At 42.9% G+C, this 276,785-nt stretch overlaps 3 protein-coding genes and 1 long non-coding RNA gene across 5 annotated transcripts; 2 read left to right on the plus strand and 2 right to left on the minus strand.

Annotated features, from left to right (window-relative positions):
• The first annotated feature begins 23,168 nt into the window (after nucleotides 1–23,168).
• Nucleotides 23,169–35,791, plus strand: LOC139549485 (extracellular calcium-sensing receptor-like). 2 transcript variants are annotated; one of them, XM_071360039.1, is made up of 11 exons: nucleotides 23,169–23,398; nucleotides 23,511–23,802; nucleotides 24,100–24,342; nucleotides 24,504–24,599; nucleotides 24,768–25,083; nucleotides 25,171–25,343; nucleotides 25,517–25,747; nucleotides 26,547–26,670; nucleotides 27,147–27,340; nucleotides 33,743–34,021; nucleotides 34,141–35,791. In XM_071360039.1, the coding sequence occupies exons 1-11, from the start codon at nucleotides 23,169–23,171 to the stop codon at nucleotides 34,567–34,569; spliced, it is 2,607 nt and encodes an 868-aa protein (XP_071216140.1). In that variant the 3' UTR covers nucleotides 34,570–35,791. The 2 variants fall into 2 exon arrangements, with proteins under 2 accessions (XP_071216140.1, XP_071216141.1); XM_071360040.1 differs by lacking the exon at nucleotides 23,169–23,398 and having other exon boundaries at nucleotides 23,530–23,802; nucleotides 24,768–25,093; nucleotides 25,184–25,343.
• Nucleotides 35,792–74,462: 38,671 nt separating this feature from the next.
• Nucleotides 74,463–77,819, minus strand: LOC139549808 (extracellular calcium-sensing receptor-like). Its single transcript, XM_071360559.1, has 5 exons — nucleotides 77,212–77,819; nucleotides 76,467–76,590; nucleotides 75,653–75,846; nucleotides 75,069–75,347; nucleotides 74,463–74,949 (listed from the first exon to the last, which is right to left on the minus strand). The coding sequence occupies exons 1-5, from the start codon at nucleotides 77,377–77,379 to the stop codon at nucleotides 74,521–74,523; spliced, it is 1,194 nt and encodes a 397-aa protein (XP_071216660.1). The 5' UTR covers nucleotides 77,380–77,819; the 3' UTR covers nucleotides 74,463–74,520.
• Nucleotides 77,820–93,887: 16,068 nt separating this feature from the next.
• LOC139549488 (neprilysin-like) lies at nucleotides 93,888–218,169 on the minus strand. The gene is made up of 22 exons (XM_071360043.1): nucleotides 217,992–218,169; nucleotides 169,523–169,558; nucleotides 169,251–169,412; nucleotides 137,939–138,019; nucleotides 137,710–137,805; nucleotides 135,043–135,161; nucleotides 128,520–128,588; nucleotides 127,168–127,302; nucleotides 110,737–110,838; nucleotides 110,086–110,222; nucleotides 109,292–109,385; nucleotides 109,022–109,150; nucleotides 108,509–108,607; nucleotides 107,574–107,651; nucleotides 107,352–107,455; nucleotides 107,146–107,204; nucleotides 103,700–103,819; nucleotides 103,442–103,575; nucleotides 101,429–101,494; nucleotides 100,354–100,449; nucleotides 99,861–99,937; nucleotides 93,888–97,156 (listed from the first exon to the last, which is right to left on the minus strand). Exons 1-22 carry the CDS (start codon nucleotides 218,131–218,133, stop codon nucleotides 97,057–97,059), a joined length of 2,235 nt encoding a protein of 744 aa, XP_071216144.1. The 5' UTR covers nucleotides 218,134–218,169; the 3' UTR covers nucleotides 93,888–97,056.
• LOC139549487 (uncharacterized) lies at nucleotides 156,395–162,449 on the plus strand. Its single transcript, XR_011669890.1, has 2 exons — nucleotides 156,395–156,919; nucleotides 160,455–162,449. It is a non-coding gene; the product is annotated as an uncharacterized lncRNA (long non-coding RNA).
• Nucleotides 218,170–276,785: the final 58,616 nt, after the last annotated feature.

Below are 276,785 nucleotides of genomic sequence, written 5' to 3' on the forward strand. Positions count from 1 at the left end.
GCTGGTGTTTACAGAACATTTGGTTTGGCCTTCTACAAACCTCTGGTGCTGGTGTTTACAGAACATTTGGTTTGGCTTCCTACAAACCTCTGGGGCCGGTGTTTACAGAACATTTGGTTTGGCTTCCTACGAACCTCTGGGCTGGTGTTTACAGAACAATTGGTTTGGCTTCCTACAAACACCTGGGGCTGGTGTTTACAGAACATTTGGTTTGGCTTCCTACAAACCTCTGGTGCTGGTGTTTACAGAACATTTGGTGTGGCTTCCTACAAACCTCTGGGGCTGGTGTTTACATAATATTTGGTTTGGCTTCCTACAAACCCCTGGGGCTGGTGTTTACAGAACATTCGGTTTGGCTTCCTACAAACCTCAGGGGCTGGTGTTTACAGAACATTTGGTTTGGCTTCCTACAAACCTCTGGGGCCGGTGTTTACAGAACATTTGGTTTGGCTTCCTACAAACCTCTGGTGCTGGTGTTTACAGAACATTTGGTTTGGCTTCCTACAAACACCTGGGGCTGGTGTTTACAGAACATTTGGTTTGGCCTTCTACAAACCTCTGGGGCTGGTGTTTACAGAACATTTGGTTTGGCTTCCGACAAACCTCTGGTGCTGCTGTTTACAGAACATTTGGTTTGGCTTCCTACAAACCTCTGGTGCTGGTGTTTACAGAACATTTGGTGTGGCTTCCTACAAACCTCTGGGGCTGTTTTTTACAGAACATTTGGTTTGGCTTCCTACAAACCTCTGGGGCCGGTGTTTACAGAACATTTGGTTTGGCTTCCTACAAACCTCTGGGGCCGGTGTTTACAGAACATTTGGTTTGGCTTCCTACAAACCTCTGGGCTGGTGTTTACAGAACAATTGGTTTGGCTTCCTACAAACCTCTGGGGCCGGTGTTTACAGAACATTTGGTTTGGCTTCCTACAAACCTCTGGGCTGGTGTTTACAGAACAATTGGTTTGGCTTCCTACAAACACCTGGGGCTGGTGTTTACAGAACATTTGGTTTGGCCTTCTACAAACCTCTGGGGCTGGTGTTTACAGAACATTTGGTTTGGCTTCTGACAAACCTCTGGTGTTGCTGTTTACAGAACATTTGGTTTGGCTTCCTACAAAACACTGGGGCTGGTGTTTACAGAAATTTTGGTTTGGCTTCCTACAAACCTCTGGGGCTGGTATTTACAGAACATTTGGTTTGGCTTCCTAAAAACCTCTGGGGCCGGTGTTTACAGAACATTTGTTTTGGCTTCCTACAAACCTCTGGGGCTGGTGTTTACAGAACATTTGGTTTGGCTTCCTACAAACCTCTGGGGCCGGTGTTTACAGAACATTTGGTTTGGCTTCCTACAAAGCTCTGGGCTGGTGTTTACAGAACAATTGGTTTGGCTTCCTACAAACACCTGGGGCTGGTGTTTACAGAACATTTGGTTTGGCCTTCTACAAACCTCTGGGGCCGGTGTTTACAGAACATTTGGTTTGGCTTCCTACAAACCTCTGGGGCTGGTGTTTACAGAATATTTGGTTTGGCTTCCTACAAACCTATGGGGCTGCTGTTTACAGAACATTTGGTTTGGCTTCCTACAAAACACTGGGGCTGGTGTTTACAGAAATTTTGGTTTGGCTTCCTACAAACCTCTGGGGCTGGTGTTTACAGAACATTTGGTTTGGCTTCCTACAAACCTCTGGGGCCGGTGTTTACAGAACATTTGTTTTGGCTTCCTACAAACCTCTGGGGCTGGTGTTTACAGAACATTTGGTTTGGCTTCCTACAAACCTCTGGGGCCGGTGTTTACAGAACATTTGGTTTGGCTTCCTACAAACCTCTGGGGCCGGTGTTTACAGAACATTTGGTTTGGCTTCCTACAAACCTCTGGGGCTGGTGTTTACAGAATATTTGGTTTGGCTTCCTACAAACCTATGGGGCTGGTGTTTACAGTACATTTGGTTTGGCTTCCTACAAACCACTGGGGATGGTGTTTACAGAAATGTTGGTTTGGCTTCCTACAAACCTCTGGGGCCGGTGTTTACAGAACATTTGGTTTGGCTTCCTACGAACCTCTGGGCTGGTGTTTACAGAACAATTGGTTTGGCTTCCTACAAACACCTGGGGCTGGTGTTTACAGAACATTTGGTTTGGCCTTCTACAAACCTCTGGTGCTGGTGTTTACAGAACATTTGGTTTGGCTTCCTACAAACCTCTGGGGCCGGTGTTTACAGAACATTTGGTTTGGCTTCCTACGAACCTCTGGGCTGGTGTTTACAGAACAATTGGTTTGGCTTCCTACAAACACCTGGGGCTGGTGTTTACAGAACATTTGGTTTGGCTTCCTACAAACCTCTGGTGCTGGTGTTTACAGAACATTTGGTGTGGCTTCCTACAAACCTCTGGGGCTGGTGTTTACATAATATTTGGTTTGGCTTCCTACAAACCCCTGGGGCTGGTGTTTACAGAACATTCGGTTTGGCTTCCTACAAACCTCAGGGGCTGGTGTTTACAGAACATTTGGTTTGGCTTCCTACAAACCTCTGGGGCCGGTGTTTACAGAACATTTGGTTTGGCTTCCTACAAACCTCTGGGCTGGTGTTTACAGAACATTTGGTTTGGCTTCCTACAAACACCTGGGGCTGGTGTTTACAGAACATTTGGTTTGGCCCTCTACAAACCTCTGGGGCTGGTGTTTACAGAACGTGTGGTTTGGCTTCCAACAAACCTCTGGGGCTGGTGTTTACAGAACATTTGGTTTGGCTTCCTACAAACCTCTGGTGCTGCTGTTTACAGAACATTTGGTTCGGCTTCCTACAAACCTCTGGTGCTGGTGTTTACAGAACATTTGGTTTGGCTTCCTACAAACCACTGGGGCTGGTGTTTACAGAACTTTTGGTTTGGCTTCCTACAAACCTCTGGGGCCGGTGTTTACAGAACATTTGGTTTGGCTTCCTACAAACCTCTGGGCTGGTGTTTACAGAACAATTGGTTTGGCTTCCTACAAACCTCTGGGGCCGGTGTTTACAGAACATTTGGTTTGGCTTCCTACAAACCTCTGGGCTGGTGTTTACAGAACAATTGGTTTGGCTTCCTACAAACACCTGGGGCTGGTGTTTACAGAACATTTGGTTTGGCCTTCTACAAACCTCTGGGGCTGGTGTTTACAGAACATTTGGTTTGGCTTCTGACAAACCTCTGGTGTTGCTGTTTACAGAACATTTGGTTTGGCTTCCTACAAAACACTGGGGCTGGTGTTTACAGAAATTTTGGTTTGGCTTCCTACAAACCTCTGGGGCTGGTATTTACAGAACATTTGGTTTGGCTTCCTAAAAACCTCTGGGGCCGGTGTTTACAGAACATTTGTTTTGGCTTCCTACAAACCTCTGGGGCTGGTGTTTACAGAACATTTGGTTTGGCTTCCTACAAACCTCTGGGGCTGGTGTTTAGATAACATTTGGTTTGGCTTCCTACAAACCTCTGGGGCCGGTGTTTACAGAACATTTGGTTTGGCTTCCTACAAACCTCTGGGGCTGGTGTTTACAGAATATTTGGTTTGGCTTCCTACAAACCTATGGGGCTGCTGTTTACAGAACATTTGGTTTGGCTTCCTACAAAACACTGGGGCTGGTGTTTACAGAAATTTTGGTTTGGCTTCCTACAAACCTCTGGGGCTGGTGTTTACAGAACATTTGGTTTGGCTTCCTACAAACCTCTGGGGCCGGTGTTTACAGAACATTTGTTTTGGCTTCCTACAAACCTCTGGGGCTGGTGTTTACAGAACATTTGGTTTGGCTTCCTACAAACCTCTGGGGCCGGTGTTTACAGAACATTTGGTTTGGCTTCCTACAAACCTCTGGGCTGGTGTTTACAGAACAATTGGTTTGGATTCCTACAAACACCTGGGGCTGGTGTTTACAGAACATTTGGTTTGGCCTTCTACAAACCTCTGGGGCTGGTGTTTACAGAACGTGTGGTTTGGCTTCCAACAAACCTCTGGGGCTGGTGTTTACAGAACATTTGGTTTGGCTTCCTATAAACCTCTGGTGCTGCTGTTTACAGAACATTTGGTTTGGCTTCCTACAAACCTCTGGTGCTGGTGTTTACAGAACATTTGGTGTGGCTTCCTACAAACCTCTGGGGCTGTTTTTTACAGAACATTTGGTTTGGCTTCCTACAAACCACTGGGGCTGGTGTTTACAGAACATTTGGTTTGGCTTCCTACAAACCACTGGGGCTGGTGTTTACAGAACTTTTGGTTTGGCTTCCTACAAACCTCTGGGGCTGGTGTTTACAGAACATTTGGTTTGGCTTCCTACAAACCTCTGGGGCCGGTGTTTACAGAACTTTTGGTTTGGCTTCCTACAAACCTCTGGGGCTAGTGTTTACAGAACATTTGGTTTGGCTTCCTACAAACCTCTGGGGCCGGTGTTTACAGAACATTTGGTTTGGCTTCCTACAAACCTATGGGGCTGGTGTTTACAGTACATTTGGTTTGGCTTCCTACAAACCTCTGGGGCCGGTGTTTACAGAACATTTGGTTTGGCTTCCTACGAACCTCTGGGCTGGTGTTTACAGAACAATTGGTTTGGCTTCCTACAAACACCTGGGGCTGGTGTTTACAGAACATTTGGTTTGGCCTTCTACAAACCTCTGGTGCTGGTGTTTACAGAACATTTGGTTTGGCTTCCTACAAACCTCTGGGGCCGGTGTTTACAGAACATTTGGTTTGGCTTCCTACGAACCTCTGGGCTGGTGTTTACAGAACAATTGGTTTGGCTTCCTACAAACACCTGGGGCTGGTGTTTACAGAACATTTGGTTTGGCTTCCTACAAACCTCTGGGCTGGTGTTTACAGAACAATTGGTTTGGCTTCCTACAAACACCTGGGGCTGGTGTTTACAGAACATTTGGTTTGGCCTTCTACAAACCTCTGGGGCTGGTGTTTACAGAACATTTGGTTTGGCTTCCTACAAACCTCTGGTGCTGCTGTTTACAGAACATTTGGTTTGGCTTCCTACAAACCTCTGGTGCTGGTGTTTACAGAACATTTGGTGTGGCTTCCTACAAACCTCTGGGGCTGTTTTTTACAGAACATTTGGTTTGGCTTCCTACAAACCACTGGGGCTGGTGTTTACAGAACATTTGGTTTGGCTTCCTACAAACCACTGGGGCTGGTGTTCACAGAACTTTTGGTTTGGCTTCCTACAAACCTCTGGGGCTGGTGTTTACAGAAATGTTGGTTTGGCTTCCTACAAACCTCTGGGGCTGGTGTTTACAGAACATTTGGTTTGGCTTCCTACAAACCTCTGGGGCCGGTGTTTACAGAACATTTGGTTTGGCTTCCTACAAACCTCTGGGGCTGGTGTTTACAGAACATTTGGTTTGGCTTCCTACAAACCTCTGGGGCCGGTGTTTACAGAACATTTGGTTTGGCTTCCTACAAACCTCTGGGGCTGGTGTTTACAGAACAATTGGTTTGGCTTCCTACAAACACCATGGGGCTGGTGTTTACAGAACATTTGGTTTGGCCTTCCTACAAACCTCTGGGGCTGGTGTTTACAGAACGTGTTGGTTTGGCTTCCTACAAACCTCTGGGGCCGGTGTTTACAGAACATTTGGTTTGGCTTCCTACAAACCTCTGGTGCTGCTGTTTACAGAACATTTGGTTTGGCTTCCTACAAACCTCTGGTGCTGGTGTTTACAGAACATTTGGTGTGGCTTCCTACAAACACTCTGGGGCTGTTTTTTACAGAACATTTGGTTTGGCTTCCTACAAACCACTGGGGCTGGTGTTTACAGAACATTTGGTTTGGCTTCCTACAAACCACTGGGGCTGGTGTTTACAGAACTTTTGGTTTGGCTTCCTACAAACCTCTGGGGCTGGTGTTTACAGAACATTTGGTTTGGCTTCCTACAAACCTCTGGGGCTGGTGTTTACAGAACTTTTGGTTTGGCTTCCTACAAACCTCTGGGGCTAGTGTTTACAGAACATTTGGTTTGGCTTCCTACAAACCTCTGGTGCTGGTGTTTACAGAACATTTGGTTTGGCTTCCTACAAACCTCTGGGGCTAGTGTTTACAGAACATTTGGTTTGGCTTCCTACAAACACCTGGGGCTGGTGTTTACAGAACATTTGGTTTGGCCTTCTACAAACCTCTGGTGCTGGTGTTTACAGAACATTTGGTTTGGCTTCCTACAAACCTCTGGGGCCGGTGTTTACAGAACATTTGGTTTGGCTTCCTACGAACCTCTGGGCTGGTGTTTACAGAACAATTGGTTTGGCTTCCTACAAACACCTGGGGCTGGTGTTTACAGAACATTTGGTTTGGCTTCCTACAAACCTCTGGGCTGGTGTTTACAGAACAATTGGTTTGGCTTCCTACAAACACCTGGGGCTGGTGTTTACAGAACATTTGGTTTGGCCTTCTACAAACCTCTGGGGCTGGTGTTTACAGAACATTTGGTTTGGCTTCCTGACAAACCTCTGGTGCTGCTGTTTACAGAACATTTGGTTTGGCTTCCTACAAACCTCTGGTGCTGGTGTTTACAGAACATTTGGTGTGGCTTCCTACAAACCTCTGGGGCTGTTTTTTACAGAACATTTGGTTTGGCTTCCTACAAACCACTGGGGCTGGTGTTTACAGAACATTTGGTTTGGCTTCCTACAAACCACTGGGGCTGGTGTTTACAGAACTTTTGGTTTGGCTTCCTACAAACCTCTGGGGCTGGTGTTTACAGAAATTTTGGTTTGGCTTCCTACAAACCTCTGGGGCTGGTGTTTACAGAACATTTGGTTTGGCTTCCTACAAACCTCTGGGGCCGGTGTTTACAGAACATTTGTTTTGGCTTCCTACAAACCTCTGGGGCTGGTGTTTACAGAACATTTGGTTTGGCTTCCTACAAACCTCTGGGGCCGGTGTTTACAGAACATTTGGTTTGGCTTCCTACAAACCTCTGGGCTGGTGTTTACAGAACAATTGGTTTGGCTTCCTACAAACACCTGGGGCTGGTGTTTACAGAACATTTGGTTTGGCCTTCTACAAACCTCTGGGGCTGGTGTTTACAGAACGTGTGGTTTGGCTTCCAACAAACCTCTGGGGCTGGTGTTTACAGAACATTTGGTTTGGCTTCCTACAAACCTCTGGTGCTGCTGTTTACAGAACATTTGGTTTGGCTTCCTACAAACCTCTGGTGCTGGTGTTTACAGAACATTTGATGTGGCTTCCTACAAACCTCTGGGGCTGTTTTTTACAGAACATTTGGTTTGGCTTCCTACAAACCACTGGGGCTGGTGTTTACAGAACATTTGGTTTGGCTTCCTACAAACCACTGGGGCTGGTGTTTACAGAACTTTTGGTTTGGCTTCCTACAAACCTCTGGGGCTGGTGTTTACAGAACATTTGGTTTGGCTTCCTACAAACCTCTGGGGCTGGTGTTTACAGAACTTTTGGTTTGGCTTCCTACAAACCTCTGGGGCTAGTGTTTACAGAACATTTGGTTTGGCTTCCTACAAACCTCTGGGGCCGGTGTTTACAGAACATTTGGTTTGGCTTCCTACAAACCTATGGGGCTGGTGTTTACAGTACATTTGGTTTGGCTTCCTACAAACCTCTGGGGCCGGTGTTTACAGAACATTTGGTTTGGCTTCCTACGAACCTCTGGGCTGGTGTTTACAGAACAATTGGTTTGGCTTCCTACAAACACCTGGGGCTGGTGTTTACAGAACATTTGGTTTGGCCTTCTACAAACCTCTGGTGCTGGTGTTTACAGAACATTTGGTTTGGCCTTCCTACAAACCTCTGGGGCCGGTGTTTACAGAACGTGTGGTTTGGCTTCCTACAAACCTCTGGGGCTGGTGTTTACAGAACAATTGGTTTGGCTTCCTACAAACACCTGGGGCTGGTGTTTACAGAACATTTGGTTTGGCTTCCTACAAACCTCTGGGCTGGTGTTTACAGAACAATTGGTTTGGCTTCCTACAAACACCTGGGGCTGGTGTTTACAGAACATTTGGTTTGTCCTTCTACAAACCTCTGGGGCTGGTGTTTACAGAACATTTGGTTTGGCTTCCTACAAACCTCTGGTGCTGGTGTTTACAGAACATTTGGTGTGGCTTCCTACAAACCTCTGGGGCTGTTTTTTACAGAACATTTGGTTTGGCTTCCTACAAACCACTGGGGCTGGTGTTTACAGAACATTTGGTTTGGCTTCCTACAAACCACTGGGGCTGGTGTTTACAGAACTTTTGGTTTGGCTTCCTACAAACCTCTGGGGCTGGTGTTTACAGAACATTTGGTTTGGCTTCCTACAAACCTCTGGGGCCGGTGTTTACAGAACTTTTGGTTTGGCTTCCTACAAACCTCTGGGGCTAGTGTTTACAGAATATTTGGTTTGGCTTCCTACAAACCTATGGGGCTGGTGTTTACAGTACATTTGGTTTGGCTTCCTACAAACCACTGGGGATGGTGTTTACAGAAATGTTGGTTTGGCTTCCTACAAACCTCTGGGGCCGGTGTTTACAGAACTTTTGGTTTGGCTTCCTACAAACCTCTGGGGCTGGTGTTTACAGAATATTTGGTTTGGCTTCCTACAAACCTATGGGGCTGGTGTTTACAGTACATTTGGTTTGGCTTCCTACAAACCACTGGGGATGGTGTTTACAGAAATGTTGGTTTGGCTTCCTACAAACCTCTGGGGCCGGTGACAGAAATGTTGGTTTGGCTTCCTACAAACCTCTGGGGCCGGTGTTTACAGAACATTTGGTTTGGCTTCCTACAAACCTCTGGGGCCGGTGTTTACAGAACATTTGGTTTGGCTTCCTACGAACCTCTGGGCTGGTGTTTACAGAACAATTGGTTTGGCTTCCTACAAACACCTGGGGCTGGTGTTTACAGAACATTTGGTTTGGCCTTCTACAAACCTCTGGTGCTGGTGTTTACAGAACATTTGGTTTGGCTTCCTACAAACCTCTGGGGCCGGTGTTTACAGAACATTTGGTTTGGCTTCCTACGAACCTCTGGGCTGGTGTTTACAGAACAATTGGTTTGGCTTCCTACAAACACCTGGGGCTGGTGTTTACAGAACATTTGGTTTGGCTTCCTACAAACCTCTGGTGCTGGTGTTTACAGAACATTTGGTGTGGCTTCCTACAAACCTCTGGGGCTGGTGTTTACATAATATTTGGTTTGGCTTCCTACAAACCCCTGGGGCTGGTGTTTACAGAACATTCGGTTTGGCTTCCTACAAACCTCAGGGGCTGGTGTTTACAGAACATTTGGTTTGGCTTCCTACAAACCTCTGGGGCCGGTGTTTACAGAACATTTGGTTTGGCTTCCTACAAACCTCTGGGCTGGTGTTTACAGAACATTTGGTTTGGCTTCCTACAAACACCTGGGGCTGGTGTTTACAGAACATTTGGTTTGGCCTTCTACAAACCTCTGGGGCTGGTGTTTACAGAACATTTGGTTTGGCTTCCGACAAACCTCTGGTGCTGCTGTTTACAGAACATTTGGTTTGGCTTCCTACAAACCTCTGGTGCTGGTGTTTACAGAACATTTGGTGTGGCTTCCTACAAACCTCTGGGGCTGTTTTTTACAGAACATTTGGTTTGGCTTCCTACAAACCTCTGGGGCCGGTGTTTACAGAACATTTGGTTTGGCTTCCTACAAACCTCTGGGGCCGGTGTTTACAGAACATTTGGTGTGGCTTCCTACAAACCTCTGGGGCTGGTGTTTACATAATATTTGGTTTGGCTTCCTACAAACCCCTGGGGCTGGTGTTTACAGAACATTCGGTTTGGCTTCCTACAAACCTCAGGGGCTGGTGTTTACAGAACATTTGGTTTGGCTTCCTACAAACATCTGGGGCCGGTGTTTACAGAACATTTGGTTTGGCTTCCTACAAACCTCTGGGCTGGTGTTTACAGAACATTTGGTTTGGCTTCCTACAAACACCTGGGGCTGGTGTTTACAGAACATTTGGTTTGGCCTTCTACAAACCTCTGGGGCTGGTGTTTACAGAACATTTGGTTTGGCTTCCGACAAACCTCTGGTGCTGCTGTTTACAGAACATTTGGTTTGGCTTCCTACAAACCTCTGGTGCTGGTGTTTACAGAACATTTGGTGTGGCTTCCTACAAACCTCTGGGGCTGTTTTTTACAGAACATTTGGTTTGGCTTCCTACAAACCTCTGGGGCCGGTGTTTACAGAACATTTGGTTTGGCTTCCTACAAACCTCTGGGGCCGGTGTTTACAGAACATTTGGTTTGGCTTCCTACAAACCTCTGGGCTGGTGTTTACAGAACAATTGGTTTGGCTTCCTACAAACCTCTGGGGCCGGTGTTTACAGAACATTTGGTTTGGCTTCCTACAAACCTCTGGGCTGGTGTTTACAGAACAATTGGTTTGGCTTCCTACAAACACCTGGGGCTGGTGTTTACAGAACATTTGGTTTGGCTTCCTACAAACCTCTGGGGCTGGTGTTTACAGAACATTCGGTTTGGCTTCCTACAAACCTCTGGGCTGGTGTTTACAGAACATTCGGTTTGGCTTCCTACAAACCTCTGGGCTGGTGTTTACAGAACATTTGGTTTGGCTTCCTACAAACCTCTGGGGCTGGTGTTTACAGAACATTCGGTGTGGCTTCCTACAAACCTCTGGGGCTGGTGTTTACAGAACATTCGGTGTGGCTTCCTACAAACCCCTGGGGCTGGTGTTTACAGAACATTCGGTTTGGCTTCCTACAAACCACTGGGGCTGGTGTTTACAGAACATTTGGTTTGGCTTCCTACAAACCTCTGGGTCTGGTGTTTACAGAACATTTGGTTTGGCCTCCTACAAACCTATGGTGCTGGTGTTTACAGAGCATTTGGTTTGGCTTCCTACAAACCTCTGGGGCTGGTGTTTACAGAACATTTGGTTTGGCTTCCTACAAACCTCTGGGGCTGGTGTTTACAGAACATTTGGTTTGGCTTCCTACAAGCCTCTGGGGCTGGTGTTTACAGAACATTCGGTTTGGCTTCCTACAAACCTCTGGGCTGGTGTTTACAGAACATTTGGTTTGGCTTCCTACAAACCTCTGGGGCTGGTGTTTACAGAACATTTGGTTTGGCCTCCTACAAACCTATGGTGCTGGTGTTTACAGAGCATTTGGTTTGGCTTCCTACAAACCTCTGGGGCTGGTGTTTACAGAACATTTGGTTTGGCTTCCTACAAACCTCTGGGGCTGGTGTTTACAGAACATTTGGTTTGGCTTCCTACAAGCCTCTGGGGCTGGTGTTTACAGAACATTCGGTTTGGCTTCCTACAAACCTCTGGGCTGGTGTTTACAGAACATTCGGTTTGGCTTCCTACAAACCTCTGGGCTGGTGTTTACAGAACATTTGGTTTGGCTTCCTACAAACCTCTGGGGCTGGTGTTTACAGAACATTCGGTGTGGCTTCCTACAAACCTCTGGGGCTGGTGTTTACAGAACATTCGGTTTGGCTTCCTACAAACCTCTGGGGCTGGTGTTTACAGAACATTTGGTTTGGCTTCCTACAAACCTCTGGGGCTGGTGTTTACAGAAAATTTGGTTTGGCTTCCTACAAACCTCTGGGGCTGGTGTTTACAGAACATTTGGTTTGGCTTCCTACAAACCTCTGGGCTGGTGTTTACAGAACATTTGGTGTTGTCTGATCAGGATATTAAGGACCTCCAGTTAGACATGTTTTCAATGTGATTTTGATGTATTCTATATTTACATTTACATTTAAGTCATTTAGCAGACGCTCTTATCCAGAGCGACTTACAAATTATATATGCCTATATATGCCTAGTCCATATCAGTGTTCTGTTGATAATATGACAGCCATGGTGTCTGATCAAGTCAAGTTCAGTGTTAGCTACCAAACTTTTATATCAGTATTCTGGGTTTGGACACAACAATATTGGCACCCTTGCACTTTACAAAGGAGTGCAATGAAGTATAATGTTCTGCTTTTTCTATTTAAAACTGGTTGAATTACTATTTTTACCCTGTAGGCACCTGCAACTTACTACAGGTGAGTTAAATTACACAGAAAATGATAATCATTGCCTCCAACCAAATTAATTCGAATTTTGAATAATTTAGTCCAGGCCAATTTAATTCAGTTTAAAACAATTGTATTGGTCCTTTGCAGTTCTAAATCAAACAAATACATGTGTAAAGACCACATGTTATTATTTATTTTCAATGTCAACTTTAGAAGAAATAGTGAATCATGCAAGAGTGCCAATACACAAGTATTTGATTGCATTTGTACACTGCGTGATTAAATCTCTCCGCTCTGTGCCTCCTGTCTCTTCCCTGGAGGAGCTCATTGACATTGTAACTGTCTCAGTGTTGTTCTCTCTCATCATGTTGTCTTCATTATCACCTGAACAGGTCCTCCTCTGAGAGAGTTGCACCCTGGGACATCTTGTTATGACCCTACTTACTAAGCAGAGGTAGTCTCTCAGGGATGTATTAGAGGAGAGGAGGGGAAACTGTTGCCTGGAGCGCCTCAACACACCTCTTTATTGCCCTCCTCCTCCACCCCCCTCCCTCCCTCCCTCCCTCCATCCCTCACCTTCCCTTTCCCACAAGGGGAGATATTAGTTAAGAGGAGACAAACTATAGCCTGGGGCAACATAACACTCATTCTGTTTATCTCTCTCTCTCTCTCTCTCTCTCTCTCTCTCTCTCTCTCTCTCTCTCTCTCTCTCTCTCTCTCTCTCTCTCTCTCTCTCTCTCTCTCTCTCTCTCTCTCTCTCTCTCTCCCTCGCTCTCTCCTCCTCTCTGTCCTCCTCTCTGTCTCATGTAGTCTGCAGCGTTCCCCAATGGCACTGCAGGTTATCACACAAAGTGGGCCTTTATGAGTCATTACTCCATAGGTTTACAGTAGAGTCATGTGTCTAGAGAGTTGGTTGGGCCAATAAGGTTTTCTGCATTATGATTCATTTGAATGACTACAACATTCTATGGCAGCCAGGCTAGCTCCCCGTTAACACTACATGGGAAATATTTCAACAATGTATTGTCACAGAATGTCTCGAAAAAGAACAATATATAAAATGATAAAAGTTGGCTCAACTCTGTAAATATATGATTCTCTTGTTCACAGCTGCATTACTCCACAAAGACACTGAGAGCTGGCATGCAGGGAAAAGAGCAATACGGTGCCCTGAATGAATCCCCTACAACATGTATGTATATATTAAAACTTCTATACTGTACATCACATGGAAGACTTAGCTTTATACTGACCATTATGCTCATATTCTGCCCTGACAACAGCTTCCTTGAGGAGTGTGTAGATTAGAGGTCTGAGACGTACAGCAGGTACCTGTCTGCAAGGAGGTGAGCCCTCTGCCTCTTCACATCGTTGTAGGATGCGTTGGTGATCCACTCAGGCCGAGTGGTGAACGGTGTTTGTCTCCTGTCTCACTCCATTATGGTCCAATGTGCATGGTAGTTGTGTGTTGTTGTCACTGTCCTGCTGTGAAACTGGCAGCTGCTCTCGTCTTCCTATTGACCGGGATCCCGTGGGGAGATCGGACCTATCTGACAGGAGGTGATCTGAGAGGGTGGGCAGTCAGCTAGACAGCATAGAAAGAGGCCTCTTGCCTTGACACAGAATGTGTGGGTGTGAGGGTCTACAAGCCCTACTGTCTGTGAGGGTTCAGCATGGATGGATCTCTTTGGCAGTTGGACAGCTGTATTCTGGGACGAGGGCTTCATGAGGATATGGATTATGGTACAGTTCAGTAGGGTGTGCTTTCTAAAACTAGAGGAAACTCTCCTTATGTGGAACTTGAGGCAACATGCAGGTGGTGTAGTGTGTTAACAACATGCAGGGTGGTGTAGTGTGTTAACAACATGCAGGGTGGTGTAGTGTGTTAACAACATGCAGGGTGGTGTAGTGTGTTAACAACATGCAGGGTGGTGTAGTGTGTTAACAACATGCAGGGTGGTGTAGTGTGTTAACAACATGCAGGGTGGTGTAGTGTGTTAACAACATGCAGGGTGGTGTAGTGTGTTAACAACATGCAGGGTGGTGTAGTGTGTTAACAACATGCAGGGTGGTGTAGTGTGTTAACAACATGCAGGGTGGTGTAGTGTGTTAACAACATGCAGGGTGGTGTAGTGTGTTAACAACATGCAGGGTGGTGTAGTGTGTTAACAACATGCAGGTGGTGTAGTGTGTTAACAACATGCAGGGTGGTGTAGTGTGTTAACAACATGCAGGGTGGTGTAGTGTGTTAACAACATGCAGGGTGGTGTAGTGTGTTAACAACATGCAGGGTGGTGTAGTGTGTTAACAACATGCAGGGTGGTGTAGTGTGTTAACAACATGCAGGCTGGTGTAGTGTGTTAACAACATGCAGGGTATTGTAGTGTGTTAACAACATGCAGGGTGGTGTAGTGTGTTAACCTCTCTAGGGTATGTGGGACGGTAGCGTCCCACCTCGTCAACAGCCAGTGAAACTGCAGGGCGCCAAATTCAAAACAACAGAAATCCCATAATTTCAATTCCTCAAGCCAGGAAGTATTTTACACCATTTTAAAGCTACACTTGTTGTAAATCCAGCCAAAGTATCCGATTTCAAAAAGGTTTTACGACGAAAGCACACCAAACAATTATGTTAGGTATGAGCCAAGTCACAGAAAAAGACAGCCATGTTTCCAGCTAAAGTGAGCATTAACAAAAAGCAGAAATAGAGAAAAAATTCATCACTAACCTTTGATAATCTTCATCAGATGACACTCATAGGACTTCATGTTACACAATACATGTATTTTTTGTTCGGTAAAGTTCATATTTATATCCAAAATTCTGAGTTTAGGCAAGACGCTACTGTATCCCTTGGTGTAACAGATGTATAATGTACTCTCCATGCGTTGTGTTTTCTCAAAATAAATCACAGTGGTCCCAGTTGAGCATCATTTACTTCTGTTGTTAAATGGGAAACAGCACGTTAGTTGTGCAGGGCTTAACAGTATTGATGGCTGTCGATGGCAAAATCCCTTGCATCACATTTTCCTACTGGGAAGACCTGACGTTCGCAATCTACCCCTATCTGCAAGCGGGGCCAATCACAACACACCTTATTGTCATCAGAGTTGAACTAAGCAATAGGAATGCTTGAACATTAAATACACATTTCTTTAGAGTCAAGTTGAAACATAACCAACCCTGTTACATTGGCAAAAAGCCTGAGAAAATGCAGAGCGCCATGAAAATTACTATAAAATCAAACTTTCATTAAATCACACATGAAAGATACCAAATTAAAGCTACACTGGTTGTGAATCCAGCCAACGTGTCAGAATTCAAATAGGCTTTTCAGCGAAAGCATACAATGCTATTATCTGAGCATAGCACCATAGTAAACAAAAGAGAGAAAACATTTCAACCCTGCAGGCACGACACAAAACGCAGAAATAAAAATATAATTCATGCCTTACCTTTGACGAGCTTCTGTTGTTGACACTCCGATATGTCCCATAAACATCACAAATGGTCCTTTTGTTCGATTAATTCCGTCGATACATATCCAAAATGTCCATTTATTTGGCGCGTTTGATCCAGAAAAACACCGGTTCCAACTTGCTCAAACGTGACGACAAAATATCTCAAAGGTTACCTGTAAACTTTGCCAAAAAATGTCAAACTACTTTTGTAATACAACTTTAGGTATTTTTTAACGTTAATAATCGATAAAATTGAAGACGGGATGATATGTGTTCAATACAGGATTAAAACGAAATGTTGCATGCCTTCTGTTTGATTGAAGCGCATGTCCAGGACACCTGGAGTGCCTCGACTTCAAGATGGCCGTATTTCTTCATTACACAAAGGAATAACCTCAGCCTATTTCCCAGGACTGTTGACATCTAGAGGAAGCCGTAGGAACTGCAACCAATTCGCTTAGAAATCTGGTTTCCAAGTGACCCCAAAAACAAAAAAATCTGAATGGTTTGTCCTCGGGGTTTCGCCTGCTAAATAAGTTCTGTTATACTCACAGATATGATTCAAACAGTTTTAGAAACGTCAGAGTGTGTTCTATCCAAATCTACTAATAATATGCATATCTTATCTCCTGGGGATGAGTAACTGGCAGTTGAATTTGGGTATGCTTTTCATCCAAACGTGAAAATGCTACCCCCTACCCTAGAGAAGTTAACAACATGCAGGGTATTGTAGTGTGTTAACAACATGCAGGGTGGTGTAGTGTGTTAAAATGCAGGCTGGTGTGGTGTGTTAACTTCTTATGGCTTCAACCAAGCTCCCATTGAAATCACTGCGAGATATGGATGAGTTTGCACTTCCTACGGCTTCCACTAGATGTCAACAGTCTGTAGAACTTGAAGGGGGGGGGGGCGAATGAGAGGAGAATTAGTCACCACTGCCATGAGGTGACCATTCTTTGACCATGCGCGTTCACATGAGAGGGGGCTCCGTTCCAACGCTCATCTGAGTCAATGTAATTCTTCGGTTGGAATGTTATTCAAGATATATGTTAACAACATTCTAAAGATTGATTCAATACATCGTTTGACATGTTTCTACTGACTGTTACGGAACTTTTGGACATTTCGTCAGGTTTTAGTGTACGCGCTTCATGACCTTGGAATTGTTTACCAAACGCGCTAACCAAAGTAGCTAATTGGACATAAATAACGGATATTGCACAAATGAAGCATTTATTGTGGACCTGGGATTCCTGGGAGTGCATTCTGATGAAGATCATCAAAGGTAAGGGAATATTTATCATGTGTTTTCTGGTTTCTGTTGACTCCAACATGGCGGAGAAATGTTGTTATATCTGAGCGCCTACCTACTGGTACTACCAGTCCTACCAGGCCTACCTGTCCTACCAATTCTCCCAGTTCTCCCAGTCCTACCAGTCCTACCAGTCCTACCAGTCCTACCAATTCTCCCAATTCTCCCAGTACTACCAGTCCTACCAGTCCTAACAATTCTCCCAGTTCTCCCAGTCCTCCCAGTCCTACCAGTCCTTCCAATTATCCCAGTTCTCCCAGTTCTATCAGTCCGACCAGTCCTACCAGTCCTACCAATTCTCCCAGTACTACCAGTCCAAAAGGTCCTACCAATTCTGCCAGTCCTACCAGTTCTACCAAATCTCCCGGTCCTACCAGGTCTCCCAGTCCAACCAAGTCTGCCAGTCCTACAAATTCTCCTAGTCCTACCATTCCTACCAGTCCTACCAGTCCTACAAATTCTCCCAGTTCTCCCAGTCCTACTGGTACTACCAGTTCTACCAGTCCTACCAAATCTCACAGACCTACCAGTCCTACCAGTTCTACCAAATCTCCCGGTCCTACCAGTTCTCCCAGTCCAACCAAGTCTGCCAGTCCTACAAATTATATTAGTCCTGCCATTCCTACCAGTCCTACCAGTCCAACCAAGTCTGCCAGTCCTACAAATTCTATTAGTCCTGCCATTCCTACCAGTCCTACCAAATCTCAAAGTACTACCAGTCCTACCAGTCCTACCTAATCTCCCAGACCAACCAGTCCTACCAATTCTCACAGTCCAACCAGTCATACAGTCCTACCAGTTCTACCATGTCTTCCAGTTCTACCAGTCCTACCAATTCTCCCAGTCCTACTGGTTCTTCCAGTTCTACCAGTCCTACCAATTCTCCCAGTCCTACTGGTCCTACCAGTCGCACCAGCCCTACAATTCCTATCAGTCCTACCAGCCATACCAATTCTCACAGTTCTACAAGTCATACCAGTTCTACCAATTCTTCCAGTCCTTCTGGTACTACCAGTCCTGCCAGTCCTACCAATTCTCCCAGTCCTACCAGTCATACCAGCCCTACAATTCAAATCAGTCCTAAAAGCCCTACCAATTCTCTCAGTTCTACATGTCATACCAGTCCTACCCATTCTCCCAGTCCTACCAGTACTCCCAGTCCTACCAGTCCTTCCAATTATCCCAGTTCTTCAAGTTCTATCAGTCCGACCAGACCTACCAGTCCTACCAATTCTCCCAGTACTACCAGTCCTACCAGTCCTAACAATTCTCCCAGTCCTACCAGTCCTTCCAATTATCCCAGTTCTTCAAGTTCTATCAGTCCGACCAGTCCTACCGGTCCTACCAATTCTCCCAGTCCTACCACTCCAAAAAGTCATACCAATTCTCCCAGTCCTACCAGCTCTACCAGTTCTACCAAATCTCCCGGTCCTACAATTCGTACCAGTCCTAACAGTCCTACCAATTATCCCCGCTCTACCAGTTCTACCAGTCCTACTGGTACAACCAGTCCACCAGTCCTACCAAATCTCCCAGACCTACCAGTCATACCAGTCCTACCAATTCTCCCAGTTCTACCAGTCCTACCAGTCCTACCAGTTCTCCCAGTCCTGCCAGTTCTCCCAGTCCTGCCAGGTCTCCCAGTCCTACCAGTTCTCCCAGTATTACCAGTCCTACCAGTCCTACCAATTCTCCCAGTACGACCTGTCTTACAAATTATCCCAGTTCTACCAGTCCTACCAAATCTCCCAGTCCTACCAGTCCGATCAATTTTCCCTGTTCTACCAGTCCTACACATCCTACCAGTCCTACGAATTTCTTCAGTCCTACCAGTCCTACCAATTCTCCCAGTCCTACCAGTTCTCCCAGTCCTACCAGCTCTACCAGTTCTACCAAATCTCCCAGTCCTACAATTCCTACCAGTCCTAACAGTTCTACCATTTATCCCAGCTCTACCAGTTCTACCAGTCCTACTGGTACAACCAGTCCTACCAGTCCTACCAAATCTCCCAGACCTACCAGTCATACCAGTACTACCAATTCTCCCTGTTCTACCAGTCCTACCAGTTCTCCCAGTCCTGCCAGTTCTCCCAGTCCACCAGTTCTCCCAGTATTACCAGTCCTACCAGTCCTACCAATTCTCCCAGTCCTACCATTCTTAACAGTCCTACCAGTTCTACCAATTCTCTCAATTCTCCCTGTCATACCAGTCCTACCAGTCCTACCAGTCCTACCAAATCTCCCAGTCCTACCAGTCCGATCAATTTTCCCTGTTCTACCAGTCCTACACATCCTACCTGTTCTACCAATTCTCCCTGTCCTACCAGGTTTACCAGTTCTACCAGTCCTACGAATTCCTTCAGTCCTACCAGTCCTACCAGTCCTACCAATTCTCCCAGTCCTACCAGTTCTACCAGTCCTACCAGTCCTACCAATCTTACCGGTCCTACCAGTCCTACTAATTCTCCCGATCCTACCCGTATTACCAGATCTACCGGTCCTACCAGTACTGCCAGTCATACCAATTCTCCCGGTCCTACCAGTATTACCGGACCTACCTGTCCTACCAGTCCTACCAGTCCTCCCAGTCCTGCCCTTCCTACCAGTCCTACCAGTCCTACCAGTCCTATCAGTCCGACCAGTTATCCCAGATCTCCCAGTCCTACAAGTCCTATCAATTCTCCCAGTTCTACCAGTCCTACCAGTTCAAATGTTGTCCTAATGTAACTTACAACAACTTTCATTTGTTCTACCAGTCCTACACATCCTACCTGTTCTACCAATTCTCCCTGTCCTACCAGGTTTACCAGTTCTACCAGTCCTACAAATGTTGTCCTAATGTAACTTTCAGATACTTTCAGAGCCTTTCAGAGCCTCAGTGTTCATCACAAGAGCACTAATGGTAAAACATCAAGGCCTATATTCGATCAGAAGTGTTATCCGGCGACAACAGACACCCACATTGCAGATGTTCTGGCGGTGTCGGAGATGGACCTGCGGTTGGAGCCGTCAAATCGGTGAGCATCTGCTCTTGTGATCTTTGTCATGAAGCAGCACCCAACCCACTCACTTTAGAAGTTCCGAAAGAGAAAGTATTGGCTATATAGAAATAATGACGCTCAAATTGAAAAATCAATAAATTAAATAATGAGGATTTATTGTTATTTTTTGTTAGATTTTCTTTTATTGTTTTTTTAAAACAATACATGCATACAATGACAACATACAGATGCACACAGACATTTACAACATCACCCCTGCCCAAACCCATCTGCTCACCCCTCCATCTCTGACGCCCACATCACTTTCCGCCACATGGCCTCAAACTGCACCATTTTGTTTCTCTCCGTCGCCCACACACTTTCCAGCATATTGTGTTAACGATGGAGGATCGGTTGACTCCCAGTTTTTAAGTATACGTTTTTTTCAATATGATTGACAAGAAAAGTATCATCCAACCAATCAGGTATCTCACTGCACCCTCATATGTCATGTCTTGAAATATGCAGACAGCTGGATTAAAAGTAAGTTATCATTGTATTACTTCTGACAGGCAACTTTCTAGCTCTGCAACTTCTGGACTTTATAGCATTCCCAGAAAGTCATTATTAGTTTTACACTTAAGACATGACACTGCTGTTGTGCTGTAGAATGTGTGAATTATGTCTCTTGTAATAAATTATATACAGTATACTGGATTAAGAGTACATTTTCGTTAAGTGTCATTTTGTTAGTTTATGTTCCAACATTTGTGGCCTGCTGGAGGTCATTTTGCAGGGCTCTGGCAGAGCTCCTCCTGCTCAAAGGCGGAGGTAGCGGTCCTGCTGCTATAGGTTGTTGCCCTCCTATGGCCTCCTCCACGTCTCCTGATGTACTGGCCTGTCTCCTGGTAGCGCCTCCATGCTCTGGACACTACGCTGACAGACACAGCAAACCTTCTTGCCACAGCTCGCATTGATGTGCCATCCTGGATGAGCTGCACTACCTGAGCCACTTGTGTGGGTTGTAGACTCCGTCTCATGCTACCACTAGAATGAAAGCACCGCCAGTATTTAAAAGTGACCAAAACATCAGCCAGGAAGCATAGGAACTGAGAAGTGGTCTGTGGTCACCACCTGCAGAATCACTCCTTTATTGGGGGTGTCTTGCTAATTGCCTATAATTTCCACCTTTTGTCTATTCCATTTGCACAACAGCATGTGAAATTTATTGTCAATCAGTGTTGCTTCCTAAGTGGACAGTTTGATTTCACAGAAGTGTGATTGACTTGGAGTTACATTGTGTTGTTTAAGTGTTCCCTTTATTTTTTTGAGCAGTGTATATTTATATTAGCTCACCACAAAAGCCAAACACACAACTCCATGTTTTCACCATGTTTCCACCGCAAAGATAGCTTTCACAAAACCCACAAATAGAGATAAAATTAATCACTAACCTTTGAACAACTTCATCAGATGACAGTCTTATAACATCATGTTATACAATACATTATGTTTTGTTCGAAAATTTGCATATTTGAGGTATAAATCGTAGTTTTACATTGCAGCCACCATCACAAATAGCACCAATACAGCCAGAATAATTACAGAGAGCAACGTGAAATACATGTTCCAGAAGGCATTTCTGACAAAAAGTTTACGTTCAAATGGCTCTCCTGTGAAGTAGTGACAAGCGACATATGCCTAGTTTCCTGAAATGAGTCACATTTACATAAGAATTCAGACTCTTTACTCAATACTTTGTTGAAGCACCTTTGGCTGCGATTAAAGTCTTGAGTATTCTTGGGTATGATGCTACAAATGTGGCACACCTGTATTTGTGGAGTTTCTCCCATTCTTCTCTGCAGATCCTCTCAAGATCTCTCATGTTGGATGGGGAGCGTCGCTGCACAGCTATTTTCAGGTCTCTACAGAGATTTTCAAATCCGGACTCTGGCTGGGTCACTCAAGGATATTTTGAGACTTGTCTCAAAGCCTTGTCTTGGCTGTGTGCTTAGGGTCGTTGTCCTGTTGGAAGGTGAACCTTCCTCCAGTCTGAGGTCCTGAGCGCTCTGGAGCAGGTTTTCATCAAAGATCTCTCTGTCCTTTGCTCCGTTCATCTTTCCCTCAATCCTGACTAGTCTCCCAGTCCCTGCCTCTGAAAAACATGATGCTGCCACCCCCATGCTTCACCATAGGGACGGTGCCAGGTTTCCTCCAGACGTGACACTTGGCATTCAGGTCAAAGAGTTCCATCTTGGTTTCATCAGACAAGAGAATCTTGTTTCTCATGGTCTGAGAGTCCTTTAAGTAACGGACTGACTTTAAGTGCGTACATCTACGTGACCTTTGACATTTAGGTCTGAAATCATGGGCATAAAACATTCTTGTGCATTGTCCTACTTACTACTGACAGAGCTACCCCTCACAGGGACATCGCAGTCAACTCAGAGGCTACGGCTGAGGAAACGAATGCATACCATAATTTCCCGCTACAGCAGAGCCATCAAACAGACAAATAGATAATACCGGAATAAGGTGGAATCCTACTATATCAACCCAAAAATCAGCCCAATGGCAAAATGTGTTCAATTTGCAAATAAATAATTTGCAATTTGCAAATAAATTCATAAAAAATCCTACAATGTGATTTTCTGGATTTTTTTCTTCTCATTTTGTCTGTCATAGTTGAAGTGTACGTATGATGAAAGTTACAGGCCTCTCTCATCTTTTTAAGTGGGAGAACTTGCACAATTGGTGGCTGACTAAATACTTTTTTGCCCCACTGTATTTTATTAAGACAATCATTCATAAGAATGAATAAAGTATGATGTAACATTAGATGTTGTTGAAGAACAGACGCTGATTCTCCTCTCCTACTACATTACCTTCAATAACATCACCCTCATAGGCTTTCTCCAATTACCCTCAATTACCTGTTCCCCAAGTTATCCTCCAATAACAAGCCCCAATTAACCCCCTCCTGCCCCTCCCGTCCCTACAAGCACCCCCTGGTGGCTGCGTGCCTGTTTTTTAGCCGGGGGCTCATTTCTCCCTATATCAGCATCTCCCCTTCTCTCCTCTTCCTCTCCCTTTTTCACTCTCTGCAGGAGATGCTAGACTGACAGACACGCATCCTCTCTGTCTGTCTGTCTGACTGTCTGTCTCTCTCACCAGGATAAGGTTTACTGTTGATAGGTAGGGCAGAGATGGAACATATATTTTTTGTGTGCCTATCACTGTTGTTTCATACAAATGTCTGGTTACAGGTGTCCGTGGTGTATCTCTTTATTGATAGCGTTTTTTTTTGTTCATGTCATTCTATTTACTCAGTGTTCTGTCTGTAAGATCTTGGTTTGATCTCTCTCCTCCAGGTGACGGACTTTCCCAGTCCTCGACCTTGTCTCTATCCAGGTGATGTGCCTCTGTGGCTGGCTGTGGCTGCTCTGCTGCCTCCATATCCCTGGGTATGTCTGGGGTCAGTCTGGAGGTGGAGGGGGGGCCTGTCGGCTGATGGCTAACCCCATCTCGGGCAGTGTTTATCGGGCAGGAGATGTGATCATTGGAGGCCTGTTCCCCGTCCATGTGGACGCCCCTCTACCAGAGCAGGAGTTCAGGAGTATTGAGGGAAATGTGACATGTACAATGTACGCAACTCTGAAGTATTGTGTGATGACAGCTTTGTGTCATTGTTTTCATGTGTAAAGTGTTTTCAGTTACCTCCTCTCTACCTGTCTCTTCCCTTCCTCCATCTGTCAGTTTCTACCAGCGTGCTTACCGCTGGCTCCAGACTATGATCTTTGCGGTGGAGGAGATTAACCGTGACCCAGTCCTCCTTCCTAACCTCACCCTGGGGTTCCTGGCTGCTGACACATGCCTGGCAGAGGGAACAACTCTGGGGGCAGCTCTAGCCATGGTGACCGGCCAGGAGGCCTCTGTGGCGGACACAGAGTGTGGAGCAACCCCTGAAGTGCCCGTCATCATCGGTGATGCCCGCTCCTCAGCCTCCATCGTGGTGGCACAGACCCTCGGGCCGTTTGATTTACCCATGGTGAGGCATGGGGTTGGAGTACAGACTGGGATGAAAAGAGATGATGAATATCAATCTAGACGATTCTCTGTCTATAATGTTAAATTGTCTCTCCCTCTGGTATCTGCTTCTTAAATATTTGAATTCTCTCTGTTCTCTCTTTCTCTGCATCTTTCTCTCTCTGCATCTCTCTCTCTCTCTCTCTCTCTCTCTCTCTCTCTCTCTCTCTCTCTCTCTCTCTCTCTCTCTCTCTCTCTCTCTCTCTCTCTCTCTCTCTCTCTGTGTGTTCTCTCTCTCTCTCTCTCTGTTCTCTCCCAGGTGAGTTATTTTGCCTCCTGTGCGTGTTTGAGTGACAACTGGAGGTACCCGTCGTTCTTTCGTACGATACCCAGCGATGCTTTCCAGGCTCGGGGCATGGTCAGGCTGCTGCATCAGCTGGGCTGGGAGTGGGTGGGGCTGGTGTCAGGGGATGATGACTATGGGAAGTTTGGGGTTCAGATGCTTCTCCAAGATCTCCACGGATCTGGGGTTTGTGTCGCCTACGCAGAGGTCATCCCCAAGGTACGACCTCACTCTGATGATCTGACAATAGACTCTCTCTTTCTGTCTCTCTTTTACTCTGCTTCCCCCCCTCTCCACTAATCTAAAATAGAAACTCTCTCTCTGATTTTCTGATTTTCTCTGACTCTCTTCCCTCTCTCTCACTGATGGTCATCCCCAAGGTACCATCTCAGAGACGGATGAAGCACATCGTGGACACCATCAGAGGATCTACTGCCAGAGTGGTGGTGACATTCGCTATCTCTCAGGATGCACGGGTAATCAGTTACTGGTCAGAGTATTGTTAAGTATTTGTTACACAACTGTATCAGAGTGTTTTTTGTCCTACCATGTCTTGATGCCCTTTATAGACACCAGTTTTTCTAATTGATAATAATGTATGTCAACTTGACTATCTTGATCTTTTCAACCATCTCATTCTCCAGGCCCTGATGGAAGAGGTTGTCCGTCAGAACATAACAGACAGGCAGTGGATCGCCTCGGAGGCCTGGGTCACCTACTCTACTCTCTCTTCCCCAAAAAACCTGCCCTCTCTTGCCGGGACTATTGGATTTGCCCTGAAGAAAGCTGTCATTCCCAGCCTGGGCCCTTTCCTAACACGCCTCCGTCCTGATGGGGACTACCAGAAATCCGACCCCTTCCTGAGGGAATTGTGGGAGGAGATTTTTGGGTGTTCTCTGGGGATTGACCTCAGCATGACCCCGTCGTCCCGGCGACAGTGTACTGGTTCAGAGGTCATAGGTGAGGGAGAGTTTACAACTAATGCTCTGTTTTTGTGTCCTGATCCATTCCCGATGTTGTCTCAGTAAAATAAAGTGTCAATCCTAGGTGAAGGGGAGAGTCAGTACGCTGACGTGTCTCAGCTGAGAGCCAGCTACAATGTGTACAAGGCTGTGTACGCCATCGCCCACGCCATTCAGGACATGGTGGCCTGTCGACCAGGGGAGGGACCCTTTAATAGTGGACAGTGCCCTGATATCAGGAAGCTTCAGCCCAGCCAGGTGACAATAGCATGTTGATCTGTTTTCAGGATAACAACACTAATGTTTCCAGTCAGGATACAGTGGAAACACTTTACTAGTGTTACTAGTGAACACTGTTTTAGTACTAAAGACCCAAAGCCACAACTGGTTCTAACTCTTAATCCTGTTTCAATAAACCTTTTGTCTTTGAGATTGTTCATTATCTGAGAGGAGTGAACTTCAGTACTCCTGTGGGAGATTTGTTCCACTTCGACATGAATGGTGATCCGCCTGCCTCTTATGACATCATCAACTGGCATGTGACCCCCGAAGGGAAGGCAGAGTTTGTCCAGGTCGGCCATTTTCTGTCTTCAGTGGGAGTGGACGACCAGTTTCACATCAATATGGAGAATGTGGTGTGGGGAGGGGGCAGCGGAGACGAGGTGAGTACCATTTAGCTTGGTTTCTCTGAGGCAGAGAGGAGTGTGTCTGTCTGTCTGTCTGTCTGTCTGTCTGTCTGTCTGTCTGTCTGTCTGTCTGTCTGTCTGTCTGTCTGTCTGTCTGTCTGTCTGTCTGTCTGTCTGTCTGTCTGTCTGTCTGTCTGTCTGTCTGTCTGTCTGTCTGTCTGTCTGTCTGTCTGTCTGTCTGTCTGTCTGTCTGTCTGTCTGTCTGTCTGTCTGTCTGTGTGTGTGTGTGTGTGTGTGTGTGTGTGTGTGTGTGTGTGAGAGAGAGAAAGAGACTTGTTTAGTTTCTCACCCTGAGGCAGACATACAGCAAAGAGAAAGACAGAAAAAAACACCAAATAACAGGTGAATGTTAGGTCAGACAGGAAGCTCTGTCAACAATATGATACTGAATGTTAGGTCAGACAGGAATCTCTGTCAACAACATGATACTGAATGCTAGATCAGACAGGAAGCTCTGTCAACAACATGATACTGAATGTTAGGTCAGACAGGAAGCTCTGTCAACAACATGATACTGAATGTAGAATATTTATGTGGTCAGATTCCTCACATAGTCCCAAGAGAGGCCCAGCAAACCTGCCTGTGTGTGTGTGTGTGTGTGTGTGTGTGTGTGTGTGTGTGTGTGTGTGTGTGTGTGTGTGTGTGTGTGTGTGTGTGTGTGTGTGTGTGTGTGTGTGTGTGTGTGTGTGTGTGTGTGTGTGTGTGTAATAATGGTGATAATAGCGATGATGATGATGATGATGATGATGACTGCATCCTCCCCACCGTCTGCTAGGTCCCTGTGTCTATATGCAGTGCTGCCTGCCCCCCTGGTACCAGGCATGCGGTACAGAAGGGGAAGCCTGTGTGCTGCTTCGACTGTCTGTCCTGCGCTGAGGGAGAGATCAGCAACACAACAGGTAGTCTATCAACTTTTCTCATTCCAATTCATTTTTTGACTCAATCCTGACAGTTTCTGATTCTGACTGGTTCTGATTTTGACTGGTCCTGATTCTGACTGGTCCTGATTCTGACTGGTCCTGATTCTGACTGGTCCTGATTCTGACTGGTTCTGATTCTGACTGGTCCTGATTCTGACTGGTCCTGATTCTGACTGGTCCTGATTCTGACTTGTTCTGACTGGTCCTGAATCTGACAGGTCCTGATTCTTACTGGTCCTGAATCTGACAGGTTCTGAATCTGACAGGTCCTGAATTTGACTGGTCCTGATTCTGACTGGTCCTCACTCTGACTGGTCCTGAATCTGACTGGTTCTGATTCTGACTGGTTCTGATTCTGACTGGTTCTGATCCTGACTGGTTCTGATCCTGACTCTTGATTTCTGATCCTGACTGGTTCTGATCCTGACTCTTGATTTCTGTTCCTTCTCTGTCAGGGTCAGTTGAGTGTATCAGGTGTCCAGAGCGGTTCTGGTCCAACCCTGATCGTACAGCCTGCGTCCCACAGCTGGTGGACTTCCTCTCCTACAGCGACACCATGGGTGTCATCCTATCCATCATCTCAGTTTTCGGGGCAACGCTCACAGCTGGTGCCCTGGCCACCTTCTTCTACCACCGCCATACGCCCCTGGTGAGTAGAATCATATGATCATAGAAATACAATGAATAGAACGGGCATCCCCATTAAAGTCAGTGATGGCATAATGGACGGACTGGCAGACATTTTGGATGCGTTCATAAATTCACTCTGGCTAATCTATTCCGATTTCAGAGCACTCTCCTCTGATTCTAAATAGCTTAATTCAAGTGTTGCCAGCAACCCAGTTGTAGTCACCAACGCGCTGGATAACATGAAAGCAGCCTAACCAGCTTTGCTAGGGCAAATAAAATGGTCAGAGTGAGGTGATCTCTCATTTATGTCTGGAAGTAGCAAGCAAGCTAGCTAACGTTAGCACGTTTTCTTGAGTGCTTGACTGCCGTTGTGAGGTCAGAATGCTCGATCAACACTACTCCTCGGCCAGAGCATCCAGTGTGTTCTCTAAACCCTCCGGGTGCGAAAACCATCTGAATTTACCAACGGACAATCTGACAATGCTCTGAATGTAAGAACGCCTAAAGCGCACTCTGCGCGCTCTCTGGCACACCAGAGTGAATTTACAAACGTCTCCTTTGAGTGTACCAATGCCAGTAAAAGCTGGAAGTGTACCCTTCAATCTGTGCTATGATTTGTTGAGTCAACTCAACTGACATTGCAAAAAATCCATTCCATTGCATGAGCCACATCAGTTGGTACAATTTTTTTTAAATATATATAAAAAATGTTTACCTTTATTTATACAGGTTAACTCATTGAGATAACATGTCTTTTTCAAGAGAGACAACCTGTGGTTAACCTAGGTTAACCATTGACTGACAGGAAATAGTTTACCTTTTTCAAACACAATTTTATTGTGGTCTGCTTGTTTTTAGTCAATTTCAAAACTACATTAAAGAAAACTACAACATGTCTACAGATTACTTTTCAACATTGTATGCTCCAGAACATTCTCACTATTTCGAAAAGTGTAATATTGTAGGGCTTCCCTCATGCCTCTTTTCATGACGATGCTAGCAGCCACTAGCTAGCTACCCCCTGGAACATTAAGCTAGCCAAGACCAACAACACATACAAACAGACTATACAGTTACAAGTAGTGAGTGGAGTTACTAACAGACTATACAACTACAAGTTATGAGTGGAGTTACTAAAAGACTATACAACTACAAGTAGTGAGTGGAGTTACTAACAGACTATACAACTACAAGTTATGAGTGGAGTTACTAAAAGACTAAACAACTACAAGTAGTGAGTGGAGTTACTAACAGACTATACAACTACAAGTTATGAGTGGAGTTACTAAAAGACTATACAACTACAAGTAGTGAGTGGAGTTACTAACAGACTATACAACTACAAGTAGTGAGTGGAGTTACTAACAGACCATACAACTACAAGTAGTGAGTGGAGTTACTAACAGACTAGACAACTACAAGTAGTGAGTGGAGTTACTAACATACTATACAGCCACAAGTAGTGAGTGGAGATACTAACAGACCATACAACTACACGTAGTGAGTGGAGTTACTAACAGACTAGACAACTACAAGTAGTGAGTGGAGTTACTAACAGACTATACAGCTACAAGTAGTGAGTGGAGATACAAACAGACTATACAACTACAAGTAGTGAGTGGAGTTACTAACAGACTATACAACTACAAGTAGTGAGTGGAGTTACTAACAGACTAAACAACTACAAGTAGTGAGTGGAGTTACTAACAGACTATACAGCCACAAGTAGTGCGTGGAGTTACTAACATACTACAGACTATACAACTACAAGTAGTGAGTGGAGCACATCTCCACTTGGCTCAATGCCCACTATAGCCCGGCACGGGCGGAGCGCAGGAAGGACGAACTGAACAGTCCCAGCGCACCGGAGACACAGTGCGCAGAGCCGGTGCAGGATACCCTGGGCCGAAACGACGCATCGGAGACCAAGCGCGCTGAGCTGCCACAATCCGCCCTGGCTGGATGCCCACTCTCTTATGGCAGTTACAGGGGTCTGGCATATAGCGCTCTGGGCTATGAGCGCGCACTGGAGACACCGTGCGCTTTACCGCATAACACGGTGCCTGACCAGTACCACGCTGCTTCCGGTAAGCACGGGGAGTTGGCTCAGTTCTATCGCCTGACTCCGCCAACCTCCCCGTGTGCCCCCTCCTAAAAAAATTGGGGGGCTGCCTCTCGTGCCTGCTTCGCTGACTCGCCTCATATCGCCGCCTCTCAGCTTTAGCTGCCTCCAGTTCCTTTTTCGGGTGGCGATATTCCCCAGCCTGTCACCAGGGTCCCTTTCCGTCCAATATCTCCTCCCATGTCCAGGAGTCCTGAACCCTCTGCTCCTCTATACCACGCTGCTTGGTCTGCTTGTGGAAAATAACTTCCCACAAAGCATAGGTGGGGAAAAGCTACGAAAGTATGGTTCCCAATCAGAGACAACGATAGACAGCTGTCCCTGATTGAGAACCATACCCGGCCAAAACAAAGAAATACAAAACATAGAAAAAGGAACATAGAATGCCCACCCAAATCACACCCTGACCAAACCAAAATAGAGACATAAAAAGCTCTCTAAGGTCAAGGCGTGACACACATATTTATCAGATGTTATTGGTCACATATTTATCAGATGTTATTGGTCACATATTTATCAGATGTTATTGGTTACATATTAGCCAGATGTTATTGGTCACATATTTATCAGATGTTATTGGTCACATATTAGGCAGATGTTATTGGTCACATATTTAGCAGATGTAATTGGTCATATATTTAACAGATGTTATTGGTCACATATTTAACATATGTTATTGGTCACATATTTAGCAGGTGTTATTGGTCACATATTTAGCAGATGTTATTGGTCATATATTTAAAACTTCTTATGGCTGCGGGGCAGTATTGAGTAGCTTGGATGAAAAGGTGCCCAGAGGTGCCCAGAATAAACTGCCTGCTACTCAGTCCCAGTTGCTAATATATGCATATTATTAGTTTATTTGGATTGGAAACACTCTGAAGTTGATAAAGCTGTTTGAATGATGTCTGTGAGTATAACACAACTCATATGGCAGGCAAAAACCTGAGAAAAAATCCAACCAGGAAGTGGGAAATCTGAGGTTGCTCGATTTTCAACTCAGCCCCTATCAAATACACAGTGGGATATGGGTCATTTTGCACTTCCTAAGGCTTCCACTAGATGTCAACAGTCTTTAGAACATTGTCTGATGCTTCTACTGTGAAGTGGGGCCGAATGAGAGGGGATTGAGTAAGGTCTACCATGACCTGGACATGCCCTTACCATGCGCATTCATGTGAGAGCAAGCTCTGTTCTATCGCTTTTCTGAAGACAAAGGAATTCTCCGGTTGGAACATTATTGAAGATTTATGTTAAAAACATCCTAAAGATTGATTCAATACATCGTTTGACATGTTTCTACTGACTGTAACGGAACTTTTTGACATTTCATCTGCTTTTAGTGAATGCGCTTCGTGACTTTGGATTTGTTTACCAATTGCGCTAACAAAAGTAGCTATTTGGACATAAATGATGGACATTACCGAACAAATCAAACATTTATTTTGGAACTGGGATTCCTGGGAGTGCATTCTGATGAAGATCATCAAAGGTAAGTAAATATTTATAATGTTATTTCTGACTATGGCGGATATATTTTTGTCTTGATTGGGCTCTGGGCGCCGACCTCAGATTATTGCATGGTTTGCTTTTTCCGTAAAGCTTTTTTGAAATCTGACACAGCGGTTGCATTAAGGAGAAGTGGATCTAAAATTCCATGTGTAACACTTGATCTTTGATCAACGTTTATTATGAGTATTTCTGGAAATTGATGTGGCTCTCTGCAAAATCAAAGGATGTTTTTGGAACTTTACCGAACAAAACAGACATGTATTGTGTAACATGAAGTCCTATGAGTGTCATCTGATGAAAATCATCAAAGGTTAGTGATTCATTTTATCTCTATTTCTGCTTTTTGTGACTCCGGTCTTTGGCTGCAAAAATCGCTGTGTTTTTCTGTGATTTGGCGGTGACCTAACATAATCGTTTGTGGTGCTTTCGCTGTAAAGCCTTTTTGAAATCAGACACTGTGGTGGAATTAACAACAAGATTACCTTTAAAATGGTATAAGATACAGTACTTGTATGTTTGAGGAATTTTTATTATGAGATTTCTGTTGTTTGAATTTGTCGCCCTGCACTTTCACTGGCTGTTGTCATATCGATCCCGTTAACGGGATTGCAGCCATAAGAAGTTGTTATTGGTCACATATTTAGCAGATGTAATTGGTCACATATTTAAAACTTATTGTCAATAGGGGGGTGCTGTTTTCACTTTGGGAAAAATCGTGCCCAATTTAAACGGCCTCGTACTCTATTCTAGATCATACAATATGCATAGTATTATTACTATTGGATAGAAAACACTCTCAAGTTTCTAAAACTGTTTGAATTATATCTGTGAGTAAAACAGAACTCATTTTGCAGCAAACTTCCATACAGGAAGTGAAAAATCTGAAAACGAGGCTCTGTTTCAGGGCCTGCCTATTCAATTGCCTTATATTTATCGATATGCATGCACTTCATACGCCTTCCACTAGATGTCAACAGGCAGTGGAAGGTGGAATGGGGTGTCTAGCTCTATCTGAGGTCGAACAAGAGCTTTTGGAATGGCAGGTCAGCCATTTTGTCAGTTTTCTAAGGCGCGAGAAGGACCTCGACATTGCCTTCTGAAAAGCGTTCGGTGTACACGGCGAATATCTCCGGCTCTGATTTTATTTGATACATATTAGAAAAACATCATAAAGTAGTTTTTTTAAACCGAGTTTCATCAGTTTATTCAACGTTTATTGGGACTTTTGGAGTTTTCCGTTCTTTGCGCCAAGAGAGGGTGGGAATGTTAGCAACATTGGCTAGCATTGTGGCGCGAATTCGACAGAAGAAATGGACATTCTAAAACCAAACAACGATTTATTCTGGACCAAGGACTCCTTGTACAACATTCTGATGGAAGCTCAGCAAAAGTAAGAAAAAATGTATGATGTTATTTCGTATTTCGGGGTAAAATATTGACTCCTATTCTCCGCCGTGTTGGTGAGTGCTGTCTCACAATAACGCAAGCTGTATGTTATGGTAAAGTTATTTTAAAAAATCTAACACAGCGGTTGCATTAAGAACCAGTGTATCTTTCATTTGCCATACCACAAGTATTTTTATGTAAAGTTATTGATGAGTTCTTTGGTCAGATTAGGTGAGTGTACAAAATATCTCCGGACATTCTGGGGAAAATGTTGCTACATATTCACAATGTATAACCACGATTGCAGCGCTAAATATGCACATTTTCGAACAAAACATAAGTGTATTGTATAACATGATGTTATAAGACTGTCATCTGATGAAGTTGTCCAAAGGTAAGTGATTTAATTTTATATCTTTTGCTGGTTTTTGCGAAAGCTACCTCTGCAGTGAATAAATGTGTTTGTGTGTTTGGCTATTGTGGTAAGCTAATATAATTCTACATTGTGTTTTCGCTGTAAAACACTTAAAAAATTGGAAATATTGGCTGGATTCATTTGCTGTACACCATGTATTTTTCATAAATGTTTTATGATGAGTATTTATGTATTTCACGTTGCTCTCTGTAATTATTCTGGCTGCTTCGGTGCTATTTGTGATGGTAGCTGCAATGTAAAACTATGATTTATACCTCAAATATGCAAATTGTTCGAACAAAACATAAATGTATTGTATAACATGTTATAAGACTGTCATCTGATGAAGTTGTTTCTTGGTTAGTGACTAATTATATCTCTATTTTGTCGGTTTTGTGAAAGCTACCTATGCGGTGGAAACATGGTGAAAATATGCGGTTGTGTGTTTGGCTATTGTGGTTAGCTAATAGAAATACATATTGTGTTTTCGCTGTAAAACATTTTAAAAATCGGAAATGATGGCTGGATTCACAAGATGTTTATCTTTAATTTGCTGTATTGGACTTGTGATTTCATGAAAATTATATTATATGATATCCCTGTCCCGTTAGGGTAGGCTATGCTAGTCAGCTTTTTTGATGAGGAGGATCCCGGATCCGGGATGGGTATCACTGAAAGTTAACAGATGTTATTGGTCATATATGTAACAGATGGTATTGGTCACATATTTAACATATGTTATTGGTCACATATTTAGCTGATGTAATTGGTCACATATTTAGCTGATGTAATTGGTCATATATTTAACCGATGCTATTGTTCACATATTTAACAGATGTTATTGGTCACATACACATATTTAACAGATTCTATTGCGGGTGTAGTTAACTGCTTGTGGCATAGCGAAATGTTACCGAACTGTGTCACATAAGGATGAGATTTATGATGTTACTCAGTCTAAATTTTAATTCTCTGTCTCATTTCAGGTGAAAGCCAACAACTCTGAGCTCAGCTTCCTGCTCCTGCTGTCACTGAAGCTCTGCTTCCTGTGTGCACTGGTTTTCATTGGCCGGCCGAAGCCATGGACGTGCATGCTGAGACACACCCTGTTTGGTATAAGCTTTGTGTTCTGCATCTCCTGTCTGCTCAGCAGGACTGTGGTGGTGCTGGTGGCCTTCAGGGCCACTCTGCCTGGAGAGAACCTGATGAGATTCTTCAGCCCCACCCAGCAGAGGATGGGTATCTCCATCTGTACACTCATCCAGGTCAACGTCTAGTTTTTACTGTAGTCTATTGGAATTTATTTATTTCCTTCACTGACCATATTCTGTTGTTATGGTAACTGTGCTTGCTTTTTCCTTCCAAACTCCTTTCCCTTCCACAGGTGCTGATCTGTGTGCTGTGGCTGATCCTAGCTCCACCCCGGCCGGCTGAGAGGGGCGGCAGAGAGGGTCGGGGACCGAGGGTGGTCCTGGAGTGTGAGGTGGGCTCTGTGGTCGGCTTCTCTCTGGTGCTGGGCTACATAGGCCTGCTGGCCTCCCTTTGTCTCCTCTTAGCCTTCCTGGCCAGGAAACTCCCAGACAACTTCAACGAGGCCAAGTTCATCACCTTCAGCATGCTGATCTTCTGTGCTGTGTGGATATCCTTCGTCCCTGCCTACGTCAGCTCTCCTGGGAAGTACACTGTCGCTGTGGAGATATTCGCCATCTTAGCTTCCAGCTTTGGGCTGCTGTTCTGTCTGTTTGCTCCAAAGTGTTTCATCATCCTCCTGAGACCAGAGAGAAACACCAAGAAACACATGATGTCCAAATAGAAACCACCAACAAACACATGATGGACAAATAGAAACCACCAACAAACACATGATGTCCAATTAGAAACAACCAACAAACACATGTTGGTCAAGTAGGAAACAAAAAGAAACACCTCTATTGACCACAGGAGTGTGTTGTTGTGCCTTCTCAAAGTCAGTTATTATAATAAAAGATCCTCCATCTTACATTGATCCTCACTCAGCTTGTCCTCTTTAAACCTCTCTCAGCTTGTCCTCTTTACACCTCTCTCAGCTTGTCCTCTTTACACCTCTCTCAGCTCGTTGTAATGTTTGACAGGTATCCTAATGAAATCGAATGAAACGAGAGTGTTCTCTCACTGCAGGCCCACAAGCTTTCATTCTCCTTTTCTTTCAGTGCTCAGTCAGAAATCAAACCCCTGTCTGCCTCCTAGCCCCCAGCCCCTAGCCCCTAGCCCCTAGCCCCTGATTTGATAGGATTATATGGGTTTAGGAAACATAGCACTAACTTCACCCAGCTCTCTGGTAGGATATCTCTTCTCACAGAGCCCTCTAACAAGGAGAGAGGATCAGAGAGAGGCTCGGTCACTAGAGGCCTGGCGAGGCTGTATAAGCTGTAGCCCTGCAGGCTAACACAGGCCAGAGTGATGAGAAAGGCCAGAGTGATGAGAGGCCAGAGTGATGAGAGGGACCAGAGTGGTGAGAGGGACCAGAGTGATGAGAGGGACCAGTGATGAGAGAGGCCATAGTGATGAGTGAGGCCATAGTGATGAGTGAGGCCAGAGTGATGAGAGGTACCAGAGTGATGAGAGAGGTACCAGAGTGATGAGAGGGACCAGAGTGATGAGAGAGGCCAGAGTGATGAGAGAGGTACCAGAGTGATGAGAGGTACCAGAGTGATGAGAGGTACCAGATTGATGAGAGAGGCAAGAGTGATGAGAGAGGCAAGAGTGATGAGAGAGGCACCAGAGTGATGAGAGGTACCAGAGTGATGAGAGGTAGCAGAGTGATGAGAGAGGCCAGAGTCTCAGGGCTCTCTGAGGTGACAGGCTGTCTTTGGATCGTTCAACTCTCCTCTTTTGAAACTCTAACAAACCTGTACCATATTAACACGCCTGGATGTCCCTGCAAAAACAAACTAGAATGTCAGCCCTTTTTCTACTTGGACGCTGCCGCCCCGCTCAATAGCAATTGATCTGTTGCTATTCCTGCTGAGGTACTCAGGCAAGATGGAAGGAAATGGGGCTCCGCAGAGAGAAGGGGGGGGGGTCCTGTTATGGAAGGATATGGGGCCTTGCACAGAGGGGGCGGGGTCCTGTTATGGTTACATAATGACACAACACATGTTTTGATGATACTCTGACCATGTGTGACTGAATTTGTCACTCACTCACTTTCTATTGTTGCATGCCTGGGCCTCCCTAAACAACTCCCAGAGAGGGCCCTATTGTTGCACACCTGGGCCACAACTCCCAGAGAGGGTCCTATTGTTGCATGCCTGGGCCTCCCTAAACAACTCCCAGAGAGGCCCCTATTGTTGCATGCCTGGGCCTCCCCAAACAACTCCCAGAGAGGGCCCAGTGTACACTTGTGGAAAATGACTACAATGACAAACTGTGTATGCATTACAAGGGCTTGTAAGTCAGCATTTCACTGTAAAGTCTACTATACCTGGCACATATGACAAATACAATTTGATTTGAACATTTGATTTGAAACTGTATGCATGTCCTGGAATGAGTTGTTTTACACTGGGCTACAATGATGGATATTTATGGTGTGAAGGTTTATTGGTAAAAAAATGTGAAGAATGTCAAAACCTTTTGTTTATGTCCTAGGAGTGCTAGATTAAATTGACTGAAAATAGCTTGGTTGTGTTCCAAATGTAGAGACGAAAATTACTCACCGGGGTTTCTGATACCATTTTAGTTGATGCACGGCACGAATACGCTTTCATAAGTCATAGGCAGCGCACATCCTCCTGTCGCGCAGAAGAAATGCCAGGCATAAGAGTTTGAACTTGGCCCCATTAGTGTTCACTGTATAGATCAACGTTTTTTCAGTGATCGGATCAACTTTATATCAGCCCTTTTTCAATGCAACAAACCAAAACAAATCTAACTATGTCACACCATGATCTTTTCCACCCCCCAACAGGTGTCTCCTATTATCCCCTATTATCCCCTGTGTATTTATACCTGCATTTTCTGTTTGTCTGTTGCCAGTTCGACTTGTCTTGTCTAGGTTGTCCCAGCGTGTTTTTCGTGTGTTACCGACTCTCTAGTTCTTGTTTTCTAGTCTTCCTGTTTCCAACCTTTCTGCCTGCCGTTCTGTCCCTTTTGACTCTGCTTTGGACTACAAACCTCTGCCTGCCCTCGACCTGCCTTTTTGCCTACCCCTTTTTTATAATAAATATTCTGAGAACCGAACCATCGGCCTCTGTGTCTCCATCTGGGTCATATCCTAAGTCGTGATAGTACAAACTGGCCATGACTCACCCAGCAGACACAGACCAGCTCCACAACACTGTCTCCCTGCAAGGAGTCACCATTGAAAGACACGAGGAGCTACTTCAGAACCTGATGGAGGGACTCCAGACCTTGAACGCTGTGATGTTAAACTTTTTACTGGAGAAAGCCACAACGGAAACCTCTCAGTAACCTCGCTTCTAGCGACGCTTCTCCCCACCTCGGTGGCCACTGTTATTCACTCGATTCAATTTTACCATTGCCTATCGCCATCTCTCACATGTATAGATCTGCTGCTACCAGAACCAGTAGGGAACAGTAATATATATCAGAACCAGTAGGGAACAGTAATATCTATCAGAACCAGTAGGGAACAGCAATATCTATCAGAACCAGTAGAGAACAGTAATATCTATCGGAACCAGTAGAGAACAGTAATATCTATCAGAACCAGTAGGGAACAGTAATATCTATCTCACCAGTAGGGAACAGTAATATCTATCAGAACCAGTAGGGAACAGTAATATCTATCAGAACCAGTAGGGAACAGTAATATCTATCTCACCAGTAGGGAACAGTAATATCTATCAGAACCAGTAGGGAACAGTAATATCTATCAGAACCAGTAGGGAACAGTAATATCTGTCTCACCAGTAAGGAACAGTAATATCTATCAGAACCAGTAGGGAACAGCAATATCTATCAGAACCAGTAGAGAACAGTAATATCTATCGGAACCAGTAGAGAACAGTAATATCTATCAGAACCAGTAGAGAACAGTAATATCTATCTCACCAGTAAGGAACAGTAATATCTGTCTCACCAGCAGGGAGCAGTGTTGTCCCAGTGTGACATCAATAGGTTGAGTATTATACCATAGTGGATTTATCAACCCTTACAAGTTCCTAACCTAAACCAGAAGTTATTAAAACACAACACATGATCAGTGCATCACCCAACCTAAATAGTACACTAAAATGAACGGTGAATTGTCTCAACCATCATTGGCAACTAATTATGTACAAAACCAGGAGCAACTGCAGGCGATGCACATAACATCCTATTATAGTTTCATCTATGGGGGGGGTCACAAAAGATGTAGTCAAGGTTCAGATTTGTTACAACTGTGTAAACTGTGTAAAGCTAACTTTTAGAAATTGTCGCCGCAGGCAAATATAATTTGACGCAATTAGCGGTAAGTGGGAATCAGTTGTAGTGTCCTTGTAGAGGAGGTCTGTACTGTAGTGTCCTTGTAGAGGAGGTCTGTGCTGTAGTGTCCTTGTAGAGGAGGTCTGTGCTGTAGTGTCCTTGTAGAGGAGGTCTGTACTGTAGTGTCCTTGTAGAGGAGGTCTGTGCTGTAGTGTCCTTGTAGAGGAGGTCTGTACTGTAGTGTCCTTGTAGAGGAGGTCTGTGCTGTAGTGTCCTTGTAGAGGAGGTCTGTACTGTACTGTCCTTGTAGAGGAGGTCTGTACTGTAGTGTCCTTGTAGAGGAGGTCTGTACTGTAGTGTCCTTGTAGAGGAGGTCTGTACTGCAGTGTCCTTGTAGAGGAGGTCTGTACTGTAGTGTCCTTGTAGAGGAGGTCTGTACTGCAGTGTCCTTGTAGAGGAGGTCTGTACTGTGGTGTCCTTGTAGAGGAGGTCTGTACTGTGGTGTCCTTGTAGAGGAGGTCTGTACTGTGGATTCCTTGTAGAGGAGGTCTGTGCTGTAGTGTCCTTGTAGAGGAGGTCTGTACTGTGGTGTCCTTGTAGAGGAGGTCTGTACTGTGGATTCCTTGTAGAGGAGGTCTGTGCTGTAGTGTCCTTGTAGAGGAGGTCTGTACTGTGGTGTCCTTGTAGAGGAGGTCTGTACTGTGGATTCCTTGTAGAGGAGGTATGTGCTGTAGTGTCCTTGTAGAGGAGGTCTGTACTGTACTGTCCTTGTATAGGAGGTCTGTACTGTGGTATCCTTGTAGAGGAGGTCTGTACTGTAGTGTCCTTGTAGAGGAGGTCTGTACTGTAGTGTCCTTGTAGAGGAGGTCTGTACTGTAGTGTCCTTGTAGAGGAGGTCTGTGCTGTAGTGTCCTTGTAGAGGAGGTCTGTGCTGTAGTGTCCTTGTAGAGGAGGTCTGTACTGTAGTGTCCTTGTAGAGGAGGTCTGTGCTGTAGTGTCCTTGTAGAGGAGGTCTGTACTGTAGTGTCCTTGTAGAGGAGGTCTGTGCTGTAGTGTCCTTGTAGAGGAGGTCTGTACTGTAGTGTCCTTGTAGAGGAGGTCTGTACTGTACTGTCCTTGTAGAGGAGGTCTGTACTGTAGTGTCCTTGTAGAGGAGGTCTGTACTGTAGTGTCCTTGTAGAGGAGGTCTGTACTGCAGTGTCCTTGTAGAGGAGGTCTGTACTGTAGTGTCCTTGTAGAGGAGGTCTGTACTGCAGTGTCCTTGTAGAGGAGGTCTGTACTGTGGTGTCCTTGTAGAGGAGGTCTGTACTGTGGTGTCCTTGTAGAGGAGGTCTGTACTGTGGATTCCTTGTAGAGGAGGTCTGTGCTGTAGTGTCCTTGTAGAGGAGGTCTGTACTGTGGTGTCCTTGTAGAGGAGGTCTGTACTGTGGATTCCTTGTAGAGGAGGTCTGTGCTGTAGTGTCCTTGTAGAGGAGGTCTGTACTGTGGTGTCCTTGTAGAGGAGGTCTGTACTGTGGATTCCTTGTAGAGGAGGTATGTGCTGTAGTGTCCTTGTAGAGGAGGTCTGTACTGTACTGTCCTTGTATAGGAGGTCTGTACTGTGGTATCCTTGTAGAGGAGGTCTGTACTGTAGTGTCCTTGTAGAGGAGGTCTGTACTGTAGTGTCCTTGTAGAGGAGGTCTGTACTGTAGTGTCCTTGTAGAGGAGGTCTGTGCTGTAGTGTCCTTGTAGAGGAGGTCTGTACTGTAGTGTCCTTGTAGAGGAGGTCTGTACTGTACTGTCCTTGTAGAGGAGGTCTGTACTGTAGTGTCCTTGTAGAGGAGGTCTGTACTGTAGTGTCCTTGTAGAGGAGGTCTGTGCTGTAGTGTCCTTGTAGAGGAGGTCTGTACTGTAGTGTCCTTGTAGAGGAGGTCTGTACTGTAGTGTCCTTGTAGAGGAGGTCTGTACTGTAGTGTCCTTGTATAGGAGGTCTGTACTGTGGTGTCCTTGTAGAGCAGGTCTGTACTGTAGTGTCCTTGTAGAGGAGGTCTGTACTGTACTGTCCTTGTATAGGAGGTTTGTACTGTAGTGTCCTTGTAGAGGAGGTCTGTACTGTAGTGTCCTTGTAGAGGAGGTCTGTACTGTAGTGTCCTTGTAGAGGAGGTCTGTACTGTGGTGTCCTTGTAGAGGAGGTCTGTACTGTAGTGTCCTTGTAGAGGAGGTCTGTGCTGTAGTGTCCTTGTAGAGGAGGTCTGTACTGTAGTGTCCTTGTAGAGGAGGTCTGTACTGTGGTGTCCTTGTAGAGGAGGTCTGTACTGTAGTGTCCTTGTAGAGGAGGTCTGTGCTGTAGTGTCCTTGTAGAGGAGGTCTGTGCTGTAGTGTCCTTGTAGAGGAGGTCTGTACTGTAGTGTCCTTGTAGAGGAGGTCTGTACTGCAGTGTCCTTGTAGAGGAGGTCTGTACTGCAGTGTCCTTGTAGAGGAGGTCTGTGCTGTAGTGTCCTTGTAGAGGAGGTCTGTACTGTAGTGTCCTTGTAGAGGAGGTCTGTGCTGTAGTGTCCTTGTAGAGGAGGTCTGTACTGTGGTGTCCTTGTAGAGGAGGTCTGTACTGTAGTGTCCTTGTAGAGGAGGTCTGTACTGTACTGTCCTTTTATAGGAGGTCTGTACTGTAGTGTCCTTGTAGAGGAGGTCTGTACTGTAGTGTCCTTGTAGAGGAGGTCTGTACTGTGGTGTCCTTGTAGAGGAGGTTGTACTGTAGTGTCCTTGTAGAGGAGGTCTGTACTGTGGTGTCCTTGTAGAGGAGGTCTGTACTGTAGTGTCCTTGTAGAGGAGGTCTGTACTGTAGTGTCCTTGTTGAGGAGGTCTGTACTGTAGTGTCCTTGTAGAGGAGGTCTGTACTGTAGTGTCCTTGTAGAGGAGGTCTGTACTGTAGTGTCCTTGTAGAGGAGGTCTGTACTGTAGTGTCCTTGTAGAGGAGGTCTGTACTGTAGTGTCCTTGTAGAGGAGGTCTGTACTGTAGTGTAGAGGTGGGAGAAACAGTGACAGGATGCAAAGTTCTGGGAAAAGGGGCTTAGTGGAAGAATGTGTTTGTTTTCCTCTTGGATCCTTCAGTGTTTGTCCACATGGACGAAAGAGAGGTATGGTATTGGTATTTCTCAACACAGAGATTTAAACATAGAATTATCTCTCCTTCACTACCAGTTTGAGAGCACTGACATTCTGTGACTGACCTTGACGCTGACCAAACCCCTGACCATGATCCCGAACTTGACCTTTGTTCCGTGAGAGGTCAGATGTACAGTATGGCTCCAACGAGGGTCATTCAGTCAAGATCATCTGTCATCAGTCATAGAGTTCATCCAATCATCTTTAAGTCACTGTCCTGGCTCCACCCGTATTGCTAATATCAGCAAGACATCCGTAATCTCCTGAGCTAATGATGAATGATAGAGTAGTCCATCTGACCCTATAGAGTTGGTTTGATTCAGACAAGGAGAGGGGAAGGGAACATAATCTCAAACCTTTTATGTGCTGCCAAATAGACTGAGGGGTGTACCAGCCAGGCCTGTAATACAGTAGACTGAGGGGTGTTCCAGCCAGGCCTGTAATACAGTAGACAGACTGGGGGGGTGTACCAGCCAGGCCTGTAATACAGTAAACAAACTGAGGGGTGTACCAGCCAGGCCTGTAATACAGTAAACATACTGAGGGGTGTACCAGCCAGGCCTGAATACAGTAGACTGAGGGGTGTACCAGCCAGGCCTATAATACAGTAAACAAACTAAGGGGTGTACCAGCCAGGCCTGTAATACAGTAAACAGACTGACGGGTGTACCAGCCAGGCCTGTAATACAGTAAACAGACTGACGGGTGTACCAGCCAGGCCTGTAATACAGTAAACAGACTGACGGGTGTACCAGCCAGGCCTGTAATACAGTAAATAGACTGACGGGTGTACCAGCCAGGCCTGTAATACAGTAAACAAACGGAGGGGTGTACCAGCCAGGCCTGTAATACAGTAGACTGACGGGTGTACCAGCCAGGCCTGTAATACAGTAGACTGAGGGGTGTACCAGCCAGGCCTGAATACAGTAGACTGAGGGGTGTACCAGCCAGGCCTGTAATACAGTAAACAGACTGACGGGTGTACCAGCCAGGCCTGTAATACAGTAAACATACTGACGGGTGTACCAGCCAGGCCTGTAATACAGTAAACAAACGGAGGGGTGTACCAGCCAGGCCTGTAATACAGTAGACTGACGGGTGTACCAGCCAGGCCTGTAATACAGTAGACTGAGGGGTGTACCAGCCAGGCCTGAATACAGTAGACTGAGGGGTGTACCAGCCAGGCCTGTAATACAGTAAACAGACTGACGGGTGTACCAGCCAGGCCTGTAATACAGTAAACATACTGACGGGTGTACCAGCCAGGCCTGTAATACAGTAAACAGACTGACGGGTGTACCAGCCAGGCCTGTAATACAGTAAACAGACTGACGGGTGTACCAGCCAGGCCTGTAATACAGTAAACAGACTGACGGGTGTACCAGCCAGGCCTGTAATACAGTAAACAGACTGAGGGGTGTACCAGCCAGGCCTGTAATACAGTAAACAGACTGACGGGTGTACCAGCCAGGCCTGTAATACAGGTAACAGACTGAGGGGTGTACCAGCCAGGCCTGTAATACAGTAAACAGACTGACGGGTGTACCAGCCAGGCCTGTAATACAGTAAACAGACTGACGGGTGTACCAGCCAGGCCTGGGTGAGCTAGTCCAGGGATACCAATCATCAAGCCCTTGATTAGTAATCAGGTGAGCTAGTCCAGGGATACCACTAATCAAGCCCTTAATTAGTAAGCAGGTGAGCTAGTCCAGGGATACCACTCATCAAGCCCTTAATTAGTAAGCAGGTGAGCTAGTCCAGGGATACCTATCATCAAGCCCTTGATTAGTAATCAGGTGAGCTAGTCCAGGGATACCAATCATCAATCCCTTGATTAGTAATCAGGTGAGCTAGTCCAGGGATACCAATCATCAATCCCTTGATTAGTAATCAGGTGAGCTAGTCCAGGGATACCAATCATCAATCCCTTGATTAGTAATCAGGTGAGCTAGTTTAGGGCTACAACAAAAATGTGAAACATCTAGGGGTCCCCGGGGAGAGAAAGGGAGTGGAAGAGAGAGAGAGAGCGGAGATTGGCGAGAGACCATGCATATGCCATGGATATACCAAGCATATCAAATCAAATTGTATTGGTCACATACACATGTTTAGCAGATGATATTGCGGGTGTAGCAAAATGCTTGTGTTTCTAGCTCCGACAATGGAGTAATATCTAACAAGTAATATCTAACAATTTCACAAAATATACCGAAATACACACACATCTAAGTAAAGCAATGGAATTAAGAATATAGAAATATATGGACGAGCAATGCCAGAGTGGCATAGACTAAGATACAGTAGAATAGTATAGAATACAGTATATACATATGAGATGAGTAATGCAAAATATATTAACATTATTAAAGTGACTAGTGTTCCATTTATTAAAGTGGCCAGTGATTTCATCTCTATGTATATAGGCAGCAGCCTCTAATGTGCTAGTGATGGCGATTTAACAGAATTTAAGAGTCTGATGGCCTTTAGATAGAAGCTGTTTTTCCAGTCTCTCGGTCCCAGCTTTGATGCACCTGTACTGACCTCGCCTTCTGGATGATAGCGGGGTGAACAGGCTGTGGCTCGGGTGGTATTTGTCCTTGATGATCTTATTCCTGGAGGGAAAGATACCTACAACACCCAATATACCATGCATACACCATGCATATACCATGTATATACCATGCATATACCATGTATATACCATGCATACACCATGCATATACCATGTATATACCATGCATACACCATGCATATACCATGCATATTATATGCATATTCCATGCATATTCCAAGCATAGTCCATGCACATTCCATGCATATTCCATGCATATACCATGCATATACCATGCATATCCCATGCATATCCCATGCATATACCATGCATATCCCATGCATATATCATGCATATTCCATGCATATACCATGCATATACCATGCATATTTCATGCATACACCATGCATATTCCATGCATATAGCATGGATTTTTCATGCATATACCATGCATTTACCATGCATATATCATGCATATTCCATGCATATTCCATGCATATAGCATGGATAAACCATGCATATACCATGCATATTCAGGATGGGAAGAGAGGGAGAGAAAAATGAAGAAAGAGGGAATTTCTGAGAATCAGTGAGGCACAGACTGTGGCCCCGTAGGATTGTTTATGGCCCTGTGGTTTGCTGCCCTCTCTATTCTTAGCGTAAATGCTGACCAGATGTGTTCTAGCCATGGATATGTCTAACTACAGGAGAATGAAGCTATGTTAGGAAGAATCTAACATGAGCTAATAAACATTCCAGAAAATCAATCGTTCATCAAGAGATAATCTTTCATTGTTGAAGTTAGAAATGTCTAAATGTCTTGTAATATGACTTGAGGGATTTTATAAACTGTTCCTGAGCCGTAGCTGGGCATGGTCAAAAACAGCCATTGTGCAGGCTGTCTGTAGAACTGTTTAGGATTGCATGCCTGGAGGGACTGTAGAACTATGTGTTGGAGTGCGAGGGCAACCAATGAGGGTCTCTCTTTCCTCTACCACATGATCATCTCTTCGCAGGTCTCTTTACCTCCTTTCTTTCATCTGTTCAGTGTGCTGAAAGGTCCTGGGCACCACAGAGACAGAGGGATTCACCCACAATAAGACCAATCAATAGAGAAATGTACCTGGTCTCATTGTCTACTGTTCCCCCTGTAGGATTGATAGTCATACCAGGGCCTCCTAAAGGCACACAGAGACTTGCCTGATAATGACCTGAGACACTGATAGCTTACTGGATGCAAAATGCTGCTACTGAGTCCCTGATAGCTCTACCTGTTGAGTTGGTGCTACTGAGGACCTGATAGATCTACCTGTTGAGTTGGTGCTACTGAGACCCTGATAGATCTACCTGTTGAGGTGGTGCTACTGTGTAGTAACTATATCTGATGGATGACTGTGGTCTGAATGTGTACCGAGGTAGTGGGACAAGGGGAGCGCTTGTGTGTCTGGGGGGGCTCTATGCGATAAGGAGAGAAGATGCATCGTCAAGACCGGACGGCAGACTCGGGTAAGACGAAGGTAAAAACAGCTGGTGCGCAATGTCTAATGTTATGTAAGTCTCAAGGTTTTGTTTGTCTGATTTACAATACCTCATGACAAGCTGCAGACCATACTATTTACCCAGTTTGTTTTCATCCACATTTTTCGAAGCTGTCTATATACCACCACAAACCGATACTGGCAATAACACCACACTCAATGAGCTGTATAGGGTCATAACCAAACAAGAAAATGCACATCCAGAGGTGGTGTTTTTTGTGTCCGGTGATTTTAACTTCTTTGGGGTAGGGGGCGGTATTTTCACATCCGGATGAAAAGCATGCGCAGAGTAAACAGCCTGCTACAAAGCCATAAAAGCTAGAATATGCATATTATTAGTAGATTTGGATAGAAAACACTCTGGAGTTTCTAAAACTGTTTGAATGATGTCTGTGAGTATAACAGAACTCATCAGGCAGGTAAAAACCTGAGAAAAAATCCACCAGGAAGTGAGAAATCTGGGGTTGGTCGATTTTCAACTCAGCTCCTATTGAAGATACAGTGGGATATTGGTAATGTTGCACTTCCTACGGCTTCCACTAGATGTCAACAGTCGTTAGAACCTTGTCTGATGCCTCTACTGTTTAGTGGGGCCGAAGGAGAGCGGAATGAGCCAGGTCTGCCATGACCTGAACATGCTCTAACCATGCGCGTTCTCGTGACAGCGAGCTCTGTTCCATCGCAATTCTGAAGACACAGGAATAATCCGGTTGGAACATTATTGAAGAATTATGTTAAAAACATCCTAAAGATTGATTCAATAGTTTGTTTGTCATGTTTTTACGGACTGTAATATAACCTCTAACGAGTCACAAACCCGGATCCGGGATCCCCCCATCAAAAAAGCAGACTAGCATAGCCTAGCCTAAAGCTACAGGGATATCATATAATAAAATGTTCATGAAATCACAAGTCCAAGACACCAAATGAAAGATACAGATCTTGTGATTCCAGCCATCATTTCCGATTTTTTAAATGTTTTACAGGGAAGACACAATACGTATTTCTATTAGCTAACCACCATAGCAAAAGACACACCTTTTTTTTCCCACCATTTTTTTCCTGCATAGGTAGCCATCACTAATTCGACCAAATAAAGATATAAATAGTCACTAACCAAGAAACAACTTCATCAGATGACAGTCTGATAACATATTTATTGTATAACATATGTTTTGTTAGAAAAATTTCCATATTTCAGGTATAAATCACAGTTCTACATTGCAGCTGCAATCTGAAATAGCGCTGAAGCAGCCAGAATAATTACAGAGACCAACGTCAAATACCTAAATACTCATCATAAAACATTTCTGAAAAATACACAGCGTACAGCAAATGAAGCCCAACATCTTGTGAATCCAGCCAATAATTCAGATTTTTAAAGTGTTTTACAGCGAAAACACAATATAGCATTATATTAGCTTACCACAATAGCCAGAAACACAAGCAATTTACCAGCAGCAAAGGTTAGCGATCGTAACAATCCAGCAAAAGATATATAATTTTTGACTAACCTTGATATACTTCATCAGATGACAGTCCTGTAACATCATATTACACAATGCATATAGTTTTTTTTTCGAAAATGTGCATATTTAGCAGCACAAACCGTGGTTATACAATGTGATTAGTAGCAACATTTCAGGCAATCTGGCCGGCGCCATCTTGGAGAGGCACCTAATCTAATCAATAAATAATCATAAACTTGACAAAAAAATACAGGTTGGACAGCAAATGAAAGATACATTAGTTCTTAATGCAACCGCTGTGTTAGATTTTTAAATTAACGTTACTAACGTTACTAGATTTTTAAATTAACGTTACTACGCGTTATAGCGAGACCCCACCGAAATGAATGGAGGAATAATCATTTAAAAAATTTCCACAGAACAACGAATTAACATCATAAATAGTTCTTACTTTTTGATGAACTTCCATCAGAATCTTGGGCAAGTTGTCCTTTGTCCAAAAGAATCGTTGCTCGGTTGTAGATTGTCGCCTTCAACTTTGGAATTAGCTGTAAACATTAGCCATGTGGCGAAGACGTGCCCAACTCACTATTGCGCAGCACAAAGACAATTTCGAAAATCGCAATATACTCACATAAACTGAAATAACTCGGTTTAAAATAACTACGTTATGATGTTTCTAACACCTATATCGAATAAAATCAGAGCCGGATATATCTAAGGGCTTTTTTTTGGGCATTTCCGGGTTGGAGCGAGTGGTCGCATTTCGCACTTCGCACCGCTGGTAGTATTACTTTTCATTACATTTCATTATAGTACAACGGTTTGATTTGTCTGATCTTAGCAATTATTTTTAGCTAGCTACATAGCCGTCTTTGTATCAAAGATAATTGTGTAGTTTGTTATCGTAATCGTAGCGTAATTATCGTAATTATCGTAATTCGTCGTCCTAACGTAGTCAACACTGCTATCTGGCCAGCAGCTAGGCAGCTAGCCAACGTCCACCGTCTACCGAATAGCAGCACTGTAGAAACTATTACATTCATTACATTCAACGGAACGACTTGATTAGTGTAGTGTTAGCTAGCTACATAGTTGTCTTTGCTGTCTTCGTAATTTACCGAGGTTAGTTAGCCAGCTATTTGTCGTCCCTCTTAACGTAGGAAACACTGCTAGCTAGCCAGCAGCTAGCCAGCTAGCCAACGTCTACCGAATAGCAGCACTGTAGAAACTATTACATTCAACGGAACGACTTGATTAGCGTAGTGTTAGCTAGCTACATAGTTGTCTTTGCTGTCTTCGTATCCAAGATAATTGTGTAGTTTAGAGTGTGTAGTTTAGTTTAGAGTAATTATCGTAATTTACCGAGGTTAGCTAGCCAGCTATTTGTCGTCCCTCTTAACGTAGGAAACACTGCTAGCTAGCCAGCAGCTAGCCAGCTAGCCAACGTCTACCGTCTACCGAGTAGCAGCACTGTAGAGACTATTACATTACAACGGAACGGCTTGGTTAGTGTAGTGTTAGCCAGCTACATAGTTGTCTTTGCTGTCAAGATAATTGTGTAGTTTTGAGTAATTGTCGAGGTTACCTAGCCAGTTACCGAGCCTACCTAGCCAGCTACACTTTCAAACTAAGTCAACAACGCAGCCACTGCTAGCTAGCCTACTTCAGCAGCACTGTATCATTTTAGTCAATAAGATTCTTGCAACGTAAGTTTAACTTTCTGAACATTCGAGACGTGTAGTCCACTTGTCATTCCAATCTCCTTTGCATTAGCGTAGCCTCTTCTGTAGCCTGTCAACTATGTGTCTGTCTATCCCTCTTCTCTCCTCTCTGCACAGACCACACAAACGCTTCACACCGCGTGGCCGCTGCCTGGTGGTCCCAGCGCGCACGACCCACGTGGAGTTCCAGGTCTCCGGCAGCCTCTGGAACTGCCGATCTGCGGCCAACAAGGCAGAGTTCATCTCAGCCTATGCTTCCCTCCAGTCCCTCGACTTCTTGGCATTGACGGAAACATGGCATGGATTACCACAGATAACACTGCTACTCCTACTGCTCTCTCCTCGTCTGCCCACGTGTTCTCGCACACCCCGAGAGCTTCTGGTCAGCGGGGTGGTGGAACTGGGATCCTCATCTCCCCCAAGTGGACATTCTCTCTTTCTCCCCTGACCCATCTGTCTATCGCCTCCTTTGAATTCCATGCTGTCACAGTTACCAGCCCTTTCAAGCTTAACATCCTTATCATTTATCGCCCCCCAGGTTCCCTTGGAGAGTTCATCAATGAGCTTGACGCCTTGATAAGCTCCTTTCCTGAGGATGGCTCACCTCTCACAGTTCTGGGTGACTTTAACCTCCCCACGTCTACCTTTGACTCATTCCTCTCTGCCTCCTTCTTTCCATTCCTCTCCTCTTTTGACCTCACCCTCTCACCTTCCCCCCCTACTCACAAGGCAGGCAATACGCTTGACCTCATCTTTACTAGATGCTGTTCTTCCACTAATCTCATTGCAACTCCCCTCCAAGTCTCCGACCACTACCTTGTATCCTTTTCCATCTCGCTCTCATCTAACACTTCCCACACTGCCCCTACTCGGATGGTATCGCGCCGTCCCAACCTTCGCTCTCTCTCCCCCGCTACTCTCTCCTCTTCCATCCTATCATCTCTTCCCTCTGCTCAAACCTTCTCCAACCTATCTCCTGATTCTGCCTCCTCAACCCTCCTCTCCTCCCTTTCTGCATCCTTTGACTCTCTATGTCCCCTATCCTCCAGGCCGGCTCGGTCCTCCCCTCCTGCTCCGTGGCTCGACGACTCATTGCGAGCTCACAGAACAGGGCTCCGGGCAGCCGAGCGGAAATGGAGGAAAACTCGCCTCTCTGCGGACCTGGCATCCTTTCACTCCCTCCTCTCTACATTCTCCTCTTCTGTCTCTGCTGCTAAAGCCACTTTCTACCACTCTAAATTCCAAGCATCTGCCTCTAACCCTAGGAAGCTCTTTGCCACCTTCTCCTCCCTCCTGAATCCTCCCCCCCCCCCCCCTCCCTCCTCCCTCTCTGCGGATGACTTCGTCAACCATTTTGAAAAGAAGGTCGACGACATCCGATCCTCGTTTGCTAAGTCAAACGACACCGCTGGTTCTGCTCACACTGCCCTACCCTGTGCTTTGACCTCTTTCTCCCCTCTCTCTCCAGATGAAATCTCGCGTCTTGTGACGGCCGGCCGCCCAACAACCTGCCCGCTTGACCCTATCCCCTCCTCTCTTCTCCAGACCATTTCCGGAGACCTTCTCCCCTACCTCACCTCGCTCATCAACTCATCCTTGACCGCTGGCTACGTCCCTTCCGCCTTCAAGAGAGCGAGAGTTGCACCCCTTCTGAAAAAACCTACACTCGATCCCTCTGATGTCAACAACTACAGACCAGTATCCCTTCTTTCTTTTCTCTCCAAAACTCTTGAACGTGCCGTCCTTGGCCAGCTCTCCTGCTATCTCTCTCAGAATGACCTTCTTGATCCAAATCAGTCAGGTTTCAAGACTAGTCATTCAACTGAGACTGCTCTTCTCTGTGTCACGGAGGCGCTCCGCACTGCTAAAGCTAACTCTCTCTCCTCTGCTCTCATCCTTCTAGACCTATCGGCTGCCTTTGATACTGTGAACCATCAGATCCTCCTCTCCACCCTCTCCGAGTTGGGCATCTCCGGCGCAGCCCACGCTTGGATTGCGTCCTACCTGACAGGTCGCTCCTACCAGGTGGCGTGGCGAGAATCTGTCTCCGCACCACGTGCTCTCACCACTGGTGTCCCCCAGGGCTCTGTTCTAGGCCCTCTCCTATTCTCGCTATACACCAAGTCACTTGGCTCTGTCATATCCTCACATGGTCTCTCCTATCATTGCTATGCAGACGACACACAATTAATCTTCTCCTTTCCCCCTTCTGATAACCAGGTGGCGAATCGCATCTCTGCATGTCTGGCAGACATATCAGTGTGGATGACGGATCACCACCTCAAGCTGAACCTCGGCAAGACGGAGCTGCTCTTCCTCCCGGGGAAGGACTGCCCGTTCCATGATCTTGCCATCACGCTTGACAACTCCATTGTGTCCTCCTCCCAGAGCGCTAAGAACCTTGGCGTGATCCTGGACAACACCCTGTCGTTCTCAACCAACATCAAGGCGGTGACCCGTTCCTGTAGGTTCATGCTCTACAACATTCGCAGAGTACGACCCTGCCTCACACAGGAAGCGGCGCAGGTCCTAATCCAGGCACTTGTCATCTCCCGTCTGGATTACTGCAACTCGCTGTTGGCTGGGCTCCCTGCCTGTGTGATTAAACCCCTACAACTCATCCAGAACGCCGCAGCCCGTCTGGTATTCAACCTTCCCAAGTTCTCTCACGTCACCCCGCTCCTCCGCTCTCTCCACTGGCTTCCAGTTGAAGCTCGCATCCGCTACAAGACCATGGTGCTTGCCTACGGAGCTGTGAGGGGAACGGCACTTCCGTACCTTCAGGCTCTGATCAGGCCCTACACCCAAACAAGGGCACTGCGTTCATCCACCTCTGGCCTGCTCGCCTCCCTACCTCTGAGGAAGTACAGCTCCCGCTCAGCCCAGTCAAAACTGTTCGCTGCTCTGGCACCCCAATGGTGGAACAAACTCCCCCACGACGCCAGGTCAGCGGAATCAATCACCACCTTCCGGAGACACCTGAAACCCCACCTCTTTAAGGAATACCTAGGATAGGATAAAGTAATCCTTCTAACCCCCCCCCCCCCCCCTTAGAGTTAGATGCACTATTGTAAAGTGGTTTTTCCACTGGACATCATAAGGTGAATGCACCAACTTGTAAGTCGCTCTGGATAAGAGCGTCTGCTAAATGACTTAAATGTAATGTAAATGGCTATAACGGGAGCTTTCTAGAACGTCATCCTGAGGTCTGCCTTGCGTCATGGCGAACGAAGGAAAGAGAGGACATCACGTTCCGAGCCTATTTATAAGGCCTCAGATCTGCCTAGCAACTCCATTCCAATTCTCACTATTTGCTGACATCCAGGGGAAGGCGTATGCAGTGGATCTCAACCAATAGAAGACAGGCAAATTAATAAACCGACCTCAGAACAGCCTGCATGATTTCAGACTTCTCACTTCCTCACAGGAAAATTGCTCCAACTCAAGTTCTGTTTAACTCACAGATATAATTCAAACGGTTTTAGAAACTAGAGAGTGTTTTCTATCCAATAGTAATAATAATATGCATATTGTACGAGCAAGAATTGAGTACGAGGCAGTTTAATTTGGGGACGATATTTTACAAAGTTGAAACAGCACCCCCCCTTGAAACAGCACCCCCGACACGCTGGCATCCGCTGGACCTGCCCGCGTGTCGTCAGTTTGGAAAGTGTACTGAACACTAGAACAACAAGGAGGAATTTGGACATAAATGATGGACATTATCGAACAAAACTGACATTTATTGTGGAACTGGAATTCCTGGGAGTGCATTCTGATGAAGATCATCAAAGGTAAGTGAATGTTTATATTGTTACTTCTGACTTCTGTTGACTGCATAATATGGCAGCTATATTTGCATACTGCCCCAACAGATCCACAGATGATGCAATCTCTGTTGCACTCCACACTGTCCTTTCCCACCTGGACAAAAGAACACCTATGTAAGAATACTTTTCATTTAATACAGGTCAGTGTTCAACACCATAGTGCCTTCAAAGCTCATCACTAAGCTAAGGACCCTGGGACTAAACACCTTCCTCTGCAACTGGATCGTGGACTTACTGACGGGCCGCCCCCAGGTGGTGAGGGTAGGGAACAGCACATACGCCACCCTGATCCTCAACACAGGGGGCCCCTTAGGGGTGTGTGCTCAGTACCCTCCTGTACTCCCTGTTCACTCATGACTGCATGGCCAGGCACGACTTCAACACCATCATTAAGTTTGCCGATGACACAACACAACCTTTTAGGCCTGATCACCGACAACGATGAGACTGCCAACAGGGAGGAGGTCAGAGACCTGGCCGTGTGGTGCCAGGACAAGAACCTCTCCCTTAACGTGATCAAGACAAAGGAGATGATTGTGGACTACAGGAAAATGAGGACCGAGCACAGCCCCATTCTCATCGACGGGGCTGCAGTGGAGCAGGTTGAGAGCTTCAAGTTCCTTGGTGTCCACATCACCAACAAACTATCATGGTCCAAGCACACCAAGACAGTCGTGAAGAGGATACGACAAAACCTATTCCACCCTCAGTAGACTGAAAAGGTTTGGCATGGTTCCTCAGATCCTCAAAAAGTTATACAGCTGCACCATCAAGAACATCCTGACTGGTATGGCTACTGCTCGGCCTCCGACGGCAAGGCACTACAGAGGTAGTGCGTACCGCCCAGTACATCACTGGGGCCAAGCTTCCTGCCATCCAGGACCTCTATACCAGGTGGTGTCAGAGGAAGGCCCTAAAAATCTTTAAAGACTTCAGCCACCCTAGTCAGACTGTTCTCTCTGCTACCGCATGGCAAGCAGGACCGGAGCGCCAAGTCTAGGTCCAAAATGGCTTCTGAACAGCTTCTACCCCCAAGCCATAATACTCCTGGACAGCTAATCAAATGCCTAGCCAGACTATTTGCATTTCCCCCTCCTTTTACACAGCTGCTACTCTCTGTTTATTATCTACAGTATGCATAGTCACTAACTAACTATATCTAGGCTACTCATGATGTATTGGTTGACCTGGCCAACTATAGCTAGGCTACTCATAATGATGTATTGGTTGACCTAGCTAACTATAGCTAGGCTACTCATAATGATGTATTGGTTGACCTAGCCAGCAATAGCAAGGCTACTCATGATGATGTATTGGTTGACCTAGCCAAATCTAGCTAGGCTACTCATAATGATGTATTGGTTGACCTAGCCAACTATAGCAAGGCTACTCATGATGTATTGGTTGACCTAGCCAACTATAGCTAGGCTACTCATAATGATGTATTGGTTGACCTAGCTAACTATAGCTAGGCTACTCATAATGATGTATTGGTTGACCTAGCCAACTATAGCAAGGCTACTCATAATGATGTATTGGTTGACCTAGCCAGCTATAGCTAGGCTACTCATAATGATGTATTGGTTGACCTAGCCAACTATAGCAAGGCTACTCATAATGATGTATTGGTTGACCTAGCCAGCTATAGCAAGGCTACTCATAATGATGTATTGGTTGACCTAGCTACTCATGGTGATGTATTAGTTGACCTAGCCAACTATAGCTAGGCTACTCATGATGATGTATTGGTTGACCTAGCCAACTATAGCTAGGCTACTCATAATGATGTATTGGTTGACCTAGCCAACTATAGCTAGGCTACTCATAATGCTGTATTGGTTGACCTAGCCAACTATAGCTAGGCTACTCATAATGATGTATTGGTTGACCTAGCCAACTATAGCTAGGCTACTCATAATGATGTATTGGTTGACCTAGCCAGCAATAGCTAGGCTACTCATAATGATGTATTGGTTGACCTAGCCAACTCATCAAATCAAGTATATTTTATATAGCCCTTCGTACATCAGCTAATATCTCGAAGTGCTGTACAGACACCCAGCCTAAAACCCCAAACAGCAAGCAATGCAGGTGTAGAAGCACGGTGGCTAGGAAAAACTCCCTAGAAAGGCCAAAACCTAGGAAGAAACCTAGAGAGGAACCAGGCTATGAGGGGTGGCCAGTCCTCTTCTGGCTGTGCTGGGTGGAGATTATAACAGAACTATGCCAAGATGTTCAAAATGTTCATAAGTGACAAGCATGGTCAAATAATAATCATGAATAATTTTCAGTTGGCTTTTCATAGCTTGGCTACTCATAATGATGTATTGGTTGACCTAGCCAACTATAGCTAGGCTACTCATAATGATGTATTGGTTGACCTAGCCAACTATAGCTAGGCTACTCATAATGCTGTATTGGTTGACCTAGCCAACTATAGCTAGGCTACTCATAATGATGTATTGGTTGACCTAGCCAACTATAGCTAGGCTACTCATAATGCTGTATTGGTTGACCTAGCCAGCTATAGCAAGGCTACCCATGATGTATTGCTTGGTTGTTTTTTTCCTTTTGATGTGCTTTGAGATTGTTATGAAAAGCTCTATAGAAATGTAGTCAAATATATTGTATCAAAGATGGATTATTTAGTGGATGATTTATTTATTTAGTTTAGTTGAGATAAAAGCTCTGACGAAGGCCAAGAGGCAGACATGTAAGCTTCAATGAAAAAAGTAATGCTTGGAAGAGCAGTGTGGATGTTTCTTTTTTCTTTCAACGTATCTAATTGCTACCCATAGCTCAGATGTGAGAGTGCATTTTTATACGGAAATGTTGAAAGTAAAACACATCAACAGTAGATGTACCGTACCGGTATCAAATTTAAAAAATATATATATTTTACCAACAAGAAACACTTTTCAATTAGAAAACAGAAATCCACTTTAGAGACCTAAAGTTAAGATTAAGAACTTAACCAAAAAAACATTAAGAAATGAATAAATTAAGAGCTATAAAAATTAAATATAGAAAATACCGAAAACTACTTTTTAATCATGGCCTCTAAATTAGCCGTAAGGTCTGTCACGTATCACCTGTCACTTGCTTCTACATCTGTCCCTTTCTGCTAGGGAGAGGAGGAGATGATGACTGGTGGGGTGATGGAGAGGCAGCCCCTGACTCCTGTGGTTGAAAAAAAAATGGAGAAAAGGAAAGCTTTCAGCATCAATCATAATGTATGTAAAGGCTCATGAAAGGTATTTTGACAGTTGCATTTCTTTGGAAAACTTTCCCATCTATTTCCTATGCTTCACCGACACATTCATGTCAGTGTGGAGATATACAGTACCAGTCAAATGTTTGGACACACCTACTCGTTCAAGTGTTTTTCTTTATTCTTACTATTTTCTACATTGTAGAATAATAGTGAAGACATCAACACTATGAAATAAAAACATATGGAATCATGTAGTAACCAATTAATTTTTTAAATATATTTGAGAATCTTCAAAGTAGCCACCATTTTGCGTAGGTGAACGGAATGGAATGAGTAGGTGTGTTCAAACTTTTGACTAGTACTGTATACACACACACAACCATTCAAAAGTTTGGGGTCACTTCAAAATGTCCTTGTTTTTGAAAGAAAAGCAATATTTTTGGTCAATTAAAATAACATCAAATTGATCAGAAATACAGTGTAGACATTGTTAATGTTGTAAATGACTAGTGCAGCTGGAAACGGCAAATTTTTTATGGAATATCTACATAGTCGTACAGAGGCCCATTATCAACAACCGTCACTCCTGTGTTCCAATGGCACCTTGTGTTAGTTAATCCAAGTTTATCATTTAAAAAGACTAATTGATCATTAGAAAACCCTTTTGCAATTATGTTAGCACAGCTGAAAGCTGTAGTCCTGATTAAAGAAGCAAACAAAGCAGTGAATAAAGGGTCTGTGCTACGTACGCCTCTTGGAGGAGGGAACGCAACACCCTGCTACATCTCAACTCCCCGTGGAGTGAAAAAAAGTATGTGATTGTAGGTGCGGGGGAAGGACGACAGAGGCAGAGAAAAATACAGTTTACAGGACTTGTGAAGCATCTGTTTCTCAAACTAGACACTCTAATGTACTTGTCCTCTTGATCAGTTGTGCACCAGGGCCTCCCACTCTTTCTATTCTGGTTAGAGCCAGTTTTCCCTGTTCTGTGAAGGAAGTAGTACACAGCGTTGTACGAAATCTTCAGTTTCTTGATAATTTCTCGCATGGAATAGCCTTCATTTCTCAGAACAAGAATAGACTGACAAGTTTCAGAAGAATGTTCTTTGTTTTTGGCCATTTTGAGCCTGTAATGGAACCCACAAATGCTGATGCTCCAGGTGCTCAACTAGTCTTAAGAAGGCCGGTTTTATTGCTTCTTTAATCAGAACAACAGTTTTCAGCTGTGCTAACATAATTGCAAAAATGTTTAAAAAAAAAAGCCTTTTAAAATGATAATCTTGGATTAGCGTCAGGTGGTGGGTGTAGATGGGGCATGAAGTCAGGCGCAGGAGAGCAGAGATGAGTGAACAATGCACTTTACTCAAGAAAATAGCACAAGTAACAGTACCAATGTGCAAACAATAACGGTTGCCACAAAACATGGGTGAAAACAGCAAAACCAGCCGGAAATGTACCGACATGAACAATAAACAATCACACACAAAGACATGGTGGAAACAGAGGGTTAAATAGATGACCAGTAATTGGGAAATGAAAACCAGGTGTGTGGGAAACAAAGACAAAAAAAATGGAAAATGAAAACTGGATCGGCGATGGCTAGAAGACCGTCGACGTCGACCGCGGAGCGCCGCACGAACAAGGAGAGGAACCGACTTCGGCAGAAGTCATGACAATTAGCTAACACAGTGTGCCATTGGAACACAGGAGTGATGTTTGCTGATAATGGGCCTCTGTACGCCTATGTAGATATTCCATAAAAAAATCTGTCGTTTCCAGCTACAATAGTCATCTACAACATTAACAATGTCTACACTGTATTTTATGATCAATTTGATGTTATTTTAATGGACAACATTTTTTGCTTTTCTTTCAAAAACAAGGACAAACTTTTCAACGGTAGTGTAGGTTCATTATCTTTTCTACATACTTTGTACTTTGTATGGCAGCAAATGTGTTACAAATAACAAACATAAATACCTTATTTACATTAGTATTCAGACCCTTTGTAATGAGACTTGAAATTGAGCTCAGGTGCATCCTGTTTCCATTGATCATCTTTGAGATGTTTCTACAACTTGATAGGAGCTCACTTTTGGTAAATTCAATTGATTGGACATGATTCGGAAAGGCACACACCTGTGTATATAAGGTCCCACAGTTAACAGTGCATGTCATAGACAAAAAACATATTATGAGGTCGAAGGAATTGTCCGTAGAGCGCCGAGACAGGATTTTGTCGAGGCACAGATCTGGGGAAGGGTATCAAAACATTTCTGCAGCATTGAAGGTACCCAAGAACACAGTGGCCTCCATCATTCTTAAATGGAACAAGTATGGAACCACCGAGACTCTTCCTAGAGCTGGCCGCCCAGCCAAACTGAGCAATCAGGGAAGATGGGCTTTGGTCAGGGAGGTGACCAAGATCCCGATGGTCACTCTGACAGAGCTCCAGAGTTCCTCTGTTGAGTTTGGAGACCCTTCCACAAGGACAACCATCTCTTCAGCACTCCACCAATCAGGCCTTTATGGTAGAGTGGCCAGACATAAGCCACTCCTCAGTAAAAGGCACATGACAGCCCGCTTGGAGTTCACCAAAAGGCACCTAAAGACTCTCAGACCATGAGAAATAAGATTCTCTGGTCTGATGAAACCAAGATTGAACTCTTTGTCCTGAATGCCAACCGTCACGTCTGAAGGAAACCTGGCACCTTCCCTACGGTGAAGCATGGTGGTGGCAGCATCATGCTGTGGGGATGTTTTTGAGCGGCATGGACTGGGAGACTAGTTAGGATCGAGGGAAAGATGAACTGAGTAAAGTACAGAGAGATCCTTGATGAAAACCTGTTCCAGAACCTGCTCAGGACCTCAGGCTGGGGCGAAGGTTCTCCTTCCATCGGAACAACGAACCTAAGCACACAGCCAAGACAGCGCAGGAGTGGCTTCGGACCCAGACTTGAACCCGATCGAACATCTCTGGAGAGACCATCCAACTCGACAGAGCTTGAGAGAATCTGCGGAGAGGAATGGGAGAATCTCCCCAAATCCAGGTGTGTCAAGCTTGTAGCGTTAACTTAACTCTCTGTGGTTCTAAATCAGTAGTTGTTTAGTAATCTGAACATGTCAGAGACATTAACTTGCTTGACCATGCTATAGGCCTTGTAACTGTTTGTTACATGCAATGGGATTTGTGGTCTTCACCAGACAGATGTTTCTCTCCGGTTGTGTGATAACACCCAGGTGTGGTTGAATTTATTCTGCCACTGTGTTTTCTTATTGTCTCCGCCTTAGGCTTATATATCAAGGTAGCAAGGCATATGAACTAACAGGTTATAGAGCAAAGAACGCAATTAGCACAACAGTGATTTTTCCCACGCACCGCTACTGATAGCCTAAGGTTTGTATCACAACTAAAGTTGCATAAATAAATAAATATAGGAGGACCTGTTTCAAATGATCACTTTGTTATCTGCTCAGCACAGAATAGCCGCATGTGCACATATAAATATCCGTTATTATCACGCCCTGACCGTAGAGAGCTTTTTATGTCTCTATTTTGGTTTAGTCAGGGCGTGAGTTGGGATGGGCATTCTATGTTCATTTTCTATGTTTTGTATTTCTTTGTTGTTTGGCCGGGTGTGGTTCTCAATCAGAGGCAGCTGTCTATCGTTGTCGCTGATTGAGAACCATACTTAGGTAGCCCTTTTTTCCACCTGTCATTGTTGGTAGTTGTTTTCTGTTTTTGTGTCTTCACCAGACAGAACTGTTTTGTGTTGTTACATTTTGTTATTTTGTTCAGTGTTCAGTTTTTTTAATAAATAATCATGAACACTTCCCACTCTGCGCTTTGGTCCACACCTTCTTCATACAACGACCGTTACAGTTATATTTTATTCAGCTATGTTTAATTATATTCTTCTTACTATAAAATAATGCCACAGGAAGTATAAGTACATTTTGTCTGCTAAATGAACTAATATAGCCCACAGCCATACGGCATAGCCAGATCAGGGCCTAACATATGGATGACTCAGAGTATTCTGTTCTTCTGAAATAGACTACATTTCCTTCATATCATAATGTTTCTTTAGACCTGTCTAAATGGTGTAGGCTATGTTATATGGATTTATTAGACTTTTAAAATGTAGATGTTCGAAAGGTCTGCATCAGTGGCTTGTAGGCTGTGTGTGGAAGCCCAGAGATGCTAAATGTGTTTATGTTAATTAAAGGTCAATTACAGTGAGATCGTCAGTCATTTGCATGACAGTTACCGGCTGACAAAATTTTCTGACTGCCACAGCCCTAATAAGGAGTAAAAATAACATGGCTATATACAGAGAGTACCAGTACCAGGTCAATGTGCAGGGTTATGAGGTAATTGATGTGGCTATGTACATATAGGTAGGGGTAAAGTGACTAGACAACAGGATAGATAATAGACAGTAGCAGCAGTGCAGTGTGATGTGATGTGTGTGTGTGTGTGTGTGTGTGTGTGTGTGTGTGTGTGTGTGTGTGTGTGTGTGTGTGTGTGTGTGTGTGTGTGTGTGTGTGTGTGTGTGTGTGTGTGTGTGTGTGTGTGTGTGTGTGTGTGTGTGTGTGTGTGTGTGTGTGGACGTGTTTAACTATTCTTGTGGGGACCAGAAGTCCCTACAAGAATAGTAAACAAAGTAAAAATTGACCAACTGGGGACATTTTGTTAGTCCCCACAAGGTCAAATGCTATTTCTAGGGGGTTTAGGGTTAAGGTTAGAATTAGTGTTAGGGTTAGAATTAAGTTAAATATTAAGGTTAGGAGCTAGGGTTAGTTGTAGGGTTAGGGTTAGGAGCTAGGGTTAGGTTTAGGGTTAGGATAAAGTTTAGGTTTTTGGGTTAGGGTTAGGGTTAGGGTTAGGGTTAAGGTTAGGGTTAGGGTTAGGGTAAGAGTACGGGTTAGGATTAGGGTTAGGTTTAGGGTTAGGGGTTAGGGAAAATAGGATTTTGAATGGGACTGAATTGTATGTCCCCACAAGGTTAGCTGTACAAGACTGTGTGTGTGTGTGTGTGTGTGTGTGTGTGTGTGTGTGTGTGTGTGTGTGTGTGTGTGTGTGTGTGTGTGTGTGTGTGTGTGTGTGTGTGTGTGTGTGTGTGTGTGTGTGTGTGTGTGTGTGTGTGTGTGTGTGTGTGTGTGTGTGTGTGTGTGTGTGTGTGTGTGTGTGTGTGTGTGTGTGTGTGTGTGTGTGTGTGTGTGCGCGCGGATAATGAGCGTTTTGGGATGTCAGTGTAAATTACAGTGCATTGGGAAAGTGTTCAGACCCCTTCACTTTTTCCACATTTTGTTACATTACAGCCTTGTTCTACAATTGATTAAATCGTTTTTTTCCCCTTGTCAATCTACACACACAATACCCCATAATGACAAAACAAAAATAGTGAAATATAACATTTACATAAGGATTCAGAGTGTTACGTTCCCCAGTTTCTGTGTTCTTGTGGTTTTGTATGTGTGTCTATTTCAGGAAGTGGCTTCCTGGATTCCTATAGCAGCTGATTGGTCGGCCCCATCGCTGATTGGAGCTCTGACCCCCTCCACCTCGTCAGGGGATACAGCTGTTTCTTCAATTTCTAACTCCTTCTCCAGCTTGATAAAAGCTGAGAGAAAAGTGTATTTTTATTTTCTGTGTTGGTTATTGTGGCGGTCAGTGAAAGTTGTTTTGATGTGATTTTGTAGCCGCTCCTTCAGAGGTATGTGTACGCCAATTGGACTTAGTGTTTGTGGTTATTGAAATTTTACATTTAGAGAATTGGTCAATTATTATGTTTTTAATTTGTTCCCGGGGGGGGGGACACACACCTTGGGAGTGTTAAGGCAAGAGGCCTACGGGCCTACATAACCCGTAGTATTTTACTCTATACACACTAGGTAAGACCTGGGCGGACCACCCCCTGTATTTTGGTTAGCGCACCAGGTGGTGCTAAAGGTTAGGTAAGACCTGGGCGGACAACCCCCTGTATTTTGGTTAGCACACCAGGTGGTGCTAAAGGTTAGGTGAGACCTGGGCAGACCACCCCCTGTATTTTGGTTAGCACACCAGGTGGTGCTAAAGGTTAGGTGAGACCTGGGCAGACCACCCCCTGTGTTTTGGTTAGCACACCAGGTGGTGGTAAATGTTAGGTAAGACCTGGGCGGACAACCCCCTGTATTTTGGTTAGCGCACCAGGTGGTGCTAAAGGTTAGGTTAGTAGTGGGAAGGCATGAAAGGTAGGAGAGGGGATTCCTTAACTTTTACTTTCTTTGCTTTTTTTTTCACTCCACGGGGAGTTGAGATGTAGCAGGGTGTTGCGTTCCCTCCTCCAAGAGGCGTACGTAGCACAGACCCTTTATCCACTGCTTTGTTTGATTCTTTAAATCAGGACTACAGCTTTCAGCTGTGCTAACATAATTGCAAAAGGGTTTTCTAATGATCAAGTAGCCTTTTAAAATGATAAATTCAGATTAGCTATCACAACGTGCCATTGGATCACAGGAGTGATGGTTGCTGATAATGGGCCTCTGTGCGCCTATGTAGATATTTCATAAATCTGCCGTTTCCAGCTACAATAGTCATTTACAACATTAACCATGGCAACACTGTATTTATGATCAATTTGATGTTTCTTTTTTATGGACCAACATTTTTTGCTTTTCTTTCAAAAACAAGGACATTTCTAAGTGACCTCAAACTTTTGAACGGTAGTGTATACTAAATAAAATGTGTGAAAATTAGTTTTGATTTTGAATGGACCACAGTGGCAGCGGAAAAAAGTGCATATCATCCATAGGCCTTTGCACCTGAATAGCGCATGGAGGAGGCTTCTCCTGCGGTTCATTTTCATTCCAGCCAGGTGGGCTACTCCGGGTTTTAAAGAGCAGCAATGTGCAACATTAGAAAAGTTGAAGAATAAATATAGTAGCCCTAGCTTATAGAAATCTGATGGGATCCTCCTATTTTTAATAGAGGCCATCGAAACTCTGTTTTCTCATGCATTTGCATAGCCTATTGAAATGTTGTGCAACATGAGCTTCTAGGAACAATTATTTAATTCAATGCAACAATCAGCTGTGAGAAGCTCTCGATGCGCAACATGTGATCCTATTCCACTCAAACACTGATTGCCACGGCTCTCATGAAGTGCTTGACTTGATTTTCAGATGCTTTTGCAATGATGTCAGAGTGATTAGAGGGACGATAGAGTACCAGGTCATTAGCAAGTTTGGTAGGCTACTAATGACCATCAGCGACAACAGAGCACAGTTTTGAAGAAGCCTAGTTACCATGACTTGACAGTCATTCAACGGTCATATGGAATTTGACAAATAAGCAAGAAAGAAGGTGAAGTTAAAAGCCAGAAGGACGGTATGCTTTCCTATGGTTATTTCAGGTAACAAAATCAACATCCGGTAAGAACAATGCGAGGGCAGATGGCAAAGTATCTGAAATATCTGAACTCTGGCGGCAAATACCGTATACCATGGCGGCTGACAGCATTCACCTTCGTTCTCTCAATGAAAACAATGACATCCGGTTTGCTATCTAGCTCGTGCAATCTGAACGCAGCATACGAAACCAACTCCTTATTGTTCAGCATACGAGCCCAACTCCTTATTGTTCAGCATAACAGCCCAACTCCTTATTGTTCAGCATAACAGCCAAACTCCTTATTGTTCAGCATACGAGCCCAACTCCTTATTGTTCTGCTCCTGAGTGGCATAGCGGTCTAAGGCACTGCATCTCAGTGCAAGAGGCATCACTACAGTCCCTGGTTCGAATCCAGGCTGTATTACATCCGGCCGTGATTGGGAGTCCCATAGGGTGGCGAACAATTGGCCCAGCGTCGTCCGGGTTTGGGCGGGTTAGGCAGTCATTGTAAAAAATAATTGGTTCTTAACTGACTTGCCGAGGTAAATAAAATAACATCCCTACTCCTTATTGTTCAGCATAACAGCCCAAGTCCTTGTTGTACAGCATAACAGCCCAACTCCCTGTGGTACGTCATAACAGCCCAACTCCTTATTGTACATCATAACAGCCCTACTCCTTATTGTTCATCATAACAGCCCAACTCCTTATTGTTCGTCATAACAGCCCTACTCCTTGTTGTACATCATAACAGCCCTACTCCTTATTGTTCATCATAACAGCCCTACTCCTTGTTGTTCATCATAACAGCCCTACTCCTTATTGTTCATCACAACAGCCCTACTCCTTATTGTTCATCATAACAGCCCTACTCCTTATTGTTCATCATAACAGCCCTACTCCTTATTGTACATCATAACAGCCCTACTCCTTATTGTTCATCACAACAGCCCTATTCCTTATTGTTCATCATAACAGCCCTACTCCTTATTGTTCATCATAACAGCCCTACTCCTTGTTGTACGTCATAACAGCCCTACTCCTTGTTGTTCATCATAACAGCCCTACGCCTTATTGTTCATCACAACAGCCCTACTCATTATTGTTCATCATAACAGCCCTACTCCTTATTGTTCATCATAACAGCCCTACTCCTTGTTGTTCATCATAACAGCCCTAGTCCTTATTGTTCATCATAACAGCCCTAGTCCTTATTGTTCATCATAACAGCCCTAGTCCTTATTGATCATCATAACAGCCCTACTCCTTATTGTTCATCATAACAGCCCTACTCCTTATTGTACATCATAACAGCCCTACTCCTTATTGTTCATCATAACAGCCCTACTCCTTATTGTTCATCATAACAGCCCTACTCCTTATTGTTCATCACAACAGCCCTACTCCTTATTGTACATCATAACAGCCCTACTCCTTATTGTTCATCACAACAGCCCTACTCCTTATTGTTCATCATAACAGCCCTACTCCTTATTGTTCATGATAACAGCCCGACTCCTTATTGTTCATCATAACAGCCCTACTCCTTATTGTTCATCATAACAGCCCGACTCCTTATTGTTCATCATAACAGCCCTACTCCTTATTGTTCATCATAACAGACCTACTCCTTATTGTACATCATAACAGCCCTACTCCTTATTGTTCAGCATAACAGCCCTACTCCTTATTGTTCATCATAACAGCCCTACTCCTTATTGTTCATCATAACAGCCCTACTCCTTATTGTTCATCATAACAGCCCTACTCCTTATTGTTCATCATAACAGCCCTACTCCTTATTGTTCATCACAACAGCAATACTCCTTATTGTTCAGCATAACAGCCTTACTCCTTGTTGTTCAGCATAACAGCCCTACTCCTTATTGTTCATCATAACAGCCCTACTCCTTATTGTTCATCATAACAGCCCTACTCCTTATTGTTCAGCATAACAGCCCTACTCCTTATTGTTCAGCATAACAGCCCTCCTCCTTATTGTTCATCATAACATCCCTACTCCTTATTGTTCATCATAACAGCCCTACTCCTTATTGTTCATCATAACAGCCCTACTCCTTATTGTTCATCATAACAGCCCTACTCCTTATTGTTCAGCATAACATCCCTACTCCTTATTGTTCAGCATAACAGCCCTACTCCTTATTGTTCAGCATAACATCCCTACTCCTTATTGTTCAGCATAACAGTCCTACTCCTTATTGTTCATCACAACAGCCCTACTACTTATTGTTCAGCATAACAGCCCTACTCCTTATTGTTCATCATAACAGCCCTACTCCTTATTGTACATCATAACAGCCCTACTCCTTATTGTTCATCATAACAGCCCTACTCCTTATTGTTCATCATAACAGCCCTACTCCTCATTGTTAATCATAACAGCCCTACTCCTTATTGTACATCATAACAGCCCTACTCCTTATTGTTCATCATAACAGCCCTACTCCGTGTTGTTCATCATAACAGCCCTACTCCTTGTTGTTCATCATAACAGCCCTACTCCTTGTTGTTCATCATAACAGCCCTACTCCTTATTGTTCAGCATAACAGCCCTACTCCTTGCTGTACGTCATAACAGCCCTACTCCTTATTGTTCATCATAACAGCCCTACTCCTTATTGTTCATCATAACAGCCCTACTCCTTATTGTTCAGCATAACAGCCCTACTCCTTGTTGTTCATCATAACAGCCCTACTCCTTGTTGTTCATAATAACAGCCCTACTCCTTGTTGTTCATCATAACAGCCCTTCTCCTTGTTGTTCATCATAACAGCCCTACTCCTTATTGTTCATCATAACAGCCCTACTCCTTATTGTTCATCATAACAGCCCTACTCCTTATTGTTCATCATAACAGCCATACTCCTTATTGTTCATCATAACAGACCTACTCCTTATTGTTCAGCATAACAGCCCTACTCCTTATTGTTCATCATAACAGCCCGACTCCTTATTGTTCATCATAACAGCCCTACTCCTTATTGTTCAGCATAACAGCCCTACTCCTTATTGTACATCATAACAGCCCTACTCATTATTGTTCATCATAACAGCCCTACTCCTTATTGTACATCATAACAGACCTACTCCTTATTGTTCAGCATAACAGCCCTACTCCTTATTGTTCATCATAACAGCCATACTCCTTATTGTTCAGCATAACAGCCCTACTCCTTATTGTTCATCATAACAGACCTACTCCTTATTGTTCATCATAACAGCCCTACTCCTTATTGTTCATCATAACAGCCATACTCCTTATTGTTCATCATAACAGCCCTACTCCTTATTGTTCAGCATAACAGCCCTACTCCTTGTTGTTCATCATAACAGCCCTACTCCTTATTGTTCATCATAACAGCCCTACTCCTTATTGTTCATCATAACAGCCATACTCCTTATTGTTCATCATAACAGCCCTACTCCTTATTGTTCAGCATAACAGCCCCACTCCTTATTGTTCATCATAACAGCCCTACTCCTTATTGTTCATCATAACAGCCGTACTCCTTATTGTTCATCATAACAGCCATACTCCTTATTGTTCATCATAACAGCCCGACTCCTTATTGTTCATCATAAAAGCCCTACTCCTTATTGTTCAGCATAACAGCCCTACTCCTTATTGTTCATCATAACAGCCCTACTCCTTATTGTTCATCATAACAGCCCTACTCCTTATTGTACATCATAACAGACCTACTCCTTATTGTTCAGCATAACAGCCCTACTCCTTATTGTTCATCATAACAGCCATACTACTTATTGTTCAGCATAACAGCCCTACTCCTTATTGTTCATCATAACAGACCTACTCCTTATTGTTCATCATAACAGCCCTACTCCTTATTGTTCATCATAACAGCCCTACTCCTTATTGTTCATCATAACAGCCCTACTCCTTGTTGTTCATCATAACAGCCCTACTCCTTATTGTTCATCATAACAGCCCTACTCCTTATTGTTCAGCATAACAGCCCTACTCCTTATTGTTCATCATAACAGCCCTACTCTTTATTGTTCATCATAACAGCCCTACTCCTTATTGTTCAGCATAACAGCCCTACTCCTTATTGTTCAGCATAACAGCCCTCCTCCTTATTGTTCATCATAACATCCCTACTCCTTATTGTTCATCATAACAGCCCTACTCCTTATTGTTCATCATAACAGCCCTACTCCTTATTGTTCAACATAACATCCCTACTCCTTATTGTTCAGCATAACAGCCCTACTCCTTATTGTTCAGCATAACAGCCCTACTCCTTATTGTTCATCATAACAGCCCTACTCCTTATTGTACATCATAACAGCCCTACTCCTTATTGTTCATCATAACAGCCCTACTCCTTATTGTTCATCATAACAGCCCTACTCCTCATTGTTCATCATAACAGCCCTACTCCTTATTGTACATCATAACAGCCCTACTCCTTATTGTTCATCATAACAGCCCTACTCCTTGTTGTTCATCATAACAGCCCTACTCCTTATTGTTCCTCATTACAGCCCTACTCCTTATTGTTCATCATAACAGCCCTACTCCTTATTGTTCAGCATAACATCCCTACTCCTTATTGTTCATCATAACAGCCCTACTCCTTGTTGTTCATCATAACAGCCCTACTCCCTATTGTTCAGCATAACAGCCCTACTCCTTATTGTTCAGCATAACAGCCCTACTCCTTATTGTTCCTCATTACAGCCCTACTCCTTATTGTTCATCATAACAGCCCTACTCCTTATTGTACATCATAACAGCCCTACTCCTTATTGTTCATCATAACAGCCTTACTCCTTATTGTTCACCATAACAGCCCTACTCCTTGTTGTTCATCATAACAGCCCTACTCCTTATTGTTCATCATAACAGCCCTACTCCTTATTGTTCATCATAACAGCCCTACTCCTTATTGTACATCATAACAGCCCTACTCCTTATTGTACATCATAACAGCCCTACTTCTTATTGTTCAGCATAACAGCCCTACTCCTTATTGTACATCATAACAGCCCTACTCCTTATTGTACATCATAACAGCCCTACTCCTTATTGTACATCATAACAGCCCTACTCCTTATTGTTCATCATAACAGCCCTACTCCTTATTGTACATCATAACATCCCTACTCATTATTGTACATCATAACAGCCCTACTCCTTATTGTTCATCATAACATCTCTACTCATTATTGTACATCATAACAGCCCTACTCCTTATTGTTCAGCATAACAGCCCTACTCCTTATTGTTCATCATAACATCCCTACTCCTTATTGTACAGCATAACAGCCCTACTCCTTATTGTTCAGCATAACAGCCCTACTCCGTATTGTTCATCATAACAGCCCTACTCCTTTTTGTTCATCATAACAGCCCTACTCCTTGTTGTTCATCATAACATCCCTACTCCTTGTTGTTCATCAAAACAGCCCTACTCCTGATTGTTCAGCATAACATCCCTACTCCTTGTTGTACATCATAACAGACCTACTCCTTATTGTTCAGCATAACAGCCCTACTCCTTATTGTTCATCATAACAGCCATACTCCTTATTGTTCAGCATAACAGCCCTACTCCTTATTGTTCATCATAACAGCCCTACTCCTTATTGTTCATCATAACAGCCCTACTCCTTATTGTTCATCATAACAGCCCTACTCCTTATTGTTCATCATAACAGCCCTACTCCTTATTGTTCATCATAACAGCCCTACTCCTTATTGTTCATCATAACAGCCCTACTCCTTATTGTTCATCATAACAGCCCTACTCCTTATTGTTCATCACAACAGCCCTACTCCTTATTGTTCATCATAACAGCCCTACTCCTTATTGTTCATCATAACAGCCCTACTCCTTGTTGTACATCATAACAGTCCTACTCCTTATTGTTCATCATAACAGACCTACTCCTTATTGTACATCATAACAGCCCTACTCCTTATTGTTCATCATAACAGCCATACTCCTTATTGTTCAGCATAACAGCCCTACTCCTTATTGTTCAGCATAACAGCCCTACTCCTTATTGTTCATCATAACAGCCCTACTCCTTATTGTTCATCATAACAGCCCTACTCCTTGTTGTTCATCATAACAGCCCTACTCCTTATTGTTCATCATAACAGCCCTACTCCTCATTGTTAATCATAACAGCCCTACTCCTTATTGTACATCATAAAAGCCCTACTCCTTATTGTTCAGCATAACAGCCCTACTCCTTATTGTTCATCATAACAGCCCTACTCCTTATTGTTCATCATAACAGCCCTACTCCTTATTGTACATCATAACAGACCTACTCCTTATTGTTCAGCATAACAGCCCTACTCCTTATTGTTCATCATAACAGCCATACTACTTATTGTTCAGCATAACAGCCCTACTCCTTATTGTTCATCATAACAGACCTACTCCTTATTGTTCATCATAACAGCCCTACTCCTTATTGTTCATCATAACAGCCCTACTCCTTATTGTTCATCATAACAGCCCTACTCCTTGTTGTTCATCATAACAGCCCTACTCCTTATTGTTCATCATAACAGCCCTACTCCTTATTGTTCAGCATAACAGCCCTACTCCTTATTGTTCATCATAACAGCCCTACTCTTTATTGTTCATCATAACAGCCCTACTCCTTATTGTTCAGCATAACAGCCCTACTCCTTATTGTTCAGCATAACAGCCCTCCTCCTTATTGTTCATCATAACATCCCTACTCCTTATTGTTCATCATAACAGCCCTACTCCTTATTGTTCATCATAACAGCCCTACTCCTTATTGTTCAACATAACATCCCTACTCCTTATTGTTCAGCATAACAGCCCTACTCCTTATTGTTCAGCATAACAGCCCTACTCCTTATTGTTCATCATAACAGCCCTACTCCTTATTGTACATCATAACAGCCCTACTCCTTATTGTTCATCATAACAGCCCTACTCCTTATTGTTCATCATAACAGCCCTACTCCTCATTGTTCATCATAACAGCCCTACTCCTTATTGTACATCATAACAGCCCTACTCCTTATTGTTCATCATAACAGCCCTACTCCTTGTTGTTCATCATAACAGCCCTACTCCTTATTGTTCCTCATTACAGCCCTACTCCTTATTGTTCATCATAACAGCCCTACTCCTTATTGTTCAGCATAACATCCCTACTCCTTATTGTTCATCATAACAGCCCTACTCCTTGTTGTTCATCATAACAGCCCTACTCCTTATTGTTCAGCATAACAGCCCTACTCCTTATTGTTCAGCATAACAGCCCTACTCCTTATTGTTCCTCATTACAGCCCTACTCCTTATTGTTCATCATAACAGCCCTACTCCTTATTGTACATCATAACAGCCCTACTCCTTATTGTTCATCATAACAGCCTTACTCCTTATTGTTCATCATAACAGCCCTACTCCTTGTTGTTCATCATAACAGCCCTACTCCTTATTGTTCATCATAACAGCCCTACTCCTTATTGTTCATCATAACAGCCCTACTCCTTATTGTACATCATAACAGCCCTACTCCTTATTGTACATCATAACAGCCCTACTTCTTATTGTTCAGCATAACAGCCCTACTCCTTATTGTACATCATAACAGCCCTACTCCTTATTGTACATCATAACAGCCCTACTCCTTATTGTACATCATAACAGCCCTACTCCTTATTGTTCATCATAACAGCCCTACTCCGTATTGTACATCATAACATCCCTACTCATTATTGTACATCATAACAGCCCTACTCCTTATTGTTCATCATAACATCTCTACTCATTATTGTACATCATAACAGCCCTACTCCTTATTGTTCAGCATAACAGCCCTACTCCTTATTGTTCATCATAACATCCCTACTCCTTATTGTACAGCATAACAGCCCTACTCCTTATTGTTCAGCATAACAGCCCTACTCCGTATTGTTCATCATAACAGCCCTACTCCTTTTTGTTCATCATAACAGCCCTACTCCTTGTTGTTCATCATAACATCCCTACTCCTTGTTGTTCATCAAAACAGCCCTACTCCTGATTGTTCAGCATTACATCCCTACTCCTTGTTGTACATCATAACAGACCTACTCCTTATTGTTCAGCATAACAGCCCTACTCCTTATTGTTCATCATAACAGCCATACTCCTTATTGTTCAGCATAACAGCCCTACTCCTTATTGTTCATCATAACAGCCCTACTCCTTATTGTTCATCATAACAGCCCTACTCCTTATTGTTCATCATAACAGCCCTACTCCTTATTGTTCATCATAACAGCCCTACTCCTTATTGTTCATCATAACAGCCCTACTCCTTATTGTTCATCATAACAGCCCTACTCCTTATTGTTCATCATAACAGCCCTACTCCTTATTGTTCATCACAACAGCCCTACTCCTTATTGTTCATCATAACAGCCCTACTCCTTATTGTTCATCATAACAGCCCTACTCCTTGTTGTACATCATAACAGTCCTACTCCTTATTGTTCATCATAACAGACCTACTCCTTATTGTACATCATAACAGCCCTACTCCTTATTGTTCATCATAACAGCCATACTCCTTATTGTTCAGCATAACAGCCCTACTCCTTATTGTTCAGCATAACAGCCCTACTCCTTATTGTTCATCATAACAGCCCTACTCCTTATTGTTCATCATAACAGCCCTACTCCTTGTTGTTCATCATAACAGCCCTACTCTTTGTTTTTATTCATTTTCACTGTGTATGTATTCCTCACTAAATACAGTAGAATCTGAAAGAGGACCCGTCAGCATTTCACTGGTTGTCTACACCTGTTGTTTATCAAGCATGTGACACATTTAATTTAATTTCAATTTGATTTTAGGAAGGAGATATGGGGAAAGTAGAGGTTCCCACCGTGGGTAAGCAAACAGTGGAATATGCCTGTTTACATTTTAGTGTAGGATGAGGGACACACACACACACACACACACACACACACACACACACACACACACACACACACACACACACACACACACACACACACACACACACACACACACACACACACACACACACACACACACACACACACACACACACACACACACACTGGGTGATGAAGGAATCTCTTCCACCATGAGAAGAAGGAATCTTTATTGGTATTGTTGAGTATATATAGACATATTTCATTCTGACACATTATATGACTACACAGTTGAAGTCAGAAGTTTACATACACTTAGGTTGGAGTCATTAAAACAATGCTTTTCAACCACTCCACAAATGTCATGTTAACAAACTATAGTTTTGGCAAGTCGGTTAGGACATATACTTTGTGCATGACACAAGTATATTTTCCAACAATTGTTTACAGACAGATTATTTCATTTATAATTCACTGTATCACAATTCCAGTGGGTCAGAAGTTTACATACACTAAGTTGACTGTGCTTTTAAACAGCTTGGAAAATTGCAGAAACTTATGTCATGGCTTTAGAAGCTTCTGATAGGCTAATTGACATCATTTGAGTCAATTGGAGGTGTACCTGTAGATGTATTTCAAGGCCTACCTTCAAACTCAGTGCCTCTTTGCTTGACATCATGGGAAAATCAAAAGAAATCAGCCCAGACCTCAGAAAAACTATTGTAGACCTCCACAAGTCTAGTTCATACATGGGATACATTTCCAAACGCCTGAAGGTACCACATTCATCTATTCAAACAATAGTACGAAAGTATAAACACGATGGGACCACGCAGCCGTCATACAGCTCAGGAAGGAGGCGCGTTCTGTCTCCTAGAGATGAACGTACTTTGGTGCGAAAAGTGCAAATTAATCCCAGAACAGCAAAGGACCTTGTGAAGATGCTGGAGGAAACAGGTACAAAAGTATCTATATCTACAGTAAAACGAGTCCTATGTCAACATAACCTGAAAGGCTTGCTCAGCAAGGAAGATGCCACTGCTCCAAAACCGCCATAAAAAAGCCAGACTACAGTTTGCAACTGCACATGGGGACAAAGATCATACTTTTTGGAGAAAAGTACTCTGGTCTGATGAACCAAAAATATAACTGTTTGGCCATAATGACCATTGTTATGTTTGGAGGAACAAGGGGGAGGCTTGCAAGCCTAAGAACACCATCCCAACCGTGAAGCACGGGGATGGCAGCATCATGTTGTGGGGGTGCTTTGCTGGAGGAGGGACTGGTGCACTTAACAAAATAGATGGCATCATGAGGCAGGAAAATTATGTGGATATATTGAAGTAACCTCTCAAGACATCAGTCAGGAAGTTAATGCTTGGTTGCAAATGGGTCTTCCAAATGGACAAGCATACTTCCAAAGTTGTGGCAAAATGGCTTAAGGACAACAAAGTCAAGGTATTGGAGTGGCAATTACAAAGCCCTGACCTCAATCCTATAGAACATTGTGGGCAGCACTGAAAAAGTGTGTGTGATCAAGGAGGCCTACAAACCTGACTCAGTTACACCAGCTCTGTCAAGAGGAATGGGCCAAAATTCACCCAACTTATTGTGGGAAGTTTGTGGAAGGCTACCCGAAACGTTTGATTCAAGTTAAACAATTTAAAGGCAATGCTACAAAATAGTAATTGAGTGTATGTAAACTTCTGACCCACCGGGAATGTGATGAAAGAAATAAAAGCTGAAATAAATCATTCTCTCTATGATTATTTTGACATTTCACATTCTTAAAATAAAGTGGGGATCCTAACTGACCTAAGAAAGGGAATTTTTACTAGGATTAAATATCAGGAATTGTGAAAACTGAGTTTAAATGCATTTGGCTAAGGTCTTCAACTGTTGGTATTAACAAAGTAATATGGTGAAAGTTTACCAGGAAATGTATGTTTTCAAACAGAATGGACATTCTACAATCCTTAAATCACGATATGAGTATGTGTCATTTCACATTTGTCCCTCGTGTTTTTGTTGGTTTTTATTTGTCCCACATGTATTTCTTGTTGATTTCTATTTGTCCATCATGTGTTTGTTGGTGGTTTCTATTTGTCCCTCATGTGTTTGTTGGTGGTTTCTAATTGGACATCATGTGTTTGTTGGTGGTTTCTAATTGGACATCATGTGTTTGTTGGTGGTTTCTAATTGGACATCATGTGTTTGTTGGTGGTTTCTAATTGGATATCATGTGTTTGTTGGTGGTTTCTAATTGGACATCATGTGTTTGTTGGTAGTTTCTATTTGTCCCTCATGTGTTTGTTGGTGGTTTCTATTTGTCCATCATGTGTTTGTTGGTGGTTTCTAATTGGACATCATGTGTTTGTTGGTGGTTTCTAATTGGACATCATGTGTTTGTTGGTGGTTTCTAATTGGACATCATGTGTTTGTTGGTGGTTTCTAATTGGACATCATGTGTTTGTTGGTGGTTTCTAATTGGACATCATGTGTTTGTTGGTGGTTTCTAATTGGACATCATGTGTTTGTTGGTGGTTTCTAATTGGACATCATGTGTTTGTTGGTGGTTTCTATTTGTCCATCATGTGTTTCTTGGTGTTTCTCTCTGGTCTCAGGAGGATGATGAAACACTTTGGAGCAAACAGACAGAACAGCAGTCCAAAGCTGGAAGCTAAGATGGCGAATATCTCCACAGCTACAGTGTACTTCCCAGGAGAGCTGACGTAGGCAGGGATGAAGGAGATCCACACAGCACAGAAGATCAGCATGCTGAAGGTGATGAACTTGGCCTCGTTGAAGTTGTCTGGGAGTTTCCTGGCCAGGAAGGCTAAGAGGAGACAGAGGGAGGCCAGCAGGCCGATGTAGCCCAGCACCAGAGAGAAGCCGACCACAGAGCCCACCTCACACTCCAGGACGACCCTCGGTCCCCGACCCTCTCTGCCGCCCCTCTCAGCCGGCCGGGGTGGAGCTAGGATCAGCCACAGCACACAGATCAGCACCTGTGGAAGGGAAAGCAGTTTGGATGGAAAAAGCAAGCACAGTTACCATAACAACAGAATATGGTGAGTGAAGGAAATAAATCAGTTCCAATAGAATATAGTAAAAACTAGACGTTCACCTGGATGAGTGTACAGATGGAGATACCCATCCTCTGCTGGGTGGGGCTGAAGAATCTCATCAGGTTCTCTCCAGGCAGAGTGGCCCTGAAGGCCACCAGCACCACCACAGTCCTGCTGAGCAGACAGGAGATGCAGAACACAAAGCTTATACCAAACAGGGTGTGTCTCAGCATGCAAGTCCACGGCTTCGGCCAGCCAATGAAAACCAATGCACACAGGAAGCAGAGCTTGAGTGACACCAGGAGCAGGAAGCTGAGCTCAGAGTTGTTGGCTTTCACCTGGAACGAGACAGAGAATGATCATTTAGACTGAGTGACGTCATAAATCTCAACATTATATGACACAATATGACTTCTGTTCAGTACGAACTGATATCACTCATGCAATGGAATGTATTTTTTGCAATGTCAGTTGAGTTGACTAAACAAATCATAGCACAGATTGAAGGGTACACTTCCAGCTTTTACTTCCTGGCATTGGTACACTCAAAATTTCTGCCAGTCCATCCATTATGCCATCATTGACTTGAATGGAGACACCTGTTCTATTCATTGTATTTCTATGATCACATGATTCTACTCACCAGGGGCGTATGGCGGTGGTAGAAGAAGGTGGCCAGGGTACCAGCTGTGAGCGTTGCCCCGGAAACTGAGATGAAGGACAGGATGACGCACATGGTGTCGCTGTAGGAGAGGAAGTCCACCAGCTGTGGGACGCAGGCCGTACGATCGGGGTTGGACCAGAACCGCTCTGGACACCTGCTACACTCAACTGACCCTGACAGAGAAGAAACAGAAATCAAGAATTAGAATCAGGACCAGTCAAGATCAGAACCAGTCAAGATCAGAACCAGTCAGGATCAGGACCAGTCAGAATCAGGACCAGTCAGAACCAGGACCAGTCAGAATCAGGACCAGTCAGAATCAGGACCAGTCAGAACCAGTCAGAATCAGAACCAGTCAGAATCAGGAACATTCAGAACCAGGACCAGTCAGAACCAGTCAGAATCAGGACCAGTCAGAATCAGGACCTGTCAGATTCAGGACCAGTCAGAACAAGTCAGAATCAGGACCATTCAGAATCAGGACCAGTCAGAATCAGAACCAGTCAGAATCAGGACCAGACAGAATCAGAACAAGTCAGAATCAGGACCATTCAGAATCAGGACCAGTCAGAATCAGAACCAGTCAGAATCAGGACCAGACAGAATCAGAACAAGTCAGAATCAGGACCATTCAGAATCAGGACCAGTCAGAATCAGAACCAGTCAGAATCAGGACCAGTCAGAATCAGAACCAGTCAGAATCAGGACCAGTCAGAATCAGAACCAGTCAGAATCAGAACCTGTCAGGATTGAGTCAAAAAATGAATTGGAATGAGAAAAGTTGATAGACTACCTGTTGTGTTGCTGATCTCTCCCTCAGCGCAGGACAGACAGTCGAAGCAGCACACAGGCTTCCCCTTCTGTACCGCATGCCTGGTACCAGGGGGGCAGGCAGCACTGCATATAGACACAGGGACCTAGCAGACGGTGGGGAGGATACAGTCATCATCATCATCGCTATTATCACCATTATTACACACACACACACACACACACACACACACACACACACACACACACACACACACACACACACACACACACACACACACACACACACACACACACACACACACACACACACACACACACACACACACACACACACACACACACACACACACACACACACACACACAGGCAGGTTTGCTGGGCCCCTCTGGGGAGTATGTGAGGAATCTGACCACACAAATATCTCACATTCAGTATCATGTTGATGACAGAGCTTTCTGTCTGACCTAACATTCAGTATCACGTTGATTACAGAGCTTTCTGTCTAATCTAACATTCACCTGTTATTTGGTGTTTTTTTCTGTCTTTCTCTTTGCTGTATGTCTGCCTCAGGGTGAGAAACTAAACAAGTCTCTTTCTCTCTCACACACACACACACACACACAAACAGACAGACAGAAAGACAGACAGACAGACAGACAGACAGACAGACAGACAGACAGACAGACAGACAGACAGACAGACAGACAGACAGACAGACAGACACTCCTCTCTGCCTCAGAGAAACCAAGCTAAATGGTACTCACCTCGTCTCCGCTGCCCCCTCCCCACACCACATTCTCCATATTGATGTGAAACTGGTCGTCCACTCCCACTGAAGACAGAAAATGGCCGACCTGGACAAACTCTGCCTTCCCTTCGGGGGTCACATGCCAGTTGATGATGTCATAAGAGGCAGGCGGATCACCATTCATGTCGAAGTGGAACAAATCCCCCACAGGAGTACTGAAGTTCACTCCTCTCAGATAATGAACAATCTCAAAGACAAAAGGTTTATTGAAACAGGATCAAGAGTTAGAACCAGTTGTGGCTTTGGGTCTTTAGTACTAAAACAGTGTTCACTAGTAACACTAGTAAAGTGTTTCCACTGTATCCTGACTGGAAACATTAGTGTTGTTATCCTGAAAACAGATCAACATGCTATTGTCACCTGGCTGGGCTGAAGCTTCCTGATATCAGGGCACTGTCCACTATTAAAGGGTCCCTCCCCTGGTCGACAGGCCACCATGTCCTGAATGGCGTGGGCGATGGCGTACACAGCCTTGTACACATTGTAGCTGGCTCTCAGCTGAGACACGTCAGCGTACTGACTCTCCCCTTCACCTAGGTTTGACACTTTATTTTACTGAGACAACATCGGGAATGGATCAGGACACAAAAACAGAGCATTAGTTGTAAACTCTCCCTCACCTATGACCTCTGAACCAGTACACTGTCGCCGGGACGACGGGGTCATGCTGAGGTCAATCACCAGAGAACACCCAAAAATCTCCTCCCACAATTCCCTCAGGAAGGGGTCGGATTTCTGGTAGTCCCCATCAGGACGGAGGCGTGTTAGGAAAGGGCCCAGGCTGGGAATGACAGCTTTCTTCAGGGCAAATCCAATAGTCCCGGCAAGAGAGGGCAGGTTTTTTGGGGAAGAGAGAGTAGAGTAGGTGACCCAGGCCTCCGAGGCGATCCACTGCCTGTCTGTTATGTTCTGACGGACAACCTCTTCCATCAGGGCCTGGAGAATGAGATGGTTGAAAAGATCAAGATAGTCAAGTTGACATACATTATTATCAATTAGAAAAACTTGTGTCTATAAAGGGCATCAAGACATGGTAGGACAAAAAACACTCTGATACAGTTGTGTAACAAACACTTAACAATACTCTGACCAGTAACTGATTACCCGTGCATCCTGAGAGATAGCGAATGTCACCACCACTCTGGCAGTAGATCCTCTGATGGTGTCCACGATGTGCTTCATCCGTCTCTGAGATGGTACCTTGGGGATGACCATCAGTGAGAGAGAGGGAAGAGAGTCAGAGAAAATCAGAAAATCAGAGAGAGAGTTTCTATTTTAGATTAGTGGAGAGGGGGGGAAGCAGAGTAAAAGAGAGACAGAAAGAGAGAGTCTATTGTCAGATCATCAGAGTGAGGTCATACCTTGGGGATGACCTCTGCGTAGGCGACACAAACCCCAGATCCCTGAAGATCTCGGAGAAGCATCTGAACCCCAAACTTCCCATAGTCATCATCCCCTGACACCAGCCCCACCCACTCCCAGCCCAGCTGAAGCAGCAGCCTGGCCATGCCCCGAGCCTGGAAAGCATCGCTGGGTATCGTACGGAAGAACGACGGGTACCTCCAGTTGTCACTCAAACACGCACAGGAGGCAAAATAACTCACCTGGGAGAGAACATAGAGAGAGAGAGAACACAGAGAGAGAGAGAGAGAGAGAGAGAGAGAGAGAGAGAGAGAGAGAGAGAGAGAGAGAGAGAAAGAGACAAAGAGAGAGAGAGAGAGAGAGAGAGAGAGAGAGAGAGAGAGAGAGAGAGAGAGAGAGAGAGAGAGAGAGAGAGAGAGAGAGAGAGAGAGAGAGAGAGAGAGAGATGCAGAGAAAGAGAGAACAGAGAGAATTCAAATATTTAAGAAGCAGATACCAGAGGGAGAGACAATTTAACATTATAGACAGAGAATCGTCTAGATAGATATATGAATGTAATCTGTAAGAGAGTCATCATCTCTTTCCATCCCAGTCTGTACTCCAACCCCATGCCTCACCATGGGTAAATCAAACGGCCCGAGGGTCTGTGCCACCACGATGGAGGCTGAGGAGCGGGCATCACCGATGATGACGGGCACCTCAGGGGTTGCTCCACACTCTGTGTCCGCCACAGAGGCCTCCTGGCCGGTCACCATGGCTAGAGCTGCCCCCAGAGTTGTTCCCTCTGCCAGGCATGTGTCAGCAGCCAGGAACCCCAGGGTGAGGTTAGGAAGGAGGACTGGGTCACGGTTAATCTCCTCCACCGCAAAGATCATAGTCTGGAGCCAGCGGTAAGCACGCTGGTTGAATCTGACAGATGGAGGAATGGAAGAGACAGGTAGAGAAGAGGTAACTGAAAACACTTTACACATGAAAACAATGACACAAAGCTGTCATCACACAATACTTCAGAGTTGCGTACATTGTACATGTCACATTTCCTGCAATACTCCTGAACTCCTGCTCTGGTAGAGGGGCTTCCACATGGATGGGGAACAAGCCCCCAATGACCACATCTCCTGCCCGATAAACACTGCCCGAGATGGGGTTAGCCATCAGCCGACAGGCCCCCCCTCCACCTCCAGACTGACCCCAGACATACCCAGGGATATGGAGGCAGCAGAGCAGCCACAGCCAGCCACAGAGGCACATCACCTGGATAGAGACAAGGTCGAGGACTGGGAAAGTCCGTCACCTGGAGGAGAGAGATCAAACCAAGATCTTACAGACAGAACACTGAGTAAATAGAATGACACGAACAAAAAAAAACGCTATCAATAAAGAGATACACCACGGACACCTGTAACCAGACATTTGTATGAAACAACAGTGATAGACACACAAAAAATATATGTTCCATCTCTGCCCTACCTATCAACAGTAAACCTAATCCTGGTGAGAGAGACAGACAGTCAGACAGACAGACAGAGAGGATGCGTGTCTGTCAGTCTAGCATCTCCTGCAGAGAGTGAAAGAGGGAGAGGAAGAGGAGAGAAGGGGAGATGCTGATATAGGGAGAAATGAGCCCCCGGCTAAAAAACAGGCACACAGCCACCAGGGGGTGCTTGTAGGGACGGGAGGGGCAGGAGGGGGTTAATTGGGGCTTGTTATTGGAGGATAACTTGGGGAACAGGTAATTGAGGGTAATTGGAGAAAGCCTATGAGGGTGATGTTATTGAAGGTAATGTAGTAGGAGAGGAGATGTGTGGAGAGAGAGAGCGAGTAAGAGAGAGAGGGAGAGCGAGAGAGAAAGAGAGAGAGAGAGAGAGAGAGAGAGAGAGAGAGAGAGAGAGAGAGAGAGAGAGAGGAGGAGAGAGAGATGGGGGGGGAGTGAGAGAGAGACAGAGAGAGAGAGAGACAGAGAGAGAGAGAGAGAGAGAGAGAGAGGGGGGGGAGTGAGAGAGAGACAGAGTGAGAGAGAGACAGAGAGAGAGAGAGGGAGAGAGACAGGGAGGGGGGGGAGTGAGAGAGAGACAGAGTGAGAGAGAGACAGAGAGAGAGAGGGAGAGAGACAGGGAGGGGGTGAGAGAGACAGAGAGAGAGAGTGAGGGGGAGAAGAAAGAAAGAAATACATGTTCTTTCCCTAAACTCTCAGTTTTCCCTGAGCTGTACCAATGACAGCAGGTTGTTGTTAGGGATAATTGCATGTAATTGAAGAATGACTATGACACTGAAGTTAATCACTTTAATTACCACAGTCGCTGAGAACATGAGGTCATACATTTTTTCCTCCTATTCTCTCTCTCTCTCTCTCTCTAACTCTCTTCCTCTCTCGCTCTCTCTCATTCGTTCTCTCTTTCTAGTACTTATCAAGAGTAATTCCACTGAGATGGGGTCTGTGTTCTGTTTGAGCCTGACACACAGGAAAATGTGGTGATTAGTGTGTGTGTGTGAGTGAGTGAGTGAGTGAGTGAGTGAGTGAGTGAGTGAGTGAGTGAGTGAGTGAGTGAGTGAGTGAGTGTGTGTGTGTGTGTGTGTGTGTGTGTGTGTGTGTGTGTGTGTGTGTGTGTGTGTGTGTGTGTGTGTGTGTGTGTGTGTGTGTGTGTGTGTGTGTGTGTGTGTGTGTGTGTGTGTGTGTGTGTGTAGAAGTCTAGTGCTGCGTCAACAGGAATGGAGTGCTGGAAAGGTCTGTTGTGAAAGGCAGGGGCAAGAGAGAGAAAGATATTTCATTTTGAGGAGAATCCTCTATCATTTTCTAGACTATAGCAGCACCTACTCATCCAATTACACCCCAATTCCATACTCTCCTTCACCCTCTCTCCCCAATTCTATACTCTCCTTCACCCTCTCTCCCCTATTCTATACTCTCCCTCACCCTCTCTCCCCTATTCTGCTCATCTCCCTCTCCCCCTATTCTGCTCATCTCCCTCTCCTCCTATTCTGCTCCTCTCCCTCTATTCTCCCACTCTCTGCTATTCTGCTCTTCTCCCTCTACTCTCCCACTCTCCCCTATTCTGCTCCTCTCCCTCTCCCCCTATTCTGCTCTTCTCCCTCTACTCTCCCACTCTCCCCTATTCTGCTCCTCTCCCTCTCCCCCTATTCTGCTCCTCTCCCTCTACTCTCCCACTCTCCGCTATTCGGCTCTTCTCCCTCTACTCTCCCAATCTCCCCTATTCTGCTCCTCTCCCTCTCCCATATTCTGCTCCTCTCCCTCTCTCCCCTATTCTCCTCTTCTATTCTCCCTCTCTCCCCTATTCTCCTCTTCTATTCTCCCACTCTCCACTATCTTTCCCCTATTCTCCTGCTCTACTCTCCCTCTCCCTCTCTCCCCTATTCTCCTCTTCTATTCTCCCTCTCTCCGCTATCTTTCCCCTATTCTCCTTCTCTACTCTCCCTCTCTCCCCTTTTCTCCTCCTCACCGCAGTGAGGTCCCGGTGTTCGCACCGGGGGACCGGGTCTGGCTCTCGACCCGAAACCTGCCCCTCGGCCTGCCCTGCCGGAAGCTGAGTCCACGGTTTGTGGGGCCATTTAAAGTCCTGAGGAGACTGAACGAGTTACAGGTTACAGCTTCCCCTGATTACCATATTAACCCCTCGTTCCATGTGTCTCTCCTCAGGCCGGTGGTGGCTGGCCCGCTCCAGGAGTCTGAGGTGCGGGAGGTTCCTCCGCCCCCCCTGGACATCGAGGGGGCCTCGGCGTACTCCGTTCGCTCCATACTGGATTCGAGGCACCAGGCGAGGGGATCTTACACGTTGTTTACCTAGCTAGGTAGCTATATGTCTTAACAAAAGACTCCACTATGCAAGTAACCATTTTGTTGTGTGTTCGTAAATTCAGTCCGAGTATGCCAGAGTGCAGAATAAATGATGAATTTACTAACGCACAACACCCGTTGAATATATCCAGAGGTAAACAAATCATCGGCCAGAGCGTCAAGTGTGCGCTCTGAATGTTCCGAGAGTGAAACGAGATGGGTGGGGCTAAAGCTTAAGAGGGTGTGAACTATGCTGAATGGGTGTAGACAAAGAAGAGCTCTCCGGGTAGGTACCCAAACTTTCAAAGGGAATTTTCTCAAAAGTGAGTTTACAGGTTTATCAACTTTCATAGCCGATTTACTTTCCCCGTTGTTCCTCAACTGTCGTGTTTGATCCACCATTTTGTACTTTTAGTCAATGTAAAAAACATAATTTAAAATTTTGCCACATAAGTTCGATTTGAGCCGGTCGGTCACATATAACTTGTCATTAGTCACATAGTTGTAAAGTCATAAGGAGTTTATTTCCACGATAGTTCATAGATAGGTCTCTATGCTCCTCTTCACCTGCCTCGTTGTCTGTCTGTGGCTTCACTGGGGCTAGGGTTGGAGCTCCAGGCCTCCCTGCGGACAGAGAGGGGAATGCTCCCCAGCTAAAGGTGCTGCTCCTGGGGGAGATCTGAAGAGGAGCCCTGGGTCTTTCACAGCTGGGAGCAGATTCACAGAGAAATGGTTGTTATGGAAACAGCTATCCTCCCTTTTTGATTTCCCAAAACATACGTTTTGATGTGATCACTGATACAGTCAGACACACACTTTAACTTCTGTCTGTCTGCCATGCATTTACTTTACTTTTCACATGGTCTCCCTCTGTAGGCCTTCATGTGTGTTTTGTAGTTAATGTGTGTTTATAGAGAGAGTATCCTTTAGAGTTGTTAGGGCTATTTCATAGGAAATGAGGCCCATGGGGTTGTGTGTGTATTCTCCACGTGTCATTCTCTTTGTGTGTGTGTGTGTGTTTTCTGCCAGAGTGTGTTTGTGTCTGTGTGCGTGCGAGCGTGCGTCCGTGTGTGTGTGTGTGTGTGTGTGTGTGTGCGTGTGTGTGTGTGTGAGGTTAGTGTAATTTTAGAAGCTGTGTCCGGTGGGGACTGAGTGTGTATTTACCCCCCTGCTCAGTCCATAGCTGCCTCGGCAGATGTAAACATCAAGTCAGCACAGATCTCATACAGTCGGATCCAAGTTGATCAGAAGGTCAGTGAGGAAGAACCATGGGGCCAAGAGGTAAGAAACTTCAATACTTTATCTTCAAAACTGTGCAATGAGTGAGAGACTGAGTGAGTGAGTGAGTGAGTGAGTGAGTGAGTGAGTGAGTGAGTTGGCTGACTACAGGGCTGACTACAGGGCTGACTACAGGGATGACTACAGGGCTGACTACAGGGCTGACTACAGGGCTGACCACAGGGCTGACTACAGGGCTGACTACAGGGCTGACCACAGGGCTGACTACAGGGCTGACTACAGGGCTGTCCACAGGACTAACCAAAGGGCTGACTACAGGGCTGACTACAGGGCTGTCCACAGGGCTGACTACAGGGCTGACCACAGGGCTGACTACAGGGCTGACTACAGGGCTGACCACAGGGCTGACTACAGGGCTGACTACAGGGCTACACTGAATACTACCGCTGAATACTACCACTGAATACTACTGCTGAATACTACCGCTGAATACTACCACTGAATACTACCGCTGAATACTACCACTGAATACTACCGCTGAATACTACCGCTGAATACTACCGCTGAATACTACCGCTGATTACTACCGCTGAATACTACCGCTGAATAATACCACTGAATACTACCACTGAATACTACTACTGAATACTACCGCTGAATACTACCACTGAATACTACCACTGAATACTACCACTGAATACTACCGCTGATTACTACCACTGAATACTACCGCTGAATACTACCACTGAATACTACCGCTGAATACTACTACTGAATACTACCACTGAATACTACCACTGAATACTACCGCTGATTACTACCACTGAATACTACTACTGAATACTACCACTGAATACTACTACTGAATACTACTACTGAATACTACCACTGAATACTACCACTGAATACTACCACTGAATACTACCGCTGATTACTACCACTGAATACTACCACTGAATACTACCACTGAATACTACTACTGAATACTACCGCTGAATACTACTACTGAATACTACCACTGAATACTACTACTGAATACTACCACTGAATGCTACCGCTGATTACTACCACTGAATACTACCACTGAATACTACCACTGAATACTACTACTGAATACTACCACTGAATACTACTACTGAATACTACCGCTGAATACTACCACTGAATACTACTACTGAATACTACCACTGAATACTACCGCTGATTACTACCACTGAATACTACCACTGAATACTACCACTGAATACTACTACTGAATACTACCGCTGAATACTACCACTGAATACTACCACTGAATACTACCACTGAATACTACCGCTGATTACTACCGCTGAATACTACCGCTGAATACTACCGCTGAATACTACCACTGAATACTACCACTGAATACTACCACTGAATACTACCACTGAATACTACCGCTGAATACTACCACTGAATACTACCACTGAATACTACCGCTGAATACTACCACTGAATACTACCACTGAATACTACCACTGAGTACTACTACTGAATACTACCACTGAATACTACCGCTGAATAATACCGCTGAATACTACCGCTGATTACTACCACTGAATACTACCGCTGAATACTACCACTGAATACTACCACTGAATACTACCACTGAATACTACCGCTGAATACTACCGCTGAATACTACCACTGAATACTACCACTGAATACTACCGCTGAATACTACCGCTGATTACTACCGCTGAATACTACCGCTGAATAATACCAATGAATACTACCGCTGAATACTACCGCTGAATACTACCACTGAATACTACTACTGAATACTACCACTGACTTCTACCACTGAATACTACCACTGAGTACTACTACTGAATACTACCACTGAATACTACCGCTGAATACTACCGCTGAATACTACCGCTGAATACTACCGCTGAATACTACTACTGAATACTACCACTGAATACTACTACTGAATACTACCGCTGAATACTACCACTGAATACTACTACTGAATACTACCACTGAATACTACCGCTGATTACTACCACTGAATACTACCACTGAATACTACCACTGAATACTACTACTGAATACTACCGCTGAATACTACCACTGAATACTACCACTGAATACTACCACTGAATACTACCGCTGATTACTACCGCTGAATACTACCGCTGAATACTACCGCTGAATACTACCACTGAATACTACCACTGAATACTACCACTGAATACTACCGCTGAATACTACCACTGAATACTACCACTGAATACTACCGCTGAATACTACCACTGAATACTACCACTGAATACTACCACTGAGTACTACTACTGAATACTACCACTGAATACTACCGCTGAATAATACCGCTGAATACTACCGCTGATTACTACCACTGAATACTACCGCTGAATACTACCACTGAATACTACCACTGAATACTACCGCTGAATACTACCGCTGAATACTACCGCTGAATACTACCACTGAATACTACCACTGAATACTACCACTGAATACTACCGCTGATTACTACCGCTGAATACTACCGCTGAATAATACCAATGAATACTACCGCTGAATACTACCGCTGAATACTACCACTGAATACTACTACTGAATACTACCACTGACTTCTACCACTGAATACTACCACTGAGTACTACTACTGAATACTACCACTGAATACTACCGCTGAATACTACCGCTGAATACTACCGCTGAATACTACCGCTGAATACTACCACTGAATACTACCACTGAATACTACTACTGAATACTACCACTGACTTCTACCACTGAATACTACCACTGAGTACTACTACTGAATACCACCACTGAATACTACCGCTGAATACTACCGCTGAATACTACCGCTGAATACTACCGCTGAATACTACCACTGAATACTACCACTGAATACTACTACTGAATACTACCGCTGAATACTACCACTGAATACTACTACTGAATACTACCACTGAATACTACCGCTGAATACTACCACTGAATACTACCACTGAATACTACTACTGAATACTACCACTGAATACTACCGCTGATTACTACCACTGAATACTACCACTGAATACTACCACTGAATACTACCACTGAATACTACCGCTGAATACTACCACTGAATACAACCACTGAATACTACCGCTGAATACTACCGCTGAATACTACCTCTGAATACTACCGCTGAATACTACCGCTGAATACTACCACTGAATACTACCACTGAATACTACCACTGAATACTACCACTGAATACTACCGCTGAATACTACCACTGAATAATACTACTGAATACTACCACTGAATACTACCACTGAATACTACCACTGAGTACTACCACTGAATACTACCACTGAATACTACCGCTGAATAATACCACTGAATACTACCGCTGATTACTACCACTGAATACTTACGCTGAATACTACCACTGAATACTACCACTGAATACTACCACTGAATACTACCGCTGAATACTACCACTGAATACTACCACTGAATACTACCACTGAATACTACCGCTGATTACTACCACTGAATACTACCGCTGAATAATACCAATGAATACTACCGCTGAATACTACCGCTGAATACTACCACTGAATACTACCACTGAATACTACTACTGAATACTACCACTGAATACTACCGCTGATTACTACCACTGAATACTACCACTGAATACTACCACTGAATACTACCACTGAATACTACCGCTGAATACTACCACTGAATACAACCACTGAATACTACCGCTGAATACTACCGCTGAATACTACCTCTGAATACTACCGCTGAATACTACCGCTGAATACTACCACTGAATACTACCACTGAATACTACCACTGAATACTACCACTGAATACTACCGCTGAATACTACCACTGAATAATACTACTGAATACTACCACTGAATACTACCACTGAATACTACCACTGAGTACTACCACTGAATACTACCACTGAATACTACCGCTGAATAATACCACTGAATACTACCGCTGATTACTACCACTGAATACTTACGCTGAATACTACCACTGAATACTACCACTGAATACTACCACTGAATACTACCGCTGAATACTACCACTGAATACTACCACTGAATACTACCACTGAATACTACCGCTGATTACTACCACTGAATACTACCGCTGAATAATACCAATGAATACTACCGCTGAATACTACCGCTGAATACTACCACTGAATACTACTACTGAATACTACCACTGACTTCTACCACTGAATACTACCACTGAGTACTACTACTGAATACCACCACTGAATACTACCGCTGAATACTACCGCTGAATACTACCGCTGAATACTACCGCTGAATACTACCACTGAATACTACCACTGAATACTACTACTGAATACTACCGCTGAATACTACCACTGAATACTACTACTGAATACTACCACTGAATACTACCGCTGAATACTACCAATGAATACTACCACTGAATACTACCACTGAGTACTACTACTGAATACTACCACTGAAAACTACCGCTGAATACTACCGCTGAATACTACCGCTGAATACTACCGCTGAATACTACCACTGAATACTACCACTGAGTACTACTACTGAGTACTACCACTGAATACTACCACTGAATACTACCACGGAATACTACCACTGAATACTACCGCTGATTACTACTGCTGAATACTACCGCTGAATACTATCGCTGAATACTACCGCTGAATACTACCGCTGAATACTACCACTGAATACTACTACTGAATACTACCACTGAATATTACCACTGAATACTACCACTGAGTACTACCACTGAATACTACCGCTGAATACTACCGCTGAATACTACCGCTGAATACTACCACTGAATACTACTACTGAATACTACCACTGAATACTACCACTGAATACTACCACTGAGTACTACTACTGAATACTACCACTGAATACTACCGCTGAATACTACCGCTGAATACTACCGCTGAATACTACCGCTGATTACTACCACTGAATACTACCACTGAATACTACCACTGAGTACTACCACTGAATACTACCACTGAATACTACCACTGAATACTACCACTGAATACTACCACTGAATACTACCACTGAATGAACCTATTATTATCCAGTAGTACAGGTCTTTGTGACTCAACACTCTGAGTGGCAAACATAAAAAGGAGCTGGAACTATGTCTACCAGCCCCCACCAAACTACTCTGATTCGACCACGGTGACCAAGCTGATTTGTTGTGTAACACAAAAACGAATGCCTCCCACTCTCCAAGCCAGATGGCAGGCAGCTTGCTGGGGTGTTATAATACCAGCTGTGATGCTAGGTAGCGTAGCAGCTAATAACACTGAAGGTGTGAGTGGGAATGGTGTGGAAACACTGCTGCTGCTTCCGCTGCAGCCATAGGATAGTGGGTGGTGTTAACCTACAGCAAGCTGCCAAAAAAGAGAGGAGGGGGGATGGAAGAGAGAGGTAGAGAGAGATGGAAGAGAAAGAGAGAGAGAGAGGTGGACGAGAGAGGTGGAAGAGAGAGCGAGAGAGAGACATATTTCCCTCAGATTACACAGATCCACAAAGAATTTGAAAACAAATCCAATTTTGATAAACTCCCATATCTACTGGGAGAAATTCCACAGTGTGCCATCACAGCAGCAAGATTTGTGACCTGTTGCCACAAGAAAAGGGCAACCAGTGAAGAACAAACACCATTGTAAATACAACCCATATTTATGCTTATTTATTTTAACTTGTGTGCTTTATCCATTTGTACATTGTTACAACACTGTATATATGTAATATAACATTTGTAATGTCTTTATTGTTTTGAAACTTCTGTATGTGTAATGTTTACTGTTAATTTGTATTGTTTATTTCACTTTTGTATAATATCTACCTCACTTGCTTTGGCAATGTTAACACATGTTTCCCATGCCAATAAAGCCCCTTGAATTGAATTGAATTGAATTGAGAGAGAGAGAGAGAGAGAGAGAGAGAGAGAGAGAGAGGTGGAAGAGAGAGAGAGAGAGAGAGAGAGAGAGAGAGAGAGAGAGAGAGAGAGAGAGAGAGAGAGAGAGAGAGAGAGAGAGAGAGAGAGAGAGAGAGAGAGAGAGAGAGAGAGATGGAAGAGAGAGAGAGAGAGAGAGAGAGAGAGAGAGAGAGAGAGAGAGAGAGAGAGAGAGAGAGAGAGAGAGAGAGAGAGAGAGAGAGATAGATGGAGAGAGAGAGAGAGAGAGGTGGAAGAGAGAGAGAGAGAGAGAGAGAGAGAGAGAGAGAGAGAGAGAGAGAGAGAGAGAGAGAGAGAGAGAGAGAGAGAGAGAGATGGAAGAGAGAGAGAGAGAGAGAGATGGAAGAGAGAGAGAGAGAGAGAGATGGAAGAGAGAGAGAGAGAGAGAGATGGAAGAGAGAGAGAGAGAGAGAGATGGAAGAGAGAGAGATGGAAGAGAGAGAGATGGAAGAGAGAGAGATGGAAGAGAGAGAGATGGAAGAGAGAGAGAGAGAGGGAGAGATGGAAGAGAAAGAAAGAGAGGGAGAGAAAGAGAGGGAGAGAAAGATAGGGAGAGATAAAGAGAGGGAAAGAGAGAATTATAGGGAGAGAGAGAGAAAGAGAGGGAGAGAGAGAAAGAGAGAACAAACAGCAAAAACATATACATGATCAAATACAAATCTTAGGATCAACTATTAAAGACTACCAGAACCCAATGGATTATCCAATTACATTGAATGAACTACAGGACAAAATACAAACCCTCCAACCCAAAAAGGCCTGTGGTGTTGATGGTATCCTGAATGAAATGATAAAATATACAGACAACAAATTCCAATTGGCTATACTTAAACTCTTTAACATCATCCTTAGCTCTGGCATCTTCCCCAATATTTGGAAACAAGAACTGATAACCTCAATCCACAAAAGTGGAGACAAATTTGACCCTAATAACTACCATGGGATAAGCGTCAACAGCAACCTTGGGGAAATCCTCTGCATTATCAATAACAGCAGACTCGTATATGTCCTCAGTGAAAACAATGTACTGAGCAAATCTCAAATTGTCTTTTTACCAAATTACAACGTAAAACACCAAATAATGCATGCAGAGCAGAAATGGGCCGATACCCGCTAGTGATCAAAATCCATAAAAGAGACGTTAAATTCTACAACCACCTAAAAGGAAGCGATTCCCAAAACTTCCATAACAAAGCCATCACCTACAGAGAAATGAACCTGGAAAAGAGTCCCCTAAGCAAGCTGGTCCTGGGGCTCAGTTCACAAACACAAACACACCCCACAGAGCCCCAGGACAACAACACAATTAGACCCAACTAAATCATGAGAAAACAAAAAGATAATTACTTGACACATTGGAAAGAATTAACAAAAACTCTGAGCAAACTAGAATGCTATTTGGCCCTAAACAGAGAGTATGCAGTGGCAGAATACCTGACCACTGTGACTGACCCAAACTTAAGGAAAGCTTTGTCTACAGACTCAGTGAGCATAGCCTTGCTATTGAGAGAGGCCACCATAGGCAGACCTGGCTCTCAAGAGAAGACAGGGTATAAGCACACTGCCCACAAAATGAGGTGGAAACTGAGCTGCACTTCCTAACCTCCTGCCAAATGTATGACCATACTAGAGACACATATTTCCCTCAGATTACACAGACCCACAAAGATTTTGAAAACAAACACGATTTTGATAAACTCCCATATCTACTGGGTGAAATACCACAGTGTGCCATCACAGCAGCAATATTTGTGACCTGTAGGCCTATCTATGTCCCTCTGTCAGTCTCTCCTTCTCTCACTGTCTCCTTCTCTCAGTAGGCCTATCACTCTCCTTCTGTCTCCCTCTCTCCTTCTGTCAGTAGACCTAACTCTCTCCTTCTGTCTCCCTCTCTCCTTCTGTCAGTAGACCTAACTCTCTCCTTCTGTCTCCATCTCTCCTTCTCTCAGTAGACCTAACTCTCTCCTTCTGTCTCCATCTCTCCTTCTGTCAGTAGGCCTAACTCTCTCCTTCTGTCTCCATCTCTCCTTCTCTCAGTAGACCTAACTCTCTCCTTCTGTCTCCATCTCTCCTTCTCTCAGTAGACCTAACTCTCTCCTTCTGTCTCCATCTCTCCTTCTCTCAGTAGGCCTAACTCTCTCCTTCTGTCTCCATCTCTCCTTCTCTCAGTAGGCCTAACTCTCTCCTTCTGTCTCCATCTCTCCTTCTGTCAGTAGACCTAACTCTCTCCTTCTGTCTCCATCTCTCCTTCTGTCAGTAGACCTAACTCTCTCCTTCTGTCTCCATCTCTCCTTCTCTCAGTAGACCTAACTCTCTCCCTCTGTCTCCATCTCTCCTTCTCTCAGGGAGCAACTGCGCGTTACCACTCCACTATGTCTCTCTGTCATGGCTTTTGCGCCATCAGTACAGATACCAACACATCTTGACCACCAAAGTCCATTTGATGTCACAAAGCTGTCCAGTACTTTAAAAATATCCTCTCATGTTTTCCTGGTTTCGAGTGGTTTGCAGAAGAGGATGTCTTCCTTAACTGACCCCCCCATAAACATAACGAACATATACCAGCTGTGCCAGGCCCGCCACGTCTGTTGACTCATCCAGCTGTAACGCATATAATTCACTGGCTTGTATGTGAAGCAGTAACTGTTTCAAAACATCTCCTGCCAGGTCAGTGATGCATCGTGAAACGGTCTTGGGCCTTTTCCCCTCAGCATTGTCCTGCCATATCCACGGCAGCAAGAAGAATGAAGTCCTCCACAATAGCATGGGGCTTGCCTGTCCTAGCCAGTCGGTAGCTCACCATATAAGACGCTTCTAGCCCCTTCTTATTAATGGTATCTGTTGCTTTTATACTTGTCTTACTACACGAAAGTCGTCTTAATTCTCGCTCAAAAAACTCCTGTGGCTTATTTTTCAAATTGGCGTGTTTTGTTTCTAAATGTCTGCACAAGAGTGAAGGTTTCATCGAGTTGTGAGATAGTACTTTGGCACATATAACACACTGTGTCTGAGGAAAGGCAATAGACTCCCAATATAAAGGAACCCCAAATCAATGTAGTTCTCATCATATTTGCGCCTCTTCGATGGTCCAACGTCCCTGTCTGTTGTTCGGTGCTTTCCCCTGGTAAGGGGGCAGTAGCTATCCGGCTGCTGGTAGTAGCAGTACCACCAGTAGAGATGGTTTGTGTCTCTATGGATGCGGGCATTACTTTTTTTAATCATGAATCAATTTTCGAGCAAACGGAATGAGCAGCAGTTTGGCTACATACGGACCATTAGTGGAACTCCCGCGAGAGAGTGGTTGGTTAATGTGGTTGGATATTAATTATTTGACGATGGTACCTGTATCTGACATTGTGTTGTTATTTCGCTGAACACTAGATGGTTTAATTACATTTTTGGCAGTGAAACGAGGCTACTCAGGCAAGAAAATAAACACCCAAATGTATAGCCCAATTGGAAAGTCTAAATGGACTGTTTGAAAATGTGAAGAAAAAAAAATATATATTATAAAAAATAAAAAAAGTGAATCACATTTTTATTTGGCGTACCCCAGACTTATGACAATCACAGTCCTGCTGGTTTTTGGTTTCCCTTCGTGACACTTTCTGAACTAATGTCATCAATTTACCAAGGGATCTGTACACACACCTGGTTGGCCAGGTCTAAACCAATCAGAAGAGGTGGATGAGACCCAGCATCCAGTGCAGCCCCCCCCCCCCCTCCTGTACAGGATGTCCATCACGTTGTTTTCATCTCAGATAGACCCTGATGGTACAGTATCACTCTGTCCCTGTCTCTTTCTCTCCCTGTCTCTCTTCCTCTCCCACCCTCTCTCTCACTTTGTCTCTCTGTCACCCTCTCCCTGTCTCTTTCTCTCCCTCCCTCGCCCTCTCTCTCACTTTGTCTCTCTGTCACCCTCTCCCTGTCTCTTTCTCTCCCGCCCTCTCTCTATCTCACCCTCTGTCTCCCTCTCTCTCCCTTTTTCTCTCTCTGTCTCCCTCTCTCTCGCCCTCTGTCTCCCTCTCCCTCCCTTTGTCTCTCTCTATCTCACCCTCTCTCGCCCTTTCTCTCTCTCTCTCGCCCTCTCTCTCTCCCTCTCGCATACTTTTACCTTTATTTAACCAGGTAAGCCAGTTGAGAACAAGTTCTCATTTACAACTGTGACCTGGCCAAGATAAAGCAAAGCAGCATATACCACACACACACACAATAAGTGAAACACACCACCTGCTCCTGAAGGATTTATTATTAAAGCAAAAAATGTCAAGATGCTCATCATTATTGTCATCATGATTATTTTTTTTTGATTACAAAGTATCTAAAAACAGGCAACTGAGGTGTATCTGTCTGTCCTACAGGTGGGATGGTTGTGTGTGTGTGTGTTGTGGGGGGGGGGGGGGGGTACCATATACAGAGAAAGCAGTGTGAGTGGACATGGCAACACTTACAGGGGACATTTTGAGAAACAGTAATGTTTTGAGTCCCATGACACATTGTGGACTGAACCTAATTTTCCCACACAAAGAAAATCACAACGGATACAGTGACACCAACCAGATTTACAGGTGCAAAGATTCTATCTGCTTTCTTTTACAAAGGAATAAAAGACAAAAACTAAACACTTAGTAAATCTGTATTTACAAGAGACCATACTAATGATGTAATCAACAGCGAAAACACGTTTCATTGGTTTGCCGTGTCTGTGTGTGTGAAAGAGTGAATGTGAATGAAAGAGAAAAAAAGAGAGCGATAGAGAAACAGAAATGGAGAGAATCAGAAGAGAGAGAAGAGAGAACAGAAGAGGGAGAGAGATGTGGGAGAGAGAGAGAGAAAAGAAGAGGGAGAGACAGAGAAGAAAGAGAGATAAGAGAGAGAGAGAGAGAGAGCGAGAGAGGAGAGAGAGAGAGAGATGAGGAGAGAGTGAAAGAGAGAGGAGAGAGAGAGAGAGGGAGAAGAGAGAGTGAGAGGAGAGAGAGAGGGAGAAGAGAGAGAGGTTATTCGTGGCACGTTTTTAAATCAGGAAAATATTATTTGAGATTGCTGGAAACCAGAGAGGCTCATATAGGGATTTGAAATTGGAAATCTTTAGCGTTAACAGTGTGTGTGTGTGTGTGTGTGTGTGTGTGTGTGTGTGTGTGTGTGTGTGTGTGTGTGTGTGTGTGTGTGTGTGTGTGTGTGTGTGTGTGTGTGTGTGTGTGTGTGTGTGTGTGTGTGTGTGTGAGAAAGTGAATGAGAGAGAAAAAAGAGAGTGATAGAGAAACAGAAATGGAGAGAATCAGAAGAGGGAGAAGACAGAGAAAGAGGAGAGAGATTAGAGAGATAGAAGAGAAGGAGTAGAGAGAGAAGAGAGAGAGAGAGGAGAGAGAGAGAGAGAGGGAGGAGAGAGAGTAGAGAGATAGAAAATAAGGAGTAGAGAGAGAAGAGAGAGAGAGGAGAGAGAGGGAAGAGAGAGATTAGAGAGATAGAAGAGAGGAAGTAGAGAGAGAAGAGAGAGAGAGAAGAGAGAAGAGAAGAGAGATGAGAGGAGAGAGTGAGAGAGAGGAGAGAGAGAGAGAGAGGGAGAAGAGAGAGAGGTTATTCGTGGCACGTTTTTAAATCAGGAAAATATTATTTGAGATTGCTGGAAACCAGAGAGGCTCATATAGGGATTTGAAATCTTTGGCGTTAACAGTGTGTGTGTGGAGACTGCTGAGGGGAGGACGGCTCATAGTAACGGCTGGAATGGAGTCAGTGGAAGGGAATCAAATATATGGTTCCATGTGGTTGATACCATTCCATTGACTCCATCCCAGCCGTTACTATGAGCCGTCCTCCCCTCAGCAGCCTCCACTGGTGGGTGGGTGGGTGTGTGGGGTTTCACTACGAACCAGACTTCCTCTGCCCCCCACACACAAAACAGCAGTAGCTCTATGGGTTATGTAAGGCTTCCTAAGCTTGTTGAAAAATGTAGCGGTCACACCCAGACAAAAAACACACATCAACACACACATAGACAAATACAAACACCCACACGCACAGAGAACACACACACACACACGCATACAGAGAACACACACACACACATACAGAGAACACACACACACACACACACGCATACAGAGAACACACACACACACAGAGAACACACACACACGCATACAGAGAACACACACACACACACACACAGAGAACACACACACACCCACGCATACAGAGAACACACACACACACATACAGAGAACACACACACACACACACACGCATACAGAGAACACACACACACAGAGAACACACACCCACGCATACAGAGAACACTAGAAGAGGTTGGATCTATCAGAGGACAGGCTCATTCTAAAGGCTGGAACGGAATCAATGGAAGGGAGTCAAACGCTTTGTCTCCATGTGTTTGATACCAAACCATTGATTCCATTCCAGCCATTACAATGAGCCCGTCCTCCTATATTCCCCCTCACCAGCCTCTTCTGCTGAACACACGGTGAAGTTTAAATTGAGGTCACATTCTTCATGTAAAATAAAAATATGAATATGTTTGGTATATGTCAATTCCTGACCAGATAGGAAACCCAACTGATTCCAAGGCAACAACTTCATTTTGGTTCAATGCTTGTAGACATAAACAGTTGGCACCCATTTTGAAGCTATTTCCACCTTATATACAGAACATTTATGCTATTCTAATTATACTCATTGGTGTATATTCAGTCAAATAAAATGTTATTTTCTTAAATATACAATAAAATAGAATCTCCCCTAGTGTGACTGTATCGATCACTGTTAATGTATACTCATCTAAAACGTATTGATATACAGTATACATTTTGGTTTATATATCGTGTAAAACAAATAACATTTTGGACAAACAAAGTGACAGTTTAGAATAATGGACGTGGTTAAAAATTCTCAAATTACCTACTGTCTGTCTGTCTGTCTGTCTGTCTGTCTGTCTGTCTGTCTGTCTGTCTGTCTGTCTGTCTGTCTGTCTGTCTGTCTGTCTGTCTGTCAAAAAAGAAGAATCCTGATTGAAATGCAAAGAAAAACATTTAATTGAAGGACATTTTCAAACCCCCCCCCCCCCCTCCCCCCAAAAAAATATTGTGATTTGGCGTGACTGTATTCAGTGGAAAGCGGTGACCTGGGTGATCGGGTGAAGAGCCTGGGATCTTGATATGAACAGCCCTCTGTAGTCCCTTGAAGCTGGTTGTTCTGTACGATCAGTGTAGCAGTCCTGGTCCCAGCCTGCAGTGAACTGGGGAACATCGACCATATCCCTGTCCCAGACTAGTGCTCTAACAGTCAGGCGGGAAAATGAGGTGATGAGGGGGAAGAGGACACAAGCCCACCCTCTACCAGCCTCAGGGCAAGGCTAGTGTCAGGACTACAGTATCACCAGACTTGGCAAGTCTTGTCAGGCACCATGTAGCTGTTCTTGGGACAGTTGAAGGCCTTGGCAAACTCTGGGAAGTTCTGGAGGGACCCCAGAACCCTGAACAGGAAATGGTCATTATTGGCCAGAATGACTAGGCAATCACCACAACTGGTGTCCCAGGTCTAAATCCGACACTAATTAAAATGAAATAAGGAAAACCAGAGACACTGAGGAACACAAACCATTAATATGGACAGAGATGGAGTGAGGGGAAGAGGAAGTGCATTGTGTTAATATGGACAGAGATGGAGTGAGGGGAAGAGGAAGTGGCATTGAGTTAATATGGACAGAGATGGAGTGAGGGGAAGAGGAAGTGGCATTGAGTTAATATGGACAGAGATGGAGTGAGGGGAAGAGGAAGTGGCATTGTGTTAATATGGACAGAGATGGAGTGAGGGGAAGAGGAAGTGGCATTGAGTTAATATGGACAGAGACGGAGTGAGAGGAAGAGGAAGTGGTATTGAGTTAATATGGACAGACATGGAGTGAGAGGAAGAGGAAGTGGCATTGAGTTAATATGGACAGAGATGGAGTGAGGGGAAGAGGAAGTGGCATTGAGTTAATATGGACAGAGATGGAGTGAGGGGAAGAGGAAGTGGCATTGAGTTAATATGGACAGAGATGGAGTGAGAGGAAGAGGAAGTGGCATTGAGTTAATATGGACAGAGACGGAGTGAGAGGAAGAGGAAGTGGTATTGAGTTAATATGGACAGAGATGGAGTGAGAGGAATAGGAAGTGGTATTGAGTTAATATGGACAGAGATGGAGTGAGGGGAAGAGGAAGTGGCATTGAGTTAATATGGACAGAGATGGAGTGAGGGGAAGAGGAAGTGGCATTGAGTTAATATGGACAGAGATGGTGTGAGAGGAAGAGGAAGTGCATTGTGTTAATATGGACAGAGATGGAGTGAGGGGAAGAGGAAGTGGCATTGTGTTAATATGGACAGAGATGGAGTGAGAGGAAGAGGAAGTGGCATTGAGTTAATATGGACAGAGACGGAGTGAGAGGAAGAGGAAGTGGTATTGAGTTAATATGGACAGAGATGGAGTGAGGGGAATAGGAAGTGGTATTGAGTTAATATGGACAGAGATGGAGTGAGGGGAAGAGGAAGTGGCATTGAGTTAATATGGACAGAGATGGAGTGAGGGGAAGAGGAAGTGGCATTGAGTTAATATGGACAGAGATGTAGTGAGGGGAAGAGGAAGTGGCATTGAGTTAATATGGACAGGGATGGAGTGAGGGGAAGAGGAAGTGGCATTGAGTTAATATGGACAGAGATGTAGTGAGGGGAAGAGGAAGTGGCATTGAGTTAATATGGACAGAGACGGAGTGAGAGGAAGAGGAAGTGGTATTGAGTTAATATGGACAGACATGGAGTGAGAGGAAGAGGAAGTGGCATTGAGTTAATATGGACAGAGATGGAGTGAGGGGAAGAGGAAGTGGCATTGAGTTAATATGGACAGAGATGGAGTGAGGGGAAGAGGAAGTGGCATTGAGTTAATATGGACAGAGATGGAGTGAGAGGAAGAGGAAGTGGCATTGAGTTAATATGGACAGAGACGGAGTGAGAGGAAGAGGAAGTGGTATTGAGTTAATATGGACAGAGATGGAGTGAGAGGAATAGGAAGTGGTATTGAGTTAATATGGACAGAGATGGAGTGAGGGGAAGAGGAAGTGGCATTGAGTTAATATGGACAGAGATGGAGTGAGGGGAAGAGGAAGTGGCATTGAGTTAATATGGACAGAGATGTAGTGAGGGGAAGAGGAAGTGGCATTGAGTTAATATGGACAGGGATGGAGTGAGGGGAAGAGGAAGTGGCATTGAGTTAATATGGACAGAGATGTAGTGAGGGGAAGAGGAAGTGGCATTGAGTTAATATGGACAGAGACGGAGTGAGAGGAAGAGGAAGTGGTATTGAGTTAATATGGACAGAGATGGAGTGAGGGGAAGAGGAAGTGGCATTGAGTTAATATGGACAGAGATGGAGTGAGGGGAAGAGGAAGTGGCATTGAGTTAATATGGACAGAGATGTAGTGAGGGGAAGAGGAAGTGGCATTGAGTTAATATGGACAGAGACGGAGTGAGAGGAAGAGGAAGTGGTATTGAGTTAATATGGACAGAGATGGAGTGAGGGGAAGAGGAAGTGGCATTGAGTTAATATGGACAGAGATGGAGTAAGGGGAAGAGGAAGTGGCATTGAGTTAATATGGACAGAGGCGGAGTGAGGGGAAGAGGAAGTGGCATTGAGTTAATATGGACAGAGATGGAGTGAGGGGAAGAGGAAGTGGTATTGAGTTAATATGGACAGAGATGGAGTGAGGGGAAGAGGAAGTGGCATTGTGTTAATATGGACAGAGATGGAGTGAGGGGAAGAGGAAGTGGCATTGAGTTAATATGGACAGAGATGGAGTGAGAGGAAGAGGAAGTGGCATTGAGTTAATATGGACAGAGATGGAGTGAGAGGAAGAGGAAGTGGCATTGTGTTAATATGGACAGAGATGGAGTGAGGGGAAGAGGAAGTGGCATTGTGTTAATATGGACAGAGATGGAGTGAGGGGAAGAGGAAGTGGCATTGAGTTAATATGGACAGAGATGGTGTGAGAGGAAGAGGAAGTGGCATTGAGTTAATATGGACAGAGATGGAGTGAGGGGAAGAGGAAGTGGCATTGAGTTAATATGGACAGAGATGGTGTGAGAGGAAGAGGAAGTGGTATTTATTGATACAGGAGAGGAATGGAATGAGGAGTGAGAGATCGTACCTGAACTTCCCTGGACTGTGTACATCTACTTTGATGGAGTTGACAGCTTGTTCTGGTCGATGTGTTCCACACCACACCTGGAGGAGGAAGAGATGGGAGTGAGATAGGCTGTGACATCCACCCATCCACCCACCCGCCTACCCATCCATTCATTCATCCACCCATCCATCCGCCCATTCATCCATCCACCCATTCATCCATCAATCCATTCACCCATCCATCCATTCATCCATTCATCCATCTAGTCACCCACCCATCCATCCATTCATCCATCAATCCAGTCACCCATCCATCCATCCATCCGTTCATCCATCTATTCACCCATCCACCCATCATTCATCCATCCATCCATCCATCCATACATCCACCCATCCATCCACCCATCCATCCATCCATCCATCCATTCATCCACCCATCCATCCACCCATTCACCCATCTATCCATCCACCCATCATCCATCCACCCATTCACCCATCCATTCATCCAGTCTGACCTGGGCGAAGTTGACAAAGAAGAGTTGTTGATGGTTGAGGTTTATTCCAGGAAGGAGAGGCTCATTCCCATTCTTCTCCACATAGTTCAGGTATGCCTGAAATCATTATAACACCACTTTAACCCTCTCTGGCCTGAAATCATTACAACACCACTTCAAGCCTCTCTGGCCTGAAATCATTACAACACCACTTCAAACCTCTCTGGCCTAAATCATTACAACACCACTTTAACCCTCTCTGGCCTGAAATCATTACAACACCACTTCAATCCTCTCTGGCATAAATCATTACAACACCACTTTAATCCTCTCTGGCCTGAAATCATTACAACACCACTTTAATCCTCTCTGGCCTGAAATCATTACAACACCACTTTAACCCTCTCTGGCCTGAAATCATTACAACACCACATTAATCCTCTCTGGCCTGAAATCATTACAACACCACTTTAACCCTCTCTGGCCTGAAATCATTACAACACCACTTTAACCCTCTCTGGCCTGAAATCATTACAACACCACTTTAACCCTCTCTGGCCTGAAATCATTACAACACCAGTCTTTAATACTTGACAATAGATAGATAGGTACTTTATTTAACACCAATCACATCAGATGATCTCAGACTCTCCTACCTTCTAATAAAACGTGTAAAGTAAAGCATAAGAAGTGTTCTGCATCCCTCTGTCATCACTTTGTCTTCCCTCTGGACACTAACCCGAGACGCCTGGTCGGCCAATCACATTGCTCATTACTCACACCATGCTCCGGGAGCATGTCTAATGGTTCAATCAGAGAGCTGGCACGAGGACATGGTAATTAGTCATGTTACTGGCAGATGCCATTTACCCCACAAGTCCATCCGATCTCATTCCATCTCACAACATGTCACTCAGACGTATAGCTAATCATCAAATGTTAAAACAATGTAGATACGAGGGAGAAATAGAGAAAATGGTGTAACAATTTACTGGAATCCATTTCTTGCCTGCGGGTTAAAGGACTCTGTCTCCATAATGTGTGTGCATATCTTTTAAAGCTGTAAGATGTGTCTTTCTACAGTGTGCATTCCTACCTGGTATGACTGGCGGATGCCTCCATTGTCTGCGATGTTCTCTCCCAGAGTGTTATTCCCATTGAGCTGCTTACACAAAACAAAAAAGACAGATGAATACGGCCTGTAATTTAGAGCTGTATTTCAGCAGTTCTACATCCCATTCCAGGGAAACCATTTTCCACGCTGCGGGTAAAAAGGCGTTTTTTTCTTCAGAGCATAGAACAAATGCTATTGTTCACGGCAACGAGTCAAGGGAGGACAGGAGATGAGCAGACGTGACGAGACAGAGGGGTATAAATGTGAACCCAGCACTCATTTGCTGGAAAAGAAAGGAGAGAAAACAGATTAAAATAAGAAAAAGGGAGAGGAGAGGCGAGGGGAGGCGAGGGGAGGAGAGGCGAGGGGAGGGGAGGAGAGGAGAGGAGAGGAGAGGAGAGGAGAGGCGAGGGGAGGCGAGGCGAGGGGAGGGGAGGAGAGGCGAGGGGAGGAGAGTCGAGGGGAGGAGAGGAGAGGCGAGGGGAGGAGAGGAGAGGCGAGGGGAGGCGAGGCGAGGGGAGGGGAGGGGAGGAGAGGCGAGGGGAGGAGAGGGGAGGAGAGGGGAGGAGAGGCGAGGAGAGGCGAGGGGAGGCGAGGGGAGGCGAGGGGAGGAGAGGAGAGGGGAGGGGAGGGGAGGAGAGGGGAGGGGAGGAGAGGGGAGGAGAGGCGAGGGGAGGCGAGGGGAGGGGAGGCGAGGAGAGGCGAGGCGAGGGGAGGCGAGGCGAGGGGAGGAGAGGAGAGGGGAGGGGAGGAGAGGCGAGGGGAGGAGAGGGGAGGAGAGGAGAGGCAAGGGGAGGAGAGGCGAGGGGAGGAGAGGAGAGGCGAGGGGAGGAGAGGGGAGGAGAGGCGAGGGGAGGCGAGGGGAGGGGAGGAGAGGAGAGGCGAGGCGAGGAGAGGCGAGGGGAGGAGAGGAGAGTCGAGGGGAGGAGAGGGGAGGAGAGGCGAGGAGAGGCGAGGGGAGGGGAGGGGAGGAGAGGAGAGGAGAGGCGAGGGGAGGGGAGGAGAGGCGAGGGGAGGAGAGGCGAGGGGAGGAGAGTCGAGGGGAGGAGAGTCGAGGGGAGGCGAGGCGAGGGGAGGAGAGGCGAGAGGAGGAGAGTCGAGGGGAGGCGAGGGGAGGAGAGGGGAGGGGAGGAGAGGAGAGGGGAGGGGAGGGGAGGGGAGGAGAGGGGAGGAGAGGGGAGGGGAGGAGAGGGGAAGGGAGGAGAGGGGAGGAGAGGGGAAGAGAGGCGAGGGGAGGGAGGCGAGGGGGGGGGGGGGCGAGGGGAGGAGAGGGGAAGAGAGGCGAGGGGAGGAGAGGCGAGGGGAGGAGAGGAGAGGGGAGGAGAGGGGAAGAGAGGCGAGGGGAGGAGAGGGGAGGGAAGGCGAGGAGAGTCGAGGGGAGGAGAGGAGAGGAGAGGGGAGGAGAGGGGAAGAGATGCGAGGGGGAGAGAGGCGAGGGGAGGAGAGGAGAGGCGAGGGGAGGAGAGGCGAGGGGAGGAGAGGAGAGGGGAGGAGAGGCGAGGGGAGGAGAGGCGAGGGGAGGAGAGGAGAGGAAAGGGGAGGAGAGGCGTGGGGAGGAGAGGCGAGGGGAGGAGAGGAGAGGGGAGGAGAGGCGAGGGGTAAGAGAGGCGAGGGGAGGAAAGGGGAGGAGAGGGGAGGAGAGGAGAGGCGAGGGGGGGAGAGGCGAGGGGAGGAGAGGCGAGGGGAGGAGAGGCGAGGAGAGGGGAGGCGAGGGGGGGAGAGGCGAGGGGAGGAGAGGCGAGGGGAGGAGTGGCGAGGAGAGGAGAGGGGAGGCGAGGCGAGGGGGAGGAGAGGCGAGGGGTAAGAGAGGCGAGGGGAGGAGAGGGGAAGAGAGGCGAGGGGGGGAGAGGCGAGGGGAGGAGAGGCGAGGGGAGGAGAGGGGAAGAGAGGCGAGGGGGGAGAGGCGAGGGGAGGAGAGGCGAGGGGAGGAGAGGCGAGGGGAGGAGAGGAGAGGGGAGGAGAGGAGAGGCGAGGGGAGGAGAGAGTAAAACATACATTCAGTCCGTTGGCCAGGTCCCAGGAGAAGCTTCCATACTGGTCCACCATGCACTTGGACAGATTCACAAAGTTCTGGGTGGAGCTTGGCGTCCACCAATCCTTCAGGTCACCATCTTTATCATAGTTACGACCTGGCAACCAGACAAACAAACTCTGTTTAGGACAGCTGACCAGCTAGTCCACATGTCATGAAACAACACTTTGAATTTGACTGTCCATTCTAATGAAGCTAATTCCATGTGCTGAGTGTCTTACCGTTGTCATCGAACCCGTGTGTGATCTCATGTCCGATCACCATGCCGATACCGCCAAAGTTCAGAGACTTGGTCTGGCCCTTACCGAAGAACGGAGGCTGTAGGATGCCAGCTGGGAACACTGAGGAAAGGAGGAGGAGGAGGGAGATAGAAAGGATCTCACATCTTTCACCTTCAGAGTGATGGGAGAAGACAGTAGAGGTGATGGGAGAAGACAGTAGAGGTAACAGTAGAGATGATGGGAGAAGACAGTATAGGTGACAGTAGAGATGATGGGAGAAGAAAGTAGAGTTGATGGGAGAAGACAGTATAGGTGACAGTAGAGATGATGGGAGAAGAAAGTAGAGTTGATGGGAGAAGACAGTAGAGGTGATGGGAGAAGACAGTATAGGTGACAGTAGAGATGATGGGAGAAGAAAGTAGAGTTGATGGGAGAAGACAGTAGAGGTAACAGTAGAGATGATGGGAGAAGACAGTAGAGTTGATGGGAGAAGACAGTAGAGGTGACAGTAGAGATGATGGGAGAAGAAAGTAGAGTTGATGGGAGAAGATAGTAGAGGTGACAGTAGAGGTGATGGGAGAAGAAAGTAGAGTTGATGGGAGAAGACAGTAGAGGTGATGGGAGAAGACAGTATAGGTGACAGTGGAGGTGATGGGAGAAGACAGTGGAGATGACAGTAGAGGTGATGGGAGAAGAAAGTAGAGTTGATGGGAGAAGACAGTAGAGGTGATGGGAGAAGACAGTAGAGGTAACAGTAGAGATGATGGGAGAAGACAGTAGAGGTGATGGGAGAAGACAGTATAGGTGACAGTGGAGGTGATGGGAGAATACAGTAGAGATGATTGGAGGTGACAGTAGAGGTGACAGTAGAGGTGATGGGAGGTGACAGTAGAGATGACAGTAAAGGTGATGGGATAAGACAGTAGAGTTGATGGGAGAAGACAGTAGAGATGACAGTATAGGTGATGGGAGAAGACAGTAGAGATGATGGGAGAAGACAGTAGAGGTGGCAGTAGAGATGATGGGAGAAGACAGTAGAGATGACAGTAGAGGTGATTGGAGGTGACAGTAGAGGTGAATGGAGGTGATTGGAGGTGACAGTAGAGGTGACAGTAGGGGTGACAGTAGAGATGACAGTATAGGTGATGGGAGAAGACAGTAGAGGTGACAGTAGAGGTGATGGGAGAAGACAGTAGAGGTGATGGGAGTTGACAGTAGAGGTGATGGAGATGACAGTAGAGGTGACAGTAGAGGTGATTGGAGGTGACAGTAGAGATGACAGTATAGGTGATGGGAGAAGACAGTAGAGGTGATGGGAGAAGACAGTAGAGGTGACATTATAGGTGATGGGAGAAGACAGTAGAGAAGACAGTATAGGTGATGGGAGAAGACAGTAGAGGTGATGGGAGAAGACAGTAGAGGTGACATTATAGGTGATGGGAGAAGACAGTAGAGAAGACAGTATAGGTGATGGGAGAAGACAGTAGAGGTGACAGTAGAGATGATGGGAGAAGACAGTAGAGGTGACAGTAGAGGTGACAGTAGAGGTGACAGTAGAGATGACAGTATAGGTGATGGGAGAAGACAGTAGAGATGACAGTAGAGGTGATGGGAGAAGACAGTATAGGTGATGGGAGAAGACAGTAGAGAAGACAGTAGAGGTGATGGGAGAAGACAGTAGAGAAGACAGTAGAGGTGATGGGAGAAGACAGTAGATGTGACAGTAGAGGTGATTTGAGGTGACAGTAGAGGTGGCAGTAGAGATGATTGAAGTTGACAGTAGATGTGACAGTAGAGGTGATTTGAGGTGACAGTAGAGGTGATTTGAGGTGACAGTAGAGGTGACAGTAGAAAAGATTGGAGGTGACAGTAGAGATGACAGTAGAGGTGATTGGAGATGACAGTAGATGTGACAGTAGAGGTGATTTGAGGTGACAGTAGAGGTGATTTGAGGTGACAGTAGAGGTGACAGTAGAGGTGACAGTAGAAAAGATTGGAGGTGACAGTAGAGATGACAGTAGAGGTGATTGGAGATGACAGTAGAGGTTTCAGTAGAGGTGATTGGAGGTGACAGTAGAGGTGATTGGAGGTGACAGTAGAGGTGACAGTAGAGGTGATTGGAGGTGACAGTAGATATGATTGGAGGTGACAGTAGAGATGATTGGAGGTGACAGTAGAGATGATTGGAGGTGACAGAAGAGAGGACAGTAGAGGTGACAGTAGAGGTGATTGGAGGTGACAGTAGAGGTGATTGGAGGTGACAGTAGAGGTGACAGTAGAGATGACAGTAGAGGTGACAGTAGAGATGACAGTAGAGGTGATTTGAGGTGACAGTAGAGGTGACAGTAGAGGTGACAGTAGAGATGACAGTAGAGGTGACAGTAGAGGTGATTGGAGGTTACAGTAGAGGTGATTTGAGGTGACAGTAGAGGTGACAGTAGAGATGACAGTAGAGGTGACAGTAGAGGTGATTGGAGGTTACAGTAGAGGTGACAGTAGAGGTGATTTGAGGTGACAGTAGAGGTGGCAGTAGAGATGATTGAAGTTGACAGTAGATGTGACAGTAGAGGTGATTTGAGGTGACAGTAGAGGTGATTTGAGGTGACAGTAGAGGTGACAGTAGAGGTGACAGTAGAAAAGATTGGAGGTGACAGTAGAGATGACAGTAGAGGTGATTGGAGATGACAGTAGATGTGACAGTAGAGGTGATTTGAGGTGACAGTAGAGGTGATTTGAGGTGACAGTAGAGGTGACAGTAGAGGTGACAGTAGAAAAGATTGGAGGTGACAGTAGAGATGACAGTAGAGGTGATTGGAGATGACAGTAGAGGTTTCAGTAGAGGTGATTGGAGGTGACAGTAGAGGTGATTGGAGGTGACAGTAGAGGTGACAGTAGAGGTGATTGGAGGTGACAGTAGATATGATTGGAGGTGACAGTAGAGGTGACAGTAGAGGTGACAGTAGAGGTGATTGGAGGTGACAGTAGAGGTTATTGGAGGTGACAGTAGAGGTGATTGGAGGTGACAGTAGAGGTGATTGGAGGTGACAGTAGAGGTGACAGTAGAGATGACAGTAGAGGTGACAGTAGAGATGACAGTAGAGGTGATTTGAGGTGACAGTAGAGGTGACAGTAGAGGTGACAGTAGAGATGACAGTAGAGGTGACAGTAGAGGTGATTGGAGGTTACAGTAGAGGTGATTTGAGGTGACAGTAGAGGTGACAGTAGAGATGACAGTAGAGGTGACAGTAGAGGTGATTGGAGGTTACAGTAGAGGTGACAGTAGAGGTGATTTGAGGTGACAGTAGAGGTGACAGTAGAGATGACAGTAGAGGTGACAGTAGAGATGACAGTAGAGGTGATTGGAGGTGACAGTAGAGGTGATTGGAGGTGACAGTAGAGGTGACAGTAGAGGTGATTGGAGGTTACAGTAGAGGTGACTCTGTTACCTATTTGGTTTTTGCTTGAGGAGTAGAAGGCGTTGACAACGGCTGCTCCTGTTACCCATCTGGGGATGAGGCACGAAGACGTTTCACAACAATATTGAATAGAGGAGTTCATAATTAATCAGAAGTTAATCACTACTGTAATATTAGTTCTGTGGCTGCTATTTTAGCCAGCGCTGACAATGGGTTTCGGAAAGGCAGGATCTTACTCTTCTTTGTTAACTTTGACCCGTAGCTTCCTCAGACGTTTCCTCTGTACGTACTCCAGGTTCTGAAGGATATTCTCAAAGTACTCCTCTGCACTGTAGCTCAACTAACACACACACAGTGTCAATGACAGATATCCGATATGATAGTTTGAACGCTGTGTCCAATGTATCACGTCTACTGACGAAATGCAATATCATGTTCTTTCACCTTTAAACACTCACATTTTTATACTCGTTGTTCAGGTAAGTGTCATTCTTGATGTTGTCGGAGTAGCCAATCCGCTCGCGGATAGCTTGTGCCTACAGATTTGAAGAGTTTGAGGGGAATAACCAGTGGTGTAAAGTTGTTAGGTAAAAATCCTTTAAAGTACTACTTAAGTAGATTTTTGGGATATCTGTAGATTTTTGGGATATCTGTACTTAACTTTACTATTTATATTTTTGCCAACTTTAACTTTTACATCATTACATTCCTAAAGAAAATAATGTACTTTTTACTCCATACATTTTCCCTGACACCAAAAAGTACTTGTTACATTTTGACAAGAAAATGGTCTAATTCACACACTTATCAAGAGAACATCCCTGGTCATCCCTACTGCCTTTGATCTGGCGGACTCACTAAACACAAATGCTTCATTTGTAAATGATGTCTGTGTGTTGGAGTGTCCCTGGCTATCTGTCAATTTAAAAAAAATACAAGAAAATTGTGCCGTACAAAGAATTTGAAATGGTTTATACTTTTACTTTTGATACTTAAGTATATTTAAAACCATTTTTCTTTTACTTTTAATCAAGTAGTACTTTACTGGGTGACTTTCACTTTTACTCAAGTATGACAATTGAGTACTTTTTCCACCACTGTGAATAACAAAAACAGAATGTATGAATAGAGCTTGTGATTGTAACAGTTGACAGAGGTAAAACAGAGACAGGTAAAACAGAGACAGGTAAAACAGAGACAGGTAAAACAGAGACAGGTAAAACAGAGACAGGTAAAACAGAGACAGGTAAAACAGAGACAGGTAAAACAGAGACAGGTAAAACAGAGACAGGTAAAACAGAGACAGGTAAAACAGAGACAGGTAAAACAGAGACAGGTAAAACAGGTCAGCCTGAGGTCAACAGGTAGAAATCAAATGGCAGGTGAGTCTCACCTTCTCCTCAGCAGCCTTCTTGGTCTCTACATCCATCCATCTTAGGTGGTCTAAGTTACTGATGAATACCTCCCGTATCACAGAGATCATCTCTTCCATCTAACTCACACACACACACACACACACACACACACACACACACACACACACACACACACACACACACACACACACACACACACACAGATCAGCTTGTAGTGATAATGTCCCTATTGTGGATCTCAGCCCAGGTTCCTCTGGAACAGAATGTGATAGGCATCTCTCCTTGCAGAAAGTTAAGGAAAACAATGCTTTAGAGTGACCTTAAAATGAGCTTAAAATAGCTGTGTATGTGTCACGGGCCTGACTAAACGTTTCATAGAAAATATGTGTTTGGATCACAATCTGTGTGAGCATAAACTCAATGGTATGAGACACTATTGTGTCAGCCAATGGGTGATCTGAACAGGCTTATGGACACACACACACATACACGGACTCACACTCTCCCCCCACCCCCCTTGTTAACCTCACCAGTGCTTTGCTCTCCCCAGAAAAGGCCTCCTCTACGTACAGTCTTCCGACAGCGTTGTCCATATTGTTGTTGACGTAGATGACACACTGCCGCCACACCGCCGCCTCCGACGTGGTACCGTACAGCGCCTGCAGGGAGGCAGCAGGGCATGGCTCACACCGATGACATCACACACCAGAGAGATAGTGAGATGTAGGAAGAGAAGACGGAGTAGAGAGAAAGGGGGGAGGGGTGAGAGTAAAAAGGACGAATAGATGGCGTGTCTGTACCTTGCGGAAGGCTTTCCTGGTGTCCCTGTACTGCCTGCTCAGACCCACCACCATGTTCATGACGAAACGCCACACAATGTAGTTCTGCAGGTCTCTGGAAACAACAACATGGAAACACTACACCAGCAACTACAGTTGATCTACAATGTACTAGACATTAGAATGTTTGAAAGACTGACGCTTATCATCACATTATAACGATGTGCTTTTCTCAATGTCCTCAGTGTTCTTGGCTAGGATAGGGTTGAGTCAATGTTGTCAGTGTAAAAGGCTAGGATAGGGTTGAGTCAATTTTGTCAGTGTACAAGGCTAGGATAGGGTTGAGTCAATGTTGTCAGTGTACAAGGCTAGGATAGGGTTGAGTCAATGTTGTCAGTGTACAAGGCTAGGATAGGGTTGAGTCAATGTTGTCAGTGTACAAGGCTAGGATAGGGTTGAGTCAATGTTGTCAGTGTACAAGGCTAGGATAGGGTTGAGTCAATGTTGTCAGTGTAAAAGGCTAGGATAGGGTTGAGTCAATGTTGTCAGTGTACAAGGCTAGGATAGGGTTGAGTCAATGTTGTCAGTGTACAAGGCTAGGATAGGGTTGAGTCAATGTTGTCAGTGTAAAAGGCTAGGATAGGGTTGAGTCAATGTTGTCAGTGTAAAAGGCTAGGATAGGGTTGAGTCAATTTTGTCAGTGTACAAGGCTAGGATAGGGTTGAGTCAATGTTGTCAGTGTACAAGGCTAGGATAGGGTTGAGTCAATGTTGTCAGTGTAGTTGGCTAGGATAGGGTTGAGTCAATGTTGTCACCTCTTAGTGTTCTTGGCTAGGATAGGGTTGAGTCGTCTGTAGTAGTTAGGTGCGTAGTTGATGACACTCTCTGTGTCAGGCACAGTGATGCCGACAGTCCCCATGATCTTCCTGGTGAAGTAACTCCAGTCAAACACCTGAGAGCAGGGGTTCATCATCATCTGAGAGGAGGGGTTTATCGCATCCCGTGTATGATCGTTTTTGCCTGCCTCAATCACAATGCCTTTTGCCTATTCCCTGCCTGTACTGTTGCCATTTTTGGACTTACCGTGTATGACCACCTGCCTGCCCCTGGACCCTTCTACCTGCCTCCTCCTATGGTCACTTGAATTAAAAATCTGCTGCGCTCTGAGCTTCAAACCAGCTATCTGTCTCATACGAGTTCATTATACATCTGAGAGGAAGGGTTTATCATCAACCCCTGAGAGGCTGAGAGGAGGGGTTTATCATCATCACCTAAGAGGAGGGGTTTATCATCATCACCTGAGAGGAGGGGTTTATCATCATCTGAGGGGAGGGGTTTATCATCATCATCTGAGAGGAGGGGTTTATCATCATCACCTGAGAGGAGGGGTTTATCATCATCACCAGAGAGCAGGGGTTTTATCAGACACACTTAACAGAGCAGACAAAACACATTGAGTCTCTTACTTGTGTGTCGACCTCCAGGCTGAAGTTAGTATTGAGAACACCCAGCTCCATTTTGTTGTAGAGGAGAACCGGGTTGTTACGGTCCTCTGGAGTGTCAGTTGCCTGGGGAAGAGAGAGCGAAAGAGGGAGAGAGAGAAAGGAGAGAGAGCACAATTTGCAAATTCAGCTCAAACATCATTAACTCTATATCAAATAAAGCATTAAATAGGTTGGGCTTGACGATCTGTCCCCTGGCTGTCACACAGTCCAATTGTACTGCTGGTCCCATCATAAATGTCTGTCTTCAATAAACACACACACACACACACACACACACACACACACACACACACACACACACACACACACACACACCAACAGCGTGTTTGGAGGCCCAGGGTCCCTGCCCTGTAAATATCAGTACTAGAGCAGCCTGATTGTCCTGTAAAAGGCAGCAGTGGAGCACTGAGCTATGGGAAACACAGGGATCTGTTACAAATTTGTATAGAAAGCGCATGGTTAACACAACAACTGTTAAGAACCAGCGCCGCCTGGTTAACACAACTGGTAAGAACCAGCGTCCCCTGGTTAACACAACTGGTAAGAACCAGCGTCACCTGGTTAACACAACTGGTAAGAACCAGCGTCCCCTGGTTAACACAACTGGTAAGAACCAGCGTCACCTGGTTAACACAACTGGTAAGAACCAGCGTCCCCTGGTTAACACAACATCTGGTAAGAACCAGCGTCCCCTGGTTAACACAACTGTTAAGAACCAGCGCCGCCTGGTTAACACAACTGGTAAGAACCAGCGTCACCTGGTTAACACAACTGGTAAGAACCAGCGTCCCCTGGTTAACACAACTGGTAAGAACCAGCGTCCCCTGGTTAACGCAACTGGAAAGAACCAGCGTCCCCTGGTTAACACAACTGGAAAGAACCAGCGTCACCTGGTTAACACAACTGGTAAGAACCAGCGTCCCCTGGTTAACGCAACTGGAAAGAACCAGCGTCACCTGGTTAACACAACAACTAGTAAGATGGAGAGGTAGTTAGGGACTGAGGTCTGGCTTCATAAACACAGTGATGGAGAGGAGGTTAGAGGCTGAGGTCTGGCTTCATAAACACAGTGATGGAGAGCAGGTTAGAGGCTGAGGTCTGGCTTCATAAACACAGTGATGGAGAGCAGGTTAGAGGCTGAGGTCTGGCTTCATAAACACAGTGATGGAGAGGTAATTAGAGGCTGAGGTCTGGCTTCATAAACAAGTGATGGAGAGGTAGTTAGAGGCTGAAGTCTGGCTTCATAAACACAGTGATGGAGAGGTAGTTAGAGGCTGAGGTCTGGCTTCATAAACACAGTGATGGAGAGGAGGTTAGAGGCTGAGGTCTGGCTTCATAAACACAGTGATGGAGAGGAGGTTAGAGGCTGAGGTCTGGCTTCATAAACACAGTGATGGAGAAGAGGTTAGAGGCTGAGGTCTGGCTTCATAAACACAGTGATGGAGAGGAGGTTAGGGGCTGAAGTCTGGCTTCATAAACACAGTGATGGAGAGGTAGTTAGAGGCTGAGGTCTGGCTTCATAAACACAGTGATGGAGAGGTAGTTAGAGGCTGAGGTCTGGCTTCATACACACAGTGATGGAGAGGAGGTTAGGGGCTATAGTCTGGCTTCATAAACACAGTGATGGAGAAGAGGTTAGAGGCTGAGGTCTGGCGTCATAAACACAGTGATGGAGAGGAGGTTAGAGGCTGAGGTCTGGCTTCATAAACACAGTGATGGAGAGGAGGTTAGGGGCTGAAGTCTGGCTTCATAAACACAGTGATGGAGAGGAAGTTAGGGGCTGAAGTCTGGCTTCATAAACACAGTGATGGAGAGGAGTTTAGGGGCTGAGGTCTGGCTTCATAAACACAGTGATGGAGAAGAGGTTAGAGGCTGAAGTCTGGCTTCATAAACACAGTGATGGAGAGGTTAGGGGCTGAAGTCTGGCTTCATAAACACAGTGATGGAGAGGTTAGGGGCTGAGGTCTGGCTTCATAAACACAGTGATGGAGAGGAAGTTAGGGGCTGAGGTCTGGCTTCATAAACACAGTGATGGAGAGGTTAGGGGCTGAAGTCTGGCTTCATAAACACAGTGATGGAGAGGGAGTTAGGGGCTGAGGTCTGGCTTCATAAACACAGTGATGGAGAGGTTAGGGGCTGAAGTCTGGCTTCATAAACACAGTGATGGAGAGAAGGTTAGGGACTGAGGTCTGGCTTCATAAACACAGTGATGGAGAGGAGGTTAGAGGCTGAGGTCTGGCTTCATAAACACAGTGATGGAGAGCAGGTTAGAGGCTGAGGTCTGGCTTCATAAACACAGTGATGGAGAGCAGGTTAGAGGCTGAGGTCTGACTTCATAAACACAGTGATGGAGAGGTAATTAGAGGCTGCGGTCTGGCTTCATAAACACAGTGATGGAGAGGTAGTTAGAGGCTGAAGTCTGGCTTCATAAACACAGTGATGGAGAGGTAGTTAGAGGCTGAGGTCTGGCTTCATAAACACAGTGATGGAGAGGAAGTTAGGGGCTGAGGTCTGGCTTCATAAACACAGTGATGGAGAGGTTAGGGGCTGAAGTCTGGCTTCATAAACACAGTGATGGAGAGGAAGTTAGAGGCTGAGGTCTGGCTTCATAAACACAGTGATGGAGAGGTTAGGGGCTGAAGTCTGGCTTCATAAACACAGTGATGGAGAGGAGGTTAGAGGCTGAAGTCTGGCTTCATAAACACAGTGATGGAGAGGAGGTTAGGGACTGAAGTCTGGCTTCATAAACACAGTGATGGAGAGGAGGTTAGAGGCTGAAGTCTGGCTTCATACACACAGTGATGGAGAGGAGGTTAGGGGCTGAGGTCTGGCTTCATAAACACAGTGATGGAGAAGAGGTTAGAGGCTGAGGTCTGGCTTCATAAACACAGTGATGGAGAGGAGGTTAGGGACTGAAGTCTGGCTTCATAAACACAGTGATGGAGAAGAGGTTAGAGGCTGAGGTCTGGCTTCATAAACACAGTGATGGAGAGGTAGTTAGAGGCCGAGGTCTGGCTTCATACACACAGTGATGGAGAGGAGGTTAGGGGCTATAGTCTGGCTTCATAAACACAGTGATGGAGAAGAGGTTAGAGGCTGAGGTCTGGCGTCATAAACACAGTGATGGAGAGGAGGTTAGAGGCTGAAGTCTGGCTTCATAAACACAGTGATGGAGAGGAGGTTAGGGGCTGAAGTCTGGCTTCATAAACACAGTGATGGAGAGGAAGTTAGGGGCTGAAGTCTGGCTTCATAAACACAGTGATGGAGAGGAATTTAGGGGCTGAGGTCTGGCTTCATAAACACAGTGATGGAGAGGAGGTTAGAGGCTGAAGTCTGGCTTCATAAACACAGTGATGGAGAGGTTAGGGGCTGAAGTCTGGCTTCATAAACACAGTGATGGAGAGGTTAGGGGCTGAGGTCTGGCTTCATAAACACAGTGATGGAGAGGAAGTTAGGGGCTGAGGTCTGGCTTCATAAACACAGTGATGGAGAGGTTAGGGGCTGAAGTCTGGCTTCATAAACACAGTGATGGAGAGGAAGTTAGGGGCTGAGGTCTGGCTTCATAAACACAGTGATGGAGAGGTTAGGGGCTGAAGTCTGGCTTCATAAACACAGTGATGGAGAGAAGGTTAGGGACTGAGGTCTGGCTTCATAAACACAGTGATGGAGAGGAGGTTAGAGGCTGAGGTCTGGCTTCATAAACACAGTGATGGAGAGGTAATTAGAGGCTGAGGTCTGGCTTCATAAACACAGTGATGGAGAGGTAGTTAGAGGCTGAGGTCTGGCTTCATAAACACAGTGATGGAGAGGTAGTTAGAGGCTGAAGTCTGGCTTCATAAACACAGTGATGGAGAGGTAGTTAGAGGCTGAGGTCTGGCTTCATAAACACAGTGATGGAGAGGAGGTTAGAGGCTGAGGTCTGGCTTCATAAACACAGTGATGGAGAGGAGGTTAGGGGCTGAGGTCTGGCTTCATAAACACAGTGATGGAGAAGAGGTTAGAGGCTGAGGTCTGGCTTCATAAACACAGTGATGGAGAGGAGGTTAGGGGCTGAAGTCTGGCTTCATAAACACAGTGATGGAGAGGTAGTTAGAGGCTGAGGTCTGGCTTCATAAACACAGTGATGGAGAGGTAGTTAGAGGCTGAAGTCTGGCTTCATAAACACAGTGATGGAGAGGTAGTTAGAGGCTGAGGTCTGGCTTCATAAACACAGTGATGGAGAGGAGGTTAGGGGCTGAGGTCTGGCTTCATAAACACAGTGATGGAGAGGAGGTTAGAGGCTGAGGTCTGGCTTCATAAACACAGTGATGGAGAGGTAGTTAGAGGCTGAGGTCTGGCTTCATACACACAGTGATGGAGAGGAGGTTAGGGGCTATAGTCTGGCTTCATAAACACAGTGATGGAGAAGAGGTTAGGGGCTGAGGTCTGGCTTCATAAATACAGTGATGGAGAGGAGGTTAGAGGCTGAAGTCTGGCTTCATAAACACAGTGATGGAGAGGTTAAGGGCTGAAGTCTGGCTTCATAAACACAGTGATGGAGAGGTTAGGGGCTGAGGTCTGGCTTCATAACCACAGTGATGGATAGGAAGTTAGGGGCTGAGGTCTGGCTTCATAAACACAGTGATGGAGAGGTTAGGGGCTGAAGTCTGGCTTCATAAACACAGTGATGGAGAGGAAGTTAGGGGCTGAGGTCTGGCTTCATAAACACAGTGATGGAGAGGAGGTTAGAGGCTGAGGTCTGGCTTCATAAACACAGTGATGGAGAGCAGGTTAGAGGCTGAGGTCTGGCTTCATAAACACAGTGATGGAGAGCAGGTTAGAGGCTGAGGTCTGACTTCATAAACACAGTGATGGAGAGGTAATTAGAGGCTGAGGTCTGGCTTCATAAACACAGTGATGGAAAGGTAGTTAGAGGCTGAAGTCTGGCTTCATAAACACAGTGATGGAGAGGTAGTTAGAGGCTGAGGTCTGGCTTCATAAACACAGTGATGGAGAGGAAGTTAGGGGCTGAGGTCTGGCTTCATAAACACAGTGATGGAGAGGTTAGGGGCTGAAGTCTGGCTTCATAAACACAGTGATGGAGAGGAAGTTAGAGGCTGAGGTCTGGCTTCATAAACACAGTGATGGAGAGGTTAGGGGCTGAAGTCTGGCTTCATAAACACAGTGATGGAGAGGAGGTTAGAGGCTGAAGTCTGGCTTCATAAACACAGTGATGGAGAGGAGGTTAGGGACTGAAGTCTGGCTTCATAAACACAGTGATGGAGAGGAGGTTAGAGGCTGAAGTCTGGCTTCATACACACAGTGATGGAGAGGAGGTTAGGGGCTGAGGTCTGGCTTCATAAACACAGTGATGGAGAAGAGGTTAGAGGCTGAGGTCTGGCTTCATAAACACAGTGATGGAAAGGAGGTTAGGGACTGAAGTCTGGCTTCATAAACACAGTGATGGAGAAGAGGTTAGAGGCTGAGGTCTGGCTTCATAAACACAGTGATGGAGAGGTAGTTAGAGGCTGAGGTCTTGCTTCATACACACAGTGATGGAGAGGAGGTTAGGGGCTATAGTCTGGCTTCATAAACACAGTGATGGAGAAGAGGTTAGAGGCTGAGGTCTGGCGTCATAAACACAGTGATGGAGAGGAGGTTAGAGGCTGAAGTCTGGCTTCATAAACACAGTGATGGAGAAGAGGTTAGGGGCTAAAGTCTGGCTTCATAAACACAGTGATGGAGAGGAAGTTAGGGGCTGAAGTCTGGCTTCATAAACACAGTGATGGAGAGGAATTTAGGGGCTGAGGTCTGGCTTCATAAACACAGTGATGGAGAGGAGGTTAGAGGCTGAAGTCTGGCTTCATAAACACAGTGATGGAGAGGTTAGGGGCTGAAGTCTGGCTTCATAAACACAGTGATGGAGAGGTTAGGGGCTGAGGTCTGGCTTCATAAACACAGTGATGGAGAGGAAGTTAGGGGCTGAGGTCTGGCTTCATAAACACAGTGATGGAGAGGTAGTTAGAGGCTGAGGTCTGGCTTCATAAAAACAGTGATGGAGAGGAGGTTAGAGGCTGAGGTCTGGCTTCATAAACACAGTGATGGAGAGGAGGTTAGGGGCTGAGGTCTGGCTTCATAAACACAGTGATGGAGAAGAGGTTAGAGGCTGAGGTCTGGCTTCATAAACACAGTGATGGAGAGGAGGTTAGGGGCTGAAGTCTGGCTTCATAAACACAGTGATGGAGAGGTAGTTAGAGGCTGAGGTCTGGCTTCATACACACAGTGATGGAGAGGAGGTTAGGGGCTATAGTCTGGCTTCATAAACACAGTGATGGAGAAGAGGTTAGGGGCTGAGGTCTGGCTTCATAAATACAGTGATGGAGAGGAGGTTAGAGGCTGAAGTCTGGCTTCATAAACACAGTGATGGAGAGGTTAAGGGCTGAAGTCTGGCTTCATAAACACAGTGATGGAGAGGTTAGGGGCTGAGGTCTGGCTTCATAAACAAAGTGATGGAGAGGAAGTTAGGGGCTGAGGTCTGGCTTCATAAACACAGTGATGGAGAGGTTAGGGGCTTAAGTCTGGCTTCATAAACACAGTGATGGAGAGGAAGTTAGGGGCTGAGGTCTGGCTTCATAAACACAGTGATGGAGAGGAGGTTAGAGGCTGAGGTCTGGCTTCATAAACACAGTGATGGAGAGCAGGTTAGAGGCTGAGGTCTGGCTTCATAAACACAGTGATGGAGAGCAGGTTAGAGGCTGAGGTCTGACTTCATAAACACAGTGATGGAGAGGTAATTAGAGGCTGAGGTCTGGCTTCATAAACACAGTGATGGAGAGGTAGTTAGAGGCTGAAGTCTGGCTTCATAAACACAGTGATGGAGAGGTAGTTAGAGGCTGAGGTCTGGCTTCATAAACACAGTGATGGAGAGGAAGTTAGGGGCTGAGGTCTGGCTTCATAAACACAGTGATGGAGAGGTTAGGGGCTGAAGTCTGGCTTCATAAACACAGTGATGGAGAGGAAGTTAGAGGCTGAGGTCTGGCTTCATAAACACAGTGATGGAGAGGTTAGGGGCTGAAGTCTGGCTTCATAAACACAGTGATGGAGAGGAGGTTAGAGGCTGAAGTCTGGCTTCATAAACACAGTGATGGAGAGGAGGTTAGGGACTGAAGTCTGGCTTCATAAACACAGTGATGGAGAGGAGGTTAGAGGCTGAAGTCTGGCTTCATACACACAGTGATGGAGAGGAGGTTAGGGGCTGAGGTCTGGCTTCATAAACACAGTGATGGAGAAGAGGTTAGAGGCTGAGGTCTGGCTTCATAAACACAGTGATGGAGAGGAGGTTAGGGACTGAAGTCTGGCTTCATAAACACAGTGATGGAGAAGAGGTTAGAGGCTGAGGTCTGGCTTCATAAACACAGTGATGGAGAGGTAGTTAGAGGCTGAGGTCTGGCTTCATACACACAGTGATGGAGAGGAGGTTAGGGGCTATAGTCTGGCTTCATAAACACAGTGATGGAGAAGAGGTTAGAGGCTGAGGTCTGGCGTCATAAACACAGTGATGGAGAGGAGGTTAGAGGCTGAAGTCTGGCTTCATAAACACAGTGATGGAGAGGAGGTTAGGGGCTGAAGTCTGGCTTCATAAACACAGTGATGGAGAGGAAGTTAGGGGCTGAAGTCTGGCTTCATAAACACAGTGATGGAGAGGAATTTAGGGGCTGAGGTCTGGCTTCATAAACACAGTGATGGAGAGGAGGTTAGAGGCTGAAGTCTGGCTTCATAAACACAGTGATGGAGAGGTTAGGGGCTGAAGTCTGGCTTCATAAACACAGTGATGGAGAGGTTAGGGGCTGAGGTCTGGCTTCATAAACACAGTGATGGAGAGGAAGTTAGGGGCTGAGGTCTGGCTTCATAAACACAGTGATGGAGAGGTTAGGGGCTGAAGTCTGGCTTCATAAACACAGTGATGGAGAGGAAGTTAGGGGCTGAGGTCTGGCTTCATAAACACAGTGATGGAGAGGTTAGGGGCTGAAGTCTGGCTTCATAAACACAGTGATGGAGAGAAGGTTAGGGACTGAGGTCTGGCTTCATAAACACAGTAATGGAGAGGAGGTTAGAGGCTGAGGTCTGGCTTCATAAACACAGTGATGGAGAGCAGGTTAGAGGCTGAGGTCTGGCTTCATAAACACAGTGATGGAGAGCAGGTTAGAGGCTGAGGTCTGACTTCATAAACACAGTGATGGAGAGGTAATTAGAGGCTGAGGTCTGGCTTCATAAACACAGTGATGGAGAGGTAGTTAGAGGCTGAAGTCTGGCTTCATAAACACAGTGATGGAGAGGTAGTTAGAGGCTGAGGTCTGGCTTCATAAACACAGTGATGGAGAGGAGGTTAGAGGCTGAGGTCTGGCTTCATAAACACAGTGATGGAGAGGAGGTTAGGGGCTGAGGTCTGGCTTCATAAACACAGTGATGGAGAAGAGGTTAGAGGCTGAGGTCTGGCTTCATAAACACAGTGATGGAGAGGAGGTTAGGGGCTGAAGTCTGGCTTCATAAACACAGTGATGGAGAGGTAGTTAGAGGCTGAGGTCTGGCTTCATAAACACAGTGATGGAGAGGTAGTTAGAGGCTGAAGTCTGGCTTCATAAACACAGTGATGGAGAGGTAGTTAGAGGCTGAGGTCTGGCTTCATAAACACAGTGATGGAGAGGAGGTTAGGGGCTGAGGTCTGGCTTCATAAACACAGTGATGGAGAGGAGGTTAGAGGCTGAGGTCTGGCTTCATAAACACAGTGATGGAGAGGTAGTTAGAGGCGGAGGTCTGGCTTCATACACACAGTGATGGAGAGGAGGTTAGGGGCTATAGTCTGGCTTCATAAACACAGTGATGGAGAAGAGGTTAGGGGCTGAGGTCTGGCTTCATAAACACAGTGATGGAGAGGAGGTTAGAGGCTGAAGTCTGGCTTCATAAACACAGTGATGGAGAGGTTAGGGGCTGAAGTCTGGCTTCATAAACACAGTGATGGAGAGGTTAGGGGCTGAGGTCTGGCTTCATAAACACAGTGATGGAGAGGAAGTTAGGGGCTGAGGTCTGGCTTCATAAACACAGTGATGGAGAGGTTAGGGGCTGAAGTCTGGCTTCATAAACACAGTGATGGAGAGGAAGTTAGGGGCTGAGGTCTGGCTTCATAAACACAGTGATGGAGAGGTTAGGGGCTGAAGTCTGGCTTCATAAACACAGTGATGGAGAGGAGGTTAGAGGCTGAAGTCTGGCTTCATAAACACAGTGATGGAGAGGAGGTTAGGGACTGAAGTCTGGCTTCATAAACACAGTGATGGAGAGGAGGTTAGAGGCTGAAGTCTGGCTTCATAAACACAGTGATGGAGAGGAGGTTAGGGGCTGAGGTCTGGCTTCATAAACACAGTGATGGAGAAGAGGTTAGAGGCTGAGGTCTGGCTTCATAAACACAGTGATGGAGAGGAGGTTAGGGACTGAAGTCTGGCTTCATAAACACAGTGATGGAGAGGAGGTTAGAGGCTGAGGTCTGGCTTCATAAACACAGTGATGGAGAGGAGGTTAGAGGCTGAGGTCTGGCTTCATAAACACAGTGATGGAGAGGTAGTTAGAGGCTGAGGTCTGGCTTCATACACACAGTGATGGAGAGGAGGTTAGGGGCTATAGTCTGGCTTCATAAACACAGTGATGGAGAAGAGGTTAGAGGCTGAGGTCTGGCGTCATAAACACAGTGATGGAGAGGAGGTTAGGGGCTGAGGTCTGGCTTCATAAACACAGTGATGGAGAGGAGGTTAGGGGCTGAAGTCTGGCTTCATAAACACAGTGATGGAGAGGTAGTTAGAGGCTGAGGTCTGGCTTCATAAACACAGTGATGGAGAGGAGGTTAGGGGCTGAAGTCTGGCTTCATAAACACAGTGATGGAGAGGAAGTTAGGGGCTGAAGTCTGGCTTCATAAACACAGTGATGGAGAGGAGTTTAGGGGCTGAGGTCTGGCTTCATAAACACAGTGATGGAGAGGAGGTTAGGGGCTGAAGTCTGGCTTCATAAACACAGTGATGGAGAGGTAGTTAGAGGCTGAGGTCTGGCTTCATAAACACAGTGATGGAGAGGAGGTTAGGGGCTGAGGTCTGGCTTCATAAACACAGTGATGGAGAGGAGGTTAGAGGCTGAGGTCTGGCTTCATAAACACAGTGATGGAGAGGTAGTTAGAGGCTGAGGTCTGGCTTCATACACACAGTGATGGAGAAGAGGTTAGGGGCTATAGTCTGGCTTCATAAACACAGTGATGGAGAAGAGGTTAGAGGCTGAGGTCTGGCGTCATAAACACAGTGATGGAGAGGAAGTTAGGGGCTGAAGTCTGGCTTCATAAACACAGTGATGGAGAGGAGTTTAGGGGCTGAGGTCTGGCTTCATAAACACAGTGATGGAGAGGTTAGGGGCTGAGGTCTGGCTTCATAAACACAGTGATGGAGAGGAAGTTAGGGGCTGAGGTCTGGCTTCATAAACACAGTGATGGAGAGGTTAGGGGCTGAAGTCTGGCTTCATAAACACAGTGATGGAGAGGAAGTTAGGGGCTGAGGTCTGGCTTCATAAACACAGTGATGGAGAGGTTAGGGGCTGAAGTCTGGCTTCATAAACACAGTGATGGAGAGGAGGTTAGAGGCTGAAGTCTGGCTTCATAAACACAGTGATGGAGAGGAGGTTAGGGACTGAAGTCTGGCTTCATAAACACAGTGATGGAGAGGAGGTTAGAGGCTGAAGTCTGGCTTCATAAACACAGTGATGGAGAGGAGGTTAGGGGCTGAGGTCTGGCTTCATAAACACAGTGATGGAGAAGAGGTTAGAGGCTGAGGTCTGGCTTCATAAACACAGTGATGGAGAGGAGGTTAGGGACTGAAGTCTGGCTTCATAAACACAGTGATGGAGAAGAGGTTAGAGGCTGAGGTCTGGCTTCATAAACACAGTGATGGAGAAGAGGTTAGGGGCTGAAGTCTGGCTTCATAAACACAGTGATGGAGAGGAGGTTAGGGACTGAAGTCTGGCTTCATAAACACAGTGATGGAGAAGAGGTTAGAGGCTGAGGTCTGGCTTCATAAACACAGTGATGGAGAAGAGGTTAGAGGCTGAGGTCTGGCTTCATAAACACAGTGATGGAGAGGTAGTTAGAGGATGAGGTCTGGCTTCATACACACAGTGATGGAGAGGAGGTTAGGGGCTATAGTCTGGCTTCATAAACACAGTGATGGAGAAGAGGTTAGAGGCTGAGGTCTGGCGTCATAAACACAGTGATGGAGAAGAGGTTAGAGGCTGAGGTCTGGCTTCATAAACACAGTGATGGAGAGGAGGTTAGGGGCTGAAGTCTGGCTTCATAAACACAGTGATGGAGAGGAAGTTAGGGGCTGAAGTCTGGCTTCATAAACAGTGATGGAGAGGAGTTTAGGGGCTGAGGTCTGGCTTCATAAACACAGTGATGGAGAGGAGGTTAGAGGCTGAAGTCTGGCTTCATAAACACAGTGATGGAGAGGTTAGGGGCTGAAGTCTGGCTTCATAAACACAGTGATGGAGAGGTTAGGGGCTGAGGTCTGGCTTCATAAACACAGTGATGGAGAGGAAGTTAGGGGCTGAGGTCTGGCTTCATAAACACAGTGATGGAGAGGTTAGGGGCTGAAGTCTGGCTTCATAAACACAGTGATGGAGAGGTTAGGGGCTGAAGTCTGGCTTCATAAACACAGTGATGGAGAGGAGGTTAGAGGCTGAAGTCTGGCTTCATAAACACAGTGATGGAGAGGAGGTTAGGGACTGAAGTCTGGCTTCATAAACACAGTGATGGAGAGGAGGTTAGAGGCTGAAGTCTGGCTTCATAAACACACTGATGGAGAGGAGGTTAGGGGCTGAGGTCTGGCTTCATAAACACAGTGATGGAGAAGAGGTTAGAGGCTGAGGTCTGGCTTCATAAACACAGTGATGGAGAGGAGGTTAGGGACTGAAGTCTGGCTTCATAAACACAGTGATGGAGAAGAGGTTAGAGGCTGAGGTCTGGCTTCATAAACACAGTGATGGAGAAGAGGTTAGGGGCTGAAGTCTGGCTTCATAAACACAGTGATGGAGAGGAGGTTAGAGGCTGAGGTCTGGCTTCATAAACACAGTGATGGAGAGGAGGTTAGAGGCTGAGGTCTGGCTTCATAAACACAGTGATGGAGAGGTAGTTAGAGGCTGAGGTCTGGCTTCATACACAGAGTGATGGAGAGGAGGTTAGGGGCTATAGTCTGGCTTCATAAACACAGTGATGGAGAAGAGGTTAGAGGCTGAGGTCTGGCGTCATAAACACAGTGATGGAGAAGAGGTTAGAGGCTGAGGTCTGGCTTCATAAACACAGTGATGGAGAGGAGGTTAGGGGCTGAAGTCTGGCTTCATAAACACAGTGATGGAGAGGAAGTTAGGGGCTGAAGTCTGGCTTCATAAACACAATGATGGAGAGGAGTTTAGGGGCTGAGGTCTGGCTTCATAAACACAGTGATGGAGAGGAGGTTAGGGGCTGAAGTCTGGCTTCATAAACACAGTGATGGAGAGGTAGTTAGAGGCTGAGGTCTGGCTTCATAAACACAGTGATGGAGAGGAGGTTAGGGGCTGAGGTCTGGCTTCATAAACACAGTGATGGAGAGGAGGTTAGAGGCTGAGGTCTGGCTTCATAAACACAGTGATGGAGAGGTAGTTAGAGGCTGAGGTCTGGCTTCATACACACAGTGATGGAGAGGAGGTTAGGGGCTATAGTCTGGCTTCATAAACACAGTGATGGAGAAGAGGTTAGAGGCTGAGGTCTGGCGTCATAAACACAGTGATGGAGAGGAAGTTAGGGGCTGAAGTCTGGCTTCATAAACACAGTGATGGAGAGGAGTTTAGGGGCTGAGGTCTGGCTTCATAAACACAGTGATGGAGAGGAGGTTAGAGGCTGAAGTCTGGCTTCATAAACACAGTGATGGAGAGGTTAGGGGCTGAAGTCTGGCTTCATAAACACAGTGATGGAGAGGTTAGAGGCTGAGGTCTGGCTTCATAAACACAGTGATGGAGAAGAGGTTAGAGGCTGAGGTCTGGCTTCATAAACACAGTGATGGAGAGGAGGTTAGGGACTGAAGTCTGGCTTCATAAACACAGTGATGGAGAGGAGGTTAGAGGCTGAGGTCTGGCTTCATAAACACAGTGATGGAGAAGAGGTTAGGGGCTGAAGTCTGGCTTCATAAACACAGTGATGGAGAAGAGGTTAGGGACTGAAGTCTGGCTTCATAAACACAGTGATGGAGAGGTAGTTAGGGGCTGAAGTCTGGCTTCATAAACACAGTGATGGAGAGGTAGTTAGGGGCTGAAGTCTGGCTTCATAAACACAGTGATGGAGAGGAGGTTAGAGGCTGAAGTCTGGCTTCATAAACACAGTGATGGAGAGGAGGTTAGAGGCTGAGGTCTGGCTTCATAAACACAGTGATGGAGAAGAGGTTAGAGGCTGAGGTCTGGCTTCATAAACACAGTGATGGAAAGGTAGTTAGAGGCTGAGGTCTGGCGTCATAAACACAGTGATGGAGAGGAGGTTAGAGGCTGAGGTCTGGCTTCATAAACACAGTGATGGAAAGGTAGTTAGAGGCTGAGGTCTGGCGTCATAAACACAGTGATGGAGAGGTAGTTAGAGGCTGAGGTCTGGCTTCATAAACACAGTGATGGAGAGGTAGTTAGAGGCTGAGGTCTGGCTTCATAAACACAGTGATGGAGAGGTAGTTAGAGGCTGAGGTCTGGCTTCATAAACACAGTGATGGAGAGGTAGTTAGAGGCTGAGGTCTGGCGTCATAAACACAGTGATGGAGAGGTAGTTAGAGGCTGAGGTCTGGCTTCATAAACACAGTGATGGAGAGGTAGTTAGAGGCTGAGGTCTGGCTTCATAAACACAGTGATGGAGAGGTAGTTAGAGGCTGAGGTCTGGCGTCATAAACACAGTGATGGAGAGGAGGTTAGAGGCTGAAGTCTGGCTTCATAAACACAGTGATGGAGAGGAGGTTAGGGGCTGAAGTCTGGCTTCATAAACACAGTGATGGAGAGGAAGTTAGGGGCTGAAGTCTGGCTTCATAAACACAGTGATGGAGAGGAGTTTAGGGGCTGAGGTCTGGCTTCATAAACACAGTGATGGAGAGGTTAGGGGCTGAGGTCTGGCTTCATAAACACAGTGATGGAGAGGAAGTTAGGGGCTGAGGTCTGGCTTCATAAACACAGTGATGGAGAGGAGGTTAGAGGCTGAAGTCTGGCTTCATAAACACAGTGATGGAGAGGAGGTTAGGGGCTGAAGTCTGGCTTCATAAACACAGTGATGGAGAGGAGGTTAGAGGCTGAAGTCTGGCTTCATAAACACAGTGATGGAGAGGAGGTTAGGGACTGAAGTCTGGCTTCATAAACACAGTGATGGAGAGGAGGTTAGAGGCTGAAGTCTGGCTTCATAAACACAGTGATGGAGAGGAGGTTAGGGGCTGAGGTCTGGCTTCATAAACACAGTGATGGAGAGGTAGTTAGGGGCTGAAGTCTGGCTTCATAAACACAGTGATGGAGAGGTAGTTAGGGGCTGAAGTCTGGCTTCATAAACACAGTGATGGAGAGGAGGTTAGAGGCTGAAGTCTGGCTTCATAAACACAGTGATGGAGAGGAGGTTAGAGGCTGAGGTCTGGCTTCATAAACACAGTGATGGAGAGGTAGTTAGAGGCTGAGGTCTGGCGTCATAAACACAGTGATGGAGAGGTAGTTAGAGGCTGAGGTCTGGCTTCATAAACACAGTGATGGAGAGGTAGTTAGAGGCTGAGGTCTGGCTTCATAAACACAGTGATGGAGAGGTAGTTAGAGGCTGAGGTCTGGCTTCATAAACACAGTGATGGAGAGGTAGTTAGAGGCTGAGGTCTGGCGTCATAAACACAGTGATGGAGAGGTAGTTAGAGGCTGAGGTCTGGCTTCATAAACACAGTGATGGAGAGGTAGTTAGAGGCTGAGGTCTGGCTTCATAAACACAGTGATGGAGAGGTAGTTAGAGGCTGAGGTCTGGCTTCATAAACACAGTGATGGAGAGGAGGTTAGGGGCTGAAGTCTGGCTTCATAAACACAGTGATGGAGAGGAGGTTAGAGGCTGAAGTCTGGCTTCATATACACAGTGATGGAGAGGAGGTTAGGTGCTGAAGTCTGGCTTCATAAACACAGTGATGGAGAGGAGGTTAGAGGCTGAGGTCTGGCTTCATAAACACAGTGATGGAGAGGAGGTTAGGTGCTGAGGTCTGGCTTCATAAACACAGTGATGGAGAGGAGGTTAGGTGCTGAAGTCTGGCTTCATAAACACAGTGATGGAGAGGAGGTTAGAGGCTGAAGTCTGGCTTCATAAACACAGTGATGGAGAAGAGGTTAGGGACTGAGGTCTGGCTTCATAAACACAGTGATGGAGAGGAGGTTAGGGACTGAGGTCGGGCTTCATAAACACAGTGATGGAGAGGAGGTTAGAGGCTGAGGTCTGGCTTCATAAACACAGTGATGGAGAGAAGGTTAGAGGCTGAAGTCTGGCTTCATAAACACAGTGATGGAGAGGAGGTTAGGTGCTGAAGTCTGGCTTCATAAACACAGTGATGGAGAGGAGGTTAGAGGCTGAGGTCTGGCGTCATAAACACAGTGATGGAGAGGAGGTTAGAGGCTGAGGTCTGGCTTCATAAACACAGTGATGTAGAGGAGGTTAGGGACTGAAGTCTGGCTTCATAAACACGGTGATGGAGAGGAAGTTAGGGGCTGAAGTCTGGCTTCATAAACACAGTGATGGAGAGGAGGTTAGAGGCTGAAGTCTGGCTTCATAAACACAGTGATGGAGAGGTAGTTAGAGGCTGAAGTCTGGCTTCATAAACACAGTGATGGAGAAGAGGTTAGAGGCTGAGGTCTGGCTTCATAAACACAGTGATGGAGAGGAGGTTAGGGGCTGAAGTCTGGCTTCATAAACACGGTGATGGAGAGGAAGTTAGGGGCTGAGGTCTGGCTTCATAAACACAGTGATGGAGAGGAGTTTAGAGGCTGAGGTCTGGCTTCATAAACACAGTGATGGAGAGGTTAGGGGCTGAGGTCTGGCTTCATAAACACAGTGATGGAGCGCAGGTTAGAGCCTGAAGTCTGGCTTCATAAACACAGTGATGGAGAGGAGGTTAGGGACTATAGTCTGGCTTCATAAACACAGTGATGGAGAGGAGGTTAGAGGCTGAGGTCTGGCTTCATAAACACAGTGATGGAGAGGAGGTTAGAGGCTGAAGTCTGGCTTCATAAACACAGTGATGGAGAGCAGGTTAGGGGCTGAAGTTACAAAACTAAAGTAAGTAAAGCAGGGTTTTCCTAGAGCGTAAGTGTTGAACTTACGTTGGCGATCTCCCTCTCCAGCTCAATGACCCTGGTGACCTCCTCTCTGATTTGGGTCTCGTTGACCACTAGGCTGCGGTCGGTGCGGATCAGCCTGGCCACGTCTATCATGAACTGTTCATACGCTCTACATGGCTGGGAGGACACGCACACACAGACAGACAGACAAACAGACACACATTAAAAACATGTATTGTAGTAAAAAGCAGTCATAAGTAGTTGGGTAGATGAGGAAGAATGAGAGATACTGTATTCACATCACTGTAAATATAATGAGAGATACTGTATTCACATCACTGTAAATATAATGAGAGATACTGTATTCACATCACTGTAAATATAATGACAGACTGTATTCACATCACTGTAAATATAATGAGAGACTGTATTCACATCACTGTAAATATAATGACAGATACTGTATTCACATCACTGTAAATATATATTAGGCTTTATCGTCCTATGCTATTCATCATACCTTTGATATTGAGAGACAAGAAGAGAACACTATGAAAATAAAATCTGTCTAATCAATGAACCACACACACACACACACACACACACACACACACACACACACACACACACACACACACACACACACACACACACACACACACACACACACACACACACACACACACACACACACACACACACACACACACACACACTCCTATCCCCGCTACACCATGTTTTGCAAGTACAGAATCCTTTCAGAATATGAATCAGTGGTGATAGTCAGTAAAGTAAAACCATAGAAGAGAATATCCACCCCAAACACTGACATCTGGTTTGAGTTGGGCTGCGACCAAATCGGTCATCTCACTTCATTATTTTAATGATCACATTGCTCCAGATGGCATCTCACACACACACACACACACACACACACACACACACACACACACACACACACACACACACACACACACACACACACACACACACACACACACACACACACACACACACACACACACACACACACACACACACATTGACAGTTAGATAAGTTGGAACACATGTCATCCGTGGGCCAAACATCAGACTGGTGTTTAGGGGGGAAATGGATCATAATGTGGTTTATAGTTTCTCCATAACAGAGACCTCAGGCAAACAGGCTTATTTGGAGGTCTGTGTTAAACCACACTAACACAGGAGGTTTCAAACTCATTAGAGCATGTCATACCCGGCCAGAGAACTCATTTCCTCCACAGACCCAGAGAACTCATTTCCTCCACAGACCCAGAGAACTCATTTCCTCCACAGACCCAGAGAACTCATTTCCTCCACAGACCCGAATAGAGAACTGGATATCATTAATATGTGTGTAGCAGGTACAGTCTTACCTCTGCATAGGGCCCGGTGCAGGTATAGTGCTCTCTGGATAAGAGACCAAGGCTGGTTTGCTGGTCAAACTGGCAGAGGAGAGAGAATCAGGTCACAAGCAGCCACTCATTCAACAGCAGGTGAAAGACAAAGCACTCACTGGAACATAAAGTTCAGAGAGATTAGTGTGTGAATACTTAACACTGCCTAGGTTAGATTTAGGGTAGTTTACTGAGCAAATAGGTACACTAAATCCCTAACTACGAGAGAGGGTTAAGGGGTACAAGTGATGGGGCACAGGTTTGTTCATGTGTCTATTATGTGATGGGGTACAGGTTTGTTCGTGTGTCTATCATATGATGGGGTACAGGTGTGTTTATGTGTCTATCATATGATGGGGTACAGGTGTGTTTATGTATCTGTCATGTGATGGGGTACAGGTGTGTTCATGTGTCTATTATGTGATGGGGTACAGGTGTGTTTACGTGTCTATCATGTGATGGGGTACAGGTGTGTTTATGTGTCTATTATGTGATGGGGCACAGATTTGTTCATGTGTCTATCATATGATGGGGTACAGGTGTGTTTACGTGTCTATCATATGATGGGGTACAGGTGTGTTTATGTGTCTATCATGTGATGGGGTACAGGTGTGTTCATGTGTCTATCATGTGATGGGGTACAGGTGTGTTTATGTGTCTATCATATGATGGGGTACAGGTGTGTTCATGTGTCTATCATGTGATGGGGTACAGATGTGTTTATGTGTCTATCATGTGATGGGGTACAGGTGTGTTCATGTGTCTATTATGTGATGGGGTACAGGTGTGTTTATGTGTCTATCATGTGATGGGGTACAGGTGTGTTCAGGGTCTATCATGTGATGGGGTACAGGTGTGTTCAGTGTCTATCATGTGATGGGGTACAGGTGTGTTCAGGGTCTATCATATGATGGGGTACAGGTGTGTTTATGTATCTGTCATGTGATGGGGTACAGGTGTGTTCATGTGTCTATCATATGATGGGGTACAGGTGTGTTCAGGGTCTATCATGTGATGGGGTACAGGTGTGTTCAGTGTCTATCATGTGATGGGGTACAGGTGTGTTCAGGGTCTATCATATGATGGGGTACAGGTGTGTTTATGTATCTGTCATGTGATGGGGTACAGGTGTGTTCATGTGTCTATCATATGATGGGGTACAGGTGTGTTTATGTATCTGTCATGTGATGGGGTACAGGTGTGTTTATGTGTCTATCATGTGATGGGGTACAGGTGTGTTTTTGTGTCTATCATGTGATGGGGTACAGGTGTGTTCATGTGTCTATTATGTGATGGGGTACAGGTGTGTTTATGTGTCTATCATGTGATGGGGTACAGGTGTGTTTATGTGTCTATCATGTGATGGGGTACAGGTGTGTTCAGTGTCTATCATGTGATGGGGTACAGGTGTGTTTCTGTGTCTATCATGTGATGGGGTACAGGTGTGTTTATGTGTCTATTATGTGATGGGGTACAGGTGTGTTTATGTGTCTATCATGTGATGGGGTACAGGTGTGTTTATGTGTCTATTATGTGATGGGGTACAGGTGTGTTCATGTGTCTATCATGTGATGGGGTACAGGTGTGTTCATGTGTCTATCATGTGATGGGGTACAGGTGTGTTTATGTGTCTATCATGTGATGGGGTACAGGTGTGTTCATGTGTCTATTATGTGATGGGGTACAGGTGTGTTTATGTGTCTATCATGTGATGGGGTACAGGTGTGTTTATGTGTCTATTATGTGATGGGGTACAGGTGTGTTCATGTGTCTATCATGTGATGGGGTACAGGTGTGTTTATGTGTCTATCATGTGATGGGGTACAGGTGTGTTCATGTGTCTATCATGTGATGGGGTACAGGTGTGTTCATGTGTCTATCATGTGATGGGGTACAGGTGTGTTCATGTGTCTATTATGTGATGGGGTACAGGTGTGTTTATGTGTCTATCATGTGATGGGGTACAGGTGTGTTTACGTGTCTATCATGTGATGGGGTACAGGTGTGTTCATGTGTCTATCATGTGATGGGGTACAGGTGTGTTCATGTGTCTACCATGTGATGGGGTACAGGTGTGTTCATGTGTCTATTATGTGATGGGGTACAGGTGTGTTTATGTGTCTATTATGTGATGGGGTACAGGTGTGTTTATGTGTCTATCATGTGATGGGGTACAGGTGTGTTTACGTGTCTATCATGTGATGGGGTACAGGTGTGTTCATGTGTCTATCATGTGATGGGGTACAGGTGTGTTTATGTGTCTATCATGTGATGGGGTACAGGTGTGTTTACGTGTCTATCATGTGATGGGGTACAGGTGTGTTCATGTGTCTATCATGTGATGGGGTACAGGTGTGTTTATGTGTCTAGCATGTGATGGGGTACAGGTGTGTTTATGTGTCTATCATGTGATGGGGTACAGGTGTGTTTTTGTGTCTATCATGTGATGGGGTACAGGTGTGTTTATGTGTCTATTATGTGATGGGGTACAGGTGTGTTTTTGTGTCTATCATGTGATGGGGTACAGGTGTGTTCATGTGTCTATCATGTGATGGGGTACAGGTGTGTTCAGGGTCTATCATGTGATGGGGTACAGGTGTGTTTATGTGTCTATTATGTGATGGGGTACAGGTGTGTTTATGTGTCTATCATGTGATGGGGTACAGGTGTGTTTATGTGTCTATTATGAGATGGGGTACAGGTGTGTTCATGTGTCTATCATGTGATGGGGTACAGGTGTGTTTATGTGTCTATCATGTGATGGGGTACAGGTGTGTTCATGTGTCTATCATGTGATGGGGTACAGGTGTGTTCATGTGTCTATCATGTGATGGGGTACAGGTTTGTTCATGTGTCTATTATGTGATGGGGTACAGGTGTGTTTATGTGTCTATCATGTGATGGGGTACAGGTGTGTTTACGTGTCTATCATGTGATGGGGTACAGGTGTGTTCATGTGTCTATCATGTGATGGGGTACAGGTGTGTTCATGTGTCTACCATGTGATGGGGTACAGGTGTGTTCATGTGTCTATTATGTGATGGGGTACAGGTGTGTTTATGTGTCTATTATGTGATGGGGTACAGGTGTGTTTATGTGTCTATCATGTGATGGGGTACAGGTGTGTTTACGTGTCTATCATGTGATGGGGTACAGGTGTGTTCATGTGTCTATCATGTGATGGGGTACAGGTGTGTTTATGTGTCTATCATGTGATGGGGTACAGGTGTGTTTATGTGTCTATTATGTGATGGGGTACAGGTGTGTTTTTGTGTCTATCATGTGATGGGGTACAGGTGTGTTCATGTGTCTATCATGTGATGGGGTACAGGTGTGTTCAGGGTCTATCATGTGATGGGGTACAGGTGTGTTTATGTGTCTATCATGTGATGGGGTACAGGTGTGTTTATGTGTCTATCATGTGATGGGGTACAGGTGTGTTCATGTGTCTATCATGTGATGGGGTACAGGTGTGTTCATGTGTCTATCATGTGATGGGGTACAGGTGTGTTTATGTGTCTATCATGTGATGGGGTACAGGTGTGTTTATGTGTCTATCATGTGATGGGGTACAGGTGTGTTTATGGGTCTGTCATGTGATGAGGTACAGGTGTGTTTATGTGTCTATCATGTGATGGTGTACAGGTGTGTTCATGTGTCTATCATGTGATGGGGTACAGGTGTGTTCAGGGTCTATCATGTGATGGGGTACAGGTGTGTTCAGGGTCTATCATGTGATGGTGTACAGGTGTGTTCAGGGTCTATCATGTGATGGGGTACAGGTGTGTTCAGGGTTTATCATGTGATGGGGTACAGGTGTGTTCAGGGTCTATCATGTGATGGTGTACAGGTGTGTTCAGGGTCTATCATGTGATGGGGTACAGGTGTGTTTATGTGTCTATTATGTGATGGTGTACAGGTGTGTTCAGGGTCTATCATGTGATGGGGTACAGGTGTGTTCAGGATCTATCATGTGATGGGGTACAGGTGTGTTCAGGGTCTATCATATGATGGGGTACAGGTGTGTTTATGTGTCTATCATGTGATGGTGTACAGGTGTGTTCAGGGTCTATCATGTGATGGGGTACAGGTGTGTTCAGGGTCTATCATGTGATGGGGTACAGGTGTGTTTATGTGTCTATCATGTGATGGTGTACAGGTGTGTTCAGGGTCTATCATGTGATGGTGTACAGGTGTGTTCAGGGTCTATCATGTGATGGTGTACAGGTGTGTTCAGGGTCTATCATGTGATGGTGTACAGGTGTGTTCAGGGTCTATCATGTGATGGTGTTCAGGGTCTATCATGTGATGGTGTACAGGTGTGTTCAGGGGTCTATCATGTGATGGGGTACAGGTGTGTTCAGGGTCTATCATGTGATGGTGTTCAGGGTCTATCATGTGATGGTGTACAGGTGTGTTCAGGGGTCTATCATGTGATGGGGTACAGGTGTGTTCAGGGTCTATCATGTGATGGGGTACAGGTGTGTTCAGGGTCTATCATGTGATGGTGTACAGGTGTGTTCAGGGTCTATCATGTGATGGGGTACAGGTGTGTTCAGGGTCTATCATGTGATGGGGTACAGGTGTGTTCAGGGTCTATCATGTGATGGTGTGTACAATGTATATACCTCCCTTGGATTTCTTAACATTTTATTGTGTTACAAAGTGGGGTTAAAATGGATTGAATTGTTTTTTGTTGTTGTTGTTGTGAATGATCTACACAAAATAACCTGTAATGTCAAAGTGGAAGAAAAATTCAGTAAAAAATTAAAAAAGATGAACGAAAAATAAAACACTAATATATCTTGATTAGATAAGTATTCCCACCCCCTGAGTCAACACAATAAACACCATTGTCAGGGATTACAGCTGTGAATCTTCTTGGGTAAGTCTCATAAGAGCTCTGTGTAATATTTGCCCATTATTCTTTGCAAACATTCTTCAAGCTCTGTCAAGGTGTTGGGGGTCATGGCTAGTCCACCATCTTCAAGTCTTGCCATAGATTTTCAAGCAGATTTAAGTTAAAAAATGTAAACTCCGCCACTCAGAAACATTCTCTGTCTTCTTCTAAGCAAATCCTGTGTAGATTTGGCTTTGTGATGTAGGTTATTTTCCTAGGTGCAGTGAAATGTAAAATGTAAAATGTGGCCGACCCTGTAAAATGTGTCATTTTACAGGGTCAGCCAGAGTAGCACTGCAGACCTGGAGCTAATTAGGGTTAAGTGCCTTGCTCAAGGGCACAGAGAGATGTCTCACTTTGTCAGCTCAGGTGTTTGAACTAACAACCTTTAGGTTACTGGCCCAACGCTCTAACCACTAGGCTACCTACCTCCTCTAACCACTAGGCTACTTGCCTCCTCTAACCACTAGGCTACTTGCCTCCTCTAACCACTAGGCTACCTGCCGCCTCTAACCACTAGGCTACCTGCCTCCTCTAACCACTAGGCTACTTGCCTCCTCTAACCACTAGGCTACCTGCCTCCTCTAACCACTAGGCTACCTGCCTCCTCTAACCACTAGGCTACCTGCCTCCTCTAACCACTAGGCTACTTGCCTCCTCTAACCACTAGGCTACTTGCCTCCTCTAACCACTAGGCTACCTGCCTCCTCTAACCACTAGGCTACTTGCCTCCTCTAACCACTAGGCTACTTGCCTCCTCTAAACACTAGGCTACCTGCCACCTCTAACCACTAGGCTACCTGCCTCCTCTAACCACTAGGCTACCTGCCGCCTCTAACCACTAGGCTACCTGCCTCCTCTAACCACTAGGCTACTTGCCTCATCTAACCACTAGGCTACTTGCCTCCTTTAACCACTAGGCTACCTGCCTCCTCTAACCACTAGGCTACCTGCCTCCTCTAACCACTAGGCTACCTGCCACCTCTCCCAGTGTCTGGTTTAAAGCCGACTGAAGTTAGGATTTTGCCTGTTCTTAGCTTCATCCAGTTTCTTTTCATCCTGAAAAACTTCAGTCTTTGCCGATGTCAAGTATACCCATACCATGATGCAGCCACCACCAGGCTTGCAAATAGGGAGGCAGTTACTCAGTGATGTGTTGGATTTGCACCAAACATAAGACTTTGCATTTTGGCAAAAAAAGTGTACAAAGTTGTCATCAAGGCAAAGGGTGGCTACTTTGAAGAATCTAAAATCTAAAATATATCTTGATTTATTTAACACCTTTTTGGTTACTACAAGATCCCATATGTGTTATTTCATAGTTTTGATTTCTTCACTATTGTTTTACAATATAGAAAATAGTACAAATAAAGAAAAACCCTTGAATGAGTAGGTGTGTCCAAACTTTTGACTGGTACTGTATGATCCAATCCCACTTTGTAACACAACAAATGTGAAGAAAAAAAACATACACTTTCTATAGTGTATGTGCATGTGACAGTCATGTGATGGGGTGTAGGTGTGTTCAAGTGTATGTGCATGTGACAGTCATGTGATGGGGAGTAGGTGTGTTCAAGTGTATGTGCATGTGACGCCACCTACGTGAATGATGTGTGAATTGGAGTCTTTGTCATCAGTGCCAATAAAAAAATTAACCAAGACTTGAGTTCCGTATTTCTCATTTAGTCTGGCAATGGCATCCTCCAACTTCCATTTGTTCCCTAAGTAGGAGAGGAGAGGATTGGTTTGAGGAGAGGAGAGGATTGGTTTGATGAGAGGAGAGGCTTGGTTTGAGGAGAGGAGAGGATTGGTTTGAGGAGAGGAGAGGATTGGTTTGAGGAGAGGATTGGTTAGAGGAGAGGAGAGGATTGGTTTGAGGAGAGGAGAGGATTGGTTAGAGGAGAGGAGAGGATTGGTTTGAGGAGAGGAGAGGATTGGTTTGAGGAGAGGATAGGATTGGTTTGAAGAGAGGAGAAGATTGGTTTGAGGAGAGGATTGGTTTGAGGAGAGGAGAGGATTGGTTTGAGGAGAGGAGAAGAGATCATTGGTTTGAGGAGAAGAGATAATTGGTTTGAGGAGAGGAGAGGATTGGTTTGGGGAGAGGAGAGGATTGGTTTGAGGAGAGGAGAGGATTGGTTTGAGGAGAGGATTGGTTTGAGGAGAGGAGAGGATTGGTTTGAGGAGAGGAGAGGATTGGTTAGAGGAGAGGAGAGGATTGGTTTGAGGAGAGGAGATGATTGGTTTGAGGAGAGGAGAGGATTGGTTTGAGGAGAGGATTGGTTAGAGGAGAGGAGAGGATTGGTTTGAGAAGAGGAGAGGATTGGTTTGAGGAGAGGAGAGGAGAAGAGATCATTGGTTTGAGGAGAAGAGATAATTGGTTTGAGGAGAGGAGAGGATTGGTTTGGGGAGAGGAGAGGATTGGTTTGAGGAGAGGAGAGGCTTGGTTTGAGGAGAGGAGAGGATTGGTTTGAGGATAGGAGAGGATTGGTTTGAGGAGAGGATTGGTTAGAGGAGAGGAGAGGATTGGTTTGAGGAGAGGAGAGGATTGGTTAGAGGAGAGGGGAGGATTGGTTTGAGGGGAGGAGAGGAGAGGATTGGTTTGAGGAGAGGAGAGGATTGGTTTGAAGAGAGGAGAAGATTGGTTTGAGGAGAGGAGAGGATTGGTTTGAGGAGAGGAGAAGAGATCATTGGTTTGAGGAGAAGAGATAATTGGTTTGAGGAGAGGAGAGGATTGGTTTGGGGAGAGGAGAGGAGAGGATTGGTTTGAGGAGAGGATTGGTTTGAGGAGAGGAGAGGATTGGTTTGAGGAGAGGAGAGGATTGGTTAGAGGAGAGGAGAGGATTGGTTTCAGGAGAGGAGATGATTGGTTTGAGGAGAGGAGAGGATTGGTTTGAAGAGAGGAGAAGATTGGTTTGAGGAGAGGATTGGTTTGAGGAGAGGAGAGGATTGGTTTGAGGAGAGGAGAGGAGAAGAGATCATTGGTTTGAGGAGAAGAGATAATTGGTTTGAGGAGAGGAGAGGATTGGTTTGGGGAGAGGAGAGGATTGGTTTGAGGAGAGGATTGGTTAGAGGAGAGGAGAGGAGGTAATTGGTTTGAAGAGAGAAGAAGATTGGTTTAAGGAGAGGATTGGTTTGATGAGAGGAGAGACTTGGTTTGAGGAGAGGAGAGGATTGGTTTGAGGAGAGGAGAGGATTGGTTTGAGGAGAGGATTGGTTAGAGGAGAGGAGAGGAGAGGTTTGAGGAGAGGAAAGGATTGGTTAGAGGAGAGGAGAGGATTGGTTTGAGGGGAGGAGAGGAGAGGATTGGTTTGAGGAGAGGAGAGGATTGGTTTGAAGAGAGGAGAAGATTGGTTTGAGGAGAGGAGAGGATTGGTTTGAGGAGAGGAGAAGAGATCATTGGTTTGAGGAGAAGAGATAATTGGTTTGAGGAGAGGAGAGGATTGGTTTGGGGAGAGGAGAGGATTGGTTTGAGGAGAGGATTGGTTTGAGGAGAGGAGAGGATTGGTTTGAGGAGAGGAGAGGATTGGTTAGAGGAGAGGAGAGGATTGGTTTGAGGAGAGGAGATGATTGGTTTGAGGAGAGGAGAGGATTGGTTTGAAGAGAGGAGAAGATTGGTTTGAGGAGAGGATTGGTTTGAGGAGAGGAGAGGATTGGTTTGAGGAGAGGAGAGGAGAAGAGATCATTGGTTTTGAGGAGAGGAGAGGATTGGTTTGGGGAGAGGAGAGGATGGGTTTGAGGAGAGGATTGGTTAGAGGAGAGGATTGGTTTGAGGAGAGGAGAGGAGAAGAGATCATTGGTTTGAGGAGAAGAGATAATTGGTTTGAGGAGAGGAGAGGATTGGTTTGAAGAGAGGAGAAGATTGGTTTGAGGAGAGGATTGGTTAGAGGAGAGGAGAGGAGGTAATTGGTTTGAAGAGAGGAGAAGATTGGTTTAAGGAGAGGATTGGTTAGAGGAGAGGAGAGGAGGTAATTGGTTTGAAGAGAGGAGAAGATTGGTTTAAGGAGAGGATTGGTTAGAGGAGAGGAGAGGAGGTAATTGGTTTGAAGAGAGAAGAAGATTGGTTTAAGGAGAGGATTGGTTAGAGGAGAGGAGAGGAGGTAATTGGTTTGAAGAGAGAAGAAGAGGTAATTGGTTTGAAGAGAGGAGAAGATTTGTTTGAGGAGAGGAGAAGATTGGTTTGAGGAGAGGAGAGGAGGTAATTGGTTTGAGGAGAGGCAAACTAAAATAGGTGTTGGAAACACAGAGGTCGAAGGGCATAGTGTAGTTCACCATAGACAGTCTCCCAGTGGTCTGTTGCTATTGGCCACTCAAACACATTAGGAAGTATGTCTAGTAAAGGAGCTCCGCCCCTTTTCTCAATCTGACCTTCAGAGGGGGAAAAAAAACACAAAAGTGACCCAGGTTAACTCACAGCTTAAAGGTAGACAGCTAATTGGACTTTAATGACTTACTGAATTGAAATGTAATTGACCTCAACAAAACAGACCAGCAGACTCACTCTCATTGGTGCAGGATCTGTAGAGGGTCTTGGCTTTAGTGAGGGCACTGGCCTCCCCCTTCACGCTTCTCTCTAGAACACCTACAAAATATTATAGAGGTTATAGATTTGTAGCACATCTGTGTTGATGTTTGCTTTAAAACTGAAATTCAAAAAGAGGTTTGGATAATGAGTTGAGATGTGAGTGTTGCGAGTAACATGGAGCATGTGAGCTGTGTTTTTGGAGGACAATATCCCCCTCAGAGGGACTGTAACATGTCTCTTTAGACCAGACAGAACCCAGTCAGACTCTGGGCCAAGGAGCTTGTCAGTCTGTTGGCACCGTTGCTTTTCACCACATAACAAACATTGAGAAACATCACAGAACTGTGGAAACAAAAAACAAGCAGGACAAAACAATGCTTTAAGTCTGTGGTCATTCCCACATGCACACTGGTAATTGTAGGACGAAATCCATTTGCTAGAGTTAAGACAAAGAATGTGCTTTTCTTATTCTCTCTACCCTTTTTGAATCTCACACTGAAATTCTACCTCTCCTCTGCCACAATCATTCTTCTTTTTTAAATTAAAAGCTCTCTGCCCCAATCTTTCTTCCTTCTTACAGTAACAGCTGTCCGCCCCTCTCTCTTCATTCTTACAGTAACAGCTCTCTGCCCTCTCTCTTCATTCTTACAGTAACATCTCTCTGCCCCTCTCTCTTCATTCTTACAGTAACAGCTGTCTGCCCCTCTCTCTTCATTCTTACAGTAACATCTCTCTGCCCCTCTCTCTTCATTCTTACAGTAACAGCTGTCTGCCCCCCTCTCTTCATTCTTACAGTAACAGCTCTCTGCCCTCTCTCTTCATTCTTACAGTAACATCTATCTGCCCCTCTCTCTTCATTCTTACAGTAACAGCTGTCTGCCCCTCTCTCTTCATTCTTACAGTAACATCTCTCTGCCCTCTCTCTTCATTCTTACAGTAACAGCTGTCCGCCCCTATCTCGCTCTTCATTTTTACAGTAACATCTCTCTGCCCCTCTCTCTTCATTCTTACAGTAACAGCTGTCCGCCCCTATCTCTCTCTTCATTCTTACAGTAACAGCTGTCCGCCCCTCTCTCTTCATTCTTACAGTAACAGCTGTCTGCCCCTCTCTCTTCATTCTTACAGTAACATCTCTCTGCCCTCTCTCTCTTCATTCTTACAGTAACATCTCTCTGCCCTCTCTCTCTTCATTCTTACAGTAACAGCTGTCCGCCCCTATCTCTCTCTTCATTCTTACAGTAACATCTCTCTGCCCTCTCTCTCTTCATTCTTACAGTAACATCTCTCTGCCCCCCTCTCTTCATTCTTACAGTAACATCTCTCTGCCCCTCTCTCTTCATTCTTACAGTAACATCTCTCTGCCCCTCTCTCTTCATTCTTACAGTAACAGCTGTCTGCCTCTCCCTCTTCATTCTTACAGTAACATCTCTCTGCCCCTCTCTCTTCATTCTTAAAGTAACATCTCTCTGCCCCTCCCTCTTCATTCTTACAGTAACATCTCTCTGCCCCTCCCTCTTCATTCTTACAGTAACATCTCTCTGCCCCTCTCTCTTCATTCTTACAGTAACATCTCTCTGCCCCTCTCTCTTCATTCTTACAGTAACATCTCTCTGCCCCTCTCTCTTCATTCTTAAAGTAACATCTCTCTGCCCCTCTCTCTTCATTCTTACAGTAACATCTGTCCGCCCCTCTCTCTTCATTCTTACAGTAACAGCTGTCCGCCCCTATCTCTTCATTCTTACAGTAACATCTCTCTGCCCCTCTCTCTTCATTCTTACAGTAACATCTGTCCGCCCCTCTCTCTTCATTCTTACAGTAACAGCTGTCCGCCCCTCTCTCTTCATTCTTACAGTAACATCTCTCTGCCCCTCTCTCTTCATTCTTACAGTAACATCTCTCTGCCCCTCTCTCTTCATTCTTACAGTAACATCTCTCTGCCCCTCTCTCTTCATTCTTACAGTAACATCTCTCTGCCCCTCTCTCTTCATTCTTACAGTAACAGCTGTCTGCCTCTCCCTCTTCATTCTTACAGTAACATCTCTCTGCCCCTCTCTCTTCATTCTTACAGTAACATCTCTCTGCCCCTCTCTCTTCATTCTTACAGTAACAGCTCTCTGCCCTCTCTCTCTTCATTCTTACAGTAACATCTCTCTGCCCCTCTCTCTTCATTCTTACAGTAACATCTCTCTGCCCCTCTCTCTTCATTCTTACAGTAACATCTCTCTGCCCCTCTCTCTTCATTCTTACAGTAACATCTCTCTGCCCCTCTCTCTTCATTTTTACAGTAACAGCTCTCTGCCCTCTCTCTCTTCATTCTTACAGTAACATCTCTCTGCCCCTCTCTCTTCATTCTTACAGTAACATCTCTCTGCCCCTCTCTCTTCATTCTTACAGTAACAGCTCTCTGCCCTCTCTCTCTTCATTCTTACAGTAACAGCTCTCTGCCCCTCTCTCTTCATTCTTACAGTAACATCTCTCTGCCCCTCTCTCTTCATTCTTACAGTAACAGCTCTCTGCCCTCTCTCTCTTCATTCTTACAGTAACAGCTCTCTGCCCCTCTCTCTTCATTCTTACAGTAACATCTCTCTGCCCCTCTCTCTTCATTCTTACAGTAACAGCTCTCTGCCCTCTCTCTCTTCATTCTTACAGTAACAGCTGTCTGCCCTCTCTCTCTTCATTCTTACAGTAACAGCTGTCTGCCCCTCTCTCTTCATTCTTACAGTAACATCTCTCTGCCCCTCTCTCTTCATTCTTACAGTAACATCTCTCTGCCCTCTCTCTCTTCATTCTTACAGTAACAGCTCTCTGCCCCTCTCTCTTCATTCTTACAGTAACATCTCTCTGCCCTCTCTCTCTTCATTCTTACAGTAACAGCTCTCTGCCCCTCTCTCTTCATTCTTACAGTAACAGCTGTCTGCCTCTCCCTCTTAATTCTTAAAGTAACATCTCTCTGCCCCTCTCTCTTCATTCTTAAAGTAACATCTCTCTGCCCCTCTCTCTTCATTCTTAAAGTAACAGCTCTCTGTGATCTCAACTCTCATTCTTCCTCTTTCCCTCTACCTCAATTCCTCTCGTCATCCCCTGGTTTGGTTAGGGCAGAACTCCTGCAGTCTCATTACCTAGTGGGCACACTTTTTATGTGCTCATTTAATCTTAATGAAGCGCTGGGTTAGGAAACCTTCATAGGGCGCTTCCTGCCAAAGGGTGCAGATCATGTGTGTGATTGGATTAACAACTGAATGTGGGGGAGAGGGGGGGGGGGGAGTTCTGTTTGGATTAAAGACCACCTGATGCTCGTGTGGCAAACACCCCTTTAAATACAAGTTCACCTACTTTGGAAGCTTTCCTTTACTTTTTACACATTTTACACTTTTTAGGGGGAAAGGAGATGAGGAGGAGGTGTTTTGATGTCTTTTCAACCCGGTTCTGTCACTCTTTACGGTACTGTGGTTAAACTCCTGAGACCCAGAACACATACACGTGCGCAAACACACACACACACACACACACACACACACACACACACACACACACACACACACACACACACACACACACACACACACACACACACACACACACACACACACACACACACACACACACACACACACACACTTAAATAATGTGACCTTATCTGGGCCCCAACCTCAGGGCCCATCCTGATAAAAAAAAGGAACTACACAGGACGTGTGTCTCCCCAGAGCCAATCCCTCTGTGTATATGTATTCAACACAGAACACTGCAGAGCCCCCGGTCCTCAAATCCACCACATGGACTCAACTAGGGTACATACAACTGGAAACAGCTGCATTGTTGCTGAAGAGCTGAATATGGAGCACAGATCTAGGGCTGTCTGACCCTCTGTGATGTCATCAGATTTCGGACATTCTTTCAAACCCTCTGTGATGTCATAAGAAGCCTGATGCCGCGTTCAAATCTCCGACTTCAGGTGCTTTCAAAACAACTGGGAACTCTGGGGAAAAAGGACTGGGATTTTTTTATTTTATTTCAACGGTCATCCAACTCGGGAACTCTGGCCTCTTTCTAGAGTATTTTTCCTGAGTTCCCAGTTGTTTTGAATTTGGCACATTCTCTCTATGACGTACATAGCATGTATGACTGACAGACATTCTGTCTGATGCTTTGTAATGTCATGATGACTGACAGACATTCTGTAATGTAACATGTTGTAATGTCATCAAGATCCCATTGGGGAAAGATACCAGATCTCATTGGGGAAAGATCACGTGCTTCTACACCTGCATTGCTTGCTGTTTGGGGTTTTAGGCTGGGTTTCTGTACAGCACTTCGAGATATTAGCTGATGTACGAAGGGCTATATAAAATAAACTTGATTTGATTTGATCACATTTGGGGAAAGATCCCAGATCTCATTGGGGAAAGATCCCATTGGGGAAAGATCCCAGATCTCATTGGGGAAAGATCCCAGATCTCATTGGGGAAAGATCCCATTGGGGAAAGATCCCAGATCTCATTGCCTGGGCAGTGGAACGCGCACATTCCGTCACATCCTTTGTGATGTCATAACATCCGGGTGTGTTCGAGCGGGAAGCCTAAGGAAGCACACTGTAGACCAAAGTCAGAGAGTGAAGTCGAGGGATGTGCATCTGCGACAGCTAAAAGCCAGACACTGACGTGGTTTTCAAACAGGAAGGCTTGGATCAACATGTCAGTGTTTCCATCGTTTATAAAAGTTATTCTTTATAACGTCTCCAACCCCACATCAGACACTCACAGACTGAAACCATGTCAATTATATGTATCTATGTTCTGTATGCGTGTATGTATTGATATATATATATACAGTATATACAGTTGAAGTCAGAAGTTTACAAACACTTATGTTGGAGTCATTAAAACTCATTTTTCAACCACTCCACAAATTTCTTGTTAACAAACTATAGTTTTGGCAAGTCGGTTAGAACATCTACTTTGTGCATGACACAAGTAATTTTTCCAACAATTGTTTACAGACAGATTATTTCAATTATAATTCACTGTATCACAATTCCAGTGGGTCAGAAGTTTACATACACTAAGTTGACTGTGCCGTTAAACAAAAATTCTAGAAAACTATGTCATGGCTTTCGAAGCTTCTGATAGGCTAATTGACATAATTTGAGTCAATTGGAGGTGTACCTGTGGATGTATTTCAAGGCCTACCTTCAAACTCAGTGCCTCTTTGCTTGACATCATGGGAAAATTTAAAAGAAGTCAGCCAAGACTTCAGAATTGTTTGGTTCATCCTTGGGTGCAATTTCCAAGCGCCTGAAGGGACCACATTCATCTGTACAAACAATAGTACACAAGTATAAACACCATGGGACCACACAGCCGTCATACCGCTCAGGAAGGAGACGCGTTCCGTCTCCTAGAGATGAAGGTACATTGGTGCGAAAAGTGCAAATCAATCCCAGAACAACAGCAAGATGCTGGAGGAAACAGGTACAAAAGTATCTATTTCCACAGTAAAACGAGTCCTATATCGACATAACCTGAAAGGCCGCTCAGCAAGGAAGAAGTCACTGCTCCAAAACGGCCATTAAAAAGCCAGACTACGGTTTGCAACTGCACATGGGGACAAAGATCATACTTTAGGAGAAATGTCCTCTGGTCTGATGAAACAAAAATAGACCTGTTTGGCCATAATGACCATCGTTATGTTTGGAGGAAAAAGGGGGAGGGCTTGCAAGCCGAAGAACACCATCCCAACCGTGAAGTATGAGGGGGGCAGCATCATGTTGTGGGGGTGCTTTGCTGGAGGAGGGACACAAAATAGATGGCTTCATGAGGCAGGAAAATTATGTGAATATATTGAAGCAACATCTCAAGACATCAGTCAGGAAGTTAAAGCTTGGTCGCAAATGGGTCTTCCAAATGGACAATGACCCCAAGCATATTTCCAAAGTTGTGGCAAAATAGCTTAAGGACAAAAAATTCAAGGTATTGGAGTGGCCATCACAAAGCCCTGACCTCAATCCCATAGAAAATGTGTTGGCAGAACTGAAAAACCTTGTGCGAGCAAGGAGGCCTACAAACCTGACTCAGTTACACCAGCTCTGTCAGGAGAAATGGGCCAAAATTCACCCAACTTATTGTGGGAAGCTTGTGGAAGGCTACCTGTAGCGTTTGACCCAAGTTAAACAATTTAAAGGCAATGTTACCAAATACTAATTGAGTGTATGTAAACGTCTGACCCACTGGGAATGTGACAAAAGAAATAAAAGCTGAAATAAATAATTATCTCTACTATTATACTGACATTTCACAATCTGAAAATAAAGTGGTGAGCCTAACTGACCTAAAACAGGGAATTTTTACTGGGATCAAATGTCAGGAATTGTGAAAAATGTAGTTTAATGTATTTGGCTAAGGTGTATGTAAACTTCTGACTTCAACTGTATATACTGTATATATATATATCATTTGTATATATCCACTGTAAACATGAATCACGGCAAAGTCGGTTCCTGTTTCAGTCATGTCTTTGGTCACATTCACGTCAAACTAAACAAACAATGATTGGTTGACGATAGAGCCTCCCACTATGTAGGCGATGGCTGCAGGGTGAACTTGTTATTGGGCAAATGCAGAAACTTACAGTCGACTGCAGACAAAACTTCATGACCTTTGATCACATGATTTTTGTCAATTTCATGCAGTCCACACACGTAGGTGGCTATCTGACAATTCTTAATGCGACACACTTTGAAAGGCAGTGATCCGCTCAAACTCGCCCACTGGCTGACCCTTTGTGATGTCACTGACAGTCATTGGGCTTGTTCGACATTGCAGCGAACAGTGCAGGCGACTGACAACTGACTCACAAATCACCTTGCATCATAAATAACTACTCATTATTATTTGTAGATCAGTCAGTCACCATTTGCCCACAATGCATCGTGGATTTGATGCTGTTGAACACAGCCATTGTCTGATCCTCTGTCACGTCACTGCTGTCTGATTGACAGACTCCGCTGAACCTTTGTGATATGATGTCACAGCTGTCTGTCTGTAGACATTGGGAACTCTGAAAAATACGAGGTGAAATCATGACGTCAGTGATCTTCAGGTCTGAAAGTCAGAGTTCTAGAAAGAGACGAGAATTCCGAGTTGGAATTTTGAGTTGGATGTAGAATTCCGAGTTTTGTCTCAATATAATGTTCCATCAGTAGTGAGTAGATCTGTTTCTCATAAAGCTAGTCACAGCAGTCATAGAGTGCAGCGTCACGCAGGGCTTAGACCTTCTCACAGAGATCACAACCATATGCCAACCCCCCCCCCATTTCCTTACATCTCTCTCCACAAACAAGGTATAATTAAAAAGCTCACAGTCAATTGGGCAAATGCTTGCCCAGTATGCCATACTATCCCTCCCTCCCCCACCCCCACAAAGCTGTGGTTAAGTGGCCAGAGCAGTGCCTTATTAAGCCCGTCACATGCTTTCCATTCAAAACAGTTTGTGCATTCACTACCGGAGAGGGAGCACACGTGACAGAAACACCATCCCATCTGGTTTGGGTTTAGTGGGACTATCATTTGTTTTTCAACAGGACAATGACCCAACACACCTTCAGGCTGTGTAAGGGCTATTTTACCAAGAAGGAGAGTGATGGAGTGCTGCATCAGATGACCTGGCCTCCACAATCCCCCAAACTCAACCAAATGAGATGGTTTGGGATGAGTTGGACCAACAGCAGAGTGAAGGAAAAGCAGCCAACAAGTGCTCAGCATATGTGGGAACTCCTTCAAGAATGTTGGAAAAGCATTCCAGGTGAAGCTGGTTGAGAGAATGCCAAGAGTGTGCACAGCTGTCATCAAGGCAAAGGGTGGCTACTTTGAAGAATCTAAAATCTAGAATATATTTGGATTTGTTTAACACTTTTTTGGATACTACATGATTCCATATGTGTTATTTCATAGTTTTGAAGAAAATAGTAAATAGTCAAAAAATTTTAGAAAATAGTAAAACTAAAGAAAAACCATTGAATGAGGTGTTAAAACTTTTGACCGGTAGTGTACGTTATGACAAAATGTTGTATTCTTTGTTAGTTTTGGTGTTCAGCGAGGGGGTTTTCAGGCTGTTCGTGCACACAATTTTTCCCGCCGCCAATTAAAACCTGTTAAATGTAACTAAATGTAATCTATGTAATCCAGAAAAGTACGTATTTATCCTGAGAGGGCCATGAACAATAACTAGTAATGCTGCATACTCCAAGAATGGTTCAAAATCTCACCTTTCTGATTAAAATAGTTATAAATTACTGAAGTGTAGTCACTCCTGAGGACACAAGCTCAGGTACGCCAGTACAAGTATTATAAAAATATGAAATATTATATACTGTATGACCGATTTCCTATTCATCAAAACAAAATATATAGTATAATCAAATTTGATGAATTACTAACTGAGATTTCACCTTCCTTATAACTGTAAAATACATACATTATTTGTATGTTTAGTGTTAAGAGAAAAGTTTGCACATTTTCTAAAGGTCTCTTGAATCGAAACTTCGGCCCCATCGCTGTGAAGGTTCAGCCCCATCGCTGTGAAGGTTCGGCCCCATCGCTGTGAAGGTTCGGCCCCATCGCTGTGAAGGTTCGGCCCCATCGCTGTGAAGGTTCGGCCCCATCGCTGTGAAGGTTCGGCCCCATCGCTGTGAAGGTTCGGCCCCATCGCTGTGAAGGTTCGGCCCCATCTCTGTGAAGGTTCGGCCCCATCGCTGTGAAGGTTCGGCCCCATCTCTGTGAAGGTTCGGCCCCATCGCTGTGAAGGTTCGGCCCCATCGCTGTGAAGGTTCGGCCCCATCGCTGTGAAGGTTCGGCCCCATCGCTGTGAAGGTTCGGCCCCATCTCTGTGAAGGTTCGGCCCCATCGCTGTGAAGGTTCGGCCCCATCGCTGTGAAGGTTCGGCCCCATCGCTGTGAAGGTCTCACAGAGCTCTAGCTTGGCTTCCTGACATTGTTAGGAACTCATCTTTCATCTCAAATTACTATTGTCTGTCTATGCCAAACAGAAAGTGCTTTTTAAATTATTTATTTTTATCTATGAGTTATTTCAGATGAATGGCTATCGATCTCTGAATGTGCTACAGTGATGAAACGACTATCTTCTGCGGTGCTACAACGGAAGGATTGTGGGCATGTGCTTTGTAAGTATCTGTGACATAGGGTTCAGCCAGGAATTGATGGACAGTCAGAAGAGCGAATGAAATGGTAGGAGGAACATCCCAGCTTCAAATGGTTTCAGATTTCAACTGTCCAGGTGTGGCTAACGCTCTGCTGTTTAATACCTGATATGAACTGTCCAGGTGTGGCTAACGCTCTGCTGTTTAATACCTGATGTGAACTGTCCAGGTGTGGCTAATGCTCTGCTGTTTAATACCTGATGTGAACTGTCCAGGTGTGGCTAACGCTCTGCTGTTTAATACCTGATGTGAACTGTCCAGGTGTGGCTAACGCTCTGCTGTTTAATACCTGATGTGAACTGTCCAGGTGTGGCTAATGCTCTGCTGTTTAATACCTGATGTGAACTGTCCAGGTGTGGCTAATGCTCTGCTGTTTAATACCTGATGTGAACTGTCCAGGTGTGGCTAACGCTCTGCTGTTTAATACCTGATGTGAACTGTCCAGGTGTGGCTAACGCTCTGCTGTTTAATACCTGATGTGAACTGTCCAGGTGTGGCTAATGCTCTGCTGTTTAATACCTGATGTGAACTGTCCAGGTGTGGCTAATGCTCTGCTGTTTAATACCTGATGTGAACTGTACAGGTGTGGCTAATGCTCTGCTGTTTAATACCTGATGTGAACTGTCCAGGTGTGGCTAATGCTCTGCTGTTTAATACCAAATGTGAACTGTCCAGGTGTGGCTAACGCTCTGCTGTTTAATAACTGATGTGAACTGTCCAGGTCTGGCTAATGCTCTGCTGTTTAATAACTGATGTGAACTGTCCAGGTCTGGCTAATGCTCTGCTGTTTAATACCTGATGTGAACTGTCCAGGTCTGGCTAATGCTCTGCTGTTTAATACATGATATGAAATATCCAGGTGTGGCCAAAGCAGGCTGCTGTTAACAGATAAGGTATATGTTGACCAGGGTTGGCATGTTGAACCAGGCAGGACACTGCCTGGATACTCCAAGAACATGGAGCCTGACTGACTGGATACTCCAGAAACATGGAGACTGACTGACTGGATACTCCAGGAACATGGAGCCTGACTGACTGGATACTCCAAGAACATGGAGCCTGACTGACTGGATACTCCAGGAACATGGAGCCTGACTGACTGGATACTCCAAGAACATGGAGCCTGACTGACTGGATATTCCAGGAACATGGAGCCTGACTGACTGGATACTCCAGGAACATGGAGACTGACTGACTGGATACTCCAAGAACATGGAGTCTGACTGACTGGATACTCCAGGAACATGGAGCCTGACTGACTGGATACTCCAGGAACATGGAGCCTGACTGACTGGATAATCCAAGAACATGGAGCCTGACTGACTGGATACTCCAAGAACATGGAGCCTGACTGACTGGATACTCCAGGAACATGGAGACTGACTGACTGGATATTCCAAGAACATGGAGCCTGACTGACTGGATACTCCAGGAACATGGAGACTGACTGACTGGATACTCCAGGAACATGGAGCCTGACTGACTGGATACTCCAGGAACATGGAGCCTGACTGACTGGATATTCCAAGAACATGGAGCCTGACTGACTGGATACTCCAGGAACATGGAGCCTGACTGACTGGATATTCCCGGAACATGGAGCCTGACTGACTGGATACTCCAGGAACATGGAGCCTGACTGACTGGATACTCCAAGAACATGGAGCCTGACTGACTGGATACTCCAGGAACATGGAGACTGACTGACTGGATACTCCAGGAACATGGAGCCTGACTGACTGGATACACCAGGAACATGGAGCCTGACTGACTGGATACTCCAAGAACATGGAGCCTGACTGACTGGATATTCCAGGAACATGGAGCCTGACTGACTGGATACTCCAGGAACATGGAGACTGACTGACTGGATACTCCAGGAACATGGAGCCTGACTGACTGGATACTCCAAGAACATGGAGCCTGACTGACTGGATACTCCAAGAACATGGAGCCTGACTGACTGGATACTCCAGGAACATGGAGCCTGACTGACTGGATACTCCAGGAACATGGAGCCTGACTGAATGGATACTCCAGGAACATGGAGCCTGACTGACTGGATACTCCAAGAACATGGAGCCTGACTGACTGGATACTCCAGGAACATGGAGCCTGACTGACTGGATACTCCAGGAACATGGAGCCTGACTGACTGGATACTCCAAGAACATGGAGCCTGACTGACTGGATACTCCAAGAACATGGAGCCTGACTGACTGGATACTCCAAGAACATGGAGCCTGACTGACTGGATACTCCAAGAACATGGAGCCTGACTGACTGGATATTCCAAGAACATGGAGCCTGACTGACTGGATACTCCAAGAACATGGAGCCTGACTGACTGGATACTCCAGGAACATGGAGCCTGACTGACTGGATATTCCAGGAACATGGAGCCTGACTGACTGGATACTCCAAGAACATGGAGCCTGACTGACTGGATACTCCAGGAACATGGAGCCTGACTGACTGGATACTCCAAGAACATGGAGCCTGACTGACTGGATACTCCAGGAACATGGAGCCTGACTGACTGCATACTCCAGTCTTAACCTTGACTGGTATTCGCAGGAACATTGTCTAACCATCTGTTACCAGGGTGGGCTTTTCTCCTGACATCATTGTTCTAGTAATGACATCTGATAGAGAAAGTGGAGACTGATAGAAATACAGCAATCAAAGACAGAAACCGGAGAATCAAACACTCAGACACCATTTAAAATCAGGCTTCCGCTGTGGACAATCATGCCTATTCAATCAGACAAATTAGGACCCCCAAGAGTACTCTACTGATAATTATAGTACGGTTTAAAAATACCCACAAGTTCACGACAGACACTTGAGATGTCAAGAGATAGAGAGGAGGAGAGAGGAGGAGGAGAAGAGGTGGAGGAGAAGAGAGTATAACAGAGGAGAGAGGAGGAGAAGAGAGTATACCAGAGGAAAGAGGAGAAGAGAGGAGGAGAAGAGGTGGAGGAGAAGAGAGTATAACAGAGGAGAGAGGAGGAGAAGAGGTGGAGAGACAGGATGAAAGATAAAGGGGGGATCCAGAGAGTGATTGAGGGAATAGAAAGTGGAAGAGGGAGAAAGTGAGGTAGAGGTCAACTGTAAACTAAGCTAAAATAGAGGACTGAGAGAGTCTTTCATATTTCCATCCATATACATCTGTCTACCATTATTCAGACTCAACTTGGATGAAGAATATCTAGGATTTTCATCACGTGCACCGCAGGGTCTCTTTAACAGATGGTAAATGTTCTACACCGCAGGGTCTCTTTAACAGATGGTAAATGTTCTACACTGTGGGGTCTCTTTAACAGATGGTAAATGTTCTACACTGTGGGGTCTCTTTAACAGATGGTAAATGTTCTACACTGTAGGGGCTCTTTAACAGATGGTAAATATTCTACACTGTAGGTTCTCTTTAACAGATGGTAAATGTTCTACACTGTGGGGTCTCTTTAACAGATGGTAAATATTCTACACTGTAGGGTCTCTTTAACAGATGGTAAATGTTCTACACTGTGGGGTCTCTTTAACAGATGGTAAATGTTCTACACCGTAGGGTCTCTTTAACAGATGGTAAATGTTCTACACCGTAGGGTCTCTTTAACAGATGGTAAATGTTCTACACTGTGGGGTCTCTTTAACAGATGGTAAATGTTCTACACCGTAGGGACTCTTTAACAGATGGTAAATGTTCTACACGGTGGGGTCTCTTTAACAGATGGTAAATGTTCTACACCGCAGGGTCTCTTTAACAGATGGTAAATGTTCTACACTGCAGGGTCTCTTTAACAGATGGTAAATGTTCTACACTGTGGGGTCTCTTTAACAGATGGTAAATGTTCTACACCGCAGGGTCTCTTTAACAGATGGTAAATGTTCTACACTGTGGGGTCTCTTTAACAGATGGTAAATGTTCTACACTGTAGGGTCTCTTTAACAGATGGTAAATGTTCTACACTGTGGGGTCTCTTTAACAGATGGTAAATGTTCTACACTGTGGGGTCTCTTTAACAGATGGTAAATGTTCTACACTGTAGGGTCTCTTTAACAGATGGTAAATGTTCTACACTGTAGGATATCTTTAACAGATGGTAAATGTTCTACACTGTAGGGGCTCTTTAACAGATGGTAAATGTTCTACACCGCAGGGTCTCTTTAACAGATGGTAAATGTTCTACACTGTAGGGGCTCTTTAACAGATGGTAAATGTTCTACACTGTAGGGGCTCTTTAACAGATGGTAAATGTTCTACACTGTAGGGGCTCTTTAACAGATGGTAAATATTCTACACTGTAGGGTCTCTTTAACCTCTATGGGATGGGTGTTTGTAAACCGGGACGGTTGTTGCTAAGGTGCGCTATTGTGACTAGAATGACGTTGTAAACAACAGCCAACTTTCCGGGACATAGACATGTCTTACATGGGCAGAAAGCTTAAATTATTGTTAATCTAACTGTAGGGTCCAATTAGCAGTAGCTATTACAGTGAAAAAATACCATGCTATGGTTTGATGGCATGATAAAAAAAATGTAATCATGGCATCTGGTTTGACACATTCACCTCTGAAGGTAAATAATGTACTTATATTCAGTAATCTTGTTCTGATTTGTCATCCTGAGGGTCCCAGAGATAAAATGTTGCATAGTTTTGATTGATAAAATCATTTTTTATGTTAAATTGTAGGAATTGGGGTCTACAGTTTGACCCCAATGCTGTCTCTGGCTCCACACCCACCATGTCCGACCATCTAGATATCTGAACGCTAATTGTATAAATGTATAAGCCATTTCTGGCCGAGTGTAAACAAAAAAAATGTATTACCATAAAAATGTTGTATGTTCTCTATAGTTATGTACCAATTCAGCACATTTGGGCAAACTCCTGGCACAAAATATTGTGCAGTAGTGTAATTCTTCACTGGATCCGTCTGAAACTTTGCACACAAACTGCTACCATCTGGTGGTCAAACTCTAAATTACACCTAGACTCCTATCTGAAAGTATGGCATTTCTCTTGCATTTCAAAGAAGATAGAAAAATATTTTTAAAAGCATTTTTTTTCTTCTTTGTATTATCTCTTACCAGATCTAATGTGTTATATTCTCATAAATAAATTTCACATTTCCAGAAACTTCAAAGTGTTTCCTTTCAAATGGTAATAATATGCATATCCTTTCTTCAGGTCCTGAGCTACAGGTAGTTAGATTTGGGTATGTCATTTTAGGCGAAAATGTTTAAAAAAGGCTACGATCCTTATTAACAGACCATAAATGTCAGACAACCCCCTCTGGCCTTCCACCTGGTCAACCTGCTCAGGATTCCTCTGCCCTTCCACTTGGTCAACCTGCTCAGGATTCCTCTGCCCTTCCACCTGGTCAACCTGCTCAGGATTCCTCTGCCCTTCCACTTGGTCAACCTGCTCAGGATTCCTCTGCCCTTCCACCTGGTCAACCTGCTCAGGATTCCTCTGCCCTTCCACCTGGTCAACCTGCTCAGGATTCCTCTGGCCTTCCACCTGGTCAACCTGCTCAGGATTCCTCTGGCCTTCCACCTGGCCAACCTGCTCAGGATTCCTCTGCCCTTCCACCTGGCCAACCTGCTCAGGATTCCTCTGGCCTTCCACCTGGTCAACCTGCTCAGGATTCCTCTGCCCTTCCACTTGGTCAACCTGCTCAGGATTCCTCTGCCCTTCCACCTGGTCAACCTGCTCAGGATTCCTCTGGCCTTCCACCTGGTCAACCTGCTCAGGATTCCTCTACCCTTCCACCTGGTCAACCTGCTCAGGATTCCTCTGGCCTTCTACCTGGTCAACCTGCTCAGGATTCCTCTGCCCTTCCACTTGGTCAACCTGCTCAGGATTCCTCTGCCCTTCCACTTGGTCAACCTGCTCAGGATTCATCTGGCCTTCCACCTGGTCAACCTGCTCAGGATTCCTCTGGCCTTCCACCTGGTCAACCTGCTCAGGATTCCTCTGCCCTTCCACCTGGTCAACCTGCTCAGGATTCCTCTGCCCTTCCACCTGGTCAACCTGCTCAGGATTCATCTGGCCTTCCACCTGGTCAACCTGCTCAGGATTCCTCTGGCCTTCCACCTGGTCAACCTGCTCAGGATTCCTCTGCCCTTCCACCTGGTCAACCTGCTCAGGATTCCTCTGGCCTTCCACCTGGTCAACCTGCTCAGGATTCCTCTGGCCTTCCACCTGGCCAACCTGCTCAGGATTCCTCTGCCCTTCCACCTGGTCAACCTGCTCAGGATTCCTCTGGCCTTCCACCTGGTCAACCTGCTCAGGATTCCTCTGCCCTTCCACTTGGTCAACCTGCTCAGGATTCCTCTGCCCTTCCACCTGGTCAACCTGCTCAGGATTCCTCTGGCCTTCCACCTGGTCAACCTGCTCAGGATTCCTCTACCCTTCCACCTGGTCAACCTGCTCAGGATTCCTCTGGCCTTCTACCTGGTCAACCTGCTCAGGATTCCTCTGCCCTTCCACTTGGTCAACCTGCTCAGGATTCCTCTGCCCTTCCACTTGGTCAACCTGCTCAGGATTCATCTGGCCTTCCACCTGGTCAACCTGCTCAGGATTCATCTGGCCTTCCACCTGGTCAACCTGCTCAGGATTCCTCTGCCCTTCCACCTGGTCAACCTGCTCAGGATTCCTCTGGCCTTCCACCTGGTCAACCTGCTCAGGATTCCTCTGGCCTTCCACCTGGCCAACCTGCTCAGGATTCCTCTGCCCTTCCACCTGGCCAACCTGCTCAGGATTCCTCTGGCCTTCCACCTGGTCAACCTGCTCAGGATTCCTCTGCCCTTCCACTTGGTCAACCTGCTCAGGATTCCTCTGCCCTTCCACCTGGTCAACCTGCTCAGGATTCCTCTGGCCTTCCACCTGGTCAACCTGCTCAGGATTCCTCTACCCTTCCACCTGGTCAACCTGCTCAGGATTCCTCTGGCCTTCTACCTGGTCAACCTGCTCAGGATTCCTCTGCCCTTCCACTTGGTCAACCTGCTCAGGATTCCTCTGCCCTTCCACTTGGTCAACCTGCTCAGGATTCATCTGGCCTTCCACCTGGTCAACCTGCTCAGGATTCATCTGGCCTTCCACCTGGTCAACCTGCTCAGGATTCCTCTGGCCTTCCACCTGGTCAACCTGCTCAGGATTCCTCTGCCCTTCCACCTGGTCAACCTGCTCAGGATTCCTCTGGCCTTCCACCTGGTCAACCTGCTCAGGATTCCTCTGGCCTTCCACCTGGCCAACCTGCTCAGGATTCCTCTGCCCTTCCACCTGGCCAACCTGCTCAGGATTCCTCTGGCCTTCCACCTGGTCAACCTGCTCAGGATTCCTCTGCCCTTCCACTTGGTCAACCTGCTCAGGATTCCTCTGCCCTTCCACCTGGTCAACCTGCTCAGGATTCCTCTGGCCTTCCACCTGGTCAACCTGCTCAGGATTCCTCTACCCTTCCACCTGGTCAACCTGCTCAGGATTCCTCTGGCCTTCTACCTGGTCAACCTGCTCAGGATTCCTCTGCCCTTCCACTTGGTCAACCTGCTCAGGATTCCTCTGCCCTTCCACTTGGTCAACCTGCTCAGGATTCATCTGGCCTTCCACCTGGTCAACCTGCTCAGGATTCATCTGGCCTTCCACCTGGTCAACCTGCTCAGGATTCCTCTGCCCTTCCACCTGGTCAACCTGCTCAGGATTCATCTGCCCTTCCACCTGGTCAACCTGCTCAGGATTCATCTGGCCTTCCACCTGGTCAACCTGCTCAGGATTCCTCTGGCCTTCCACCTGGTCAACCTGCTCAGGATTCCTCTGCCCTTTGTAGGAGTAAATGAGATGTATAGGACAGCACATAGATGTATAAAATGGCTGAACATTAAAAATAGATCACAGTAATGAAAGGGAGACACATGGTCTGCTGACCTGACACTAATGAAAGGGAGAGAACACATGGTCTGCTGACCTGACACTAATGATAAAGAGATTCATAGTCAGCTGCTTCTAAACAGAGGTTTATAAGACAGAATCTGCTGATTCCAATAAAGGCAAACAAAACAAAGAGTACATTGACACATTATGCTGACACACTAAAGATAGAGGGATCCATAGTCAGCTGCTTCTAAAAAGAAGGCCTATAGGGCTGAATCTGCTGATTCCAATAAAGGCAAACAAAACAAAGAGTACATTGACACATTATGCTGACACACTAGGATGGAGGGTCCGGCCACCATTGTAGTCTAGCTGAGAGCAGATGTGGGCGTTATTGGGCGTGAACAAGCGGGAAGCTTGAACTAGAGGATAGTGGTGGCGAATGACTTGAGAAGGGAGACTTCATTTGCATAAGGGATGGACATAGTGCTATGTGTGTATAAATATAGGAGCTAAGGCTCTGGGAAAGGGGGGTGTTCCACGGGGTGTGTTCCGCGGGGACATACCAGTGGGCTGCACAGTTGTAATAAAGAGCATGATTGAATTTACAAGTTCTGATAAGCGTTGTATTTGAAATGATTTTCCACGACATAATTGGCGAGCATGCCAGGAGCTGATAGGGACTGGGACGTTCTTGGCTGATGATGGGTTCTTTGGACAATCTAACAAACAGAGGTGGCCGCCCAACTAGACGGTAAGCAAGTTCTTACAATAGTTGAAATGTTTGTGTAAGATTGCTTCAGAGATACTGTCTCAGCGAGAGGAGCGCCACGTAAGTCTCTCTTTCAAATTTCCTAAAATGAAACCAGTAAATACAAAAGAACTTTTAAATTCAATGAATTTGCATGTATGTGTAATTTGGGGAATGGTATTAAATATAAATGTATGCGCATGTATAGAGAATGAGTGAATAGGTTTATTTGAACTGGAACTGTGAACTTTGCTTGTGTCAGGTGTTTGGCTGGGGGGAGCGGGCATTTGTTCTGGTTGGACTGCTCGAGACAGGTTCATGTGTCTGGTTTGATTGGGGGAGTTGTTCCGTCTGATTCTGCTTGGCCGGTCTCGACCGTTTCGGGATCTGTTTTGGGATGTGCGTAAACACACCTCAGTCAACCTGAGCGGGCGACTCGTGTCGGGTGTGTGTGATTCGGACTGCCCCTCTCGTCGGACCATTCATTTTGAGCAGCCTTGTGTGGGCTGATCGGCGCAACTGTTTGTACTCTCTAGTTGAGCGGCTGGGCTCAGGCGCAGGGCTACAACTAGTAGCTGATACGGTCAAAGCATAAATCAGTAGGTTGTAGGAAAACGTTGGCCCGATTGTGCGGCGTTCAACTGCAAAAGTAGCTTATACAGTCAAAGCATAAATCAGTAGGTTGTAGGAAAACGTTGGCCCGATTGTGCGGCGTTCAACTGCAAAAGTAGCTTATACAGTCAAAGCATAAATCAGTAGGTTGTAGGAAAACGTTGGCCCGATTGTGCGGCGTTCAACTGCAAAAGTAACTTATACGGTCAAAGCATAAATCAGTAGGTTGTAGGAAAACGTTGGCCCGATTGTGCGGCGTTCAACTGCAAAAGTAACTTATACGGTCAAAACATAAATCAGTAGTTAAATAAATATTCATAGTTTCCGCTCTGAAAAGAGGACTGTATGAGTGAAGTAGTAGGTGCAGGAAAAACGTTGGCCCGATTGTGCGGCGTTCAAATGCAAAAGAAATCCTGCGAATAAAAAACCGCTCTGTCTAGCTACCAGGGTTTGGTAATTCAGTAGGTCACGCCACAATACTACTCTAATAATAGAAGAAAAGATAAGTATTGGGGGTTGAATAGGATATGAAGACAAGCTGATCCGATTAGACAGTAGTCTCGTCATATTGTAGAAGTCTAGGCTTATGTAGGAGGAAGTGAATTAAGTCAATAAAGAAAGACTGAGTTGTTTTGAGGTAAAAACAAAGGGATTGAATGAACGGATGAAACATAAAAGGATGAATGATAATGTTGTAAGAAATGAGTAGATCTGTGTAAAAATAGAAGATTAGGAAGGAAAGACAAGTTGTGTGTATGTGTAGGCAGAACGTCCAGGAGAGGGAGCGCGCAGCTCTCCTGTGACAGAGTAGAGTTGATGAAGGGTGTCGTTAACTGCTATTAGGCAGAGGGAAAGAAGTTAAGAAACATCGAAGTAAAATAAGTTATAAGCAAGGATAAAAACACTGATGTGATAAAGTAGTAAGCGACCATAGTAAAATTACTAAAAAGGTATCAAAATAAATAATGAATAAAAATAATTAAAGAGGAGTTAACCGAATAGTATAATATGAATAGAACAGTGTGGTAACAAAACAGAAAGTAGAATCGTTGATAAAATGAAATTGTACTATAAAGTTAAAAACGAATCTAGGTTAGTTAAGATAAATAGTGATAAATAGTGAAATTCAGGACAGATTAAGGATTCACGAACGGTGTAACAAAGGAAGAGGAAAAAACAGGCCGTCGATCACTCTGTGTCTACAGAAGCTACGGTCTAAAAATAGCCTGAAGGACAGAGACCAGAATATGAGAGGTTGGTTTCACTAAAACCGTGAATCAGGAATTAAACAGTAAAATGGGATAAAAGATGTGACAAATGAGTTATTAATTGGAAAGGAGATTGGCTCTACCTCGGAAAAATAGTAAATAAAAGGTGTATAAATACATGGGAGTATTTAGGAAAAATAAATAAATAAATAGTCGCATGGGACCAAAATGTGAAGCTCGATTTGCAGGCGTTCTGATGTCAACATTCTATCTTCAGAAAATACATTACTATAAAAGACAAATGTGGTTCCACTCGTCCTCGCAGACGTGCGGGTGATTAGTGGAACTATTGCCAATATCTAAAAACGAATTAGAAAATAGCTCCCTGTTTTGAATATGGTTATAGCGAATATGGGGAAAATTAGTGTAAGGTGACACTAGAACTTAGTGCGGTAGCAGGAAATGCCGATATACGAGAGTTTATTTCCTTGTCAAAATAACAAACAACTAATCGGTTTGAGGTTAGTGTGAATGGAATTTTTACTTGGCGGTGTATTGTTTCTGAGCGAACAATGAGTGGTTCATAGAGATTACAGTTTATATGTGGTCAAGAAGAAGTATTAGTTCACGTTTGACTTGACATATAGTAGAGTGCAGATGGAATTTTAATTGTTAGACATTCTATACCGTCATTCTCTGAAAAATGTTAAGACGTTTATGGAATAAAAACTATTTGCAGATTAAAAGCTGACGTTGTGAAATTAACGATATGTATACTTTCTTTTCCAGGAAAAAAAAGGGTTTAATCTTCTCTGGTCAAAATATCATTGGAGACTGTATTACTGTGGAAAGCAGTTAATTAAAGTAAGCTGCTATAAAAATATCTGGATAAGGCTAAAAAATGGAGTTCTGGATAAGTGAGTCCAGTCCCTGTGTGCTATTGGCTATGGTTTACTAGTAAGTGCACCATGTACTGGGAATGAATATACATTAGTAGATTTATTGGAAGGGCTTTTTCCATTTCAGTATCAATTTGGGTATGCAGAATGATGGAATTATTTTTTGAAAAATGTATTTAAGTTGTTCCTAAAGAAAGGGGAGTGGAAACATTTTAATGGTGTCAAAATGCCCTGATTCCTAAGAATTTCCTGTGAAAGACTGATCACCTTTTACTAGAAATTGTTGGAACAGGTGGGATTTACTTATAAAATGATTAAAAGACACCAGACTCTATTCAAACTGTATAATTGCTTTGAAAATCTATTATGTCCCTGGGAAAATTATGAAGAGTTGTACCCTTAAATTGAATAAGTTATTCGGAATAGGTTTATTTTTGTTTTTTTGATATAACATGTGTTCATAGGTAAAATTATCAGTTCCCTGGGGTTCTGGTCTTTGGGTAAATACACAAATGTGCTTTGTTCATTCTGCATATAAAAAGTGATGTACGTTACTCCTAAGGGTTTATTGGAGTGTGGGTTTCTGTGAGGGTTTTGTTGATAAATACATCATCTGTAATTCATCTGAGAGATCACCAGTAGAATAAGGGAGTTGTCATAAAAGGTGACGTCAGAATGCTTTAAGGCATGGGAGAGAATATCACCACAAGTGGGTGTGGAGATCATACCCACCCTAATCGACTGAATAGTGAGGGATAACTGTGTCTGATGACCTGTGAACTGTATCAAATAATAGACATGTTGAAATGATATGGGCCAGGGTGAATTATGAATTAAAGGAATTGGGGTACTGACTTTTTATTATCAGGCCACTCATGAGAGAAACTGAGACAAAAGGGCTATTGGGAAAATAGATAGTACTGGTATTTAAAGTGTTTAGTATAAATGTTAATTATTAAAGGGATGTTGTGTATTGAATAGATAAGGTCAAATTTGAGTTAAAGTAAACACTAAGGATTGTTATCATGAATATTGGGTTGGAAAATGTATAAAATAAAAAATATAACTGTTTAGTTATTTGGATATAGAACTGTTTAACGTTAATAGGCTTAGGGAAGCTCTGGAAACTAATCCTGAGACAAGGAGGTTGACAGAACTTACAGAATTTTAGATTAAAGGTTTTTTGTTTCTTTCGTTTTATAATGTCATTGGAATTGGGATGATAAAATGTAATGTTCAATTGAATAAATAGGTAGTCTGTTGTGCGAAGATACCCATGAATGAAGAAGAAAGAGACCAACAATAACATTGGCATAGAATGAAACGGATGGACGTTTTCCATTACATTACAAATAGTGGTAATATTGCAAATGTGCAATTATTATTATTATTATTATTATTATTATTTTTTTTTTTTTATTATTATTTTTTTTTTTTTTTCTCTTTTTCTCGTTTGGTCAATTTATTTTTGTTTTGAGGAACATAAGGTTGTGTATATGTTCCTGAGGAGGGACTGATATAAATGATATATAAATTGACTTAAGGATGTTTTAAGTATGTATCAAACAATGGCAGTTATGGGTTAGGGGACTTATAAATGAAGGTAATGGTAGTAAAGGGGTGTTATTTCTAGAAACTATGTATAAAAATAGAGATAATTCACAGAAAAGGACAGACAGCTGGCTGTGTAAAATATAGGGACAATTCTAAAAGTAAATAGAACAATTCACATATCTAAAGATATGGTAAAAAGAATAAGTGGTGGCATTTTGAACATTAGAGCAAAAGTTTAAGAAACTTATGACATAGTTTTGTTAGGATTGGATATTAATCCAACTGGAAAACGCTTGAATGATTATATGTTATTTTACAGCAGTTGTTGTAGGGACCATCATTTGACTATCATTATGAATATTTCTGTGGCAGGAGGCCAGGTATTTGAGGCAGAATGGTTACATAGGGCTGTTATTAAAAATTAAGATTTAGTGATTTTGCTATAAGAAGGAAGTCTGTTGTCAGGGAATAACCCATGTGTTAGTGTGTATGTCCTCAGGAAAAAACAGCCAGAAATGGAAGGGCTTGGGCTGCATTCTGGAGACTGAGTGTACATCAAGATACACCAGGCTGGTGGTATACTTCTTACAACACTGCAGTGGTAAAATTCTTCATGTCTCTCTTTGGTGGGTGCATAAGTCTCACGAGGAGTAAGGTCCAGTTGAATAATGGATGAGCTTGAAAACACTATGACAGAGGATGTGGAATCAGAGAGAGAAAGAGAGAGAGACTAGATTCCACTATAGACATACTGGGTTGAGTTTGGGGGTTACTTGTTTCATTTTTTAATACATCATGTGAAAAATAATAGATGATAGGATATTATACTCTAAACAAACATGTTAAAGGGATTGATATGAAAGCATAAACAGTGTTGAATTAATTCAAGAAGAGATAATGTTAATTGTAGGTTATGCACATGATTATCAGTTAAAATGGAGCAGATGGGAAACTAAGTAAAAATTGACATGATTTGGGAACACCTCTCAGAACCTGGGGCCGAAAGGGGAAGACTGGGTGGAAGCATGAGGAAGCTTTTTAGGGCTTTTATTTTTGTGGAGTCCAGCAGAAAAGTATCCTGGAGGCATAGAGACAGGTAAAGAGAGAGTGGGAATTGTCATGGTCTCAGATTTCAGTTTGCATGAATATATTTATGCATAACACATAACATTGTCAATGCTGTTATGTTTTGTCTGTTGTTTTCCAAGTCTTATGTTTAGGAAACCAGAAGGAGAGGGGTTCGCCAGCTTCAGCTGGAATGTCTGTTTGTTGTGTGATGAGTGATGGAAGTAAGAGGATGTATGGTGCAATCTTAGAACAGAGGCCATAAGTCTCTAAGTATGAATGCTTCACAGAAAGAAGGCAGAAACCTGAACCAGGATGAGAGGTTCTACGTCTGATGATCCAAGGGGACCAGAAGGACTTCTCCCAGTGATACCAGGAGATCTAGTCCACGTTCAAGTGTTCCGGAGGAAGTGGGATCAACCGAGGAGAGAAGGACCCTAGGAGGTGGCCAAAGCAACAAGAACGGCCGTCCAAGTGAAAGGAAGCCAGACGTGGTACCATCTGAACCACTGCAGCTGAGTCCCAACAGAGAGAAGGATACAACCACATATAGATGAGGACACAGAGGATGCTGATTCACCAGGAGGGAGCCCGGAGGGAGCAGGAGCAGCGGAAACGATTGAGACGCCAGGGAGGAGCCAAGAAAACAGCAAATGAAGTGAAAGCCAAAATACGACAAGTGCACTGACTAATGCACCCATAAGAGGAGGAGAGGCCTCACAAGGAACAGAATGAGAAGATCTTTTCTCTAAAAATTGAAACCTTCCAGATGGAAGTTAAGTCCGGCCTGAGGAGGGAGCCTCAGGTGAAGAAAGAGGAGGAAAAGTCCTGCAAGCTGAAGAAAATGGGGATTTCCTCACAATTGACTTTTACATTTTTGAATGGTCTCCTTTACAGACAATTGATGTTAGAACAACAAAAGAATAATGACATTGACATAACAGAAGTAACAGTGAATGCTAGTATAGAAACAACAGACTAATGCACAATCAAGATGTATGGTGGAAGCAGGAAAAGAAGAAAGGAATCAGCCGAACAATCCAAAAAGACTGACAAGGTTAGAATCTCTGTTCCACCTCAATTTATAACAGAAGCAGGAGAACTGAAGTCTATCTCAATCATAAGGATCAAACCCTTACTGGAGATGGCCCTCTGTGAATGGACACATCACCAAACAAAGGGACAAGTCGTTTGGGACCCGAAAGGATGTGACCTGACATTAATCAAAGAGAAAGACGAGAGGGTGCTCATCATGAATCAGATTGAACCAGTTGAAGGTGAAGAATTAATAGTTGAAATAACAAGAACAACAGTGACCGAAGGGAGTAGCACCACGGTCATTAAGATTGATCCTACCCCTGCATCTGAACAGGAAGAACCTGTGACAACAACAAGGGTGGCGGCTGCTGTGACGACCACAGTAGCTACCGCTAAGATGACATCGACCTCCCTTACCAAGCAGATCACTGTACCCACAAAGCATCCTGAGACATCAGAGTCAGGAGAGTTTTTTACTGACATTTGGAACTTTCTGATAAAAGTTAATGATCTACCTCAAGATAAGAACATTGTAAAAGCGACAGAATTAGATATATCAGAATCAGAACCACTCAAGGACACCACACGAGAAGAAGTAGTGAAGAACGAGTGGTACAAATGGGCTAAGTATATGGCAAACAAACACAGAATGGACAATTGTATTTTGTGTAGAAAATCACCTTTGTCTGATCTTGTAATAGTCTCTGAACCAGCATCATTTAAAAACTGTGTAAGTTGGAAAAATGACCATTGTACCAATAGAAAGTATTCTATTTCCTTGTGTGACATAGAATATAGGATTGCTCTGGGTAAGCACTAGGGGTAAAACTATGTTGAATAAGACCATGTTGGGAGACAATGATTGTGATACCTATAACATTAGAACTGAATTAACTGTACCTCAATTAGACAGAGGTACCGTGGTTAAAGGAAAATATGAATGTTTTTACAGCCATGACACCGAAGGAATTGATGTAGGAAACACCACTGTAGAATGTGATACTATTTGGGTGCTAGAGACTACGGGAGTACGTAGAAATAATGATAAAAGGTTGATAATGAATAGATAAGGGTTGTGTGGTAAAATAACTCAGGTTGCATCATCTCTTACTATGTTGAAAAATCAAGACAGAGGTATTGCTGATTGTTCTTTCCACACATCCAGAAACTAACTGTTGAATGTATTGCATAATGACTGGAGTGGTCTTTGTGCCTTAGTTGGAACAATTCAACAGGTTACCATTGTTAAATCACCCCATGATGACTGTGTTGATCCTAGGGTTGAAAGGGCGTATGAGAAAGACCCTGAGGTATACCTTGATACAATTGGACAGCCTAGAGGTGTACCTCGAGAGTTCAAGGCAAGAGATGAAGTTCAATCAGGATTTGGAATCTATATTTTTGTGGATAACACCAAATAAAAACTTAGAGTGGATTAATTATATATATTATAACCAACAGAGATTCATTAACTATACTGACTCAGCTCTAACAGCATTGGGGAAACAGGTACAGGCTACCAGTAAAATGACTTGGCAAAATAGACAGGTTAAGGCAAATGCTGGGTTTGACCCTCATGTTTGGGATTGGTTGGATCTAGCATTAGGAAAGTGGGGAGCTATGTTTGCTAGGATGGCTATTATGCTGGGAGGAGGGTTATTGGCTCTGGGTATTGTATTTTGTTGTGTTTTACCCTTGGTAAAATCACTTGTGGTCCAGACAACAGTTAAACAGATGTCTGTAAGGAGAGTTGACCCTCCTGTGATAATTAGTCCTGTACCTGGGAGACCAGGTCAGTATACTGACAAAAATGGATAGCCCTGCAATGTGGATGGTGGACTCTAGACTGCCCGTTTGGTAATCCAAATTGTCTACATGGAGTGGTGCAGGGAGGTGGTTATGCTTGCCATGATTTTCGTAAGGATGGTCTACCTGTATATGTTGTATTCCCAAATTCAGATGAATGTCTACTTGTACATGTCCACAAACAGTGTCATTTGCGCCGTAAGTGCTAGTGGTACTAGTTATGCCTTCTAAAAACTAGGTTAATTTCAAAAACATGTTAGGTAACAGAGGGTATTCCGGTTACAAGTGTCTATGGACCATGTCTTTAATCTTCTAAACAAAGGTTGGTATCATTGATTTCACTTTATTAGAGAGGTGTCTGCGAGGGAGGATCATGTTGAAATGCTTAAATTTAGAATGATGTTGTGTCAATTTTCTTTTGTCACTGCATGTAGGTCTTTGTTTTCTCATATTCAATTTATTATTATATTATTCATTGTATTATCTTTTATTTTTTATACCTAATTTGATCTTTTACTCTTATGACAATTGGAGATGTTTGGTCTAGTTAGGTTTTCTTTACTGTTTCTGATTGGATCTTTTACTCCTATTCCACATTGGAGATGTTTGGTCTAGTTGGTTTATCTGCTTCACTATGTTTTTATTTTTTTGTATTTTCTTGTTTATCATAGGTATTCTCATTTACTATCCCAAAGTCTTGTTTGTATAATTTATGTGGCTAATTAGCCCCAGAGGAGGGATTTGTAGGAGTAAATGAGATGTATAGGACAGCACATAGATGTATAAAATGGCTGAACATTAAAAATAGATCACAGTAATGAAAGGGAGACACATGGTCTGCTGACCTGACACTAATGAAAGGGAGAGAACACATGGTCTGCTGACCTGACACTAATGATAAAGAGATTCATAGTCAGCTGCTTCTAAACAGAGGTTTATAAGACAGAATCTGCTGATTCCAATAAAGGCAAACAAAACAAAGAGTACATTGACACATTATGCTGACACACTAAAGATAGAGGGATCCATAGTCAGCTGCTTCTAAAAAGAAGGCCTATAGGGCTGAATCTGCTGATTCCAATAAAGGCAAACAAAACAAAGAGTACATTGACACATTATGCTGACACACTAGGATGGAGGGTCCGGCCACCATTGTAGTCTAGCTGAGAGCAGATGTGGGCGTTATTGGGCGTGAACAAGCGGGAAGCTTGAACTAGAGGATAGTGGTGGCGAATGACTTGAGAAGGGAGACTTCATTTGCATAAGGGATGGACATAGTGCTATGTGTGTATAAATATAGGAGCTAAGGCTCTGGGAAAGGGGGGTGTTCCACGGTGTGTGTTCCGCGGGGTGTGTTCCGCGGGGACATACCAGTGGGCTGCACAGTTGTAATAAAGAGCATGATTGAATTTACAAGTTCTGATAAGCGTTGTATTTGAAATGATTTTCCACGACACCTTCCACCTGGTCAACCTGCTCAGGATTCCTCTGCCCTTCCACCTGGTCAACCTGCTCAGGATTCATCTGGCCTTCCACCTGGTCAACCTGCTCAGGATTCCTCTGGCCTTCCACTTGGTCAACCTGCTCAGGATTCCTCTGCCCTTCCACTTGGTCAACCTGCTCAGGATTCCTCTGCCCTTCCACTTGGTCAACCTGCTCAGGATTCATCTGGCCTTCCACCTGGTCAACCTGCTCAGGATTCCTCTGCCCTTCCACTTGGTCAACCTGCTCAGGATTCCTCTGCCCTTCCACCTGGTCAACCTGCTCAGGATTCCTCTGCCCTTCCACTTGTTCAACCTGCTCAGGATTCATCTGCCCTTCCACCTGGTCAACCTGCTCAGGATTCCTCTGCCCTTCCACTTGGTCAACCTGCTCAGGATTCCTCTGCCCTTCCACTTGGTCAACCTGCTCAGGATTCCTCTGCCCTTCCACCTGGTCAACCTGCTCAGGATTCATCTGGCCTTCCACCTGGTCAACCTGCTCAGGATTCCTCTGCCCTTCCACTTGGTCAACCTGCTCAGGATTCCTCTGCCCTTCCACTTGGTCAACCTGCTCAGGATTCCTCTGCCCTTCCACTTGGTCAACCTGCTCAGGATTCCTCTGCCCTTCCACTTGGTCAACCTGCTCAGGATTCCTCTGGCCTTCTCAAAAACCTGCAGCAGGTAACGTGGAACATGTAACTCAGCACTGATACACACACACAGACAGACCTCACAGCCCCCACCTCCCAGGTCTAAGGGGCACCCTTCCTGTAAATCCACTGTCAAGATGGAGCTAACAAGATGCTCATTCCTAGTCAATCAATCAATCAAATGTATTCATATAGCCCATCTTACATCCGCTGATGTCACAAAATGCTGTGCAGAAACTCAGCCTAAAACCCCAAACAGCAAGCAATGCAGGTGTAGAAGCACGGTGGCTAGGAAAAACTCCCTAGAAAGTCCGGAACCTAGGAAGAAACATAGAGAGGAACCAGACTATGAGGGGTGGCCAGTCCTCTTCTGGCTGTGCCAGGTGGAGATTATAACAGAACATGGCCAAGATGTTCAAATGTTCATAGATGACCAGCAGGGTCAGATAATAATAATCACAGTGGTTGTAGAGGGTACAACAGGTCAGCACCTCAGGAGGAAATGTCAGTTGGCTTTTCATAGCCGATCATTGAGAGTATCTCTACTGCACCTGCTGTCTCTAGAGAGTTGAAAACAGCAGGTCTGGGACAAGGTAGCACATCCGGTAAACAGGTCAGGGTTCCATAGACGCAGGCAGAACAGTTGAGCCTGGAGCAGCAGCACGACCAGGTGGACTGGGGACAGCAAGGAGACAGCTAGTCAGATGGCCAGACCCACATTCACTTCAGAGTCATCTCCCTAGCAGATGTTAAAGGCATCCAACTATTCTAATCAGATCGTGCTTGTCCTCTGTGCACCTTTTAACCTGTTTGGGGTGCAGCCCGACACCGGTACACTTATGACAACATCCAGCTCAAGTGCAGGGCGCGAAATTCAAAAGCTATTTTTTTTTAAATATTTAACTTTCACACATTAACAAGTCCAAGACACCAGATGAAAGATAAACTTCTTGTGAATCAAACCAACATGTCCGATTTTTAAAATGTTTTACAGGGAAGACAAAATATGTAAATCTATTAGCTAACCACGTTAGCAAATGACACCACTTTTCCAACTCCATCAGTTTCTTACTCCATCAGGTGCTATCACAAATTCGACCAAATAAAGATATAAATAGCCAAGAAACAAATTCATCAGATGACAGTCTGATAACATATTTATTGTATAGCATATGTTTTTTTTGAAAAATTTGCATATTTATGGTATAAATCATAAATGACATTTCAGCTACAATCAGAAATTGCACCGAAAGCAGCCATAACATTTACAGACACCAACGTCAAATAACTAATTACTCATCATAAAACATATCTGAGAAATACATACTGTGCAGCAATTGAAAGACAGGATTCTTGTGATTCCAGACAATATTTCCGATTTATTAAATGTTTTACAGTGAAAACAAAATGTAGCGCTATGTTAGCATAGCCACAATAGCCAGACACACTTGGGCGCCCGCGACCAGTTGACATGCACGACAGATATATGAAATAACATTATAAATTGGGTCTTACTTTGGCTGATCTTTCATCAGAATGTTGATCAGGGTGTCCTTTGTCCAGATGAGTCGTTGTTTGGAGTCAGAATGGCAACTTTCCCTTCTCACTTAGCATTGGCACTGGTCGACTGGCACGGATTTGTCCAACGTAAAAAAAGTCAGAGAACGGAACACGGCAAAACTCCCGAAAAAAATTCAAATAATCTGATTAAACTATATTGAAAAAACATACATTACGATGATATGGTCTCATTTATCAAATAAAAACCCAGCCGGAGATTGTTCCCGTCCAAAACAGCAGCAAAACAGAACGCAATATCACTCCCAAGTCGCGCGCTTCAGACTTCCGGAAGTGGTCGGTCACGTCAAAGAAATAGCTCTTATTCAACCTCTGAACAAGATGATCACAAAATTTCTCCTCACACCCTCTTGACACCCAGAGCAAGGCATATGGAGTCTACGTAGGGTCTTACGTATAATGACCATGTATAGGCATAACGTTGAAGCGAGCATAGATTTCTGACATTCTACTTCTTGGTCAGGGAAAGTGCTGCCAAATGACTTCTGTACCACTCAGAGAAAAAATTTGAACGGATTTAGAAACTAGAGATTGTTTTCTATCCAATATTAATAATAATATGCATATTGTAAGAGCAAAAATTGATTAAGAGGCCGTTTGAAAATTGGCACATATTTTCCAGTTTTTCCAATACGCCCCCTGCAGCCATAACAGGTTTTAAAGGAAATGTTCCTGTGCTGGTGGAGACCGCAATCACAGTAAAACGCTGTAGATAGATGCCCCCATTAACAACAGTACCTATTCCAAGAGTCCCTCTTTCCCTGAAAGAGAAGCTGCTTAAACTCCAGTATATCTTTCAACCACACCAAACCTAGCACTCACTCTCACCTCCCTGGACAACAGATCCAAACCTAGCACTCACTCTCACCTCCCTGGACAACAGATCCAAACCTAGCACTCACTCCCACCTCCCTGGCCAACAGATCCAAACCTAGCACTCACTCTCACCTCCCTGGACAACATATCCAAACCTAGCCCTCTCTCACTCCCACCTCCCTGGCCAACAGATCCAAACCTAGCCCTCACTCCCACCTCCCTGGCCAACAGATCCAAACCTAGCCCTCTCTCACTCTCACCTCCCTGGACAACAGATCCAAACCCTAGCCCTCACTCCCACCTCCCTGGCCAACAGATCCAAACCTAGCCCTCACTCCCACCTCCCTGGCCAACAGATCCAAACCTAGCCCTCACTCCAACCTCCCTGGCCAACAGATCCAAACCTAGCCCTCACTCCCACCTCCCTGGCACACTCACTGGATCCAAACTAAGCCACAAAACCTCTCTGACCTGGACACAAACATTCTGCTTCCTAGCAAAACATGATGAGTCTGTCTGTGTGTGTGTGTGTATGTGTGTGTGTGTGTGTGTGTGTGTGTGTGTGTGTGTGTGTGGTGTGTGTGTGTGTGTGTGTGTGTGTGTGTGTGTGTGTGTGTGTGTGTGCGTGGTGTGTGGTGTGTGGTGTGTGTGTGGTGTGTGGTGTGTGTGTGTGTGTGTGTGTGTGTGTGTGTGTGTGTGTGTGTGTGTGTGTGTGTGTGTGTGTGTGTGGTGTGTCCCTAACCTTTCAGGACCACCTCCAGTTCGTCTCGTAGGATGTCGAAGGTGCTGTATCGGGAGCTGGTCTCTGGGATGACGTTCTTCTTCAACCAGCCTCCACAGGCGTACTGGTAGAAGTTGTCACACGGGTCCACATTGGCATCCATGTTCTCTATCAGACGAGACGCTGCACACAGACAAATACAGTTCATATTTTACCTCTGTGTGTGTGTGTGTGTGTGTGTGTGTGTGTGTGTGTGTGTGTGTGTGTGTGTGTGTGTGTGTGTGTGTGTTTACCTGACTGAGTGCAGTCCGCTGTGGTGCAGACACCATCTAAAAGGGAAAACATCATAAATCAGACGGGTTATTCACAATGCCAATTTAAAGAATAACTATATATTTTTTTACAAACAAATCAACATTTTTGATGTAATAGGCATGTTATAGAAGGTTCCAGATTCTTTGTTTGTGATTTCACTTGTTTTCAAGTGACTCGAGCGATACCTCTCTGTCCGGTCTAGCAGCAGGCTAAACAGAGAATGGAACAGCTGGATAGGGAAAACAGCTCAAATCGCACAAAATGGAATATAACGTTACATATGAAGTTCGGAATGACTCAATTTCAATGTACAACATCTAAAGACCCGTATCACTATACTGAGACCCGTAGCATTATACTGAGACCCGTATCACTATACTGAGACCCGTATCACTATACTGAGACCCGTATCACTATACTGAGACCCGTATCATTATACTGAGACCCGTATCACTATACTGAGACCCGTATCACTATACTGAGACCCGTATCACTATACTGAGACCCGTATCACTATACTGAGACCCGTATCATTTTACTGAGACCCGTATCACTATACTGAGACCCATATCACTATACTGAGACCCGTACTATACTGAGACCCGTATCACTATACTGAGACCCGTATCACTCACTATACTGAGACCCATACTATACTGTGACCCGTATCACTATACTGAGACCCGTATCACTATACTGAGACCCGTATCACTATACTGAGACCCATATCACTATACTGATACCCGTACTATACTGAGACCCGTATCACTATACTGAGGCCCGTATCACTATACTGAGACCCGTATCACTGTACTGAGACCCGTATCACTATACTGAGACCCGTATCACTGTACTGAGACCCGTATCACTATACCGAGACCTGTATCATTATACTGAGACCCGTATCACTGTACTGAGACCCGTATCACTATACCGAGACCCGTATCATTATACTGAGACGCGTATCACTATACCGAGACCCGTATCACTATACTGAGACCCGTATCACTATACCGAGACCCGTATCACTATACCGAGACCCGTATCACTATACTGAGACTCGTATCACTGTACTGAGACCCATATCACTATACTGAGACCCGTATCACTATACTGAGACCCGTATCTCTATACCGAGACCCGTATCCCTATACTGAGACCCGTATCACTATACTGAGACGCGTATCACTATACTGAGACCCGTACTATACTGAGACCCGTATCACTATACTGAGACCCGTATCACTATACTGAGACCCGTATCACTATACTGAGACGCGTATCACTATACTGAGACCCGTACTATACTGAGACCCGTATCACTATACTGAGACGCGTATCACTATACTGAGACCCGTACTATACTGAGACCCGTACTATACTGAGACCCGTATCACTATACTGAGACCCGTATCACTATACTGAGACCCATAGCACTATACTGAGACCCGTATCACTATACTGAGACCCGTATCACTATACTGAGACCCGTACTATACCGAGACCCGTATCATTATACTGAGACGCGTATCACTATACTGAGACCCGTAGCACTATACTGAGACCCGTAACACTATACTGAGACCTATATCACTATACTGAGACCCGTAGCACTATACTGAGACCCGTACCACTATACTGAGACCTATATCACTATACTGAGACCCGTATCACTATACTGAGACCCGTATCCCTATACTGAGACCCATATCACTATACTGAGACCCGTATCACTATACTGAGACCCGTATCACTATACTGAGACCCGTATCACTATACTGAGACCCGTATCACTATACTGAGACCCGTACTATACTGAGACCCGTATCACTATACTGAGACCCGTATCACTATACTGAGACCCGAATCACTATACTGAGACCTATATCACTATACTGAGACCCGTATCATTATGCTGAGACCCGTATCACTATACTGAGACCCGTATCAAAATACTGAGAACTATATCACTATACTGAGACCTATATCACTATACTGAGACCCGTATCACTATACTGAGACCTATATCACTATACTGAGACCCATATCACTATACTGAGACTCATATCACTATACTGAGACCCGTATCACTATACGGAGAACTGTATCACTATACCGAGACCCGTATCACTATACCGAGACCCGTATCACTATACTGAGACCCGTACTATACTGAGACCCGTACTATACTGAGGCCCGTATCACTATACTGAGACCCGTATCACTATACTGAGACCCGTATCACTATACTGAGACCCGTATCACTATACTGAGACCCATATACCTATACTGAGACCCGTATCACTATACTGAGACCCGTATCACTATACTGAGACCCGTATCACTATACTGAGACCCGTATCATTATACTGAGACCCGTATCACTATACTGAGACCCGTACTATACTGAGACCCGTATCACTATACTGAGACCCGTACTATACTGAGACCCATATCACTATACTGAGACCCATATCACTATACTGAGACCCGTATCACTATACTGAGACCCGTACTATACCGAGACCCGTATCATTATACTGAGACGCGTATCACTATACTGAGACCCGTATCACTATACTGAGACCCATAGCACTATACTGAGACCCGTATCACTATACTGAGACCCGTAGCACTATACTGAGACCCGTAACACTATACTGAGACCTATATCACTATACTGAGACCCGTAGCACTATACTGAGACCCGTACCACTATACTGAGACCTATATCACTATACTGAGACCCGTATCACTATACTGAGACCCGTATCCCTATACTGAGACCCTTATCACTATACTGAGACCCGTATCACTATACTGAGACCCGTATCACTATACTGACACCCGTACTATACTGAGACCCGTATCACTATACTGAGACCCGTATCACTATACTGAGACCCGTATCACTATACTGAGACCTATATCACTATACTGAGACCCGTATCATTATGCTGAGACCCGTATCACTATACTGAGACCCGTATCAAAATACTGAGACCTATATCACTATACTGAGACCTATATCACTATACTGAGACCCGTATCACTATACTGAGACCTGTATGACTATACTGAGACCCATATCACTATACTGAGACTCATATCACTATACTGAGACCCGTATCACTATACGGAGAACTGTATCACTATACCGAGACCCGTATCACTATACCGAGACCCGTATCACTATACTGAGACCCGTACTATACTGAGACCCGTACTATACTGAGGCCCGTATCACTATACTGAGACCCGTATCACTATACTGAGACCCGTATCACTATACTGAGACCCGTATCACTATACTGAGACCCATATACCTATACTGAGACCCGTATCACTATACTGAGACCCGTATCACTATACTGAGACCCGTATCACTATACTGAGACCTGTATCACTATACTGAGACCCGTATCATTATACTGAGACCCGTATCACTATACTGAGACCCGTACTATACTGAGACCCGTATCACTATACTGAGACCCGTACTATACTGAGACCCATATCACTATACTGAGACCCATATCACTATACTGAGACCCGTATCACTATACTGAGACCCGTACTATACTGTGACCCGTATCACTATACTGAGACCCGTATCACTATACTGAGACCCGTATCACTATACTGAGACCCATATCACTATACTGATACCCGTACTATACTGAGACCCGTATCACTATACTGAGGCCCGTATCACTATACTGAGACCCGTATCACTATACTGAGACCCGTATCACTGTACTGAGTCCCGTATCACTATACCGAGACCTGTATCATTATACTGAGACCCGTATCACTGTACTGAGACCCGTATCACTATACCGAGACCCGTATCACTATACTGAGGCCCGTATCACTATACTGAGACCCGTATCACTATACTGAGACCCGTATCACTATAGCGAGACCCGTATGACTATACCGAGACCCGTATCACTATACCGAGACTCGTATCACTGTACTGAGACCCATATCACTATACTGAGACCCGTATCACTATACTGAGACCCGTATCACTATACCGAGACCCGTATCTCTATACCGAGACCCGTATCACTATACTGAGACCCGTATCACTATACTGAGACGCGTATCACTATACTGAGACCCGTACTATACTGAGACCCGTATCACTATACTGAGACCCGTATCACTATACTGAGACCCGTATCACTATACTGAGACCCGTATCACTATACTGAGACCTGTATGACTATACTGAGACCCATATCACTATACTGAGACTCATATCACTATACTGAGACCCGTATCACTATACGGAGAACTGTATCACTATACCGAGACCCGTATCACTATACTGAGACCCGTATCACTATACTGAGACCCGTACTATACTGAGACCCGTACTATACTGAGGCCCGTATCACTATACTGAGACCCGTATCACTATACTGAGACCCGTATCACTATACTGAGACCCGTATCACTATACTGAGACCCATATCACTATACTGAGACCCGTATCACTATACTGAGACCCGTATCACTATACTGAGACCCGTATCACTATACTGAGACCCGTATCACTATACTGAGACCCGTATCATTATACTGAGACCCGTATCACTATACTGAGACCCATATCACTATACTGAGACCCGTACTATACTGAGACCTGTATCACTATACTGAGACCCGTACTATACTGAGACCCATATCACTATACTGAGACCCGTATCACTATACTGAGACCCGTACTATACTGTGACCCGTATCACTATACTGAGACCCGTATCACTATACCGAGACCCGTATCTCTATACCGAGACCCGTATCACTATACTGAGACCCGTATCACTATACTGAGACGCGTATCACTATACTGAGACCCGTACTATACTGAGACCCGTATCACTATACTGAGACCCGTATCACTATACTGAGACCCGTATCACTATACTGAGACCTGTATGACTATACTGAGACCCATATCACTATACTGAGACTCATATCACTATACTGAGACCCGTATCACTATACGGAGAACTGTATCACTATACCGAGACCCGTATCACTATACTGAGACCCGTATCACTATACTGAGACCCGTACTATACTGAGACCCGTACTATACTGAGGCCCGTATCACTATACTGAGACCCGTATCACTATACTGAGACCCGTATCACTATACTGAGACCCGTATCACTATACTGAGACCCGTATCACTATACTGAGACCCGTATCACTATACTGAGACCCGTATCACTATACTGAGACCCGTATCACTATACTGAGACCCGTATCACTATACTGAGACCCGTATCATTATACTGAGACCCGTATCACTATACTGAGACCCATATCACTATACTGAGACCCGTACTATACTGAGACCTGTATCACTATACTGAGACCCGTACTATACTGAGACCCATATCACTATACTGAGACCCGTATCACTATACTGAGACCCGTACTATACTGTGACCCGTATCACTATACTGAGACCCGTATCACTATACTGAGACCCATATCACTATACTGATACCCGTACTATACTGAGACCTGTATCACTATACTGAGGCCCGTATCACTATACTGAGACCCGTATCACTGTACTGAGACCCGTATCACTATACTGAGACCCGTATCACTGTACTGAGACCCGTATCACTATACCGAGACCCGTATCACTGTACTGAGACCCGTATCACTATACCGAGACCCGTATCACTATACTGAGACCCGTATCACTATACTGAGACCCGTATCACTATACTGAGACCCGTATCACTATAGCGAGACCCGTATCACTATACCGAGACCCGTATCACTATACTGAGACTCGTATCACTGTACTGAGACCCATATCACTATACTGAGACCCGTATCAATATACTGAGACCCGTATCACTATACTGAGACCCGTATCTCTATACCGAGACCCGTATCACTATACTGAGACCCGTATCACTATACCGAGACCCGTATCACTATACCGAGACCCGTATCACTATACTGAGACTCGTATCACTGTACTGAGACCCATATCACTATACTGAGACCCGTATCACTATACTGAGACCCGTATCACTATACTGAGACCCGTACTATACTGAGACCCGTATCACTATACTGAGACCCGTATCACTATACTGAGACCCGTATCACTATACTGAGACCTGTATCACTATACTGAGACCCGTATCATTATGCTGAGACCCGTATCACTATACTGAGACCCGTATCAAAATACTGAGACCTATATCACTATACTGAGACCTATATCACTATACTGAGACCCGTATCACTATACTGAGACCTGTATGACTATACTGAGACCCATATCACTATACTGAGACTCATATCACTATACTGAGACCCGTATCACTATACGGAGAACTGTATCACTATACCGAGACCCGTATCACTATACCGAGACCCGTATCACTATACTGAGACCCGTACTATACTGAGACCCGTACTATACTGAGGCCCGTATCACTATACTGAGACCCGTATCACTATACTGAGACCCATATACCTATACTGAGACCCGTATCACTGTACTGAGACCCGTATCACTATACCGAGACCCGTATCATTATACTGAGACGCGTATCACTATACCGAGACCCGTATCACTATACTGAGACCCGTATCACTATACCGAGACCCGTATCACTATACCGAGACCCGTATCACTATACTGAGACTCGTATCACTGTACTGAGACCCATATCACTATACTGAGACCCGTATCACTATACTGAGACCCGTATCTCTATACCGAGACCCGTATCCCTATACTGAGACCCGTATCACTATACTGAGACGCGTATCACTATACTGAGACCCGTACTATACTGAGACCCGTATCACTATACTGAGACCCGTATCACTATACTGAGACCCGTATCACTATACTGAGACGCGTATCACTATACTGAGACCCGTACTATACTGAGACCCGTATCACTATACTGAGACGCGTATCACTATACTGAGACCCGTACTATACTGAGACCCGTACTATACTGAGACCCGTATCACTATACTGAGACCCGTATCACTATACTGAGACCCATAGCACTATACTGAGACCCGTATCACTATACTGAGACCCGTATCACTATACTGAGACCCGTACTATACCGAGACCCGTATCATTATACTGAGACGCGTATCACTATACTGAGACCCGTAGCACTATACTGAGACCCGTAACACTATACTGAGACCTATATCACTATACTGAGACCCGTAGCACTATACTGAGACCCGTACCACTATACTGAGACCTATATCACTATACTGAGACCCGTATCACTATACTGAGACCCGTATCCCTATACTGAGACCCATATCACTATACTGAGACCCGTATCACTATACTGAGACCCGTATCACTATACTGAGACCCGTATCACTATACTGAGACCCGTATCACTATACTGAGACCCGTACTATACTGAGACCCGTATCACTATACTGAGACCCGTATCACTATACTGAGACCCGAATCACTATACTGAGACCTATATCACTATACTGAGACCCGTATCATTATGCTGAGACCCGTATCACTATACTGAGACCCGTATCAAAATACTGAGAACTATATCACTATACTGAGACCTATATCACTATACTGAGACCCGTATCACTATACTGAGACCTATATCACTATACTGAGACCCATATCACTATACTGAGACTCATATCACTATACTGAGACCCGTATCACTATACGGAGAACTGTATCACTATACCGAGACCCGTATCACTATACCGAGACCCGTATCACTATACTGAGACCCGTACTATACTGAGACCCGTACTATACTGAGGCCCGTATCACTATACTGAGACCCGTATCACTATACTGAGACCCGTATCACTATACTGAGACCCGTATCACTATACTGAGACCCATATACCTATACTGAGACCCGTATCACTATACTGAGACCCGTATCACTATACTGAGACCCGTATCACTATACTGAGACCCGTATCATTATACTGAGACCCGTATCACTATACTGAGACCCGTACTATACTGAGACCCGTATCACTATACTGAGACCCGTACTATACTGAGACCCATATCACTATACTGAGACCCATATCACTATACTGAGACCCGTATCACTATACTGAGACCCGTACTATACCGAGACCCGTATCATTATACTGAGACGCGTATCACTATACTGAGACCCGTATCACTATACTGAGACCCATAGCACTATACTGAGACCCGTATCACTATACTGAGACCCGTAGCACTATACTGAGACCCGTAACACTATACTGAGACCTATATCACTATACTGAGACCCGTAGCACTATACTGAGACCCGTACCACTATACTGAGACCTATATCACTATACTGAGACCCGTATCACTATACTGAGACCCGTATCCCTATACTGAGACCCTTATCACTATACTGAGACCCGTATCACTATACTGAGACCCGTATCACTATACTGACACCCGTACTATACTGAGACCCGTATCACTATACTGAGACCCGTATCACTATACTGAGACCCGTATCACTATACTGAGACCTATATCACTATACTGAGACCCGTATCATTATGCTGAGACCCGTATCACTATACTGAGACCCGTATCAAAATACTGAGACCTATATCACTATACTGAGACCTATATCACTATACTGAGACCCGTATCACTATACTGAGACCTGTATGACTATACTGAGACCCATATCACTATACTGAGACTCATATCACTATACTGAGACCCGTATCACTATACGGAGAACTGTATCACTATACCGAGACCCGTATCACTATACCGAGACCCGTATCACTATACTGAGACCCGTACTATACTGAGACCCGTACTATACTGAGGCCCGTATCACTATACTGAGACCCGTATCACTATACTGAGACCCGTATCACTATACTGAGACCCGTATCACTATACTGAGACCCATATACCTATACTGAGACCCGTATCACTATACTGAGACCCGTATCACTATACTGAGACCCGTATCACTATACTGAGACCTGTATCACTATACTGAGACCCGTATCATTATACTGAGACCCGTATCACTATACTGAGACCCGTACTATACTGAGACCCGTATCACTATACTGAGACCCGTACTATACTGAGACCCATATCACTATACTGAGACCCATATCACTATACTGAGACCCGTATCACTATACTGAGACCCGTACTATACTGTGACCCGTATCACTATACTGAGACCCGTATCACTATACTGAGACCCGTATCACTATACTGAGACCCATATCACTATACTGATACCCGTACTATACTGAGACCCGTATCACTATACTGAGGCCCGTATCACTATACTGAGACCCGTATCACTATACTGAGACCCGTATCACTGTACTGAGTCCCGTATCACTATACCGAGACCTGTATCATTATACTGAGACCCGTATCACTGTACTGAGACCCGTATCACTATACCGAGACCCGTATCACTATACTGAGGCCCGTATCACTATACTGAGACCCGTATCACTATACTGAGACCCGTATCACTATAGCGAGACCCGTATGACTATACCGAGACCCGTATCACTATACCGAGACTCGTATCACTGTACTGAGACCCATATCACTATACTGAGACCCGTATCACTATACTGAGACCCGTATCACTATACCGAGACCCGTATCTCTATACCGAGACCCGTATCACTATACTGAGACCCGTATCACTATACTGAGACGCGTATCACTATACTGAGACCCGTACTATACTGAGACCCGTATCACTATACTGAGACCCGTATCACTATACTGAGACCCGTATCACTATACTGAGACCCGTATCACTATACTGAGACCTGTATGACTATACTGAGACCCATATCACTATACTGAGACTCATATCACTATACTGAGACCCGTATCACTATACGGAGAACTGTATCACTATACCGAGACCCGTATCACTATACTGAGACCCGTATCACTATACTGAGACCCGTACTATACTGAGACCCGTACTATACTGAGGCCCGTATCACTATACTGAGACCCGTATCACTATACTGAGACCCGTATCACTATACTGAGACCCGTATCACTATACTGAGACCCATATCACTATACTGAGACCCGTATCACTATACTGAGACCCGTATCACTATACTGAGACCCGTATCACTATACTGAGACCCGTATCACTATACTGAGACCCGTATCATTATACTGAGACCCGTATCACTATACTGAGACCCATATCACTATACTGAGACCCGTACTATACTGAGACCTGTATCACTATACTGAGACCCGTACTATACTGAGACCCATATCACTATACTGAGACCCGTATCACTATACTGAGACCCGTACTATACTGTGACCCGTATCACTATACTGAGACCCGTATCACTATACCGAGACCCGTATCTCTATACCGAGACCCGTATCACTATACTGAGACCCGTATCACTATACTGAGACGCGTATCACTATACTGAGACCCGTACTATACTGAGACCCGTATCACTATACTGAGACCCGTATCACTATACTGAGACCCGTATCACTATACTGAGACCTGTATGACTATACTGAGACCCATATCACTATACTGAGACTCATATCACTATACTGAGACCCGTATCACTATACGGAGAACTGTATCACTATACCGAGACCCGTATCACTATACTGAGACCCGTATCACTATACTGAGACCCGTACTATACTGAGACCCGTACTATACTGAGGCCCGTATCACTATACTGAGACCCGTATCACTATACTGAGACCCGTATCACTATACTGAGACCCGTATCACTATACTGAGACCCGTATCACTATACTGAGACCCGTATCACTATACTGAGACCCGTATCACTATACTGAGACCCGTATCACTATACTGAGACCCGTATCACTATACTGAGACCCGTATCATTATACTGAGACCCGTATCACTATACTGAGACCCATATCACTATACTGAGACCCGTACTATACTGAGACCTGTATCACTATACTGAGACCCGTACTATACTGAGACCCATATCACTATACTGAGACCCGTATCACTATACTGAGACCCGTACTATACTGTGACCCGTATCACTATACTGAGACCCGTATCACTATACTGAGACCCATATCACTATACTGATACCCGTACTATACTGAGACCTGTATCACTATACTGAGGCCCGTATCACTATACTGAGACCCGTATCACTGTACTGAGACCCGTATCACTATACTGAGACCCGTATCACTGTACTGAGACCCGTATCACTATACCGAGACCCGTATCACTGTACTGAGACCCGTATCACTATACCGAGACCCGTATCACTATACTGAGACCCGTATCACTATACTGAGACCCGTATCACTATACTGAGACCCGTATCACTATAGCGAGACCCGTATCACTATACCGAGACCCGTATCACTATACTGAGACTCGTATCACTGTACTGAGACCCATATCACTATACTGAGACCCGTATCAATATACTGAGACCCGTATCACTATACTGAGACCCGTATCTCTATACCGAGACCCGTATCACTATACTGAGACCCGTATCACTATACCGAGACCCGTATCACTATACCGAGACCCGTATCACTATACTGAGACTCGTATCACTGTACTGAGACCCATATCACTATACTGAGACCCGTATCACTATACTGAGACCCGTATCACTATACTGAGACCCGTACTATACTGAGACCCGTATCACTATACTGAGACCCGTATCACTATACTGAGACCCGTATCACTATACTGAGACCTGTATCACTATACTGAGACCCGTATCATTATGCTGAGACCCGTATCACTATACTGAGACCCGTATCAAAATACTGAGACCTATATCACTATACTGAGACCTATATCACTATACTGAGACCCGTATCACTATACTGAGACCTGTATGACTATACTGAGACCCATATCACTATACTGAGACTCATATCACTATACTGAGACCCGTATCACTATACGGAGAACTGTATCACTATACCGAGACCCGTATCACTATACCGAGACCCGTATCACTATACTGAGACCCGTACTATACTGAGACCCGTACTATACTGAGGCCCGTATCACTATACTGAGACCCGTATCACTATACTGAGACCCATATACCTATACTGAGACCCGTATCACTATACTGAGACCCGTATCACTATACTGAGACCCGTATCACTATACTGAGACCTGTATCACTATACTGAGACCCGTATCATTATACTGAGACCCGTATCACTATACTGAGACCCGTACTATACTGAGACCCGTATCACTATACTGAGACCCGTACTATACTGAGACCCGTATCACTATACTGAGACCCGTACTATACTGTGACCCGTATCACTATACTGAGACCCGTATCACTATACTGAGACCCGTATCACTATACTGAGACCCATATCACTATACTGATACCCGTACTATACTGAGACCCGTATCACTATACTGAGGCCCGTATCACTATACTGAGACCCGTATCACTGTACTGAGACCCGTATCACTATACTGAGACCCGTATCACTGTACTGAGTCCCGTATCACTATACCGAGACCCGTATCATTATACTGAGACCCGTATCACTGTACTGAGACCTGTATCACTATACCGAGACCCGTATCACTATACTGAGGCCCGTATCACTATACTGAGACCCGTATCACTATACTGAGACCCGTATCACTATAGCGAGACCCGTATGACTATACCGAGACCCGTATCACTATACCGAGACTCGTATCACTGTACTGAGACCCATATCACTATACCGAGACCCGTATCACTATACTGAGACCCGTATCACTATACTGAGACCCGTATCACTATACTGAGACCCGTATCACTATACTGAGACCCGTATCATTATACTGAGACCCGTATCACTATACTGAGACCCATATCACTATACTGAGACCCGTACTATACTGAGACCCGTATCACTATACTGAGACCCGTACTATACTGAGACCCATATCACTATACTGAGACCCGTATCACTATACTGAGACCCGTACTATACTGTGACCCGTATCACTATACTGAGACCCGTATCACTGTACTGAGACCCGTATCACTATACCGAGACCCGTATCACTGTACTGAGACCCGTATCACTATACCGAGACCCGTATCACTATACTGAGACCCGTATCACTATACTGAGACCCGTATCACTATACTGAGACCCGTATCACTATAGCGAGACCCGTATCACTATACCGAGACCCGTATCACTATACTGAGACTCGTATCACTGTACTGAGACCCATATCACTATACTGAGACCCGTATCAATATACTGAGACCCGTATCACTATACTGAGACCCGTATCTCTATACCGAGACCCGTATCACTATACTGAGACCCGTATCACTATACCGAGACCCGTATCACTATACCGAGACCCGTATCACTATACTGAGACTCGTATCACTGTACTGAGACCCATATCACTATACTGAGACCCGTATCACTATACTGAGACCCGTATCACTATACTGAGACCCGTATCACTATACTGAGACCCGTATCACTATACTGAGACCCGTATCACTATACTGAGACCCGTATCACTATACTGAGACCTATATCACTATACTGAGACCCGTATCATTATGCTGAGACCCGTATCACTATACTGAGACCCGTATCACTATACTGAGGCCCGTATCACTATACCGAGACCCGTATCACTATACTGAGGCCCGTATCACTATACTGAGACCCGTATCACTATACTGAGACCCGTATCACTATAGCGAGACCCGTATGACTATACCGAGACCCGTATCACTATACCGAGACTCGTATCACTGTACTGAGACCCATATCACTATACTGAGACCCGTATCACTATACTGAGACCCGTATCACTATACCGAGACCCGTATCTCTATACCGAGACCCGTATCACTATACTGAGACCCGTATCACTATACTGAGACGCGTATCACTATACTGAGACCCGTACTATACTGAGACCCGTATCACTATACTGAGACCCGTATCACTATACTGAGACCCGTATCACTATACTGAGACCCGTATCACTATACTGAGACCTGTATGACTATACTGAGACCCATATCACTATACTGAGACTCATATCACTATACTGAGACCCGTATCACTATACGGAGAACTGTATCACTATACCGAGACCCGTATCACTATACTGAGACCCGTATCACTATACTGAGACCCGTACTATACTGAGACCCGTACTATACTGAGGCCCGTATCACTATACTGAGACCCGTATCACTATACTGAGACCCGTATCACTATACTGAGACCCGTATCACTATACTGAGACCCATATCACTATACTGAGACCCGTATCACTATACTGAGACCCGTATCACTATACTGAGACCCGTATCACTATACTGAGACCCGTATCACTATACTGAGACCCGTATCATTATACTGAGACCCGTATCACTATACTGAGACCCATATCACTATACTGAGACCCGTACTATACTGAGACCTGTATCACTATACTGAGACCCGTACTATACTGAGACCCATATCACTATACTGAGACCCGTATCACTATACTGAGACCCGTACTATACTGTGACCCGTATCACTATACTGAGACCCGTATCACTATACCGAGACCCGTATCTCTATACCGAGACCCGTATCACTATACTGAGACCCGTATCACTATACTGAGACGCGTATCACTATACTGAGACCCGTACTATACTGAGACCCGTATCACTATACTGAGACCCGTATCACTATACTGAGACCCGTATCACTATACTGAGACCTGTATGACTATACTGAGACCCATATCACTATACTGAGACTCATATCACTATACTGAGACCCGTATCACTATACGGAGAACTGTATCACTATACCGAGACCCGTATCACTATACTGAGACCCGTATCACTATACTGAGACCCGTACTATACTGAGACCCGTACTATACTGAGGCCCGTATCACTATACTGAGACCCGTATCACTATACTGAGACCCGTATCACTATACTGAGACCCGTATCACTATACTGAGACCCATATCACTATACTGAGACCCGTATCACTATACTGAGACCCGTATCACTATACTGAGACCCGTATCACTATACTGAGACCCGTATCACTATACTGAGACCCGTATCATTATACTGAGACCCGTATCACTATACTGAGACCCATATCACTATACTGAGACCCGTACTATACTGAGACCTGTATCACTATACTGAGACCCGTACTATACTGAGACCCATATCACTATACTGAGACCCGTATCACTATACTGAGACCCGTACTATACTGTGACCCGTATCACTATACTGAGACCCGTATCACTATACTGAGACCCATATCACTATACTGATACCCGTACTATACTGAGACCTGTATCACTATACTGAGGCCCGTATCACTATACTGAGACCCGTATCACTGTACTGAGACCCGTATCACTATACTGAGACCCGTATCACTATACTGAGACCCGTATCACTATACCGAGACCCGTATCACTGTACTGAGACCCGTATCACTATACCGAGACCCGTATCACTATACTGAGACCCGTATCACTATACTGAGACCCGTATCACTATACCGAGACCCGTATCACTATACCGAGACCCGTATCACTATACTGAGACTCGTATCACTGTACTGAGACCCATATCACTATACTGAGACCCGTATCACTATACTGAGACCCGTATCACTATACTGAGACCCGTACTATACTGAGACCCGTATCACTATACTGAGACCCGTATCACTATACTGAGACCCGTATCACTATACTGAGACCTGTATCACTATACTGAGACCCGTATCATTATGCTGAGACCCGTATCACTATACTGAGACCCGTATCAAAATACTGAGACCTATATCACTATACTGAGACCTATATCACTATACTGAGACCCGTATCACTATACTGAGACCTGTATGACTATACTGAGACCCATATCACTATACTGAGACTCATATCACTATACTGAGACCCGTATCACTATACGGAGAACTGTATCACTATACCGAGACCCGTATCACTATACCGAGACCCGTATCACTATACTGAGACCCGTACTATACTGAGACCCGTACTATACTGAGGCCCGTATCACTATACTGAGACCCGTATCACTATACTGAGACCCGTATCACTATACTGAGACCCGTATCACTATACTGAGACCCATATACCTATACTGAGACCCGTATCACTATACTGAGACCCGTATCACTATACTGAGACCCGTATCACTATACTGAGACCTGTATCACTATACTGAGACCCGTATCATTATACTGAGACCCGTATCACTATACTGAGACCCGTACTATACTGAGACCCGTATCACTATACTGAGACCCGTACTATACTGAGACCCGTATCACTATACTGAGACCCGTACTATACTGTGACCCGTATCACTATACTGAGACCCGTATCACTATACTGAGACCCGTATCACTATACTGAGACCCATATCACTATACTGATACCCGTACTATACTGAGACCCGTATCACTATACTGAGGCCCGTATCACTATACTGAGACCCGTATCACTGTACTGAGACCCGTATCACTATACTGAGACCCGTATCACTGTACTGAGTCCCGTATCACTATACCGAGACCCGTATCATTATACTGAGACCCGTATCACTGTACTGAGACCTGTATCACTATACCGAGACCCGTATCACTATACTGAGGCCCGTATCACTATACTGAGACCCGTATCACTATACTGAGACCCGTATCACTATAGCGAGACCCGTATGACTATACCGAGACCCGTATCACTATACCGAGACTCGTATCACTGTACTGAGACCCATATCACTATACCGAGACCCGTATCACTATACTGAGACCCGTATCACTATACTGAGACCCGTATCACTATACTGAGACCCGTATCACTATACTGAGACCCGTATCATTATACTGAGACCCGTATCACTATACTGAGACCCATATCACTATACTGAGACCCGTACTATACTGAGACCCGTATCACTATACTGAGACCCGTACTATACTGAGACCCATATCACTATACTGAGACCCGTATCACTATACTGAGACCCGTACTATACTGTGACCCGTATCACTATACTGAGACCCGTATCACTGTACTGAGACCCGTATCACTATACCGAGACCCGTATCACTGTACTGAGACCCGTATCACTATACCGAGACCCGTATCACTATACTGAGACCCGTATCACTATACTGAGACCCGTATCACTATACTGAGACCCGTATCACTATAGCGAGACCCGTATCACTATACCGAGACCCGTATCACTATACTGAGACTCGTATCACTGTACTGAGACCCATATCACTATACTGAGACCCGTATCAATATACTGAGACCCGTATCACTATACTGAGACCCGTATCTCTATACCGAGACCCGTATCACTATACTGAGACCCGTATCACTATACCGAGACCCGTATCACTATACCGAGACCCGTATCACTATACTGAGACTCGTATCACTGTACTGAGACCCATATCACTATACTGAGACCCGTATCACTATACTGAGACCCGTATCACTATACTGAGACCCGTACTATACTGAGACCCGTATCACTATACTGAGACCCGTATCACTATACTGAGACCCGTATCACTATACTGAGACCTATATCACTATACTGAGACCCGTATCATTATGCTGAGACCCGTATCACTATACTGAGACCCGTATCAAAATACTGAGACCTATATCACTATACTGAGACCTATATCACTATACTGAGACCCGTATCACTATACTGAGACCTGTATGACTATACTGAGACCCATATCACTATACTGAGACTCATATCACTATACTGAGACCCGTATCACTATACGGAGAACTGTATCACTATACCGAGACCCGTATCACTATACCGAGACCCGTATCACTATACTGAGACCCGTACTATACTGAGACCCGTACTATACTGAGGCCCGTATCACTATACTGAGACCCGTATCACTATACTGAGACCCGTATCACTATACTGAGACCCGTATCACTATACTGAGACCCATATACCTATACTGAGACCCGTATCACTATACTGAGACCCGTATCACTATACTGAGACCCGTATCACTATACTGAGACCTGTATCACTATACTGAGACCCGTATCATTATACTGAGACCCGTATCACTATACTGAGACCCGTACTATACTGAGACCCGTATCACTATACTGAGACCCGTACTATACTGAGACCCATATCACTATACTGAGACCCATATCACTATACTGAGACCCGTATCACTATACTGAGACCCGTACTATACTGTGACCCGTATCACTATACTGAGACCCGTATCACTATACTGAGACCCGTATCACTATACTGAGACCCATATCACTATACTGATACCCGTACTATACTGAGACCCGTATCACTATACTGAGGCCCGTATCACTATACTGAGACCCGTATCACTGTACTGAGACCCGTATCACTATACTGAGACCCGTATCACTGTACTGAGTCCCGTATCACTATACCGAGACCTGTATCATTATATTGAGACCCGTATCACTGTACTGAGACCCGTATCACTATACCGAGACCCGTATCACTATACTGAGGCCCGTATCACTATACTGAGACCCGTATCACTATACTGAGACCCGTATCACTATAGCGAGACCCGTATGACTATACCGAGACCCGTATCACTATACCGAGACTCGTATCACTGTACTGAGACCCATATCACTATACTGAGACCCGTATCACTATACTGAGACCCGTATCACTATACCGAGACCCGTATCTCTATACCGAGACCCGTATCACTATACTGAGACCCGTATCACTATACTGAGACGCGTATCACTATACTGAGACCCGTACTATACTGAGACCCGTATCACTATACTGAGACCCGTATCACTATACTGAGACCCGTATCACTATACTGAGACCCGTATCACTATACTGAGACCTGTATGACTATACTGAGACCCATATCACTATACTGAGACTCATATCACTATACTGAGACCCGTATCACTATACGGAGAACTGTATCACTATACCGAGACCCGTATCACTATACTGAGACCCGTATCACTATACTGAGACCCGTACTATACTGAGACCCGTACTATACTGAGGCCCGTATCACTATACTGAGACCCGTATCACTATACTGAGACCCGTATCACTATACTGAGACCCGTATCACTATACTGAGACCCATATCACTATACTGAGACCCGTATCACTATACTGAGACCCGTATCACTATACTGAGACCCGTATCACTATACTGAGACCCGTATCACTATACTGAGACCCGTATCATTATACTGAGACCCGTATCACTATACTGAGACCCATATCACTATACTGAGACCCGTACTATACTGAGACCCGTATCACTATACTGAGACCCGTACTATACTGAGACCCATATCACTATACTGAGACCCGTATCACTATACTGAGACCCGTACTATACTGTGACCCGTATCACTATACTGAGACCCGTATCACTATACTGAGACCCATATCACTATACTGAGACCCGTACTATACTGAGACCCGTATCACTATACTGATACCCGTACTATACTGAGACCTGTATCACTATACTGAGGCCCGTATCACTATACTGAGACCCGTATCACTGTACTGAGACCCGTATCACTATACTGAGACCCGTATCACTGTACTGAGACCCGTATCACTATACCGAGACCCGTATCACTATACTGAGACCCGTATCACTATACTGAGACCCGTATCACTATACTGAGACCCGTATCACTATAGCGAGACCCGTATCACTATACCGAGACCCGTATCACTATACTGAGACTCGTATCACTGTACTGAGACCCATATCACTATACTGAGACCCGTATCAATATACTGAGACCCGTATCACTATACTGAGACCCGTATCTCTATACCGAGACCCGTATCACTATACTGAGACCCGTATCACTATACTGAGACGCGTATCACTATACTGAGACCCGTACTATACTGAGACCTGTATCACTATCCTGAGACCCGTATCACTATACTGAGACCCGTATCACTATACTGAGACGCGTATCACTATACTGAGACCCGTACTATACTGAGACCCGTATCACTATACTGAGACGCGTATCACTATACTGAGACCCGTCCTATACTGAGACCCGTATCACTATACTGAGACCCGTATCACTATACTGAGACCCATAGCACTATACTGAGACCCGTATCACTATACTGAGACCCGTATCACTATACTGAGACCCGTACTATACCGAGACCCGTATCACTATACTGAGACCCGTATCACTATACTGAGACCCATAGCACTATACTGAGACCTATATCACTATACTGAGACCCGTAGCACTATACTGAGACCCGTACCACTATACTGAGACCTATATCACTATACTGAGACCCGTATCACTATACTGAGACCCGTATCCCTATACTGAGACCCATATCACTATACTGAGACCCGTATCACTATACTGAGACCCGTATCACTATACTGAGACCCGTATCACTATACTGAGACCCGTACCACTATACTGAGACCCGTACTATACTGAGACCCGTATCACTATACTGAGACCCGTATCACTATACTGAGACCCGTATCACTATACTGAGACCTATATCACTATACTGAGACCCGTATCATTATGCTGAGACCCGTATCACTATACTGAGACCCGTATCAAAATACTGAGACCTATATCACTATACTGAGACCTATATCACTATACTGAGACCCGTATCACTATACTGAGACCTGTATGACTATACTGAGACCCGTATCACTATACTGAGACCCGTATCACTATACTGAGACCCGTATCACTATACTGAGACCTGTATGACTATACTGAGACCCATATCACTATACTGAGACCCGTATCACTATACGGAGAACTGTATCACTATACCGAGACCCGTATCACTATACCGAGACCCGTATCACTATACTGAGACCCGTATCACTATACTGAGACCCGTACTATACTGAGACCCGTACTATACTGAGGCCCGTATCACTATACTGAGACCCGTATCACTATACTGAGACCCGTATCACTATACTGAGACCCGTATCACTATACTGAGACCTATATCACTATACTGAGACCCGTATCATTATGCTGAGACCCGTATCACTATACTGAGACCCGTACTATACTGAGACCCGTATCACTATACCGAGACCCGTATCACTATACTGAGGCCCGTATCACTATACTGAGACCCGTATCACTATACTGAGACCCGTATCACTATAGCGAGACCCGTATGACTATACCGAGACCCGTATCACTATACCGAGACTCGTATCACTGTACTGAGACCCATATCACTATACTGAGACCCGTATCACTATACTGAGACCCGTATCACTATACCGAGACCCGTATCTCTATACCGAGACCCGTATCACTATACTGAGACCCGTATCACTATACTGAGACGCGTATCACTATACTGAGACCCGTACTATACTGAGACCCGTATCACTATACTGAGACCCGTATCACTATACTGAGACCCGTATCACTATACTGAGACCCGTATCACTATACTGAGACCTGTATGACTATACTGAGACCCATATCACTATACTGAGACTCATATCACTATACTGAGACCCGTATCACTATACGGAGAACTGTATCACTATACCGAGACCCGTATCACTATACTGAGACCCGTATCACTATACTGAGACCCGTACTATACTGAGACCCGTACTATACTGAGGCCCGTATCACTATACTGAGACCCGTATCACTATACTGAGACCCGTATCACTATACTGAGACCCGTATCACTATACTGAGACCTGTATCACTATACTGAGACCCATATCACTATACTGAGACCCGTATCACTATACTGAGACCCGTATCACTATACTGAGACCCGTATCACTATACTGAGACCCGTATCACTATACTGAGACCCGTATCATTATACTGAGACCCGTATCACTATACTGAGACCCATATCACTATACTGAGACCCGTACTATACTGAGACCCGTATCACTATACTGAGACCCGTACTATACTGAGACCCATATCACTATACTGAGACCCGTATCACTATACTGAGACCCGTACTATACTGTGACCCGTATCACTATACTGAGACCCGTATCACTATACTGAGACCCATATCACTATACTGATACCCGTACTATACTGAGACCTGTATCACTATACTGAGGCCCGTATCACTATACTGAGACCCGTATCACTGTACTGAGACCCGTATCACTATACTGAGACCCGTATCACTGTACTGAGACCCGTATCACTATACCGAGACCCGTATCACTATACTGAGACCCGTATCACTATACTGAGACCCGTATCACTATACTGAGACCCGTATCACTATAGCGAGACCCGTATCACTATACCGAGACCCGTATCACTATACTGAGACTCGTATCACTGTACTGAGACCCATATCACTATACTGAGACCCGTATCAATATACTGAGACCCGTATCACTATACTGAGACCCGTATCTCTATACCGAGACCCGTATCACTATACTGAGACCCGTATCACTATACTGAGACGCGTATCACTATACTGAGACCCGTACTATACTGAGACCTGTATCACTATCCTGAGACCCGTATCACTATACTGAGACCCGTATCACTATACTGAGACGCGTATCACTATACTGAGACCCGTACTATACTGAGACCCGTATCACTATACTGAGACGCGTATCAAATACCGAGACCCGTATCACTATACTGAGACTCGTATCACTGTACTGAGACCCGTATCACTATACTGAGACCCGTATCAATATACTGAGACCCGTATCACTATACTGAGACCCGTATCTCTATACCGAGACCCGTATCACTATACTGAGACCCGTATCACTATACTGAGACGCGTATCACTATACTGAGACCCGTACTATACTGAGACCTGTATCACTATCCTGAGACCCGTATCACTATACTGAGACCCGTATCACTATACTGAGACGCGTATCACTATACTGAGACCCGTACTATACTGAGACCCGTATCACTATACTGAGACGCGTATCACTATACTGAGACCCGTCCTATACTGAGACCCGTATCACTATACTGAGACCCGTATCACTATACTGAGACCCATAGCACTATACTGAGACCCGTATCACTATACTGAGACCCGTATCACTATACTGAGACCCGTACTATACCGAGACCCGTATCACTATACTGAGACCCGTATCACTATACTGAGACCCATAGCACTATACTGAGACCTATATCACTATACTGAGACCCGTAGCACTATACTGAGACCCGTACCACTATACTGAGACCTGTATCACTATACTGAGACCCGTATCACTATACTGAGACCCGTATCCCTATACTGAGACCCATATCACTATACTGAGACCCGTATCACTATACTGAGACCCGTATCACTATACTGAGACCCGTATCACTATACTGAGACCCGTACCACTATACTGAGACCCGTACTATACTGAGACCCGTATCACTATACTGAGACCCGTATCACTATACTGAGACCCGTATCACTATACTGAGACCCGTATCACTATACTGAGACCCGTATCAAAATACTGAGACCTATATCACTATACTGAGACCTATATCACTATACTGAGACCCGTATCACTATACTGAGACCTGTATGACTATACTGAGACCCGTATCACTATACTGAGACCCGTATCACTATACTGAGACCCGTATCACTATACTGAGACCTGTATGACTATACTGAGACCCATATCACTATACTGAGACCCGTATCACTATACGGAGAACTGTATCACTATACCGAGACCCGTATCACTATACTGAGACCCGTATCACTATACTGAGACCCGTACTATACTGAGACCCGTACTATACTGAGGCCCGTATCACTATACTGAGACCCGTATCACTATACTGAGACCCGTATCACTATACTGAGACCCGTATCACTATACTGAGACCTATATCACTATACTGAGACCCGTATCATTATGCTGAGACCCGTATCACTATACTGAGACCCGTACTATACTGAGACCCGTATCACTATACTGAGACCCGTATCACTATACTGAGACCCATAGCACTATACTGAGACCCGTATCACTATACTGAGACCCGTATCACTATACTGAGACCCGTACTATACCGAGACCCATATCACTATACTGAGACCCGTATCACTATACTGAGACCCATAGCACTATACTGAGACCTATATCACTATACTGAGACCCGTAGCACTATACTGAGACCCGTACCACTATACTGAGACCTATATCACTATACTGAGACCCGTATCACTATACTGAGACCCGTATCCCTATACTGAGACCCATATCACTATACTGAGACCCGTATCACTATACTGAGACCCGTATCACTATACTGAGACCCGTATCACTATACTGAGACCCGTACCACTATACTGAGACCCGTACTATACTGAGACCCGTATCACTATACTGAGACCCGTATCACTATACTGAGACCCGTATCAAAATACTGAGACCTATATCACTATACTGAGACCTATATCACTATACTGAGACCCGTATCACTATACTGAGACCTGTATGACTATACTGAGACCCGTATCACTATACTGAGACCCGTATCACTATACTGAGACCCGTATCACTATACTGAGACCTGTATGACTATACTGAGACCCATATCACTATACTGAGACTCATATCACTATACTGAGACCCGTATCACTATACGGAGAACTGTATCACTATACCGAGACCCGTATCACTATACTGAGACCCGTATCACTATACTGAGACCCGTACTATACTGAGACCCGTACTATACTGAGGCCCGTATCACTATACTGAGACCCGTATCACTATACTGAGACCCGTATCACTATACTGAGACCCGTATCACTATACTGAGACCTATATCACTATACTGAGACCCGTATCATTATGCTGAGACCCGTATCACTATACTGAGACCCGTACTATACTGAGACCCGTATCACTATACTGAGACCCGTATCACTATACTGAGACCCATAGCACTATACTGAGACCCGTATCGCTATACTGAGACCCGTATCACTATACTGAGACCCGTATCACTATACTGAGACCCATATCACTATACTGAGACCCGTATCACTATACGGAGAACTGTATCACTATACCGAGACCCGTATCACTATACTGAGACCCGTACTATACTGAGACCCGTACTATACTGAGGCCCGTATCACTATACTGAGACCCGTATCACTATACTGAGACCTGTATCACTATACTGAGACCCGTATCACTATACTGAGACCCGTATCACTATACTGAGACCCGTATCACTATACTGAGACCCGTATCACTATACTGAGACCCGTACTATACCGAGACCCGTATCATTATACTGAGGCGTGTATCCCTATACTGAGACCCGTAGCATTATACTGAGACCCGTATCACTATACTGAGACCCGTATCACTATACTGAGACCCGTATCACTATACTGAGACCCGTATCACTATACTGAGACCCGTACTATACCGAGACCCGTATCATTATACTGAGACGCGTATCCCTATACTGAGACCCGTATCACTATACTGAGACCCGTATCACTATACTGAGACCCGTATCACTATACTGAGACCCGTACTATACTGAGACCCGTATCACTATACTGAGACCCGTATCACTATACTGAGACCCGTATCACTATACTGAGACCTATATCACTATACTGAGACCCGTATCATTATGCTGAGACCCGTATCACTATACTGAGACCCGTATCAAAATACTGAGACCTATATCACTATACTGAGACCTATATCACTATACTGAGACCCGTATCACTATACTGAGACCTGTATGACTATACTGAGACCCATATCACTATACTGAGACTCATATCACTATACTGAGACCCGTATCACTATACGGAGAACTGTATCACTATACCGAGACCCGTATCACTATACTGAGACCCGTATCACTATACTGAGACCCGTACTATACTGAGGCCCGTATCACTATACTGAGACCCGTATCACTATACTGAGACCCGTATCACTATACTGAGACCCGTATCACTATACTGAGACCTATATCACTATACTGAGACCCGTATCATTATGCTGAGACCCGTATCACTATACTGAGACCCGTACTATACTGAGACCCGTATCACTATACTGAGACCCGTATCACTATACTGAGACCCATAGCACTATACTGAGACCCGTATCGCTATACTGAGACCCGTATCACTATACTGAGACCCGTATCACTATACTGAGACCCATATCACTATACTGAGACCCGTATCACTATACGGAGAACTGTATCACTATACCGAGACCCGTATCACTATACTGAGACCCGTACTATACTGAGACCCGTACTATACTGAGGCCCGTATCACTATACTGAGACCCGTATCACTATACTGAGACCCGTATCACTATACTGAGACCCGTATCACTATACTGAGACCCGTATCACTATACTGAGACCCGTATCACTATACTGAGACCCGTATCACTATACTGAGACCCGTATCACTATACTGAGACCCGTACTATACCGAGACCCGTATCATTATACTGAGGCGTGTATCCCTATACTGAGACCCGTAGCATTATACTGAGACCCGTATCACTATACTGAGACCCGTATCACTATACTGAGACCCGTATCACTATACTGAGACCCGTATCACTATACTGAGACCCGTACTATACCGAGACCCGTATCATTATACTGAGACGCGTATCCCTATACTGAGACCCGTAGCATTATACTGAGACCCGCATCACTATACTGAGACCCGTATCACTATACTGAGACCCGTATCACTATACTGAGACCCGTACTATACTGAGACCTATATCACTATACTGAGACCCATATCACTATACTGAGACCCATATCACTATACTGAGACCCATATCACTATACTGAGACCCGTATCACTATACTGAGACCCGTATCACTATACTGAGACCCGTACTATACTGAGACCCGTATCACTATACTGAGACCCGTACTATACTGAGACCCATATCACTATACTGAGACCCATATCACTATACTGAGACCCGTATCACTATACTGAGACCCGTACTATACTGAGACCTATATCACTATACTGAGACCCGTACTATACTGAGACCCATATCACTATACTGAGACCTGTACTATACTGAGACTCGTGTCACTATACTGAGACCCGTATCACTATACTGAGACCTGTACTATACTGAGACCTGTTTCACTATACTGAGACTTATATCACTATACTGAGACCCGTACTATACTGAGACCCATATCACTATACTGAGACCCGTACTATACTGAGACCTATATCACTATACTGAGACCCGTACTATACTGAGACCCGTATCACTATACTGAGACCCGTATCACTATACTGAGACCCGTATCACTATACTGAGACCCGTACTATACTGAGACCCGTATCACTATACTGAGACCCGTATCACTATACTGAGACCCGTACTATACTGAGACCTGTTTCACTATACTGAGACCTATATCATTATACTGAGACCCGTACTATACTGAGACCCATATCACTATACTGAGACCCGTATCAAAATACTGAGACCTATATCACTATACTGAGACCTATATCACTATACTGAGACCCGTATCACTATACTGAGACCTGTATGACTATACTGAGACCCATATCACTATACTGAGACTCATATCACTATACTGAGACCCGTATCACTATACGGAGAACTGTATCACTATACCGAGACCCGTATCACTATACTGAGACCCGTATCACTATACTGAGACCCGTACTATACTGAGGCCCGTATCACTATACTGAGACCCGTATCACTATACTGAGACCCGTATCACTATACTGAGACCCGTATCACTATACTGAGACCTATATCACTATACTGAGACCCGTATCATTATGCTGAGACCCGTATCACTATACTGAGACCCGTATCACTATACTGAGACCCGTATCACTATACTGAGACCCATAGCACTATACTGAGACCCATAGCACTATACTGAGACCCGTATCGCTATACTGAGACCCGTATCACTATACTGAGACCCGTATCACTATACTGAGACCCATATCACTATACTGAGACCCGTATCACTATACGGAGAACTGTATCACTATACCGAGACCCGTATCACTATACTGAGACCCGTATCACTATACTGAGACCCGTACTATACTGAGACCCGTACTATACTGAGGCCCGTATCACTATACTGAGACCCGTATCACTATACTGAGACCCGTATCACTATACTGAGACCCGTATCACTATACTGAGACCCGTATCACTATACTGAGACCCGTATCACTATACTGAGACCCGTATCACTATACTGAGACCCGTATCACTATACTGAGACCCGTACTATACCGAGACCCGTATCATTATACTGAGGCGTGTATCCCTATACTGAGACCCGTAGCATTATACTGAGACCCGTATCACTATACTGAGACCCGTATCACTATACTGAGACCCGTATCACTATACTGAGACCCGTACTATACCGAGACCCGTATCATTATACTGAGACGCGTATCCCTATACTGAGACCCGTAGCATTATACTGAGACCCGCATCACTATACTGAGACCCGTATCACTATACTGAGACCCGTATCACTATACTGAGACCCGTACTATACTGACACCTATATCACTATACTGAGACCCATATCACTATACTGAGACCCATATCACTATACTGAGACCCATATCACTATACTGAGACCCGTATCACTATACTGAGACCCGTATCACTATACTGAGACCTGTACTATACTGAGACCCGTATCACTATACTGAGACCCGTACTATACTGAGACCCATATCACTATACTGAGACCCATATCACTATACTGAGACCCGTATCACTATACTGAGACCCGTACTATACTGAGACCTATATCACTATACTGAGACCCGTACTATACTGAGACCCATATCACTATACTGAGACCTGTACTATACTGAGACTCGTGTCACTATACTGAGACCCGTATCACTATACTGAGACCTGTACTATACTGAGACCTGTTTCACTATACTGAGACTTATATCACTATACTGAGACCCGTACTATACTGAGACCCATATCACTATACTGAGACCCGTACTATACTGAGACCTATATCACTATACTGAGACCCGTACTATACTGAGACCCGTATCACTATACTGAGACCCGTATCACTATACTGAGACCCGTATCACTATACTGAGACCCGTACTATACTGAGACCCGTATCACTATACTGAGACCCGTATCACTATACTGAGACCCGTACTATACTGAGACCTGTTTCACTATACTGAGACCTATATCACTATACTGAGACCCGTACTATACTGAGACCCATATCACTATACTGAGACCCGTATCACTATACTGAGACCCGTATCACTATACTGAGACCCGTATCACTATACTGACAGTGTCTCCCTTTCTAAAAGGAGGTATTTGGGTGTTTTTTGAGCATTCATACCAGAGTCCCTGTACTGCACAATGAGGAAGTCAAATCAAATGTTATTTGTCACATACACGTGTTTAGCAGATATTATTGCGGGTGTAGCGAAATGCTTGTGTTTCTATCTCCAACAGTGCAGTGATATCTAACAATACACACAGTTGAAGTGGTTCTAGGGTGTCAGGTAAGGTAGAGACTCCTTGACTCATTTCTCAAAGCACTTCATGATGACAGAAGTGAGTGCTACATTTAACATTACATTTAAGTCATTTAGCAGACGCTCTTATCCAGAGCGACTTACAAATTGGTGCATTCACCTTATGACATCCAGTGGAACAACCACTTTACAATAGTGCATCTAAATCTTTTAAGGGGGGGGGGGGGGTCAGAAGGATTACTTTATCCTATCCTAGGTATTCCTTGAAGAGGTGGGGTTTCAGGTGTCTCCGGAAGGTGGTGATTGACTCCGCTGTCCTGGCGTCGTGAGGGAGTTTGTTCCACCATTGGGGTGCCAGAGCAGCGAACAGTTTTGACTGGGCTGAGCGGGAACTGTACTTCCTCAGTGGTAGGGAGGCGAGCAGGCCAGAGGTGGATGAACGCAGTGCCCTTGTTTGGGTGTAGGGCCTGATCAGAGCCTGAAGGTACTGAGGTGCCGTTCCCCTCACAGCTCCGTAGGCAAGCACCATGGTCTTGTAGCGGATGCCTTGCTACGGGGCGATAGTTATTTAGTTCAGTTACCTTTGCTTTTTTGGGGTACAGGACCAATGGTTGACATCTTTAAGCATGTGTTGACAACATTAAAAACTCCAGCCAGCTAGTCTGCATCTGGGCCGGCAGCTTTGTGAGGGTTAACACGCTTAAATGTCTTGCTCACGTCAGCAACGGAGGAGAGCCCACAGTCCTTGGTAACGGACCGCGTCAGTCGCACTGTGTTATCGTCAAAGCGGGTGAAGAAGGTGTTTAGTCTGTCCGGAAGCAAGACGTCGGTGTCCGCGACGTGGCTGGTTTTCCCTTTGTAGTCCATGATTGGCTGGGTTTCTGTACAGCACTTTGTGACATCAGCTGATGTAAGAAGGGCTTTATAAATACATTTGATTGATTGATTGATTGTCTGTAGACCCTGCCCACATACGTTGTGTGTCTGAGCCATTGAATTGCGACTCCACTTTGTCTCTATACTGAGGTTACCTGTTACCTGTTTGATTGCCTTATGGAGGGAATAACTACATTGCTTGTATTCGGCCATATTCCCAGTCACCTTGCCGCGGTTAAATATGATGGTTCGCGCTTTCAGGTTTTGTGCAAATGCTGCCATCTATCCATGGTTTCTGATTAGGGTAGGTTTTAATAGTCACAGTGGGTACAACATCTCCTATACACTTCCTGATGGAAATCAGTCACCATGTCTGTGGATTCATCTATGTTGTTCTCGGAGGTCAACCCGGAACATATCCCAGTCCCCAAGATCAAAACAATCTTGAAGTGTAGATTCCAATTGGTCAGACCAGCATTGAATAGTCATTAGCACGGGTACTTCCTGTTTGAGTTTCTGCCTATAGGAAGGGAGGTGTAAAAATGGAGGCGTGATCAGATTTGCCGAAAGGGAGGGCGGGGGAGGGCCTTGTAGGCGTCCTGAAAGTTGGAGTAGCAGTGGTCGAGTGTTTTACCAGAGCGAGTACCACAGTCTTGTAGAACCACATGTATTGGTAGAACTTCGGTAGCATTTTCCTCAAATGTACTTTGTTAAAATCCCCAGCTACAGTAAATGCGGCACACAGGATATGTGGTTTCCAGTTTGCATAAAGTCCAGTGAAGTTCTTTGAGGGTTGTCGTGGTTTTGGCTTGAGGGGGAATACTTTAACCAAAGAGAATTCTCTTGGTGTCACGTTCCTGACCTGTTTTCCCTTTTTTTTGTATTTGTTTAGTATGGTCAGGGCGTGAATTGGGGTGGGCATTCTATGTTATGTGTTTCTATGTTGGGTTCAATGTATTAGCCTGATATGGTTCTCAATTAGGGGCAGGTGTTTTACGTTTCCTCTGATTGAGAACCATATTAAGGTAGGCTGTTCTCACTGTTTGTTTGTGGGTGATTGTTCCTGTGTCAGTGTTTGTACCACACGGGGCTGTTTCGTTTCGTTTGTTAGTCTGTTCCTGTTCCTGTTCATTGCGTTCTTCGTTGTCTGTAAGTTCACATGTTCAGGTCTTGTAACGTCGTTTATTGTTTTGTAGTTTATTAAGTGTTTTCCGTCTTCGTCTTTCTTCAAATAAATCATCATGTATTCTACCCAAGCTGCGTTTTGGTCCGATCCATGCTCCTCCTCAGACGAGGAGGAGAACGAACGTTACACTTGGGAGGTAAAAGAGTTGGCATTTTATTGTGAGGTATTCTAGGTCGGGTGAACAAAAGGACTTGAGTTCCTGTATATTATCACAATAACACCATGAGTAGTTAATCACGAAACATACACCCCCGCCATTCTTCTTCCCGGAGAGACATGTATTCCTGTCTGTGCAATGAACTGAGAAGCCAACTGGCTGAACAGACTCAGATCGTATACCCCGATAGAGCCATGTTTCCGTGAAACAGAGTATGTTACAATCCCTGATGTCTCACTGGACGGAAATCCTTGCCCTGAGATCGTCAATTTTATTATCCACAGACTAAACATGAGCAAGTACTATACTCAGAAGCGGTGGGTGGTGTGCGCGCCTCCTGAGTGGGACAAAAAGTCCACTCCGAGTACCTCTTTTCTGCCGGCGGTGTTTTGGAACAGCCTCTGGAATCAGTTCAATTGCCCTGGGGGGTACGAACATAAGATACAATTCGGGAAAGTCGTATTCCTGGTCGTAATCCTGGTAATGCTGGTGAGTTACCGCCACTCTGACATCCAGTAGTTCTTCCCAGCTGTATGTAATAACACAAAACATTTCCTGGGCTAATAATGTAAGAAATAATGAATAAAAAATAAAAACACTGCGAAGTTTCCTAAAAACTAGAAGCACGGCAGTCTTATCCGTCAGCGCCATTTTAAGTTTCTCAAAAACAAGTCAAATCGCTAAAAAAAGTGTTTGGACCATTCTAAAACGTTACATTACATTATTTTTTTATTTATTTGGTTTCATTTGATTTGGTCAAAAAGCAAACTTCTCCTTTAAGCACTCTGAGTGTATATTACATAAACTAGAATAAACTGAACTGGATCACACTGTCATCATTTTTATTTAACTAGGCAAGTCAGTTAAGAACAAGTTCTTATTTACAATGACGCCCTAAGAACAGTGGGTTAACTGCCTTATTCAGGGGCAGAATGACAGATTTTTCAGTTCGGGGATTCGATCTGGCAACCTTTCGGTTACTGGCCCAATGCTCTAATCACTAGGCTACATGCCGCCCCTCTAATCACTAGGCTACATGCCGCCCCTCTAATCACTAGGCTACATGCCGCCCCTCTAATCACTAGGCTACATGACGCCCCTCTAATCACTAGGCTACATGACGCCCCTCTAATCACTAGGCTACCTGTCTCTAATCACTAGGCTACCTGTCTCTAATCACTAGGCTACATGCCTCCTCTAATCACTAGGCTACCTGCCGCCCTCAAGATACTACAGAACGTACATATTCACATCTCCGTGAACTGACTGAAATGTTTGACTTGGTTGAATGAACATGTGGCTCCTGAGAGCACTTCATGTTTTTTTTGAAAGGCATGTTTGGCATAATCGATGTGTAATCCTTGTTGATCTCGCAAGTTTGGGAAACCCTGCAATAGATGATGTTCACACAGTAACAACTAATGGATAAACAAGTAACACATCCTTCTCAATCCTTTCATCCCTTCCCATATCTCATCTCTTTACATTTTGCTGCTAAAATGTTGATCATGATTATCAATTCAAATTGAACACAAATAAGTAGATGTTTTGAACATGAATGAAATGGTGTGTGGGCTCCAGACTTGGGGTAAATATTTACTCTTTCAGGCTGTTTTCTGTCAGACTCAATTCAGATATATATTTTTTCACGAATTGGTCTTTTGACTAATCAGCTCTGAAAAATATCTGATGTGAAAAGATGTGCTGTGATAAATCAAATGACCAATTAGTGTAAAAATATCAGAATTGGGCTGCCTGTGTAAAAGGTTAGTGCTAACTAGGTTCCTTCAGACATCCCTACCCTTAATCCTTACCCTAACTATTTTAAATGTCAACTTCAATGGGGTAGAGACGTCCCAAGGAGCCCTGATAGCAAGGACCCTATGTAAACGCAACAATTTTGTGGCTAATTTCTGTTTTAATTGCCACAAAATTGTCACCCCACACAAACACGCTCACTGTGCGGTTAACGTGATGTAATAAAACAAGCAGCCAGGAGATGGCGCTCAATTACAAAGCGCATACAACAACATTATGCAGCTGTTCCCAAACTAAGGTTCGCGACCCCATGTGGGGTCGTTAGCGTGATATGAAAATGGGGTCGTAGTAGAATTTCCAAAATCACCCCAAAAATAATATACATACATACATACATATATATAAAATATATATCTAAATACATTATAATATCGTCTTTGTACCTCAAAATCAACAAAAGGTGGTTAACCTTAAAAAAATAAATGACAATTATTAAAATATAAAATATAAAATTCAACCAGAGAGCACTCTTAGGTCATGGAAAAAGGCTGCACTTGACCGTGGCACCTGAATCATTCCCACAGTGAAGGACTAGGCCTGCTACACTATGAAACCACACACTGTTGAATCATTCCCACAGTGAAGGACTAGGCCTGCTACACTATGAAACCACACACTGTTGAATCATTCCCACAGTGAAGGCCTGCTACACTATGAAACCACACACTGTTGAATCATTCCCACAGTGAAGGCCTGCTACACTATGAAACCACACACTGTTGAATCATTCCCACAGTGAAGGACTAGGCCTGCTACACTATGAAACCACACACTGTTGAATCATTCCCACAGTGAAGGACTAGGCCTGCTACACTATGAAACCACACACTGTTGAATCATTCCCACAGTGAAGGCCTGCTACACTATGAAACCACACACTGTTGAATCATTCCCACAGTGAAGGCCTGCTACACTATGAAACCACACACTGTTGAATCATTCCCACAGTGAAGGACTAGGCCTGCTACTCTATGTTGCAGAGACTTTTATTACCGGCTGCAATTGATTTGGTGAAAACGATGTGAAGAAACTCACATCAAAGCCTTAGTCAGATAACACTGTTAAACATAGAATGTACGCTATTGCTAGCAATCAAGAGGAAACACTGACTGAATGACTCAAAAACTCCCCAGTTTGCGCTCTCCAAATGGACTTTATATATGAGGGCCGAGACTCCCATGCATTGACTTTTGTTCGCTACATGTCGGGGGTTGCAATTCACGAGGACAGATTCTTCTGTCTCACGATTCCCGAGCATGAAACGGCCCAGGGGATGTTCAGTGTGCTGCGTGGCTATATTGACGAAAAACAGATTCCATACGGGGTCGAATGGTGGGCTTTTGCACAGATGGGGCTCCATCTATGGCGGGATGACCTCTACACTCTAGTTATGTCTCCCTCTGCCACATGGACACATTGTATGATACACCCACTGAGCAAAAATGGATACACCGAGAGCAACTGGCGGCAAAAGAGCTGAGAGCAGAACTCAGAGATATACTGCAGCAGGTAACTTTGATTGTAAACTACATCGTTCACGCCTGTTCACAAAACTATGAGGAGATATGGGATCAGAGCATGACAATGTCCTATTTCACACCGAGGCTTGGTGGTAATGGAGGAGGAGTGGAAATATGTTTTGCATTGAGAGAGGAACTGTTGTCATTCACAATGGATGTCATAAAAAAAAATGACTTTGTTGACTTTCTGTGTCAGAAAATGTGTCTCCTTGCCTGTGTAACAGACATATTTGGTAAACCAAATGAACCCGAACGCAAGCATGCAGGGGAAATACAAAAAAGCTTCTATAGATGAGTGACCGAATCAGTGGATTCAGAGGAAATAATTCTTATTGGAGAGTCTTTCAAAAGCCAACCACGCCGCCCATCCCACGGCTCTGTGTGTTTCTAACGGAACACAGGATCTGTGTCCCACACGAGTGATGACTACTCACCTCTGATGGGTTCTGAGTTCTAAACTTGAAAATATGAAGTATCCTGAACCATATCGCTGAGGGAGGGGAATGTAGAATGTTTACATTCTGACAGAATATGTTATTGTTGGACATCAGGGATCCTATGAGTGAGGAATTTTAGGCCGAGGTCAGGTCAGTTGAAGTGAGGAAGAACAGATATCACTAAGGTTCTGGATAGTGTCTATCGATTTACTATCGATTAAATGATATGACATGGTATGTTATAAAATCAATTCTCTGTAATTAATATTACCTGATTAAACTAATCAAGTAAATGTAATTAACTAGGAAGTCGAGGCAACACGGAAGAATGTTTATAGAGCTGTTGTCTTCCGAATAAACTTTTAAAGATTTGGTCATCTTTTATATCAATAGCAGTCAATTATTAATCGTCACCTTATTCATCACTCTCATCTGAACCAAATTGTTGGTTATCTTCACGAACCCTGGCTAACAAGTTCAATCAGCAATACAAAAATTTGTTTAATTATTTATTTACTAAATACCTAAATAGTCACACAGAATTACATATACACAGGAAGGATCATACATTGATTACTAATGATGTCCTAAAAGAAAACGTCCCTAGCGGACGAAACCGATATGACGGCTGGTAAACACAAAGAAAGGGGGTTGGGTTTGAATGAAAGAGCAGGAAGACTGAGGAACAAAAGCATTGGGTCTCCATTAGACCTTATGAAGCTATGCTATCGTAAATACAGAATCTTATGCATTCTAAATAACCGCCCATTCGGAAAAGGAAAATGCAATTAATATATTTACTCTGAGCTGCGCTTCGATAGATTGGTCGAAGATGGAAGGCTGGGTTGCCCAGAAGAGATCTCCCTTGTCCTTTGAAAAATATTTCTGGGCGGATACGTTATAGTCTGTTGTCATGTGGTAGAACGGATACGTTGTAGTACCCTCTCAATCTGAAGAGATTGTCCATCCTTTCCTAGCCCACGTTTACAGCTGCTGATAACTCGACTTCTAGGATGTATCACTTCTTAAGTGAATAAGAGTTCAAAGTTCATACCAAGTTGCCATACTATGAGCTCATGCTATATTCTGGCTGGTATCGTCGATATTCATTCTACCAGCGTGGCAATTGTCACCTCCATGTTGAAATTCGCCCTTTTAAAAGTATGGACATCAGTCCTCACGTCACCAGAAAAAACAAAACAAAAAAATATATACTTCCTGAATGGATTTTTCTCAATTTTTCACCTGCCAAATCAGTTCTGTTATACTCACAGACACTATTTTAACAGTTTCAGAAACTTTAGAGTGTTTTCTATCCAAATCTACCAGTTATGTGCATATCATATATTCTGGGCCCGAGAAGCAGGCAGTTTAATTTGGGCATGCATTTCATCCAAAATTCCGAATGCTGCCCCCTACCATAGAGAAGTTAAACTCAGTTTTTCACGATTCCTGACATTTAATCCTAGGAAAAATTCCCTGTTTTAGGTCAGTTAGGATCACCACTTTGTTTAAAGAATGTAAAATGTCAGAATAATAGTAGAGAGAATGATTTAGTGGGTCAGAAGTTTTCATAAACTCAATTAGTATTTGGTAGCATTGCTTTTATAATGTTTAACTTGGGTCAAACATTTTGGGGAGCCTTCCACAAGTTTCCCACAATTAGTTGGGTGAATTTTGGCCCATTCCTCCTGACAGAGCTGCTGTAACTGAGTCAGGTTTTAGGCCTCCTTGCTCGCACATGCTTTTTCAGTGCTGCCCACAAATTGTCTATAGGATTGAGGTCAGGGCTCTGTGATGGCCACTCCAATACCTTGACTTTATTGTTGTCCTTAAGCCATTTTGCCACAACTTTGGAAGTATGCTTCAGGTCATTGTCCATTTGGAAGACCCATTTGCGACCAAGCTTTAACTTCCTGACTGATGTCTTGAGAGGTTGCTTCAATATATCCACATAATTTTCACTCCTCATGATGCCATCTACTTTGTTAAGTGCACCAATCCCTCCTGCAGCAAAGCACCCCCACAACATGATGCTGCCACCCCCGTGCTTCACGGTTGGGATGGTGTTCTTCAGCTTGCAAGCCTCCCCCTTTTCCCTCCAAACATAACGATGGTCATTATGGCCAAACAGGTCTATTTTTGTTTCATCAGACCAGAGTACATTTCTCCAAAAAATACAATCTTTGTCCTCATGTGCAGTTGCAAACCATAGTCTGGCTTTTTTTATGGCGGTTTCGGAGCAGTGTCATCCTTGCTGAGCGGCCTTTCAGGTTATGTCGATATAGGACTCGTTTGACTGTGGATATAGATACTTTTGTACCTGTTTCCTCCAGCATCTTCACAAGGTCCTTTGTTGTTGTTCTGGGATTGATTTGCACTTTTCGCACCAAAGTACGTTCATCTCTAGGAGACAGAACACGTCTCCTTCCTGAGCGGTATGACGGCTGCGTGGTCCCATGGTATTTATACTTGCTTGCTATTGTTTGTACAGATGAACGTGGCACCTTCAAGCGTTTGGAAATTGCTCCCAAGGTTGAACCAGACTTGTGGAGGTCTACAATGTTTTTTTCTGAGGTCTTGGCTGATTTCTTTTGATTTTCCCATGATGTCAAGCAAAGAGGCACTAAGATTGAAGGTAGGCCTTGAAATACATCCACAGGTACACCTCCAATTGACTCAAATGATGTCAATTAGAAGCTTCTAAAGCCATGACATAATTTTCTGGAATTTTCAAGCAGTTTAAAGGCTCAGTCAACTTAGTGTATGTAAACTTCTGACCCACTGGAATTGTGATACAGTGAATTATAAATGAAATAATCTGTCTGTAAACAATTGTTGGAAAAATTACTTGTGTCATGCACAAAGTAGATGTCCTAATCAACTTGCCAAAACTATAGTTTGTTAACAAGACATTTGTGGAGTGGTTGAAAAATGAGTTTTAATGAATCCAACCTAAGTGTATGTAAACTTCCGACTTCAACTGTATATCACTCCAGTGTAAATTGCTAAATTGTAATTACTTCGCCACCATTGGCCTATTTATTGCCTTACCTCCTTGCTTCATTTGCACACACTGTATACAGGTTTTTCCATTGTGTTATTGACTGTACGTTTGTTTATCCCATGTGTAACTCTGTGTTGTTGATTTTGTTGCACTGCATTGCTTTATCCTGGCCAGGTCGCAGTTGTAATTGAGAACTTGTTCTCAACTGGCCTACCTGGTTAAATAAAGGTGAAATAAAAATAAATAAATAAATAAAATCTAAAAGTTATAGTTTCGGGCGTGTCAGAAATATTGAAGCTATTTTGCAACCAATAATGTTAATTGCAGTGCTGGTGATGGCGCGAAAAGTGCTGCGTTTTGATGAATAAACCAGTTGTGGGTGTGTCGAGGATTGGCCCCTAACTGGCCAATCAGAACGTGCTCCATGACTAAATATGTGGTTGCTTCAAGTTGGGTATTTACGGTCTTTTATATATTGCTTTGGAATCAACTCCAATTCCAATGTTAGTCCATTATAGTTTGTGAAACAGTTTACAGAAACGAAATAACAAAATGTAGACCCATTCCATCTTTGCTATGTTAACTTGAACCTGTTTGCAGTCAACAGTGTTCTAAGTAATTGCATGGCTTCCATGTTGAAATATATACATATCAATCCCACTAATATAGGGGCTATGCCTGCTGTATGGCTGAGCAGGGACATGCCAAACGTTGTCAATAAGCAAGATACAATTCAATATTGATATTGGCCTAAAAAAGAATGTGAATAATTATAATCAAATTCTAAACAAAACGAAACAATAACTGTTCTGATTTACACACATCCAAACTTTTCACCGTCGCTGGACAACGATCCAAAAATAAAGAGAAAGGGAGAATGTCCACTCGCCGTTTATACTGCTCGCATATATGATGGTTTATATGCATATTGGAACCATTATTCAGATCGCATTCTCACTTCTCCGGAAGTTGCATTGCATGCGCGTCATGGACGTTCTCACCAATCAAACCAGAACAGTGTGACTCATTATAATACGTTTGGTTTGAATAAAATTCCATGTCAACAACAACAATAAATACATGTCAAATGTAATGATATCATAATATCGTCAGGATAAAAAAAAAATGCCGTTGAACCAGCCCTGACCTCGGGTAAGGGTAGCCTACGGAGGGATTTGGGTTTTAAAAATGTGAAACGGGAAAGAAGCAATTGTTAAATGAAAATAACTTCTAAATACAGGTTTACCGGTATTCGCCAAGGTTCTCATCTCTCGCTTCATGATGGGCATGGACACATGTAGCCTACATCATGAATGGTGTATTACGCGCGTCCAAAGCATGGCTAAAATAATGTAGGCCAAGCTACAATACAGAGATAAAAAGGGAATGTCAGCTCACGGTTTTGCTCCTCTCAAACTTGATCGTTTAATAAAGCTTTGGAGATTAAGATTTATTTCCAAGCGGTCTCATGAGCCAAACCCTTTATTGATGGTCTTGATTAGCCTACTTGATTGCACTGCTCAGGACAAAAAGCGAAGGGAAGGCTATGCTTGGTTTTAAAACAAAATGGGGTAAAAACAATATTTGTTTATGTTTCTATATACAGAGTATACATGCACCAAACACACATTACTCTTGTTCCATGCGCATATGGGCAGTGTGCGTCACGGCTGGATAGGCTGCGTTTCCGCAGTCAAAATTAATTCCATAAGAAAACGTTACCGTTAAAACCAGCTTTTGGTTGGTCTTAAATATCCTTAATTAACATCGATGCACGAAATTAGCATTTTGAATCATGTTTTTAAGGTCACACCTAAAATATTTCCATCCCTCCCATCTGAGGGCAAGCGAACTGATATAAGACAGGTAAATTACCCATCTTTGAGCAAGTTTGAAAATAGCAGAGCGCTGGCTTTTAACAGGTCGAAATTGCAAACGAAAACGCGTTTGACACTAGTGCCGCCTTAACGCCAGCCGAACATAGAACCCTGAATGTCATATTGCTCAGTGTTTGAGTATTAGTTACTTATTATATCTCGATGTGTGCCGGATGTTGCCCCTCATCCCTGATTCTCTGCTCGGCGCGCAATATCAAGTGTGCCTAGTGTGGTCTCAATCAAATGATCCATTACCAATACTATAGGCTATATGCCTAGGCTATACGAAGAGCATGCTCAGAGAAGTACAAGGCAAAGTTATATTTCTAAGAAAATGTACTTCCTTCCTAAGTTTTCGAGCTGCTGGGATGGTGTAAAACTAGGCAAGACAGCATTACACACTGCAATTAATAGGCTATCCCAATAATGAGCCCTGGACAACAAAAATGCAAGAGAGAGCGAAGACGAAAAGGAGGGCTTGCTACTGCTATAATTGATTTTAATAAACACTATGTTACGTTGCCCATAATAAATATATTTATCAGAGTTATTGACCTCACAATAAGCCATAGTCTAGTAATTTACATAACTGTCATTACTATGAAGAGGCAGCTGCGAAGATCGACTGCGCATGTGTGCTGAAAATCGGATAATTCGAGAAGTCCTAATTCATTTAAACAGTCTTCATTTTAATTTCACTAGGCTACTAATAACAAGAGAGTTTTGTGTTGGAACCTATTTATTCATTATTCAATAATAAATAAAGAGGTCGGTCTACCTGTTTGACAGACGAAATTATAGTCTACTATTCATAGATGTTATTGGCCAATTCCTTAATAAGTCACCCTGCACGCCTTAAATACACTGTACAGTATATGCTAAAGTATGTGGACACCCCTTAACATTGAGCAGTCATTTCAGCCACATCCATTGCTGACTGGTGTGTAAAATCGAGCACACAGCCATGCAATCTTCATAGACAAACATTGTCAGTAGATTGGCCTTGCAGAAGAGCTCAGTGACTTTCAACATGGCACGTCATTAGATGCCACTTTTCCAACAAGTCATTTTGTCAAATTTCTGCCCTGCCAGAGCTGCCCCGGTCAACTGTAAGTGCTGTTATTGTGAAGTGGAAACGACTAGGAGCAAAACAATGACTCAGCCGCAAAGTGGCAGGCCACACAAGCTCACAGAATGGGGCCGCTGAAGCGCATAGCGTGTAAAAAAGAATCTGTCCTCAGTTGCATCACTCACTACTGAGTTCCAAACTGCCTCTGGAAGCAACGTCTGCACAAGAACTGTTAGTCTGGAGCTTCATGAAATGGGTTTCTATTACTGACAGTTGTGGCTGCTTTGTGTGATGTATTGTTGTCTCTACCTTCTTGCCCTTTGTGCTGTTGTCTGTGCCCAATAACGTTTGAACCATGTTTTGTGCTGCTGCCATGTTGTGCTGCTGCCATGTTGTGTTGCTACCATGTTGTTGTTATGTTGTGTTGCTACCATGTTGTGTTGTCATGTGTTGCTGCCTTGCTATGTTGTTGTCTTAGGTCTCTCTTTATGTAGTGTTGTGTTGTCTCTCTTGTTGTGATATGTGTTTTGTCCTATATTTATATTTTATTTATTTTTTATTTTTAATCCCAGGCCCCTTCCCCGCAGGAGGCCTTTTGACGTTTGGTAGGCCGTCATTGTAAATAAGGATTTCTTCTTAATTGACTTGCCTAGTTAAATAAAGGTTCAAGAAAAAAACAAGCCTAAGATCACCATGCCCAATGCCAAGCGTCAGCTGGAGCGGTGTAAAACTCGCCGCCATTGGAATCTGGAGCAGTGGAAACGTGTTCTCTGGAGTGATGAATCACACGTCACTATCTGGCAGTCGGATGGACAAATCTGGGTTTGGAGGATGCCAGCAACCCCATCGAGCACCTTTGTGATGAATTGGAACGCCGACTGCGAGCCAGGCCTAATCACCCAACATCAATGTCCGACCTCAGATATGCTCTTGTGGCTGAATGGAAGCAAGTCCCCGCAGCAATGTTCCAACATCTAGTGGAAAGCCTAGAAAGTGGAGGCTGTTATAGCAGCAAATTGGGATTAACTCCATATTAAAGCCCATGATTTTGTAGTGAGATGTTCGACAAGCAGATGTCCACATACTTTTGGTCATGTAGTTTATTTAATCTAACATGTCCAGGAAATGCATGATTCATATTTTGATGAGCAACCTGTCAAAGAATAATCAAATTTGTTTTTGGCTCTTCAGAGAATTTGCCGCCATCTTTGTGCATATTGACTTATAGCCTATATTATAATATTAGTGGGAACTCAAAACACTTAGCTAGATTGCTAACTCTAAATATGATATTGTTGCTTTACAGCCATGTTGGCTAATTGATTAATGTATCAGTAAATGTAGGCTAATGTCCTACAAAAACGTTGCAATGCAAGGCTACCTATTCACTGCAAACGGTGCACTCTGCTCCGCTCCACAGGTGCATCAAAACCATGCTAAGCTACCGACATGCTAGGCTACAGACATGCTAGGCTACAGACGTGCTACGCTACAGACGTGCTAGGCTACAGACGTGCTAGGCTACAGACGTGCTAGGCTACAGACATGCTACGCTACAGATGTGCTAGGCAACAGACATGCTAGGTTACAGACATGCTAGGCTACAGGCATGCTAGGCTACAGACATGCTAGGCTACAGACATGCTAGGCTACAGACATGCTAGGCAACAGACATGCTAGGCTACAGGCATGCTAGGCTACAGACATGCTAGGCTACAGACATGCTAGGCTACAGACATGCTAGGCAACAGACATGCTAGGCTACAGACATGTTAGGCAACAGACATGTTAGGCTACAGACATGCTAGGCTACAGACATGCTAGGCTACAGACATGCTAGGCAACAGACATGCTAGGCTACAGACATGCTAGGCTACAGACATGCTAGGCTACAGACATGCTAGGCAACAGACATGCTAGGCTACAGACATGCTAGGCTACAGCCTACAGAACAACAGTAGATGCATTTTGAAAACTGTCTTTTTCCCGAAATTGCATATGCTTGTGCTTCTCATAATGCATCTCTCCTTCCTCTGTGACCACAGTGGGGAGAGGGAGTGAGAGTGGCTCGCTCACACAGCAGCAGACAGTGAAACAGGGACAAGCAGATACTTTCATAGTAGGAATCAACATAATGAATAGGCTATTACTGTTGACCAAATAATGGTTCTAGAACATTCTACAGGAACGTTGTGTAGCAATAATTATCCAAACTCGCAAAATCTCTTTAATAAGAAGGCAACGTGGGTGTTTATCAGAGACGTGTCAGAACCTGGCTTTGGGATGCAGGGGGGAAAAGGGAGAGCGAGATGACAAATTCAACCACAGCCTACTTTTCTATATTCAAGGGGAGAGAGAGAAAAACATAGCCAGACTGTTATTTTACTATTAAACTCAATACTAGTGTTGTTTTCAATTTGTAAAGTACTTTGCGTTTCCTAACCAGGCAAAGCTAAATAGTAGTTTGGTGACTGATGCCTACGGGTGACGTGTAGCCTATGTTCGGAGCCTCCCTGCCCACAGTCATGGCTTGCTCCCCTGCAGCTCACCAGCTGATGTAGGCTGCGTGTGCCGGGAGTGTGGAGCGTCCTTTCCACACCTACAGAACAGAACCCTTGCTGCTCTGGGCACCCAGTGCTAACATTCTGATTATCATTGTAGCCTATCCAGTCCAAGTGCAAATAGGCACGAGAAGGCGGTCCGAGTCACACAATGGTCAAGTCTGAGTCCGAGTGAGGTCGGACTCGAGTACTACAACACCGGGAAACAGTACTGCTGGTCAGACAGTAGTAGTCAGTAGTATAACTATACTGAAGGAAACAGTACTGCTGGTCAGACAGTAGTAGTCAGTAGTATAAATATACTGAAGGAAACAGTACTGCTGGTCAGACAGTAGTAGTCAGTAGTATAACTATACTGAAGGAAACAGTACTGCTGGTCAGACAGTAGTAGTCAGTAGTATAACTATACTGAAGGAAACAGTACTGCTGGTCAGACAGTAGTAGGCAGTAGTATAACTATACTGAAGGAAACAGTCCTGCTGATCAGACAGTAGTAGTCTGTAGTATAACTATACTGAAGGAAACAGTACTTCTGGTCAGACAGTAGTATAACTATACTGAAGGAAACAGTACTGCTGGTCAGACAGTAGTAGTCAGTAGTATAACTATACTGAAGGAAACAGTACTGCTGGTCAGACAGTAGTAGTCAGTAGTATTACTATACTGAAGGAAACAGTACTGCTGATCAGACAGTAGTAGTCAGTAGTAAAAATATACTAAAGGAAACAGTACTGCTGATCAGACAGTAGTAGTCAGTAGTATAACTATACTGAAGGAAACAGTACTGCTGGTCAGACAGTAGTAGTCAGTAGTATTACTATACTGAAGGAAACAGTACTGCTGATCAGACAGTAGTAGTCAGTAGTATAACTATACTGAAGGAAACAGTACTGCTGGTCAGACAGGAGTAGTCCGTAGTATAAATATACTGAAGGAAACAGTACTGCTGGTCAGACAGTAGTAGTCAGTAGTATAACTATACTGAAGGAAACAGTACTGCTGGTCAGACAGTAGTAGTCAGTAGTATAACTATACTGAAGTAAACAGTGCTGCTGGTCAGACAGTAGTAGTCAGTAGTATTACTATACTGACGGAAACAGTACTGCTGGTCAGACAGTAGTATAACTATACTGAAGGAAACAGTACTGCTGATCAGACAGTAGTAGTCAGTAGTATAACTATACTGAAGGAAACAGTACTGCTGGTCAGACAGTAGTAGTCAGTAGTATAACTATACTGAAGGAAACAGTACTGCTGGTCAGACAGTAGTAGTCAGTAGTATAACTATACTGAAGGAAACAGTACTGCTGGTCAGACAGTAGTAGTCAGTAGTATAACTATACTGAAGGAAACAGTACTGCTGGTCAGACAGGAGTAGTCAGTAGTATAACTATACTGAAGGAAACAGTACTGCTGGTCAGACAGTAGTAGTCAGTAGTATAAATATACTGAAGGAAACAGTACTGCTGATCAGACAGTAGTAGTCAGTAGTATAACTATACTGAAGGAAACAGTACTGCTGGTCAGACAGTAGTATAACTATACTGAAGGAAACAGTACTGCTGATCAGACAGTAGTAGTCAGTAGTATAACTATACTGAAGGAAACAGTACTGCTGGTCAGACAGTAGTATAACTATACTGAAGGAAACAGTACTGCTGATCAGACAGTAGTAGTCAGTAGTATAACTTTACTGAAGGAAACAGTACTGCTGATCAGACAGTAGTAGTCTCAAAGCACTTGAGACAGTGACCTATGCTATAGGAAAAACCCTTTCATTCAGCGGCGTCAAACATACAACACACTGTTGGTCTATCCTCTATGTTTTTGTTCCTTTTTCACCAATAGGAACACTTTAATAGGGGGCCCAATCAGGTGGTTTGAGTCCAAAAACTATCAAACTAAAATATTTTGAAAAGGTTTTTTGGGGGGGGGGGGGGGTTACTTGACTAAAATGATTAAACCCAAATGGAAACTGTGTGAAATTGATAAATGACCTACATTCAAACAGTTTCTAGACTTTAATAATTAATAATAATCATTAGACAGTCAGAGAGCATAAAAAAATCCTAAAACAATGGATATAGGACTATTTTTGGCAAATTTTGACAGCTAGCTAGCCTTTTAGCTTCCCACATCGCCAAGTGAAATAATCTGATTCATAATTAGATAATATGCCATGACAAACATTCAATGTATTCTCTCCCATATCATCTAAAAATAGAATGTCATAATTTGTCACAGAGGGAAAAAAGCACATGGCTATCTGTTTTTAAGTTTCTAAAAATAGCCAACAATAACATCATCACTTCTTAACAAATACCTTTTGGGGACGATTCTAATAAGGATACAATATATTTGGTTTATTGTTTGAACAGTCGCTGAGATTATATTTGGTTATCAATGCAAAACAGGTTGCTTATTTAATGCCAAACTAAACCAAGACAGCGATCTTGAAGTTGAAGTGATTTTGAAGTCGATTAGCTTCCCACATCGCCAAGTGAAATAATCCGATTTATAATGAAATAATATGCCCTGGCAAATATTCTTATACTTGCCAGTGTAACCTACAACATTATCCCAGTTTGATATGCAGCTTGAATATATTCACTCCCATATCAGCTAAAAGGACAATGATATCATGTTTTGGTTGAGGAGAAAAAGCCCATATCTCGCAGCTGTTTTTATCAATTTCCTGGAATCACTAGTTTTTACTTCTAAACAAAATACCTTTTGGGGAGGATTCTACTAAGGATGTTGTTTGGTGTATTGTTTGACCAGGTCACTGAGATTATTGCTGGTTATCAATGCAAAATAGGCTACTTTGATGCATAACCTATAGCCTATAGATCAGATCAATGAACGAAGCGCGCTTCATTACCTACACAACACTACCCCCCCCCCGTCTATGCAAGTAATTATACGGCGCGTTATAATTTTCATGTGACACGGGAGTACGTCAAATGTGTCGGAGCACACTACAGTACAAGGAACCGTCCCTCTTGTGATGAAAAAAACGACATCGCGCCACTGCGCTACCCTCTGAATCATCCATCGCCATAAGTTTTACATTATCCTTAAGTAGACCTTCTGCCATAGAGCCTACAGTACATCAATCATAGCTCCTGGAATCTCTGATCACCAAAGGGGTAGGGCCATAAAGGGAAGTCGCTATGGACTGAAATTGAACTTTATACGCAGCAATAAAAACCTTTACAAACTTGGCCATTAATCAAATCAAATCAAATGTTATTAGTCACATGCGCCGAAAACAACAGGTGTAGACCTTACAGTGACATGCTTACCAACGTCCCTTTCCATGCCATGTCCCCCTGTACTGACCCTCCAAAAACAACACTCAAGAGTCCTCTAGCAACCTGTTGAAAACCCTGTTCCTTAGTGGAGAGGGTTTCAGTTTTCAGACCACTATACACGCTTCAACGCTCCCCTTGAGCTGACAAACGTTAACGGGGCAATCTGCAATTTGAACAATAACAAAGCCGACACCCTGCCACTGTTTTGGTAAAAAGCTGTGTGATGGTGCTGGAGAAATGTAACCACTCTCAAAGCTATGGATGCAAAGACTGACCATCCATGATATCAAAATGATTTTTTAACCATGTTTTGAGGCTATTCAGTGTTTACAACTTTAAATGTTTAAAAACCATCTTATCTTTTGAGGTCCGATGGGGAACAACAGTTGACCTAAGCTAGTGAGGCATCGATAAGTTATATTCTTCAAGAATCAATGGGTATTGATATCATTCATATAAAAGTCACAAAAAAATGTATGTAACAACCTCATATTGCCCCCCTTTTTAAGTCTGAAGCTCACATATTAAATGTACCATAACATTTTTAATTGAGAGTATGTTTTAGGGTTCTCGCTGCTAGAAAGTAGGCTACACAAGCGTACAAGATTGCAACCGTAAGAATAGTAAACTCATCAGCGATTTTTTTTATTTTATTCAATAGCACATCGTGTGTCATCATACCAACATAACATCTGTTTGAGATGGCTAACGGCACTTTACATAACGTTTTAACTCCCTTTCATTTGTCTGCCTGGCTGTCTAACTGATCGATTCATTGATTCCTTGCTTGATTGATTGATATATTGATTGCTCTATGAGTTTCTCCACTCACCGCTGTCAGTCCGTTGTGTGGCGAAGAGGACGATGAGGGCCACTATGACGACGAAGAGGAGGGAGACGACGGTGAGCAGGCCGATCTCCAGAGAGGTCCAGCGGGGCTTCTTAGCCGACTTAAGGGGGACGGTCTCCACCATGCTTAACACTCCTTCAGCTGCTGGCTGTAATGACTCACCTGGAGGGGAGGGAGGGAGGGAGGGGAGGGAGGGAGGGAGGGAGGGGAGGGAGGGAGGGAGGGAGGGAGGGAGGGAGGGAGGGAGGGAGGGAGGGAGGGAGGGAGGGAGGGGGGAGGGAGGGAGGGAGGGCAAGGAAGGTTTTAACTCTGAAATAATCTCCTTGAAGGATATAAACCAACTAAACATGATATCTCAGAGAAAGATGATAAAGACCAACCCTCCTCAACACCATGATAAAGGACAACCCTCCTCAACACCATGATAAAGGACAACCCTCCTCAACACCATGATAAAGGACAAGCCTCCACCAACACCATGATAAAGGACAACCCTCATCAACACCATGATAAAGGACAACCCTCCACCAACACCATGATAAAGGACAACCCTACTCAACACCATGATAAAAGACAACCCTCCACCAACACCATGATAAAGGACAACCTTCCTCAACACCATGATAAAGGACAACCCTCCTCAACACCATGATAAAGGACAACCCTCCACCACACCATGATAAAGGACAACCCTCCTCAACACCATGATAAAGGACAACCCTCCACCAACACCATGACAAAGGACAACCCTCCTCAACACCATGATAAAGGACAACCCTCCACCAACACCATGATAAAGGACAACCCTCCACCAACACTATGATAAAGGACAACCCTCCTCAACACCATGATAAAGGTCAACCCTCCTCAACACCATGATAAAGACCAACCCTCCACCACACCATGATAAAGGACAACCCTCCTCAACACCATGATAAAGAACAACCCTCCTCAACACCATGATAAAGACCAACCCTCCACCACACCATGATAAAGGACAACCTTCCTCAACACCATGATAAAGACCAACCCTCCACCACACCATGATAAAGGACAACACTCCTCAACACCATGATAAAGAACAACCCTCCACCACACCATGATAAAGGACAACCCTCCTCAACACCATGATAAAGAACAACCCTCCTCAACACCATGATAAAGGACAACCCTCCTCAACACCATGATAAAGAACAACCCTCCTCAACACCATGATAAAGGACAACCCTCCACCACACCATGATAAAGGACAACCTTCCTTAACACCATGATAAAGGACAACCCTCCACCAACACCATGATAAAGGACAACCCTCCTCAACACCATGATAAAGGACAACCCTCCCCAACACCATGATAAAGGACAACCCTCCCCAACACCATGATAAAGGACAACCCTCCACCAACACCATGATAAAGGACAACCCTCCTCAACGCCATGATAAAGAACAACCCTCCACCAACACCATGATAAAGGACAACCCTCCTCAACACCATGATAAAGGACAACCCTCCACCAACACCATGATAAAGGACAACCCTCCTCAACACCATGATAAAGGACAACCCTCCACCAACACCATGATAAAGGACAACCCTCCTCAACACCATGATAAAGGACAACCCTCCTCAACGCCATTATTATCAGCTCTGCCTCTCACCAAGTTATAGTTCAACTCCTCAGCAAAGTGTACGTATTTAGCTCTGCCTCAACAGGAAATGAATCCTTGTTCCCCGCACGTAAAGTACCACACACACACACTTTTTCAATCCGGTTAGGTGACCTGAGTCTGCAGAAGGGAGGGTCCTGCTGTTAGCTGGCTGAGATGAGAGCACCCGACCAGGGGACAAAGTCCCTCTGACACCATTTCAACCACACTCCACACACACACACACACACACACACACACACGCACGCACGCACGCACGCACACACACACACACACACACACACACACACACACACACACACACACACACACACACACACACACACACACACGCACACACACAGGTGTGTGATAATTGGCCATTTCAGTGGGGGAGCAGAGAACACCAGACACTCTGACACTGCTTTTGCTGTAACTCATGATAATTTAGATGATGTGCCGTCTCTTCAGGGCATCATGTGTTAGATGTGCCTTTTCCTCAGGCATCATGTGTTAGATGTGCCGTCTCCTCAGGCATCATGTGTTAGATGTACCATCTCCTCAGGCATCATGTGTTAGATGTATCGTCTCTTCAGGGCATCATGTGTTAGATGTACTGTCTCCTCAGGCATCACGTGTTAGATGTATCGTCTCTTCAGGGCATCATGTGTTAGATGTACTGTCTCCTCAGGCATCACGTGTTAGATGTACCATCTCCTCAGGCATCATGTGTTAGATGTGCCGTCTCCTCAGGCATCATGTGTTAGATGTATCGTCTCTTCAGGGCATCATGTATTAGATGTGCCGTCTCTTCAGGGCATCATGTGTTAGATGTGTCTTCTCTTCAGGGCATCATGTGTTAGATGTGTCGTCTCTTCAGGGCATCATGTGTTATATGTGTCTTCTCTTCAGGGCATCATGTGTTAGATGTACCATCTCCTCAGGCATCATGTGTTAGATGTGCCTTTTCCTCAGGCATCATGTGTTAGATGTACCGTCTCCTCAGGCATCATGTGTTAGATGTATCGGCTCCTCAGGCATCATGTGTTAGATGTACCGTCTCCTCAGGCATCATGTGTTAGATGTATCGGCTCCTCAGGCATCATGTGTTAGATGTATCGTCTCCTCAGGCATCATGTGTTAGATGTATCGTCTCCTCAGGCATCATGTGTTAGATGTACCATCTCCTCAGGCATCATGTGTTAGATGTACCATCTCCTCAGGCATCATGTGTTAGATGTACCATCTCCTCAGGCATCATGTGTTAGATGTGCCTTTTCCTCAGGCATCATGTGTTAGATGTACCGTCTCCTCAGGCATCATGTGTTAGATGTATCGGCTCCTCAGGCATCATGTGTTAGATGTGTCGTCTCCTCAGGCATCATGTGTTAGATGTACCATCTCCTCAGGCATCATGTGTTAGATGTACCGTCTCCTCAGGCATCATGTGTTAGATGTACCATCTCCTCAGGCATCATGTGTTAGATGTACCGTCTCCTCAGGCATCATGTGTTAGATGTACCGTCTCCTCAGGCATCATGTGTTAGATGTACCGTCTCCTCAGGCATCATATGAAAACTAAGGCATCCACATTCCAGTCGGCTCCAGTTCAATGATTGACAGCCAGGAGTTGCTATATTTCACCTGGGAAAAATTCCATACAGGCTATAGGTTGATAATTCAGAGACTGAGAGACATACGGGGGGCTGCAGCAGGACTGTGTTTGTGAGCCATATTCCTGTCAGGCACTAGAGAGAGACGTTAGAAGAGAGATGAAGAAGACAGACGGTAGTAGAGAGACGTTGTCACGTTCTGACCTTAGTTCCTTTTTTATGTCTTTATTTTAGTTTGGTCAGGGCGTGAGTTGGGGTGGGCATTCTATGTTGTTTTTCTATGTTTTGTTCTGTACGTTTTATTTCTATGCGTTTGGCCTAGTATGGTTCTCAATCAGAGGCAGGTGTCGATCGTTGTCTCTGATTGAGAATCATACTTAGGTAGCCTGTTTACCCACTATGGGTTGTGGGTAGTTGTTTTCTGTTTCAGTGTTTGCACCATTTGGGACTGTTTCGGTTTTCATTTTGATTCTCTTGTTCTTTTTTTTGTATTTTGTATTCATTCTCATTAAAAGGATATTATGGATACGTACCACGCTGCATTTTGGTCCTCCTCTCCTTCCACCAACGAAAACCGTTACAGACGTTAGGAGACGGCAGTACGAAGCCGCGGGAAGTTGTTTGGGGGTGGGGGTGGGGGTGCTGCAAATGTTTACCGGGGGTGTGCAGAAAAAAACAACTGCCCACGTTGAAGACGTCTATATGGGTACTCTAATACAGGACTAGTAAAGAGTTAGAGTTAGTACTACTCTAATACAGGACTAGTAAAGGGTTAGAGTTAGTACTACTCTAATACAGGACTAGTAAAGGGTTAGAGTTAGTACTACTCTAATACAGGACTAGTAAAGGGTTAGAGTTAGTACTACTCTAATACAGGACTAGTAAAGGGTTAGTACTACTCTAATACAGGACCAGTACAGGGTTAGAGTTAGTACTACTCTAATACAGGACTAGTAAAGGGTTAGAGTTAGTACTACTCTAATACAGGACTAGTAAAGGGTTAGTACTACTCTAATACAGGACCAGTAAAGGGTTAGAGTCAGTACTACTCTAATACAGGACTAGTAAAGGGTTAGAGTTAGTACTACTCTAATACAGGACTAGTAAAGGGTTAGAGTTAGTACTACTCTAATACAGGACTAGTAAAGGGTTAGAGTTAGTACTACTCTAATACAGGACTAGTAAAGAGTTAGAGTTAGTACTACTCTAATACAGGACTAGTAAAGGGTTAGAGTTAGTACTACTCTAATACAGGACTAGTAAAGGGTTAGAGTTAGTACTACTCTAATACAGGACTAGTAAAGGGTTAGAGTTAGTACTACTCTAATACAGGACTAGTAAAGGGTTAGTACTACTCTAATACAGGACTAGTAAAGGGTTAGTACTACTCTAATACAGGACCAGTAAAGAGTTAGAGTTAGTACTACTCAAATACAGGACTAGTAAAGGGTTAGTACTACTCTAATACAGGACTAGTAAAGGGTTAGTACTACTCTAATACAGGACCAGTAAAGAGTTAGAATTAGTACTACTCTAATACAGGACTAGTAAAGGGATAGTACTACTCTAATACAGGACTAGTAAAGGGTTAGTACTACTCTAATACAGGACTAGTAAAGAGTTAGAGTTAGTACTACTCTAATACAAGACTAGTAAAGGGTTAGAGTTAGTACTACTCTAATACAGGACTAGTAAAGGGTTAGAGTTAGTACTACTCTAATACAGGACTAGTAAAGGGTTAGAGTTAGTACTACTCTAATACAGGACTAGTAAAGGGTTAGAGTTAGTACTACTCTAATACAGGACTAGTAAAGGGTTAGAGTTAGTACTACTCTAATACAGGACTAGTAAAGAGTTAGAGTTAGTACTACTCTAATACAGGACTAATAAAGAGTTAGTACTACTCTAATACAGGACTAGTAAAGGGTTAGAGTTAGTACTACTCTAATACAGGACCAGTAAAGGGTTAGTACTACTCTAATACAGGACTAGTAAAGGGTTAGACTTAGTACTACTCTAATACAGGACTAGTAAAGGGTTATAGTTAGTACTACTCTAATACAGGACCAGTAAAGTGTTAGTACTACTCTAATACAGGACTAGTAAAGGGTTAGAGTTAGTACTACTCTAATACAGGACTAGTAAAGGGTTAGAGTTAGTACTACTCTAATACAGGACCAGTAAAGGGTTAGTACTACTCTAATACAGGACTAGGAAAGGGTTAGAGTTAGTACTACTCTAATACAGGACTAGTAAAGGGTTAGAGTTAGTACTACTCTAATACAGGACCAGTAAAGTGTTAGTACTACTCTAATACAGGACTAGTAAAGGGTTAGAGTTAGTACTACTCTAATACAGGACTAGTAAAGGGTTAGAGTTAGTACTACTCTAATACAGGACTAGTAAAGGGTTAGAGTTAGTACTACTCTAATACAGGACTAGTAAAGAGTTAGAGTTAGTACTACTCTAATACAGGACTAGTAAAGGGTTAGAGTTAGTACTACTCTAATACAGGACTAGTAAAGGGTTAGAGTTAGTACTACTCTAATACAGGACTAATAAAGGGTTAGAGTTAGTACTACTCTAATACAGGACTAGTAAAGGGTTAGAGTTAGTACTACTCTAATACAGGACTAGTAAAGGGTTAGTACTACTCTAATACAGGACTAGTAAAGGGTTAGAGTTAGTACTACTCTAATACAGGACCAGTAAAGGGTTAGTACTACTCTAATACAGGACTAGTAAAGGGTTAGAGTTAGTACTACTCTAATACAGGACTAGTACAGGGTTAGAGTTAGTACTACTCTAATACAGGACTAGTAAAGGGTTAGAGTTAGTACTACTCTGATACAGGACTAGTAAAGGGTTAGAGTTAGTACTACTCTAATACAGGACTAGTAAAGGGTTAGTACTACTCTAATACAGGACTAGTAAAGGGTTAGAGTTAGTACTACTCTAATACATGACTAGTAAAGAGTTAGAGTTAGTACTAATCTAATACAGGACTAGTAAAGGGTTAGAGTTAGTACTACTCTAATACAGGACTAGTAAAGGGTTAGAGTTAGTACTACTCTAATACAGGACTAGTAAAGAGTTAGAGTTAGTACTACTCTAATACAGGACTAGTAAAGGGTTAGAGTTAGTACTACTCTAATACAGGACTAGTAAAGAGTTAGTACTACTCTAATACAGGACTAGTAAAGAGTTAGTACTACTCTAATACAGGACTAGTAAAGGGTTAGGGTTAGTACTACTCTAATACAGGACTAGTAAAGAGTTAGAGTTAGTACTACTCTAATACAGGACTAGTAAAGGGTTAGAGTTAGTACTACTCTAATACAGGACTAGTAAAGAGTTAGAGTTAGTACTACTCTAATACAGGACTAGTAAAGGGTTAGAGTTAGTACTACTCTAATACAGGACTAGTAAAGGGTTAGAGTTAGTACTACTCTAATACAGGACCAGTAAAGAGTTAGAGTTAGTACTACTCTAATACAGGACTAGTAAAGGGTTAGAGTTAGTACTACTCTAATACAGGACTAGTAAAGGGTTAGAGTTAGTACTACTCTAATACAGGACCAGTAAAGAGTTAGAGTTAGTACTACTCTAATACAGGACTAGTAAAGAGTTAGAGTTAGTACTACTCTAATACAGGACTAGTAAAGGGTTAGAGTTAGTACTACTCTAATACAGGACTAGTAAAGAGTTAGAGTTAGTACTACTCTAATACAGGACTAGTAAAGGGTTAGAGTTAGTACTACTCTAATACAGGACTAGTAAAGGGTTAGAGTTAGTACTACTCTAATACAGGACCAGTAAAGAGTTAGAGTTAGTACTACTCTAATACAGGACTAGTAAAGAGTTAGTACTACTCTAATACAGGACTAGTAAAGAGTTAGAGTTAGTACTACTCTAATACAGGACTAGTAAAGGGTTAGAGTTAGTACTACTCTAATACAGGACTAGTAAAGGGTTAGAGTTAGTACTACTCTAATACAGGACTAGTAAAGGGTTAGAGTTAGTACTACTCTAATACAGGACCAGTAAAGTGTTAGTACTACTCTAATACAGGACCAGTAAAGAGTTAGAGTTAGTACTACTCTAATACAGGACTAGTAAAGGGTTAGAGTTAGTACTACTCTAATACAGGACTAGTAAAGGGTTAGAGTTAGTACTACTCTAATACAGGACCAGTAAAGAGTTAGAGTTAGTACTACTCTAATACAGGACTAGTAAAGGGTTAGAGTTAGTACTACTCTAATACAGGACTAGTAAAGGGTTAGAGTTAGTACTACTCTAATACAGGACTAGTAAAGGGTTAGAGTTAGTACTACTCTAATACAGGACCAGTAAAGAGTTAGAGTTAGTACTACTCTAATACAGGACCAGTAAAGAGTTAGAGTTAGTACTACTCTAATACAGGACTAGTAAAGGGTTAGTACTACTCTAATACAGGACTAGTAAAGAGTTAGTACTACTCTAATACAGGACCAGTAAAGAGTTAGAGTTAGTACTACTCTAATACAGGACTAGTAAAGGGTTAGAGTTAGTACTACTCTAATACAGGACTAGTAAAGGGTTAGAGTTAGTACTACTCTAATACAGGACCAGTAAAGAGTTAGAGTTAGTACTACTCTAATACAGGACTAGTAAAGGGTTAGAGTTAGTACTACTCTAATACAGGACTAGTAAAGAGTTAGAGTTAGTACTACTCTAATACAGGACTAGTAAAGAGTTAGAGTTAGTACTACTCTAATACAGGACTAGTAAAGAGTTAGTACTACTCTAATACAGGACCAGTAAAGAGTTAGAGTTAGTACTACTCTAATACAGGACTAGTAAAGAGTTAGAGTTAGTACTACTCTAATACAGGACTAGTAAAGGGTTAGAGTTAGTACTACTCTAATACAGGACCAGTAAAGAGTTAGAGTTAGTACTACTCTAATACAGGACAAGTAAAGGGTTAGAGTTAGTACTACTCTAATAGAGGACTAGTAAATAGTTAGAGTTAGTACTACTCTAATACAGGACTAGTAAAGAGTTAGAGTTAGTACTACTCTAATACAGGACTAGTAAAGAGTTAGAGTTAGTACTACTCTAATACAGGACTAGTAAAGAGTTAGAGTTAGTACTACTCTAATACAGGACTAGTAAAGAGTTAGAGTTAGTACTACTCTAATACAGGACTAGTAAAGGGTTAGAGTTAGTACTACTCTAATACAGGACTAGTAAAGAGTTAGAGTTAGTACTACTCTAATACAGGACTAGTAAAGAGTTAGAGTTAGTACTACTCTAATACAGGACTAGTAAAGGGTTAGAGTTAGTACTACTCTAATACAGGACCAGTAAAGGGTTAGAGTTAGTACTACTCTAATACAGGACTAGTAAAGAGCTATTCCAGTTTCAGCTGTTCTGCCTGCGGTTATGGAACCGCTACCTGTCCCAGACCTGTTGTTTTTCAACTCTTGATGATCGGCTATGAAAAGCCAACTGAAAATTATTCATGATTATTATTTGACCATGCTTGTCACTTATGAACATTTTTGAACATCTTGGCATAGTTCTGTTATAATCTCCACCCGGCACAGCCAGAAGAGGACTGGCCACCCCTCATAGCCTGGTTCCTCTCTAGGTTTCTTCCTAGGTTTTGGCCTTTCTAGGGAGTTTTTCCTAGCCACCGTGCTTCTACACCTGCATTACTAGCTGTTTGGGGTTTTAGGCTGGGTGTCTGTACAGCACTTCGAGATATTAGCTGATGTACGAAGGGCTATATAAAATAAAATTGATTGATTGATTGATTGATAGAGTTAGTACTACTCTAATACAGGACCAGTAAAGAGTTAGAGTTAGTACTACTCTAATACAGGACTAGTAAAGAGTTAGAGTTAGTACTACTCGAATACAGGACTAGTAAAGAGTTAGAGTTAGTACTACTCTAATACAGGACTAGTAAAGGGTTAGTACTACTCTAATACAGGACTAGTAAAGAGTTAGAGTTAGTACTACTCTAATACAGGACTAGTAAAGAGTTAGAGTTAGTACTACTCTAATACAGGACTAGTAAAGAGTTAGAGTTAGTACTACTCTAATACAGGACTAGTAAAGGGTTAGTACTACTCTAATACAGGACCAGTAAAGAGTTAGAGTTAGTACTACTCTAATACAGGACTAGTAAAGGGTTAGAGTTAGTACTACTCTAATACAGGACTAGTAAAGAGTTAGAGTTAGTACTACTCTAATACAGGACTAGTAAAGGGTTAGTACTACTCTAATACAGGACCAGTAAAGAGTTAGAGTTAGTACTACTCTAATACAGGACTAGTAAAGGGTTAGTACTACTCTAATACAGGACTAGTAAAGAGTTAGAGTTAGTACTACTCTAATACAGGACTAGTAAAGAGTTAGAGTTAGTACTACTCTAATACAGGACTAGTAAAGGGTTAGTACTACTCTAATACAGGACCAGTAAAGAGTTAGAGTTAGTACTACTCTAATACAGGACTAGTAAAGGGTTAGAGTTAGTACTACTCTAATACAGGACTAGTAAAGAGTTAGAGTTAGTACTACTCTAATACAGGACTAGTAAAGGGTTAGAGTTAGTACTACTCTAATACAGGACCAGTAAAGAGTTAGTACTACTCTAATACAGGACTAGTAAAGGGTTAGAGTTAGTACTACTCTAATACAGGACTAGTAAAGGGTTAGAGTTAGTACTACTCTAATACAGGACTAGTAAAGGGTTAGAGTTAGTACTACTCTAATACAGGACCAGTAAAGAGTTAGAGTTAGTACTACTCTAATACAGGACTAGTAAAGGGTTAGAGTTAGTACTACTCTAATATAGGACTAGTAAAGAGTTAGTACTACTCTAATACAGGACCAGTAAAGGGTTAGTACTACTCTAATACAGGACTAGTAAAGAGTTAGAGTTAGTACTACTCTAATACAGGACTAGTAAAGAGTTAGAGTTAGTACTACTCTAATACAGGACTAGTAAAGAGTTAGTACTACTCTAATACAGGACCAGTAAAGAGTTAGAGTTAGTACTACTCTAATACAGGACTAGTAAAGAGTTAGAGTTAGTACTACTCTAATACAGGACTAGTAAAGGGTTAGAGTTAGTACTACTCTAATACAGGACCAGTAAAGAGTTAGAGTTAGTACTACTCTAATACAGGACTAGTAAAGGGTTAGAGTTAGTACTACTCTAATAGAGGACTAGTAAATAGTTAGAGTTAGTACTACTCTAATACAGGACTAGTAAAGAGTTAGAGTTAGTACTACTCTAATACAGGACTAGTAAAGAGTTAGAGTTAGTACTACTCTAATACAGGACTAGTAAAGAGTTAGAGTTAGTACTACTCTAATACAGGACTAGTAAAGAGTTAGAGTTAGTACTACTCTAATACAGGACTAGTAAAGGGTTAGAGTTAGTACTACTCTAATACAGGACTAGTAAAGAGTTAGAGTTAGTACTACTCTAATACAGGACTAGTAAAGAGTTAGAGTTAGTACTACTCTAATACAGGACTAGTAAAGGGTTAGAGTTAGTACTACTCTAATACAGGACCAGTAAAGAGTTAGAGTTAGTACTACTCTAATACAGGACTAGTAAAGGGTTAGAGTTAGTACTACTCTAATACAGGACTAGTAAAGAGTTAGAGTTAGTACTACTCTAATACAGGACCAGTAAAGAGTTAGAGTTAGTACTACTCTAATACAGGACTAGTAAAGAGTTAGAGTTAGTACTACTCGAATACAGGACTAGTAAAGAGTTAGAGTTAGTACTACTCTAATACAGGACTAGTAAAGGGTTAGTACTACTCTAATACAGGACTAGTAAAGAGTTAGAGTTAGTACTACTCTAATACAGGACTAGTAAAGAGTTAGAGTTAGTACTACTCTAATACAGGACTAGTAAAGAGTTAGAGTTAGTACTACTCTAATACAGGACTAGTAAAGGGTTAGTACTACTCTAATACAGGACCAGTAAAGAGTTAGAGTTAGTACTACTCTAATACAGGACTAGTAAAGGGTTAGAGTTAGTACTACTCTAATACAGGACTAGTAAAGAGTTAGAGTTAGTACTACTCTAATACAGGACTAGTAAAGGGTTAGTACTACTCTAATACAGGACCAGTAAAGAGTTAGAGTTAGTACTACTCTAATACAGGACTAGTAAAGGGTTAGAGTTAGTACTACTCTAATACAGGACTAGTAAAGAGTTAGAGTTAGTACTACTCTAATACAGGACTAGTAAAGGGTTAGAGTTAGTACTACTCTAATACATGACCAGTAAAGAGTTAGTACTACTCTAATACAGGACTAGTAAAGGGTTAGAGTTAGTACTACTCTAATACAGGACTAGTAAAGGGTTAGAGTTAGTACTACTCTAATACAGGACTAGTAAAGGGTTAGAGTTAGTACTACTCTAATACAGGACCAGTAAAGAGTTAGAGTTAGTACTACTCTAATACAGGACTAGTAAAGGGTTAGAGTTAGTACTACTCTAATATAGGACTAGTAAAGAGTTAGTACTACTCTAATACAGGACCAGTAAAGGGTTAGTACTACTCTAATACAGGACCAGTAAAGGGTTAGAGTTAGTACTACTCTAATACAGGACTAGTAAAGGGTTAGAGTTAGTACTACTCTAATACAGGACCAGTAAAGAGTTAGTACTACTCTAATACAGGACCAGTAAAGGGTTAGAGTTAGTACTACTCTAATACAGGACCAGTAAAGGGTTAGTACTACTCTAATACAGGACTAGTAAAGGGTTAGTACTACTCTAATACAGGACCAGTAAAGGGTTAGAGTTAGTACTACTCTAATACAGGACTAGTAAAGGGTTAGAGTTAGTACTACTCTAATACAGGACCAGTAAAGGGTTAGAGTTAGTACTACTCTAATACAGGACCAGTAAAGGGTTAGTACTACTCTAATACAGGACTAGTAAAGGGTTAGTACTACTCTAATACAGGACCAGTAAAGGGTTAGAGTTAGTACTACTCTAATACAGGACTAGTAAAGGGTTAGAGTTAGTACTACTCTAATACAGGACTAGTAAAGGGTTAGAGTTAGTACTACTCTAATACAGGACTAGTAAATGGTTAGAGTTAGTACTACTCTAATACAGGACTAGTAAAGAGTTAGAGTTAGTACTACTCTAATACAGGACTAGTAAAGAGTTAGAGTTAGTACTACTCTAATACAGGACTAGTAAAGAGTTAGAGTTAGTACTACTCTAATACAGGACTAGTAAAGAGTTAGAGTTAGTACTACTCTAATACAGGACTAGTAAAGGGTTAGAGTTAGTACTACTCTAATACAGGACTAGTAAAGAGTTAGAGTTAGTACTACTCTAATACAGGACTAGTAAAGAGTTAGAGTTAGTACTACTCTAATACAGGACTAGTAAAGGGTTAGAGTTAGTACTACTCTAATACAGGACCAGTAAAGAGTTAGAGTTAGTACTACTCTAATACAGGACTAGTAAAGGGTTAGAGTTAGTACTACTCTAATACAGGACTAGTAAAGAGTTAGAGTTAGTACTACTCTAATACAGGACCAGTAAAGAGTTAGAGTTAGTACTACTCTAATACAGGACTAGTAAAGAGTTAGAGTTAGTACTACTCTAATACAGGACTAGTAAAGAGTTAGAGTTAGTACTACTCTAATACAGGACTAGTAAAGGGTTAGTACTACTCTAATACAGGACTAGTAAAGAGTTAGAGTTAGTACTACTCTAATACAGGACTAGTAAAGAGTTAGAGTTAGTACTACTCTAATACAGGACTAGTAAAGGGTTAGTACTACTCTAATACAGGACCAGTAAAGAGTTAGAGTTAGTACTACTCTAATACAGGACTAGTAAAGGGTTAGAGTTAGTACTACTCTAATACAGGACTAGTAAAGAGTTAGAGTTAGTACTACTCTAATACAGGACTAGTAAAGGGTTAGTACTACTCTAATACAGGACTAGTAAAGAGTTAGAGTTAGTACTACTCTAATACAGGACTAGTAAAGGGTTAGTACTACTCTAATACAGGACTAGTAAAGAGTTAAAGTTAGTACTACTCTAATACAGGACTAGTAAAGAGTTAGAGTTAGTACTACTCTAATACAGGACTAGTAAAGGGTTAGTACTACTCTAATACAGGACCAGTAAAGAGTTAGAGTTAGTACTACTCTAATACAGGACTAGTAAAGGGTTAGAGTTAGTACTACTCTAATACAGGACTAGTAAAGAGTTAGTACTACTCTAATACAGGACCAGTAAAGAGTTAGAGTTAGTACTACTCTAATACAGGACTAGTAAAGGGTTAGAGTTAGTACTACTCTAATACAGGACCAGTAAAGAGTTAGTACTACTCTAATACAGGACTAGTAAAGGGTTAGAGTTAGTACTACTCTAATACAGGACTAGTAAAGGGTTAGAGTTAGTACTACTCTAATACAGGACTAGTAAAGGGTTAGAGTTAGTACTACTCTAATACAGGACCAGTAAAGAGTTAGAGTTAGTACTACTCTAATACAGGACTAGTAAAGGGTTAGAGTTAGTACTACTCTAATATAGGACTAGTAAAGAGTTAGTACTACTCTAATACAGGACCAGTAAAGGGTTAGTACTACTCTAATACAGGACCAGTAAAGGGTTAGAGTTAGTACTACTCTAATACAGGACTAGTAAAGGGTTAGAGTTAGTACTACTCTAATACAGGACCAGTAAAGAGTTAGTACCACTCTAATACAGGACCAGTAAAGGGTTAGAGTTAGTACTACTCTAATACAGGACCAGTAAAGGGTTAGTACTACTCTAATACAGGACTAGTAAAGGGTTAGTACTACTCTAATACAGGACCAGTAAAGGGTTAGAGTTAGTACTACTCTAATACAGGACTAGTAAAGGGTTAGAGTTAGTACTACTCTAATACAGGACCAGTAAAGGGTTAGAGTTAGTACTACTCTAATACAGGACCAGTAAAGGGTTAGTACTACTCTAATACAGGACTAGTAAAGGGTTAGTACTACTCTAATACAGGACCAGTAAAGGGTTAGAGTTAGTACTACTCTAATACAGGACTAGTAAAGGGTTAGAGTTAGTACTACTCTAATACAGGACTAGTAAAGGGTTAGAGTTAGTACTACTCTAATACAGGACTAGTAAATGGTTAGAGTTAGTACTACTCTAATACAGGACTAGTAAAGGGTTAGTACTACTCTAATACAGGACTAGTAAAGGGTTAGAGTTAGTACTACTCTAATACAGGACTAGTAAAGAGTTAGAGTTAGTACTACTCTAATACAGGACCAGTAAAGGGTTAGAGTTAGTACTACTCTAATACAGGACTAGTAAAGGGTTAGTACTACTCTAATACAGGACCAGTAAAGGGTTAGAGTTAGTACTACTCTAATACAGGACTAGTAAAGGGTTAGAGTTAGTACTAATCTAATACAGGACCAGTAAAGAGTTAGTACTACTCTAATACAGGACCAGTAAAGGGTTAGAGTTAGTACTACTCTAATACAGGACCAGTAAAGGGTTAGAGTTAGTACTACTCTAATACAGGACTAGTAAAGAGTTAGTACTACTCTAATACAGGACCAGTAAAGGGTTAGAGTTAGTACTACTCTAATACAGGACTAGTAAAGGGTTAGAGTTAGTACTACTCTAATACAGGACTAGTAAAGGGTTAGAGTTAGTACTACTCTAATACAGGACTAGTAAAGAGTTAGAGTTAGTACTACTCTAATACAGGACCAGTAAAGGGTTAGAGTCAGTACTACTCTAATACAGGACTAGTAAAGGGTTAGAGTCAGTACTACTCTAATACAGGACTAGTAAAGGGTTAGAGTTAGTACTACTCTAATACAGGACTAGTAAAGAGTTAGAGTTAGTACTACTCTAATACAGGACTAGTAAAGGGTTAGAGTTAGTACTACTCTAATACAGGACCAGTAAAGGGTTAGAGTCAGTACTACTCTAATACAGGACTAGTAAAGGGTTAGAGTCAGTACTACTCTAATACAGGACTAGTAAAGGGTTAGAGTTAGTACTACTCTAATACAGGACTAGTAAAGAGTTAGAGTTAGTACTACTCTAATACAGGACTAGTAAAGGGTTAGAGTTAGTACTACTCTAATACAGGACTAGTAAAGGGTTAGAGTTAGTACTACTCTAATACAGGACTAGTAAAGGGTTAGAGTCAGTACTACTCTAATACAGGACTAGTAAAGGGTTAGAGTTAGTACTACTCTAATACAGGACTAGTAAAGAGTTAGAGTTAGTACTACTCTAATACAGGACTAGTAAAGGGTTAGAGTTAGTACTACTCTAATACAGGACTAGTAAAGGGTTAGAGTTAGTATTACTCTAATACAGGACTAGTAAAGAGTTAGAGTTAGTACTACTCTAATACAGGACTAGTAAAGGGTTAGAGTTAGTACTACTCTAATACAGGACCAGTAAAGGGTTAGTACTACTCTAATACAGGACTAGTAAAGGGTTAGAGTTAGTACTACTCTAATACAGGACCAGTAAAGGGTTAGTACTACTCTAATACAGGACTAGTAAAGGGTTAGAGTTAGTACTACTCTAATACAGGACTAGTAAAGGGTTAGAGTTAGTACTACTCTAATACAGGACCAGTAAAGTGTTAGTACTACTCTAATACAGGACTAGTAAAGGGTTAGAGTTAGTACTACTCTAATACAGGACTAGTAAAGGGTTAGAGTTAGTACTACTCTAATACAGGACCAGTAAAGGGTTAGTACTACTCTAATACAGGACTAGTAAAGGGTTAGAGTTAGTACTACTCTAATACAGGACTAGTAAAGGGTTAGAGTTAGTACTACTCTAATACAGGACTAGTAAAGGGTTAGAGTTAGTACTACTCTAATACAGGACTAGTAAAGGGTTAGAGTTAGTACTACTCTAATACAGGACTAGTAAAGAGTTAGAGTTAGTACTACTCTAATACAGGACTAGTAAAGGGTTAGAGTTAGTACTACTCTAATACAGGACTAGTAAAGGGTTAGAGTTAGTACTACTCTAATACAGGACTAATAAAGGGTTAGAGTTAGTACTACTATAATACAGGACTAGTAAAGGGTTAGAGTTAGTACTACTCTAATACAGGACTAGTAAAGGGTTAGTACTACTCTAATACAGGACTAGTAAAGGGTTAGAGTTAGTACTACTCTAATACAGGACCAGTAAAGGGTTAGTACTACTCTAATACAGGACTAGTAAAGGGTTAGAGTTAGTACTACTCTAATACAGGACTAGTAAAGGGTTAGAGTTAGTACTACTCTAATACAGGACCAGTAAAGTGTTAGTACTACTCTAATACAGGACTAGTAAAGGGTTAGAGTTAGTACTACTCTAATACAGGACTAGTAAAGGGTTAGAGTTAGTACTACTCTAATACAGGACTAGTAAAGGGTTAGAGTTAGTACTACTCTAATACAGGACTAGTAAAGAGTTAGAGTTAGTACTACTCTAATACAGGACTAGTAAAGGGTTAGAGTTAGTACTACTCTAATACAGGACTAGTAAAGGGTTAGAGTTAGTACTACTCTAATACAGGACTAATAAAGGGTTAGAGTTAGTACTACTATAATACAGGACTAGTAAAGGGTTAGAGTTAGTACTACTCTAATACAGGACTAGTAAAGGGTTAGTACTACTCTAATACAGGACTAGTAAAGGGTTAGAGTTAGTACTACTCTAATACAGGACTAGTAAAGGGTTAGAGTTAGTACTACTCTAATACAGGACCAGTAAAGGGTTAGTACTACTCTAATACAGGACCAGTAAAGGGTTAGTACTACTCTAATACAGGACTAGTACAGGGTTAGAGTTAGTACTACTCTAATACAGGACTAGTAAAGGGTTAGAGTTAGTACTACTCTAATACAGGACTAGTAAAGGGTTAGAGTTAGTACTACTCTAATACAGGACCAGTAAAGGGTTAGTACTACTCTAATACAGGACTAGTAAAGGGTTAGAGTTAGTACTACTCTAATACAGGACTAGTACAGGGTTAGAGTTAGTACTACTCTAATACAGGACTAGTAAAGGGTTAGAGTTAGTACTACTCTAATACAGGACTAGTAAAGGGTTAGAGTTAGTACTACTCTAATACAGGACTAGTAAAGGGTTAGAGTTAGTACTACTCTAATACAGGACTAGTAAAGGGTTAGAGTTAGTACTACTCTAATACAGGACTAGTAAAGGGTTAGAGTTAGTACTACTCTAATACAGGACTAGTAAAGAGTTAGAGTTAGTACTACTCTAATACAGGACTAGTAAAGGGTTAGAGTTAGTACTACTCTAATACAGGACTAGTAAAGGGTTAGAGTTAGTACTACTCTAATACAGGACTAGTAAAGAGTTAGAGTTAGTACTACTCTAATACAGGACTAGTAAAGGGTTAGAGTTAGTACTACTCTAATACAGGACTAGTAAAGGGTTAGGGTTAGTACTACTCTAATACAGGACTAGTAAAGAGTTAGAGTTAGTACTACTCTAATACAGGACTAGTAAAGAGTTAGAGTTAGTACTACTCTAATACAGGACCAGTAAAGGGTTAGTACTACTCTAATACAGGACTAGTAAAGGGTTAGAGTTAGTACTACTCTAATACAGGACTAGTAAAGGGTTAGAGTTAGTACTACTCTAATACAGGACCAGTAAAGTGTTAGTACTACTCTAATACAGGACTAGTAAAGGGTTAGAGTTAGTACTACTCTAATACAGGACTAGTAAAGGGTTAGAGTTAGTACTACTCTAATACAGGACTAGTAAAGGGTTAGAGTTAGTACTACTCTAATACAGGACTAGTAAAGAGTTAGAGTTAGTACTACTCTAATACAGGACTAGTAAAGGGTTAGAGTTAGTACTACTCTAATACAGGACTAGTAAAGGGTTAGAGTTAGTACTACTCTAATACAGGACTAATAAAGGGTTAGAGTTAGTACTACTATAATACAGGACTAGTAAAGGGTTAGAGTTAGTACTACTCTAATACAGGACTAGTAAAGGGTTAGTACTACTCTAATACAAGACTAGTAAAGGGTTAGAGTTAGTACTACTCTAATACAGGACCAGTAAAGGGTTAGTACTACTCTAATACAGGACTAGTAAAGGGTTAGAGTTAGTACTACTCTAATACAGGACTAGTACAGGGTTAGAGTTAGTACTACTCTAATACAGGACTAGTAAAGGGTTAGAGTTAGTACTACTCTAATACAGGACTAGTAAAGGGTTAGAGTTAGTACTACTCTAATACAGGACCAGTAAAGGGTTAGTACTACTCTAATACAGGACTAGTAAAGGGTTAGAGTTAGTACTACTCTAATACAGGACTAGTAAAGGGTTAGTACTACTCTAATACAGGACTAGTAAAGGGTTAGAGTTAGTACTACTCTAATACAGGACCAGTAAAGGGTTAGTACTACTCTAATACAGGACTAGTAAAGGGTTAGAGTTAGTACTACTCTAATACAGGACTAGTACAGGGTTAGAGTTAGTACTACTCTAATACAGGACTAGTAAAGGGTTAGAGTTAGTACTACTCTAATACAGGACTAGTAAAGGGTTAGAGTTAGTACTACTCTAATACAGGACCAGTAAAGGGTTAGTACTACTCTAATACAGGACTAGTAAAGGGTTAGAGTTAGTACTACTCTAATACAGGACTAGTACAGGGTTAGAGTTAGTACTACTCTAATACAGGACTAGTAAAGGGTTAGAGTTAGTACTACTCTAATACAGGACTAGTAAAGGGTTAGAGTTAGTACTACTCTAATACAGGACTAGTAAAGGGTTAGAGTTAGTACTACTCTAATACAGGACTAGTAAAGGGTTAGAGTTAGTACTACTCTAATACAGGACTAGTAAAGAGTTAGAGTTAGTACTACTCTAATACAGGACTAGTAAAGGGTTAGAGTTAGTACTACTCTAATACAGGACTAGTAAAGAGTTAGAGTTAGTACTACTCTAATACAGGACTAGTAAAGGGTTAGAGTTAGTACTACTCTAATACAGGACTAGTAAAGGGTTAGAGTTAGTACTACTCTAATACAGGACTAGTAAAGAGTTAGAGTTAGTACTACTCTAATACAGGACTAGTAAAGGGTTAGAGTTAGTACTACTCTAATACAGGACTAGTAAAGAGTTAGTACTACTCTAATACAGGACTAGTAAAGAGTTAGTACTACTCTAATACAGGACTAGTAAAGGGTTAGGGTTAGTACTACTCTAATACAGGACTAGTAAAGAGTTAGAGTTAGTACTACTCTAATACAGGACTAGTAAAGAGTTAGAGTTAGTACTACTCTAATACAGGAATAGTAAAGAGTTAGAGTTAGTACTACTCTAATACAGGACTAGTAAAGGGTTAGAGTTAGTACTACTCTAATACAGGACCAGTAAAGAGTTAGAGTTAGTACTACTCTAATACAGGACTAGTAAAGGGTTAGAGTTAGTACTACTCTAATACAGGACCAGTAAAGAGTTAGAGTTAGTACTACTCTAATACAGGACTAGTAAAGAGTTAGAGTTAGTACTACTCTAATACAGGACTAGTAAAGGGTTAGAGTTAGTACTACTCTAATACAGGACTAGTAAAGAGTTAGAGTTAGTACTACTCTAATACAAGACTAGTAAAGGGTTAGAGTTAGTACTACTCTAATACAGGACTAGTAAAGGGTTAGAGTTAGTACTACTCTAATATAGGACCAGTAAAGAGTTAGAGTTAGTACTACTCTAATACAGGACTAGTAAAGAGTTAGTACTACTCTAATACAGGACTAGTAAAGAGTTAGAGTTAGTACTACTCTAATACAGGACTAGTAAAGGGTTAGAGTTAGTACTACTCTAATACAGGACTAGTAAAGGGTTAGAGTTAGTACTACTCTAATACAGGACTAGTAAAGGGTTAGAGTTAGTACTACTCTAATACAGGACCAGTAAAGTGTTAGTACTACTCTAATACAGGACCAGTAAAGAGTTAGAGTTAGTACTACTCTAATACAGGACTAGTAAAGGGTTAGAGTTAGTACTACTCTAATACAGGACTAGTAAAGGGTTAGAGTTAGTACTACTCTAATACAGGACCAGTAAAGAGTTAGAGTTAGTACTACTCTAATACAGGACTAGTAAAGGGTTAGAGTTAGTACTACTCTAATACAGGACTAGTAAAGGGTTAGAGTTAGTACTACTCTAATACAGGACCAGTAAAGGGTTAGAGTTAGTACTACTCTAATACAGGACCAGTAAAGAGTTAGAGTTAGTACTACTCTAATACAGGACCAGTAAAGAGTTAGAGTTAGTACTACTCTAATACAGGACTAGTAAAGGGTTAGTACTACTCTAATACAGGACTAGTAAAGAGTTAGTACTACTCTAATACAGGACCAGTAAAGAGTTAGAGTTAGTACTACTCTAATACAGGACTAGTAAAGGGTTAGAGTTAGTACTACTCTAATACAGGACTAGTAAAGGGTTAGAGTTAGTACTACTCTAATACAGGACCAGTAAAGAGTTAGAGTTAGTACTACTCTAATACAGGACTAGTAAAGGGTTAGAGTTAGTACTACTCTAATACAGGACTAGTAAAGAGTTAGAGTTAGTACTACTCTAATACAGGACTAGTAAAGAGTTAGAGTTAGTACTACTCTAATACAGGACTAGTAAAGAGTTAGTACTACTCTAATACAGGACCAGTAAAGAGTTAGAGTTAGTACTACTCTAATACAGGACTAGTAAAGAGTTAGAGTTAGTACTACTCTAATACAGGACTAGTAAAGGGTTAGAGTTAGTACTACTCTAATACAGGACCAGTAAAGAGTTAGAGTTAGTACTACTCTAATACAGGACTAGTAAAGGGTTAGAGTTAGTACTACTCTAATAGAGGACTAGTAAATAGTTAGAGTTAGTACTACTCTAATACAGGACTAGTAAAGAGTTAGAGTTAGTACTACTCTAATACAGGACTAGTAAAGAGTTAGAGTTAGTACTACTCTAATACAGGACTAGTAAAGAGTTAGAGTTAGTACTACTCTAATACAGGACTAGTAAAGAGTTAGAGTTAGTACTACTCTAATACAGGACTAGTAAAGGGTTAGAGTTAGTACTACTCTAATACAGGACTAGTAAAGAGTTAGAGTTAGTACTACTCTAATACAGGACTAGTAAAGAGTTAGAGTTAGTACTACTCTAATACAGGACTAGTAAAGGGTTAGAGTTAGTACTACTCTAATACAGGACCAGTAAAGAGTTAGAGTTAGTACTACTCTAATACAGGACTAGTAAAGGGTTAGAGTTAGTACTACTCTAATACAGGACTAGTAAAGAGTTAGAGTTAGTACTACTCTAATACAGGACCAGTAAAGAGTTAGAGTTAGTACTACTCTAATACAGGACTAGTAAAGAGTTAGAGTTAGTACTACTCTAATACAGGACTAGTAAAGAGTTAGAGTTAGTACTACTCTAATACAGGACTAGTAAAGGGTTAGTACTACTCTAATACAGGACTAGTAAAGAGTTAGAGTTAGTACTACTCTAATACAGGACTAGTAAAGAGTTAGAGTTAGTACTACTCTAATACAGGACTAGTAAAGGGTTAGTACTACTCTAATACAGGACCAGTAAAGAGTTAGAGTTAGTACTACTCTAATACAGGACTAGTAAAGGGTTAGAGTTAGTACTACTCTAATACAGGACTAGTAAAGAGTTAGAGTTAGTACTACTCTAATACAGGACTAGTAAAGGGTTAGTACTACTCTAATACAGGACCAGTAAAGAGTTAGAGTTAGTACTACTCTAATACAGGACTAGTAAAGGGTTAGTACTACTCTAATACAGGACTAGTAAAGAGTTAGAGTTAGTACTACTCTAATACAGGACTAGTAAAGAGTTAGAGTTAGTACTACTCTAATACAGGACTAGTAAAGGGTTAGTACTACTCTAATACAGGACCAGTAAAGAGTTAGAGTTAGTACTACTCTAATACAGGACTAGTAAAGGGTTAGAGTTAGTACTACTCTAATACAGGACTAGTAAAGAGTTAGAGTTAGTACTACTCTAATACAGGACTAGTAAAGGGTTAGTACTACTCTAATACAGGACCAGTAAAGAGTTAGAGTTAGTACTACTCTAATACAGGACTAGTAAAGGGTTAGAGTTAGTACTACTCTAATACAGGACCAGTAAAGAGTTAGTACTACTCTAATACAGGACTAGTAAAGGGTTAGAGTTAGTACTACTCTAATACAGGACTAGTAAAGGGTTAGAGTTAGTACTACTCTAATACAGGACTAGTAAAGGGTTAGAGTTAGTACTACTCTAATACAGGACCAGTAAAGAGTTAGAGTTAGTACTACTCTAATACAGGACTAGTAAAGGGTTAGAGTTAGTACTACTCTAATATAGGACTAGTAAAGAGTTAGTACTACTCTAATACAGGACCAGTAAAGGGTTAGTACTACTCTAATACAGGACCAGTAAAGGGTTAGAGTTAGTACTACTCTAATACAGGACTAGTAAAGGGTTAGAGTTAGTACTACTCTAATACAGGACCAGTAAAGAGTTAGTACTACTCTAATACAGGACCAGTAAAGGGTTAGAGTTAGTACTACTCTAATACAGGACCAGTAAAGGGTTAGTACTACTCTAATACAGGACTAGTAAAGGGTTAGTACTACTCTAATACAGGACCAGTAAAGGGTTAGAGTTAGTACTACTCTAATACAGGACTAGTAAAGGGTTAGAGTTAGTACTACTCTAATACAGGACCAGTAAAGGGTTAGAGTTAGTACTACTCTAATACAGGACCAGTAAAGGGTTAGTACTACTCTAATACAGGACTAGTAAAGGGTAAGTACTACTCTAATACAGGACCAGTAAAGGGTTAGAGTTAGTACTACTCTAATACAGGACTAGTAAAGGGTTAGAGTTAGTACTACTCTAATACAGGACTAGGAAAGGGTTAGAGTTAGTACTACTCTAATACAGGACCAGTAAAGGGTTAGAGTTAGTACTACTCTAATACAGGACTAGTAAAGGGTTAGTACTACTCTAATACAGGACCAGTAAAGGGTTAGAGTTAGTACTACTCTAATACAGGACTAGTAAAGGGTTAGAGTTAGTACTAATCTAATACAGGACCAGTAAAGAGTTAGTACTACTCTAATACAGGACTAGTAAAGAGTTAGTACTACTCTAATACAGGACCAGTAAAGGGTTAGAGTTAGTACTACTCTAATACAGGACTAGTAAAGGGTTAGAGTTAGTACTAATCTAATACAGGACCAGTAAAGAGTTAGTACTACTCTAATACAGGACTAGTAAAGAGTTAGTACTACTCTAATACAGGACCAGTAAAGGGTTAGAGTTAGTACTACTCTAATACAGGACTAGTAAAGGGTTAGAGTTAGTACTACTCTAATACAGGACTAGTAAAGGGTTAGAGTTAGTACTACTCTAATACAGGACTAGTAAAGAGTTAGAGTTAGTACTACTCTAATACAGGACCAGTAAAGGGTTAGAGTCAGTACTACTCTAATACAGGACTAGTAAAGGGTTAGAGTCAGTACTACTCTAATACAGGACTAGTAAAGGGTTAGAGTTAGTACTACTCTAATACAGGACTAGTAAAGAGTTAGAGTTAGTACTACTCTAATACAGGACTAGTAAAGGGTTAGAGTTAGTACTACTCTAATACAGGACTAGTAAAGGGTTAGAGTTAGTACTACTCTAATACAGGACTAGTAAAGGGTTAGAGTCAGTACTACTCTAATACAGGACTAGTAAAGGGTTAGAGTTAGTACTACTCTAATACAGGACTAGTAAAGAGTTAGAGTTAGTACTACTCTAATACAGGACCAGTAAAGGGTTAGAGTTAGTACTACTCTAATACAGGACCAGTAAAGGGTTAGTACTACTCTAATACAGGACTAGTAAAGGGTTAGTACTACTCTAATACAGGACCAGTAAAGGGTTAGAGTTAGTACTACTCTAATACAGGACTAGTAAAGGGTTAGAGTTAGTACTACTCTAATACAGGACCAGTAAATGGTTAGAGTTAGTACTACTCTAATACAGGACTAGTAAAGGGTTAGTACTACTCTAATACAGGACTAGTAAAGGGTTAGAGTTAGTACTACTCTAATACAGGACCAGTAAAGGGTTAGTACTACTCTAATACAGGACTAGTAAAGGGTTAGTACTACTCTAATACAGGACTAGTAAAGGGTTAGTACTACTCTAATACAGGACCAGTAAAGGGTTAGAGTTAGTACTACTCTAATACAGGACTAGTAAAGGGTTAGAGTTAGTACTACTCTAATACAGGACTAGTAAAGGGTTAGAGTTAGTACTACTCTAATACAGGACTAGTAAATGGTTAGAGTTAGTACTACTCTAATACAGGACTAGTAAAGGGTTAGAGTTAGTACTACTCTAATACAGGACTAGTAAAGAGTTAGAGTTAGTACTACTCTAATACAGGACTAGTAAAGGGTTAGTACTACTCTAATACAGGACCAGTAAAGAGTTAGAGTTAGTACTACTCTAATACAGGACTAGTAAAGGGTTAGTACTACTCTAATACAGGACTAGTAAAGAGTTAGAGTTAGTACTACTCTAATACAGGACTAGTAAAGAGTTAGAGTTAGTACTACTCTAATACAGGACTAGTAAAGGGTTAGTACTACTCTAATACAGGACCAGTAAAGAGTTAGAGTTAGTACTACTCTAATACAGGACTAGTAAAGGGTTAGAGTTAGTACTACTCTAATACAGGACTAGTAAAGAGTTAGAGTTAGTACTACTCTAATACAGGACTAGTAAAGGGTTAGTACTACTCTAATACAGGACCAGTAAAGAGTTAGAGTTAGTACTACTCTAATACAGGACTAGTAAAGGGTTAGTACTACTCTAATACAGGACTAGTAAAGAGTTAGAGTTAGTACTACTCTAATACAGGACTAGTAAAGAGTTAGAGTTAGTACTACTCTAATACAGGACTAGTAAAGGGTTAGTACTACTCTAATACAGGACCAGTAAAGAGTTAGAGTTAGTACTACTCTAATACAGGACTAGTAAAGGGTTAGAGTTAGTACTACTCTAATACAGGACTAGTAAAGAGTTAGAGTTAGTACTACTCTAATACAGGACTAGTAAAGGGTTAGTACTACTCTAATACAGGACCAGTAAAGAGTTAGAGTTAGTACTACTCTAATACAGGACTAGTAAAGGGTTAGAGTTAGTACTACTCTAATACAGGACCAGTAAAGAGTTAGTACTACTCTAATACAGGACTAGTAAAGGGTTAGAGTTAGTACTACTCTAATACAGGACTAGTAAAGGGTTAGAGTTAGTACTACTCTAATACAGGACTAGTAAAGGGTTAGAGTTAGTACTACTCTAATACAGGACCAGTAAAGAGTTAGAGTTAGTACTACTCTAATACAGGACTAGTAAAGGGTTAGAGTTAGTACTACTCTAATATAGGACTAGTAAAGAGTTAGTACTACTCTAATACAGGACCAGTAAAGGGTTAGTACTACTCTAATACAGGACCAGTAAAGGGTTAGAGTTAGTACTACTCTAATACAGGACTAGTAAAGGGTTAGAGTTAGTACTACTCTAATACAGGACCAGTAAAGAGTTAGTACTACTCTAATACAGGACCAGTAAAGGGTTAGAGTTAGTACTACTCTAATACAGGACCAGTAAAGGGTTAGTACTACTCTAATACAGGACTAGTAAAGGGTTAGTACTACTCTAATACAGGACCAGTAAAGGGTTAGAGTTAGTACTACTCTAATACAGGACTAGTAAAGGGTTAGAGTTAGTACTACTCTAATACAGGACCAGTAAAGGGTTAGAGTTAGTACTACTCTAATACAGGACCAGTAAAGGGTTAGTACTACTCTAATACAGGACTAGTAAAGGGTAAGTACTACTCTAATACAGGACCAGTAAAGGGTTAGAGTTAGTACTACTCTAATACAGGACTAGTAAAGGGTTAGAGTTAGTACTACTCTAATACAGGACTAGGAAAGGGTTAGAGTTAGTACTACTCTAATACAGGACCAGTAAAGGGTTAGAGTTAGTACTACTCTAATACAGGACTAGTAAAGGGTTAGTACTACTCTAATACAGGACCAGTAAAGGGTTAGAGTTAGTACTACTCTAATACAGGACTAGTAAAGGGTTAGAGTTAGTACTAATCTAATACAGGACCTGTAAAGAGTTAGTACTACTCTAATACAGGACTAGTAAAGAGTTAGTACTACTCTAATACAGGACCAGTAAAGGGTTAGAGTTAGTACTACTCTAATACAGGACTAGTAAAGGGTTAGAGTTAGTACTAATCTAATACAGGACCAGTAAAGAGTTAGTACTACTCTAATACAGGACTAGTAAAGAGTTAGTACTACTCTAATACAGGACCAGTAAAGGGTTAGAGTTAGTACTACTCTAATACAGGACTAGTAAAGGGTTAGAGTTAGTACTACTCTAATACAGGACTAGTAAAGGGTTAGAGTTAGTACTACTCTAATACAGGACTAGTAAAGAGTTAGAGTTAGTACTACTCTAATACAGGACCAGTAAAGGGTTAGAGTCAGTACTACTCTAATACAGGACTAGTAAAGGGTTAGAGTCAGTACTACTCTAATACAGGACTAGTAAAGGGTTAGAGTTAGTACTACTCTAATACAGGACTAGTAAAGAGTTAGAGTTAGTACTACTCTAATACAGGACTAGTAAAGGGTTAGAGTTAGTACTACTCTAATACAGGACTAGTAAAGGGTTAGAGTTAGTACTACTCTAATACAGGACTAGTAAAGGGTTAGAGTCAGTACTACTCTAATACAGGACTAGTAAAGGGTTAGAGTTAGTACTACTCTAATACAGGACTAGTAAAGAGTTAGAGTTAGTACTACTCTAATACAGGACCAGTAAAGGGTTAGTACTACTCTAATACAGGACTAGTAAAGGGTTAGTACTACTCTAATACAGGACCAGTAAAGGGTTAGAGTTAGTACTACTCTAATACAGGACTAGTAAAGGGTTAGAGTTAGTACTACTCTAATACAGGACCAGTAAAGGGTTAGAGTTAGTACTACTCTAATACAGGACTAGTAAAGGGTTAGAGTTAGTACTACTCTAATACAGGACTAGTAAATGGTTAGAGTTAGTACTACTCTAATACAGGACTAGTAAAGGGTTAGTACTACTCTAATACAGGACTAGTAAAGGGTTAGAGTTAGTACTACTCTAATACAGGACCAGTAAAGGGTTAGTACTACTCTAATACAGGACTAGTAAAGGGTTAGTACTACTCTAATACAGGACTAGTAAAGGGTTAGTACTACTCTAATACAGGACCAGTAAAGGGTTAGAGTTAGTACTACTCTAATACAGGACTAGTAAAGGGTTAGAGTTAGTACTACTCTAATACAGGACCAGTAAAGGGTTAGAGTCAGTACTACTCTAATACAGGACTAGTAAAGGGTTAGAGTCAGTACTACTCTAATACAGGACTAGTAAAGGGTTAGAGTTAGTACTACTCTAATACAGGACTAGTAAAGAGTTAGAGTTAGTACTACTCTAATACAGGACTAGTAAAGGGTTAGAGTTAGTACTACTCTAATACAGGACTAGTAAAGGGTTAGAGTTAGTACTACTCTAATACAGGACTAGTAAAGGGTTAGAGTCAGTACTACTCTAATACAGGACTAGTAAAGGGTTAGAGTTAGTACTACTCTAATACAGGACTAGTAAAGAGTTAGAGTTAGTACTACTCTAATACAGGACCAGTAAAGGGTTAGTACTACTCTAATACAGGACTAGTAAAGGGTTAGTACTACTCTAATACAGGACCAGTAAAGGGTTAGAGTTAGTACTACTCTAATACAGGACTAGTAAAGGGTTAGAGTTAGTACTACTCTAATACAGGACCAGTAAAGGGTTAGAGTTAGTACTACTCTAATACAGGACTAGTAAAGGGTTAGAGTTAGTACTACTCTAATACAGGACTAGTAAATGGTTAGAGTTAGTACTACTCTAATACAGGACTAGTAAAGGGTTAGTACTACTCTAATACAGGACTAGTAAAGGGTTAGAGTTAGTACTACTCTAATACAGGACCAGTAAAGGGTTAGTACTACTCTAATACAGGACTAGTAAAGGGTTAGTACTACTCTAATACAGGACTAGTAAAGGGTTAGTACTACTCTAATACAGGACCAGTAAAGGGTTAGAGTTAGTACTACTCTAATACAGGACTAGTAAAGGGTTAGAGTTAGTACTACTCTAATACAGGACTAGTAAAGGGTTAGAGTTAGTACTACTCTAATACAGGACTAGTAAATGGTTAGAGTTAGTACTACTCTAATACAGGACTAGTAAAGGGTTAGTACTACTCTAATACAGGACTAGTAAAGGGTTAGAGTTAGTACTACTCTAATACAAGACTAGTAAAGAGTTAGAGTTAGTACTACTCTAATACAGGACCAGTAAAGGGTTAGAGTTAGTACTAATCTAATACAGGACCAGTAAGGAGTTAGTACTACTCTAATACAGGACCAGTAAAGGGTTAGAGTTAGTACTACTCTAATACAGGACCAGTAAAGGGTTAGAGTTAGTACTACTCTAATACAGGACTAGTAAAGAGTTAGTACTACTCTAATACAGGACCAGTAAAGGGTTAGAGTTAGTACTACTCTAATACAGGACTAGTAAAGGGTTAGAGTTAGTACTACTCTAATACAGGACTAGTAAAGGGTTAGAGTTAGTACTACTCTAATACAGGACTAGTAAAGAGTTAGAGTTAGTACTACTCTAATACAGGACCAGTAAAGGGTTAGAGTTAGTACTACTCTAATACAGGACTAGTAAAGGGTTAGAGTCAGTACTACTCTAATACAGGACTAGTAAAGGGTTAGAGTTAGTACTACTCTAATACAGGACTAGTAAAGAGTTAGAGTTAGTACTACTCTAATACAGGACTAGTAAAGGGTTAGAGTTAGTACTACTCTAATACAGGACTAGTAAAGGGTTAGAGTTAGTACTACTCTAATACAGGACTAGTAAAGGGTTAGAGTTAGTACTACTCTAATACAGGACTAGTAAAGGGTTAGAGTTAGTACTACTCTAATACAGGACCAGTAAAGAGTTAGTACTACTCTAATACAGGACCAGTAAAGGGTTAGTACTACTCTAATACAGGACCAGTAAAGTGTTAGTACTACTCTAATACAGGACTAGTAAAGGGTTAGAGTTAGTACTACTCTAATACAGGACTAGTAAAGGGTTAGAGTTAGTACTACTCTAATACAGGACCAGTAAAGAGTTAGAGTTAGTACTACTCTAATACAGGACTAGTAAAGGGTTAGAGTTAGTACTACTCTAATATAGGACTAGTAAAGAGTTAGTACTACTCTAATACAGGACCAGTAAAGGGTTAGTACTACTCTAATACAGGACCAGTAAAGGGTTAGAGTTAGTACTACTCTAATACAGGACTAGTAAAGGGTTAGAGTTAGTACTACTCTAATACAGGACCAGTAAAGAGTTAGTACTACTCTAATACAGGACCAGTAAAGGGTTAGAGTTAGTACTACTCTAATACAGGACCAGTAAAGGGTTAGTACTACTCTAATACAGGACTAGTAAAGGGTTAGTACTACTCTAATACAGGACCAGTAAAGGGTTAGAGTTAGTACTACTCTAATACAGGACTAGTAAAGGGTTAGAGTTAGTACTACTCTAATACAGGACCAGTAAAGGGTTAGAGTTAGTACTACTCTAATACAGGACCAGTAAAGGGTTAGTACTACTCTAATACAGGACTAGTAAAGGGTTAGTACTACTCTAATACAGGACCAGTAAAGGGTTAGAGTTAGTACTACTCTAATACAGGACTAGTAAAGGGTTAGAGTTAGTACTACTCTAATACAGGACCAGTAAAGGGTTAGAGTTAGTACTACTCTAATACAGGACTAGTAAAGGGTTAGTACTACTCTAATACAGGACCAGTAAAGGGTTAGAGTTAGTACTACTCTAATACAGGACTAGTAAAGGGTTAGAGTTAGTACTAATCTAATACAGGACCAGTAAAGAGTTAGTACTACTCTAATACAGGACTAGTAAAGAGTTAGTACTACTCTAATACAGGACCAGTAAAGAGTTAGAGTTAGTACTACTCTAATACAGGACTAGTAAAGGGTTAGAGTTAGTACTAATCTAATACAGGACCAGTAAAGAGTTAGTACTACTCTAATACAGGACTAGTAAAGAGTTAGTACTACTCTAATACAGGACCAGTAAAGGGTTAGAGTTAGTACTACTCTAATACAGGACTAGTAAAGGGTTAGAGTTAGTACTACTCTAATACAGGACTAGTAAAGGGTTAGAGTTAGTACTACTCTAATACAGGACTAGTAAAGAGTTAGAGTTAGTACTACTCTAATACAGGACCAGTAAAGGGTTAGAGTCAGTACTACTCTAATACAGGACTAGTAAAGGGTTAGAGTCAGTACTACTCTAATACAGGACTAGTAAAGGGTTAGAGTTAGTACTACTCTAATACAGGACTAGTAAAGAGTTAGAGTTAGTACTACTCTAATACAGGACTAGTAAAGGGTTAGAGTTAGTACTACTCTAATACAGGACTAGTAAAGGGTTAGAGTTAGTACTACTCTAATACAGGACTAGTAAAGGGTTAGAGTCAGTACTACTCTAATACAGGACTAGTAAAGGGTTAGAGTTAGTACTACTCTAATACAGGACTAGTAAAGAGTTAGAGTTAGTACTACTCTAATACAGGACCAGTAAAGGGTTAGAGTTAGTACTACTCTAATACAGGACCAGTAAAGGGTTAGTACTACTCTAATACAGGACTAGTAAAGGGTTAGTACTACTCTAATACAGGACCAGTAAAGGGTTAGAGTTAGTACTACTCTAATACAGGACTAGTAAAGGGTTAGAGTTAGTACTACTCTAATACAGGACCAGTAAAGGGTTAGAGTTAGTACTACTCTAATACAGGACTAGTAAAGGGTTAGAGTTAGTACTACTCTAATACAGGACTAGTAAATGGTTAGAGTTAGTACTACTCTAATACAGGACTAGTAAAGGGTTAGTACTACTCTAATACAGGACTAGTAAAGGGTTAGAGTTAGTACTACTCTAATACAGGACCAGTAAAGGGTTAGTACTACTCTAATACAGGACTAGTAAAGGGTTAGTACTACTCTAATACAGGACTAGTAAAGGGTTAGTACTACTCTAATACAGGACCAGTAAAGGGTTAGAGTTAGTACTACTCTAATACAGGACTAGTAAAGGGTTAGAGTTAGTACTACTCTAATACAGGACTAGTAAAGGGTTAGAGTTAGTACTACTCTAATACAGGACTAGTAAATGGTTAGAGTTAGTACTACTCTAATACAGGACTAGTAAAGGGTTAGTACTACTCTAATACAGGACTAGTAAAGGGTTAGAGTTAGTACTACTCTAATACAGGACTAGTAAAGAGTTAGAGTTAGTACTACTCTAATACAGGACCAGTAAAGGGTTAGAGTTAGTACTACTCTAATACAGGACTAGTAAAGGGTTAGTACTACTCTAATACAGGACCAGTAAAGGGTTAGAGTTAGTACTAACTCTAATACAGGACTAGTAAAGGGTTAGAGTTAGTACTAATCTAATACAGGACCAGTAAAGAGTTAGTACTACTCTAATACAGGACCAGTAAAGGGTTAGAGTTAGTACTACTCTAATACAGGACCAGTAAAGGGTTAGAGTTAGTACTACTCTAATACAGGACTAGTAAAGGGTTAGAGTTAGTACTACTCTAATACAGGACCAGTAAAGGGTTAGAGTTAGTACTACTCTAATACAGGACTAGTAAAGGGTTAGAGTTAGTACTACTCTAATACAGGACTAGTAAAGGGTTAGAGTTAGTACTACTCTAATACAGGACTAGTAAAGAGTTAGAGTTAGTACTACTCTAATACAGGACCAGTAAAGGGTTAGAGTCAGTACTACTCTAATACAGGACTAGTAAAGGGTTAGAGTCAGTACTACTCTAATACAGGACTAGTAAAGGGTTAGAGTTAGTACTACTCTAATACAGGACTAGTAAAGAGTTAGAGTTAGTACTACTCTAATACAGGACTAGTAAAGGGTTAGAGTTAGTACTACTCTAATACAGGACTAGTAAAGGGTTAGAGTTAGTACTAATCTAATACAGGACTAGTAAAGGGTTAGAGTCAGTACTACTCTAATACAGGACTAGTAAAGGGTTAGAGTTAGTACTACTCTAATACAGGACTAGTAAAGAGTTAGAGTTAGTACTACTCTAATACAGGACTAGTAAAGGGTTAGAGTTAGTACTACTCTAATACAGGACCAGTAAAGAGTTAGTACTACTCTAATACAGGACTAGTAAAGGGTTAGAGTTAGTACTACTCTAATACAGGACCAGTAAAGGGTTAGTACTACTCTAATACAGGACTAGTAAAGGGTTAGAGTTAGTACTACTCTAATACAGGACTAGTAAAGGGTTAGAGTTAGTACTACTCTAATACAGGACCAGTAAAGTGTTAGTACTACTCTAATACAGGACTAGTAAAGGGTTAGAGTTAGTACTACTCTAATACAGGACTAGTAAAGGGTTAGAGTTAGTACTACTCTAATACAGGACTAGTAAAGGGTTAGAGTTAGTACTACTCTAATACAGGACTAGTAAAGAGTTAGAGTTAGTACTACTCTAATACAGGACTAGTAAAGGGTTAGAGTTAGTACTACTCTAATACAGGACTAGTAAAGGGTTAGAGTTAGTACTACTCTAATACAGGACTAATAAAGGGTTAGAGTTAGTACTACTATAATACAGGACTAGTAAAGGGTTAGAGTTAGTACTACTCTAATACAGGACCAGTAAAGGGTTAGAGTTAGTACTACTCTAATACAGGACTAGTAAAGGGTTAGAGTTAGTACTACTCTAATACAGGACTAGTAAATGGTTAGAGTTAGTACTACTCTAATACAGGACTAGTAAAGGGTTAGTACTACTCTAATACAGGACTAGTAAAGGGTTAGAGTTAGTACTACTCTAATACAGGACCAGTAAAGGGTTAGTACTACTCTAATACAGGACTAGTAAAGGGTTAGTACTACTCTAATACAGGACTAGTAAAGGGTTAGTACTACTCTAATACAGGACCAGTAAAGGGTTAGAGTTAGTACTACTCTAATACAGGACTAGTAAAGGGTTAGAGTTAGTACTACTCTAATACAGGACTAGTAAAGGGTTAGAGTTAGTACTACTCTAATACAGGACTAGTAAATGGTTAGAGTTAGTACTACTCTAATACAGGACTAGTAAAGGGTTAGTACTACTCTAATACAGGACTAGTAAAGGGTTAGAGTTAGTACTACTCTAATACAAGACTAGTAAAGAGTTAGAGTTAGTACTACTCTAATACAGGACCAGTAAAGGGTTAGAGTTAGTACTACTCTAATACAGGACTAGTAAAGGGTTAGTACTACTCTAATACAGGACCAGTAAAGGGTTAGAGTTAGTACTAACTCTAATACAGGACTAGTAAAGGGTTAGAGTTAGTACTAATCTAATACAGGACCAGTAAAGAGTTAGTACTACTCTAATACAGGACCAGTAAAGGGTTAGAGTTAGTACTACTCTAATACAGGACCAGTAAAGGGTTAGAGTTAGTACTACTCTAATACAGGACTAGTAAAGAGTTAGTACTACTCTAATACAGGACCAGTAAAGGGTTAGAGTTAGTACTACTCTAATACAGGACTAGTAAAGGGTTAGAGTTAGTACTACTCTAATACAGGACTAGTAAAGGGTTAGAGTTAGTACTACTCTAATACAGGACTAGTAAAGAGTTAGAGTTAGTACTACTCTAATACAGGACCAGTAAAGGGTTAGAGTCAGTACTACTCTAATACAGGACTAGTAAAGGGTTAGAGTCAGTACTACTCTAATACAGGACTAGTAAAGGGTTAGAGTTAGTACTACTCTAATACAGGACTAGTAAAGAGTTAGAGTTAGAACTACTCTAATACAGGACTAGTAAAGGGTTAGAGTTAGTACTACTCTAATACAGGACTAGTAAAGGGTTAGAGTTAGTACTACTCTAATACAGGACTAGTAAAGGGTTAGAGTCAGTACTACTCTAATACAGGACTAGTAAAGGGTTAGAGTTAGTACTACTCTAATACAGGACTAGTAAAGAGTTAGAGTTAGTACTACTCTAATACAGGACTAGTAAAGGGTTAGAGTTAGTACTACTCTAATACAGGACCAGTAAAGAGTTAGTACTACTCTAATACAGGACTAGTAAAGGGTTAGAGTTAGTACTACTCTAATACAGGACCAGTAAAGGGTTAGTACTACTCTAATACAGGACTAGTAAAGGGTTAGAGTTAGTACTACTCTAATACAGGACTAGTAAAGGGTTAGAGTTAGTACTACTCTAATACAGGACCAGTAAAGTGTTAGTACTACTCTAATACAGGACTAGTAAAGGGTTAGAGTTAGTACTACTCTAATACAGGACTAGTAAAGGGTTAGAGTTAGTACTACTCTAATACAGGACCAGTAAAGTGTTAGTACTACTCTAATACAGGACTAGTAAAGGGTTAGAGTTAGTACTACTCTAATACAGGACTAGTAAAGGGTTAGAGTTAGTACTACTCTAATACAGGACCAGTAAAGTGTTAGTACTACTCTAATACAGGACTAGTAAAGGGTTAGAGTTAGTACTACTCTAATACAGGACTAGTAAAGGGTTAGAGTTAGTACTACTCTAATACAGGACCAGTAAAGAGTTAGAGTTAGTACTACTCTAATACAGGACTAGTAAAGAGTTAGAGTTAGTACTACTCTAATACAGGACTAGTAAAGGGTTAGAGTTAGTACTACTCTAATACAGGACTAGTAAAGGGTTAGAGTTAGTACTACTCTAATACAGGACTAATAAAGGGTTAGAGTTAGTACTACTATAATACAGGACTAGTAAAGGGTTAGAGTTAGTACTACTCTAATACAGGACTAGTAAAGGGTTAGTACTACTCTAATACAGGACTAGTAAAGGGTTAGAGTTAGTACTACTCTAATACAGGACTAGTAAAGGGTTAGAGTTAGTACTACTCTAATACAGGACTAATAAAGGGTTAGAGTTAGTACTACTATAATACAGGACTAGTAAAGGGTTAGAGTTAGTACTACTCTAATACAGGACCAGTAAAGGGTTAGTACTACTCTAATACAGGACTAGTAAAGGGTTAGAGTTAGTACTACTCTAATACAGGACTAGTACAGGGTTAGAGTTAGTACTACTCTAATACAGGACTAGTAAAGGGTTAGAGTTAGTACTACTCTAATACAGGACTAGTAAAGGGTTAGAGTTAGTACTACTCTAATACAGGACTAGTAAAGGGTTAGTACTACTCTAATACAGGACTAGTAAAGGGTTAGAGTTAGTACTACTCTAATACAGGACTAGTAAAGAGTTAAGAGTTAGTACTACTCTAATACAGGACTAGTAAAGGGTTAGAGTTAGTACTACTCTAATACAGGACTAGTAAAGGGTTAGAGTTAGTACTACTCTAATACAGGACTAGTAAAGAGTTAGAGTTAGTACTACTCTAATACAGGACTAGTAAAGGGTTAGAGTTAGTACTACTCTAATACAGGACTAGTAAAGAGTTAGTACTACTCTAATACAGGACTAGTAAAGAGTTAGTACTACTCTAATACAGGACTAGTAAAGGGTTAGGGTTAGTACTACTCTAATACAGGACTAGTAAAGAGTTAGAGTTAGTACTACTCTAATACAGGACTAGTAAAGAGTTAGAGTTAGTACTACTCTAATACAGGACTAGTAAAGAGTTAGAGTTAGTACTACTCTAATACAGGACTAGTAAAGGGTTAGAGTTAGTACTACTCTAATACAGGACTAGTAAAGGGTTAGAGTTAGTACTACTCTAATACAGGACCAGTAAAGAGTTAGAGTTAGTACTACTCTAATACAGGACTAGTAAAGGGTTAGAGTTAGTACTACTCTAATACAGGACTAGTAAAGGGTTAGAGTTAGTACTACTCTAATACAGGACCAGTAAAGAGTTAGAGTTAGTACTACTCTAATACAGGACTAGTAAAGAGTTAGAGTTAGTACTACTCTAATACAGGACTAGTAAAGGGTTAGAGTTAGTACTACTCTAATACAGGACTAGTAAAGGGTTAGAGTTAGTACTACTCTAATACAGGACTAGTAAAGGGTTAGAGTTAGTACTACTCTAATACAGGACCAGTAAAGAGTTAGAGTTAGTACTACTCTAATACAGGACTAGTAAAGAGTTAGAGTTAGTACTACTCTAATACAGGACTAGTAAAGGGTTAGAGTTAGTACTACTCTAATACAGGACTAGTAAAGAGTTAGAGTTAGTACTACTCTAATACAGGACTAGTAGAGGGTTAGAGTTAGTACTACTCTAATACAGGACTAGTAAAGGGTTAGAGTTAGTACTACTCTAATATAGGACCAGTAAAGAGTTAGAGTTAGTACTACTCTAATACAGGACTAGTAAAGAGTTAGTACTACTCTAATACAGGACTAGTAAAGAGTTAGAGTTAGTACTACTCTAATACAGGACTAGTAAAGGGTTAGAGTTAGTACTACTCTAATACAGGACTAGTAAAGGGTTAGAGTTAGTACTACTCTAATACAGGACTAGTAAAGGGTTAGAGTTAGTACTACTCTAATACAGGACCAGTAAAGTGTTAGTACTACTCTAATACAGGACCAGTAAAGAGTTAGAGTTAGTACTACTCTAATACAGGACTAGTAAAGGGTTAGAGTTAGTACTACTCTAATACAGGACTAGTAAAGGGTTTGAGTTAGTACTACTCTAATACAGGACTAGTAAAGGGTTAGAGTTAGTACTACTCTAATACAGGACTAGTAAAGGGTTAGAGTTAGTACTACTCTAATACAGGACTAATAAAGGGTTAGAGTTAGTACTACTATAATACAGGACTAGTAAAGGGTTAGAGTTAGTACTACTCTAATACAGGACTAGTAAAGGGTTAGTACTACTCTAATACAGGACTAGTAAAGGGTTAGAGTTAGTACTACTCTAATACAGGACTAGTAAAGGGTTAGAGTTAGTACTACTCTAATACAGGACTAATAAAGGGTTAGAGTTAGTACTACTATAATACAGGACTAGTAAAGGGTTAGAGTTAGTACTACTCTAATACAGGACCAGTAAAGGGTTAGTACTACTCTAATACAGGACTAGTAAAGGGTTAGAGTTAGTACTACTCTAATACAGGACTAGTACAGGGTTAGAGTTAGTACTACTCTAATACAGGACTAGTAAAGGGTTAGAGTTAGTACTACTCTAATACAGGACTAGTAAAGGGTTAGAGTTAGTACTACTCTAATACAGGACTAGTAAAGGGTTAGTACTACTCTAATACAGGACTAGTAAAGGGTTAGAGTTAGTACTACTCTAATACAGGACTAGTAAAGAGTTAAGAGTTAGTACTACTCTAATACAGGACTAGTAAAGGGTTAGAGTTAGTACTACTCTAATACAGGACTAGTAAAGGGTTAGAGTTAGTACTACTCTAATACAGGACTAGTAAAGAGTTAGAGTTAGTACTACTCTAATACAGGACTAGTAAAGGGTTAGAGTTAGTACTACTCTAATACAGGACTAGTAAAGAGTTAGTACTACTCTAATACAGGACTAGTAAAGAGTTAGTACTACTCTAATACAGGACTAGTAAAGGGTTAGGGTTAGTACTACTCTAATACAGGACTAGTAAAGAGTTAGAGTTAGTACTACTCTAATACAGGACTAGTAAAGAGTTAGAGTTAGTACTACTCTAATACAGGACTAGTAAAGAGTTAGAGTTAGTACTACTCTAATACAGGACTAGTAAAGGGTTAGAGTTAGTACTACTCTAATACAGGACTAGTAAAGGGTTAGAGTTAGTACTACTCTAATACAGGACCAGTAAAGAGTTAGAGTTAGTACTACTCTAATACAGGACTAGTAAAGGGTTAGAGTTAGTACTACTCTAATACAGGACTAGTAAAGGGTTAGAGTTAGTACTACTCTAATACAGGACCAGTAAAGAGTTAGAGTTAGTACTACTCTAATACAGGACTAGTAAAGAGTTAGAGTTAGTACTACTCTAATACAGGACTAGTAAAGGGTTAGAGTTAGTACTACTCTAATACAGGACTAGTAAAGGGTTAGAGTTAGTACTACTCTAATACAGGACTAGTAAAGGGTTAGAGTTAGTACTACTCTAATACAGGACCAGTAAAGAGTTAGAGTTAGTACTACTCTAATACAGGACTAGTAAAGAGTTAGAGTTAGTACTACTCTAATACAGGACTAGTAAAGGGTTAGAGTTAGTACTACTCTAATACAGGACTAGTAAAGAGTTAGAGTTAGTACTACTCTAATACAGGACTAGTAAAGGGTTAGAGTTAGTACTACTCTAATACAGGACTAGTAAAGGGTTAGAGTTAGTACTACTCTAATACAGGACCAGTAAAGAGTTAGAGTTAGTACTACTCTAATACAGGACTAGTAAAGAGTTAGTACTACTCTAATACAGGACTAGTAAAGAGTTAGAGTTAGTACTACTCTAATACAGGACTAGTAAAGGGTTAGAGTTAGTACTACTCTAATACAGGACTAGTAAAGGGTTAGAGTTAGTACTACTCTAATACAGGACTAGTAAAGGGTTAGAGTTAGTACTACTCTAATACAGGACCAGTAAAGTGTTAGTACTACTCTAATACAGGACCAGTAAAGAGTTAGAGTTAGTACTACTCTAATACAGGACTAGTAAAGGGTTAGAGTTAGTACTACTCTAATACAGGACTAGTAAAGGGTTAGAGTTAGTACTACTCTAATACAGGACCAGTAAAGAGTTAGAGTTAGTACTACTCTAATACAGGACTAGTAAAGGGTTAGAGTTAGTACTACTCTAATACAGGACTAGTAAAGGGTTAGAGTTAGTACTACTCTAATACAGGACTAGTAAAGGGTTAGAGTTAGTACTACTCTAATACAGGACCAGTAAAGAGTTAGAGTTAGTACTACTCTAATACAGGACCAGTAAAGAGTTAGAGTTAGTACTACTCTAATACAGGACTAGTAAAGGGTTAGTACTACTCTAATACAGGACTAGTAAAGAGTTAGTACTACTCTAATACAGGACCAGTAAAGAGTTAGAGTTAGTACTACTCTAATACAGGACTAGTAAAGGGTTAGAGTTAGTACTACTCTAATACAGGACTAGTAAAGGGTTAGAGTTAGTACTACTCTAATACAGGACCAGTAAAGAGTTAGAGTTAGTACTACTCTAATACAGGACTAGTAAAGGGTTAGAGTTAGTACTACTCTAATACAGGACTAGTAAAGAGTTAGAGTTAGTACTACTCTAATACAGGACTAGTAAAGAGTTAGTACTACTCTAATACAGGACCAGTAAAGAGTTAGAGTTAGTACTACTCTAATACAGGACTAGTAAAGAGTTAGAGTTAGTACTACTCTAATACAGGACTAGTAAAGAGTTAGAGTTAGTACTACTCTAATACAGGACTAGTAAAGAGTTAGTACTACTCTAATACAGGACCAGTAAAGAGTTAGAGTTAGTACTACTCTAATACAGGACTAGTAAAGAGTTAGAGTTAGTACTACTCTAATACAGGACTAGTAAAGGGTTAGAGTTAGTACTACTCTAATACAGGACCAGTAAAGAGTTAGAGTTAGTACTACTCTAATACAGGACTAGTAAAGGGTTAGAGTTAGTACTACTCTAATACAGGACTAGTAAATAGTTAGAGTTAGTACTACTCTAATACAGGACTAGTAAAGAGTTAGAGTTAGTACTACTCTAATACAGGACTAGTAAAGAGTTAGAGTTAGTACTACTCTAATACAGGACTAGTAAAGAGTTAGAGTTAGTACTACTCTAATACAGGACTAGTAAAGAGTTAGAGTTAGTACTACTCTAATACAGGACTAGTAAAGGGTTAGAGTTAGTACTACTCTAATACAGGACTAGTAAAGAGTTAGAGTTAGTACTACTCTAATACAGGACTAGTAAAGAGTTAGAGTTAGTACTACTCTAATACAGGACTAGTAAAGGGTTAGAGTTAGTACTACTCTAATACAGGACCAGTAAAGAGTTAGAGTTAGTACTACTCTAATACAGGACTAGTAAAGGGTTAGAGTTAGTACTACTCTAATACAGGACTAGTAAAGAGTTAGAGTTAGTACTACTCTAATACAGGACCAGTAAAGAGTTAGAGTTAGTACTACTCTAATACAGGACTAGTAAAGAGTTAGAGTTAGTACTACTCTAATACAGGACTAGTAAAGAGTTAGAGTTAGTACTACTCTAATACAGGACTAGTAAAGGGTTAGTACTACTCTAATACAGGACTAGTAAAGAGTTAGAGTTAGTACTACTCTAATACAGGACTAGTAAAGAGTTAGAGTTAGTACTACTCTAATACAGGACTAGTAAAGGGTTAGTACTACTCTAATACAGGACCAGTAAAGAGTTAGAGTTAGTACTACTCTAATACAGGACTCGTAAAGGGTTAGTACTACTCTAATACAGGACTAGTAAAGAGTTAGAGTTAGTACTACTCTAATACAGGACTAGTAAAGAGTTAGAGTTAGTACTACTCTAATACAGGACTAGCAAAGGGTTAGAGTTAGTACTACTCTAATACAGGACTAGTAAAGAGTTAGAGTTAGTACTACTCTAATACAGGACTAGTAAAGGGTTAGTACTACTCTAATACAGGACCAGTAAAGAGTTAGAGTTAGTACTACTCTAATACAGGACTAGTAAAGAGTTAGAGTTAGTACTACTCTAATACAGGACTAGTAAAGGGTTAGTACTACTCTAATACAGGACCAGTAAAGAGTTAGAGTTAGTACTACTCTAATACAGGACTAGTAAAGGGTTAGAGTTAGTACTACTCTAATACAGGACTAGTACAGGGTTAGAGTTAGTACTACTCTAATACAGGACTAGTAAAGGGTTAGAGTTAGTACTACTCTAATACAGGACTAGTAAAGGGTTAGAGTTAGTACTACTCTAATACAGGACTAGTAAAGGGTTAGTACTACTCTAATACAGGACTAGTAAAGGGTTAGAGTTAGTACTACTCTAATACAGGACTAGTAAAGAGTTAGAGTTAGTACTACTCTAATACAGGACTAGTAAAGGGTTAGAGTTAGTACTACTCTAATACAGGACTAGTAAAGGGTTAGAGTTAGTACTACTCTAATACAGGACTAGTAAAGAGTTAGAGTTAGTACTACTCTAATACAGGACTAGTAAAGGGTTAGAGTTAGTACTACTCTAATACAGGACTAGTAAAGAGTTAGTACTACTCTAATACAGGACTAGTAAAGAGTTAGTACTACTCTAATACAGGACTAGTAAAGGGTTAGGGTTAGTACTACTCTAATACAGGACTAGTAAAGAGTTAGAGTTAGTACTACTCTAATACAGGACTAGTAAAGGGTTAGAGTTAGTACTACTCTAATACAGGACTAGTAAAGGGTTAGAGTTAGTACTACTCTAATACAGGACCAGTAAAGAGTTAGAGTTAGTACTACTCTAATACAGGACTAGTAAAGAGTTAGAGTTAGTACTACTCTAATACAGGACTAGTAAAGAGTTAGTACTACTCTAATACAGGACTAGTAAAGGGTTAGGGTTAGTACTACTCTAATACAGGACTAGTAAAGGGTTAGAGTTAGTACTACTCTAATACAGGACTAGTAAAGGGTTAGAGTTAGTACTACTCTAATACAGGACCAGTAAAGAGTTAGAGTTAGTACTACTCTAATACAGGACTAGTAAAGGGTTAGAGTTAGTACTACTCTAATACAGGACTAGTAAAGGGTTAGAGTTAGTACTACTCTAATACAGGACCAGTAAAGAGTTAGAGTTAGTACTACTCTAATACAGGACTAGTAAAGAGTTAGAGTTAGTACTACTCTAATACAGGACTAGTAAAGGGTTAGAGTTAGTACTACTCTAATACAGGACTAGTAAAGGGTTAGAGTTAGTACTACTCTAATACAGGACTAGTAAAGGGTTAGAGTTAGTACTACTCTAATACAGGACCAGTAAAGAGTTAGAGTTAGTACTACTCTAATACAGGACTAGTAAAGAGTTAGAGTTAGTACTACTCTAATACAGGACTAGTAAAGGGTTAGAGTTAGTACTACTCTAATACAGGACTAGTAAAGAGTTAGAGTTAGTACTACTCTAATACAGGACTAGTAGAGGGTTAGAGTTAGTACTACTCTAATACAGGACTAGTAAAGGGTTAGAGTTAGTACTACTCTAATATAGGACCAGTAAAGAGTTAGAGTTAGTACTACTCTAATACAGGACTAGTAAAGAGTTAGTACTACTCTAATACAGGACTAGTAAAGAGTTAGAGTTAGTACTACTCTAATACAGGACTAGTAAAGGGTTAGAGTTAGTACTACTCTAATACAGGACTAGTAAAGGGTTAGAGTTAGTACTACTCTAATACAGGACTAGTAAAGGGTTAGAGTTAGTACTACTCTAATACAGGACCAGTAAAGTGTTAGTACTACTCTAATACAGGACCAGTAAAGAGTTAGAGTTAGTACTACTCTAATACAGGACTAGTAAAGGGTTAGAGTTAGTACTACTCTAATACAGGACTAGTAAAGGGTTAGAGTTAGTACTACTCTAATACAGGACCAGTAAAGGGTTAGAGTTAGTACTACTCTAATACAGGACTAGTAAAGGGTTAGAGTTAGTACTACTCTAATACAGGACCAGTAAAGAGTTAGAGTTAGTACTACTCTAATACAGGACCAGTAAAGAGTTAGAGTTAGTACTACTCTAATACAGGACTAGTAAAGGGTTAGTACTACTCTAATACAGGACTAGTAAAGAGTTAGTACTACTCTAATACAGGACCAGTAAAGAGTTAGAGTTAGTACTACTCTAATACAGGACTAGTAAAGGGTTAGAGTTAGTACTACTCTAATACAGGACTAGTAAAGGGTTAGAGTTAGTACTACTCTAATACAGGACCAGTAAAGAGTTAGAGTTAGTACTACTCTAATACAGGACTAGTAAAGGGTTAGAGTTAGTACTACTCTAATACAGGACTAGTAAAGAGTTAGAGTTAGTACTACTCTAATACAGGACTAGTAAAGAGTTAGAGTTAGTACTACTCTAATACAGGACTAGTAAAGAGTTAGTACTACTCTAATACAGGACCAGTAAAGAGTTAGAGTTAGTACTACTCTAATACAGGACTAGTAAAGAGTTAGAGTTAGTACTACTCTTATACAGGACTAGTAAAGGGTTAGAGTTAGTACTACTCTAATACAGGACCAGTAAAGAGTTAGAGTTAGTACTACTCTAATACAGGACTAGTAAAGGGTTAGAGTTAGTACTACTCTAATACAGGACTAGTAAATAGTTAGAGTTAGTACTACTCTAATACAGGACTAGTAAAGAGTTAGAGTTAGTACTACTCTAATACAGGACTAGTAAAGAGTTAGAGTTAGTACTACTCTAATACAGGACTAGTAAAGAGTTAGAGTTAGTACTACTCTAATACAGGACTAGTAAAGAGTTAGAGTTAGTACTACTCTAATACAGGACTAGTAAAGGGTTAGAGTTAGTACTACTCTAATACAGGACTAGTAAAGAGTTAGAGTTAGTACTACTCTAATACAGGACTAGTAAAGAGTTAGAGTTAGTACTACTCTAATACAGGACTAGTAAAGGGTTAGAGTTAGTACTACTCTAATACAGGACCAGTAAAGAGTTAGAGTTAGTACTACTCTAATACAGGACTAGTAAAGGGTTAGAGTTAGTACTACTCTAATACAGGACTAGTAAAGAGTTAGAGTTAGTACTACTCTAATACAGGACCAGTAAAGAGTTAGAGTTAGTACTACTCTAATACAGGACTAGTAAAGAGTTAGAGTTAGTACTACTCTAATACAGGACTAGTAAAGAGTTAGAGTTAGTACTACTCTAATACAGGACTAGTAAAGGGTTAGTACTACTCTAATACAGGACTAGTAAAGAGTTAGAGTTAGTACTACTCTAATACAGGACTAGTAAAGGGTTAGTACTACTCTAATACAGGACTAGTAAAGGGTTAGTACTACTCTAATACAGGACTAGTAAAGGGTTAGTACTACTCTAATACAGGACTAGTAAAGGGTTAGTACTACTCTAATACAGGACTAGTAAAGGGTTAGTACTACTCTAATACAGGACTAGTAAAGGGTTAGAGTTAGTACTACTCTAATACAGGACCAGTAAAGAGTTAGAGTTAGTACTACTCTAATACAGGACTAGTAAAGGGTTAGAGTTAGTACTACTCTAATACAGGACTAGTAAAGGGTTAGAGTTAGTACTACTCTAATACAGGACTAGTAAAGGGTTAGAGTTAGTACTACTCTAATACAGGACCAGTAAAGAGTTAGAGTTAGTACTACTCTAATACAGGACCAGTAAAGAGTTAGAGTTAGTACTACTCTAATACAGGACTAGTAAAGGGTTAGTACTACTCTAATACAGGACCAGTAAAGAGTTAGAGTTAGTACTACTCTAATACAGGACTAGTAAAGGGTTAGAGTTAGTACTACTCTAATACAGGACTAGTAAAGGGTTAGTACTACTCTAATACAGGACCAGTAAAGAGTTAGAGTTAGTACTACTCTAATACAGGACTAGTAAAGAGTTAGAGTTAGTACTACTCTAATACAGGACTAGTAAAGAGTTAGAGTTAGTACTACTCTAATACAGGACTAGTAAAGGGTTAGTACTACTCTAATACAGGACCAGTAAAGAGTTAGAGTTAGTACTACTCTAATACAGGACTAGTAAAGAGTTAGAGTTAGTACTACTCTAATACAGGACTAGTAAAGGGTTAGAGTTAGTACTACTCTAATACAGGACCAGTAAAGAGTTAGAGTTAGTACTACTCTAATACAGGACTAGTAAAGGGTTAGAGTTAGTACTACTCTAATACAGGACTAGTAAATAGTTAGAGTTAGTACTACTCTAATACAGGACTAGTAAAGAGTTAGAGTTAGTACTACTCTAATACAGGACTAGTAAAGAGTTAGAGTTAGTACTACTCTAATACAGGACTAGTAAAGAGTTAGAGTTAGTACTACTCTAATACAGGACTAGTAAAGAGTTAGAGTTAGTACTACTCTAATACAGGACTAGTAAAGGGTTAGAGTTAGTACTACTCTAATACAGGACTAGTAAAGAGTTAGAGTTAGTACTACTCTAATACAGGACTAGTAAAGAGTTAGAGTTAGTACTACTCTAATACAGGACTAGTAAAGGGTTAGAGTTAGTACTACTCTAATACAGGACCAGTAAAGAGTTAGAGTTAGTACTACTCTAATACAGGACTAGTAAAGGGTTAGAGTTAGTACTACTCTAATACAGGACTAGTAAAGAGTTAGAGTTAGTACTACTCTAATACAGGACCAGTAAAGAGTTAGAGTTAGTACTACTCTAATACAGGACTAGTAAAGAGTTAGAGTTAGTACTACTCTAATACAGGACTAGTAAAGAGTTAGAGTTAGTACTACTCTAATACAGGACTAGTAAAGGGTTAGTACTACTCTAATACAGGACTAGTAAAGAGTTAGAGTTAGTACTACTCTAATACAGGACTAGTAAAGAGTTAGAGTTAGTACTACTCTAATACAGGACTAGTAAAGGGTTAGAGTTAGTACTACTCTAATACAGGACCAGTAAAGAGTTAGAGTTAGTACTACTCTAATACAGGACTAGTAAAGGGTTAGAGTTAGTACTACTCTAATACAGGACTAGTAAAGGGTTAGAGTTAGTACTACTCTAATACAGGACTAGTAAAGGGTTAGAGTTAGTACTACTCTAATACAGGACCAGTAAAGAGTTAGAGTTAGTACTACTCTAATACAGGACCAGTAAAGAGTTAGAGTTAGTACTACTCTAATACAGGACTAGTAAAGGGTTAGTACTACTCTAATACAGGACCAGTAAAGAGTTAGAGTTAGTACTACTCTAATACAGGACTAGTAAAGGGTTAGAGTTAGTACTACTCTAATACAGGACTAGTAAAGGGTTAGTACTACTCTAATACAGGACCAGTAAAGAGTTAGAGTTAGTACTACTCTAATACAGGACTAGTAAAGAGTTAGAGTTAGTACTACTCTAATACAGGACTAGTAAAGAGTTAGAGTTAGTACTACTCTAATACAGGACTAGTAAAGGGTTAGTACTACTCTAATACAGGACTAGTAAAGAGTTAGAGTTAGTACTACTCTAATACAGGACTAGTAAAGGGTTAGTACTACTCTAATACAGGACTAGTAAAGGGTTAGTACTACTCTAATACAGGACTAGTAAAGGGTTAGTACTACTCTAATACAGGACTAGTAAAGGGTTAGTACTACTCTAATACAGGACTAGTAAAGGGTTAGTACTACTCTAATACAGGACTAGTAAAGGGTTAGAGTTAGTACTACTCTAATACAGGACCAGTAAAGAGTTAGAGTTAGTACTACTCTAATACAGGACTAGTAAAGGGTTAGAGTTAGTACTACTCTAATACAGGACTAGTAAAGGGTTAGAGTTAGTACTACTCTAATACAGGACTAGTAAAGGGTTAGAGTTAGTACTACTCTAATACAGGACCAGTAAAGAGTTAGAGTTAGTACTACTCTAATACAGGACCAGTAAAGAGTTAGAGTTAGTACTACTCTAATACAGGACTAGTAAAGGGTTAGTACTACTCTAATACAGGACTAGTAAAGAGTTAGTACTACTCTAATACAGGACCAGTAAAGAGTTAGAGTTAGTACTACTCTAATACAGGACTAGTAAAGGGTTAGAGTTAGTACTACTCTAATACAGGACTAGTAAAGGGTTAGAGTTAGTACTACTCTAATACAGGACCAGTAAAGAGTTAGAGTTAGTACTACTCTAATACAGGACTAGTAAAGGGTTAGAGTTAGTACTACTCTAATACAGGACTAGTAAAGAGTTAGAGTTAGTACTACTCTAATACAGGACTAGTAAAGAGTTAGAGTTAGTACTACTCTAATACAGGACTAGTAAAGGGTTAGAGTTAGTACTACTCTAATACAGGACCAGTAAAGAGTTAGAGTTAGTACTACTCTAATACAGGACTAGTAAAGAGTTAGAGTTAGTACTACTCTAATACAGGACTAGTAAAGGGTTAGAGTTAGTACTACTCTAATACAGGACTAGTAAAGAGTTAGAGTTAGTACTACTCTAATACAGGACTAGTAGAGGGTTAGAGTTAGTACTACTCTAATACAGGACTAGTAAAGGGTTAGAGTTAGTACTACTCTAATATAGGACCAGTAAAGAGTTAGAGTTAGTACTACTCTAATACAGGACTAGTAAAGAGTTAGTACTACTCTAATACAGGACTAGTAAAGAGTTAGAGTTAGTACTACTCTAATACAGGACTAGTAAAGGGTTAGAGTTAGTACTACTCTAATACAGGACTAGTAAAGGGTTAGAGTTAGTACTACTCTAATACAGGACTAGTAAAGGGTTAGAGTTAGTACTACTCTAATACAGGACCAGTAAAGTGTTAGTACTACTCTAATACAGGACCAGTAAAGAGTTAGAGTTAGTACTACTCTAATACAGGACTAGTAAAGGGTTAGAGTTAGTACTACTCTAATACAGGACTAGTAAAGGGTTTGAGTTAGTACTACTCTAATACAGGACCAGTAAAGAGTTAGAGTTAGTACTACTCTAATACAGGACTAGTAAAGGGTTAGAGTTAGTACTACTCTAATACAGGACTAGTAAAGGGTTAGAGTTAGTACTACTCTAATACAGGACTAGTAAAGGGTTAGAGTTAGTACTACTCTAATACAGGACCAGTAAAGAGTTAGAGTTAGTACTACTCTAATACAGGACCAGTAAAGAGTTAGAGTTAGTACTACTCTAATACAGGACTAGTAAAGGGTTAGTACTACTCTAATACAGGACTAGTAAAGAGTTAGTACTACTCTAATACAGGACCAGTAAAGAGTTAGAGTTAGTACTACTCTAATACAGGACTAGTAAAGGGTTAGAGTTAGTACTACTCTAATACAGGACTAGTAAAGGGTTAGAGTTAGTACTACTCTAATACAGGACCAGTAAAGAGTTAGAGTTAGTACTACTCTAATACAGGACTAGTAAAGGGTTAGAGTTAGTACTACTCTAATACAGGACTAGTAAAGAGTTAGAGTTAGTACTACTCTAATACAGGACTAGTAAAGAGTTAGTACTACTCTAATACAGGACCAGTAAAGAGTTAGAGTTAGTACTACTCTAATACAGGACTAGTAAAGAGTTAGAGTTAGTACTACTCTAATACAGGACTAGTAAAGAGTTAGAGTTAGTACTACTCTAATACAGGACTAGTAAAGAGTTAGTACTACTCTAATACAGGACCAGTAAAGAGTTAGAGTTAGTACTACTCTAATACAGGACTAGTAAAGAGTTAGAGTTAGTACTACTCTAATACAGGACTAGTAAAGGGTTAGAGTTAGTACTACTCTAATACAGGACCAGTAAAGAGTTAGAGTTAGTACTACTCTAATACAGGACTAGTAAAGGGTTAGAGTTAGTACTACTCTAATACAGGACTAGTAAATAGTTAGAGTTAGTACTACTCTAATACAGGACTAGTAAAGAGTTAGAGTTAGTACTACTCTAATACAGGACTAGTAAAGAGTTAGAGTTAGTACTACTCTAATACAGGACTAGTAAAGAGTTAGAGTTAGTACTACTCTAATACAGGACTAGTAAAGAGTTAGAGTTAGTACTACTCTAATACAGGACTAGTAAAGGGTTAGAGTTAGTACTACTCTAATACAGGACTAGTAAAGAGTTAGAGTTAGTACTACTCTAATACAGGACTAGTAAAGAGTTAGAGTTAGTACTACTCTAATACAGGACTAGTAAAGGGTTAGAGTTAGTACTACTCTAATACAGGACCAGTAAAGAGTTAGAGTTAGTACTACTCTAATACAGGACTAGTAAAGGGTTAGAGTTAGTACTACTCTAATACAGGACTAGTAAAGAGTTAGAGTTAGTACTACTCTAATACAGGACCAGTAAAGAGTTAGAGTTAGTACTACTCTAATACAGGACTAGTAAAGAGTTAGAGTTAGTACTACTCTAATACAGGACTAGTAAAGAGTTAGAGTTAGTACTACTCTAATACAGGACTAGTAAAGGGTTAGTACTACTCTAATACAGGACTAGTAAAGAGTTAGAGTTAGTACTACTCTAATACAGGACTAGTAAAGAGTTAGAGTTAGTACTACTCTAATACAGGACTAGTAAAGGGTTAGTACTACTCTAATACAGGACCAGTAAAGAGTTAGAGTTAGTACTACTCTAATACAGGACTAGCAAAGGGTTAGAGTTAGTACTACTCTAATACAGGACTAGTAAAGAGTTAGAGTTAGTACTACTCTAATACAGGACTAGTAAAGGGTTAGTACTACTCTAATACAGGACCAGTAAAGAGTTAGAGTTAGTACTACTCTAATACAGGACTAGTAAAGAGTTAGAGTTAGTACTACTCTAATACAGGACTAGTAAAGGGTTAGTACTACTCTAATACAGGACCAGTAAAGAGTTAGAGTTAGTACTACTCTAATACAGGACTAGTAAAGGGTTAGAGTTAGTACTACTCTAATACAGGACTAGTACAGGGTTAGAGTTAGTACTACTCTAATACAGGACTAGTAAAGGGTTAGAGTTAGTACTACTCTAATACAGGACTAGTAAAGGGTTAGAGTTAGTACTACTCTAATACAGGACTAGTAAAGGGTTAGTACTACTCTAATACAGGACTAGTAAAGGATTAGAGTTAGTACTACTCTAATACAGGACTAGTAAAGAGTTAGAGTTAGTACTACTCTAATACAGGACTAGTAAAGGGTTAGAGTTAGTACTACTCTAATACAGGACTAGTAAAGGGTTAGAGTTAGTACTACTCTAATACAGGACTAGTAAAGAGTTAGAGTTAGTACTACTCTAATACAGGACTAGTAAAGGGTTAGAGTTAGTACTACTCTAATACAGGACTAGTAAAGAGTTAGTACTACTCTAATACAGGACTAGTAAAGAGTTAGTACTACTCTAATACAGGACTAGTAAAGGGTTAGGGTTAGTACTACTCTAATACAGGACTAGTAAAGAGTTAGAGTTAGTACTACTCTAATACAGGACTAGTAAAGGGTTAGAGTTAGTACTACTCTAATACAGGACTAGTAAAGGGTTAGAGTTAGTACTACTCTAATACAGGACCAGTAAAGAGTTAGAGTTAGTACTACTCTAATACAGGACTAGTAAAGAGTTAGAGTTAGTACTACTCTAATACAGGACTAGTAAAGAGTTAGTACTACTCTAATACAGGACTAGTAAAGGGTTAGGGTTAGTACTACTCTAATACAGGACCAGTAAAGAGTTAGAGTTAGTACTACTCTAATACAGGACTAGTAAAGGGTTAGAGTTAGTACTACTCTAATACAGGACTAGTAAAGAGTTAGAGTTAGTACTACTCTAATACAGGACTAGTAAAGAGTTAGTACTACTCTAATACAGGACCAGTAAAGAGTTAGAGTTAGTACTACTCTAATACAGGACTAGTAAAGAGTTAGAGTTAGTACTACTCTAATACAGGACTAGTAAAGAGTTAGAGTTAGTACTACTCTAATACAGGACTAGTAAAGAGTTAGTACTACTCTAATACAGGACCAGTAAAGAGTTAGAGTTAGTACTACTCTAATACAGGACTAGTAAAGAGTTAGAGTTAGTACTACTCTAATACAGGACTAGTAAAGGGTTAGAGTTAGTACTACTCTAATACAGGACCAGTAAAGAGTTAGAGTTAGTACTACTCTAATACAGGACTAGTAAAGGGTTAGAGTTAGTACTACTCTAATACAGGACTAGTAAATAGTTAGAGTTAGTACTACTCTAATACAGGACTAGTAAAGAGTTAGAGTTAGTACTACTCTAATACAGGACTAGTAAAGAGTTAGAGTTAGTACTACTCTAATACAGGACTAGTAAAGAGTTAGAGTTAGTACTACTCTAATACAGGACTAGTAAAGAGTTAGAGTTAGTACTACTCTAATACAGGACTAGTAAAGGGTTAGAGTTAGTACTACTCTAATACAGGACTAGTAAAGAGTTAGAGTTAGTACTACTCTAATACAGGACTAGTAAAGAGTTAGAGTTAGTACTACTCTAATACAGGACTAGTAAAGGGTTAGAGTTAGTACTACTCTAATACAGGACCAGTAAAGAGTTAGAGTTAGTACTACTCTAATACAGGACTAGTAAAGGGTTAGAGTTAGTACTACTCTAATACAGGACTAGTAAAGAGTTAGAGTTAGTACTACTCTAATACAGGACCAGTAAAGAGTTAGAGTTAGTACTACTCTAATACAGGACTAGTAAAGAGTTAGAGTTAGTACTACTCTAATACAGGACTAGTAAAGAGTTAGAGTTAGTACTACTCTAATACAGGACTAGTAAAGGGTTAGTACTACTCTAATACAGGACTAGTAAAGAGTTAGAGTTAGTACTACTCTAATACAGGACTAGTAAAGAGTTAGAGTTAGTACTACTCTAATACAGGACTAGTAAAGGGTTAGTACTACTCTAATACAGGACCAGTAAAGAGTTAGAGTTAGTACTACTCTAATACAGGACTAGCAAAGGGTTAGAGTTAGTACTACTCTAATACAGGACTAGTAAAGAGTTAGAGTTAGTACTACTCTAATACAGGACTAGTAAAGGGTTAGTACTACTCTAATACAGGACCAGTAAAGAGTTAGAGTTAGTACTACTCTAATACAGGACTAGTAAAGAGTTAGAGTTAGTACTACTCTAATACAGGACTAGTAAAGGGTTAGTACTACTCTAATACAGGACCAGTAAAGAGTTAGAGTTAGTACTACTCTAATACAGGACTAGTAAAGGGTTAGAGTTAGTACTACTCTAATACAGGACTAGTACAGGGTTAGAGTTAGTACTACTCTAATACAGGACTAGTAAAGGGTTAGAGTTAGTACTACTCTAATACAGGACTAGTAAAGGGTTAGAGTTAGTACTACTCTAATACAGGACTAGTAAAGGGTTAGTACTACTCTAATACAGGACTAGTAAAGGATTAGAGTTAGTACTACTCTAATACAGGACTAGTAAAGAGTTAGAGTTAGTACTACTCTAATACAGGACTAGTAAAGGGTTAGAGTTAGTACTACTCTAATACAGGACTAGTAAAGAGTTAGTACTACTCTAATACAGGACTAGTAAAGAGTTAGTACTACTCTAATACAGGACTAGTAAAGGGTTAGGGTTAGTACTACTCTAATACAGGACTAGTAAAGAGTTAGAGTTAGTACTACTCTAATACAGGACTAGTAAAGGGTTAGAGTTAGTACTACTCTAATACAGGACTAGTAAAGGGTTAGAGTTAGTACTACTCTAATACAGGACCAGTAAAGAGTTAGAGTTAGTACTACTCTAATACAGGACTAGTAAAGAGTTAGAGTTAGTACTACTCTAATACAGGACTAGTAAAGAGTTAGTACTACTCTAATACAGGACTAGTAAAGGGTTAGGGTTAGTACTACTCTAATACAGGACTAGTAAAGGGTTAGAGTTAGTACTACTCTAATACAGGACTAGTAAAGGGTTAGAGTTAGTACTACTCTAATACAGGACCAGTAAAGAGTTAGAGTTAGTACTACTCTAATACAGGACTAGTAAAGGGTTAGAGTTAGTACTACTCTAATACAGGACTAGTAAAGGGTTAGAGTTAGTACTACTCTAATACAGGACCAGTAAAGAGTTAGAGTTAGTACTACTCTAATACAGGACTAGTAAAGAGTTAGAGTTAGTACTACTCTAATACAGGACTAGTAAAGGGTTAGAGTTAGTACTACTCTAATACAGGACTAGTAAAGGGTTAGAGTTAGTACTACTCTAATACAGGACTAGTAAAGGGTTAGAGTTAGTACTACTCTAATACAGGACCAGTAAAGAGTTAGAGTTAGTACTACTCTAATACAGGACTAGTAAAGAGTTAGAGTTAGTACTACTCTAATACAGGACTAGTAAAGGGTTAGAGTTAGTACTACTCTAATACAGGACTAGTAAAGAGTTAGAGTTAGTACTACTCTAATACAGGACTAGTAGAGGGTTAGAGTTAGTACTACTCTAATACAGGACTAGTAAAGGGTTAGAGTTAGTACTACTCTAATATAGGACCAGTAAAGAGTTAGAGTTAGTACTACTCTAATACAGGACTAGTAAAGAGTTAGTACTACTCTAATACAGGACTAGTAAAGAGTTAGAGTTAGTACTACTTTAATACAGGACTAGTAAAGGGTTAGAGTTAGTACTACTCTAATACAGGACTAGTAAAGGGTTAGAGTTAGTACTACTCTAATACAGGACTAGTAAAGGGTTAGAGTTAGTACTACTCTAATACAGGACCAGTAAAGTGTTAGTACTACTCTAATACAGGACCAGTAAAGAGTTAGAGTTAGTACTACTCTAATACAGGACTAGTAAAGGGTTAGAGTTAGTACTACTCTAATACAGGACTAGTAAAGGGTTAGAGTTAGTACTACTCTAATACAGGACCAGTAAAGGGTTAGAGTTAGTACTACTCTAATACAGGACTAGTAAAGGGTTAGAGTTAGTACTACTCTAATACAGGACCAGTAAAGAGTTAGAGTTAGTACTACTCTAATACAGGACCAGTAAAGAGTTAGAGTTAGTACTACTCTAATACAGGACTAGTAAAGGGTTAATACTACTCTAATACAGGACTAGTAAAGAGTTAGTACTACTCTAATACAGGACCAGTAAAGAGTTAGAGTTAGTACTACTCTAATACAGGACTAGTAAAGGGTTAGAGTTAGTACTACTCTAATACAGGACTAGTAAAGGGTTAGAGTTAGTACTACTCTAATACAGGACCAGTAAAGAGTTAGAGTTAGTACTACTCTAATACAGGACTAGTAAAGGGTTAGAGTTAGTACTACTCTAATACAGGACTAGTAAAGAGTTAGAGTTAGTACTACTCTAATACAGGACTAGTAAAGAGTTAGAGTTAGTACTACTCTAATACAGGACCAGTAAAGAGTTAGAGTTAGTACTACTCTAATACAGGACTAGTAAAGAGTTAGAGTTAGTACTACTCTTATACAGGACTAGTAAAGGGTTAGAGTTAGTACTACTCTAATACAGGACCAGTAAAGAGTTAGAGGTAGTACTACTCTAATACAGGACTAGTAAAGGGTTAGAGTTAGTACTACTCTAATACAGGACTAGTAAATAGTTAGAGTTAGTACTACTCTAATACAGGACTAGTAAAGAGTTAGAGTTAGTACTACTCTAATACAGGACTAGTAAAGAGTTAGAGTTAGTACTACTCTAATACAGGACTAGTAAAGAGTTAGAGTTAGTACTACTCTAATACAGGACTAGTAAAGAGTTAGAGTTAGTACTACTCTAATACAGGACTAGTAAAGGGTTAGAGTTAGTACTACTCTAATACAGGACTAGTAAAGAGTTAGAGTTAGTACTACTCTAATACAGGACTAGTAAAGAGTTAGAGTTAGTACTACTCTAATACAGGACTAGTAAAGGGTTAGAGTTAGTACTACTCTAATACAGGACCAGTAAAGAGTTAGAGTTAGTACTACTCTAATACAGGACTAGTAAAGGGTTAGAGTTAGTACTACTCTAATACAGGACTAGTAAAGAGTTAGAGTTAGTACTACTCTAATACAGGACCAGTAAAGAGTTAGAGTTAGTACTACTCTAATACAGGACTAGTAAAGAGTTAGAGTTAGTACTACTCTAATACAGGACTAGTAAAGAGTTAGAGTTAGTACTACTCTAATACAGGACTAGTAAAGGGTTAGTACTACTCTAATACAGGACTAGTAAAGAGTTAGAGTTAGTACTACTCTAATACAGGACTAGTAAAGGGTTAGTACTACTCTAATACAGGACTAGTAAAGGGTTAGTACTACTCTAATACAGGACTAGTAAAGGGTTAGTACTACTCTAATACAGGACTAGTAAAGGGTTAGTACTACTCTAATACAGGACTAGTAAAGGGTTAGTACTACTCTAATACAGGACTAGTAAAGGGTTAGAGTTAGTACTACTCTAATACAGGACCAGTAAAGAGTTAGAGTTAGTACTACTCTAATACAGGACTAGTAAAGGGTTAGAGTTAGTACTACTCTAATACAGGACTAGTAAAGGGTTAGAGTTAGTACTACTCTAATACAGGACTAGTAAAGGGTTAGAGTTAGTACTACTCTAATACAGGACCAGTAAAGAGTTAGAGTTAGTACTACTCTAATACAGGACCAGTAAAGAGTTAGAGTTAGTACTACTCTAATACAGGACTAGTAAAGGGTTAGTACTACTCTAATACAGGACTAGTAAAGAGTTAGTACTACTCTAATACAGGACCAGTAAAGAGTTAGAGTTAGTACTACTCTAATACAGGACTAGTAAAGGGTTAGAGTTAGTACTACTCTAATACAGGACTAGTAAAGGGTTAGAGTTAGTACTACTCTAATACAGGACCAGTAAAGAGTTAGAGTTAGTACTACTCTAATACAGGACTAGTAAAGGGTTAGAGTTAGTACTACTCTAATACAGGACTAGTAAAGAGTTAGAGTTAGTACTACTCTAATACAGGACTAGTAAAGAGTTAGAGTTAGTACTACTCTAATACAGGACTAGTAAAGAGTTAGTACTACTCTAATACAGGACCAGTAAAGAGTTAGAGTTAGTACTACTCTAATACAGGACTAGTAAAGAGTTAGAGTTAGTACTACTCTAATACAGGACTAGTAAAGGGTTAGAGTTAGTACTACTCTAATACAGGACCAGTAAAGAGTTAGAGTTAGTACTACTCTAATACAGGACTAGTAAAGGGTTAGAGTTAGTACTACTCTAATACAGGACTAGTAAATAGTTAGAGTTAGTACTACTCTAATACAGGACTAGTAAAGAGTTAGAGTTAGTACTACTCTAATACAGGACTAGTAAAGAGTTAGAGTTAGTACTACTCTAATACAGGACTAGTAAAGGGTTAGAGTTAGTACTACTCTAATACAGGACTAGTAAAGAGTTAGAGTTAGTACTACTCTAATACAGGACTAGTAAAGAGTTAGAGTTAGTACTACTCTAATACAGGACTAGTAAAGGGTTAGAGTTAGTACTACTCTAATACAGGACCAGTAAAGAGTTAGAGTTAGTACTACTCTAATACAGGACTAGTAAAGGGTTAGAGTTAGTACTACTCTAATACAGGACTAGTAAAGAGTTAGAGTTAGTACTACTCTAATACAGGACCAGTAAAGAGTTAGAGTTAGTACTACTCTAATACAGGACTAGTAAAGAGTTAGAGTTAGTACTACTCTAATACAGGACTAGTAAAGAGTTAGAGTTAGTACTACTCTAATACAGGACCAGTAAAGAGTTAGAGTTAGTACTACTCTAATACAGGACTAGTAAAGGGTTAGAGTTAGTACTACTCTAATACAGGACTAGTAAAGAGTTAGAGTTAGTACTACTCTAATACAGGACCAGTAAAGAGTTAGAGTTAGTACTACTCTAATACAGGACTAGTAAAGAGTTAGAGTTAGTACTACTCTAATACAGGACTAGTAAAGAGTTAGAGTTAGTACTACTCTAATACAGGACTAGTAAAGGTTAGAGTTAGTACTACTCTAATACAGGACTAGTAAAGAGTTAGAGTTAGTACTACTCTAATACAGGACTAGTAAAGGTTAGAGTTAGTACTACTCTAATACAGGACTAGTAAAGGGTTAGTACTACTCTAATACAGGACCAGTAAAGAGTTAGAGTTAGTACTACTCTAATACAGGACTAGTAAAGGGTTAGAGTTAGTACTACTCTAATACAGGACTAGTAAAGGGTTAGAGTTGGAGTACTACTCTAATACAGGACCAGTAAAGAGTTAGAGTTAGTACTACTCTAATACAGGACTAGTAAAGGGTTAGAGTTAGTACTACTCTAATACAGGACTAGTAAAGAGTTAGTACTACTCTAATACAGGACTAGTAAAGGGTTAGAGTTAGTACTACTCTAATACAGGACTAGTAAAGGGTTAGAGTTAGTACTACTCTAATACAGGACTAGTAAAGGGTTAGAGTTAGTACTACTCTAATACAGGACCAGTAAAGAGTTAGAGTTAGTACTACTCTAATACAGGACCAGTAAAGAGTTAGAGTTAGTACTACTCTAATACAGGACTAGTAAAGGGTTAGAGTTAGTACTACTCTAATACAGGACCAGTAAAGAGTTAGAGTTAGTACTACTCTAATACAGGACTAGTAAAGGGTTAGAGTTAGTACTACTCTAATACAGGACTAGTAAAGGGTTAGTACTACTCTAATACAGGACCAGTAAAGAGTTAGAGTTAGTACTACTCTAATACAGGACTAGTAAAGAGTTAGAGTTAGTACTACTCTAATACAGGACTAGTAAAGAGTTAGAGTTAGTACTACTCTAATACAGGACTAGTAAAGAGTTAGAGTTAGTACTACTCTAATACAGGACTAGTAAAGAGTTAGAGTTAGTACTACTCTAATACAGGACTAGTAAAGGGTTAGAGTTAGTACTACTCTAATACAGGACTAGTAAAGAGTTAGAGTTAGTACTACTCTAATACAGGACTAGTAAAGGGTTAGTACTACTCTAATACAGGACCAGTAAAGAGTTAGAGTTAGTACTACTCTAATACAGGACTAGTAAAGAGTTAGAGTTAGTACTACTCTAATACAGGACTAGTAAAGGGTTAGTACTACTCTAATACAGGACCAGTAAAGAGTTAGAGTTAGTACTACTCTAATACAGGACTAGTAAAGGGTTAGAGTTAGTACTACTCTAATACAGGACTAGTACAGGGTTAGAGTTAGTACTACTCTAATACAGGACTAGTAAAGGGTTAGAGTTAGTACTACTCTAATACAGGACTAGTAAAGGGTTAGAGTTAGTACTACTCTAATACAGGACTAGTAAAGAGTTAGAGTTAGTACTACTCTAATACAGGACTAGTAAAGAGTTAGAGTTAGTACTACTCTAATACAGGACTAGTAAAGGGTTAGAGTTAGTACTACTCTAATACAGGACTAGTAAAGGGTTAGTACTACTCTAATACAGGACTAGTAAAGGGTTAGTACTACTCTAATACAGGACTAGTAAAGGGTTAGAGTTAGTACTACTCTAATACAGGACTAGTAAAGGGTTAGAGTTAGTACTACTCTAATAC

Source organism: Salvelinus alpinus, chromosome 22 (assembly GCF_045679555.1).
Source record: "Salvelinus alpinus chromosome 22, SLU_Salpinus.1, whole genome shotgun sequence".
In the NCBI taxonomy this organism is placed as follows: Eukaryota; Metazoa; Chordata; class Actinopteri; order Salmoniformes; family Salmonidae; genus Salvelinus; species Salvelinus alpinus.

Bases quoted from the DNA above. Each gene is read 5' to 3' on its own strand.
- LOC139549485 (XM_071360039.1), top strand. From the start codon at position 23,169: ATGTGCCTCTGTGGCTGGCTGTGGCTGCTCTGCTGCCTCCATATCCCT. The intron at 23,803-24,099 runs GTGAGGCATGGG...GTTCTCTCCCAG, and splicing joins GGCCGTTTGATTTACCCATG to GTGAGTTATTTTGCCTCCTG. The intron at 25,344-25,516 runs GTGACAATAGCA...TTTGTCTTTGAG, and splicing joins GGAAGCTTCAGCCCAGCCAG to ATTGTTCATTATCTGAGAGG.
- LOC139549808 (XM_071360559.1), bottom strand. From the start codon at position 77,379: ATGAATGGTGATCCGCCTGCCTCTTATGACATCATCAACTGGCATGTG. The intron at 75,847-76,466 runs GTAGTCTATCAA...CTTCTCTGTCAG, and splicing joins AGAGATCAGCAACACAACAG to GGTCAGTTGAGTGTAGCAGG. The intron at 75,348-75,652 runs GTGAGTAGAATC...GTCTCGTTCCAG, and splicing joins ACCACCGCCATACGCCCCTG to GTGAAAGCCAACAACTCTGA.
- LOC139549488 (XM_071360043.1), bottom strand. From the start codon at position 218,133: ATGGTGGAGACCGTCCCCCTTAAGTCGGCTAAGAAGCCCCGCTGGACC. The intron at 137,806-137,938 runs GTGAGTCTGCTG...CCCCCTCTGAAG, and splicing joins CAGATCCTGCACCAATGAGA to GTCAGATTGAGAAAAGGGGC. The intron at 107,652-108,508 runs GTGAGACTCACC...TCAAATCTGTAG, and splicing joins AGAAGGCTGCTGAGGAGAAG to GCACAAGCTATCCGCGAGCG.